Source organism: Amphiura filiformis, chromosome 8 (genome assembly GCF_039555335.1).
Source record: "Amphiura filiformis chromosome 8, Afil_fr2py, whole genome shotgun sequence".
Classification (NCBI taxonomy): domain Eukaryota; kingdom Metazoa; phylum Echinodermata; class Ophiuroidea; order Amphilepidida; family Amphiuridae; genus Amphiura; species Amphiura filiformis.
This window is the reverse complement of record NC_092635.1, coordinates 61,463,143-61,751,500: the sequence shown is the minus strand read 5'-3', so window position 1 is coordinate 61,751,500 and position 288,358 is coordinate 61,463,143. Positions and strand designations below refer to the sequence as shown.

At 36.9% G+C, this 288,358-nt stretch overlaps 7 protein-coding genes and 1 non-coding gene across 10 annotated transcripts; 5 read left to right on the top strand and 3 right to left on the bottom strand.

Moving 5' to 3' along the window:
• Window positions 1–5,057: 5,057 nt before the first annotated feature.
• LOC140159332 (junction-mediating and -regulatory protein-like) lies at window positions 5,058–41,569 on the top strand. Of its 2 annotated transcripts, none has more exons than XM_072182776.1 (9): window positions 5,058–5,119; window positions 20,553–21,511; window positions 21,955–22,127; window positions 23,448–23,613; window positions 29,090–29,271; window positions 31,333–31,419; window positions 36,649–36,744; window positions 38,001–38,550; window positions 40,873–41,569. In XM_072182776.1, exons 2-9 carry the CDS (start codon window positions 20,608–20,610, stop codon window positions 41,091–41,093), a joined length of 2,379 nt encoding a protein of 792 aa, XP_072038877.1. In that variant the 5' UTR covers window positions 5,058–5,119; window positions 20,553–20,607; the 3' UTR covers window positions 41,094–41,569. The 2 variants fall into 2 exon arrangements, with proteins under 2 accessions (XP_072038877.1, XP_072038876.1); XM_072182775.1 differs by having other exon boundaries at window positions 5,080–5,191.
• A 13,970-nt stretch (window positions 41,570–55,539) lies between these two features.
• Window positions 55,540–92,157, bottom strand: LOC140159330 (E3 ubiquitin-protein ligase RNF115-like). Its single transcript, XM_072182772.1, has 11 exons — window positions 92,036–92,157; window positions 75,811–75,887; window positions 74,966–75,038; window positions 74,408–74,534; window positions 73,089–73,251; window positions 69,907–69,987; window positions 68,488–68,563; window positions 64,730–64,823; window positions 61,722–61,837; window positions 61,018–61,153; window positions 55,540–59,649 (listed from the first exon to the last, which is right to left on the bottom strand). The coding sequence occupies exons 1-10, from the start codon at window positions 92,126–92,128 to the stop codon at window positions 61,022–61,024; spliced, it is 1,032 nt and encodes a 343-aa protein (XP_072038873.1). The 5' UTR covers window positions 92,129–92,157; the 3' UTR covers window positions 55,540–59,649; window positions 61,018–61,021.
• On the top strand, window positions 81,099–81,170 carry Trnav-gac (transfer RNA valine (anticodon GAC)). The gene has a single exon. It is a non-coding gene; the product is annotated as a tRNA-Val (tRNA).
• Window positions 92,158–94,616: 2,459 nt separating the features above from the next.
• LOC140159325 (uncharacterized) lies at window positions 94,617–109,053 on the top strand. The gene is made up of 3 exons (XM_072182766.1): window positions 94,617–94,760; window positions 105,436–105,571; window positions 107,161–109,053. The coding sequence occupies exons 2-3, from the start codon at window positions 105,468–105,470 to the stop codon at window positions 107,477–107,479; spliced, it is 423 nt and encodes a 140-aa protein (XP_072038867.1). The 5' UTR covers window positions 94,617–94,760; window positions 105,436–105,467; the 3' UTR covers window positions 107,480–109,053.
• Window positions 109,054–129,905: 20,852 nt separating this feature from the next.
• Window positions 129,906–144,159, bottom strand: LOC140159324 (uncharacterized). The gene is made up of 3 exons (XM_072182764.1): window positions 143,999–144,159; window positions 137,602–137,844; window positions 129,906–135,812 (listed from the first exon to the last, which is right to left on the bottom strand). The coding sequence occupies exons 2-3, from the start codon at window positions 137,823–137,825 to the stop codon at window positions 130,598–130,600; spliced, it is 5,439 nt and encodes a 1,812-aa protein (XP_072038865.1). The 5' UTR covers window positions 137,826–137,844; window positions 143,999–144,159; the 3' UTR covers window positions 129,906–130,597.
• Window positions 144,160–144,388: 229 nt separating this feature from the next.
• LOC140159323 (proline-rich protein PRCC-like) lies at window positions 144,389–166,998 on the top strand. The gene is made up of 8 exons (XM_072182763.1): window positions 144,389–144,512; window positions 148,714–149,031; window positions 150,652–150,791; window positions 153,702–153,755; window positions 155,862–156,668; window positions 157,447–157,596; window positions 163,232–163,297; window positions 163,823–166,998. The coding sequence occupies exons 2-8, from the start codon at window positions 148,737–148,739 to the stop codon at window positions 163,907–163,909; spliced, it is 1,599 nt and encodes a 532-aa protein (XP_072038864.1). The 5' UTR covers window positions 144,389–144,512; window positions 148,714–148,736; the 3' UTR covers window positions 163,910–166,998.
• A 6,324-nt stretch (window positions 166,999–173,322) lies between these two features.
• LOC140159321 (retinal dehydrogenase 2-like) lies at window positions 173,323–204,362 on the top strand. Of its 2 annotated transcripts, none has more exons than XM_072182760.1 (14): window positions 173,323–173,482; window positions 175,598–175,666; window positions 177,950–178,054; window positions 178,381–178,521; window positions 179,067–179,193; window positions 180,574–180,764; window positions 181,680–181,793; window positions 182,309–182,411; window positions 183,246–183,430; window positions 183,965–184,132; window positions 184,525–184,682; window positions 185,606–185,680; window positions 203,361–203,400; window positions 203,727–204,362. In XM_072182760.1, the coding sequence occupies exons 2-14, from the start codon at window positions 175,637–175,639 to the stop codon at window positions 203,769–203,771; spliced, it is 1,482 nt and encodes a 493-aa protein (XP_072038861.1). In that variant the 5' UTR covers window positions 173,323–173,482; window positions 175,598–175,636; the 3' UTR covers window positions 203,772–204,362. The 2 variants fall into 2 exon arrangements, with proteins under 2 accessions (XP_072038861.1, XP_072038862.1); XM_072182761.1 differs by having other exon boundaries at window positions 173,324–173,482; window positions 203,660–204,362.
• Window positions 204,363–204,869: 507 nt separating this feature from the next.
• LOC140159322 (polyamine-modulated factor 1-like) lies at window positions 204,870–238,459 on the bottom strand. The gene is made up of 5 exons (XM_072182762.1): window positions 238,225–238,459; window positions 224,024–224,129; window positions 222,015–222,118; window positions 208,055–208,253; window positions 204,870–206,451 (listed from the first exon to the last, which is right to left on the bottom strand). The coding sequence occupies exons 1-5, from the start codon at window positions 238,422–238,424 to the stop codon at window positions 206,371–206,373; spliced, it is 690 nt and encodes a 229-aa protein (XP_072038863.1). The 5' UTR covers window positions 238,425–238,459; the 3' UTR covers window positions 204,870–206,370.
• Between the last annotated feature and the right edge of the window lie 49,899 nt (window positions 238,460–288,358).

The window sequence follows — 288,358 nt, the reverse complement described above, 5'->3', positions numbered from 1 at the left end:
GACACATTTCTCTTGTTTGGCTTGACTTTGCAAAGAGCGTCTAATTTCGGTCTTGCTAGATTTACTTCGCAACTGTTTTGCTTAAAAGTATGCCCAGCTTAGAAATAAAACCACAATTTGCTTGGTTTTTCTGATATGTACGGGATAAAATGTTGTGCGTATATGGGTTGTTTTACAATCAGGGTACATTTGGGCTGAGCACCATATTGTGCCCTGTTTCAAATATTAGATTAACCTATGATTAAAAGTTGCCATGCCTAATTATTGGCCCCTATTAGTTCAACCTACAGCCACAAAGAAACTGTTTGAAATACTTAGCAAATGATGAAAATATACATTTCTGTATGATTTTGGGACAAAATAGCCGTCTCATTTGACCTTTGTGAACTTTGCAAATGATATATCACTGCCAGCAATAACATAAAAACATATTTTGACAGTTCAGAAGTAATGTTTGAAACATGATTGTTCAAAATTGAGAACCAAATAAGATTGCGACTGTTTCATTAATTGTACCATTTCTTCAAATTTATGTTGAAAATTCCGTCAAAAAATGTCCTCTCCGAATACAAGCTCGTAATCCATAGTTAAAATTGACCCAAGACTAAAATTATATTTTCTTGAAAAACACTTATAGATATCCTACAAACTCATAATAAACACATAGTCCACTTACACTTAGTTTCCATGTATCACATGTTTGAAAGTTGGACGTCAGGTTTCCGTCAAAATGTGTCCCGCTCTCCGAAAAATTAGGTATACAGAAACATGTGTATCAAATACATGTTTCTGGCATAACTTGAAACTCTGAACACTTGACGCCTAAAAATTTTACAGATTTCCTATTTGACCCATCTACAACACAAAAACAAATAAATTGAGGAAAAACTAGACACTTCATTTTTCACCCCCAGTGAGACAATCTGTGTACCCTGATTGTAAAACAACCCATTCTTTGTTTAAAATACAAAATTAATGGACTTATTGGCTTTATTCAATAATAAATTCTGGCTTAATAGCATTGATTATTATGTATGCATGTATAATATCACGTAGGCCCTGAACATGGTCTATTTTGTATTCAGTAAGCCTATTAAATATTTTGTGAAAAATAAATTAAATGTTTATAAATCACCTTAGTAACAACCTATAATTCTTATTATCTATTTCTATAACACGTTTAGTGGTCTAATCTAGGACTAGTATGTATAGGTCTAAAGCATTGTTATCTAAATGTTAATATTCATATATCTTTCAGTATTGATTTGTTTTTTTAAATCACTAAATAACACTTCTTCAGATTGTTTGTCCTTGTCTTCTTTACCGATGCAGTCAATCATAAGAAATTTATAAATACCCCTGTTTGGGAAACAATCCATAAGGATAAAATATGTAAAGCTATATTCTGAATAAAATAATTCTGCTCCAACAATTACCACCCCCCCTCATAAACCATTTCCTACCAAATGGTAACCTGATGCAGTCAATCGTAAGAAATAAAAGCTGTTTACAACAATCCATAAGGATAAAATATGTAAACCTTAGGCCTATAGGCCTGAAACCAATCCTCTTACATCCCATGCAAACGATTTTTACACATCTCACACTGCAATAAATAGCTTTACATTTCCAAATCTTTCTTTGCTTTATATGCTAATATTACATTATTGATTTAAAGAGAAAAAAAAGTATCCAAACAGTTGGGCGCCCATTCCTTTTTTAAAGGAATTTTTATTCTGTATCACTTCGCGACATGGTTCAATACTTCCAATGACCTCTAATGTTGTTTCACCCAACTCTCTTGGAATTCATAGTAGTAGGGATGCCCACTCTCAATACAGTTTCCACTAGAACGATTTTTCATTTACTGTGTGCGTGCACTCACACACGTATTGTCTATGGAGAAACTGATCGATACAAGAAATCCCAGGCATGTTAAATGGCGTACATACTTGTTTTGATCCAAATGTAGGCCTATATCAGGGTGTTTCAAGAAATTCCTGATTCCACCAGAAAACATTCACCAAACTTTTTCCTGTTTGGTCAGTAAATAGAGAGGACCTTCCTGCATGAAGAGATCAACTTTTTTAATGAAAAATTTAATGAGATGAGAACTACAACAGGTTGAAGTGACACCATTCCGTGCATCAGGTGTTCAAACGCAATTATCTCCGAATTTGGAGTGAATCAGACAAGCAAACTTACATACTCATAAAATTTAACTATTTATGAAGACAAAATGTGTAGGATGTTAAGAAATTTAAGAATGTTTAAGCCTACCGCGGCCCATCTCAAATCATGCACTTCCCCGTGCACTTCTCACTACCATGTCCATTTCATAGGGAGTATAAAAACCGGGGACCATCATGGCTTCCATGCACACAGTGTATTGCTCAATGTAATAAAGATAACCTTTGAGTTGGAGCAAATTTCTCAAAATTGGTAGTGATTAATGTTACCAAACTTATGCCATGATGAAATATAATAATTTTTGAAGATAAAATGTGCTGACCTTAAAAGATTGAACAATGTTTAAGACTACCGCTTTTCATTTGAAATAATGCACTTATTGTTCATCTCCTCTATGGAGATATTTTCCATGGCGGCCATCTATGATCATGCTTGAGTTTCAACAAACAAACCATGGGTTTTGAGGTCTTATAGTTTTTGTTGTATGTCAACAAAATCGATTACATTTTCAGGATGATCTTATTTTCATGTTGTTATAAGCAAATATAATGTTCCAGATAAGATAGTTAATAAATACATTAAGAAAAAGTACCTTAAAGTTGCACTTTCTGTTAGGGACCGTTCATAAATACTTTGGTGGGGGGCTGGGCACTTGGAAATTTTTGGAGTCAAACTTTTTGACCCCACCTCCAGAGAACCTAAAACTTTTTTGACCCCCCTCTTTAGACATACAAAACTTTTTTGATCCCCCCCCCCCTTTCCAAGAGGTTAAAAACAGTCTGGGGAGGGGGGGGCTACTCCATTTGTGCAAATTATAGGCCTACAAGTTTGTTCACACATTTATTTATAATAGCCTGTTTCCTAAAAACATGAAAATTGAAGGTGTTTTTCACATGCTGTGACTTGTATGAAGTTTAATTTCAATTTATGCATTCTAATTTTTATAACCAATAATTCTTATAACCAATAATTAAATAGATAAAAGTTACACAAGAAAGGGAAATTGACAATGGCGTAGCTAGCTAGGGCTTGTGGCGCACAGGGCTAAGGATAGGTGTCGATCCCGATTTTTGAAATAATTATATTGCGCACAGAGCATATAATTTATAATAAAGTTGAATATCGGTCTTAAATTGATCTTTCAAAGGACCTTGCCTTGTAATGCGCGCGAAGCGCGCGAAAATTTTGACTTTCATCGCTTAGAGGGGCGCAGAATCGATGCTAAATTGGCCAATTCAGCGCCCCCTAAGAGTGGCTCCCAGGGCACATGCCCCCACCTGCCCCGCCCCGTGTTTATGCCACTGAAAATTGAGAGCAACATCCGGGCACATACTCAAGATTTTTAATAGTTAAGACTTGTTTATCAGGGGGCGTAGCCAGCTCTCTTGGTCAGGGGGGCAAAATATAAATTTCGTGGCAAAGACATAAAAAAATGGTTGCATCATTTTGACCCAGTATTATCAGTGGGATACATACATTATGTTTGTATGTGTTTTTGTAGCGACTGTAGAATACATGTAAAGTCTTTGATATTCCAAAAAGGCTTTTATGGGATATCCGTATCGGTAATGAGCAAAAATGTATTTTACACTATTTTTGGCCATAATCGGGGTAAAAAGAGGCTTAATTGGTACATATGCGCAAAAATTTGTATGCACTTGTTCTTTTGGTATTTTCTTGTTTAAAACTTTTTTGACCCCCCTCCTTTAGTAACCAAAACTTTTTGATCCCCCCCTTTGTGCAACTCAAAACTTTTTGTGTCTCCCCACACTTTGCCCAGTCCCCCCCACCAAAGTATTTATGAACGGTCCCTTAGTATTCCTTTTTGGACTTTAACTTTTTAACATGTTCTAGCAGCCCTATATAAAACCGTGACACTCGAAAGGCCATATCTCTGGAATGAAACGTCCGATTAAGATTATTTAAACGCCAAAATGTTTCTTTCATCAATTCCCATCCAATAAGTTAGGTCTGAATCAATTTAAAAGTACTTCAATTTTTAGTGGACATGCCTAATAGTAGGCGCGGCATACACTCCTGACAAAAATGACAGAGAAAACTTAAGTTCAACCTCCCCCCCCCCCCCCGCATGAAAGAGAAAATCGGGAAGGCAAAAGAAAAGAAATGAGCGAGAGCCTGTTTTCCACCAAATGATTCACCCGATGATGGACCAAAATTGTGTAAACTCAGAATACAAATTTTGTACAAACATGTAGGGCCTATTTATCCGGGGGGTATTTATAGGCTAGGCCTGGACCCTGTATAGCCTAGGGCCGTATTTAGAGCGACTGCAGGATTCGACTAGCCAACAAAAAACATAGGTCTACAAATACAATGTAAAACACCCATTTTCCCGGTATCTGGTCACATTCATGATGCATTTGTTTTAGGCCTACTTCATCTGAATTATTGGGGTGAGCCTCCCCCAAAAAAATTGAGGGCTGAGCCCAGCCCCCCCGGTTCGTAACTTAGGCTTGCCCCCCCGAAATCAAGTTTACCACGGCCCCCTGTCGAACCCCCCCTCACCCACCCATGCCCACCCCACCCCACACCCTGGCATTGACGCCCATGGTTATCAACGTTCAGCTGTCATGAGTCTGGGGGGGGGGGTCAATGGGTCGACATAAAAATTTCAACCCGAGATATAAAAAATGACTCAATTTCACTCAAACATAAATATTCATGAGCCCCCCCCTTCCGAAGAAAATGACATTCCCTAATCAATCACCTGAGAATCAATCAACAGCCTCTTCCACAGTATTATAGCTACGCTATGTGTGTACTGCACTATGCAGAGAGTGTCATGGAGAATTGCGTGTAGAAACTGAGTATTGCAAAGTTGATAAACATTGGCAGTCATTATTATTTTTAGCGAGAAGCTTTATCGTGTTATTTGGCTTATATCTTATACAAAAATCATACGAATACGGTGAGTCTGGTGAATAACGTGAATTATGTGTCAGTGATGACCAGTAGGTTGATGAATCAACTTTCAAACGGGGTGAGTTTTACTGTTGTTTTGTATTGTGCATATGACGTAAGCTTAAAAAGTCATGAAGTGGTTGCCGAATTTGGATCTCAACTGCACTGCTGTTGAATCCATCATTTAATAATGATCATGTCAGGATGTACCACAAAATACCTGGACAAAATAACTCTCCGTATACACTTTACGTACAAAATTTTTGTAGGGGCCATGTTTCTGACCATTTAAGTTCAAAGTTGAGTTTCCGATCGTTAAATTGCATGAATATGAAAATACGATAATAAGCCCTTTCGCAATTCCAGATCATGGTGCATCATGGGTAATATTTGCCGATAAAATTGGAGATAAACACGATGAGGCTACTGTAAATTTACAATTGGGTGAACTTTGACGTTTGCATAAAAACGTTTCGTACTGGAATTTCGCAGACTGTTTGGTCTTCATTCCTTCAGTTTTACAATATTTGTATTTCACAGGAAATATTAACATATGTAGGAATGAATAAAATGTGTTTTTGAAGGAAGTGCAAAGTTCGCCACCAGCATTGCAAACGCACTGCAACCTCCTTGTGTTTATCTCTTTTTGAAGAACTGCGTGACGATGTCTGAGCATGCGCAGTTGCAATTTTCCGAAATTGCAAAAGGGCTTATTTTGATATTCATTATTCATTATCATATTGGTAGAAACCACTTAGCCCGAGGTACTCACACCTCCGTCACTACGATTTCTATTGAATGCAGGAAATGCCCAACACATCATGGCCCTATTTGGTTCCTTCCTCACCATTAGGCCCCATGACCTCTGTAGGCCTACTATTGCAAAAGTGGGGCACCCGTGGAGGTATACGCAGAACATGGTACCCGGTACATACTTACAATCCACATACAAACTAAGAAAGCATACTTTCAATGTACAGCTGGTTTTTTTCACAACAAATGACTTACTCACCAATGTCTTCTGTGGCCAAACTTGATTATTTAAAGTCCTACTGCATTCCACTTAAAATATCAATTTGGTTGAAATTTGTTGCCAAAAACTGTGTTTAAATGTGTTTATTCCAACACATAAATTCTTGTGATCAAAATTCCCACCATTAGAATGTGCTATCTCCAGCATGTAGCCCTTTACACATAGCATGTAACCTCATCTCTGCTTATAGAAGCTGTTACAGGCATGTGTATACAGCATGGTTACAGATAGGAGCACATTCAGGCTTGGTTAAAGTCTATCTTGTTATGATATGTTTGGTAAATTGGCCAATTAGGTCAAGACATGTCATCAATTTAACCTTGGCATGAGAAAGAGTTGCCACTCATGCTTAACATCCACCACATTATGGTGGATTAAAAGAATAGCTTAATCTATTATGTACAGCTGTGTGTGGTCAAAAGAGTACACTTCATGACTTCTAATATTATTTGCCCCAACACATGTGTCTGGCACTTAACACTTTGGGTGGAATATTTGGAAACAGGTATTTATTTTTTTTTAGTCCACAAAATGTAAACATGGAGACATGTACAATTACAGAATTTGACTTACTGGAAATGGGTTTTTGCTGAACAAAAGTAAGTAAACATTAGGGATCATATTTTTCAAAAATGGATTACAGGGTTTCAGTGTATTTTGAAAATGATGGGTTTGTGTGAATTTTTATAACTGGTGCAGTTATCATGTTTTGAAATATACACTCTTTGACAGCTCTCTCCGTGCCTGTTTGAATGCCTGGTCATACCATGTACCCATACACTAGGTATGGGTACATGAGACCAGGTATACCGTGGAGGCAGCCGCACTGAACTCATGTCGCAGTTTGAAAGATTCACCCTGCATTCACAAAAGTACTCACATGTTCACTACATATGAAGACTTCTTGTGCATCTCTTTTCTTCATCAAATCAGCAAAAAATACAATTTCCTGACCGTGTTTCTATGGGATTAAATTTTTGATATGGTGATGATCGATACGGTCACAAATTTGGTCATTTTTACACCTTCAAATGTACCTGTACCCAAATGGTAAGAAGTGATATTTTGTTTAAAAAAATTGGATACTGTGTACCCTGGACCAGACTGCCTCAGACCTTCGTACGGAGAAGGACAGTGGAAATTGTAGTGACTGAGGTGTGAGTACCTCGGGCTACATGCAGGTCTGAGATGTCTACCTCAGATCTATCCAGGGTACGTAAATGGCCCATTTCACGGTTAGGCGCCACTTTTGGTGAAAAAAACTTGAAATTTTCAAAATGGATTAAATTTCATTTAATTGGGGTTTTCTTTTCCACATAAGACCAGATTTTAAAAAAAATATCATTTCCCAGCTTAAATCTCTCTACTTCTTGAAGAAAATTATAATTTATTATCTCATGTTATGTAATTTTTAACAAATTTGATAAATATTGAGTAGTGAATATTTATACTTTTACTGTCCAATACATATATAATAGATATTTAAAATAAACAAGTATGTCATAGGCTCTCTTCTGACCAAATTTGGGCAAATTTTGTTGTGTAATGACAAATTTATGGCCACTTACATGTAATTTTTGTGGTAAAAAAGGGAAATTGACATGAAAAGGTTTACTCAACAATTTTAATAATCAATGAATGACTCTGATATTTCACAGCTTTGATGGTCATAATATGGGTAATGTTCACAAATAATATCAGCCAGTTTGAAAGCACAGGTCAAATTCAAGATTCTTATGTTTGTGCAATTTTGGATGTGACAGATGTCAATGTGAACGGAAACCACACATTGTAAAGCAGAGTATGTTTCAGAAAACAATGATTCAAAGCGTTTTCACACACTCAGTAAATTAAATGGGATATATTGAAACATATTAACCTGTGTTAGTGTTCATTTTAAAACATTGTTTACAATTTACAGAGGTGGATGTGACATTTTTAATTGTGAACAGAATATTTCATTATTATAAACAGTTTGCTTGTCAAAATATATGCTTTAAAGCACTTCTAACACATATATTTTGATAGATTCTATTGAATTGAGCAATGCTAAAATGTTTTTCCTGACCCTTTATATTTTTGCCAAGCAAAATGTTTATAATACTGAAATATTCCGTTCACAATTGAAAATGTCACATCCGCTTCTGTAAATTGTATACAAAACTGTCCCCTAAAAGACAACAACAAAGCCATGAAATAATCATATGTGACATGTACAAAATAATAAACCTATTTTAGAAAGTCAAATATCATGTTGTTTAAGTATTTTGGCCTAAAAACTACTAATTTTAGGATGTGACATGTGAACGGAAATTGAAGCTTTTTGAATCTCCTGTCACAATTACAGAAGGCATGCTGAATTAAAAACTTATTGTGCCTTTTGATCCCCACAAACCTGTAATGAAATAACTTCAAACTGGCATCCTAGTCCCATTCCTGTCTTAGTTATTTGAAGAAACTATTTTGGATGTGACAGGTACCATGGATGTGACACATGTGAACGGAAACTTTGAAATGACATCTGCAAGCTAAGTTGATGAAGGAGTTTTCATTAAATGGTGTCATTAGATAGCTCATAGCAGGAGATTTTTAAAAATCAAGGAGAACAAATTCTGCCACTTATTTGTTAATAAATTGTACTATTTGGAAAATTAATCGGATGTGACAAAATTGTGAACGGAATTTGTTGGCAAAAATTCAAAATATCGCTGTATCTACGTATTAAGAGCAACAAGTGTAATTTGTTCAACAAATAGTAACAAGACTCTGAACTTTACTAAAACACACTAGTTTGCCATTCATGTAAAGTATTAGTCGATCTATTCCACATTGAATAAGGTACATAGATGTGAACGGAAAATGTCACATCCGAATTCAGAAATTTAAATGGTTCTCATGCTAGTTTAACTGACAACTACTACTTTGTTCATGTATGGCTGTATAGTGCAACTTGTTCATTACATAAAAACAACAAAAGCAGCTGGTAGGGTCAACATAGTTAAAAGTGGCAGCATTGGAAAATAAATGTCTGTTTTTAGGTTGCTAGTAAAATGTGGTTTTTGACCACTTCTGACCCCTGTGCGCCCTGAAAGATAAAAGCAGAAAGGCCGATTAAGCTAGTGGAGGTAGGCTATACAGAGACAATGAAAAATCACCAACAGTCAATTCTGTAACCCCATTATTTTTACACACCAGGCCAGATACGTTGAAAATCAAAAAGTGGCGCCTAACCGTGAAATGGGCCAAATACCACTAAATTACACATTACATGTAAATACCAGTACGGTACCGCCACTTCCTACCGTTCCTCATGAGTCATGAGACTTTAAACAAAACATATTTTTTCCTCTAACAAACACTCATGATTTTCTTCTTCATCTGAAACATTTGCAACATTATATTGGCACAATTACTCGCCCCAAAAGGTCCCTGAACGAACTGTGAGTCGCTTTTTTCGATGCCATTTTTATCATCAATTTCGTTTCGTTCGGATGACAACAACACATGTGATCAGTCTCTACACAGCCGCTGTGGTTCCGCTCGCTCCATTCTAGTGTTTGAATTTTCATTCAAAATTTACAAACAAAATATGAATGTTTTGAAGAGATCATCAAATTACTTTATTATAATTTTTTTCTTCAATTGGTAGCTTACCCACACGCTTCATATTGCTCCCATGCTTTTTAGAAACCCACCCTTTATACAGCAAAATTTTAACCCCCACCCTTTTTACTGATATCCGGAATTCCAAACACCCACGCTGTAGAAAGCGTGCCGGACAAACAGTGGCAAACGCACCAGCGTATAGATTAAGCCAGGGATTTTCAGGGGGGCTAGCGAGTACCCTGCCCGGGTGCCCGAAATTCCAAAAAATCACACGGTTTTAGTAGTAATGCGTGTCCCAGGACCTAGAACCTAAATGCTAGGATCATTCATGGTTGACCTTAGAAAAAAAAAAAATTGCATGATTGTTTGTGTTTTTAATATGAAAATAGATCATTTGTATTCATGTCATACTCTATTAATGATATCAAAATGCATTCAAATTCAATGCATTTTGATATCATTTTAGAGTATGACAAATTATCAATTTTCATATTAAAAACACAAAACATCATGCAATTTTTTTTTTTCAGGTCAACCATGAATGATCCTAGGATTTAGGTCTAGGTCCAGGGATACTACAAAACCGAAAAAATAAATTTAACTTAAAAAGAAGAAATTTGCAATTTTAGGTACCCGGTTACCCGCCCGAAAAATGCGCCAGGTACCTGGGCACAAAATTACCCGAAAATCACACCCCTAGTGTAGATAGATTGAAGAGAACTTTCCCGTCTGATCTATAACACTAAATGCATACATATTGATGTATCGCTCTTTCTACAAAATCCGGTGCCAATAGCCTTTTTTCCATTCTTTGGTCCACAAACACTTCGTCGAGCATTTAGGGCATCAAATATTTTTTTTTCTGGTAGAACTCAACGAGATCTACACGGACATATATAGTTTTCCATACTTTAAATGCTTTCTTTAGCCTGATTAACCCTTGCAAAGGCTCAAAAATCGCTAAAAATGCGTTTCCACTGCTCAAGTGTTACATCTAACCCTGAATATTTTCTTTGCATTATAAATGCGATTTCTTTACATATTTGTTGTTTTTTAATTAGACATGACAGAAACAAACTCACAGATTTTAGAAATGGATTTGCCAAAAAAGGCGTACCACTGGGAATTCCACTTGCCCATGCCAGTACTGTCAAGCTAATTGTGTTGACATCTTGATAAATGTTATTGGTAACCCCAATTACCCTATCTGCTGCCCCAGTTCCCTAAATTGACAACTTGATAAATTATACTAATGCTAACCCCAGTGACCCTACAAACTGGATAGACGCTATTTTGAGAATGATCTACTCACCATAATACAGGTAAAATATTGGTAACAGATGTCTAGGCTCATTTCCTTTGCAAAGTTTAATAACCTGTATTTATTAGTATGCAGAGAAAATTGACCCACTTGTTTCTGGGGAATATTTTGCATGCATGAATACACAGGGCAAGCACAGTTGGCTTAATAGTTCACATAGACTAGTGCAGCCAAGAGGGGCCACTGAACTGTGCATGCCCAATTTGAGTTGAACTTGAAAACTAAAAATATTTGTCATACTACATATTTGTTATTCATTAATTTGCCATTTTACAAATCATTCATAAATTCGTCATTAAAAAATGAATATTTTATAAGTCATGAAAATATTTGTAATGATGAAACTTAATTTAAAATGCTATAAATTGTTTCCTTAACATCCAAAGCACATTTTCTACATTTTTTATCTTGAATGAAAAAATGTTTCATACAATGACTACTATTAATTTGTCAAATTTATAGACCCTTTTTTGACAAATTAATCTTTTCAATGTACGTGCACATGTTATGTCACTTTGAACAATTAAGTGTTCTCAGAAAAGTGTATGCAGATCAGAACTACCAAGCAGCAATTATATCACATTCACACAGGCTTTTTATGTGATATAGGTCTATTAATAATCAGTGAAGTTTAGGCCTACTACTTTCTTTGAGGATGGCATTAAATTAATTAATCCTTGCTGCAATAATGTCATTTTTTTTACATCTATATCTTCAATTTTATTCACACAATGCAAAATGCTTCCTGACCCTCTACCCCATGTCAAACTTGGTGTGGGTGTGGGGGTTATTTGAGCCTCAAAACCATGTCTATTTTCAAATTTATATGTGATTGAGAAAAATAAGCTGCAATGAAGTCTTAGGGGTGGTGAAATAATTATGTGTACCCCCAGGGTGATGAATTATAGGGGGGGGGGTAAAGATTTTTTGGCAGGCCAAAATGCCCTAATAAGGTGTAGGAAAACATTAGGAACACGTTCAAACATGCAACATTTCCTGCTCGCTGCGGTCGTATAATAAGATAAGACAAAGGTTTTAAATTTGGGTTCCCCAAAATCTTAGTGTGTAGGCCTAAAGGGGGGGGCAAAGAATTTTTGGCACATCAAAAGGGGGAAAGGGTTTTTGGCACGTCAAGGGGGGGGGGGCAAGATTTTTGGCATGCCCAAAGGGGTGGGGCAAGCAAGTTAAGGCAGACCACTTTGAGAATTCACCACCCTGGGGGTACACATACTTATTATTGCACGGCCCCGTAGTAATGCTGATTGGTAAGCTTTGGTACAAACAATTCTTTTATTAATTATGCTTAAAACTGCACAAGGAACCATGCAAATCCATCCAATATGATTCCATTATACTATAGGAGGAGTGCTAGGAACATCCCTATGAAACTACTTTCCTGTATTGTACAAATATATTGTAGGCTGCTGGGGCAAAAATTGATCTTCTTGAGAATATTTCAAAATTGTTACATACAGGGTGAGTCAAAAAAACTGCAATAGAGCAAAGAATCGATATTTATGTAAGAACCAAATCGAACTTTCCCAATATTGAAAGATTCTATAAATGCTACACTCAATAGCCACCTTCTGTGAAAATATGAAGTGAATCGCAACAACATTAAAAAAAAAATGAGTCCTTTTGCTGCGATACCCAATTTCGTTATTTGTCCACGAGGTACCATGTATTTTGAATGAGAGCAAACAGTGCGCGATAAAGGCACCATATCTGAAACTGACTTTAACTTAAATAAGGTTGATTTTTGCGTTATTTTAATTTCTTTTTTTTTCTGTTCAAACAAACTTTCTAACATTACTTTAAGTCCTTCATACCTCACTCGACTCCAGCTCCAGTTTTTTTAATCCCAATATGTGCAACTTACTGGATATTTTGTAATTCACTCCATTTCAATTTGCGCGCATTTCATTTTGACATTTGAAAAACCCGCCTACAAATTTGTATGTTTTTGATAGAGAATAAACATCTTTAAAGTAAAGGACTAATGAAAATAACAACAAATAATGTTTCTTCTCCTTAAACAGGACCAAGGGCAATAACACTTTGGGTGCTCCATTTTATTTTAATGCCAATGAGGTTAAGAAAATGGCAGTTGTTCCAAATCTACCTTACACAGAGTGGGCTGACATTCAAATTTTAGATGTCTCGTGGACAAACATTAAATTTGGGTAGCGCTATAAAATGTGTCATAAAAACAAAACGGTTAATGTTAATTCCTCAATTTTTCACACAAGGTCGCTGATGAATATACCATATATAAAATGTTTTCAAACCTAAAAAGTTCAACTCGGTTCTTAAGTAAAAATGGATTCTTTTCTCTGTTGCACTTTTTTTGACTCACCCTGTATAATGGTTTCCCTATTTTCTTTGTCATCAATCCACCTGAAAAAATATTCTATTAAATTAAGGTCTGAAATACACAGTAGGCCTACACATAAATTGTATTTTGGGGGGATAGGTGTTTACTATCTATGGTGTAATTTCTCCAAACAATAGTTCATACAGGATGTTGGTACTACATACCCTAGGGATACATATTTGGCAGATATACAGAATACCAATGGCACACTCTGTACTATTATTTAAAATCTATGGTACTATATAGGTATGTGCCTATTTCAAAATCAGATTTTTTAGGTCTATACTCCTGTTGGGAATAGGCTCCTACCCATTTTTTAAGTGTAAGAAGAATAGAGAATTTAACTTCTATACAGTTCAGGGAATCAGGTTATGCTTTTTAATTTGCCACATAGTGGATTGACAATAGACATATTTATAACTGTCAAAATACAAATAAATGGATTATACATCTTGTTCTTAACAACATAATTCAGTCAAATAATGCAGTTTCAAATAATATTATTTCGGTGACATCTTTTAAAATAATTGGTCTGTGCAAAGTTTACACACAATTTAACAAGTGAAAAGATAACCAAGGCAATGCATGTACAGGAACAGTTGAACCACAAACCCTAGAAAGAATTGCATTCTGTATAGTAAAGGGCAAAAAGGTTATTCAAAATTGGTCCAACGCCATACCCCTAATGGGCCGTAAATAGGTTTCACATCTTGCATAAAGGGCAAGGGTCTATCACAGATGATCGATCTTGGTATTAAGGTAATTGACATTTGACAGGTATCAATTCCCATGGTGAGCCCTGTTAGCTTCTGTTACCTTGGTAACCATTCAGGAATCTAAATTTTGTATTTCTAAAATCTGTGAGTATGTACTTGGCATGGATAATGCACCATCATATTGTTTATCAACATTATTTTTTAGTGATTAAAACATCTTTGTGTAATTCTAAAATAAATTGCACTTTCCACCAAAACGCTGTGAGCTACGTTACCGCTTTTTAACACACGTTATTGGAAAGAAGTAAAACAGAGGTATCAATGTAATTTGCGGTTTTTGAAAGGAAACACTCATAGGTTTTAAAAAATCACAGTAAAAATTGTGATGCTGTAGCATTTTTGGCATATACATGTAAATGTTGTAAACATTGAAATTTCGACCGACCATGTTAAGATTGGTGAGCTACGTTACCAGGATTCTATAGTATGCACTTGTACTAGATGTACTTCCTAATAATATGTGAAAGCTACCAGTGGTCGAACCCCATTTATATTAGAATTAACCGACATAACGTTCTAACGTTCGCAAATCACGTTAAAAACATTAAAAACCAGTGAACTACGTTACTGTGAGCTACGTTACACACTCATTTGCGCATCTTCAAAACTTCTATGAAATGGTGAAATCTGTTTTACATTTCACTCAAGTGATCTTTAGATTGCTTTTTATGACCTTGGATTGAGTAAAACCAGCTCATTTTGTTGAGTTTTAGTGTTAAAAAACATCATGACTTACTGAAAGAAAAATATGCAAGTGGTGTTGACAATTTTTTACATCTGAAAGTAGCGATACATTTACTCTTAATAAACAAAAAAGCAGGTCTTTTTGAACAACTTTTATTTTTTCAATTTTTATAGTGGATTGGCACCGGATTTTGTAGAATGAGCGGTATACCTCTGGCCCGTGACAGTCAATATCATCATGTTCATACATAAAATACGGTAATACAAAGAATAAGCAATAATGATGATTTGTTTGTAAAATTTCATGTTTCAAACAAATCCAATTGATTACATTGGGAAAAACTATGTTACTTTAAAACATATACAATGACGTTTTGTGCTACATGTACATCGTAGCACTTTCTCAAATCGACTGACCAATTCTCCCAGTCCTCCTTGTCTGCTGCCTGTTGGAGCTTGATGTTGGTGGCGCTGTTTTGGGGTTTAAAAGGAGCTGGTCATAGATGTGCAAAACAACTAGTTTACGGGTAATATGATTTGAGTTTGCAGTTTTGACTTTGACTGGTTATAATCTTGTGCAAAATATGATACGCGCTGGACGATTAGTACAATACAATTATGTACGGTATGCTTTTAAAATTTGTAAAAGGAAATACAGTCTGCAAAACATATTTCATAATGCTTCTGAAGAAGCCAAGTGCGAAGGAATATGATTAGACATTTCATTCTTGGTTTATTGCTTGTTCTTTGAAGTTTGCAGTTTAGGTATATTCCATTTGCGATGGTCTTGGGGGAATGATTGATTCTTTACAAATTACAAAGAACAGTTCTTGGTAGCTTGTGGTCTTGTAAATGCCTTTGTGTTGTTTCTATGGATGGGGCAGGTAACTGATGTGAGAAAGTTTTGCGCCGGTATTCGCTGATCGCATGGTCATCTCAAAACGAGGGTCTGCCCGCAAAGTGTGTGCTGTGTAAAACTTGCGTACGCCTGTCAAATGCATGATTTAATTACCATTTACGCTTTGCAAAAGCCTGAGTATGGGCTGGGTGCCAATGGATGAAATCAAGCAGGTTACAGGCCTTGTTTCAGGCCCATGAGTTGCCTGCTGTAGCCCATTGAGATTAAAAATCACAACACCTAGGCGAAAGTTATTGTCCTACACCACATGTATCTACATAGACTACATCGGCATAGTCCTTCTGTCAGGATGTCGTTGTGCGGCAAGGTGACAAAATGCTTGTGTGCATACATACAGTGCATACATGTTCATGTATGTACAAGGTGCAACAAATAAAAACTGGGATCCACTTAATTGCGGTCTGCAACAGCTTTCCTTAATGTCTCGATGGATGGAGAGGCAATTATAGTATGGCTGGGAAGAGCATTCCACCAGATGACGGTGCGAGGAAACTAAAGAACAAGAATTTATGAATCTGAAGGTGAGATGTTGATCTGGTACTTGTCAGGATGATATGATCTTCTGCTGCTACATGTAGGAGCCAATAGGAGAGGCATACTCAGTTGGGTTGATGGCGACCAGGTTGTTGTGGATCTTTATACATCTTATACAAATCTGGCTGCTTGGCGCTGGGTGCTCCCAATCTTAGTGATGTTCTTCTTGGTGTGTGGGTTCCAAATTGGGCTACAGTATACAGATGCGGATGGAAAAGAGTGAGATATGCTTGTTGGTGAAGCTTTAGGTTCCTGATGTCAGAGCAACCACAAAGATTTCTTCTGATGAGATCCAGCATCCTATTGGCTTTGGCAGAAATACTGTACATGTTGTTGGTTTCATTCCCAGATAGGGATATTTAGAGACCATACTAAGGGGACATCCTCCAAGTTTGTGTCTGTTGTATGGCAACGGAGGGATATTTGCATAATGTGACATTTATCTGTGTTGAACTTCATGTTCCAAATGTTTGACTATTGATGGAGAGTTTGTAATATCCTCTGAATCTAGTACATGCTTGTATCAACATAGCAACAGCAACACTCACACTCGTATGCAATGAACTGGCAACACTCGGGCAGATTGGAGCATGGCCGCCAAGATGAATAAAACTAAACAGAAAGTCTGATATTAATATTACATAATATGCGTCTCCGTGTCCATTCATTTCACTAATATTACAATGGCGACGAGTATGAAGGATCAAGGAACCTGCAGACTGATTTTCAGCGTTACCAGCAGGCGATAGACGCAAAAGCTTAAACCTTGAAAAATCAGTGGCGATTGAATGAACTCTGGAAAACGTGGTGAAAACGCATCAGCTAAACAGTCTCGTGATTCCCCGATCCGCAGTGCGAGAATTTGGACTACGACTGCAGCAATGCATCCGCAGCATGGAGGTGCAAATCTAAACAACGATCCAGCAGCATTCAGGGTGAGAGACGATAATAATCTGGAAACTACAAAGTAACTTTGATTTTGGCTAGAGACTCATACATTCAGCATTTCAGCTCACAAACTGAACACGGAAGTGCTGTTCAAACTCATACTGTTATACTAGGGCTAGGCCTCTGTCATACTAGGCCTTCATGATAAACACAATGCTGCTTATGAAAAGGTAACAATCTGAACACGAAGTGCTGTTCAAACGCATACTAGGCCACTATCATAGGCCTCATAAAAAGAGAACACAAAGTGCTGTTCATAAAATCATACATTACAAGCTAGGCTTCGGTCATAGGCCTCATAGACACGGGTGCTGTTTATGAAAGTTGGCAACGGAACACAAAGGCTGTTCATGAAGAAACTGACACATAAGCTGTCAATAATACTAGACTGACACACAGGCTGTCATTATCATCAATGTTCTAAAAAGAAGGAAAGTGACACATAAATGCTGTCCAAAACAAAGACACATAAGCTGTCTAAATCAATGACACATAAGCTGTCATACTAGACTCAGACTGACACATATGCTGTCAATATTTACAAGCAATGACACACAGGCTGTCATAATCAACGGTTTAAAAAAAGAAGAAGAAAAGTGACACATAAGCTGTCAAAAACAAGCGACACAAAAGCTGTCTAAAACAAAACAAGAGACACACACAAAGCTGTCTAAAACAAGTGACACATAAGCTGTCTAAAAGTGACACATAAGCTGTCTAAAAGTGACACATAAGCTGTCTAAAAGTGATACATAAGCTGTCTGAAAGTGACACATAAGCTGTCTAAAACATGGACAAAACATGGGACACAGGCTGTCTGGAACAACGACACAGGCTGTCTCAACGACACATAGGCTGTCTGGAACAACGACACATAGGCTGTCTGGAACAACGACACATAGGCTGTCTGGAACAACGACACATAGGCTGTCTGGAATAACGACACATAGGCTGTCGACATATGAACTAAAACAATGGCACACAGGATGTCGACATGAACTCAAACATACATTTAAATGATCAATGGAACACACCAAACCAAAAAAAAAAAAAAAAAAAAAAAAAAGGAAGTGACACATAGCATGTCGATAAAACAAAGCTTAACACAAACGCTCACAAAAGAAACTAAGACGAAAGGAACACAAAATGTTGTTCATTAAAAAAGAAGAAAAAAGAGACAAAAGGAACACAAGTGTTCAAAACAAAAGTGAACACAAATGTTCATAAAAGAAACTGAGACAAAATGAAGTTGTTGAACACATGAACACAAGTGTTGTTCACAAAAGAAACTGAGCAAAATGTACAAAGCAAAAAAAAAAAAACTGAGTCAAAAATGAACACAAAATGTTGTTCATAAAAGAAACTATGATAAACAAACTTGATAATGTTGCATGCATTTTAAAGCAACACTTTGTTACATGAATATGTATTTTGTTATTCATGTTCACATACACGCTCATCTTTTGAAAGTTATTTAGACTAGTTGCTGCTATACCAAGCATTTCACTTGTAAAAGTTAAGCATGTTGATCATGCTAGTTTAGCTATTGTTTTTAATCAAACTTTCACATCTGCTATTTACAAACAAAAGACTTATAACTTTGACTTCTACCAGCTACTTGTGAACTAATACAGTGGCTAATACAACATCTGTTATTGTTGTACAAACTTTGCAAAAAAAAAAAAAAAAAAAAGGGGAGAGATGTAATATCCTCTGAATCTAGTACATGCTTGTATCAACATAGCAACAGCAACACTCACACTCGTATGCAATGAACTGGCAACACTCGGGGCAGATTGGAGCATGGCCGCCAAGATGAATAAAACTAAACAGAAAGTCTGATATTAATATTACATAATATGCGTCTCCGTGTCCATTCATTTCACTAATATTACAGAGTTTATCCTCTTGAAAGCTAAGTGTCATCAGAGCTGGCTATTGTACGATAGTTGAGACAATCATCCGCAAACAGGTGTATTTTGGATGTTACAATGTATGGAAGATCATTGATAAAGGAGAGGAATAATAGCGGTCCCAGGACTGTTCCTTGTGATTCTCCTGATGTTACGGGAGCCCACTCTGATGCTGAATCGTTTACTACCACACACTGAGAGTCTGAGATCTGTTTGTGAGGAAGTTTTCCATCCAAAGCAATATAAGAGAGTCTCAAACGCCATAATGATGTAGTTTCTGAAGTAAATGTTTATGGGGCACTCGATTAAAAGGTTTGGAGAAATCCAAAACAACAGCATAACAAGCGGCAAGCTTCTGGAACTGGATCCTTCTGCTTTTGGTGGTACACGCTTTGTTGTATAATTGATCACTGTTTCTTTTTGCTCATGCGCAAAACTTCTCTTGTGATCCAAGGCTTCTTGAATTGCAAGTAGTTCTGGATGTATAGAGTCTGTCACCATACAGTTTTAAATACATTGTATTTATACCTAAGAAATATATCTGCAATATAAGGACAGAATTGAGCAAGTATTATCAATTGTTGAAAGTAGACTCTTGAACTGTGCCATTGGATATTGGACCATTTTGGCTTCATTTGTGAATGTTACTAAAACAAAAGTGAATCCTGTTTAGAAAACAGTGTGTCCTGGTCCCGACTAAATGCAGGTGAACGAGGACTTACTTTTTTCCAAAAATAATAAGATAAGTTCTTATTTTAACCCTTGATGGGTACCCAGCCAGAAAGTATTACAGGTAGAACACAGTTTTTACATTGTTCAAATGATAAAATTAAAATGCTGTCGATCAGTGCCTGTCACTCAGCAAGACTGGAGTTCAGAAAGTAGCAGCCATATAAAGTACTGGAACAGGAGCTTGTGTCTCCCTGCTTATTCCTCTTTGTTCAGTACCGTATAGATGTTGGCTTGTGAACAGGTTACCAGGTGGCTTTAACGTACTATGTACAATATAAATCTATTACTTTCACTTCATCTTCTTATGCGAATAATACATATTTAATCACTATGTATACATGACACCTGTCCATGTGTTGTGCATCTGATTGTTGGTTATTTTGGTGACAACAAATGATTTTGGAATCAGCTGCTAGACTGGCTGTTTTCTAGACTGCTTGGCATGTAATTCTAACTCTAGCAAGTAACCCTATACCACAATATACAGACATAGTTAACTGCATAATGTACATACTATGTACATAATATTATTCACTTACAAGTTATACATTTTTTTTTAAATATCCTTTTATTTGTATCTACTTTTCTATTCTGTTGCAGGTATTTGTGAAGATTTAACTTGTGCAATAATGTGTGAAATTGTTTTCAATTAACAATGACATCAATAGATCGACTCAACAGTTTTGAAGACTGGGTGGCCGTGAAAGACGAGGCGTTCACTAAGGAACCAATTAAAACCAGATTCAAATTTATTGTTGACTGGAATGAATATGAAAGAAAAGTTAACATAATTTGTCATGAAGGGAAAGCCAGAGTTGTCAAACGAACTTTGAACAACAAAGTTGGCATGGTCAGTAAGAGCAAACAGAAGGAGAACATTGACAACGGTGGTGAACCTAACAGCTGGTGTGGACTGCTGTCATTGGGAGAGATAGCGTATGCACATCAGCAGATGTGCTTGGTTGAGCCAGAGTTAGCAAGTGAAATTATGGAGCTACCAGATGAACCTCGGGGCATATGGAGCCTGATATACTCAACAGAAATACCTCCTGAGTTTTGCATCAAATTGGAATGCTATCTCTCTAGAGCAGCTGAAATTTGTGGCAAGAAGCTTCTGACAGAAACTTTGTTCAACAATGACAGAGGCATAGACAATTATCTGGAGAACTTCAGCGAATTACGGCAAAAGGCGTATGAAGCAGATGTTGAAAGTGTAAAGCAAAGACTTAATGATGCAGAAACACTCAGATTTGACGTATCCAATATGATGGATATGTTGAAACATTATGAGAAACAGGACGACATATTAAATGATCTTGCAGTAGCAAGAGCTGAGCTCTTCAACCTCCAGTTGCAACCATTCCTGGATATGAGGGAACTGGCGTTCAATAGGTTATTAGATTTACAGGAACGACTCATGGATGAGTATTTGACAGAGAGCAAACGAGATGAGTATGTGATGCAGTATAGTGAATGGCAAGAGGAGTATGTGCAAGCTATTGAGGCAATTCACAAAATCAGAATACAATATTTTGGACAGTGTCAAGAACGTACAAAATGTAAGTACTTTTGGAATTTTTCAAGAATTGCATTTTTGATGCCTATTATTGATTTCAGATCTTTTCCAGGAGTGCCCTATTTCAGGGGCGCCTTCAAGGAGAGCTGTTTAGTGCATTTACAATAGAATGTAAGGAGAGAATGGTCAACTAAGGAGAGCTAAAAATCACTCTCCTATATATCAGATTTAAGGAGAGCAGTAGAGAACGATTGCGCTCGCTCTCCTCAAAAGGCAGTCCCTGTTATTTTGGTTCCCATGAGTGACATTTCAATTTGATTTAGCTTTATAAGCATGGATGTTGGAACTATATGAAGAAGTGCATACAAATTGTGGTTTCTCTCTTTTAGAGATGACAGTCAATATTTTTGACAATCTAGATGTACATGGAACTATATAAAAATGAAGTCAGAGTAATGCATAAAAATCACTGTTCTCCTCTTTTAGATATTCTGGCGCACCTTGCAGACGACAGTCAACGTTTTGGACAGTCTACTTGGGAACTCTTTGGTGCTGATAGAATCCGTCAATTTGAGCAAACTCTGGCTAAAGAAAAGATCCAACTGAAACAAGCTAAACAAGACAAACTGAAACATCAGCAAGACAAAATACAACAAGAGGTATGACTACATGTAGTTAGCTGTTGCTCAGCTCCCTGCAGGTAGCAATTTCCATATTTTTGATGCTATTAATGTGACATTGTCAGCGTAACCTAGAAACTAAACTTGGATTGACAGTCACAAGCACTAGGATCCAAAACATTCTCATCTATTAGTGCACAGTTCTTTAACTCCAATACATTTGTACATTCATTGAATGACCTGTGAAACTTTGGATGTACAAAAACTCATACTCTGCAACTTGAGGTCAAATTTTGCATTATGATTGTTTAATTGAGGTTATTGGACTATGCCATGGGGATGAGGCTACTGTGGTTCATAGTGAAGTTTCATTAATAATTCAAACTATACAAGAATTGTTTGCATAGGTTTATGAGACAAACAAATTTCAGCAGCCCAGGGAAAAAAGGAGACTCAATATATTTTGAGGTTTAGAAGGGTTACACATAGATCTGCATGTGTACCTATCAAAGCTACTTACCTTGGCTCAGTTTCCCTATGGCAATTCCACAACTTGTTAAGTAACATGAGTGTTAGAGTTGTCAATCTAACATCATGGGGAAGCAAGTACTGACGCAGTGGCAGCTACAAATTGGGTTGCTACATAATTAATTCAAACAATATGCAAAGTTTTAAAATGTATCTCAGCATCCCAAGGGAAAAGTGAAGTTTTTATGTATGCATGAAGTTGCGAATTAGTAGACTTGCTCCCAGTACTCAGGCTTCCTATCTGTTATAGATGATGCCATTTGGGGGGCATTTTTCTGTCAGTTGATCATTTTACCATGTAAAAAAAAAGCGCAGTGATTTATAGTGAGCTACGCACAGGCACAACGCCTAGACGTTGATCCACAAGCCTCAGCACACTTTACAGTACAGTACAAATGTATGTATATGTACCCATATCCAGTGGTATAAGTCCTATAATCATTTACTAGTACATGTATCAATACATGCAAGTCTACAACAGATCATTATGAATTTAGCAGACAGCCAAATTCTTCTCTTGAGAAAATTCATATTGAGTGAATTATTTTTGAATTAGCAAACAAAGGACAATTAGCGAACAAAGGTTTAATTTTTTAACAGTGATCATCGTCGATCATACTGTGCTGCACCATTAGCTAACCCTGTATGCCGCCCTCTTTTGCTTACCTACAAGTTGATATACTGCCCTCTATTATCTAAAGCTTTGATCCCTTGTTCGCTATTTCAGAAATAATTTATAGGGAATGTGATCCTAAATTGTATCTGCTTTGGGTTTGGTTCTATACTGCATTGTTGTTTGGTTTAACATCTCATTCATTATAAATGTTACAGTTGGCAGTTCTTGAAGAAGGTCCAGGACTCTCAAGTGAAATCCAGAGGTTACAGAATGCAGCACACGATCTTCATTTAAAGCGATTAGATCTGGACTTGAGTATATTGCTGGAAGAGGAAACGCTTCTTAAAGTTCAGCTCAAAGAACTCAAAATAGAATTTGAGGGTAGGTAAAAACCTCCATATGTCGACTGCTCGGTGCAAGAAGTGGGCAAATGCAATAGCTGCCATGTGTAGCTGCCTTTTGTAGTACTATTTACCACTTCTGGTACTGAGCAGGTGATGTGTACATAGCTTGCCAGGAGCATGTGGAGAAATAAATTTTCTTTTATTTGAAGCTTTTGATGTGAAATTGTAGCACTTTCATTTTTTGACCCATTTATAACCTGTTCTAGATGAGGCCATTGATTTCAAAGGGTACCATGGTGGTATCACACAAATCATGAATCATGATGTCTCGAAAATATTTTTAAAAAAACACCAACATATATTGCGCAGACCATACTTTGGGTCAAGCCAAATATTGCTAGTTCAGAGCTATCATCATAAAAATATAAAAATGAAATCTTACAGATGGCATAAATCATAGGAAAGGAAATTAATATTGACTTAGGATGAATAAAAAGTAGAATGATATAGGAATACAGCCAAGATCTTATTCAGCAAGCTTTATATCAGGTGATGTGACATTTCTTAGTTTGAGTGGGTTTATTTGAACAATCAAGGTTTACAATCAAGGAAACCTGAGTTGAGATAATAAAAGAAAATGTGTTACACTTGAGTCAATGTTGACTTTTTTCTCATTTTCATATAAAATGCTTTGTTCTATTTAAACAAGCCATAGCAGTAAGGTTTAACATTTAAATTGATATTATCACACTACAGTAATAACATACTGCTTCTTTACTATGTAAATTAAATAATAATCATGAAATTCATATTCCCAGAAAAGGTTAAGTTGTTTATTTTCAATTACCAAATTAGCCCTAAATTTTTTTTTTTTTTTGGATTGGCATAACCCGACCTACTCTAAAATTAGGTCCGACCCTAGACTTTTTTTTTCTTTTTTTGCAAAAAAAGGAAATATAAAATTTTAATTAAAAAAAGTGACACTTCCTGTTTACGGGACCAACAGCTTGATGTGACTTTCGAGCCATGAGATGTCGCACATACTACCTATATCTGCACATGTTAAACAGTGTATGAGGGTGAGAAGGAATTCTGCAATTAGCATCTGTAAAGTAACTGATGATGATTACAGGATTTCTGCCGGGGATTTCTGACCTTATAGGAACATTTTGGGGAGAGGAAGAGAATTCTCACCTAAGGCAAGCCCAAGGTTTGAACCCTCGCCTATCGTATTCTCTCTGTCGACATTGTTATGTCTTAATCACTCAGCTGTCTCACCCTCTCATTACTCATTACTGCATGTCTTGATATCTGCTTCATCACATGCAGTACCCCATTCCCAGATGGTATAGTGGGTATAAGTAGTGGCTTGTAGAAGTGATAACTGCAGCTGTCATGTATTTCCTCCCATTTGATGCACACATTGACATTTTTTTCATTGCTCTGTTTTCTAAGACATGGGATTGGTATAGTGTTATTCCCAGGTGTTGATGTTGGTATATGTAGTGGTTTATTGAAGTGATTTAGATGACCGCAGCTGTCATGTATTTCCTCCCTGGCCTTTGTTGCTCTCATTGACATGTTTTTGCCACATATGCACATGCCAGTGTAATTGTATCACAGCTTCGACACAGTGGCGACATAACTCAAGATTTATATTAAATAAGTGAATGAATGAAAATAAATGAATATCATTGTGCTGATATGTGATCAGTACACCATGTTAAACTCAGAAGCGATTTGTAGAACACAACATGTAAAACAGTTTGACCTCATAGTTTTGGAAACTGGCCATATGGCTATGAAGTTGTGTACTAATGTATTGTTTTTACTTCAAAAGTAACAGCCAGGGGTGTGATTCAGATCCACCGGGTGCTTTGGTCAAGTTATAAAATATGACCGGTTGTTCCCCTGGTCCTAGTAAGAAATTTAAAAAAAATCAAGGTCATCACTTTCTGCAGGATGGGAATAGATTTTAAATAGAGATCATAAGTCGTAAAATTTGTCACACACATATGACCCGTTCTGACAAAACCAGGAACAAGTCGCATTTTTGACATTTCATGATTTGAATAAAACTGTAAGCATGGGACAATAAGCTTCAAAATCATACTAAAATTATATACACTGTACATAGCATCAATACTTTTCAAGATATGGACAACTTTGTAAATGATACCTTGATATTTTTGCCGAACTGCTAATCTGAGCAATGGGCTAATTAGTTTCCTGCTTTACACAGGATTGAATAGGGATTTTCATAGTTCAACTGTCAATTATTGATTAAATAAACATCTTTTTCATAAGTACTTTCAAGGATTTGAAAGTCCACTTAGTTCCAAGGTCAAATACCATGAAATATTTCCAAAATTTGATTTTTTTTAAGGGAACTAGTGCACCTGCGGCTGTGAGAGCCCAGATGCTGTGAGAGCACTGGCATGATAGCGATACTGTTTGACCCCAGATGACCTTTGAACTTAGATGACCTTGGTGCAATTTTTTTCATGCTCCCCTCAGTCATACGAAGGATTCCACCTATCAAGTTTAAGCCCAATAGGGCAAAGTTTAAATTTAGCCCCTACATGACCTTTGACCTCAGTTGACCTCAATTTTGTTTTGCGCATATATTCCCCTCGTATCAAGGATTGCACCCACCAAGTTTGAACCCGATAGACAAAGTTTGAACTCCATGACCTTTGACCTTTGACCTCGGATGACCTCCATATAATGTTTTTCATGCTCCCCTCATACGAAGGTTTCGACCCACCAAGTTTCAGCCCGATCGGACAAAGTTTGAGATTTGACCCCTCCGTAATGACCTTTGACCTTGGTTGACCTCGATTTTATTTCGGTCATATATTCCCCTCGTATCAAGGATTCCACCCACCAAGTTTGAGCCCGATCAGACAAAGTTTGAAATTTTGACCTTTGACCTTGACCTCCGATGACCTTTAAAAGCACATGGCGAACATGCTTTTCCCGATACCTATCTATATGCGAAATTTCAGCACGATGCATCGAAGCGCGGCGAAATGCATAGCCGGACAGACAGATAGACAGACAGACAGAGACCGCTTATTATTTTATTAGTACTAGTGCACCTGCAGCTGTGGGAGCCCTGATGCTGTGAGAGCAGTGGCATGATAGCGATACTGTTTGACCCCAGATGACCTTTGACCTTGGATGACCTCGGTGTAATTTTTTTCATGCTCCCCTCATACGAAGGATTCCACCTATCAAGTTTAAGCCCAATAGGGCAAAGTTTGAATTTAGCCCCTACATGACCTTTGACCTCGGTTGACCTCAATTTTGTTTCGCGTATAAATCCCCTCGTATCAAGGATTCCACCCACCAAGTTTGAGCCCGATCGGACAAAGTTTGAAATCCATGACCTTTGACCTCGGATGACCTCCATATAATGTTTTTCATGCTCCCCTCATACGAAGGATTCCACCCACCAAGTTTGAGCCCGATCGGACAAAGTTTGAAATGTGACCCCTCCGTAATGACCTTTGACCTCGGTTGACCTTGATTTTATTTCGCGCATGTATTCCCCTCGTATCAAGGATCCCACCCACCAAGTTTGGGCCCGATCGGACAAAGTTTGAAATTTTGACCTTTGACCTTGACCTCCGATGACCTTCGAAACTACCCGGTAAACAGCGCACGCCCGATACCCATCCATGTCTGAAATATCGGAACGATGCGGCGAAACGCATAGCCGGACAGACAGACACACAGACACACAGACAGAGCTTATGATTATTATAGTACTAGTGCACCTGCGGCTGTGAGAGCCCTGATGCTGTGAGAGCACTTATTGGGGTATGGGCGCTTATTGGGGTATGGGCGCTTATTGGGGTATGGGCGCTTATTGGGGTATGGGCACTTATTGGGGTGTGGGCACTTATTGGCGTATGGGCGCTTATAGAATTCATTGGCAGCAAGTTTGGGCCCGATCGGACAAAGTTTGAAATGTACAAATCATTTGCAGCAATGCATTCTGGGTAGACATTACAGTGCATTTCAAATTGGGCAGATAGCCAAAAGCTGAATGACACCCGCTTGGGCAGCTTGAAACTTGTTGTAGATTGTCTACTGGATTCTTTTTATCCACTTGCTGCTTTGTATCCACGTGGGGTATTTTCCCCATTTGACCTTTGACCTTGACCTCCGATGACCTTGAAAACCACATGGCCAACATGCATTTCCCGATACCTATCTATATGCGAAATTTCAGCGCGATGCGTCGAAGCACGGCGAAATGCATAGCCGGACAGACAGATAGACAGACAGACAGAGACCGCTTATTATTTTATTAGTAAAGACTAGTGCACCTGCGGCTGTGAGAGCCCAGATGCTGTGAGAGCACTGGTATGATAGCGATACTGTTTGACCCCAGATGACCTTTGAACTCGGATGACCTTGGTGCAATTTTTTTCATGCTCCCCTCAGTCATATGAAGAATTCCACCTATCAAGTTTAAGCCCAATAGGGCAAAGTTTAAATTTAGCCCCTACATGACCTTTGACCTCAGTTGACCTCAATTTTGTTTTGCACATATATTCCCCTCGTATCAAGGATTGCACCCACCAAGTTTTAGCACGATAGGACAAAGTTTGAAATTCATGACCTTTGACCGTTGACCTCGGATGACCTCCATATAATTTTTCATGCTCCCCTCATACGAAGGTTTCGACCCACCAAGTTTGAGCCCGATCGGACAAAGTTTGAAGTTTGACCCCTCCGTAATGACCTTTGACCTTGGTTGACCTCGATTTAATTTTGCATATTATATTCCCCTCCTATCAAGGATCCCACCCACCAAGTTTGGGCCCGATCGGACAAAGTTTGAAATTTTGACCTTTGACCTTGACCTCCGATGACCTTCAAAACCACATGGCCAACATGCTTTTTCCAATACCTATCTATATCCGAAATTTCAGCGCGATGCATCGAACCGCTGCGAAACGCATAGCCGGACAGACAGATAGAGAGAGACCGCTTATTATGTTGCAGCAATGCATTCTGGGTAGACATTACAGTGCATTTCAAATTGGGCAGATAGCCAAAGGCTGGATGGGCTGGATGAAACATGTCCAGAGCTGCCCAGTACACATATTTGTATCCACTTGCTGCTGCTTTTGCTATCCAGTTGGGGTATTTTCCCCCCTAGATGACCTTTGACCTCGAGGGGGCCCTTCGAAAACCACACGGTCAACATGCTTTTCCCGTTACCTATCCATATCCGAAATTTCGGCTCGATGCGTCGAAGCATGGTGGAACGCATAGCCGGACAGACAGACAGACAGATAGATAGATAGACAGATAGATAGATAGACAGATAGAGACCGCTTATTATTTTATTAGTATAGATAGATGTCATGCCTGGCGACTTGTTCCGGGTTTTGTTGGAGCTGGTCACATATAATAAAGATAAACAGGCCCTTTCTTGTGTTAATTAATTAGTCTTTCATTTCAATATTTTCTTTTCCATTTCTTTTTCTTTACAGAGGCCCAGGCACAACAAGAAAATGAGTTTTATGATGCTTTTGACAGTATCAATGCCATCCAGGACTATGATGATGAACTCCCAGAAGAGGATGTAAAGAGTGATGAGGATCCTAAGGTCAAAGAACTTCGAGACAAACTTAGCAAGATCAATAGAAAGAAAGCAAAGATACGAAGCAGGAAGGTATGACATCACTCCCATTCAAATTGTTGTTGTTTCTTGATGGGACAGGGGCATTGTTTGCAAATTATGGTCTAAAATCAGATTTCTTTAGCTGTCAATTTAGTATGTAGGCCTACTGCCTAAATATGATGATGCATGACCATGTGCTAGTTATGCGATAATCTGGGGAACCTGTCAGCAATTGTTAAAGGACTCTGATAAAAAATACATGTATGAAACATACAGCCATATTATACTGTATTTGACAAAAATGGATACTACCAGATTCCTATTCCAGCCACCTGGACAGGTACCCCTTCAACAAGGTATTTTTCCATATACAGAGGCCCTGGCACAGCAAGAAGATGAGTTTAATGATGCTTTTGATGGTATAAATGCTATCCAGGACTATGATGATGAACTTGCAGAGATACCAGGGGAGTACCAGTTTAGTGCCACGCTGGTGGGTCCTGCAGTAGCAGTATTGATATAGCTACTCTATAGGTACTACCAGTCAGGTACCTTGGGAATGGTGTACCTATGCAAGTGACTGCATTAAGTGTAATTTTAATATAAAATTGGATCAATTGAGCCCATATTTATTGGTCAAGCTATGAGTTTTAAAATATTGGACTCGACTACGTCTCATCCAATATTTTAAAACTCATAGCAAGACCAACAAATATTGGTCGTAAAGCATCCAATTTTATCAGTATGTGTTGGGATCCAATATTTTCACACACTTGGATTCATCAAAACATAATAATGTAGCACATTGGGCTGTTAAGAAAATAAGTCCCAACAAGTTTTCTGTGCAAAATAACTGTAGACACAATTATGCAACACAAAATCCCAGATGATTTCTTCTGTGATTTCATATTGATTTTGACCAATTTAATGATAATACAATTGTACTAGAATACGAAAACATAGATTTATTGTAAGAAATCCATAGGGGCCACCAATTAATTAGGGCAGAGTGCGAATTGAGTCAACTACAATATCAAAATCATTCTGTGACAAATTTTCTCTGTAGAATTTGCAGAATAGAAACAAAAAGTGGGTCTAGTGATGTTATGCCTGACTTTCAAATGATGTGACCTAAATTTCAGTTGTCAATTGAGTATCAGAAATGGTAATATTTGAAACTTGTCGATTGAGTGCTTTTGTCATATGTAGGACAAATACAGTGCACAAAATAATTAATGTACCAGTTCTGTTCACCCTCATAAATATGTGACTATCCACCACAACTGAGCCCGGATGTCACCACTATTGAGATATGCTCCATTAAACTTAACAATAAACAATAGGAAACAAAGGATTTATTGACTGTTTTATCGATTTTTCACTACTTAAATGTCAAGTACTATAGACATGATATACATTATTTTAAAGCTAATTTCAAGCAGAATATTTTGGTTGAATATCTCAAAAATGATGATTAGCGACTTCAGGGCTCAGTTGTGCTGGATGGTCACATATATACTAAAAAAGACCGATTATGTCATAATTGGAACCAGCAGCCAATAGCTGCATCTTTTAGCTCAAAAGACCACATTTGTTGAAATCGTTCAAGGAATAAAGATACAATGATCCAAAAACCCAAGAAAGCTGCAAATTCAAGTTGCAGTTTGTTTGCTCCATATAGCATGCCCTATTCATTTGAAATTATTTGAAATCATTTGAAGTATTCTTGAACAAGAGAACTAGCACCGTGCTTTCCATTGATTAGAACACAAAAGTGCAACTTTTGATTTCTTTTCTTCCTTTAGATCAGCGTTTCTTTAATTCTCAACCAATTTCAACAAATGAGGTCTTAAATCAGAGCTAACAAGTGCAGATATTGGCTGTTTTTTTTTTAAATTTTGACATATTTGTCTTTGTTTAGGATATACAGGGGTGAACATAACTGGTACAATTTGTATCTTAATTCTTTTGCGCACTGTATGGATCATATCATACTGGAAACATGTGATACCAATTAGTGGCATAGCTGTCTGTTGTCCTTATTCCCCTTGTCAAATTAAAAGCATGTTGAAGTCTAATTGATATTGCCTTTTTGTTTGTATGTTATTGTAGCAACATATCCTAGGTTTGCAGAGAAATAAAGAACAAAAGAAGAAAGCTGAAATTGACAAGCAGATGGCTCATCGGAAGATCCAACAAGTAAGACAACACAATTAGAGGATGATGTATTTTCTAACAGTTGTTTAAAGCAAAAAATATATAAATAGGCTATTGCGATGGACATATATTTAAAGAAAACTAAGCAAGAAGTTTATAGAAATCTAAACAAAAGTTTAGTTCAAGTTATTTTAATTCATCTTCATAGAGTGCATAGTTCATATACTTTATGTGCACAAGTCGCCATGTATGTCTCTTTAGGTATGATTTTTACATTTTTTTTGTAAATCGTGACATGCCATACATGTAACCACATTTTTGACCTAAAATCACATTTTTGATCAAAAAAATACATTTTTGACCAAAAATCACATTTTAACCAAAACTCACATTTTAAACAAAATCACATTTTTGAGCAGAAATCACATTTTAAAGCAAAATCAAATTTTTGACCAAAAATCTTGTTTTTTACTAAAAATCATGTTTTTGACAAAAAAAGATTCTGAAGACATAATAATGATAAAATTGGACGGATACTTTCGCATGATACCTGAATTTATCGATCTCGCTAGAGTTTTCAAATATAGGGTGCACAACTTATAAGTTCCCCCCTACATATTTTTTAAAATAAATCGAAAACTATTTGACGAAATGCAAATCTGTAAAATTATATGGGTAGCCTTATTTATTTTACACATGTGGACCAAATATTAGCGTCACACGTCATTGCGTTCAGTCACAATGGTTCATTATGTAAAAAAAGGAGACCGTTTTAAACAGTGTTAAAAGTTGCATCTGAGTCCATAGGACTCAATTCTCAAACAATACAGTAGGCCAGGGATATTCATGTGTTTGTAAAAGAAAACTTAATCTTTGGTATTCTTCTTCTTCTTCTTCTTGAAAAGCAAAGCAGACATTTTATTCTTTTCTTTTTAATGATAAATGTCTGAGATGGAAGGGATATGTACTGCAGTGAGAATAGACCACATCGCCAGTAGTTTATCACATGTGAAAAGTCACATTTTAATAATGCCGCGTTTGCCCGAATTTTTTCGCGGTAGAGCAATAGGTTTGCTGGATGAAAATGTACCGGTGAAAGAAATTGCTCGTCAGTATGGGAGTTAAGCCTAATGCAATTCGAAAATTGAGAACAAAATTTCAGTTGACAGGAGAGGTGAAAAATCAGCCGAAAGCACCTTATCAATGAAAACACAACACTGCAAGAGCTAACCCGAGCAATCCAACATGTATGGAACAACATGAACCAGCAACGGGTCCGGAATTTAATAAGGAGCATGCGGCGACGTTGCAATGCACTTGTCAACAGTGCAGGAGGACACATCCCCTACTAAACATCTAGACTTTAAGTTTTATTTCCATTACAAACACATGGACAGGCCTAACATACTGTATTGTTTGACAATTGACTCCTATGGACTCATGTGCAACTTTTAAAACTCCCTCTTTTTTTACATAATGAACCATTGTGGCCAAACGCAATGATGTGTGACACTACAAATTGGCCAAGATTTGTAAAACAAATAAAGTTACTCATAGCTTTTTACAATTTTACATTTCGTTAAATAATTTTCGATTTATTTCAAAAAGCATTAGGGGGAACTTATAAGTTGTGCACTGTATATCACTCAACCGATAAATTCAGGTATCACGCTCAATCCGTCCAATTTTATATCAATATTGGGTGGCCAATATGTTGATTTTTTAAAATGCTGACATCGACGATATCCCCTGTACACCGACTATTTATGTAGGTCAGTTATGTAGTTATGTAATTTTCTATTTATTTTTTGTGTTTTCTTATATGAATTATATTATGTAACAGGAAAGGAAAGCACTCTGTGTTTGGACTTGAATGACAATTCACTTAATTGTTTGTATTAAATTGTTTGTATATTGGTATTTCAAATAAGTATTATCATTTTTATTATACAACACTAAACCTGGAGACATACGTGGTATTTACCAATGGGAGACGTAGGGCTCAAATGCAATTTATTTCTATAACTTTTCCCACATTCATTTATTTGGAGTAACCTATAATTTTGTACTGTGGCTGTTATCAAATGAGGGGTTCATTGACTCCCTAAATACTGTATAAGTGGAAATTTTCGTGAGGGTTTTATTTTCGCGAATTTCTCGTTTAGAGCTCCAACCGTGAAAATAACAACTCGCGAATATATGCAATAATGTATTACAAGTATAGGGGAGGATTGGGCAATTGTGAAAATGTGTCTCTCACTACAAATCGCAGAAATAACTGTACACGAAAATTACCACTTATACAGTAATATATGAAATAGTTCATTTTTGAAATGAACTATTTCATATATTACTGTATAAGTGGTAATAATGATACCTTTTGTTTTTGAAAAGGTGAAAACATCTTTAATAATGACATTTCAGATGTCAAATAACACCTTGGAAAAAAGTCAAAATGTGCATCATTGATACATGAAATTATGATGTTGCAGACATAAACACAAGCCTCAGGGAATATTTCATAGCTCCAGATCAAAGTGCCAATATCCTGTGTCTCAATTTAGGCACTTAATTGTTGGTAACTCGGTCACATTTATTAATGGTTGTCAGTCTGATATGCCATCTTGCATTTGATGATCAAGTCTTGAAATTGATGAAACGGTAAATGGATGTAAACTACATGTATTATTTGTTTGCTAGTTGGGGTGTGGGGGTGTGTGTGTGGGAGGGTGGGGTGTTTAGTTTGTGAGCGTGTACAATCATAGTCAATCGAGGACTCACACACGCACTCCGCATTCCAACCATGGACCACTCTGCTCACCATGGACCGTCCTCGGTTTGTGGAGGTTTGCAAACGACCGCAAGTGTATGTATAACGTATTTGCGAAGTATGTCCTCTATCGTATTATGTTAGATACAACATCCGCAGTTACTAGGTTAAATTCCATAACCACAAAATATGGTGAAAAACATCCTCGGTATGTCGATTGAGTACGGATTCGGATGTCCACGTTTGCATAGTCCTAAACATTGTCCACGTTTGGCGCTGATTGCACATACATGTAGGGGGTGTGGTGGTTTTTGGTGGGGGGTGTTCACATTTGTAAAGACCTGCAAATGAGGACATACCACTGTAGCTTGATAAGTGAGGGAACTGAGGATGACCACAGTTCTCTTTCCTACCAGGGTACATACAGGGTGTATCAAAATGATTGGTACCGGGCTATGTGACATTTTCAAAAATATATCAAAAATATAAAATTGCTAATTAATATAGTTTTTGTACTATAAATAGAAAGGGGCATATGTTAACTTATTGATCTATTAATCTGAAGTTGATAGGTTGTTGCATCTGGGAGCTATTGTCATTTAAACGAAGATCGACGTAATCATGGTTTGACTTACAAAACACAAGATGAATAGGTTCACTGCTTGAACCATTTATTGCATATTCTTCAATATCTCGCCTCAGTATACATAACATAAAATTGCTTTACACATGCTTTTGGAAAGATAGTTCCTGAAGTCCCTGGCAGTCTGAGGCGAAGACCTATCTTGAAAGAACTTAACACCTGTGATGGGTCCATTCTGTAACTGCCCATCAAATTTTCAAGCATTGCAAGTTATAGCATGTTTGCATGTGATATACGCTTTGATCTTGGAAACTGTCTCCTTAATCTTCTGTGCATTTCTCCAAAGATTTGTGTCGACCAGTGATTCTTTACTATGAATGCTCATGCACACCGAAGTGTGTAATACTGTGGAGCCATTCCAATAACTGTTACCAGGTCTAAACTAACCAACACTGTCTACAGTCTATAGCCATTCTGCCACACCATCTACTTAGTAATCTCAATAATACAATTTAAATTACCGCCCTGGATGGTGTTGATACACAAACTTCTTTCACCCCATCTAAATTATTCAAGTCAATAATATTACTTTCAAGCAATGAATATTGATTATAACATTTAATTATAACATATAACATTTAGGATCGAGCACTCTATTTCATGAAAGAAGAAACACAACTTTATGTCTTTATGATTATAACATTTATATATATAATGAATGAAGAAAAAGGCAAGGAAAATATTAAACATTTCCATTATTTTCAACATATTATCCTCACAAGGTGTTTACAGTAAAATAGAGCTTTGAAAATGGTGTGCTACTGATCCAGCGTTATGACGAAAAGTGTAAAAACACCTACTTTCCTTTAGAATCATGTAACTTCTAAGTAGAATATGCTATCTTTATGATCTAAAATTCTTAGAGAAGATAAAACTTTTATAATTACAAATATTTAAACAATTAACCCCAAACTGGAACAACAAATAGTAAAAAAATTCGGCAAAAAATGAGAAGTCTTCGGTACCAATCATTTTGATACACCCTGTATAGCAAACAACATACTAATGAATAACTGTAGGCTAGCTCACATCACACACTATAGGTGGCGCTATTCGTCCATAGGGAAGTGGAATGTGCATGTACGGTCCAAAAATGGCTTTACTGTGGGGCTCAATGGAGAAAATCACTAAAAATTAATTTTGACAACCAAAACCTAAGTGATGTTGACTTATGTTGGTATACTGGCATGATACTGGATTCATAAACTATCACATAGTGCAATCCATGTTCCACCAAGTCGACGCTCGATTTAGCTCAAAAGCAATTTGTGTGTAAATCAAGACCATCCAAAACAGCTTTCTTACAGTAAAGAATAGGAGGTCATCTGGGGTCACATACAGTATTGTGCATTGTACATATGTGCCTGCTGTCACAATTTCACACACAAAATTTTGGGCAATTTGATGACACTATTTTTGTCTGTAACTTCAAAAGTATATGCACTAGAAATATGATTGACCCCTTATTGTTTAGGTAATTTAATTCTCTTTCAAATGAAATTTCAGCTAAAAATATTGAACTTCAAAATTTTATGAACATCCCTAGAATAAGTCTTGTTAGCCCGTTTAGGGCCATATCTTAGTTGGAGAGTAAAAAGTCCAGTAGGGTCATTTTGATAGCAACACAGTCAGCAGTTGCAAAAAATGCAAATGACTTAACTTGGTTGATGTGTCACATATCATAATCATCATCCATAGTCATGGATTTGTTGGCTTAGGAATATTAATAAGCTTATTTGCATATTGAATATTATTTGTATTACAAACCTTTGTTATTTACACACCTTTATGTGGGGGCCGCCTTAATTACAAACCGCGTAATTCTAGTTGTAAATTTGATACTGTGTTTCACTTACAGAAAAGAGATCAACATGCAGCTGAGATGGAGGAAAAGAAAGATTTCCTACAGTTTGAACGAAAGAAAACCATGGAACGACTGCAAAGATATAAACTGGTAAGTACGTACCGCATACATGTACAGCACATCGTAACTGTCTAAATGCAAATGGTCAGGGTATAACCCTAAAAGTTGTGATTATGAGTATGTTTCCCAATTTTTGCAATTAACTGAAATTCAAGTCATTATCAACTAATGACCGGTTTGTAAATAATTGTAGTCATCTTTCTGAATACATGAATCACAGTAAGTGTTTTAAACACAGTGATGCCATGCAGTTTTCAAGCAATTGCCTGAATTGCCTGATTTCAGGCTTTTTGTTACTCCAAATTTTCACACTTTTATTTATTTTCAGCCCGTTTTGAGGTTTATAGCCCAAATTCACGTGCATTTTCAGGCTTTTCCTGCTAAGTCACTACAGGCCACTGGCATCCCTGTTAACACCCTTGACTCAATTAAAATGATAAGGTTCATCCTTAGTTTTAACAAATCTATACAATTTTTTGATAGTATTTAAACATGATATGGTCTATGAAAGAAATCAAGAAAGTAAAGATCCGTTGATTTCTTTGAGTAGTGTATCTGATATATTAATATTAGTATTTAATTTCATAACTTATTTTGTATGAGTGTCTGCTTGGAAAGCAGTACTTGTCAGTGATGAAAGAGCAAACTAAACTTAACCAACCACTTCTGTTTACAAGCTATGTGTAGGTCCCATGGGAAAATCAGCCTTCTCTCATCTAATTCATACTACTATATCATTAATAAAACCATACTGCCAACAGTATGTTGCCAATTCACCATGGGGAATGTAGCAGTTTTTTATATGCAACAGTAGATGCAAACAGTTGTCCAGTTCCCACAAAATAGGGATTATGTCGCCAGACATGTGTTTGAGTTAATCGGCATACACAGATGACTTTCCTATAAAAAATACATTTTCAAATTTAGTTGCGGACTTAGTTTGCTCTCAAATGCATGAAAGAGTCTTTTGAATTCCAAATTATGTAATCAAATTGAGAGTCAAATTATAGTTTTCCGCAAGGTTCTTCAGCAGTCTGCCGATTTGGTGCTAGTGTTTACGGCATAAACACAGAAGTGGGGTTCTGATTGGCTTATTGAATCATGTCATCATCACTTCAGCACCTCTTTGGCCGATCAAGCTGCATAGCATCGTGTGACCTAGTTCTGTTTACGTGAAAATCAGAAAGAGCAGTCGGACACCACTGAAGGACCATGCCAAATACTAAATGTATTCCTGCATTAAATAAAAAACTAATTATTTTTCATACTTCCCTTTTTTTTTCCAGAAATATCCAAGTGCTAAACTCATTAAACCCCAGCAATACAAATCAGGCAGAGCAAATTCACTGTCTAGCAAGCCTGCCACTTCAAAAGTTTCTACCTCATCAGGTACTGCCCGACAAGGTCAGACAACATCAGGATCAAGGTCAACCACACCCAAGAGGTCACCTTCTAATAGTGGCAAAGTTACCAAGACAAAATCTCCTGGAGACAAGAAACAACAGAAGAAAAAGAAACCTTGTGAGACCTCACCAACAAGTGATAGTGCAGAATCACCTCCACCACCTCCGCCTCCCCCGGCAGCTGCCCCTCCCCCTCCTCCTCCACCACCACCACCTCCCGCATGTGCACCACCATTGCCGCCACCTTATCCACCACCTGGTATTTCTAGCATGACAGGATCAAGTTTTGCAGCCAAGGTTAAGGTACCGGAAGAGAAACCTGGAGGACCAGCTGCAGCTTTAGGAGGGCTTGATATGAATGCCATTCTGCAAGCAAAGAACAAGTTGCAGACAAGACCCAGAGCAGATAGTAAAGCCAAGAAATCTGATGGAGGTAAGCTTGTTTTGGATCTTTTCCTGCCAGAGGATATTCTAAAAAATTATAATTACCATCCCCCTTGTTCATGAAATTTGGGGAAAATCATTGTAGAATATAGCATCTCACCATCAATTTCCCCCTTTAATAATAATTAAGAATATATATGTGACCTGATTTAGTCCACTCAGACTATTGTCGTCAAATTCAAAACTGAGATATAGCCAGAAATAGGTTTGGGTTATAGTTGACCATGAACTTAGACATATAAAAATATTGTAACTTTGCAACCAAATCAGTTATAAACATGGGGATTGGACTGATAGAAACAGGATTTTTAACTTCATATAATAATAATTCACCTAATAATAACTCTAAGCCTGAGTGGACTAGATCCGGTAACACATATAGTACCACACCATCAATTTCCCCTCTTAAATTTTTTTATAAGAAGAAGAGGTAATAAATTATACATTTACTAGTAAATTCTGTAATCTGTATGATCAACCCATGATTTATGTGAGGAGAGTTATTCCAAAGATACTATCAGTAAAAAGTTCACTCCACAAAAGCTGTTGAAACCACTTATCTCTTTGCAAAATGGCCATAACACATGCTTTATCCACAGAGTATGAGAAATGTATATAGATGTACTTGTATAGATGAATTGTACTCATATAATGCAGATTTTTATTTGCTGTGGTGATATTTGAACAATACCGTAAAAACCCAATAGTTAGCATATGTGCTTACTATCGAGTGCTTTTAAAACATGCAAACATGAAGAGTCCCATTCACAAAAGTACAAAGGGTTTTGAGCAAATCATCGATATACATAGTTATATACGAACAAGTAAACCTGCAAATGTGTGTCTCTACCCCATTTTCTCAGTTGGTAAAGCGCCCGACTTATGTACAATTTCATGTTTTCAAAAGCGCTCGATAGTAAGCACATATGCTAACTATTGAGATTTTACGGTATATGATTACAAATTCAAGTTCACCAAAGGATTCAAGTAAATATTTAATTTGTAACCAGTACTGTTATTTACCAGAATACATTTAAGATCAGTATGCTCAGATGTATAAACAGGAGGTTTTCACACATGCATTAAGTTTTGGCCACTCTTAACTTAGACATGACTCAAACACATTTTGCTGTATTGCAAAAACAAGGTGATAGAGTCATGATTGATCTGAAGCATATTAATCATCTCTCAAAGTTGCTCAATGTATTATGCATGTGTTGATCACTTTGGATTCCATGTGTAAACATATTTTGTTAAAAGCAGACAGCTGAGATAACTTGTCATGGAAGTGAACTGCTTAGCCACTATACAGGGTGTCCCAGAATGATCTATACCAGGCCTTCTCAACTAGCTTATTTGAAGTGCCAACTGGAAAATTTTAGTGATAATGAAGTGCTAACATGTTAGGGAGGACTTTGCGAGGTAGCACATGCATGACTGAGTGCATAGCGGGCTGGGTACAGGGACCAGGGGTACAGAGAAGAAGCTGCCTTGGGGGTCCAGGGGGCAGTGCCCCAGAAGCTCCTGGATATTAGGTTTTTTTGAAAGGCTCAGATTGGGTATTTTTCACCCCTTGTTTGTTCAAGATGGATGTGAGAAAATTATTAAAATTATTGTGCGCTACTTTGACGGACTCCGAGCGTCACAAGTAGTGCGCGCCGGTTCAGAAGGCATGATCTTTACTGTGTTTGAAAAAATATTAAAAATATATAATCATATCTAATTTTAATATGTGCAATACAATGGCACACATGTCACCTACTTATTATGTTCTTTTCATTAAAATAGCTTGTTGATATTATTGAAAATGGACTAAAACTGGTTTTGTATGATTTACAATGCAAAGGCCTCATAACACATGGATACATGGATTACCATCGTCCAGCCATATTGTGCAATATATTGGAGAAATCATAATAATTATAGGAATTACATCAGATTTGACACAAATTGAAATTACTAAATATTTCTTGATATGGGATTACCCAAAAATGCCAGTTAGATTTATTTATTAAAGTTAATGTTTATTTTTATCCAATGCTAAATATTGCAACATTGTATTTTCTTTAATTTTGTTATAAAATGTCACAATAAATGGTGGGGTATTATGTTGGCATAGCAAATATGTAGATGGAGCTAATATGAGATATAATTAGATATAATTAGATTAATTGCTGAACTTTATGGGACTGATGTGTACAAAGGCCCAAGGTCCAATAATGTTTCACAATTAAACCAGTTTATCTGGTAGTACATATAGAACATTAAATGTTGTGATAAATAAGTTACAATTATGATTATTATCTTTCAGAAGCTATGATGGACACATTAAAGCTTATCCGAGACGGTGTAAGACTCCGCAAGACTCAAACAAAACCAGAAGATGAGAGCGATTCCCTTCCATCTTTGTCAAGATCAGAAAATTGGGAAGATACAGAACTGTATCGTGCAATTGAGAAAGTACGCCAGCAGGTCAAGGATGATACCGATGAGGAGGAGAGTGAAGATGAAGAGGATAACTCTTTTAGTTAATAAGTTAAACCATCTGTCCTAATCTTCCTTTAATGGTCGATACACTTACACTACAAAATTCCTATTGGCTGCCTGCAAAGGTACACAATCCCCAAGGTACCTAACAGGTACACACAGTACCTTCACAGGTACTCTGCTGGTGGATCCTGAACAGTAGGAGCAGAGAGTACCTGTGTAGGTATTCTGTGTATACCTGTCAGGTACCTTGATGACAGTGTACCTGTGCAGGTGGCTGCAATATTAATTTTGTAGTGTACTATCGAAGTGTGTCAAAAAAGGAATCCCATGCCAATATAAATATCTCAAAAAAAGTAACTAACCCCACTAAAATAATTACCATTATTCAAAAACGGGCGATTGTATTACAAATCTGTAAAATGCAATGGAAGCAGAATTTATTTCTGCACATTTTGACACCTCATTTGTTGCAATTGACTAAATATTGACGTCACAGCGTACATATAAATCAATGTAACCCAAGATATGCAAGTTGCAGTAAATTGTATTGATTTTGTATTCAGTATGATTGAAGGAAATCTGTGTAATGATATCTGAGTGTTTTTGTATTGTATGTAAGTGCAACTTTCAAATCTGGACCTCGCTACATACAATTGAATGGTGTTTTATTGTTCTCTGGGCTATCGTATCAAATGAGGTGTCAAAATGCGCAGAAATAAATTCTGCTTCCATCACATTTTACAGATTTGTAATACAATAGCCCGTTTTTGAATAATGGCCATTATTTAAGGGGGTTAGTTACTTTTTTGAGGTGTTTATGAAGCAGCAACCTCCAGTAGATATGTGTACATACCAAAGGTTTTTCTGATTATCAAAACCTGTGTTTAATCAGGCAGAGAGAGTCTTTGGGACTTGGTAGTCTTATTCCCACATATTGGTGAGCAGCGAGGTGACATAGACGTGATCTAGAGAATACATCCTTTTTTTTTATTCTTTCTATTTTTCTGAATATTTGGTGGATGAATTTCATTTCAATGCATTTTGCTTTTTACACCTTATCTTAATTTGACTTGGAAAATGTAAACACCTAAATGAAATTACAAGACAGTGAGCATTTTGTTGATTTGTAAAATATCAATTTAATGTATATTCTTTTCACATCTAAAGCATAATTATTTTCCTAATATATGTGACCTCCTCCCACAAAGTGAGCGTAAAGTTGCACATTTGGAGTTTTTAGACATTCCAACTGTTGAGGTTGGTGATCTTTGTTTGCAAGACACTTAAGCAGTGGTATATGTCCTTGTGAGTGGGGATGTACTCTACTCAATTCTGTCTCCATTCACAAAAGACATACGACTGCCAATATAGTGTCTTCAACAGTTGCAACATCTCAAATCTCCCAACTTATAACTTTACGCTCATTTCGTGGGAGCATGTCACAATAGTACACGATACATGCCACTTCAACCATACAAGTAATTCAATTGTGTCTTCTTATTTTACTCAGATAGGTCAGTAAACAGTCACTTCTGAAGACAATTAATTTATTGATATATATGTATATTTTGTTTTTGTTGATGATTTTTTTTTTCTTTGGTGCAATATTGTTCCCATTAAAGGGGCATTTCGTGATCCACAGCCTCATCCCCCTACTTTTCTATAAAAAACGGAAACCTCTGCCTACACAATGTTTATGTACAAAAAAATTCTTGCAGATTGAATTGTTTAGCAAAAATATCATCAAATTTTAACAGTTGTAATACACATAAATCATGCATAAACTCACAAACACAAAATCTGAATCAACTGAAATTTTGGGAATAAGCTTTTTTCGGTGATAAAAAATGTCATAAAAAAAGAATGCTAGGATCACAAAATACTCCTTTAAGTGGTAATTTAAATCAATAACTATTATCCATTCACATTATAGTTATTGTATACTACAGGTGTAAAAGATGTAGGCCTATGCATTATTGTGACATGATCAAGCACATAATTTTGAGGCATTTGCACTTTTGCCCATTTTCACTTGCAGGTAACAATCATACAAAGGAGGTTGGGCACACTGCACAGTGTCATCATCCCTATATCTTCGTGTCAAAAATTTATTGTGATAGTACGGCGAATCCTCTCATTTTTCAAAAGCTATGCATGGCGTTTTTGTGCCGAGCGACTCAGGCTAAGCATACCATTTACATGATATGAGATACCACAGAGTTTCTATTCTACACGTTTTTACGATTTGCGCATGCTCAGTACCCCATATGATGTTGCCATTACAAGAAAATTCGATTTGTTGTTATGTAAAACCCAGGTTTTGTTTTCAATACACTAACTGGAAATTCAATACACTCAGCGGCGATTGCTGTTGTCTTTATACGCATATAGTTTACTGCATTTTATACATTACAATTTTTAAATCGTACATTAAAATTGTGATATATTCAACTTTTTGAGAATTAAAATCATATAAAGCTCAGATCCATGTGCTGTATAGAATATTAAATCACAAGTCTATAATACAATGCACTATATTGAGATCTATCGAGATACTATGCAACTTTCTTTATCTGCATCAATAATAGATAGTGATTTATATACATCTCTACATTTTGAGTTTGTACTTCAGCACTGAGCGATCTGGCGATAGATTCCTAGCCAATCAGATAGAACTCCTTTTCTTGCAGATCAATCGCCCCGTTGCTCACCAACGGAGTATTAAGTTGCAGGGAAAAAATATTTATAATACAGGGTGTCGACACTGTGCACTGTCAGGTTCATCTCAAAATCAATGTCAGCAACAAACAACTCATTTATATAGCTTAATCACGTCACAATTTAGTGGTTTGTAAAAACTTCAAAGTACCCCATCTACAGGCCTTGCCGTTTTAGGCGAGCGATCGCTCTCGCTCGCCACTGCTCGCCCAAACTCAATTTCTAGCGAGCGATTTTCCAATCACCATAGACAATAAATATCGCTCGCTGCTAATCACCCAGATTGAATCTAAATTACATTCAAGTTTTAGCACTTCCAATGTATCGTAATAAATTAGTCTTGATTTCTGAAAGACAGGATGTCAGCAGTGCGTAAGTGTGTCATACTGATTGCTCTTTCAGACCTAGAGAGTGATTCGACCACTAGCGAGTGTTTCGATTACTCGCCTAGCATCAAGTTAGCTAGCGATTGACCACTCGCCTTTGATATCTAGACGGCAAGGCCTGATCTACCTATCTATGTGCTGTAAGTTGAAAGTGACAAGATAATGTTGAACAAAAAGCCAATTTTGTAAGAACAGGTTTTTAGAATTCTAATTTAAATGTATGCATTATTTTTGTATGCCAATGGGCTATTCCAATTAATATCCACACTACCCCTGTGGAAGATTTTGGAAATATCATTCACATGGGGAGCATGTTTTTCAAATGTAATTGGTCTGAGTTAATCATTTTGAAACCCACACTCCCCCCGTATTATTGCTTTACCTACATTGTCCACAACTGGAGTGAGTATTTCAAATGGAAGTTACCCAATTGTCTATTTTTGATTTAAAACTTATACTCCCTCTGTAGAAGATTTAAGCTAAATCTTCCACAGGGGTAGTGTGGATTTTAAATGGAATAGCCTAATGTAAGATGATTAATGTGTACTAACGAATAGCAGAATATACAAATTACTGTGTATGAGTATGACAGTTGAAATATACATAGTGCTGTAATCGATAAGCTTTCTGGGTATCGATATGTCGGGAGGCAAACATCCGACATGTCGATACTATTATCGATACTCACGCAGTTTGAAACATGGATTTGAGTTTACCAATTTTATTATCAGTAAGTTCCAGAAACAAGTTAACAACAAGTGTATTGAAGCCTAACAGCTAAAACTACATGGATCATGCATCAAACAAACGAAAGTGGTATTGCAAATCCGCAATTTGAGATAATCTAAGCATGTGTGCCATGTCGTTTGTGTATCGATACTGACATTGAGTGTTTCGACATGTCGGAAGTCTATGTATTTTCCGACTATCGATACTTACGACAATCGATTACAGCACTAAATATACAGGTAATCACAAAGTGAAAGATGGATTGTAATTGAACAAGAGAGGTCCAGATGGCTGAGTGGTTAAGGCATTGTGCTGCCGGCCGGGAGATATGATCGGTGAGGGTTCGAGCCTTGGGCTTGCCTTAGGTGAAAATTCTCTTCCCTCCCAAAAAGTTCCTATATGGTCAGAAATCCTTCAATTAAGTTTAGTTTCATCACAGAATTTAATTGAAGAATTTCTTCTCACCCCCATACACTGCTTAGCATGTGCAGATATAGGTGGTGTATGTGCGACGTCCGTGATTCGGAAGTCACATAAAGCCGTTGGTCCTTGTTCAGGAGGATTCATCCCTGTGCACGTTAAAGTGCCCGAGCTATTCGGAAAGAGAAGGGGACCAGGATCCGCGGTTCTGATATCTGCATTCATCGCCTCTAGGTTCCAGAGTCCTTCTCGCTTGGCCCTAATAAGGTGTTGAGATGTGTTCAACTAGAACTAGAATACATCTTTCACAGAGTGATTATATTTCCACCATTACACAAATTAAGACAGTTAATATTTGTTTTTATATCACTCAAACATAAAATGCTATAACTTTTCAAGAAAAGTGTATAATCAGTCTAAGACACAACACACACATATATTGTGAAGAGAAGCAGTCTTTTCCCTGTTTAAAGTGCACAACATGCATACTGTATATGGCTAAGCCGCAACAGCTCATAATGTATCGTGCGGTATAATGTGTTGTTCGGCTCTAATGCAAGCATCGATTTGAACCTACCCGCCTCATGGCATGTTGATTCGATATCGATGAGTTAGGGCAACTAAAGTATGACCTCAATCATCGACGTCGGCTAGAGGTGGGTAGGTTCAAACTTCAAACTGACGATTGCATATTAAGATGGTAAAATAATCTTAAGTTGAAATTTTGAGATAAATTCTCTTTTTGGGTGAGACATAATCATTTCTGGTTAGGCAGTGGAACCTAATGTGGTAATCAACTATTTAGCTATCTAGAACTATCGTATGAGTAATATCGTTTTGAATTTGGCAGACTGCCAAATCTGTATTTGTCTTTTGCTAAATTCATATTACGCATGAATTATTTTTGCATTAGCTAACAAGGGACAATGCTTTAGTTAAAGAGGGCAGCATATCAATTTTTTAACAGTGATCATCATCACCCTGCACTGCACTGCACCATTGATAGCCCTCTTTACCTATCATGCTGATCACTGCAGGTGGTATGCGCCATGCATTCTCTAAATTCAGTAAATTTCAGTGTAATTGAATGGGATTATTTTGAAATTTTAAAACGCTTAAATATCACAAACAAATAGGCTTATGTTAATAAATAATATAAATACAAGCTAAAACTGTTGGGGTTCGATAATGAATCCCACAAAACTAACCGAGTATATGGAAAATGCCATACCCACACGGCCGAGCGGTTTTGCCAGCTCTCTCCATGCCACTCGCCACCTGGATCACCGTTTAAAATTGATATACTGCGCTCTATTATCTAAAGCTTTAATCCCTTGTTTGCTAATTCACCTTTTCGGTAAATCCCATAAGCATTTGCGAGTACACCTGAGAATTCGTCATTTGACGTCATGCCGACTTGCAATGCGCAGTAACGATGTTCGATAAACGATGTGCAGATCGGCGTGACGTCAAATGACGAGGTCTCAGGTGTACTCGCAAAGGCTTATGGGATTTACCGAAAAGGTGAATTCAAAAATATTTCATATGTAACATGAATTTACCAAAAGACAAATATGGATTCACGTGTCTGCTGATTTCATAACGATATAAACTATTCATTTTTTATTATAGAGGATGATGAATATAAAATTGGGAATATTGATGGTGCAAAGCCGTTTTTATCACTACCTGTGTTCAGGGAATTGCCTAAGGCACTCCATGGGTGTAGATGTACATATTTACTAGTATGTAAAAAATGTGACATATATAATATAGGCAGTGCCAGTATATACCATTATTTTTTAAGGACATCCCCACCTGATATGATGATGTACACTTCTTACAATCCCAATTTGGTAGCAGTGATGAATTTTCTTATGTGTAAGCTACATGAATAGAAAGGATATCTTCTAATTTTAACCAAGTAAAACTAATTTTGAGGCAGCCTGTTGCAAGACAGTTACCTTTTGAGCATATACTTTAGTAGTAAGTAAAGCAGTTTGTCAAGGAATTCTACCAAAAAGATTGTGCTAAAATTGGTTGGGTCGATGAGCCGTGGATGAAGTGGAATGAAACAATCTGGCACTGAAGTTGGAAAAAAAAAATTTAAAAAGGAAAGAATACAATACAGCTTCAGTGGCTAATTACCGATCTTGAGTTTATGCCAAGTCATGGCACAGAAATATTCAATCATTTCAATTATGTAATACAAGTGGTGTGTATACATGTATCTGGTCAATTCACTTCCTAGTTTGCAGTAGGGTTAAATAATTTATTAGAAGTAGCTTTACAATAGGGTTCCAGCAGTCCTTGAAAGTCCTTGAATTTGAAAACACCTTTTCAAGGCTTTGAAAGTCCTGGAAATTTGCACAAGGTCCTTGAAAGTCCTTGCAAATTGGAATTTTAGCTAATTTTGACAAAGTTTGGGGAGTGCATGGAGAGGAGCTGTCACTTTCATTAATACGTGCCGCATGGAGAGCCGCATCATGAGTTTTGTGTTGTGGTAAGTCCTTGAAAATCATGCTTTTGGACCTTAAAAGTCCTTGAATTTTAAAGGCATCAAGGTGCGGGAACCCTGTTACAAGCTGCCTGGCCCAAAAGATATCTTCAATCAACCCCCGGCAGACTTTAATATCTTTGCAGTTTGTGTATGACAATACAATATCTTGTTTTCTTTGAATTTCCATATATCAGCTCTTGCATTGTACTGCATATTTCATTTCTATTCAATATTATCAATGGTGGAGTTTTATTTTAGGGTGCCTAGGGTACAGATATTTGTATCATATCGTTATGAATATGGCAGAGTGCCGAATACGCAAAATTGCTGTTCTGAGTAAACGGCGTTTAAAAATCTTGGTACCATTCCATTGGTCCTTCTAAAAATTTAGAACATTCGTGAGCACTCATTTGAAATGTATATTTTAGAAGTGAATGTCCACAAATTATTGGCAATACTTGTATGTTCTGAAATAATCAATATATCCCTCAAAACGCATTTTAACAGCTATTCGGCTTTATGCTGTATCGAAAATGTCTCTACCACTGCGCAGAGAGAGGCCGAATACGCATTCAACTATGTGTAAACCATAGCACGCATTCTTGATTTGGGGCTTTTGTGTAGAAATTACTGGTTGTCCTAAGGCTATGTAGACTTAACTTGCTATATAAGTTATAAATAGTCATCCCTGTAATATTTAGCAAAAACTCGAGGATTTTAAAGCAAAAATAACAATATTAGTCTATATTTTGCGTATGATTTTCCGGGATTTTCCAATTTCACGGGTGCGCATTCACATTATTAAACCACAGCAATATCATGTGGGGAATGTTTGTACTTATATTGGTATCACTGAATAGAACATACCTACAGCTATACGTTGGTATCAAATATATTAGTATAGAACATGTAATATAGAAAATTTGGGGTTTCCCGCTATACAATACTATAGATCAACATAATTTGTATAGCTAAGTATACGATTCGTCTCTCTGCCGAATTCATTTATCGCACTTAGACGCGATTTGTCCAAATCAAAATTTCAATAACTACGTCGGTGAGTAAGATTTACCATTAATATTTGGTGGAAATAAAAGATAACCTGAAACATAATCATAAACATACAAAAACTCAATTTGCTCAAAATTCTTGATTCGTCACTCTGCCGAATTCATAACGATATATATTGAACTATATTTGGTTTTCTTCGTATCTACTGATTTAATCAGAATGTATGATTATTGTTGTAATCATTGCTGTAACAGTAATTTATTGTAAATCAAATGGAATGAATAAACTATTTTGATATATCAAAATGAAAAGCTCAATTGTTTATCTTTCCCTGACCTACAAAAATGTAATCAAATACACATGTGTGTACATCCATATTAAAATGATGCACTTGTAAGCTGCTACATGTGTCTCATTTCACATATTAGTTAGGAATAAATAGAAGACTAATCTCAGGACTAAGGTCATATCAAATCATCCCCAAGTCACATGGTTATAAGCAATGTTCTCTGTATTCCTAAACCATTTGACTTGGGGATGATTTGAAGTGACCTCCACTTGAGATGAGTCTCTTTATTTATTCCTAGCTATAATGTAAAAAGAGACACATGTAAAAGCCGACAAGTGCATCGTTTTGATATGGCTGTACACATTAATGCTCTGACATAACTCACACAATTATACAATAGGTCAATACATTCTTGAGTTGGTGTTTACTGAAATTTAATCCAATTAATAGAGCAAGAAATTGTTGCTCACTTCAGAGCTTTGGCTATGTAACTCTATATAGGTTCTTGAGGTATTATTGGTTATGTCAGAATGCTATTTTGTCTAGAGCTTTGGTACTTGACATGTAGAGAAAATTATTTTTGCAAGCAATTTGATAATTTAAGAGACTACATTTCGTCAGTAGAGTGCAACACTATCATAAGTGCAGGAGAATGTAATAGCTGCCTTTTGTAAAACATCTATTATTTGCAGTAAAATCCCCTCGTCATGCTCATTGTAAAGTGTTGGTGTTTTGTATACTTCTCTGATGGCCACTAAGCTAACCCCAAGATATCATCTTAACATAAAGTGGTTTTTTTTAGTGTTATTGGTTAAAAGTTACATTTATTGAAATGTTGCAAATGGCAGCTATTGCATTGTACTGCACATACGATAGTATTGCACTCTGCCGACGATTTGGTTTCTAGTGAGCAGATCTGTGTAACCAAGTGAAACTGTATACAAACAAGGTTTTTTGAAACAACTGCCCTCGCTAGCGCATATGGGATGCAGTTACTTGTAGGGAACACTTTCAAAACTAAAAATAGAAAGCATGCATTGTAAACAAGTTTCCCCAGACCTCCCCAAAAAAAAGGTTTCTGAGGTGCACTTCTGGCACTTTTTCCCACCCATGCAGTACTACGGTTTTAGAAAAAAGGACAGATAAGGTATACATTTTCACATGAAAGTAAACAAATTTGGGTTAAAAATGGACAGAAAAAGAAGAAAAAAAACCTAACCCGCCTTACCAGGAATTTAACCCTGTATCTCTTCCACCCCACAGGAAGATAAAACCCAGACGACAGTGCAAACTGTATTATGTTCAGCATCTTCTAATCGATCACAATTGAATGCTGCAGGCAGATAAAGTTGTATCACTGACCTAAGATCACAACAGTTGGAGAAAGATTGAGGTTATTGATTTCATACCCATGAGTAGGGAATTGGCAAATGTGTAAGTCATTGGTTTCAACTTGCTTGTAAAACAATCTCTATTATGCATTTAGGCATAAAATGAATGCATAATATACCACCACTTCTGTGTAAATTTCTTCCATCTGCATTTTCAGGACTCCTTACCCAAAGGATAAACTTTTTGCCATCAATGCCATATTAAGCCCTTGGATATGTAGCCCGAAACAGTGTGGCCCTAGTTGTTCCTTCCTCACATAGGGCCATGAATTTTGAACCATTTACCAAGCCCTGTGCACCCTGAGCTCATGACCCATTTTAATTCATGTATTCCAACTGTTCAAGGTATTTTGAATAATCAATCAGGTGACGTATTTACCAACTCTCGGAAATGTGAACCACCACATCCCTAGAGTTAGTAAATAAATTATGTCACCTGATTAATTATTTATAGGTACCTTGAATGGTTGCAATACATGGATTACCAATTGATGGGGATGATCGATACAGTCACAAATCGGGTCATTTTAGACCTGCGCTCAAAATTTACACACATGCACCAAATATGTTTTGTTTAAGTCATCTTCATGTGAGGAACAGCAGGAAGTGATATTTTGTTAATAGACATCTCAGACCTGCGTGCCGAAGTTGGTGGAAATCGTAGTGATGGCGGTGGGAGTACCTTGGTCTATTGGATATGTTACTAACGAACTGGAACACCCTTCTGCCCAGTGACTAGGCTAATCTAAAATTGTTTTATGACAAGAACCTTGACATCTATTAAATAATGTTGAACTTACTAGGACCCGGTTGAGTGTTAACTCACTTCAGTTTTAACAGAAAATCTCTTTTGTGTGCACACGTTAATCACAGCATCAACTTGGTTTGTGACAGCTTTTCTATTGTTTTACATAGACTTGAAAGACACACAGTCAAAACTGAACCATGTTTGGTTGTTTATATCATATTTTATTACCTACAGATCAAAGCAAAGCAACAATATTACAACCATCACTGTTTTGTGTATAATATTAAATCTTGTGAACTGAAAACTTGAAACATATGAGACCTAAACTTACTTCAGTACACATGACTAGAAAAAGCATGTAATTATCAAAGAGGAGAGAATGATGATACTCAACAACATTCTCATGTTTACTTATGTTGCAAAGATCCAGAGTAGGTTTTCACTTTTATATATTAAGCATGCCACCTTGGTCTGGGGCGGACATTTTAAAAATGAATTTAGAAGAGCAGCAACGACATCACTTGCATTACATTCCAGATGTTAAATCTACATCATATGCAAAATTTGAGGAAATTCGCACGAGTCCGTTTTATTTTAGGGCCATTTGTCTATAGCTGGTCTTTACATGTAGCCCTATGGAGAGAGTGCCCGTTGAGGGCGCTTATAACCCCATTTTAGGAACAAAATGTGATTTTAAAAAAGCGGACTCGTCTTGAATTTTCTAAAATTGTCAGAGTATGTAGTTTGAACATGTAGAAATATAATCAAGTAGTTGCCCTACCTGCTCTTCTCCGAAAAAAAAAGTCCTATACCTCAATGATAATGAAACCTAGGTGTGCATGCAATACTTTCTGTATTGGAATTGCATGTTACCTCAAAGTAGAAATTGTAATTGAACGAACACAGAGGAGCGTGGCCGAGCGGTGAAGGCGTTGGACTGTGAATCCCAGGGTCCCGGGTTCGAAATCTGAGTAGGTCTGCTTGAGCTCGACTGGCTCTTTTGTGTCCTTAAGCAAGGCACTTCACTCTACTTGCTTAGTGCTTTGGAGGGAACTTTAAGCCGTTGATCCCGTGTACATGCATTTCTCACATTAATGCAGTGTTCACGTTAAAGAACGTCACAGGTTATTCGAAAAGAGCAGGGGATCATCCCGGTACTGTTAACTGTACTTCAAAAATACACTCATCTACTCTAGGTTCCAGAGTAAAAAAAGTACAGCTTGTCTGTACGCAGTGCGATAATACTCCATACATATGAGGGCTGTACTAATAAGGAAGAAGAACAGCTGCACACGATCCAACCGTGATCATACATCACATATTTTAAACTACAACGCGAACGCATGACCTTGGATACAATAATTGAAATACTAACCAATCACAAGTGCGTTGGCATGGTTGGATTCACTTTCGTGTTACGCATGCACAGTCGCACACGCTGGCATACATCACGCAGTGTACGTGAAAAATGCTATGCCAGGTTGTGTTCATTCAACTTAAATATCTACTGTAGTTACGCTACTCTTTTGTTTTCGTGCTAATGAGTATCAATTTTACCTTGCGTGTCACACCACAAGAAAAGTCAAGACTATTATGGATCAGTATCGTATGTGAAAGGTTAAGGTCCTTTAACAGTGATTCATCCTCAACAGGTGTCTGGCCTATTGGCAATTCATCCCTTGTTTCTTGTCACAAAATAAGTATCTTGAAACTCTTGTTGTGACGAAAAATAATCACATGCAAATTTTCGAAACATTACATTTTCATGTTGAGTGGAACAGATGAAGAGTTCATAATGCAAAATGCTATATACGTCATTTTCAAGCTTTTTTGTGTTAAGGCCCCAAACATCTGCCCTAGAATGCTAGCTTCAAATTGACACCCACTTTGAAAAATCCAATACATGTACATGCATTATTTTGGAACAAATATGATCAAAAATAGCCCATATCATATTCTTTATATTTGTCGAATCATATTGCCTATACAATTTTTGTATCAAGAAAAACGGATATATATCGCTTATTGCATCTGCCTCTTCATAACTTGATCTAACAAAGCCTGGCCAACTTGTATATGCCCGCTTTGAGGTTCATAAAACATACATGGATGAAGTTGTCATCAGTATTAAGTGTCCATCAGCTTGATTGCAGTCAATTTAACAATCTAAGATAACGTCCAATTTCGTTACTTGAATTCCTAAAGTGCATTAACAAGAGAAGTGAATGTATACACTGCCACATTATAATGTGTTTCATACCTCCCCCCCCCAAAAAAAAATATACAGTACATACATATTTCCAAATATTTAAAGACAAAATACTGTCTTTTCAAGTACCAACATAAGTTTTGAGAAACTGACACAAAACTTTGATATAAATCTTTTGTTATACATCAAGATCTTTCATATCGCTGTAGTATTGTTTACAATGTGCATTCAATTCAACCCATTGAATTCTTTCACACATCATAAAATGCAACTCAAAACTGTATCGGCTGAAATATACTATTCCTTTCGTTACATAAAACACTTTGTCTATTTATACTATAGAGCTTCATTTGCTATTTATATATCTCTAAACTTTGGCAGCATATATTCAGTTACATTATGTTATTCATAAAGTCTGCTTTTCCTTAAAGGCCTATTCAGTGATCCTAACATTAATGTAAAAAAAATATTAAATTGCCTTAAAGTGAAGGATAAGTCATTAAAATTGTACTTGAATTTGGATGATTTTTACGATCCTCCCGATGAGCAAATCACTGAATGGGGCTTTAACACACAATTTCCTACACCCTGGGTCCGCTATTCTGAATATTGTATGTTCGGAATAGCACACCTTCATACTCTGATCAGTTCGTAATCTGCAGGACTCGCAACATTGTGGAGTGATATAAAATAGCGCACAAACAGCTGGGCGCACCACCTTCGCAAACCGCTCTTTGCATATTGTTTCAGTGACATACTTTTTTGTGAATTTACGCAGGCGACTTGATCGACGCGCGCAGTAACAAAAAAGCCAAATAATTCTTGCCTATTACAAGCTGATCGTAGTATAGAATAGTAGGTTGACCCCTCACATCCAATACTTGCTAAAACTAAGTTTCTGAACAACCAGAACATGCTTCCATAGGGATATTTCAGTTGAATCCCATCCACCCCTATGGAAGACATGACCTTAATCTCCAACACCGGGGTATAGATTTCAAATATAGTCACCAATTCAGGTAACCCCATTTTAAATTCACACTCCCTGTGTGGAAGATTAAGGTCATGTCTTCCATAGGGAGTGTATGGATTTCAACTGGACTAGCCCATCTCATACACAATTGCAACAGTACCCTTACTCGCACTCAACTGGTAATTGGTTTCTCTCCATCTCTATCTAGGAAATGATTCGGAGTTCCCATTAAAAGTTTCTGTCAATGTTCATATGGACTCCTAGTTGAACGACTGATTTGAAAATGCACTTAACAGATTTGTGCTAGTTGACATGTTGATAATAACATGTATATTATTCATTAAATCAGTAGCTAAATATTCATGAGCAGGGACAGGCGATTTGCGCGGAAAAAAATAGCAAATTGCGCGGAACTTTTTTTTTCAGTGCAAATCATGTATACCTAAATTGCACGGAAAGAAAGTTCCGCGCAAATCGCCTGTCCCTGTTCATGAGGTATAAACCTGTACCCATTTGATACATGTATATCAAGTTCAACATTTAAGCATTGTCTGTAACATGACAAAGTTCACCTCCAGAGATAAGTACTTATAAATATTCATGAGCTCCATAGAGGGTATGTTGCAAACATTACACATCTAAAATATAAGCATACTGTATTAACTAGTGTTCCATTTTGTTATAAATATTCATGAGTTTGAATGCATTAATTTCATCTCTGGTTATCACATCAGCTGAAATGAAGTATGACTGTATATGAATTACTTTAAAACACTCATGAATATTCATATGGCAACAACGATAATATCAATAGTAAAAAAAATCAATGTTATACACCATAAATTACAATATTACACTCAAGTTTTTTTTAAATCTTTTTTACATCCCATAAATTTATTTGTACAAAATATTTCAACTTCTCAGTGCCAGAAGTGGACAAGTGCAATAGCTGCCCTGTGAACATTTGGCAATTTACACACAGTATATATTGTACTCATCTACACATGGCAGCTATTGCACTTACCCACTTCTGGCACTGAGCAGTCGATGTGAAGTATACACAGCAATAAAGGATTGGACATGGAGGTAGGAGATAGAAGTAGGATGCTTTACGTCAGTTTCAATCCAAAATGTTTATTGTACTATTGTGGCTATATCCTATATGGACAGAGAAAATTATAAGGCTATACTTTGATCAGCTCGTAATCGGTGGAAATGTTAGGCTTTTACCACTATGCTGAAAACGTGATAGTTGACCTGTCTGGTCTATATAAAATAGGCAAAGTATAGGACTTTAATGACTAATTTGTGATACTTCTGACGAGTTGTCAAAAGACATTTCTCGGAAGAAAATATATTGATATTAATCCGCGATGTTATAAGGCCCGCCGATTAAGAGCTGATCAAACTGTATGCAGCTTCAGCACAAACTATGTAATTCAGTGATGACGGACCCTCGCCTCTTACAGACAAAATGCAGTGTTTCTTCCCAATTTCACAAGCCTTTGCATATTTTGTAGATGGCTTTGATAAATTTTCTACAGGATTCCAAATCTATTGGCAAACTACCAAATAAAAAACAACATGACACCAGCACCTGCTTCTGACATACACCAAACCAGTGTCCAAAATAAGGAAAAATAGAGGTTCTCTTGCAGAAAACATAAGCATACATGTATATTCTACTAAACATCAAGTTTTTAAAGTTGTCCATAAATCTGAGATATTTATGGGTGCAAAAATAAATCCAATTTTATGTTTTTACTCCAGCAAACCCAGCTCTAAGAATCTGGAAACCTGTGCTAGTTTCTAAATTTGCCATTCCGATCATTTTCAACTTCACTAGCTGGCACAAATTGGTTAACGTTAACTCAGTGAAATGGTTAATGAAAACTATTCAGAAGAACTGAACATGCTGAAGTGGACATCATGGTATGCTGCACACTAAAGCACAGCAATAACATCCTTATTCACACTGCAGATATTTGCTCTGCACTGATTTTCGGTTATTATTGTAAAGGTGATTGGGAAAAGGTGATGAGAATTAGCCCTAAAAATACTGTTGGAGATTGTGATGATATAAATGAAATTGAAACATGACTTCAAGTTTTATTATATACTATAAATTGTGATTTTGCAGGTAAAATATGGTGGTTATCCCCCGGAAACGTGTTGACGTGATTTTTGGACAAGAGGACAAGTGCTTTATTTCAAACAATGCACCAAACAAGCAACATGTATATTCATCAGGTCATTTGAACTGCACCATCAGTTTACACACAGTATACAAAAACAACTAAATAAGCATTCCATGTCATGACACATTTTGTTCTGCCCACAAAATGGAAATTCCATATTCTTTCAAGTACAAATTTGACTGTGTTTAACCTGGTATAAAAGTCAAATTACAATAAACAAAAAATATGTCCAGAAGGCGATGGAATAAAAAAACCCTGTTCTACAGGCCCGACTGACCCTGAATTTGCATTTGGAGAATTTTTTTTTAATTTTGTGTTTAAATATTGTGTAAAATCGGCCGTTTTAGCTGAAAATGTTTAGAAAATATGTTAAGATTTTTTTCCGATTTGTCAGATTTTGGTGAAATTTTAGGATTATTTTGGCCTCGAGAAAAAAAACAAACCTGACCAACCGACCCTACTTGAAAGGTCCGTCCGCCAGTAGAATAGGGGTTTTTTGGTCGCCTGAATTGACCTTTGAACCTGAATTGACATGTGTGTGAAGGTTCATTACTTTACCAGTTTTCATTTTGTTTCTGAAAAAAAGCTATTTGCATATATGGTAAAATTATACCAAATAATATCTACACTACCACATTTTAAAAAGGAGAGACAGAAAAAACATCTCACTGTCAAAAAAGACAACAAAAAAATCACACAATATGGGATATGATATAAATTGCTACATGCAAATGAAATGAAAACTAAAAAACCATAAACCAAACAAAAATTAATTGCAAAATAGCATGTTTTAGAAGCTTGTGTGTGTCACATTTTTCTTTTGTGTGTTTATGAAATCTGTTTCTGAACCTACACATTTTGACGATGGACCACAAACAGAATTCATTAGCTCATTTGTTTCCTAATCTATGTTAAGTCTCTGGTTATTGACCTTAATATTTGGCAATCTTGATAAATAATGTACATTATACAGATAAGACTGTTTCCCTTATCAAAAACCTTTGTAGGTACAATTTCTTATAGCCCAGTACAATAAGTACACATGTTAGGGGTAAAAATAAACCAGACAATTTCACAAAGACTTACCATATGAATGCTACAAAAAGCTGCAGCGCAACAAAAATATACTACAGCTCAAAGTGGCTGCAAGCCCAGACTTCCCATGTGATGCATTATTGTGAAATAATGCCAGCACACATATACACACAAAAACACTGGCCGTCCAGGTCACCACACATAGCTTGATTATCGGGTCTTGCGCTCCGCACCCGAGGCGGTAGTTCAAAATTGGACAGAAAAGCTCAAAACCATTTTGGGGGTTATGGTTAAGGTATATCTTAGGGTTAATTAACAGACCATATTGGAAATTCCCATAAACATTTGCGATTGAAACCAAGCATATATATTATGCCGAGGCGCACAAAGTCACAACCAGGCGGCGGGTGGCATGATGGTCGGAGAGAGCCGGCAAAACCGCTTGGCCGTATGGCATTTTCCATATACTCGGTTAGTTTCGTGGGGTTCATGATCGAACCCCAACGGTTTTAGTTGTATTTATATTATTTATTAACATAGGCCTATTTGTTTGTGATATTTCAAGCGTTTTAATAATCAATCGTGTAATAATCCCATTCAATTACACGGTTGACGATGAAAATGAGTTTAGAGAATGCATGGCGACCATCACCTGGTCACAACATCGTTACTGCACAGTCAATGTGCGCAGGAATACGTTTGCAACAACTGGTCTGTTCCAGTTGAAATCCACACACTCCCTATGACCTTAATCTCCCACACAGGGGGTGTATATTTCAAATGGAATCACTTATTCAGATAATGTCATTTGAAATTCTCATTCCCTGTGTGAGAGATTTTTAAGGTCATGTCTTCCATAGGGGTATGGAATAGCCCATTGCAAAGGAATTTGAGAATTGCCACAAAAGGTATATTCCTTTTATACCATAATTTAGTTTGATTCATTCATCGGTCGCATCACATACTCTTGTATCTCAAAAGGCTGCCTTGTGTGATTTTTATTATCATTGTTGTTTTTCATATTGATTATATTTCAGCATGCTTCTTTCTGTTATGAATGGACATGGGATTGTAATATTGTGATAAAACCTCAAAATTGATATTTGAAGTTAATTTTACAGGGTATCTCATTACAATTAGGTGACAATAATCAATATTCACACAAGGCAGCCTTTTGAGATATGACAGTATGTGAATGGCCAATTTTGTTTGTCTTAGTTGTTACATATTAAATCTTTGTGAAATTGTCTTCTGGACTTCACAGCATGGGTGTCTATTCTTCCACAAATCCTAAATTATTCCCGATACTACAGCATACTGATGCCACCTACCCCTGCTACTGGTCAGTTTGCAAATAATGACACCTATTATGACATACAGTTTGTGAAAATTATTGGCAATATAAATGATATATATATGATAGAAACATGGTTGCCTGACTCTATTTAGGAATACAATCATGACCACCCCCTCTTCTGTGTTTTCAATGAATTTAAGTATTATAGCAACATGCACATAGTTTCTTTCTTCCCTACATGTACACATGCTGGCACAGTAGAACGGCACTTGTTTACATTTTGAAAGCGTACCCAGCGTAGACACATTCAATCGTCTCACGATCATAACCAAAGACCGGTAATACAATCTGCAGGAAAAGCCAGGGAATAACGGAAGTGAAGAATAGACGCCCCTTTAAATGTTAATTACCTTTGATGGGCTAAACATGTGGCAAAAGTTGTCCATTACGCCCATACTTCAAAAAAGTTCCAAAATGGGTCATAATAACATTACCCCTATTTCAGGATAAGTTTATACATACAAGCACGGTATTAATGGATTGATCTGGTCAACACAGATTAGAAACTGAATCATACCAAGCTGAGACACAACAAACCATGAAATCTTGCAGAGTGAATTCTCAGTGTAGAATATACTGTGTAACTATGGTGACTGCAAAACATCCTGTATCTCCCATATGAAATACTTGCAATCTGCAATGGAAGAATATGAGATGATGCAATGGTTATGGAGGATTGATGCAAATAGAATGTAACTGAATCTGAATATCCACTTGTATAACATAATCTAATTCACAAAGGCCACAAACTTATCTTGAGAATTGAAATGTAAATATAAGGAGCAAATGAACTATATGAAAATTAGTATTCAGTGATACCTAAACAACCAAGTATGCCTATAAAATGGTTCGCCTAGTGACGTAGGTGAGCATTTCGCTAGGCGCATGCAGTATCAAATCGTGTGCGTAAAGTTGATCGCGCAGAGCGTACACGCGCAAGGGCAGTTTGTCTCACACTTGCAGCTCAACCATGAAAAGGCATTGACGTCCCTACCGAACTTGAGGCGAACCAAAGAATAGTGGTTAAGGATTGGACTCATAATCGGAGGGTTGTGGGTTCAAACCCTGATGCACTCTCAGACAATGCCCTCAACCTCTAATTGTCTCTCTCCACCCGGGTGTATAAATGGGGATCTGCTTATGCAGGGAAGGTAAACAGACTCATTGTGCTGGAGAAGTAGCAGACCCCCTACAATAACATTATTCACAGACGATTCTAGCCTAAGATCAATTTGAAGGAGTGATGGGCACTCCAGCCTGTCAAATACAGGCATCAACCTTGACCTTTTTACCGGGTTTTAAGAACTACAAATTAAAGCTTACATAATGGGCAAGAATACAACAAAGATAACTGGATGCTCATGATTGCTCCTTTATAGGCCTGAGTGAATTGGATCATGTCACAAATATGTACAAGTTGTTGATTTCTGGCACACTACTTATGTATCCACATGAAGATTCCCTTGGTCTCTCCTTACCCCACTCATCACCAGGGCTTGAATTTCAGGGAGGCCACCAAGGCCACTCTCTGCCCTCTTTCAGTTTTGGCCTTGATGACCTGGATCTTTGTCAACTTCAAGGCATTCTTCATCACTTGTTGGCCTTGGTGCCCTTTTTTGTCTTTGCCAAGTGGCTTTGAAAATGTGTGGCCCCAAAAAATTTAAATTCAAGGCCTACCACTCAACATCACCAGAATGAGCCATATGTAGTGCTACATACTGCATAGTTCCTTTCACTTAAAATTCTTCTCTTCACCCCATCCACCCTACATGTATTTTCATTTTTCTTGTAACACACAGTCACAAGCATTGCACTTTTATACTAAAATATTTGGCAAAATTTCTTTTACAAATGAAGCGTACTACTTACCGTCCCGCACAAATTATTTTGCAAAAGGTCTTATGCACACGCTTTAAATTACAGCGCTGCAAGGACAAATGCTTTAAAAAGGACTTGGTAAAACATATTAAGACGTAAATGCAGCCCATAGTAGGATACTTACAATATCAATGGTAAGGTTGGGCATTATTATCTTCTTCGTTCATGTCATTATTAGGCAAATTACTAGTACCGATATCAGCGTCACGCACTGTGCTTTCACCATCTACACTTTTCCGACATACAGGACAGGTGTTATGCTGAAAAAACGAAAAGCAAGCAAAATAATATAAGTCTACGAAAATGAGGTATTAATTGATGATGACTTGATACATATATGATTTGTTTATACAGCTGGTTACAATTACAATCCGTGAGTGCAGTATTCATTTTCATTTTCATACTGTAATCACATACTGTGTCCAATAAATTGTGATTAATGGAAAAAACAATATTGGCATATAGCAAAATGGTCCGTGAGTTTTCACTGGGTTGGTTGTTTGAATTTTTTATTGGCAGGCATGAGACGGAGGTTCAATTAAAAAAGAGGAAAAGCACTTTTGTACAGGGATGAAGTACTTAAAAAGGAGGAATTCCATTAATCTGAGGAAAAATGTCATCCCTGTATTGGTGTCTCTTGGTTATGCCACCCATTTACATCATTATCAAAGATTCTTTATTTCCGCAGAAAACATACTCAGCATTCGAAATCCCAGTTTAAGCGAGTAAAGACAAATGCACATAGAGCCAATCGCCTATTGGCTCGCGTACATGGATCACAGAAGTAATAAAAAATCAACTTTAGTTGCACTAGACCATGCAACTTACCATTTCTAACCACGTAACAATGCAGTCTGGATGAAATAAATGTGAGCATGGCATTTGTTTAACTAAATCCCCACAAGCATACTCTTCTTTGCATACAGGACATTCAAGATTATCATCTGTAATAAGAGGAGATGGAGAGAGAACAAAACGATTTTAAAAGTTATGTAAAAATTGATTCAGCACCAGTGATTCTTTTGACAGAATACATCTTATAGACGAACCCAATGAGCCAAGTCATGGTCAGGATTTGGTCGGCCATTACTAGGTCCCCGCAGCACCAAACTGGTGTTGTGACTGCCCAATTGGGTGGATTAAAGCCGCTTAAAATTCGATGTTAGATTCTTTTGTGTTGTAAACTGTCATCATTCTTTTGTCTACCTGTAACACGGGTGATAGAATACAGTTTAAAATTCCCTCCAAGGCCGCAACATTTCACATTTTAGGTGAGATGGAGCCGACGGGGACCCAGCTATGGCTGCCATTGAGGTGTAGGAATGCGTGAAATTGGATTCGTCTATAAAAACTTGTGACGCATCCAAATTGCGGTGCAATAACAGTAACTATATCATTAAAAACATGCGGTTTTCATTCCGGTATCTCGCCGACATGCAAGCAATGCATCCAATCCAAAAACATACTCAATCTGAGGCTATTGACGGACGAGTCGATACTACGCTTTATTCTGTACAGTACGCATATTGTTATAGACTCTACAGCCCGTAGTATGACCCTCTATTAGAGGGCCATAATACCGGCTGTTGCATTGTAATGTACAAAAAGTAGCCTGGGTTCGGAACAATAAACTCAGATTGTGCACTGTCTATCCAAAAGTCAAGATACAAAAGTCTTAGTTGCTTCACTGATACTATTCTGTTTGCCTTAAAGGATTTCAAGTCCTACAAATTAGAATTATTTAGCATTTTGAGAGTTTTTGATGTCAATAAAAGTCAAATGTTAAGGAAACATTTTCTTATTGACAGTTGAGCTAAAATTACAATAAAACTCCTGCCCCAGTCTACATCTTATTCCCCTCATAAAAAACAAACACATTTCAACTCCCTTTGGTTTATTACACCAGATGCCATCAGACTTGCAAGTATCTGATCAATATATAACCACGCACTTATATACTGACTAGGCCGCTTGTTTGACATCTTATTTGTGGTTTGTTTTATACCCTTCATTAATATATTCTTGTTCACTAATTGGTTAAAACTGTATCATGTGAACAAAAATAGTTTTAACTATTTTGTGAAGGAGTTAAAAACCCTATTGGTGAGTGAATGAAATAGTACTATTATTTGCATATATAATAGTACCACTATTTCCCGGTGAAACAGTTCTTCAATAGTACCTCCATGCCGCGTCACAGTTCCTAGTGGTCGGTGCAGCTCGCCACAAACGCGGGATTTCAGTACCAGCCCAGGGTATTATAAACTCAGGATAGGGGTAATAATGTGTAGCGAGTCAAAAGTGTGTTGCGAGCCTACAAGTAGTGTAAAACTGCGGCAAAAACATGGCGATTTCATGGAATAATCTGAGTTGTATGATATTTTATCACTTTCGTATATTGACGGTGATAACAAAGAACGACTTCAAGTCTCACAGCGATATTGTAGAGGTTACAAACTTTTTAATGGTAAGCTTTAGTCCCTCAACCATGTGTGTGTGCTGTGTGCATGTGTCGGCATAGCCTTATCTAGGTCAATCCTTCGTGCATGCCTAAGCCTATGTCTATGATAAAGGCCCTGTGTTTTTAATATTTAAACCAATCAATCAACAAAGAATATATTAATGAAGGATATTAAACAAATATTTACTGCTCTAGTGATTTGGTGGAATCTCTTGGTTCCACTGTGAACTGGAGTCTGTGGGCCTACTATTTTCCCTTGACTGCGGTCTCAGAGAAAATAGAAGGCCACCGTCTCCAGTTCACCACAGGACCAATAGATTCCACCAGATCTCTCATGAGCAGTAAATATTTGTATAATATGGCTTATAAGAGGGTTAGGGTTAGGGTTAAGTCTTATGGTAGTAACGGAAGGTTGACTTGCAAATTTAATTTTTGATATCATATCGTCACCCTGCTATGATAATTGCCCAATTCATTTTTTGTAATTTTGAGAACAAAGAACAAAATGTGGTTCAAGCATGCATCAGTTAAGTAATCACCATAATTATTTTGGATTATTCCCTTTAATTTGTATCATTATAATGCAAAGACTGGTGAATAAATATGTTTAAATGCATGCTTCAACCATATTATGTACCTTGTTCTCAAAATTACAAAAAATGACTTAGGCAATTATCGCAGTAGGCTGACGATATACCATAAAAACTTAATAGTTAGCATTATGTGCTTACTATCGAGCGCTTTTGAAACATGCAAACATGAAGTACCCCATCCACAAAAGTGTAAAGGGTTTTGAGCAAATCATCGATACACATAATTATATACAAACAAGTAAACCTGCATATTTGTGTCTCAACCCCATTATCAGTTGGTAAAGCTTTGGTACAATTTCATGTTTTCAAAAGTGCTCGATAGTAAGCACATATGCTAACTATCGAGTTTTTACAATATGTCACAAAATATTTACTTAAATTATTCTAGTTCTTCACATTAGAAATTCAATCAACACAAGGAAGAGAGACTATACTTTGATCAGCTCGTAATCGGCGGGAATTGTTAGGTTTCTACCACTACGCCGAAAAGTAGGCCGCCTTTAAAAGTGATATAGTTGACTTGAATGGTCTATATTTTGAGTGTTAAAGAAAGTAGGCTAAGTATTATGATTTCAATGAATAACTTATGAAGCTTCTGGCAAGATACCATAAGACAATCCTCAAAATAAAACATATTGATATTAATCCCCGATGTTATAAGGCCTGCCGATTACGAGCTGATCAAAGTATAGGAGTACTATGTATATTTGAGCCATACATGTAACAGTACAATAATATGTCTAGTCTATATAACACTAACCAGAGTAACAAATTGTATTTACCTGTATGTGTATTGCTGATTACAACTTCTTTTAATTTATCTAGATCTTCCTTAGTAGCTGGTGGAGGTCCTTGACCTTCTACATTATTTAAGAGCTGTAAATAAAATAAATATTACCTTAATTATAAACAACTAGGCGGTTACCCGTATTTGGCGGTTCTCGGCTGTCGCGATTACCTGGCTGATGGTGACTGTACTCACCAAGTTTTATGCCCATAGGACAGTTTTTACTAATTTGACCTCAGATGACCCCTTGTGACCTCGAAATAACCTTCCAAAATTTGGCTCTAAATGTTGACTGTACCCACCATGTTTCATGCAAATATGACAGTTTTAGTAATTTGACCTTGGATGACCCCAAAATGACCGTCCAAAATTTGACTCTAAAAGTTGACTGTACCCACCAAGTTTCATACCCATACTACATTTTTTACTAATTTGACCTCAGATGACCCTGGGTAACCCCGGATGACCCCAAAATGACCTCCTAAAATGTGACTCTAAAAGTTGACTGTACCCACCAAGTTTCATGCCCATACGACAGTTTTTACTAATTTGACCTCAGATGACCCCTGGATGACCTTGGGTGATCTTGGCCCTTTAACTGAAACAAACTTGTTCTGTCTGAGGTCCAGATGCACCCACCCACCAAGTTTGAGGAACGTGCGACGCCTAGTCTCTGAGAAAATAGGCAGAAAACATTTTTTACTAATTTGACCTCAGATGACCCCTGGGTGACCTTGACTCACTAACCAATACAAACTTGTTCCATCTTAGGTCAAGATGCACCTACCCACCAAGTTGCATGCCCATATGACAGTTTTTACTAATTTGACCCCTAGATGACCTCTGGTGACCTTGACCCACTAACCAATGCAAACTTGTTCTGTCCCGGGTCAAGACGCACCCACCCGTCAAGTTTGAGGAACGTCGACCCCAGTCTCTGAGAAAAACAGTTTTGACTGATTTGACCCTGGATGACCTCGGGTGACCTTGACCCACTAACCAATACAAACTTGATCTGTGTGGGGTCAACATGCACCCACCCACCAAGTTTGAGGAACGTGCGACCCCTGGTCTCCGAGAAAATAGACGGACAGACACACAGACAGATAGACAGACAGACAGATAGATAGACAGATAGACGATGCGTATTATTATATAGATGTGTTTATAACAAAAAAAATACCAACATTTGTACAAGTTGTTGACCTAAAAATAATACTCACGCACTGGCCCTTCACACAATAGCCTAATTTTGCCTCCACTATAGCCAACATTAATTTTTGAAATTGTCCCAAAATTTGGAGGAAAAATTGTAAAAATTAAGGCAAATAGTGTTAAACTGCGGGTCCAAATTTCTTGAAAAGATGGTACAATGATGGATTCCCTTTCAAATTCTTAGCGGCACACCTCTACCCAAACCAAACTTGAGTATCCCCCGGGATTAAACCAAGGTCTCGGTCTCGGAACTTAGAGGTCTCGGTCTCGGAAGGGATGGTCTTGGTCTCGGAAGGTTTGGTCTCGGTCTCGGTCTCGATCTCGGACGGGCAGGTCTTGGTCTCGGACATAGAGGTCTTGACTACAACACTGGTTTGTTTTATACCCTTCATTAATATATTCTTGTTCACTAATTGGTTAAAACTGTATCATGTGAACAAAAATAGTTTTAACTATTTTGTGAAGGAGTTAAAAACCCTATTGGTGATAGTACCACTATTTCCCCGGTGAAACAGTTCTTCAATAGTACCTCCATGCCGCGTCACAGTTCCTAGTGGTCGGTGCAGCTCGCCACAAACGCGGCATTTCAGAACCAGCCCAGGGTATTATAAACTCAGGATAGGGGTAATAATGTGTAGCGAGTCAAAAGCATGTTGCGAGCCTACAAGTAGTGTAGAACTGCGGCAAAAACATGGCGATTTCATGGAATAATCTGAGTTGTATGATATTTTATCACTTTCGTATATTGACGGTGATAACAAAGAACCGACTTCAAGTCTCACAGCGATATTGTAGAAGTTACAAACTTTTTCATGGTAAGCTTTAGTCCCTCAACCATGTGTGTGTGCTGTGTGCATGTGTTCAAAACAAAGTAAGAAAAGTTGGCGTAGCCTTATCTAGGTCAATCCTTCGTGCATGCCTAAGCCTATGTCTATGATAAAGGCCCTGTGTTTTTAATATTTAAACCAATCAATCAACAAAGAATATATTCAGTTGTGTAAGTTCATACGTGCAGGTAGTAAACAAGAAGTAAAAAGATTAAAACTTTCAACTGCACTCACCAGGTTATTTTCCCAAATAATTTCAGAACCAACTGGTTCCTTCCTCAGTGGGTGATGGTGTGTGAGATGCTGCTGAAATCAGTGTTTCTAGAAGATCTTCTAATAGAGTTCAGCAGCATCTCACACACCATCACCCACTGAGGAAGGAACCAGTTGGTTCTGAAATTATTTGGGAAAATAACCTGGTGAGTGCAGTTGAAAGTTTTAATCTTTTTACTTCTTAAAGAATATATTAATGAAGGATATTAAACAAATATTTACTGCTCTTGTGATTTGGTGGAATCTCTTGGTTCCACTGTGAACTGGAGTCTGTGGGCCTACTATTTTCCCTTGACTGCGGTCTCAGAGAAAATAGAAGGCCACCGTCTCCAGTTCACCACAGGACCAATAGATTCCACCAGATCTCTCATGAGCAGTAAATATTTGTATAATATGGCTTATAAGAGGGTTAGGGTTAGGGTTAAGTCTTATGGTAGTAATGGAGGGTTGACTTGCAAATTTAATTTTTGATATCATATCGTCACCCTGCTATGATAATTGCCCAATTCATTTTTTGTAATTTTGAGAACAAAGAACAAAATGTGGTTCAAGCATGCATCAGTTAACGCGGCTGTGTACTCTAGCCATTGTTTCTTTCTCAAAATTGAGTTTTTATGATATGTTTGTACCTTGTTATGTTTTTTTATAAATACAAGGAATGAAAATCCAGATTTGTAAACTCCAACTGCAACATTTTAAGGATTTTATTTCACTATTCCACTCGTGTTTGAAATTGAAAAGGAAAATAAATCTTTGTTGTACCAGCAAGGTACACGCGCGCAACAACTCATCGCGTTGCGTATCGCGCAATTTGTTAACGCACAAATCGCTGACGCATACGCGACGCTTATCTGCATGCGCCACAAGCGCATCTTATGGAAACACCACGGAAGCACTGATTTCACAAAACCTGCGCCGCGTCGGTATATTACTGATGAAATCATCAAAAACTGTCAAATTATAGTCTCGACTGTGGGATACAACAATCAAGATTAATTTGAGTTTTTTTATGATATCCTCTGAAATAACACCAATATTGGACTCCCAATTTCAATATGTTAATGAGAAAAATAGGCTCTTTCATTGATATCAATTAATTTCATGATTATCATTAATAAAATACTGTACACTCCCAACATAACACTGCATATATATATATAAGTCACATTTACATGTTCTTTTTGTATGAATGCTTGAAAGGGACAACATTTTATGTTAGGGACCAGTATACGTAAGAAAAAAGAATTCCATTTTCCAAATATATCTGGTCACCTTCCTTTAATTTCAATGGTATGATGCTTTTAGCTAAATAATGTTTAGTTAATTTTTAATTATTAAGTTTATACATAGAAAAGCACAATTTGCATTTGCAATTTGCTCTTGGAAGTTTATCTTGAATGTATATCTTTTAATTTGATAGAAATACATTGATAATTACCTGTGTTATGATTGCATCCAGTCCCCCTTCTCCCCAAGCATAATCTCTTGGGTTGCCATGAAGATTAAACATTTGCCTGCAAAAATAATACAATGGTTATTATTTGTGGGTTTATTTTTGGGATTTCAGATAGCCTCCAATACCAAGGGCACCTGGGTACCCTATGTAATTTACGGGTGGGTACTCCGGTACAGTATTTGTGGCTGTTGAAACGCTTGAGCAGATATATCTGGGGTGCTGACCATCATTTAACATGCTAACAGATTTGTTCCAACACCTCATAGGTCAATTCATCACCTCACATCAACATGTTTTTGACCCACTGCCGCCCGTCCTGTTCCAAGTCGGGGGCAGTTGCAGTAGACTGAGTGAACTAACAACAGGATGTAGTATAATAGCCTGAGATTTATAATACTAACATCTTCAAGACTGTGCACGTCCTTAAAAATGTTGATGCAGATCAAACCAGGTAGCAGCCACACCCGACCATGGTTTTCAATCTGCATCATATTGTGAAGCTTTAGTTGTGTTGAGAGAGCAAGCATGAAATGGAATCTGTTGACCAACATTTATTTCATTGACAAACCCCCTGCATAGGGTGACTGAAATTCAACCCTTTCCTAAAGCAAGATGCCTATTATTTGTTATACAAGTGACAATCCTAGAATGCAACACTATGACAGTTTCTACATACTAGGTCTTTCTTAAACTGTTTTCATATTTTGGTTTGTACAGAAAGATCAGGTCTTTCTCAAATTATCTTTGTATTTTGGTTTAATCCAATGAGGTAGAACCAAAGAGAACCAACTCCGCCGTGTTTGTGTGTTACTCATGCATGGCATAAAGTGTACCGTCATATTATGTTGCCATGTGTCAGGTAGCCTTCAATTTGAAGCTCATGCTTGTTTTGCATTGTGCGAGAAGTGTGTTGTAACAATGCGCTCTTCAAGCAAACCTTTGTACCGCTGAAAAGCACAAATGCATGTTTGATTTCGGGCTTTTGCCGACAAATGACGGAAGTACACTATAAGGTCTCCACGGGCAGCAAACCAATATGGCGGATATAGAGTCATCACAGGTAACTTTGAGTTGGCACTCTTTGTGTATAATCTCTTTGGTTTTTACAGAAAGACCAGATCTTTATACAATTCTCTATACACTCCTCAAAGTAATCAAAAAATTTCATCCAGATTATCTTGACCATACTTGTACCTAATCGAAATATCTTTTTATTATGTGGCATGCCTTGTCCATGCTCTAATAAACACTGTAAAAAGTCTTGTCATGACTGTTTCATTCCGGCACTTAAAACATCTTCAATGATAATTTTGTTTTTGAAAAATATTGAATGAAATTTTTTGATCCTTTAATTACTTTGAGGAGTGTAGAATTTTGGTTTTTACAGAAAGACAAACTTACACTGGGAAAAACATTCCACCCCCTGATCCGGGTGCATTTAATGGTTGTGCATGTGTCATGCCTAGCAACTGTTGTAGTAGACTGCAGAGAAAGAAAAATAAAGGTAAACAAATTTTATAATAACCTCATCATTCAATTAATTAGGTACCACTTATGTTCACCCCTGTAGATCCCAAACAACTAGACAATATGTCAAAATGTGTCACTTGTTGAAACTGGTTAAAAATTTAAAACCTAAGGAAGGAACAAAATGCACTTTTATGTTCTAATCAATGGAAATCACGGTGCCAGTGTTAATGTGCTTATCAATGGAAAGCACAATGCTAATTCTCTTGTTCGAGATGCTTTGTGTACAAATCAATAAGGCATGCGACAGAGCAAACTGCAACTTTTGAATTTGCATCTTCCTTGGGTTTTTGGATTGTTGTGTCTTTGCTTCTTGAACGACTTCCACAAATTAAGTCTTAAATTTGAGCTAAAAGATGCAGCTATTGCCTGTTGGTTCCAATTACACTGCAAGATTCTCATCTGTGTGACGCCGATGTCACCAGAATGTCAGACCATCGGAAACTACACCTCGGTTTTCCATATCGCCGGTCCGAAATAGCCGGGTAGCCAGCCTCCTAGGTTTCTACAGAGTGACTTGCGGTAGCGGTGACTTCATGAGGAGAGTCACACCGGTGCGACTCACGCGAATGGGCCTGGGTGCTCAGTATCGCCGTTTTGGGTTGCCGGTTTTGCTTTTATTGCCATATTGTTTATATTCTCTTGATTTATTCAAATAATATTCTTAATTTCTTGCTTTTTTTAGGGGATTAGGGAGGGGAAATTGCAAACTGGACTTTAAAAATAAGGGAAATATTAGATGAATAAAATAAATGTGTTAGTAAAAGAAATAAACATGATCAGTAAACAAAGTATAATTCAATAAACTAATATGATGAATAAAATACATATTTGTTAATTGGTGGTTATTTGAATAACTAAATAAATAAAAAGTTAAAAAATAAATAAACAGGAAGAAATCAATAAACGAAGAATGGAAGAAACAAAGAACCACGTGGAAAGAAAACAACTTTTTCAAAAAAATTGCAAATAAAGAAGTTAAAAGTAGGAATATTATAAGAAGCATGTAGGCCTATTGATGAATTAAAATATTAAATGTGTAAAATAAATAAATAATTATAACAATAATAATTCATAACAAACATTAATATTTGTGTGATAAAAAATAAGACAATTTCAAACAAACATTGCAACAGGCCTATATTGATGTGACACCGATTTATAGGCATAGGCCTACTTTGATAACATAAAAAATATCAACATGAAAAACAAATCAAACTAATATAGGCCTTTAAAAACACCATTTTGAAAAACGGAAAAAGAAAATAGCACAAGCCAAAGTTTTGCATAAACTTACGGCAGTAAAAGTATTTGCAGTAGACCTTTCAGGAAAGTGACAAGAAGTAAAACAAAATGCATGCTAGGCCTATAAATCAATTTTAAATATAGGCCTAACAGAAAAATTCTTGCTTCAAAATAAGTAAAGTTTTGGCAAATCAAAATGTATAAATTGAAAATGCTAGGCTTATAATAGGCATACTTTGCGAACTTCGGCTGAAAATTAATATCTCTTTTAAAACTTTAAAAAACACAATTCGTCTTAAATATAAACAAGTTTCAATAGGCCTATAATTATAAAGTTATCATGCAAAATATGAAAAAATAGACATAATTTGATAGCAAAACATGTCATCTAACCACTGAAGCAATGATATAAGTTTTGTGGGAAAACAAGCAAACAAATAAACAAAATAAAAATGTTTGAAGTGAAACAAACAAACAAATAAACCAAGAACAAGAACTGCAAATAAAACACACAGTTGATGAGGTTATTAAGCAGGCACGAAAAAGAATTAAAATATTATAAAAGAGAACAATAAATAAATGAAACAAAATGAATCGGAAGTCTCACAGTTGAAATATAAATGATAAAGAATGCAAAAGCACGATAAAAACAAAACAAAAACAAAGACGGCAGTAGAACCACGTACAGACCCACTGTACAGCATGCATCAATCAATTAATTATAAAACCAACTCCTTCCATTCATGAGCGTATACAAGCAGTAAACAAGCATGATACGCGTATTTGTCATCAGCGCGCGTCCCCAGAGTGTTCGAACTCATAACAGGGTTCGGTCAACGACCTTTCGGCAGCGTAGTCACCTTGAAGTTCACCGACTGGGCACCGAGCAGGCGACACATGGGGCACTGGCTACGGAAGTCACTTTGATGTGACTACAAGATGTGGACCACTGTCGGAATCTAGTCGGTGGTGTACATCATGAGTCGCCGATGCGGCATCGAGCAGGTAACACATCGGAGGCTAGCAGTTGTAGTCACTACGTGATGACACTGCTGCATAGTACCCTACTGCCTTGTTTCCGATGTAGTCACTCTCCTGTAGTGACTCTGTCGGCCACCATAGGGTAGGTTATTCGGGAGTGACGGCGGTAGTGACTTCAGAGTTCCAGTGCGATGTAGTCACTCTGTCGCCAGGAATTTTGCAGTGTATGAGTTTCAGTTACATATCTGTGCATCGGTTATTTGGAAGGCATTGTGAAAAATCTCAACATTTTGCCTTTGGAACTAAGGAATATTCCGAGGTCCAAAGCAAAATGTTTAAGATTTTTCACAATACCCTCCAAATTAGCAGATATGTCATAATTTTGCACAATGCCCGACATATTACTGATGCAGAGTTATTAACCTCATTCATAACCGTCACTTTCATCTCTTCACTTAACAAAATTTAACATAAAATTTGACTCAAAAGTTTGTAAAAATTTTTGCATTTTGCAGGTTAATACAGGACGACCAATAATAGGAGCATGAATCACAATCTGTGCAAATACGGTAGAGAGTAATCCAAATACGGTAGAGAGTAATCCAAATACGACAGCCAGTGCGAGCTCAGTTTGTACGACGCACAACATGTGCTCACAGAGCTTACTAATACTTAGCTGAATAAAAATGATTGTTTCACATGCATCGCACTTATTCATGAGGTTATGAAATTTGAGTTTATCTCTGCCAGGGTTTTAGTCTAATGTATCATTGTAGCTTATCAAGAACATAGAAATTTAAAGTAACTGAACTAAGAAACTGATTACATACGCTATCATATCTGTGGCAGGATCGCCTCTGTCTGGCCTTGGATGCATTCTAGGGAAGTGATGTCTTGTTTGTCTTGTTGCTTGATGTAACCGTGGCCCAGAGGGCTCTCTTCTATTTGGATCTGTTGATGACGATGAAGACGTACTGCCAGATGTGTTGCCCTCTATACAGTGTCACAAAAATACAAGAGACAGAAAGAAAATATTACTGGTAGTTCAATTGTTTAGGCGGGAAGAAAGTGAATTAAAGTTTTAACTTCAACACTACACAATTTTTTCGCTCACCTGGAACGTTTTCACTAGTCTGACTTTGTTGATATCTTGTCTACAATCGGGATATCTCTCACTGATGACGTCATATGATTGACAGAATGATGTCATAGGATGTAAATAGGATCTATTTCTAGTCCTTGGTCATGATTTAGTCTCGTTTTTTCTCGGTTTTCTGAGTCCTTATCTGTATGGCTTCAAGAACTCTCCGGGAAAATTCTTTCTGCTCCCGTTCAAGTACCTTAACATTTTCCCAATCAATCTGGTGACCTAGATCTCACTACATGTTCTCTGACCGCTGATTTAGAGCTGTCAGTCACCAATGTTTATTTTAGTTTGACTGGTAGGCTCTAGTTTCAAAATGAACCTTCAGTGGTAGGCTCCAGCAGTGAGTGGTGGGCTCCACCGCCCACCATAGCTACAACCCTGTTTATTTGCAAAGATCTATCGTATTGCTCGATTTGGCGCAGTTTATGGCTTAGACATGAAGTCAGGTTCTGATTGGCTAATTGAATCACATCAATATCACATCAGCACCTCATTCATCGATCAATCTGTGTGGCATCGTGTGAAGCAGGCATGATTTTACGCGATCGGTTGGCCAGTGCGATAGGTCTTTGCAAAATAGTGTAGATTATTTTGGGATATACCGTATTTCGTCAAATAGTCGCCCCCCTCAAATAAACGCCCCCCCACCACTTTTTTTCAACCAAGATGTTTCAAAAATGCCGATATTTCCATGCTATCTTGTGTAGTAAGCTTACCAAGTTGCGCACATGGTCCATTAGCGTCAATAATTGGCGAAAATCTGGATCAAAACCCCGGAAGTGAGCCAGAAGTCAGTGTTTCTAGTTCATAGTTTGTCATTTTAGCATGTGTTTTTAGTTTACCTAATGATTTTAACGGGAATTATCGTTCTAAAATTGACCTTGAATAAACGCCCCTTGGGAAAATGTAACGCTCCCGGGGCGTTTATTTGACTAATCTGGTATTTCCACATCCTCCTTGTTCCACCACTCATTATACAAATTACATAATAATGAAGCATACCTGTTGAATCTGATCCTGAGCTAGATGACCTGCTATTGTTACTACTTTCTGCTAAATTGAATGGTCTCCTCATTAAGCCAGGATCATGTTGATGTGCTGCAGCTTGACCTAATATCTGACTAAATAACTGAAAAAATAAAAACATCACATGTAAACATTACACATTTACTCAATAATCTAAATAAATGAGCTTTGAAGCTAAATTAATTCTTTGACCCAACTGTGATACGAAGTGGATCATTTTAGGAGATAAAATGTGCCAATTCATGGAAACTACTAGACTCAGACTGTCCCACAGTCTTGATTCCATCTTTGGGTAATGGAGCCATGACAATGTTTACACAAGGACTGAGTTTTGGGTTTTTTTGCACAGTAAAATTGTGTGTGACCCTATATTTTTCAAATTTTAAAGATTAACCTGGACCCCGTAATTTGAGACTAAAACTTGATAACCATGTCAGAATTTGTGCCAACAGACCCTAAGCAAGCAATTCTTTGGGGCCACATAGTTTGCAAGTTTTTCAGATTATAGGTGATAGCTAGGTAATTGTGACTTACTGTTGTGAATGCAAGGGCTGGGTCAACGACCTCTGCACTGACCCCATCTGCAGACGAACTGCCATCAGAATCTCTGTAGTGGAAAAACAAAATGAAACAAGTGATTCACACTGTGTTATTTTTTTCTAAATATTAACGACAGCAACACAACATTTACATTCATTGTGTCCCACAACATACAAAAGTAGAGCCTAGTTGAGGTGAATTTTGTGTGAACCAAGAGCTACAAAGAAAGAGTTAAAACACACTGCTACATGGATTCTGGCATTATGAGATATTGACACTTTTTGCCAGGATAGTTTCAGCTTAAAAGTACAATGTACACATAGCTAACTACCAGTCAAGCTGAATGGGTCTATAACCGGTGGACAAATGGAGCTTGAGACCCTGTTTATTTTATCTGTTGGAGTTGGGACTCAGAAAACAAATAGTCCCATACTTTCCGCACCCACAAGTACTCATTAAAACAAATTAAATGCGTACCTACTCAAACACTTCCACTGTTTCAATGGAAAATGTTGTTCTACATTGTATATACCATGGACAGTGGATATCGCTAAAAAATAAGGGAATAAGCCTAAATAATTAGGGTGATTACGTACATGTAAGTGATGCATGCTTGAACCACATTTTGTTCCTTGTTCTCAAAATTACAAAAACTGACGTAGGCAATTAGTGTAGCACGGTGACGAAATACAAATTACAATGGATTTGAAGGAGTAAAAAACAATTTAAAAAATTTCTTTTACACACAAAAAATTCACATATTTTAGGACAATTTAAATATTTTGAGGGTGCAGAATTTATGGTTGTCCAACGTTTGTCTTTGTGAATGTCATACATACCTGTCTGCTTCTACTGCATCACTATCACTAGACACTTGCTCTATAAAGCCTCCTTCACATTGTGGACACGTATAATCCTGAAAACAGAAAGTGAAATGATATCACATTGTTAAAATTCTGAATCTTTATTCCTTGTGGGCGAGGCAGGCAATGTACCACAGTACCTAGAGCTGTAGTTATTTACCAGCAAAGCATACAAATTAGTCCAAAACAGAAATGTTTTGTAGACTCCTAACCGGAGCGATCTTACCTTTCCGATGTTGATTAAGATACTTCTTGCATCGATCCCGAGATGCGGAAAAAACCAATAGTCATTTTGTCCCACATAAATGAATAAAGCTGGTTTCATACTTTCTGCCGCTTGCCGCTGAGCGGCATGACGTTTCATCATGCCGCTTGTACTTTTCTGCAAGCGGAGCGGCACACCGCTAAGCGGCAGCGGCATGACTCTGAAAGCTACTCTTGCCGCTCAGCACCGCCTCCAAAATCGTATTTTGTTCTCATACGTCAGAGCGGCACCGCTCGAGTTGACTTGAATTCAACTCCCAGCGGTGCTGCCGCCGTGCAAAGCGGTGGAGTAATCGATATATCGGCTTGCCGCTGGTCATCGCTAAGCGTTTTTAGTGAGATTGCGCGGTGAAGTAAAATCATCTTCAGAGCGGCAAAGCGGCAAGCGGCAGGAAAGTATGAAACCAGCATAAATAACACACAAAAAACGTTCCCCAGGTGGACTCACCCATTTGGTGACGTCACACCAGATAATCATCCCTTATCCGACTTGGGATCCCCTACCGGACCAAACTTGTAGGGGTGGCCAGAGTCTGGAATAATCAACATCGGAAAGGTAAGATCGCTCCGGTTAGGAGTCTACAAAACATTTCTGTTTTGGACTAGACTCCGTACACCGGAATCTTACCGTTTCCGATGTTGATTAAGATACTTCTTGCATCTCGTACACTGGTATGTAATGTGTTGTTTGTACTGTTTACCCCGCATGACTGCTCATATCCATAAGTACCAGACTTGAGTCCTGTTTATCATCAGGGACAGTCTGTGTAGCTCAGTGGTAGAGCGCTCGCCCGACAAGCGAGAGGTCTGGGGTTCGAGTCCCCGGCACAGGCAGGTATGTCCGGAGTTTTTACTCTGGTATATCTGCCTATGCATGTAATGTTTCCACTTGTAAATTCACGTTTAATTGTGCTAGTGTGCGATGCGTAATTCTTCTTTCCCCTGTATATTGATTTATTAAGAATACGATTAAGCATCATTAATTTGATCTCGTGCGCTAGTTTGTACTGTTTGAATGTTTCCATGTTCCAGTGTATGATGCGTAGGCCTCTTCCCTTGTTTGCATGATTATATTAGGCGGCGGGTAAGCATCATTAATTGATCTCGTACACTGGTATGTAATGTGTTGTTTGTACTGTTTACCCCGCATGACTGCTCATATCCATAAGGTCGCATGTCACAAATAGGTCACCCAAAAATGGAGCAGCCGTAACATGAAAACGCTTTTGTCACACTTCAAGTTAGGTTTATTCTAAAAGTAAAATACCTATTGTACAATGTAGAAAGTTTGGTGTCATTTTGTAGATAATTATGTTCTTTTTCAAATACAAAAACTCCCAAGTTAATTGGACAATAACTTTGAGATTTATACCTCAATATGTAAAGATGTGTCAATGGAGCAGCCGGGTCGGGGGAGCCCCATAGGGTTATACACAAAATTGTGAAAATATGGCAAACTTCAAACCTTTGTATCTTAAAAAGTACAACTAGCATGGACCTCAAATTGCACATATATCATCCTGGATTGTAGATCTACTTCATAGTAGATCAACTGTAACAAAAGATGTAACTAATAAATTACCTAAGACATGGTCTCAGATTTGAAGCAGGTTTCACTGCCAAAGTGTGTAAAAATTCACCCCAGAGTGAAAATAGCTATGTTAAATTTCTAAGGTGTCTTTTCTAGGGTGAAATTGTTTGTAGAACATGATTTTTTTGTCAATACGCGTGCATCGTACATCGTTTTGCTACAAAATGTTGATTTGTGGCCGATTTTGCCCGAAAAACACACTTTTTGGGTGACAAAAATTCTCACATGCCAACTTTGTATACTCATAGAGTCTACAATATACATAGATATGGCCCTTTAAAATGTTAACATATCAGCTGAGGGTACTATTGATGGATTCAGGTATTTGTTTTGTGATTGACTTAATCATTTATGCGCCAGAATCATTCAAATATGACATGCCTCGTGACAATTGACATGCCAAAATAAGCCGTTTTGCAAAAAAAATTGGTTTGAAAAATCATAACTCTTGATAGGAAGGTGCTACAGTGATGGTTGACCTACCAGTCTATGCAGTATTGAATGGGCTTTCAGTTGATACCTAACTTTGTTCATTTTAACTAAGGGAAAGACTTGCAAAATGTAAAAATGTTTCCCCTACCCCTTAAAATTTTGATGTGTGTAAAAATTCCTGCCATTTATAAAAATCGGGATTACAAGAAAACTACAAGAGCTATAGGCTTGAAAAAAAATCAGTTATGCACAGTATATAAGTTTCTACTTGGGTATAACATTAATATCTTTCCATTCCTAGATCCTTCTCAATTTTCTTTTCTAATTTTTTTATCAATTTGTGACATCTGTAAATTACGTAAAATTTGGCATTTAGAAAAATCGCAAAAAAAAAAATATGAGGGCGACATGTTTAAAAAACTAATCAGTTATTCCCATGATACAGTACTACATGGAAATAGTCTCAAACTTGTGCTAAAATGCATATTTTTTTAGTTCTAATTTTTTATCAAATTGACTTCGCCACCCCATTTTTGAGCAAAATCAGGAACAATTAGTACCTGTAATATTAGCAATCATGTGACCTATATTCAATGTGTGTGCACCAATCAGATGTCAGACTTGCACTACAACATGATGTGAGCCTTGCAGAGCCTTTATAAGTGTGCCAATAGAGTTCAAATATGTTGTGATGATGTTGTCACTTATGGATCTCATATTTTTATTTCCGTCAAAAGCATATGCCTCTACTGTAATGCTCATATCAGGAAAACAATGACAGATTTTGCATTTCTGACTTCAAAAAACTAATCAGTTATTCCCATGATACAGTACTACAGGGATATAGTGTCAAACTTTTGCTAAAATGCATATTTGTTGAGTTCTAATTTTTTTATCAAATTGACTCGCCACCCCATTTTTGAGCAAAATCGGGAACAATTAGTACCTGTAATATTGCGCAATCATGTGACCTATATTCAATGTGTGTGCACCAATCAGATGTCAGACTTGCACTACAACCAGGGTCGGATCCAGGAATTTTTGATAAAGGGGGCGCCTTTTGGTCGACGACGAAAAATATGTCTTAAAGGGGGTTACCCCCTCGAAAACTCAACGGTTTTGGCCCATTGTTTGCTGTTCATGGCCGAATTTGTTCCTTTTTTTTAAATTTCTTACAATTTTTGTATTTTTAAAGGAGGATTTCGTGATCCTAGCATCCTCTTTTTATGACATTTTTCAGTACATATCCACGAAAAAAGCCTATTCCCAAAATTTCAGTTGATTCCGATTTTGCTTATGAGTTATGCATGATTATGTGTATTACACTGCTCCATAGACAATGCGTTGTAATTTCGTTCTGGTGCACCAGAACGAAATTCAAATTTCACGATATCTTTGCAAAACGAATTAATCTGCAAGAAATATTTTGTACATAACATTATGTAGCCAGAGGTTTCCAGTGATATAAAAATCTCAACTTTTTTGAGAAAAGTGGGGGATGAGGCTGTGGATCACGAAATGCCCCTTAAGTTACCGGCGCCTTTGCTAGTCAAAAAATAGAGGCGCTGCGCCGGCTGCACCCCCTGAATCCGCCCCTGACAACATTATGTGAGCCTTGCAGAGCCTTTATAAGTGTGCCAATAGAGTTCAAATATGTTGTGATCTTATGGATCTCATATTTTTATTTCCGTCAAAAGCATATGCCTCTACTGTAATGCTCATATCAGGAAAACAATGACAGATTGTGCATTTCTGACTTCAGAAATGAATTCTGCACAAAATTTCAGTCTAGAAAACATATTTAAAACAATATTTTTTGAAACTTTATATTTTGCCATTTTTGGCAGTCAAACCTGCTTCAAATCTGAAACCGTGTCCTAATTAAATGCTAATTAAGACAGTTTTCCCTATAGGTTACTGTGCAAAGTGTGTGTATTATGCTTCGACATATCTAAATGGACTATCTCTTGCCCAAGTCACCCTGCTTATTCAAAAGTACACCTATTTTTAAGGACATTTGATGAGGAATTCAATTATGCTATTAGTTTTAGTGCCAGAAATGGAGGAAAGAAGTTTTGATTGATAAATGTCATAAAAATTGTAAAATTATTTTACAATTTTTGACCACCCTGTATGTTTAACGCAAGGGATACCAAACTTTTTCTTCCTAATTTGTTTGAAGGACCCATGCAATGACTTTCTGAATCCATATTTATTTTGAGCTACATAGCTTTCAGAAAAGGAAAATTTGGAGTTTGCCATGACAAGAAAAATGTTAATTTTGTTGTTGTTCCACCCTGTATATTTTTTACCCACCCTGTATTATGATGTTATACTTTGTTGATTTGGCATCCTTGTAATATAAGCTTTCCAGAAATATATACTTATAATGGTCTAAAATGTATTCATTAAAAGTTGTGTTGAATTGAATCAAAATTGGTGATATTTTTCTCATTTTACATCATGTTACACAAAAGATGACCAATTCATGACATGCGACCATAAGTACCAGACTTGAGTCCTGTTAATCAGGGACAGTCTGTGTAGCTCAGTGGTAGAGCGCTCGCCCGACAAGCGAGAGGTCTGGGGTTCGAGTCCCCGGCACAGGCAGGTATGTCCGGAGTTTTTACTCTGGTATATCTGCCTATGCATGTAATGTTTCCACTTGTAAATTCACGTTTAATTGTGCTAGTGTGCGATGCGTAATTCTTCTTTCCCCTGTATATTGATTTATTAAGAATACGATTAAGCATCATTAATTTGATCTTGTGCGCTAGTTTGTACTGTTTGAATGTTTCCATGTTCCAGTGTATGATGCGTAGGCCTCTTCCCTTGTTTGCATGATTATATTAGGCCGGCGTGTAAGCTTCATTAATTGATCTCGTACACTGGTATGTAATGTGTTGTTTGTACTGTTTACCCCGCATGACTGCTCATATCCATAAGTACCAGACTTGAGTCCTGTTTATCAGGGACAGTCTGTGTAGCTCAGTGGTAGAGCGCTCGCCCGACAAGCGAGAGGTCTGGGGTTCGAGTCCCCGCACAGGCAGGTATGTCCGGAGTTTTTACTCTGGTATATCTGCCTATGCATGTAATGTTTCCACTTGTAAATTCACGCTTAATTGTGCTAGTGTGCGTCGTAATTCTTCTTTCCCTGTATATTGATTTATTAAGAATACGATTCAGCATCATTAATTTGATCTCGTGCGCTAGTTTGTACTGTTTGAATGTTTCCATGTTCCAGTGTATGATGCGTAGGCCTCTTCCCTTTTTTGCATGATTATATTATTTTACTGTGAAAATGACCATACAAACATACCTTTTATTTCTTCGAACAAGCTTTATTTTGTTCCAAAATCACTGTTTTTATCGCAATTTTTGACGTAAATGAGTTGAATGCAAAACCGGTGATGCAAACTCCAAAACTTTCTGGGTACGCTCGTTTTGAGAGTGATTTACGCTCGCGTATCAAACATTTTCAAGCGCGTTTGACAGTATTTTACTGCGTGATGCAATTTTTTTTCAAAAAACACCATGTATCTTTCTTTAAAAAATTCCCTCATCATTTCACAAATTTTTTGCCACTTTCCACTCATTTGATCATCTTTTTATATGACGAAAGTGATGCCTATTTTACGAAGGTATGTGTCTTGCTTTTCCGATAATTTTTCAATTGTATTTTGAGACAAAAACTTCCTTGCAGATTAGCCATTTTCACTTGTTTTCAAAAAGTTGTTTTAACTTTGTTTTTTACCCCATAATTTCCCTCATTTATCGAAGCCCTGCCCTCCTTCCAATACATTAAAACCTTGAGTACCGTACCGGTACCGATATTTTGAGTAGTGGATCCTGGCGCACTACAGTAAAAATATTGGACCTGCCTGTCGTCTATCATCGGTAGAGGATAGTAAAAACAAAAACTCATATCGTTTATTCTCATTCTTAGTCAGTTAAATATTATTTTAATAACTGTAAACTATTTTTTTAAAGCAAAAACTAAATTACCGTTATAAAAACTCCCCTTTTTATAAAATGAACGAAACTTGTTTACAACTTCACGTACGGTATTCTATAGCCTGATAGTGATAGACGGCACCCAAAATCATGCGATTGTCCAATCAGATTATGTGTCTACAAACTAGACCACTCCCACTGATTAAGTAAACCTTGATGTAAAAGTAATAATTTAGTCCCTATAACGGCGGTCTAAAAGAAAAGATCGCCGTTTTTAGGATCTAGGCTAACTTGGGTCATGTGGGTGTACAAAAAAATGTACTGAAAATAAATAAATATAGCATGTTATGCTGGTTGCATACTATCATGCCACTTGACCCTGAGCGGTGTGATGCACGCGCATTGCAGACACCCCAACAGAATCAAGGCTTTTATCATTCATCAATGCTGCTTACCGCAGCTCGCAGCGGCAGGAAAGTCATGAAAGTCTGACATTACTCGAAAACTCTAGCTTCAAATTTGCACACGATAGTCACTGTAAAAAAAAGTACCTCATATTGGACAAACCACCTCGTTTTTAATTCCCTGTAACAATGAGGAATTATCTTTTGTCTCTCCTTTGTATTGGTTACACAATCAACTTCAAAACGAGTAACAATTCAAGACCAGCTCTTGACATTCCACTTCAAAACGAGTACTAATATGAGAACTAATTCGAGATTATCTGGTCACTATTTGTATGGAGCATTGTCTAGTTTATTGATTTGTTAATGCTGGGTGGCAAAACACTTAAAAATGGGGTGTAATATGTACTCGTTTTATACCTTGTTTTGCTACTTGTATTGCCAGGATAACAAAGCTAATCCACCATTGTTCATGGGCACTTCAAAACGAGGTGGTTTGTCCAATACGAGTAGTTTCCTTTTTACAGTGAGTTATGCGTTCGATGCTAGAGTGCGTAATACTATCGTTTTCCGGTCGGACAGCGGTGCCATTTTTTCCACCGGAGGTTTTTTATTCTGTTAATGTTGAAATTTCGATGAAAGTTATTTCGATGAGTCAACTGTATATATTGAGCAAGATTTGCCTATTTTGGACAGTCTAAAATTTTGCTGAAGTGTAATTTTAGCAACATTTTTGATGCAAATATTTGCCTGTCGTGATTGGTCATACCGTCATGGTTGTCAATGGTTGTGATTACTTCTGAACTTACATTGCTTTACACGGTGTCATGCATCAGCGAATCCAACTAGATTTTGAAATGAATGCAATGGTCAGAATGTGAAGCTATCGGTGAGCAAATTCTTGGCTAGACTTCTCGAGCAAGTCTGACAGCGTCATCAGGGCCGGGCATAGGGAAAAGAGTTTTCTCGAGATGATCATCATCACATGTATACCCTGAATTCTGAAGAATTAGGCAATTTATTTTTATATCATCATGCATATCTGGTGCATCATGATGATCATTCAATTCATCAATTGCCAATTTTATCATGCGCAAGTCAATGAATGGTACTTGGTACTTGGTATTGGTAACCTCCAAAAATCTCCTTGAAGAAGTTTTGAACTGGAGGCTCGCGAGGGTGGATTAGTTTTTGTTTAGAGCTGGGTCTTGCAGGAGAGATGACTTGAACTTGAAGGGGTCTGGTTGCACAACAGTTGACTGCTGAAGCTTGTTCCATGTCTTAATGGTGCGTGGAAAAAATGAGTTCGCATGTACACGTCGGTAGTTCGAGTCAGGATTACAAACTGGTTTGAGTGGCCTCTTCTGCAACGGTCTGATTTTGGCTCTGTGAATTTTTGGTAGTCTATGACTTCCAGAAGATCATTTTGCATTTTATAAAATAATATTAATCTGTGTGCTTGTGGTCTTCAGGGGCTCCCATTGAAGAGTGTTGAGCAGCTGGGTAACACTGGTATCTCTGCCATAAGGCTAATGAAAGTTGATCCCCAGTTTCCCGTTACATAGTTTTTCATGACTGGGTAGGTGACTGTTTCATTATTCATTATTCATTATTTTCAAACTTTCATTATCGGTGCAAAGTTAATTACGGAATGCTATGTTTTGAGGCCCAAATAAAATAATAAAGTATAGTAGGCCTATTAAATGACCATGCCTCACTCAAATATTTTACCAACTTAGTCTTCAAAACAAATTTTAATTAAGCACATCTTCTTTGGAATCTTCAAATTAACCTATAGGTTGTGCAACATATGAAAGCACCAGAAGTCCATGATAGTCTTTGGAGAACCTGCAGGACTGTGACAACTTGCTTTCCCCAAACACTGCATCTCACTATCTCGAGATCAGACAGCGACAGTCCGGCAAATAAAACATTAAATGATTGACCAATGTCGGTTGTAATAATTGTCCACAGCAGTCGGACCTTGCCCTCCTCCTCCACCTTCACAGAAATGAACATATTTATCAAAAACACCAGTAGGGGAAAGTAAATTGTCACAGTCAAAATGAACAAATAAACAAAATTGAAAGCAGAAATAAACTAAATTTGACAATTCGAACGTTCACATGGAGGTTGCTGGTAAAAATCATCACAGGGTGCACGTGTTAATAATAAAACAACCATGCAAGAAATTGACAAATAAATCATTTTATTTATAAGTTTATTTTATTAAATACATATATTTGTAAGAAAAGCAGAATAAATTTGACTTCAAATTTTATTTAGTTTGATGTTGTCTATATAGAGCGCGCTACATAGTGCACGGTAGAAATGCTTTCATATTTGTTCATACGCTGGTTCCCTTGAACTTGGCTGCCTCTCTTTGTGTTCGGTCTATCCATTTAGTGGTAGGAGAAACTTAGATGCAGGGAATTGCTAGTCTCCAGTAAATGCGCCCTACGATATCGCCATTTTACCACGTGGTTTAACCCAGCGTTTGCAAAGACTATTCGGGCCGGTCAGGGTCGGCGTAAAAGTGCTTAAAATACGTGGCGGACGTGAAAGATGACATTAAAACTATCCTTTTTTTCTTAAAAACTTGAAAAATGAGAAATAATGAAATAATGGAAAATAATGAAATATTTGATCGGCATTTTTTTTCTGACCGAGTCGGATAACGGGAAACTGGGAGTCAACTTTCATTAGCCTAAGTGTTGGTATAAACAAAACTTGCGCGGGCGGCTTGTCTCTGCACTCTTTCCAAGTACATTGTAGTCCCTACATGTAGCGATGTTTTTCAAACTTGCTTTTCATGTTTACATAGAATGGAGCAGTGTTCGAAATAAGCACTTATCCTCTTGTCCTCTTGTCCAAAAATCACTGGGGACAACCATATTGAGCTAAGTAGGCCTACTTATCCCCTGGACAACCACTATTTGGATTCTTTGCACTCAAAAAAATGACATATATGGGCAATTCCAAGCAAAAGTGGACATGACTCAAAAAAAATGAAATTGCCAATATATATTTCTTTTAACTTTTATATTATTCCAAACAGATGTAAGGTTCAAGTTATAAACTTTTTTCGCATTTTTCTAACATTTTGGTGTTTTTTTAAAGTTTCTTTGGAGAGTGTATTTTAAGTGAAAAACTCCTGTTCAACTTAGATATTTTCCAAGTGGGTCTATTTTATTAAACATGGGCACTTTTCTTTTAAATTTGATACATTTTATATCTCTGAAATATGGTCTTCAAGAAACATCCAACACATTTTAAATAATCCCCACTAATTTTTTTTTTTTTTTTTTTTTTCATAGCACTAAATATGGCGTAGCACGAGTTACCGAAAGATGCATTTTTTTATATATTTTCAAAATGTTGGCAATGTAATTGATGCCACTTATTATTTTCCTTCTACTAGTAGTGCCTTGAGTAAAAATAAGAAATTAATATACAAAACACTATCCATCACATAATAATGACCCATTAAAAACTGTAGCACGAGTTACCAGTAGCACGAGTTACCGATGTAGCACGAGTTACCATAGCCCACTTCCCCCTGTACCAGCAAAGGTAATGCAAAATCTACCACTTGGCAGCAACAGAGGATCTCCCAACTACATGAATATGCATTTATATGTGACCATGGTATTGGTAACTATTTTTTTTCTTTCATTGCGTTTTCATAGCACTAAATATGGCGTAGCACGAGTTACCGAAAGATGCATTTTTTTATATATTTTCAAAATGTTTGCAATTTAATTGATGCCACTTATTATTTTCCTTCTACTAGTAGTGCCTTGAGTAAAAATAAGAAATTAATATACAAAACACTATCCATCACATAATAATGACCCATTTAAAACTGTAGCACGAGTTACCAGTAGCACGAGTTACCGATGTAGCACGAGTTACCATAGCCCACTTCCCCCTGTACCAGCAAAGGTAATGCAAAATCTACCACTTGGCAGCAATAGAGGATCTCCCAACTACATGAATATGCATTTATATGTGACCATGATATTGGTAAGGCCCTTCACAATTGACTCTTAGTTTCCTGTTTCATGGTTGAAAACAAGGGATGAGGCGACTTTTAATTATTAATTACTAATTATCTATTATTTTCTTTATTTTAAAACAAGCGGTCGCAACCTACATCAACCCGTTTTGACTAGGAACATGCATTTAATTATTTTACAACTATGATTGATTTTATACATTAGTAATGGTACAGTTATGTTCTTTGTTTATTCATCATTATAGTTGATATGATCAAAGTCAGAAAGTAGCAAATGGAAGTCATTAATAGTTATTTTAAAAGAGAAAATCCAAAATAAAAATAAAATAATTAAATATTTTGCAATTCTCTACTTTGGACGCGGGCGGGAAACAGGAAACTAAGAATTAATTGTAAAGGGCCTAACAGCTTTCTAGCAGCAGTGTAGCCAGTGTGGGGGGGAAGGGGTCAGCCTTCCCCATGACAAACTAGAATTATGCAGTTCGTAATTAAGGTGCCCATACACACACACACAAAAGTGTGTAAATAACAAAGGTTTGTAAATAAAAAATAATATGCAATATATGCAAATAAGCTCATTAATATTCATAAATATGCAAATAACATGACACAAAATTATACAGCACATCAGGCCACCATATCCAACCAAACCAAGTTTGAAGTTGATTGGTTATTGTGTTTATAATGCTGCAAAGTAACAAAATTTGTAAATAAGCTTATTAATATTCATAAATATGCAAATAACATAACACAAAACTACACAGCACATCAAGCCACCATTATTCTATCACCATACCAGTACCAAGTTTGTAGTTATTGTGTTGGAGCTGTACAGTGGATTAATGAATTTGCTTCCGCCCGGACAGCCAAACAAAGAAAGAAACAAAGAAACAACCAGGCAACCACACATGTGTGGGGGCCAAAAATTAAAGAGAAAAGTGACGTCCTGTCGCAGGAAAATTAAAGTAAAAATATGGAAGGCAAAGATAGAGATAAGATTCAAGGAGCCAGTTTCACCCGATCATGTGCCAAAATAGTGTAAATTTATTTAAATACCAAATTTTTGCACACACCAATAAAGTTCTTTTTGTTTAAGCTCAAAGACTTTACATTGTACAGTCTCTCTAAAAAAACATGCTATTTAGCATATATCCCACTATCAACAATACCTGCATGGTCAAAATGATGCAACCTAAATTTTTAGCCCTCCCCTAGGATCTAGCCTAGGAACCAACGCAATCAATTAATATGGGCCTCATGGAAGAACAGAGGATACCTTAAAACATCCACTGAATGAGTAACCCAGGCAAAAGAAGAAATAAAACAAACAAAATAGATACTGGAAATCCTGAGATTAACAGCCACAGTGACATTGTTGATACTGAGATTTGTATAGTTCTGAGATTTGTATTGGAAATTGGTTTGTTGTTGAGTGTAATGAGGCTCATTTTCCAGCTTAGTGAAGTGATTGAAATCGGGCAAACTAGAGTATTTGCACCAAGCAGGAAATGGTCTCAACCAAAAGATGACCAAACATTCTATAACTCAGAAAGCAATTTTTAAAAAACTTACAGAGTAGAACTAGCCCCGTTCCACAAACCGCGACGCCTCTCGAATAGCGAGCGGAGCGAGCACCGAGCGTAGCGAGGCTACTATCCTACAGTTGGAAAATCATCATACAGGTAGATTACAGCACAGAAACCAGTGCTATTACAGAGCAAATAACCATGAACATTACAAGTTTTGTGAGGGAATTTAGAGTCAAATAACATGGAAGTAAAAGTTTTATCAATTGTTGACTGTTCAATTTAACTGTTTAAATTTAAGCCCTAGAATAAAATATCCAAACAGGATCAAGCAAGGCGTATGTAAGGCTGGGATGTTTGTATGTAATGTGTGTGTTACATTGTATGCTGGTACATACACTGAATAGTGTTATTTGTACATAGATGGGTTATTTGGGGGGTTATTTGTACATAGATTGAGTTATTTGATCATTACACCAGTTGTTGAGGAATTGTTATAAAAAAAAATTGACATTTAGATGAACAATACCATTTTATATATGGCGGGACAAACTGTAGCACGAGTTACCGTAGTACGAGTTACCATGTTTTTGCCAGTCAATGTAAAACTATGAGGGGCACAACTTTTTAAGGTATACCAAAACAAACCTTATTATAGCAATTACTTATCATATAATCAATAAGGCTTTAGTGTTTTTTGTTTTAGCACACCATCAAAATAAAAATGAGTGATTTTTAAGCATGTCCTCTGCTCGTGCACGAGTTACCGATTTTACAGCTGTCCCATACATACAAAAGTTGATATCCTGAATTAGCAATACTATGAGGATCTAGCCTTGAATGTTGGGTATTAAAATACAAAAAATACAGATTCCAATCAAATCAATTTAAAAGCTGGAGCACAAAGTATGTAAAAGGACGCCATAAAGTGTAGCACGAGTTACCGTGGAATTGCCCATATATATTTTGGGGATAACCAAAATGTTTTGAGGACAAGCAGAATTCATGCTTTAGTTGTCCTCGGGACAACCTCCATATTTTCCTTATTTCGGACACTGGAATGGAGTCAGGGCTTGCTCAATATAAACAGAAAAAAATAAAACACTAACTGAACAGAGATTTTAGAATATGCACCATCTGTCAAAAAGGCAGGCACTTTCGCGTAACGTCTATAACGCTTGTTTCTAATATCTGTAGCCTAATTAACTAAGAAAGCCAAAACAAAATTGCTTCATTATATTGAACGTTAGAGTGTGTACTAGTAGCATACTAAGAAATAAAACGTTTTCCTAACAGCAAACATGTGTGCTATTCACTTGAAAGTTGCAAGATGCATGTATCTGTAACGTGTGTAACAGTGGAATTGGCCATTTCTTCTTTTGAATTTTTCGATAAAATTGTAGTTTACAGTTTTGATTAGTTTGATGAGTGTGGATTTAAAAACCACTCCACTAGTAGACGTTGTAATTGACAGTTTGACAGTTCCGCCGGAGGGTAGGCTAATGTGAATCCATAAGATGTGGCGATCAATTTCACGATTAAAATCTTTCCTTTGGGGCGATTTCCATTTCTTGCTATCATTTAAAAGCCTGAAAGCATCAATACTAAAGATAGTCGCTTGTGCAGATGGATTCCATTTCTTGTTTATTGTTCACTGTATGGAAAAGCCTGTTCTGTTGTATCTTGTATTGGTTGTATTTCCCACGCATACCACCTGTAGTCAAATCCAGTGCCGTACTATTACGCTGACTTTCGTGATTCGGCGAGGAGGATTTATTTCGACCTCCTGGTTTGTTTACAAACAGAGAGGTAGACAAAAACCGTTCCGCTTGTCCAAACACTCAAGTATCAGAAGGATGGTCCACAATAGCGTGATTCACGTAACATGAATAGGGATTAAAAAGATGTCACATAGAACCATGTGCTTCTATTGTCCAATTTGCCATCAAGATTTCATATGGAAACAGTTTAGACCCTGAACAAGATCATGTCAGAAATTAATATTTTGTTCTGGGTCTGAATATTCGGACTAAGTCAAATCATAGTGCAGTGAGGACACACCAAAGCAAAGTACAATACAACATCTCTTTGCAAAATGTTTGACGGAGGAAGAGCAATGATGGAAATTTCTTCTGAGGAAATTTAGGACGTGTACGCCAATACCTCTGCCAGCAGCATGGGTCTGCTTGTTCCATCGGAGATCTTTTTCAATGTGGATACCTACAAATTCTACATGACCTACATAACATAGGTATCACAGGGAAACCTCAGTTAACACATTTGTTAGTCAGTCAAAATGGCCTAAACCGGCAATACAAATTTACATTGAAATTAAAAAGAAGCTTTTTAAGAAGGAAACCTTCATAAATATGTTGTCTATACTTCACTTGACCCAAATATATGATTTTTTTTGGTGATGAGAGACTCGCACATGGAATTTCAGAGAGATTTTGATAGCAGTTCCATTAAAAAAAGGTGCTATCGTCATGAGACTAAGATCTAGAAACACCCCCGTAATGCTGTTTTTGGGAATTTTGCTAGCCGAATCTTTTTGATGAAAGTCAATCTTTGACAAGATGTAACTTTGCTACGGAAAGTGCTATGACAAAAAGGTTTTCAGTGTTGGCTTTCTTTACTCAAGGGCTTTAATTTGATATGATGCAGTTTGATGGCAAATTTGAATTCACCTGGCATACCTACATAACATGTACATGATTCATGGGAATTCCAATTGAATGAACGCAGCTTTCAATAGCATGACGAATTTGTGCGTACACTGCGCAATGTACGCCAGCATGTGCGACTGACAGTGTTCGTTTTAAGTGGTAATCCGGGCGTCCTCCTGAGGGCCAAAATTGCCGTCGGATTACCACATATATTTTTCACCATTACAGTGTCTGAAACGATGTCCTACGATTCCTCATCAAAATTAATTTAAAACGTAATTATATCTCAGTTTTCCCAATCAGTTTTCCATGATTTTAAAGCTAAAATCGCCAACTAATTGAAATAGTAATTGTTCGATAAAGTCAATTTAAAATCATTAAGCTTACGCACGGTCGTGTATGGAACATGATAACAACCATCCCGGAAGTCTTCGTATTTCGCTTTCACACCGCCGCATCCCCACATACCTAGTTTGGGCTCGATTATAATTAGTGTGCACTGTGCAGATTTCTTTTACTCCGTACTCGTACTGTGTCTTTGTGATTGTGTTATTATTTCGTTGACCTTTGGCCTGTTAGAAGGAATCTGTAAATGATACACTACACTGAACATCGCTTCCACGCAATTATGCTTGTTTGGAACTGTGCCTTGAGGTCGTGACAGTTTGACAGCAAAAACGTTGTTTCAACGTCGCCTCGCACGTGCGTTGAGAAAAAAATGGCGAAGCAAGTTTCAATTCGGAATTTCTTCGACTTTGGGGGATAATATACGGATGACCAAAAATTTTGGCGGATGACCAGATTTCATGGCATGGTCATCCGGCGGATGACCAGATTTTTTTCCTTAAAACGGACACTGGCGACTGAGCGTGAGTAACGCGAAAGCGAATCTAACCATGCCAACACACTCATGATTGGTTAGCATTGTATCCAAGGTCGTGCGCTCGCGTTGTAGTTTGAAATACGCGGTATACGATCGCGGTTGGATGGAGTACAGCAGTTGAAAGCTGCATTCATTCAATTGGAATTCTTACTATAGGTTACAATTTGGTGTGGTTTGTTTCCTCTAATTTGACTCCAGTGATGCTATAAGAAGTGGTGCCTGGGCTTCTCTTTCTGGAAACAAGCATTGTTTCACATTTAGTTGGGTTAAATTTCATTCCCCAATCTTCAGACCACTGAACCATGGTAAAAAATTAAGGTCTTCTTGGAGTGAAATCATGTATTAAATTTATTATGTTTGCACAATCTCAGCTCAAACTTGGTTTACAATCTACGCCCAGAATGATCTGCCACCACAAACTAAATGAGCATAAATCAAGACATGAAGTTTTCATAACACTTACTGGTAAAACAGGAGATATTTCAGATGTACATTGATGACAGAAAAAACGTTCCGTAACACTTGTGTTATTGGAATCTACTGCAGCTTCCGCCATCTTTACACACCGGCTGTGATAAATGACCCTTTTCGTTTTCGATCATGGAACGAGGTGAATTTATTCACGGCAGCTATTCTCGTTTTGCGATTTCTTCTACAAGGTTCTACCACACGAGGCATTTAGGGGGGGGGGGGCATTAAAAGTTTTGAACCTCCTAAGAGGGGGGGGGGGCGGACAAAAATCTTTCAATCTTACCCCTTTTTCATGCGAAAAAAAGGAATTTCAAACACCCATTTTCAATGACTAGAATTTTAATCCCGGGGGCACTCCAACTTTGGAGGTGACGCGTATGTAGGGCTGTTAAGACCCCCTTTTTCAGCATCGCTGTCACCCAAAGACCCCATATTTTTTTACGAACGCATGCTCGCTCCGCGCTCTGTCACCCGAAGACCCCCTATTTTTCCATGATCTGTCACCCAAAGACCCTTATAAGTTCAATTTGAACAGCAACTTTCATTTATCACTGATTTTGTTACTTATTTTGAAAAAATAAAGAAATTTGAAGCCATTTAGAACTAGAAATTCGATTTTCGAGGTTTTGTGGCGCTGTTTTGTTCTCACCCAAAGATTCCATTTAAAAAAAGGTCATGTTCTCACCCAATGACCCCATATTTTTTACATTTTGCTCTCACCGAATGCCAAAAATCATGCTCTCACCCAATGACCCCATATTTGTTAGGCCTACATGTTGCTCTCACCGAATGCCCCTTAGTGCGAAAGCGCCAGCCCTACACCTATATCCATTTCAAATTGAAGTGCCCCCCCGGGTTTTAATCACCCCTTTTTCAATGACCGGATTTTCTCAAGTCCTACCCCTTTTATCCAAATTTCGCGGACAGTGCAAATTAAATACCCCCTATGGTTTCACGGTCAAATTTCGCGGACAGTCCAATTTAAATGCCCCCTATTTTGCTAATTTCGTGGTCCTTGCTACTGGTAAAAAAATTATCCCTTTTCCGCGCTATTTGGTAACTCTCATGGTTGCCAATTTTGGGTTGAGTTGGGGGGCCGGCGTTTCTGTACCGTTTTCCTAAGCCTTAAAGCGTTTTATTATAAAGGCGCCCTGTGAATATGTGCCAAAGATCGCTTGCACCCCCCCCCCCCTCTCGGCTTGCCAAAAATTGCTACCCTCCTTCGGCTCATCAAAAATTTCTTGCCCCCTCCCCAATTTTACCCTCCCACAGGGGTCATAATTATTGCACAGCCCCTAAATATACTTTTCTATGGGGTTGAATATTAGGCCTATATTCGTCTCAGCCCCCCCCCCCAAAAAAAAAAAAAAAATCCTCTTAGGGTGTGTTCATAATCATAATCATGGTGGGGGGTTGGAAAATATGAGCGATCAAAAAAGTTTGTGGTCCTAAAAAGGGAGATAAACAAAATCTTATAGGGGGGATCTGAAAAAAATTTGGTACGGGGGCAGGGTTAGCGGTGACCTGCCGAGGCCAGGGGTCCAAATTGGCAAATAAAGGGGTCCAGGGATCTAATTCTACACAGACGCACAAAATTAAGGGGTCCAAATCACGGGGACCTGCCAAATCAAGGAGTCCTGGACCCCAAGACCCCTTAAAACCAGGGCCTGGTAGGGGGGCCTATTATAAAAGTCCCGGGTAAAGTCCGCGGTAAATGACTTCACTAGCTCACTAGGCCTACTTCAGTTCAAGACATTTTTATCCCCCATGTAAAAAAGAAATCTACGCCCCCGGTCTATGCCACTGTTTTGTTTTTTTTTTTTTTTTTTTTTTTCAATTTTCCCACTTTTTCCCCAAATTGGGCAATTGGCATTTAGGCTATGTTTCATTTGGCAAAACATTTTTTTTATCCATAAGGGAGTGATCGTTATTTATGGCAGGGGGGGGGAATGGGTAAATTTAGGGGGAACGCGAAATTTTTTGTGGTCTTGAGGGGGGAACCTGAAATTTTTAGTTGAACCAAGAGGGGGGGATTGTTAAATTTTAAATGGAGAACATTGGGAAAACAAGGGGGAACGCGAAAATTTTGAGCGGACGCGAGGGGGAACGCGAAATTTTTGTCGATATTTTTGCCAAAACACCCATTCCCCCCCCCTGCCGTAAATAACGATCGGTCCCTAAATAGCTGCCATGTAAACATTGTCCATGAACAGATTTCTTTTTTAAAGTGGACCCATTTAAATCACTTCCTGGTATCTCTATGGAGACATCGAGATATGCTATTTCAAACTGATCAAATTAATATTATATAAAGAGTAGGTGATATAAAACAATCCAAGAGGAAACAGTTAAAAAGTATTGTTTGCTGAAATTTATGCCACATTACAATATGTCACTTTCCAAATCTACACCACCTCTTGCACCACCTGCAATCATATCCATTTTAAATCACTAAAGCTGAGTTTGCACTCTATCGCTGAGTAACAAGCGATTAAAATCTGACCAATGAGGTAGTACAATTTTCCCAATGTAACAAAAAGTGCGTTACCTCATTGGCTAGAAATTATTCGCTTCCCGTTTAGCGATAGAGTATAAACCATTGGTGTTGCAGCCATCGGCCATCATCTCACACGAAATGCATGAATAGGAAAACGGGGATTTTACCGTTTATGTCAAGTCCTGAATTAGTGTATGACACACAACAAGCCCTTCATTTGGTAAGTAATCATCTGCATTGAAAGTGAAATTTGAAAGCTGTCAGATGCAACCACTCATGCACTGGCACGGCATGCATCATGATATAAAATTATATTTATAAGCTTACCGAATACCGTTTAGGCGTTTATCATGATTCATGTTTATACATGTACAACAAGGCGGTAAAGGAAGCACCTATACATGTAGTAGTCCGAATAATCAGACCCAGAACAAAATATTAATTTCTGACATGATCGTGTACTGGGTCTGAACCAGACTCGTATTTCCCATTTTGGATGTCAATGGGAAATACACACTTAACGATTTGCGCCGGTTAGAAACTTGAAAAAAAATCTTTAAAATTTTATCAATGTAAAAGTGGTACCAACCTTATTGTGCTTGCTAATTTAAGACTCGGTTGAAACAAAATTAAGGATCGAATGCATTTTAGTGTCCAAAAGGCAAAATTATCGTCAAAGTTCTGCGAAATCGGCACCCTTGCGGCCGAAGGGTTCAGAATTGAATCGAACGCGAAATATCCGATCTTTGCGATCAAAAACACAAAATTACAACTTTAAACATACTATTGGCAAAAGACATTATTACCAAACAATACAGAATAGAAAATTTGACATCATTTTCTCAAAATATTGAAAAAATTTGCTCACTAGACATCGAAAAAGCACGCAATCCAATTCCCGCTCAAACGCTGTGGGAAACTGAAAGTGCGATAATCGTGACTAGTCTGAACTGTTTCCATATGAAATCTTGATGGCAAATTGGACAATAGAAGCACATGTCATGGTTCTACGTGACAGCTTTTTAATCCCTATTCAGGTTACGTGAATCACGCTATTGTGGACCATCCTTCTGATACTTGAGTGTTTGGACAAGCGGAACGGTTTTTTGTCTACCTCTCTGTTTGTAAACAAACCAGGAGGTCAAAATCGTCCTCCTCGCCGAATACGAAAGTCAGCGTAATAGTACAGCACTGTACATGTAGTAGTACGTTTAAGGGACCTTTGGACTATATGTTTGCCTGACAAGAGGTAGAAGGTTGGATTTGAGGTGAATGTGCTTGGTTTAAAATGGTATTTAAAATATCAAATGGAAGTTTATACTAGCACTATGGGCATATGCACACGAATAACGATGTTAACCTTTCCTACATGCTTCACACCTAACTCTTTTATTTACACATACCACGCAAGAAGCATATTGGAAAGGCTAGCATCATGCGACGGCAAAGGCGGCGATAGATGCAAGTATGAATACAACATCATCCAATCGTACTATAATCCCTTATATTCTTTAAGTCCGAGAAGTATTAAAGTTTGTGAATGATGTTCTATATATAGGTATGCTAGGTGAATTCAAATTTGCCATCAAACTGCATCATTTTATATCAAATTAAAGCCCTTGAGTAAACAAAGCCAAAACTGAAAACCATTTTTTCATAGCACTTTCCGTAGCAAAGTTACATCTTGTCAAAGATTGACTTTCATCAAACAATGCATGTCAAAAAGATTCAGCTAGCAAAACTCCCCAAAAAAATTCCCCAAAACGGCATTTCGGGGGTGTTTCTAGATCTTTTGTCTCATTATGATAGCAGCTTTTTTTAATGGAACTGCTATCAAAATCCCTCTAAAATTCCATGAGTGAGTGACTTATCACCATAAAAAATCATATATTTGGGTCAAGTGAAGTATAGAAAACATATTTATTCGGCCAGTTGTTTTTAATAAATTTCTATGTAAAAATGCATTGACATTTTCGGCGAATTTGGCTGACTAGCAAATGTGTTTGCCTGGCATACCTACTATATACGTCAGTGGAAAATTATAGTATATTCTGCATCCGCAGCAGGCATATGGTACAATGCCATTAAATATTCGGACAAAAATACAGAATCAAAAGTCTTTTGACAGCAACGGTTGAGTACACATTCTCTAAACGCTGGATAAAGAGACAGATTTGCACTACAGACCTTTGGTTCAGGCCACGCAAACAGAATATTTTGTTACTCGCCGTCACCGACAATCATTACAAATGCAGTCGTGTATTAAACATGTTTAACAACTATTGGAAAAATCCCAAAAAGTGCTTACCAATACTTTTTAATTCCTAAACATAAACTACATTAATTTTAACTTCCCACAAAGTATTTTTTACACAATTGATATATTTCTCATTCCATTAGTGTATAGTCTCCGTAGTTGATACCAGAGCCTTCAACCTTCACACAGCTATTTCGTATATCGTCTATCATGGCAGCAAAAAATATTTGTGACATTATTTCCAGCTTGAAAACATTCTTTGAAAAAGAAAAGGTGGAGGGAAAACCCATTTTGTTACAAAATGTAATGCAGAGGATGGTAGCTGCAACAGGTATGCCTTGGTCAACATTGTATGAATTGCTTAAACCCAAACATTCTGACCGAAGGTACCCTGCAAATAAGGTACCCATTGATGATTTCGACAGGCAAGCGATTATTCGTAGTAAAGTGCACGAATTCTACCGGAGAAAGGAATTTCCAACGTTGGATAAACTTTTAACTGTTCTTCGTGAAGACATTAACTTCAGGGGTGGGAGAACGACCCTTTGGAAAGTGTTAAAGAAACTTGGATTTAAATTTAAACATATTAACAATGGCAGAAAATTTTTAATAGAAAGGCCTGAAATTGTAATGCTGCGTCATCATTATCTTCGAAAAATGAAAAAGATCAGACAAACAAAACAACCTTCACAAATCATATCTCGATGAAACGTGGATCAACACCAGTCATTCCATTAAAAAGTGTTGGATAGACAGAGGTGGAAAGGGTGGGTTTCAAACCCCACTTGGAAAAGGACAGCGGCTCGTTATTCTGCACGCTGGAAATGTTGACGGCTTTGTTACAGGAGCAAAACTCAGCTTTGTTGCTAAAAGTGAATCTGGAGATTATCATAACGAGATGAACTCAAAACATTTTACAGAATGGATGGAAACACAATTATTTCCAAACATACCGAAAGAATCCATAATCATAATGGATAATGCAAGTTACCACAGCGTGAAAGCTGAGAAACTTCCAACGTCCAATACCAAGAAGGCAGAAATGCAAGAATGGTTGAGGAGTCACAACATTCCCTTTCTCGTCAAGCACAAAAAACCGGAGCTCTATGAGATCATAAAGCAACATAAACCATGTACACAAAAATATGAAATTGACCTACTAACAAAGAAATATGGGCACGAAGTCTTACGGTTGCCTCCTTATCATTGCGACCTTAACCCTGAGGAACTAATATGGGCCAATATGAAGGGTTATGTAGCGAGACATAATACTACTTTCAAAATGCAGGACATTAAAAAGGTATTTGACAAAGCAATCAAACAAATAACGGCTCATGATTGGAGCAATGCAGTCCGTCACGTTCATGATATAGAACAATCGTATTGGGACAAAGAGAACATTTGTGACATTGAGATCATAATTATGATGTCAAGGTATTAAAAGAAACAGATTTACTATTTTATCAAAATCAAGAGCAATATCTAACAAGTCATACTCGCACATAACACTTGATTCCGGTCTGTATTATGATTACAGGCCTACGGTATAAAATTCTTGATATAGTTGCGCTAAACAAGATACTTTTTCTGCTTGGCTGATTCTCGCTGGATGAAGGTCATATTAATTTATGGCCTACAGACATGCCTCCTCTCCAGACCAATGGTACGTTCAAATCGATCGGTTGGACGTCCAACGGTCCCATAAATGTATTGTAGTCGCACTTGTTCTCGTTGGATTATAATCTCCTAATCGATCGATCCTGACGATGTTGCACCTCCTCATGTGCACTGACGATGTGCTATGACATTATGTATGAGTATCAAAAGTTAAAAATTAGAGGTCACCTGAAGGATATATTTCCCCGTGATGATTCCTAAAATTATTAACGGAAAAGTGAAAAATTATTGGGCCTATATTTATTTATTTATTTTATTTTATTTGATGATTCCTTAAATTATTAATGAAAATAATATAAGAAATAATAATGAGAACAATTATTGGGCCTATCTATTTATTTATTTATTTATAAATTTATTTATTTATTTATTTATTTATTTATTTATTTATTTATTTATTTATTTATTTGATGATTCTGTAAATTATTATGAAAATAATAATATTAATAATAAGAAATAATAATGAGAAAAATTATTGGGCCTATATTTATTTATTCAATTATCTAATTATTTATTTATTTAATTATTTATTTATTTGATAATAATAAGAAGAAACATAAGGCCCTATTTATTTATTATTATTATAATACATTATTATTATTATTATTATTATTATACATTATTATTATTATTATTATTATTATACATTATTATTATTATTATACATTATTACTTTATTACATCTTCTCTGATAAATACATGTTTACAGCCTTTATAGTCAGGTGTATTGATTAGCTGTCGAACAGGCAATCTATACATCGATATCACAAGTGATTGGGAAGTTATAATCCCTCTTGTCCCAGCGAGAACAAGTGCGACTACATGTAGGTGCTTCCTTTACCGCCTTGTCAACAAATTTCAAAACACAGAAAGCAGTAAACTTAATGGCGAGCGGTCCGAATTTTGAGCCATACAAGTTTACGTGGTGAACTATGACTACACTATACTGTTATTCAGATTTCCTTTTACAAATTTTAAAGCGTACTGACGTCATGGACATTGCAGGTTTATTGGGGGTAATTATGGGCAATTTATGCAATGTTTCCACTCACTATACTAGTCTGTCCACATAGAAGTACAAAGTAAATATACCCGTGATACCCATGATACAGGGTGTCCCAAAAACAATTTGGTGCTACGTGTATCTCATTAAATGAGGTACACGTACATGTAGCACCAAATTGAGGTACCTATGAATACGACCTTCATGCCCATTTTACACTGTAACTCAGAATACAATTGAGGACATTTACGGCTCATTCGTGCTGTACGGTCACATATTATCAATAAAAAGAAAGCAAGAAACGAGAAAAACATAAGTAATTGCAAGTATACATGTAGCAAAAGAAGTCCCATCCCACATCAATTTCGCCCAAATTAATGACACTTAACAAAATCCACAACCCATAAGCCCACCTGTAAAGCCCAGTCCCTAAAATAAAGTTGTTATTTTATAAAGTTATCATCGAGGAATGTTTTATATTCATGCATGGTATATGCACTTTTCAATCTTTGAAGTAGCCAAACCTCCTCAAAAAAAAAAAAAAAAAACGGATACATTTCTTGAAAAGGACATATCTTCAAAAGTTATGAGCCGATTGAAATAATTGTTTTGGTTTATTAAAGCTAACGATTTAAGGTTTCTTTACATACCAAAATATATTTGATCAACTTTTCAGAAATAGGAGAAAAAGAGGGTGCAATGTGGGGCCTCTTTTTTTTGGGACACCCTGTACCTTCATGCCTTAGCTCGTTCACGTAGCGGTTTCGTTGTCCCACTGGCCTACTTCAAAACGTACATTGTAGATTGCCTGGCGATCGGAGTGTTATCGTCAGAGCACCTCGGACTAATGATACCTGTCCTCGGAAACTGGAGGTACACAAAAAAAGAAAGAAGAAGCAATTAATTTTTAAAAAGGAGTATTTCGTGATCCTAGCATCCTCTTTTTGACATTTTTCAGTACATATCCACGAAAAAAGCCTATTCCCAAAATTTCAGTTGATTCCGATTTTGCGTTTGTGAGTTATGGTTATGCATGATTAGGCCACATAAAATTAAAAATTTGTTTCACGTCCACACCTTTTTGGGAAGTGAGGAGGGAGGGAGGGAGGGAGGTTTTTTTTTTTTTTTCCTAAATTTGACAAAATACAGCAGTTTTCACGTAAAATTGACATTGCTATCAGCTTTCAGCATCTGCCAGGGAAATGATGAGGCCCTTTTTATTTTACGATTATGAGGGGTTAGACCCCTTAGAGTTCCACAAAAACACTTGCAAGTGATTCATGCTGACTAATAAACTTGTTTATCAGCATTAGCATTATACTAAAGTATTAAAAACTTACAATTTAATATGAAAATTGAAAAATAAAAAAAATATGGACTGATCCAAGAAAGTGAGGAGGGAGGTGGACGCGAAACGAATTAATTTTTTTATTTGGCCTTATTATGTGTATTACACTGCTCCAGACTGAAATTGATAGACAATTCACTCGGTCGGACATCCGGGAACATTGTCCCCTTCGTTAGGGTGCATCTCTTGCCCCTCATGTTACACAAATTTCTTGTCCCTAGTCTCAAAATGTTCCATTGGTCAAAATATTACCCCATACCAAATTTAAAATGATTCCGAAGTCGTTTAGGGGGGCCTCCGTGACGTTGAAATTGTTGGTCAATTGCCATACCATATGCATAAGGCAGCTATTTTGTTTTGCATGATTAACATTAGAAATTACTGCTGCCTTATGTATTTTGCCCGTGTAGTTAGGACTAGGCCTATTATGATTCAAGATGTTAAAAAAGCTCATGTCCCAAAATTTAACAAAACGGAGCTATCTACAAGGACCAAGTTTATGTAAACATAAATGGCTGCCCTTTGCTGTCTTTACTGTGTAGGCCTAATTGTGAAATTACTTAAATATTCATAACTTTCCTGTTTCCATGCCAACTTTGAACCGTTAGGCTGATAGTTACTACTACAGACTATAGTGATCACACACTTGCATCTAGACCTTGTCCTTGCTGAATTTGATGAGACAACACACACAGGACTGAGGTTCTTCAAATCTTGATTTGGATATCTCTGACTGGTACTGGCATGATCATTTACCTTATTCGGCTTTATACATTGTCTTTGTTGTTGCCGTTTAAGCTTAGCTAGTGCTTCTCCTGTGTTGGTACTTAGTCAAATGTCACTGGAGAATGCAACTGCAAAGTGTACCATTTTGTTTGCTTTACTTTTACATTGCAACTTTCTTTTATGTAATATGATTTAACTGGCACTTTTTGAAATTATATGATTCACATACTAACCTTTGTATAGGCCTATGAATATTTCCATGAGGTACATGTAGTTCTTGGATTGGAACCTCAATTCAAGTTCAAGCAGATCTTTATTGGGAACAAAAGTTTTGCCATTCATCTGGCCTAGCATCTACAATGCTCTGGAATCTTAAACTTAACTTCTAAGTTTGCTCATTAATGCAATTCACAACTTCGCGAAATCATCTCTGCTGAGAGCTGCGGTCTGAAGATTTGAAGGACCTTTAATAGCCTTCCATTCTTTTTTACGTATAACATGATGCTGTCTCATCAAATTGAGCAAGGTCTATAAATGTACAACTTGCAAGTGTGCGATCACTCTTCTGTAGTAGTATCAGCCTAATAGGTCAAAGTTGGCACGAAAACAGTAAAGATATGTATATCGAAGCAAATTCACAATTACACAGTAAATACAGCAAAGGGCAGCCATTTATGTTTACATAAACTTGACCTCTGTAGATAGCTCCCTTATGTTTTATTTTTTTGAGTTAGACTATTTTAACATCTTGATTCATTAATAGTCCTGACTACATGAACAAAATACATAAGGCAGCAGTAATTTCTAATGTTAACCATGCAAAACAAAATAGCTGCTTTATGCATATGGTATGGCCATTGACCAACAATTTCAACGTCCACGGAGGCCCCCTAAACGACTTCGAATAATTTTAAATTTGGTATGGGGTAATATTTTGACCAATGGAACATTTTGAGACTAGGGACAAGAAATTTGGGTAACATGAGGGGCAAGAGATGCACCCTACCCTTCGTCCCCTTTGCACAAGCGCGCGCTAGCAACCAGCTCGAGAAAGGGGAACTGCACATGCGCTGCACATGCGCACACTGGTTTTACAAGGCTATTTCCCCTTTGTGACATCAGCTCGACCAAGAGAATGCGTTGTAATTTCTTTCTGGTATACCAGAACGAAATTCAAATTTCACGATATCTTTGCTAAACGAAATAATCTCCAAGAAATATTTTGTACATAAACATTATGTAGCCAGAAGTTTCCAGTGATAAAAAAATCTCAACTTTTTTTGAGAAAAGTAGGGGGATGAGGCTGTGGATCACGAAATGCCCTTTTAATTATATGCAGATTTTTTTTTAATTCAATTTTTTTTTTTGCCTTACCTGCATGCCATATCAAGTGCATGAACTAGTCCTGCAAGCAAGACTTCAGTCTTTATCATTAACATAATTAATGAACGTCCTTATGATAATCAAAGATATATAATGAGCAGTGTTTTATGATAATCAAAGATACAGTATATACTGACTCATATTACTGAATACAGTTATATTGGAACCAGGGAATAAATAAGATTGGAAAGTGTCACTCTATATTTAAAAAAGTAATAATTTAATAAAACTATGGAAGCCGCCATTAACATGCCATCGCGTAGGTCTGGAACACTACCGCGCTTTCTACCGGCTGCATCGCGTCCGTGCTCCGCCAGGGGTAGCATTAAGGCCCGAAAGTCGGGGGTTGTTTTCCCATGTTTTTCCAAATACATGGGGTGAAAATTAAATCTCGGGGGTGAAAAATATTTGCAGTGTAGTCAGGGGTAGGAGTAAGGTCCAAAAGTAGGGGGTCAGAGTTCACTCCCGAGCTTGCACATTCCCAATACTGTAAAAGTCAATATTTTCGCGATTTTGAAGATTTTGTCAATTGCGCGAGAATTAAATTTCGCGGTTTTGATATTGATACAATAGAAACCTAATGCAAAAGGTTATTTTCGCGAATTTTCGCGAAAATAAAAACCTCGCGAAAATTTCTACTTTTGGTCATATGTCATGAATTGGTCATCTTTTGTGTAACATGATGTAAAATGAGAAAAATATCACCTATTTTGTTTCAATTCAACACAACTATTAATGAATACATTTTAGACCATTATAAGTAGATATTTCTGGAAAGCTTATATTACAAGGATGCCAAATCAACAAAGCATAACATCATAATACAGGGTGGGTGAGAAATATACAGGGTGGAACAACAACAAAATTAGCATCTTTCTTGTCATGGTGAACCCCATATTTTTCCTTTTCTGAAAGCTATGTAGTTCAAAATAAATATGGATTCAGAAAGACATTGCATGGGTCCTTCAAACAAATTAGGAAGAAAGAGTTTAGTAACCCTTGCATTAAACATACAGGGTAGTCAAAAATTGTAAAATAATTTCACAATTTCTATGACATTTTTCAATCAAAACTTTTTTCCTCCATATCTGGCACTAAAACTAATAGCATAATTGAATTCCTCATCAAATTTCCTTAAAAATATGTGTTCTTTTGAATAAGTAGGGTGACTCGGGCAAGAGATAGTCCATTTAGAAATGTCGGAGCATAGTATGCACACTTTGTACAGTAACATATAGGGAAAACTGTCTTAATTAGCATTTAATTAGGCAATTAATTGGTTACATCTTTTATTACAGTTGATATACTATGAGGTAGATCTACAATCCAGGATGATATGTGCAATTTGAGGTCCATGCTAGTTGTACTTTTCAAAATACAAAGGTTTGAAGTTTGCCATATTTTCACAATTTTGTGTACATGTATAACCCTATGGGGCTCTCCTGAACCGACTCTCCCGAACCGGCTGCTCTATTGACACATCTTACATATTGAGGTATAAATCTCAAAGTACTTGTCCAATTGACTTGGGGTTTTTTGTATTTGACAAGGAACATAATTATCTACAAAATGACACCAAACTTTCTACAATAGGTAAATACTTTTAGAATAAACCTAACTTGAAGTGTGAAGAAATTAAAGCATTTTCATGTTACGGCTGCTCCATTTTTGGGTGACCTATTTGTGACATGCGACCTTTTACAGTATATAGAGGGTGAAAAATTAATATTTTTTAAATTTAGGTTTAAGTAATGAAAATTACACGTAAAATTGCGGCTTGCTGCATCCACGGTTAGACTTTATCAAGCCTGCTACAGTGCATTTTTTTCAAATGTTGGACAGCTGTTTTTAATACTTTTAATAATATTTTTAGCGCATCCTTGAACTTAATTTAATAATACATCAAATGGACCAACAATCCCAATATCCAGGCCAATATTTATACAAGAAAATTTTGCGGTTCTGTACAGCATACCGTAGCGTGCAAATTTGGCCAAATTTGGAGAATCGGCGAATCACTGTCAACCCCCTGCTGGAACTAACCTGCATGCCTGCATATGATATTTTATGGTGAAAAATAATATGAAAGCACATTAAACCGTGACGTCTTACACAGCATTTCTTGAAACTCCCAGTCGCGAGTCAGAGCCGGGAGTTTAGTGGAAATGGTGTCACGCGATGCTACGTACGCAGCTCGACCAGCGAATGAGGTGCCGATGGCAATGTGATGATGACGTGATTCAATTAGCCAATCAAAAGTTATTACCCTACTTTTGTGTACGCTATAAACTGCGCCGGCATCCACTAATCAAAATATTGGCCAGCCCATCCATAACATGATATTGGATAGGCAAAAGACAAAATCCTACATGTATCTTTTATTTTCTAATTGTTGTCCAGCTTGTATCATCTATAGACCTGTATTTGCCAACATTGACAGTCTTGGGAAAAAGTTCATTTATAATACTGGTTTTTTTTTAAAATAATTTTCATTTGTACAGATAGCAATCGGGCATAGCACAAGGTCCACATCATGGCATGCACCTGGACAGTGATGCACTTGACAAAGACATTGCTGAGATCAGCCACACGATTACATCAACCAGCAACTATGGCAAATATATTGCCAATAAACAGGTAAGATATCACTCAATGAGGAACAAGCTGGCAAAATATAGACTATGTTAAGGGCCTATTGCATTTTACCGATGCCACCAATAGAACGAGAAGATTTGCCCCTTCATTTTGCATACCACTTTGTCCATTTTTTTTTCTTCATTTCTTCACAAAATGCAAAAAAAAAGAAAAAAGGGCAATGGGAGTAGTCCCCCCTTAATATCATGGAGTTCCTGTTGGCAATCAGACAGTCAAATAAAACCTTTTTAAAGGGTGCCACTTTGAAATTTGGAAAATAATTAAAAGGGTGGGGGTTTAAACTTTGTTGGTAAAAAGGGTGGGAGTAAAATAAAAAGGATGGAGGTTGTTTCAACTTACAATAAAATATATTTTATTGAATGATAAAATCATCCTAGTTTCCGAGAATAATTGCCAAATTTGCAAACCATATCGCAAGATAAAATTCCATTTGATGCATGTTTCCAGCGCGAATCCACTAGGCCAACATATTATAAATAACCATAGTCGCAAGCACCGCACATGGTTCTCTCTTTGCTTCGCATACATGTACACCCGTAATGTTAACAAGTTACAGGGACTTAAACAGCAGCATGACGTTGGCTACAGCTTTTGGGGGGACTTCAGTGTATACAAATGGCAGATAAAGAATTAAGTGGTGGGGGTCCTGACTTTGTACATAAAAGGGTGCCACAAAAATTTTAAAAAAGGTGGGGGTCTGACCCCTCTGCCAACAGTGGCCGCATAAAAAACAGTTTGCGACTCATCATGCATCATGGCCTCATGGGGCAGTACAATAATGAGACCATCTTTTCACATGAAGCTATTGTGGTCAGTTAAACATGAAACGTGTCAGGGTTTGTAGTAGGTTTTTGCCGCAGTTGGAAAAACAGAGCGCTGCCGTGGTTAAAACCACTTGGCAAAAACAGTTTTTGCTGGCAAAAACTAAAAAAGTGATCTATAATCCAGTTTTTTCATCTCAAAACAAATTATTACGTTACAAAAATTATTTCCTGAGTGTAACAAGGCCAGATTTTGTAATTATAAGTAACATAAGAAATAAAGGGCGTGCATTTTCATTGCTCAAGTGCATTTAACCTTTTTCATTTTTAGGACTTGATGAGACAAAAATATGTTGAATGATTCATTAACAGTTTTGTGTTACTGTTTATGAGCTTTCTGTGTTACTTTTTAATATTTGGGTGACTTAATTGTGAGTTTTTGCCACTTTGCCGGCAAAAACCGAACCCTGAAACGTTTAAACGTACATTGTAGACACCCCTAATCATGAAAAGGGTATCCTTTAAAAAGGAATTCATTCAAATCTATTGTCTTTGTGGGTTTAAAAGAGAAGATGTGACAAATTACATAAGAGTTTCACAGACCAAGATTTGAAATCAACAGCGCCCCCACATGGGGCTGATGACGTCCAAGAGGCTAGTAAACTGGATGAAAGCTTCACCCTCTGTAAGCAATCAAATGTTATGAGAAATAATTAAGAATCGCATCAAATATAATACTAGTAGTTAGTGACATGATTTCTTATAAACATTAGTTCTCTACATGTTTTCCTATTTTTCTTTTTTTTTCAGACCTTCGATTATATCTCGTCTCTACTCAGCAGTAAACAGACCTGTAGATGTACTATCACCAATCAGTAAACCTCTACAGGTCACCTGTGCCAATCCAATCCAATACCAGCAGACAATAAAACCGCTGCTACCATACAACTATAACGGTGTATTCAACAACGCCCAGCCATGCCGTCTGAAGAAACGTGGAATGGAGTACCAGCCAAGCAATAGAAAGAGGAAAACCAAGCATGGATTACATGCCAGGTTAAAGACAAAAGGAGGACTTAAGTTGATGATGAGACGGATGCTGAAAGGACGATACCTACTAACCCATTGAGTTTTGATTCACTGCTAACTTTTGCCAATGCGAAGAATTTAAGGAACTACTCCCCATCCCAGAAAAATATGGCACTCAATTTTTTTTGGATTAACAAAGATTTATCAAGTTCTGCCAAATGAAACATAGATCCATCCTAATCATTCATAGTACTAACTGGAGATAGAAAGAAAGAAAATCACTATTTTGCTAATTTCTTGGGGAAAAAAGAGCCAAAAACATGCATTTTCAACATGTTTTCTGACAATCGAGTTACAAAAATCAAAGACTTCTAAGCATTCAAAATAGTGAGTATATGCTGAAATTTTGCTCTAATTTTCACTTTTTGTTATTGGTTATATAAGAATGAAACCTGTCTTTTCCAAAAAATAAGAATGCATAAATTTTGATAAATTTGGCCAAATAGTGATATTTAACTTTTATTGCCAGTTAGTGCTAAGTGAATAATTAGGATTGAGCTGTGTTTTATTTGGCAAAAGTTGATAATATTTTTTTGATCTCAGAAAATGAGTGCTGCATTTTTTCTGGAATGGAGTACAGTCCAACCTCTTATATCCGGTTATGATGGGACCAAGCATTGCCTGGATAAGTGTCAAATCAGATTTAAGTAAATTATGTGGAATTCTCCATTGAATGACCAAAGTGTCAAAATTGAAACAACAAAAGATTACTCCATATATGGGGTAACAACACTGAAAGATGGTATTTGAGCGACATTTTATTCAACATTTTTTTAGCGTGTGAGTATCTAATACCTAACCTGGGAAATCAAGTCGCGCTCAAAAATCGAAAATTGTGATACCCTGATACATAAACAAGCTGCTCGATACCTGAAGGACATTATTAATGTATTTACAAGCCTTGCCCTGACCCAGATTGGGTGAAAAGTTTGCCTGAGAATGGCCCCATGTGAGTTGAAAAACTTAGTCCCTGTGGTCCCTATAGCCACAACATCCAAGAGCCAGAGTTTCAATGTCAAACAAAGCTGTTGTTTTAAAACTTATTATTGTTTACATTAAATATTTTGCAGGTCTCAATAAATATCATTGCTACATACACACAACTGTTTTGAGACCATTTAGAAAAAAAGTGTAAATTTTGCACTCCACTATGACTTGATCCCAGGGGTCCATTTCACTAAACTTTTAACCCTTCGTAACTCAGGTAACCGTTTGTAAAGTTACGAATACCCAATACTAGACGTAACTTTACGAAGGGTCCCTGTAGCAAATCCCTATTACTTAACGAAGGGTACTGTTCGTAAGTATGTTTATTGAAATGGAACTACGATTCGTCGTAGGTTACAAATGATTTTGAGACTTACGATGCTTCGTAATGTTTAGTGAAATGGACCCCTGGTGATACTTGTACCCCAGGTTCCCACCCGCACATAAGTTAACAAAATGACGCCAAAATCACAGCCTTAGTGTAATCGCAGCAAAATGTGACTGTGGATGGGAACACACTAGATGTGGTGCCTCATATTGAATTCAGACAGCCACATGTAATTTTAGCATGCAATATATTATCATGTAAAGATGTGAACAATAAAATTTGTCTTCTTTGAAATTGAATCTATAAAGAATTGCCATTCTTGTTTTTTGTACAGTAGTCATCATAAAGATATTTAAAATATAATCCTGAGGTGAAAGGTGGATTGTTCCATTCCACAAGCTGGAATATGTCTTTCACTGAGTGATTATGGGGAGAGTAATGGAAGAGAACATGGACCTTTTTCCGACTTTCATATTTTTTATTAAGTTTTTTATTTTATTAAGTTCTATTTTCGATTTGGTGACCTTTTTTATGTCTCCAACGGAGGTATTATGTTTCCTGGTTGTCCGTCCGAGCTTGCGAGTGCAATTTCTCGGAACTGGTAAGGCGTATAGTGATACAATTTGGTGGAGGGGTGGCAATTGGCGGTCTCCATTTGTCGCAAAATATGGTAATTAAGTCCCTAATTTGCATAGATTATCTGGAGATCTGTACGAGTTACAGTGATGAAACTTGGTGGAGAGTAGCACAGCCAGAGGTTCTTGACCCGATTTGCTTTTCAGCGCAAAATTTGCATAATCGCAAGGTCATTGTGAGGTCATTTGGGGTCATCCAGGGTCATATCGCCATATATTGTTGCAGGTTCATGAAATTTGGTGGGAACGACTACTGTAGGAAGAAAAAAATGTCAAGTTCATTTTGGGGTCATCCGAGGTCAAATTGCCATAGATTGTCGCAGGTTCATGAAATTTTGTGGGGATGACCACTGAAACAAGGCAAAAAATGTCAAGGTCATTTTGGGGTCATCCAAGGTCAAATTGCCATAGATTGTCGCAGGTCTCAATAAATATCATTGCTACATACACACAACTGTTTTGAGACCATTTAGAAAAAAAGTGTAAATCTTGCACTCCACTTTGACTTGATCCCAGGGGTCCATTTCAATATTTTTAAACTCATAGCGAGACCAATAAATTTTGTATTGGGTGAAAAAAACATCCAATTATATCATTATTATGTTTTCAGAATCTTTTCTTGGTCAAAAACATGATTTTTGGTCAAAAATGTAATTTTTGTCAAAAATGTGATTTTTGGTCAAAAATGTGATTTTTGGTCAAAAATGTGATTTTGGTCAAAAATGTGATTTTTGGTCAAAAATCATAAGTCTCAAATAATTGTATTTTTCAAATTGACCTCAAATGACCTTTGAGTATACTCTTGAACACCACCCTGCATCAATTTATCGATTGGCTTTAAACAAAGGATTTGAACCGGTGTCCTTCACCGTAGTTATGGCGGAGTGCAGTCCATTCAATCGAATGTTGTCATCAACCTATTTGATCGTAGGGGTTATGTGTGCGAGACAAACTGTCACGGTAGATTGCAATCACGCTTTTGTTGAATGCATTTGAGTAGTCCGCCATATTTACGGGATACGTAAGTTCATTTTGGGGTCATCCGAGGTCATATTGCCATAGATTGTTGCAGGTTCATGAAATTTTGTGGGATGACCACTGAAACAAGCCAAAAATGTCAAGGTCATCTGGGGTCAAAATCGCTATATACCTTAGTGAGGCAATTGGGTCAAGTGAAATTGGACTGGTTAAAATGATGGGCGTCAAGGTGGAGGCATTGCGGCCGAGAACCGCAAAAAATTCTAGTTTATCCTATTTTTGATTTGGTGACTTTTTGATCCCTATTTTAGATTTAGTGGCCATTTTTTATCCATATTTTTGATTTAGTAAACTTTATGTGTCTATTTTATTATTTGCACCAAAACGTTTTCATGGAATATTAATTTGTCAACTATACATTACTCACTATCTACTGAAAATAGCACAATTGTGAAGAATATTGAATGTAATTTTTGATCCATTTTCTTGTTTTATTCACTTCTCATCCTATGTTTGTTATATTGACCTTTTTGATCCCTATTTTTTATTCAGTGACCTTTTTGATCCCTATTTTTTATTCAGTGACCTTTTTGATTCCTATTTTTTATTCAGTGACCTTTTTGATTCCTATTTTTTATTCAGTGACCTTTTTGATTCCTATTTTTTTAATCAGCGACCTTTTTGATATAGTGACCGTTTTGATCCCTATTCTTGTTTTATTTACTTTTTGATCTCTAATTTGGATTTGTTGGACTTTTTGGTCCCTATTTTTGATTAAAAGGCCTCAGATCTTCCCCCCCAAAATGACACAAAGGTAATCTTAACTCAGAGAGTCCTATAATATGTCCTTATTTATAACTGAGATTTGCACCAAAACGTTCATAGAAGTTTATTTTTGTCAATTTGGCGACTATATTACTCGCTATCTACTGAAGATAGCACAATTTGAGAAATAAAGTTTCATGATGACATTTGATACATTTTCTTGTGAACTGAATAAATTTTATTCAGTTCATGACTATGCTTGTTTTATTGACCTTTTTGATTAGTGAATTTTGATGGTTTTGTTTCTTGTATCTGTCCAAATACATGCATGGTCATGGTGTTCCAGTTACCCCAACAAATTGGGGTAAATGGAACAGTGGGTTGGGTAATTGGAACAAGGGGCATTACTTGCAAGGAACCTACATTCATAGCTATATTTACATTGAAAAGACATCAGAATATTTTATTTAGCATATATTTTGTGACTAAACAAAAGATTAACAAAAATAATTTTGTTTTCATGTTTTTTTTATAAACATGACAAAATACCACGTAAAAAAAACACTGTCTCTCGGTACATAACAGAAAAAAATGGTTTTCAGATTTTTAAAAAATCAATAGGAGGCCTAATCTACCATGAATTAGTTATTTGTAGTATATAATTTCATAATAATAAACAAATTAGTAAAAAAAAATATTAACATGTTATATATATTTGAAGTCAGTCAACCGTGTTCCATTTACCCCAAGCGGATCTGTTGTGGGGTAAATGGAACACCAAACTAATTAATTAGCTAATTAGCATATTAATTTGCATAATTTCATCATTAAAATCTGCTATTTTATTGTTTAAAACATTTATGTTAATTGTAGAAAAGAAACATATTGCCAATATTGTAAGACAACTCTCAGCACAACATTCAAATATTTAGGAATCAATACCCTTAAATTAGTAATGTTCGCTGAACCGTAGCACCACTTCAAAGTCAGTGACAACATTTGAGATTTTCTTCCACTCAAATACCGAGTAAACCCACGCTTGGGGTATGAAACGAAAGCAGAACGTATGGCGTTGGGGTAAATGGAACAGTCGGTATGATGTTGCCAAATTTTTTTCTTGATTGAGGGAATTGTATTCTCAGCGTTCCATTTACCCCACCGTTCCATTTACCCCAATTTACCCTAACTCCCATTTATATTCGCGCTGACTTCAAATCAATACAAATAGCTGCAACTTTTAATTTCGGGTATCTCTCTTTAAAAACACTGCTGTGTTGAAAGAAATTGGACACATGGGGGTATTAAAATGGGTGTAAATAAATCATACTTCTTTCTATGTTAAAATATTGTGAACACAATTATTAGTTCTGACGCTATAGGCGTATTTATAACAGCTGTGTTACTTTTTGTGCAGTCTTTATGTCCGTCTTTATTATTTGATAACAAATTTGCACCAAAACACGTGTTCATAGAAGTTTAGTTTTGTCAATTTGGCGACTATATTACTCACTATCTACTGAAGATAGCACAATTTGTGAAATAAGATTTTTTATGACATTTTTGATCAAATTTCTTGTTTTATTCACTCTGCCTGCATATAGTCCAGTCAATCTAAGCAAATTAGTGGTGTCACCCACCACTAATTGCAACAGAATTTTTTTCACTTTTATACATTTTAGAGATGTCCCCTGAACATCATACCAAAAATATACTAAAATATACTTGGTGGAAAGGTATTTTTTGGCGGGAAAAGGTCACACAGGGGTCAAATTTTAAAATTGCTTTAATCTTTTTAAAAACTACCAAAGCATTCCTCTAGTCTTAAGGATTCAGAAAAAGTATAGTTTGTCATATCTGTGATGTACCATTCTCAAGTTATAAGCAAAAAGGTCAAAGGTCAAATTTTGGGCTCCACGTGGGTCAACTTAAAAAAAAATGCTCCGATCTCCTTAAAATGGTCTCAATGTGTTCGTCCTTTAAAAACACTCCAAAAAAAGAATAGTTTGCCATATCTTGGATGTTTCGTTACCTAGGCAACAGGGTAAAAGAGGTCATTGACCATTGAACTCTATTGACCCCGACCTAGTTTTCGAGGTTACGCATGTAATTAAACAACCTAAACAGTGCAAATATTCTTTAAATGAATTATGTTTGCAAGCCGAACAATTTGAGACCATTTTTGTTAAAATCAGACAATTTTTAGTTTTTTGACCTCTGTTGAACCCAATATTTGACCTTTGACCTTTTCGGTTATAACTCATGAACCGTACATCACAGATATGGCAAACTATATTTTTTCTGAATTCTTATGACTAGAGGAATAATTTGATATAGTTTTTAAAATGATTGGAGCGATTTTGAAATTTGACCCCTGTATGACCTTTTCCCGCCAAAAACTACATTTCCACCAAATATATATTAGTATACTTTTTGTATGCTGTTCAGGGGACATTTCTAACATTCATAGCAGTGAAAAAAATTCTGTTGCAATTAGTGGTGAGTCAAAACCCACTTTGACTGGACTAATATGCTTGTTTTATCATTAACCTTTTTAATCCCTATTTTTGATTTAGTGACCTTTTTGATCCCTATTTTTTATTCAGTGACCTTTTTGATATAGGCCTAGTAACCTTTTTGATCATATCCCTAGTCTTGTTTTATTGATGTTTTTATCCCTATTTTGGATTTGTATGGCTTTTTGATCCCTATTTTTGATAAAGTCCTCAAATTGTCCCCAAAATGATACAGCATTACTCGTTGACTGCCGATAAACGTCCCAATAAATCGGACTTAGTCACCGGTCAGTTCTCATGATAGATTTCCATGGCTAACGATGGTTAACTATGAAAACATGTTAAAGGACATCAAGAAAATTTTCTAAGTTATTTATTTTGAGCTCTTTCGAGTATCGACGAGTAATTCTGTAGATTTAGGTTTTGTCTGTGACTGCTATGTGAGGCCGTCGTAGGTCGTACGGGGCTCAAACTCGGTGGGTGGGTGTAGCTCTGTCCTGGCAAGAAGAAGTTTATGTTCGTTAAGTCATCCGACCCCGGCCCCCTCCCAGGGGTCATTTGAGTTCAAATGACTAAAAACTGTCATATGGGCATGAAACTAGGTCGTACGAGGCTCAAACTCGGTTGGTGGGTGTAGTTCTGTCCTGGCAAGAAGAAGTTTATGTTCGTTAAGTCATCCGACCCCGGGACCCCCTCCCAGGGGTTATTTGAGGTCAAATGACTAAAAACTGTCATATATGGGCATGAAACTAGGTCGTACGAGGCTCAAACTCGGTGGGTGGGTGTAGTTCTGTCCTGGCAAGAAGAAGTTTATGTTCGTTAAGTCATCCGACCCGGGGCCCCTCCCAGGGGTCATTTGAGGTCAAATGACTAAAAACTGTCATATGGGCATGAAACTAGGTCGTACGGGGCTCAAACTCGGTGGGTGGGTATAGTTCTGTGCTGGCAAGAAGATGTTTATGTTCGTTAAGTCATCTGACCACGGGGTCCCCTCCCAGGGGTCATCTAAGGTCAAATTAGTAAAAACTCATATATGGGCATGAAACTTGGTAGGTACAGTCAACATTTAGAGTTATAAGTTTAGGTCATTTTGGGGTCATCCAATGTCACCCTGGGGTCATCTGAGGTCAAATTACTAAAAACTGTCATATGGGCATGAAACTTGTGGGTACAGTCAACATTTAGAGTTATAAGTTTAGGTCATTTTGGGGTCATCCAATGTCACCCTGGGGTCATCTGAGGTCAAATTACTAAAAACTGTCATATGGGCATGAAACTTGTGGGTACAGTCAACATTTAGAGACAAATTTTTGGAAGGTTATTTTGGGGGTCGCCAGGGGTCATCTGAGGTCAAATTAGTAAAATTGTCATATGGGCATGTCACCATCAGCCTGGTAATCGCGCCCAGCCGAGAACCGCCAAATATGGGTAACCGCCTAGTCTATTTTAAAACTGATGCATCAATGACTATGTTCATCATGTCATATAGAGGCCTTGCATGCGACGTATCATCAGGAATAATAGACAAAGGGATAGGCATCCTAGTCTGCTGCCCTCTTTCAAAATATGTATCCTAGGTCTCACAATAGGCGGATTAGCGGCCATTTTGTCTTCGACATCACGTGTCCTTATATTTTAGTACACAAATATATAAGTTAACAGGTTTACTATTTTAAAATTATATTTTGAGTATACAATATATTCTGTGAGTAAATAGATCAAATGACGATGATTGTTTAGGTATTATATGCTTGATAGAATTAAACTGTTTGACCAGCTAGTATTCTCCTCCGCCGTCAGTGTGATTCCAGTCACTCCACGTACCGTGTTGCGAAGGTGGAGGAGTCTAAAGCTGTATTGACGAACACGCATGCGTTAAAAATATGTAGCCTAGGTCGAACAATAGCGTGACGTAGTTTCCGGCATTGTTCCTATGCACTTTCACCCTCCTGGTATCATCCCGTAAATATGGCGGACTACTCAAATGCATTCAACAACAGCATGATTGCAATCTACCGTGACAGTTCGTCTCACACACATAATCCTGCACTACGATCAAATAGGTTGATGACAACATTTGATTGAATGGACTGCACTCCGCCATAACTACGGTGAAGGACACCGGTTGAAAACCTTTGTTTGGAGCCAATCAATAATTTCATGCAGGGCCTCTATTGTATCATTCTCACATAGATATAGAAATACTAAATTCGTTCACTATCTATATTTTTACTTCTAGTAGAGCTCCAATCTAAGGGTTAAAGTTATGTTTTAGGTTAGGTTAGGATTTTTTAAAGTACCCAGTACAGTGAACCTTATGGTACAAATGCGCGCGAAAATTTTAGCATAGGCCTATTGAAACTAAACTGGTGAAATATGGGACAAAAGTGGAATAAATTCGCGCAAAGCGCTAAAAATGGCATTTTGTGGCTATAAAATGGCCAAATATGAGGTTAATTTCGACACAAACCAATACACAGGCGTCAATATTGGGGGGTAATTATATTGACCATCCCCCTGGCAAAATATTGTGGCATTTATCCCCCCGATCTACGCCTATGTAATTTAGAGCCCTCTGACTCCATCGGTCTCCCTCTCCCTCTCTCTCCTTCCCCCCATCCTTCCTTTTTTTCTTCCTCCCGGAAACTCTAAGTAATAGGCACAAAGGACCAATATGCGATACGTAATCTATTTCCTCTTCTTTCTATATCTAACCTCCTTGGGCCTACATATTATTATTAGTACTGATATATCATACGCTGGCGAAATTACGTAATTAATCGGATTAATTAACATACTGAGCAATAGGTGAATTTTGACAAAAGGAGTTGTCCTTGTCAATTTGTAGACATGTACTTTTGATTATTTACATAGCTTCTTCTCCAATCACTGTGTAAACATCCATCCAAAAATCTGATTGCTATTATTATATGGATATTATTATATGGATGAATGGACATATCACAAAAGGATTGCTTATCTCAATAGGGCATGTACTTAAGCATTTTTTTTAACTGACCGGCGTTATTGGGCGTTTTATCGGAGGTCACCGAGTAATGCCGAAGATCAAAATCGATTTTATGTATTGTGTATGTATCATAGGACGCTCGTATTAATTGTCTCTATGCGCTTGAGAATTCAACAATATAAATAATGGTAGCTCTATTATAATACACATTAATGTTTTAAGCAGATAAAATTCCAAAATATAATATGTTTTCTGCCTTTGCTTGTCACGTGGTAGGCCTATGTTGAAGTTGCGATTATATTTTTAAATAAGTTTCAGATGAATAACAATAAGACAAGTGGCCGAGTGGTCTAAGGCGCTAGGCTCATAGAGTACTAAGCGTTGCGCCGTGAGTTCGAACCCCGCCTCTGCCAAACTTTAAAAAGAAGTAAATTAAAATTTGACTTTTTTAATTTCATATTTGGGAAATGTGACTGGGAGAATTTATGTATGGTGTGGAGTGGTGTGATGTGGTGTGATAGGGCATGTACTTTAACTGGCCGGCGCGGTCCGGTGACTAAGTCTTTATTGGGCGTTTTATCGGCAGTCAACGAGTAATGGGCAAGTTTAACTCAGATAGGCCTAGTCCTATAATATGTCCTTATTTATTATTTGATAACAAATTTGCACCAAAACGTTTATTTTTGTCACTTTGGTAACTACATTACTCACTATCTACTGAAGATAGCACAATTTGAGAAATAAAGTTTTGATGACATTTTTGATCCATTTTCTTGTTCTGTTCATCCCTATGCTTGTTTTTGTTTTACCTTTTCGATCCCTATGTTTGATTAAGTGACCTTTTTAATCCCAATTTTTGATTTAGTGACCTTTGTGATCCCTATAGTATTATTTATTTATTGACTTTTGATCCCTATTTTTGATTTAGTGACCTTTTTGATCCCTATGGTTTTTTAGTGACCTTTTTGTCCCTATTATTTTGATTCATTGACCTTTTTGATCCCTATTGACATAATTTTCTCTAAAAAGCCTCAACATTTCCTCAAAATGACAAGAAGAAAGTAATTTCAACTCAGATAGGCCTAATCCTGCAATTTGTCCTTTTTATTATTTGATTACAAATTGGCACCAAAATGTGTGTTCATGGAATATCATTTTTGTCAATTTGGCAACTACATTACTACATTTGGCAATACTGATTCACAAATTGTGCTATCTACTGAAGATAGCACAATTTGTGAAATTAGAGTTTTGATGATATTTTTGATACATTTTTTTGTTTTAGTCCCTTTTCATTCCTGTTTGTTTTATTGACCTTTTTAATCCCTATTTTTGATTTAGTTGCCTTTTTGATTTAGTGACCATTTTGATCCCTATTTTTGATTTAGAGACCTTTTAAATCTCTATAATGATATAGTGACCTTTTTATCCCTAACTTTGATTAAAAGGCTTCAATTTTCCCCCCCAAATGACACAAAGGTAATTTCAACTCAGATAGTCCTATAATATGTCCGTCTTTATTATTTGATAACAAATTTGCACCAAAACACAGGTTTTTATTGTTTAACAGAGAAGTTTATTTTGCACAAAATTATAGCAAAGACTGGACATTTTCGTATATAATATTTGGTTTTTACTGGAGAGAAAGAGACTGGGGGAAATGCCGCCTCACCCCACCATCCCTGGCCCCGCCACTGCAACAGCTATAATGTGTGCTATCATACCGCTGCATAATTATTTCAAAATATAACGCAAACACACAACCTTGCATACTAACCAATCACAAGCAACTTTGCATGGTTGGATTCCTTTCCGCGATATGCATACACAAGCAATCAAGCATTCATCACACAGTGCACGCTTGCGGACAATCGACACACTGTTGGCAGCTGTGTTCATTCAAATGAAATTTTTGCTATAAGTAACAAGTATTGGTTGGAAACTGGTCAAGAAAGTTGCAGTTTTAATTTATATCAACGATCAGTTCAACAAATTTGTTTCCTGTAGGTGAAATCCATGTACAGTAAAATTGATAGTGTGATCCCGCTTGGGAATCAAACCCAGGACACAGGTTTACGAGACCTGCGCCTTAACGACTGGGCCACGAGAGCTTCATGATTAGGCTGGTTGAAATTCAAACCCATACGCGGTTTTCTTAAACTTATCTACTCCCCGCAAATCTACTCCCCGCAAATATAAGTTAAGTGACCGCTTATGGGTTCGAATTTCAACCAGCCTAATCATGAAGCTCCCGTGGCCCAGTGGTTAAGGCGCAGGTCTCGTCAACCTGAGGTCCTGGGTTCCATTCCCAGGCAGAATCACATTTTCTACTTGCCTCCTTTATTATTTGCGATGGCGAACCTGTGAAAAATTATGTTTATTTATATTTATATAATTCCCGTCGATCATACCACTGTATATCCATGTAAAATTGATAGTGTTATTATATATTAAATTTAATTGGATTGGACTGGAATAAACAAAGTGTATGCAGACTACAGGAAACAAACTTGCCTTTTTAGCCCTGTAACCTCACAACTTCAGAAACAAAACACAATACATAGATATTTCATTAAATAACAAATTTCTTATATTCGTTTATTGCATAAATGCCATAATGCTTGCTTGTAAAATTAATTAAAACAAATTGATATAATTAACTTTCACTTTAAACTGAATCAAAATCAGAGTCATATAATAACTTATATACATATCAAACATGGACACATGACTAAAAGCTAGCTATTATGCTGCAAAATACATTGTATCATTTTTACCCTAATTTTTTAATCCTGAAATTATAAAAAGTAACAAATCATTTTGTCAAATCCAAGGGCTATTCTATTTAAAATAGAACCCACACTACCCATGTGGAAGATTTTAGAAATATCTTCCACAGGTGAGTATGAATTTCAAATGGAATTAGCACATTAATCAATTCTATTTGAAACTCACTATCCCTCTGTGGAAGATTTAGGCTGAATCTTTCTCAGGGGGTGTATGAAATTCAAATGGAGCTGCCTAATAAGTTAATTCCATTTGAAATTCATACTCCCCTATAGCCTGTAGAAGATATTTCCAAAATCTTCCACAGGGGTAGTGTCGATTTTAAATGGAATGGCCCAACCCTTGAGTGCATTTCTGTGGAATATTCATTTGCATATAAATCATAAAAAAGAATAAAAACCGACATGGCCCATTCCATGTCAACTCCAGGGATTTGAATAGCACCTCTTCAATTTTTTAAAGTGTGGTTTAGATTTCCATAGAGAAGGCAAACCTTACTAATGTGTTGAAGCTTCAAGAACTAAAGCTAATATCTCTCAGAAATGTTGTCCAAGAACATATCTTCAACATACCTGAAGTTGATGGTGGGGCAAATTGTCTGACATTGGTTTTCAGGGGGGTCAAAATGTAAAAAAAGTGGTTTTGCATGGGTAATATCTCAGCTAAATGTATTCTAATATGCTCAATATTAGATAAGAGTAATGTCCTACCAACGGGCTCTGCCTGGCCAAAAAATGGACAGTACCATTATTTTTACTTTTGGAGTTCTGACCCCCCAAAGTTGGTCCTGGTTGGACGAAGTTGCATTTTGAGGGCCCTAATACTAGTATCTTTTAAAGTAAAGGAGTTACAAGTTTTCTGATAGCAGATTTGAATTCTACACCAAAAAGTACCCCAGGATACATACTTTTCACAGTTTTAAAGGGTTCCTTTATACATTTATGGACCTCCAAACATCGCTTCGCTATGCATACATTTTTACGCTGACCCCTAAATTTCAAATTGATGCCACGGAAAACGAAATGGAGTATGAAGCTCAAATTTTCAGGATTTTACTTTCTCATCAATATCTACCACCACACAGAAAAAGAAAAAATTGAAGAGGTGCTATGTGCACATCCCTGAGTTGATATGGAATGGGCCACATATAACTTGTTATGCAATTATATTGTGTTGTACTAGTACAGTAGCCTTACATGTGTAATATTACACCAGGTATAACATGTGTCAATAAGTGAATCACAATTGGTTTTGAATGATAACAGACTGATATAATACACTAGCAATCTCTAAATATAGCTTTTATCCGGGGCTTTTATGTTTAAAAAGCAATTCAAAAGTAAATTAGATTCAATAGTTTAATCAAACTGTAAAACCATGTGATGTATGATATTACAATGTACACATTATAAATAAAGTTACTGTTTCAACAGTTCAGCCCTTGTAATATAGTTTATAGGGTGACAAACAAAAACAGCCTGTTCTACGGGCCCGACCGATCCAGAATTTTTTACAAACACACCCCTACCCCACTCTACACACCCCAAGATTTAAAAAATAAATAAATATTTTTTTGCTAAAATCATGTAAAATGATGGCCCTTTTGGGGCCAAAATTTATTAATTTTGGCAGAAAATGGAAGTATGTTTGCAAAAAATCTTCAGATTTGTCAGATTTTGGTGACATTTTCAAAATGTCAAAATGCTGAACAAATGACCGCTCCCTTATTTGCAAAGCAAAGTTGATTGCAAGGCAAGACTGCAAGGTGTAAATATCCTGGTTGTAATCATTTTTGGGTCCTTGAAATTTGGTTTTGACAAAATTAAATAATCATTAAAGGAAGCAATCATTAAATATGGCACTAATATCATAAGCAGCATGTCACACAAATCAGAACCAATTTTGTTCTATTACCTCAGAGATTCACATGATAAAACAAGGAAACATTTGTTAATTAAACTGCAAATGTTCACTTCATACATGAACATTGTTCAACTAATATAAATAATATCGTATACACATCCTATTTGCCATTTTAATATAGAGCAACAAATTTGAGCCATCTACTGTCTACACTACGTCTACCACTTCTCGTCACGGACTTAATTGCTTTTTGCGGACAGAAAACCGTATCGTCTTAATTGTCTTTACATTATTATTTTAATATTTATGGAACAATTATGGAATCAAGGAACTTTTTTTTTTTTTTTTTCATCACTTGCAGCATTTGTTCCATTTGAGCTATAACGGAGTATTTATGTCAATTTTGCCAGAATTTCTATTATGTACAAAAAGAAATAATATCAAATTGGAAATTAAAATCTAATTTCTCTGCGGATGTGAAACTGTCACCAGTTAAAATAGTAGTCCAGTTGAAAAAAATTTATTTTTCCATTTGATATACCTGGATGACTGAAAATATACACAAATAAAAAAAGAAATAATGTTCACATAGCCACTCATTTCAGATGAAGGTACCACTGTGCTCAACATTTGCCAAATTCATAACTTTCCCAATATTGTTGATTTTCATTTATTCATAATTTATAGTGAGATTTCAGATTATTTCTATATTTCATTAAGCTTGGTCATGTGTACTTTCTTTTGTACTGTGTTCACCACCATTATGTAGGCCTTCTGTCTCCTCTAGAAGAAACCATACAATATGTTCAGTATTTGACTTATGTACATTAAATTAGCATCCTGGGCGCTTAAGTCTGTCATTTTCGAGGGGATGGATTGAATGTCACGATTCATTGCATATTTACACACATAAACATTACATTAAAAATAGAGTGTATACATGCACATAATCATCATAATCCTAAGGTTTTCATAAGTGGCATAGCCAGGGTCATCATATTGAGGGGAACCAACCATGAATGGGGGGACTGCTCAGTGCCAGAAGTGGGCAAGTGCAATATGTAGGCCTAGATGAGTACCATATAATGTGTGTTAATTGCCAGATGTTCACAGGGCAGCTATTGCACTTACCCAACTCTGGCACTGAGCAGTCGTTACCAGGGGAGTCGCATTAAAAATAACTTAATTTAAAAAAACACAGAGTCAACCATCTTTATTTCATTTAAAACCGAGTGTTTTTACATGTATACATGTACAATGTATGGATACAAAAATATCAGGAGTTGAAAGTTTGAGTTAAAAAAAAGTAACAACCAACTTAATACTAGCCATGTAGGTATAATGTATGAGCTGTTCCATTTGAAATCTACACCCCCTTCAAGAAGATTTTTTCCAAGCACCATTTCTCAGATTTTAGCAGACAACTTTATCGGGGGGGGGGGGGGGGGTTGTTAAATGGAATAGCCGTATGAAATTAAACATTATTTTAATGATTTGCATACTGCAAAAAGGATCTTCAACTTTAGCACACAATAAGGATCTGAATGAGGTGCGAGTAATTCCATCAAGTTTGTTGCTCTGGACAGGGAGCACAAAAATTAATCAATTTAGAACATTACGGCAACCATAATGACCGCAACGATCAGCGATGGCAAATAATGCAGAAATAATGACTTATGAAAAGTGATGGAAGGTACCAATTCAAAAGTAGCAATTTTCGCTTTTGTGAACATTTGTGTGTGGGACACGTCCATATCAAAACGATGCACTTGTCGGCTGCTACATGTGTCTCATTTCGCATAATAGCTAGAAATAAATACTAGTCTCATCTCAAGTGGAGATCACTTCAAATCGTCCCCAAGTGAGATGGTTAAAGAATGTTCTCTGTATTCCTAAACCATGTGACTTGGGGATGATTTGAAGTGACCTCCACTTGAGATGAGTTTGGCATTTATTCCTAGCTATTATGTGAAATGTAGCCGCCAACAAGTGCATCCTTTTGATATGGATATGTACACATTTATAACAGGCACAATTGATTTGGAAACATCATGAACATTGGCGGCACGAGCGGGACATGTGCGCGAAAAATTACAATTTCAGGCTATTTTAGCCATGAATAAAGGATTGTTTTGCTATTTTATGGGCCAGTGTGCGCGAGTCAAAATTTTGCCATTTTACCCTATTTTGGCCCAAAACATGTTTTTCAAAACTGACAAATTAACGAAAGCTTCCTTTCGGTCATTTTGGTCACCTTGATTTTCGGAATTGAGCCTCACATTGGCTGTAAGGTTATAATTCATGAACTGTTACCTTATTTCTTGTGCTCACTGCAGTCACAGATTAGTTTAATACTGTATAACATTTCAAAACAAGAAAACAAATTTATATTTGCCCTAGAAAAGACGACATGGCAGCTCAAAACATACACAATATTTAGCCCCATGTTCTCAGTTTGGCCAGATCCATATTAGGACTGGATAGAACAATCAACTTCTGAAATAATGAAAATACTCATACATAATAAAGACATTACTATGTGACACGATCTGGTCCATGGAGGCTAAAGGCAGCAAATTTGAAATTGAGATAAAGGCAAAAATATGGAGTCAAAAACCAATAAAATACATAAGAAATAGACACCACAAATATTCAAAACTTTAGAACCAAGTATGCTAGACCTTTTAGTGTTTTCAGTATTACAATGTATGATAGCCTAATGTTTGTATAAGGTTACTCTATTTTCAAAAATGCCTCCTGTGGCCTCCATGGACCAGATCATATTACATGTACCAAACAAAAACAGCAAATGTAGGCATTAGAAGTAGGTAAAGTGACTACATATGCTGTTTTTGCCCCCCCCCCCTCTGCGTACCATCTAGTCTGTATTTTACTTCCCCACGTCAAGTTGGTGTACCTTGCTCTTTTTCTTTCCTGTTCATATTCAAGGTATCCTCTTGTATCATTTATTGATCTTTGATGAGTTTTGTGTCCTCGTCCGTTGGATTCACCATTACCCACTTTTGCAGACTACATGTATACATATACTGCGCCAATAAAGTATCCTTACACTTGGAAAAATAATCACAATTTCAAAACTGGACAATATTGGGTTAAATTTGTTTTTTTAATAGATGCATTATCTAATCCTGCACATTATGACACCACATGGAATGCAATGTGACCCCAGGAAGTAAAGTTCCAAGCAATTGAATAGACGAAGGTCCAGTTTTAAAAGTGACAAACTGGCCTATACAAGGCGCAAAAATATTCCAACAAGCAAAAGAAAGAGACAACACAGTTTCTTCAATGAAGCGGTCTTTAAAGCAGTTTTTATTTCAGTTTTTACTTCTCTGTACTTTTCATAACTTTCATGTTATTTGTCAGTTCTTTTGTTTCAGTTTTCTTTTGTTCCTTTTGTTTTAAATTAAAGCCAAACGCATAAATTAGCCATTCACCACTCTCAAACAACATGTCTAGTCTGTGGAGATTTGAATAGGCCAGTTTGTCACTTTCAAAACTGGACCTTCGTCTAATCAAATGCTTGTAACTTTGCTTCTTGAAGTCACATTGGATTCAATGTGGTGTCATAATATGCAGGATTAGCTAGTGCATCTATTAAAAAAACAAATTTACCCCAATATTGTTCAGTTTGGGAATTGTGATTATTTTTCCAACTGTAAGGATACTTTATTGGCGCAGTATAGTTATCCAACCTCTATTACAATGAACTTTTATACTATGTATATTTTAAGTTATTCCAGTTGAAACCCATACTCCCCATATGGAGTACATGACCTTAATCTCACACACACACAGTGTAAATTTAAATGGGGTTACTATTAGTGGATGACTCCATTTAAAATCGACACCCCTGTGTGAGAGATTAATGTCATATCTTCCATAGGGGTTCTATATATGGACTTCAACTGTAATAGCCCTATGGAGATATATATTCAATGTGAATGTAATCAGTGGTTTCAAATGTATCATTACTGCAGTGTACAATAACATCAACAAGACAATACAGCCACCTATGGAAGCATAGCGTCTTATTCCAAAATAACTGACATTTACAATGCAACATTACAAGGTTGAGATGTATCAGGCATAAGGGTTTGTTATTAATTATCAGGGGCATTGTCCAGGAGCAAACTGCCCCTCAGAAATATTATTTTCCACGTGAAATCATGACATGCAATTACTAAAATAAATATTAAATCAGCCCTGGTACAATTACGGTATATCCTCCGCACTGAGAATCATTATAAGAGTGTGCTGCTTCATATTAAGGTGGTATTGGAGGCATTTTCTAGAAATTAGGAAATGCTTTGAGCATGTTTTTAACAGATTAATTGAGTAGAGTAAAGTACTTTGATCAATATGCCTTTTGTATAGAGCACATCAGTAGAGTTGGGCGACTAAGTCGCCAATAGTCGTTAGTCGCGACTATTACTGATAGTCGCGACTACGACTATTGAAAACCAAAAGTCGACTAATGCAAGTATATTTTTGTGTTAAAAAATTACTTTAAAAGTGCCAGTTATTCGCACCAAAACCAACCAAATACTAACATATAAACTACGAAAAATGTGAAAAAATGTTAGTCATTGTCTTACCAATAGTAACACTATACCAACAAGTAATCATAATGTCCATAAATCATCATTAAATTGGTGTTATTGACTTGTTGTTGAACTACTTTCCCACAAGATAAAAGCCGTCAAAAAACTCAAATTACTTAGAACTGTCGAACATCTCATTATGATTATAATTTATGCAGCGATAACAGGTGTAGCAGTGTCATAGCGTGCATGTACAGACCCAGGTTGGGTGTTTGTACCAACTACTGAAGGTATGAGATTATTTCAACTTTGGAAAGAAACAGCAAGAACTTCCGAGAAGTGTTTTCCAAAAGGGACAATTTAGGAAAATATTATTAGATTAGAAGTACTTTTCACGTAATTTCAAAAAGCTATGCTTATTGTGGTAACAGAATATTTAGAAAGCAACAGGAAAATAAACAAATTAGCTGACAAACAGTCGTAATGTTGCAATGCCACCCTGTAGCGACAAATGCAGTAGTCTAGATGAGGTCAGGTGACGTAGGTCGGAGGTGAAAGTTAATCGTACATGCACGATGCAACACGCTCATGAGCATACCATGGAAAATATGCACTGCCGTACCGGCATGTTTACATATTTTCATGCACAGCAAAACATGGAAACGAACGAAGATCGCTATTGGAATATTGAAGGTTTGAGAAATTATATGAAGTTTCTTGTGCTGTTGCTGGAAAGTGGCAAGTGAATTTAATTGAACAGAAAAGTTAGGCCTATATTACAGCATTTTACAGTCAAATATTTGCATCGCAAACGTGCGATACAGTGTAGCAATTTGTATCGCAACAGTGCTGGTTTGTGTAGCAAACTGTGATGCGATGCCGCAATCACGGGTCCTGTAATCATGCATAAATACTAAATTGCCACCAATCTTTCACCCGATTTTTCAGTCCAATTTAACCACAGATAGTCGCGACTATAGTCGTAGTCGCGACTATTTGCTGCCGACTAGTCGACTAGGAAAAAAGTGATAGTCGCCCAACTCTACAAATCAGACCTGCGGTTTTTAATCTGCTCAATTAATCTGTTTAAAACATGCTTAGAGCACTTCCATAATGCCTCCAATACCACCTTAAGCTGTATATATTTGCCCTTAACAGGATCTACACATGTGTATAATATAGAGTAAGGTATGTAATGTAAATACCAAAAAGTTCCTTCTCTGTAAGACTAATCTCTAAAGTTAGACCGGGTCCATCTTGTTTTGTGCATACCAGACCTAAGAGTACAGACTTAAAATTGCCCTGTGTTTAATGCATGATAAATAAATCCTTTCTTTTGGTTTCAAATCGTGTACCTCCGGCTTTTATCTGCTAAAGCCCGAAATGGTACGATAATTAGCATCTATTAAGCACATGCAGAGCTTAGCGCACATTCCTGACACATAGCAAAATAATCTGGAGGTTCACTATTTTGCCTCCATGAGCGATACACAAACATGGCAGAGTGGGTACTCTTTGGTTCTACCTCATTGGGAGGTACACTATTTTGCCTCCATGAGCGATACACAAACATGGCAGAGTCGATACTCCATGGTTCTACCTACAGTCCAACATCTTTTATCCCGCCATGATGGGACCAAGCACTGTCCGGATAAGTGAGAAATCCGGATAAATGAATTACATGTAATTCTGCATTGACTGTCCCAAGTACTGAAATTGTGATAACAAAAGATTGTTTTATCATAGGGTAATAAACACTAAAAGATGGCTTTAGAGTGTTTTATGCAACATATAGATATGTCATTCTAAGCATTCTGAGCATAGAATAAAGGTGTAAAAATCCTCAAAAACATGTTTTCCTGTGAAGATTTCAGTCGGATAACAGAGAGATCCATATAAAAGAGGTCTGGATAAGAGAGGTTGGACTGTATATGTTTATGCATTTGATTGGGTAGGCTCATACATATCAGCACAATTGGATCGTATACGGCTAGAAATTGAAGACTGTGAATCTGCTGACAATGCCCGGTTTAACCACACAAGGATAGACATACAGTACTTATAGAATACAGTGTGTAAAACAGTTATAAGATACCAGTTTATTTTTACCTCTGTATAGAGTGTATGCAATAAACCAACCGGAACGGTATAACAATTGAGATGGCAGCCATGTTGGAGGACAGTTCTAAAATAGCTTAAGATGACAGAGGGACAGGTCTCTAGATCGATTCCACATCCATTCATACCTATCACCTGTTTTAATGTATTATCATGCGATTTGCCCCGTGGCACCTTATGGAGGACAGAATTTTATTTAAATGAGGATGACTCTCTCATGAGTGACGTCGTATTGCATACCCTCTATATCAAAGGCAGGTATGTCATAATAAGACTAGCAGGCAAAAGCAGCATCTTTTACCTTTGAATTTTTAAATGAGGTCTTAAAAAACCTCATTCACTGAAATTGTTCAAGAAATAAAGACATGATTCTTCAAAAGCCAAGGAAGATGCAAATTAAAAAAATGCAGTTTACTCCATTGCATGCCCTATTGATTTGTACACGAAACATTCTCGAACAAGAGAACTAGCACCGTGCTTCCCACTGATAAGCATATTTAAAGTAGCGCTGTGTTTTGATTAGAACGCAAAAGTGCAACATGTTTCTTTAATTCTCAACCAATTTCAACAAATCAGATCTTAAATCAGAGCCAAAGGGCTGGCTGCTTGTTTTAATTTGGACTATGTTGTCTTTATTTAGGATATACAGGGGTGAACATTACTTAACATTAATTCTTTTGCTCATTGTACAATACCTTCACCAAATATTAAATGGATACTAATATTCGCAATGTGACATGCAGTAGTGCAGGCAGTAAGTGCTAGTGTGCTACACAAAATGGGGTCGCCCTGTCAGTCCAAAACACTTGTCAGTCCGAACCACCGCTAGTCCGAATTTTTAGGGTTAGGGTTATGTTTTGGTTATGGTTAGGATAAGGATTAGGGTTAGGGTTAGGGCTAGCATTAGGTAAGCTTAAAATTCGGACTAGCGGTGGTTGGGACTGACTGGGTTTCGGACTGACTGGGTTTCGGACTGACTGGGTTTCGGACTGACTGGGTTTCGGACTGACGGGGTGTACCCCACAAAATTACCATTTACAGGTTGGTAAAGGGTTATTTGAACCCTTTATTGCTACTACTGCTTCAGGATCAATAATTTTGAAATTAAAAATGTTTGACCCTTGATTGTAAAACTTGTGCTATACCTGGTTACTCTATGCAAATTAGCCAAAGGCCATCCAATCAAGCATGGCAAATTAATTATGAATTTGGCAGACAGCCTAATCCTTATTCGGCTTTTGATAAATTCATGTTACACTGCTTAACCACAAAATATTTTTGAATTAGACACAGGGCTGTCAACTTTTTGGAATTGCTTGGCGTGAGACAGAGGCGTACCGGGATTTGCTGACTCAAATGTTCATCATTTTGTACCATGATTATTTGAGCCACGGCGCTCGTGAATGTGAAAAGCGGGGGGTGGGGGGGGGGGGTAGGAGCAACAAATTATTCATGACTATGCGTGAGATTTTACTAATTTTCCAGCTTTTTGTGTGAGATTATACTACCTTGGCGTGAGACCGTGAGAAAGTGACCCAATGCGTGAGACTCACGGCCAATGCGTGTGAGTTGACAGCCCTGTTAGACAACAAGAGATTAATGCTTTAGCTCAAGAGGGCAGCATATCATTTTTAAACAGTGATAATCGTCAACAATACTGCGGGGGGACTGTTAGCTAACCATAGACATACCACCTAGACCTATTACTGCCCATCCCTTACCACAGCGGGAGGTGAAGCCACGTATCCAAGGTGATTTTGGTCGGGTGGTCGGACGCGGAGAAATAAGCATTCATGTCTGGAGAGAAAACGCGCTTTGCTTGCATGATTGTTGCGCCATTATCGCTCACGTCAAAAACAATAATGTTCCGTAGACGCCAACATGTCTACTTGCTTGCGTCCGGTATGCGCCCTTGTCAAAGTCGCTTGCTAAGCAGTGTCGGCTTCACTACGCGAACCAAAGTCATAGGTCTAGGTACTTGTTTGTCTGGGTAGCTAACTCTGTATGTCGCCCTCTTTCATGCTGAACACTGTTGTGAGCTAAAGTGCTCAATCTCTGTTCTCCAATTCAAAATAATTCATGTGCAAAATGAATTTATCAAAAAGACAAATCTGGATTTGGCTGTCTGCCAAATTCATAACAATACATGTATTATATGCAATCCATGAGAATATGCTAATACATTAAGTATATAATGTCATAACAATGAGGAGCATTAGCAAATTTGTTGGAGAGTCACGCTGTATAATTGTCTAAAATAAACTAACATAATGCTCAAAGCCTATATGGCATTTTATTATACAGTGTCACACTCACACACCGGAATATCTTGCTAACATTTTTAAGCTCAATACAATGTCCTGAATATTTTCCACCCTGATGTTTGATCCGTAATTTCACAGAAATATTTGACCCCTTGTTTGAAAACCTAGCGCTTTACCTGATCCAAGTTTGGATCAAGGACTAATCTTACTTAACTGCTAGGAGACTGGTATTGATCTTGAGAAATCTCTCCCTCTAAATGGCAATTTTGTGGGCCAAAAGCTAAAAGAATATGCTATGACCCCAACGTGCAAGTTAGCGCTATACCCCTGACTCGGATATATAACAATTATTATGGGTTATTCACACATTACATTAATTTTAACAATTTACACAACAGGTAGGATATCTAGCACTGACTTATTTGGGTTATCCTCATTACCACTCACAGAGGGTGTAGGATGCAATTTCACACCACCACCATTATTATTACTTGCAGTTTGTGTGTTGAATCTTTCATTTGGACCAACATAGTTGCTGCTTGAGGTACAATTTGAGTTTCTGGAAGAATGGCTAGAAATACTGTCCTCCACAGAACTTGTATTTAGAACAGAACCAGAGTAATAGTTTTCTTGATGTTGTCCAATAGTTCTACTGGCGTTGTTTTTATCTAATCCTGGAGTAGCCACTGAGCTAGTTTGCTTTCCGTCGTCCTGGCTTTTTGAAACACAAATCCGTTTTGCTTTCTCTGTAAGTCTAGCTCGATTAGTTTCTAGGACAATAATGGCATTTGTGCTCTGATCAATGATATCAACTTCACCATCATCACTCTTTTCTTTTATCAAAAACTTCTTGCCAGGACAAATATCTAATCGCCTATCCTCAGCTCTACCAAGTCTTAATGACTGACCTGATGGTTGGTCAAACCTCACAGACTTGATCTGCGACAGAATATCCCGCAATATCACTACTGGGGTTCCTGTTAGCTGCTCCCCCAGATTGTCCATTCGATTTGCAACTCTCCGTTCTCCGCTCGATGTAAGACTCTGTGCAAAACTGGCAGCTGATCCACCACCTGTTTCATTAAATGAAGAACCCATGACACCTGCACTGCTCATATGTTCATAGGAATGAAGTATACTACTATCAGTTTCATCACCTAGAGTGATTAACGGTTCATCTCCAATAGTCGCCAAAGATTTGTTGGTAGGATCATCATCGAGGGTAAAAATCACCATGTCATCACTCTCTGTGGTCACTGGTTCCTCATTAGCTATGGAGGCTAGCACCGCATCATTTATATCAGTAAGCATGCTGCCACCTACTGGATCTAACCCATCTTGACTGGGCTGCAAGTTATGAATATCAGGAAGTGCATTTTCACTTGATGGTCCTTCACTAGAAGTCTGCACTGATGACACCTCTGATATGATTGTCTGGGAAAATACTGCTATTTCTTTGGTTGATGAAGACCTTGCCGTCATACTCCTCATCTCTTCCTGAATATTTCTTATGGCTTTGATATTGTCCTGTATATTGTTCATGGAACGATCAAAGTTTTTCCTGCTGTTGTCTAAATGTTCATACGCTTCCTGCACAAAATGGCCCATTGATCTTGTAGTACTTCCAACCTGTTGGAATGTATTTGAAGCATGTGACGCAGAAACTGGGAGGTTGACTGGAGGATTCTGACCATGTGCACCAGCATGATATATTTGTACATTATTTACATTGCCAAAATTGGGAGTATTTACTGGCGGATTTGTGGGAATCGATCTTGTCACAATTGGTTGCTGTACATCTTGCTGCATCTGGCCACTGCCCCTGTTCATTGTGTTGCTCTGAAAGCTACTAGGTCTGATGGCAGGCAAAGTTACCGCACTCGATGAGCTTCTAATACTATTGACAATCGGTGAAGCTGCACTTTGAGTTGATTGGTTGAACGCACTAGAGAATGATTGTTGTTGAATACTTCCACTCCCAGGTTGTACATGAACCCACTTATTTAGCCTGGTGTCAAATGTTACGTTATTCATTGCACTACTTTGACTTGCATTTTGTTGTTGTTGTTGTTGTTGAATACTGGTTGGGGGAATACTATTTGCAAACATTTTCAGTCTGTCTGCAGCTGGGCTGTTGACGTGAGGAGCAGTACCAGGGAAGGTTTGTGACACCACACCATTGGTTCTAGCTCCTGGGAATCGGTTTGGATTGCAATTATTCGTCGACCCGTTTCCATCAGTACCGAAATTAGAATATCCAGCTTGTGGATGACTATTTGCAGTAGAATGTTCTGTACTCCTACCAAAACCGGTAGTCCCAAAGCCTGAATAACCAGATCTGCTAGTTTGATAGTCATTCTGCATTGGAGTTCTACTTGGCAATTGATTATTTGAAGGTGTATATGACTGCTGGTGATGGCTGCTATTTCCACCCATACCAAATGGATTATTACCTGAGAAATTAGTTCTTTGTTCTGTTTGTGCATTACCTGCACCAACTCTATGGGAGAAAGAACTAGGCTGCACACAGTTTCTTGAGGATTGAAGTATATTTCTATCTTGATCGTTCCGAGGATTTGAGATCCTATTATTTGATACCCCTAATATCTCGAGTCTAGGAGGCTGCTGAGATCTTTGGTTATTGTTATTACTCCTTATCATTTGTGAAGGCAATCTTGAACTTTGAAAGTTACCCGTTGTATTTGGTGTTTTTCCCCATGTCTGTGCACTATTCTGACGTACCGTATTGGGTGTTACTCCCCAACTATGTCCTGATAACAACTGTCTCCTAATACTAGCAACTCTTGTATTCATGTCCTGGATGCTTTGAGGGTTCTCCAGTGTTCCACTTGTTGACGTGCCAGACATTGTGGTCATTCTTTGTCCACTTTGATAACCACTGGTTGAAGTACCAGACATCATGCTCATTCTTTGTCCACTTTGATGACCACTGGTTGAAGTACCAGACATCATGCTCATTCTTTGTCCACTTTGATGACCACTTGATGTACCAGCAGACATCATGGTCATTCTTTGTCCACTTTGATGACCACTTGATGTACCAGCAGACATCATGGTCATTCTGTGCCCACTTGTTGACATACCAGACATTGTGGTCATTCTATGACCACTTTGATGACCAACTGCTGATGTACCAGACATCATGCTGCGTCCACTTTGATGAGCACTTTGATGACCTGCCATCATGGTACTTCTTTGTCCACTTTGATAGCCAATGCTATTTACCGACCTATGTTGCTCCTGTGCACTCTGATAAAATGAATCACATGATACCTGCGGCCAATTTGACCAAGTCTTATTTTGACCTGTTTGTTGTTGATTGGGATCATTTCCAGTATTAGATCTGTTGAATAAAGATGGCCGTTGAATGGAGTTATTGTCTTGATTAGGAAAGCTGTGTACTTGGTTATTGGATACTGCAGTGGACATCCTATTTCTTGGACCAACTTGCTGCAGGGGATTGGCAGCATTTAGCCCCATCATATAGCCACTGTTTAGAACTTGACCAAAAGGATTGTTATTCATTGATGCACCAGATCTAGATAGAGCAGCAGCCATGTTATTGGTGGCTGAAACCGTAGTAGTGGTAGCACCAAATGTTTGCTGGAACGGATTGTTGATGCCATTTCCAAACAAAGGACCTGGCCCAAATCCCCTTAATGATGCCCCAGACCCAGGAAATGCTGTGGCAGGATTATAATTAGAAGTCATACCAGTGGCAATGTTAGTACTTGCAGGTTCTGGCTCTTCTTCGTCGCTACTCAGGGTAATTTCTGGCGGTGGAGTCTTTGGAGGAACTGGACATTCAACTATACTATCATCCGAGTCATAATCATCTGCAGCCTTTGATACATTCTCTGTTCCATCTGCAACAGCATCAGCAGTTTTTTCACCTGCTACCACATCTGATGTTCTACCATTTACGATGTCATCATTGACATCAGTCTTTAAATTATCTTCACCAGTATCTTCCTGCGTTTCAACCCTAGATTTATCTACAATTCCACATTCCTCATCGGTACCTTTGTTAGTATCTCCGATGACAACCTCACTAAAAGTTTTATCTGCTTCATTGTCAATGACTCCTTGTGCTCTTCTTTCAACATCACCTTCTTTGCCCGTATCATCTGACACCTCTTGACAGATGCTCTCCGCAACATCGGATTTATCACCTGTATGTTCAGTTTGACTGAGACCACTTCTAGGTTCCACTTCATTTGATTCATTATCTTTACTGATAGGCATACTGCATTCTATATTCTTCCCAGTACCAAGATCAGAGTCCTTGTCTTGACTTCTCTCTCCTCCATTTTGCAAAGTTGTTACAGCTCTTGGTGACTCAAGCTCTTTGCTTGTTTCATTAGATTCACAACCAGCTTGATGAGTATCATCAATGGTGTCATTCCCCTCTATAGATGAATCAAGATCTTGACTATCTTGTGAATTCTCGTTCCCTTCATCATCAACAATATTAACAGTTCGGTGGTGTTCTGCTGATCTTACACAGCTAACACCATCACTTGATGACTTGTGATCTTGACTACCATGCACATCCTCCTCCTCCTCCTCATTCCCACAGTGCTTTCCTGATCTTTGCACTGCAACATCATTTTTACCTGATGAACTACCATCGCCATCTTTTGGATTCTCTGTGGAAGAATCCAAAACTTCAGTCTCACTCCCACTGGAAACTACTGTACTCTGCCGTGTCTTTCTTCTTCTAACACTTGCTGCCAGACCAGGTTCACTTCTTGGTGCTTCACCATTGTTCTCATTAGTAGATGATTGATCATCCTCATCTGAGCTGCTTCTCTTATTTCCACCTTTGGTAATGTTTTCATTGGAAGAACTTTCCCCAGAGTTCTTTTCTTCTTGAACAGCAGGTGTGGCACATTCTCCTTCCTCATCTGTATCATCTTCATCTTCTACTACCGGGGTTCGTTTTGCTTTTGGTCTTTTCTTACTTCTCTCTTTTGTCTTTGCTTTACCTCTTTTAGATCGCACACTACTACATGATGGCCTTTCATCATCATCTTCATCATCACTGATGGTTGACCTTCTCTTTTTGTGTTTTGCTGGTCTGTGCTGCTCTTCAGAATCATCACTCTCCTCTTGATCTGGACATCTTTTCAGTTTTCTCCGCTTTCTAGTACTTTCTGATAATGGTTTTTTATTAGTTTTCCACCATGTTGATGAAGTCACTCTCTTTGGAATTTTTTTCAAGGATTTCTTCACACGTTTTTGCATAAACTCCTCTGTAGATGAAACTGATTCTTCATCGGTAGTGCTCTTGTCACTTGTACTTACAACATCAACCAATGGTTCTCCATCATCATCCTCACTATCAATAATGTCATCGCTTTGGACGGTATCATCAAGAACATCATCAGACTCAGAGAAGGCACTTCCCTCAGAGAACTCTTTATCCTCACTATTCTCCCACTCCGATGACCCGCTGCTCTCTTTCCTCTTCTTTTTCCTTTTACGTCTCCTCAGGGCTTCCTCTTCATCGTCTACAAAGTCTGACAAGGGGCTGTCATCAAACAGATCTATGCCATCGGGATTGTTATAACGATTTCTCCTGAAAAGTAAGAATACAAAAAGGTTAAGATGCATATAAATACTGAAAAATAACAAACATCTAGTAGGCCTGTTAGTAATATAGAGTACCGCATTCGTTCCATTAACTGCCACGGAGATGAACTCCAAACAGTCAAAGTCTCAGCATCACCTGATAATGAGGGCCGACCGTTAAATGAAATGCGACAGGCAAAAACTGCTACGCACATACAGCACTCTTATCACGTATACCAAAAGGCACGTAACACTGGCTTGATTGTTAGACACGGCACGATCAAATGATCGGCCCTCATGAATGTGAGAACTCACTTTGACAGTTGGAAAATAGTCTGGATTAGTCTATGATTTTGACTATATTGGATGAGGGGTTAATAATATCACATTTTGCTTGTTGTAAAGCCACTGGGTAGGCACTTATAGAGGCATGGGCGGTTAATGGAACAAATACGGTAATAACTACTATAGCTCATCTTCAAACACTAACTACTCCCTAGATGATAAGTTTTACCCAAAAATAGTGGGTGGGCTTATACCCAGGAACGGGCTAGGATACTGAGAAATCATCAAGTGGAAAGGTGATCTTTCTATGATCCAACTGCTATTAAAACAGAGCTTAGGAGAGATATTGAACATTTGGCTGTCATAGTATAAGATACATGTATATCAAAGTCTTTAAGGGGGTACTACATAAAATGTGCCTATTTTTGCAGTTTTCTCCAAAATTATAGCGCATTGGGGACAAGTAAGATATGTATATTATAGGGGCAAGGACTACAACTACTGCACTGGAAATTTTATTTCAGCACAGACAACAGTTGTGGAGTTACAGTCAAAAAATGAGGGAAAACCAATATTTGATCAATAAATCAATAACTACTTGCTTTGAGTTGCTGAAATTTCAGTACAGTAGTTGTAGTCCTTGCCCCTATAATATACATATCTAACTTGTCGCCAATGTGTTATAATTTTTTAGAAAAATGCAAAAATAGGCACAAAATTTGCCAGGGGTGTAGTACCCCCTTAAATTAATACTGAACTCAAATCACCTTTATTTCTATGGGCATGTTTAAAAGTTATTGAAGTTTTTTGTGGATAATGAAGTCAACATTGCTACTTGGCTTATACCCAGGTGCACACTTGAATACCATATTTTGGAAAATAGGGGCAGGCTTTAATATTTCTGTATGTGGATCTATGCACACATGTATGATTGTATGGTTATGGTATATGTTGATCATTTACATTGTACACTGTTGTTTTTGCATACTGGTATCATGAACATTCACTTCTACATGTACATAAATTTGTAGATTTAACTGACAAAAATCAATTGTAATAATTCCTACTTAGCAAAGAAAATTTCTTGAAACATATCCAGTACTCACATCACATTTTATGGAGCTACAGCATTTCGAGACCTCTTTTGATCACATATGAGTGATTCCAGATGCACTGCTGGTGTTTCTAGATGATGGAGTGTTTCTAGATGTGCTCTGGATAATGTGGTCATAGGCGTGACTTAGATTGAATGAAGCCCCCCTCATTGTTCGTAACTTTGTCCCCTCTGTGTCTTATCCAAATGGCTTCTCTGATCCATCTGGGGTACTTCTGGTCTTCACGATGAAGGATTTCAACTCCTTGGAATCACTCATACGTGATCAAGAGACCAGACTAGGCCTTGAAACGTCGTAGCTCCATAAAATGTAAGTTCTGGATATGTTTAAAGAACTTTTCTTTGCTAATCTAAATGAACTATCCTGATGAATCTCTTCAAGAAAGTCCCTACTTACCCTTTGACATAGTCAGAAATTAATTTGCGAGGTCTAAGATGACGGTAATTCTTTGAAGTAGTTCCTTCAGGTACAAGGTTGGCGAGTATCTCAGCCTTATCTGGCAGGACAAACTCTCTCAAACTCTTCTTTTTCAGCCTATCTGAACTTCTTCCGTCCTGCAATCTATTTGATCTCTTTGGATAGCGCCGTTTGGGAGTGTGTTTACTCTTAGCTCGAGGCATATTTGGTTTTCTGCATCTTCTGTTGTAAAATAGAAATACATTTGAACTGACAATTAGAATATGAAGAAATAGAGTGTATGCAATAAACCCAAGCGGAACAAGAGTTGCTAAGTAACCGCTACCCGAACCATAAACACATGCATAATCAGACAACAAGTGTTCAATTTCCCCATAGCTTCCCACGTTGTACACATGTCAGTCGAATTTGGCGGTGTTGGTTTGTTTGTCCTCCAAGTTATAGCATTGTTCACTTTGTGTTGAACATTCTACGTGGGCCTCACTGTAATAACTCAAAGATAACTGTGATCATCATTTCAAGAGGTCACTCTCCCGATTAAGCTAAACAACCTATGTGGAGGAATTTTATGCATGAGCAATCACATCAATGACGTAGTAATGAATACCCTCTATACTCGATAAATGGACTAATAGGGATAAAATTTGAGATAATTATTATGAGAAAAATTTAAAGCACAAAAATAAACTGCATTCCATAAAGTAATTTGTTATCTTGGACTGTGGGTGGGCTATTGACAGAGTCAAGACTAAACATGTTTGTCTTGCTCTGTTGCAGTACTGTATTGTTTTAAAATCCAGACGACATCCCCCATCATGGTTACATGTGCTATATTTCTGCCATACACGCTGTCACTTACGCTTTATATACACAGCTTAATGCAATATTTGGGCAAAAAAGTGTTCTCTTTAATAATGGTACTATTTTGTGATGGGTGTATCATTACACCTAAATAATGTGGCATTGCAGCAAAAGCATTTCGATAATGGGTTATGATTTCATTGTGTCGGACTTACATTTGGGTGAAAAGAATGTATGGTCGCATGTCATGAATTGGTCATCTTTTGTGTAACATAATGTAAAATGAGGAAAATATCACCAATTTTGATTCACTTCAATACAATACATTTTTGACCATTATAAGTATATATTTCTGGAAAGCTTATATTACAAGGATGCCAAATCAACAAAATATAACATCATACATGTAATACAGGGTGGGTAAGAAATATACAGGGTGGAACATCAACAAAATTAGCATTTTTCTTGTCACAGTGAACCCCATATTTTTCTTTTCTGAAAGCTATGTAGCTCAAAATAAATATGGATTCAGAAAGACATTTCATGGGCCCTTTAAACAAATTAGGAAGAAAGAGTTTGGTATCCCTTGTGTTAAACATATACATGTACAGGGTGGTCAAAAATTGTAACATAATTTTACAATTTTTAATGATATTTATCAATCAAAACTTGTTTCCTCCATTTCTGGCACTAAAACTAATAGCATTTTGAATTCCTCATCAAATTTCCTTAAAAATATGTGTACTTTTGAATAAGCAGGATGACCCAGGCCAAAGATGGGCCATTTAGAAATGTCAGAGCATTACGTGTATACTTTGTACAGTAACATATAGGAAAAACTGTCTTAATTAGCATTTAATTAGGAAATTAATTAGTTACATCTTTTGTTACAGTTGATCTACTATGAGGTAGATCTACAATCCAGGATGATATATGCAATTTGTGGTCCATGCTAGTTGTACTTTTTAAGATACAAAGGTTTGAAGTTTGCCATATTTTCACAATTTTGTATACAACCCTATGGGGCTCCCCGCCCCGGCTCCCCCATTGACACATCTTACATAATGAAGTATAAATCTCAAAGTACATGTAGTTGCCCAATTGACATCGCACATTTCAAACTACAACGCGATTGCCCAATCTTGGATCTACAATAATTAAAATACTAACCAATCACAAGTGAGTTGGCATGGTCGGATTTACTTGAAATTCCCAGTATAAGTATAAATTGCTTCTTTTGGCACTTAATACTGTTTGCATTTAGGGGAGATTGGGGTTAGTTGGAACGCGGGGTAAGTTGAAACATTGTATTTTTTTCTGACACAAAAAATTAATTTGGTAAAATACAGGCACCTAGTAATAGGTATTAGTAAGGGTCATTCACCAAATTAGCAACAGCACTGATGCCCCACCAGTGTTGGCTTGGGAAAGGAATATATGTTTTTTGACTTACTGACTAATTTTTATACCCCTCAGAAAAGATGTGTTATCTCCATCCATGTTGTTTGAAGATTCAGGGGATTATTTTTTGAGTATCATAAGCACTAGTAGTAAGTCCCAGAATAATGGTAAATAAAAGTTTTATTGTATTTCTTATTTTGTGTAATGAACTTTGAAATGTAAAAATAGGCATCGGGGTTAGTTGAAACTTTTGAGGTGGGGACTGGGGTTAGTTGACACGTGAAAATCGCACAGAAAATCTGGTTAAAAATTTGACTTTTAAAAAATTTGTAACATGTTTACCATTTCTTCAATATTGCTTTAATATGGTTAAAAAGCAATAATACAAGAAAGTGCACACAGAAAGTAAATTTTATAATATTTTAGGCTTCTCGTATTTTGGTCCATGGTGACACTCGTCGCCTTGTGTCCGAAGTATTGACCCGCACTCCCACATATTTATTTATTCATTTTTTCACACTGATTGTATGTTAAAGGGTGCCTTCAAGGGAAGTATAACCCTAACAACACAATAATAATTATTTTGACATTTTTACAAGCCGTGTTTCAACTAACCTCATTCTATGTTTCAACTTACCCCAGGGGTGGGGTTAGTTGAAACACTTTTTTTCAAATTTTCAAATTGGATTATATGAATAATCATAAGCAGGTCCAATAAAGTTTAAGGCTGTATTTGTAGCATGTATGTATGTTTATACTGATAAGTGATATGGTTAGTGTTTCTTGAAAGTAATTGGTTTGCGTTAGGCCACTAACAGTCAATTTTGAGTTTCCCGTCACATAATTTCTGAAAACAAGTGAGGTAACTTTTTCATTATTCATTATTTTTCTGCCTTTCATATATATGACCAACAGCCAACACGCATGTAAAATGTGTTGTTATTTGCCGATCACTCACTTGAAGATGGATGTTTAGCCCAAATGAGATTCAAAAGTAAAATGACTAAAAAGAGTCTGCAAGGTTGACAGCAAAATGTATGTTTTGATTTTGATTTTTCCACAAAAAATAAAGGGATATTCATAATATTTTTTGCAAATATAACCAGTTTTTATCTGTATTTTTTGGAAAATCACAATAATGAAATCAAGTGAGGGTCAGAAAATGAAGTGAGGGCGGGTGACGGGAAACTCAAAATCTACTTTCATTGGCCTTAAAAAGACGATTTTGTGAAAAATGTTTCAACTAACCCCAATCTCCCCTACACTAAGCATTCTTAACATATTGAAATGATAATTAACGTATAGGCCCAAAAATGGCTTTACTGTGGGGCTCAATGGAGAAAATCACTAAAAATTAATTTTGACAACCAAAACCTACATGTAAGTGATGTTGACTTATGTTGGTACTGGCATGATACTGGATTCATAAACTATCACATCTAGTGCAATCCATATTCCACCAAGTCGACGCTCGATTTAGCTAAAAAGCAATTTGTGTGTAAATCAAGACCATCCAAAACGGCTTTCTTACAGTAAAGAATAGGAGGTCATTTGGGGTCACATACAGTAGTGTACATTGTACATGTGCCTGCTGTCACAATTTCACACACAAAATTTTGGGCAATTTGAAGAATGAAGACACTATTTTTGTCTGTAACTTCAAAAGTATATGGTCGCATGTCACAAATAGGTCACCCCAAAATGGACGAGCCATAACATGAAAATGTTTTCTTCACACTTCAAGTTTGGTTTATTCTAAAAGTATAGTACCTATTGTGGAAAGTTTGGTGTCATTTTGTAGATAATTATGTTCTTTGTCAAATACAAAAAAAACCCAAGTCAATTGGACAACTACTTTGAGATTTATACTTCAATATGTAAGATGTGTCAATGGGGGAGCCGGGGCGGGGGAGCTGGGGCGGGGGAGCCCCATAGGGTTGTACACAAAATTGTGAAAATATGGCAAACTTCAAACCTTTGTATCTTAAAAATTACAACTAGCATGGACCACAAATTGCACATACATGTATGTCATCCTATATTGTAGATGTACCTCATAGTAGATCAACTGTAACAAAAGATGTAACTAATTAATTGCCTAATTAAATGCTAATTAAGACAGTTTTTCCTATATGTTACTGTACAAAGTGTACACGTAAGGCCCATGAAAGTTAATTCCGAGTTTATCGTCCCTTTTTTTTCCCAGGTTGGTGAGGTGACTTTTTCATTTTTCATTATTTCATCAGATTTCATTATTGACCTAAAATGCGTGTTGATTTAAAGCCACACTCATACATGTTATTTATAAACATGTTTTTATATGGGTAGGGACTAGAAAAGTTAGAAAAGGGCCTCGCTTTTGCTTCCAAGTTATGAATTTATATGTTTTACAAACAAAAATATATGTTTCCAATTGCTAAAACTGGTGAAAACACTGATACTTTGAAAATAATGAATTATTTTGGCATTTTTGAAAAGTTGACGCTGGTGTTTTTGGTTACCAAAAAGTGACGCGGGCGGGGGACGATAAACTCGGAATCGACTTTCACGCGCCTAATGCTCTGGCATAATTTCTAATTGGCCCATCTTTGGCCCGATTCATCCTACTTATTCAAAAGTACACATATTTTTTTAGGAAATTTGATGAGGAATTCAATTATGCTATTAGTTTTAGTGCCAGAAATGGAGGAAAAAAGTTTTGCTTGATAAATGTCATAAAAATTGTAAAATTATTTTACAATTTTTGACCACCCTGTATGTTTAACACAAGGGATATCAAACCCTTTCTTCCTAATTTGTTTGAAGGGCCCATGAAATGTCTTTCTGAATCCATATTTATTTTGAGCTACATTGCTTTCAGAAAAGAAAAATATGGGGTTCACTGTGACAAGAAATATGCTAATTTTGTTGATGTTCCACCCTGTATATTTCTTACCCACCCTGTATTATGATGTTATATTTAGTTGATTTGGCATCCTTGTAATATAACTTAAAGCTTTCCAGAAATATATACTTATAATGGTCTAAAATGTATTTATTAAAAGTTGTGTGGAAAAGAATCACAATTGGTAATATTTTCCTCATTTTACATTATGTTACACAAAAGATGACCAATTCATGACATGCGACCATATGCACTAGAAACATGATTGACCCCTTATTGTTTAGGTAATTTAACTCTCTTTCAAATGAAAGAACTTTCAGCTAAAAATATTGAACTTCAAAATTTTATGAATATCCCTAACTCTGATTGTCTGAAGACTTAGAAACGGTTGTTTGATTCTACTGACTATTTGCGATCAAAACACCAATGACAGAAATCATCAACAAAAATCGAATCAGGGACTTGTTTTCACTCGACCGTGAGTCAACCGGAAGTGACGTGGCACGGACCGACAGAATACTATAAAATGATGCAGTTTGATGGCAAATTTGAATTCACCTGGCATACCTATTAATTGCTCTTACTCATGTACTACAGTCACAGTGAGTCTGTATTTAGACTAGACTAAAGCTAAAATAATAATTTCTCGATCATGAGAGTATGAATGTACTGCGTGCACTGCGTAAATGTTGCAAGTTTAGTGGAACGACACGATTATATACATGTACTGTGATGTACATGTAGCGTGATCAAATGTGCACGTGCCACAGGAAATGCAGCGCTACCCAAAGTGTGTGAGAAACTATTATTTTAGCTATAGTTTCCAAGCATGCATTGAGAGTTCTCGAATAGACGTTCGTGCGTAGTCCGAATAATCAGACCCAGAACAAAATATTAATTTCTGACATGATCCTGTTCTGGGTCTGAACTGTTTCCATATGAAATCTTGATGGCAAATTGGACAATAGAAGCACATGGTTCTACGTGACAGCTTTTTAATCCCTATTCATGTTACGTAAATCACGCTATTGTGGACCATCCTTCTGATACTTGAGTGTTTGGACAAGCGGAACGGTCTTTTGTCTACCACTCTGTTTGTAAACAAACCAGGAGGTCGAAATCGTCCTCCTCGCCGAATACGAAAGTCAGCGTAATAGTACGGCACTAGTTCGTGCGGTAGGTCATGTTACAATACGTGCAATACGATGCATGAATGATTGCAGGCAATAACAAAACAACAAAACCCCGGCCATGACAAACGACCGTACGCCATGCAATTTGCTTTCTTACATTGAATATTGCTCTGTCGAAATCTAACCAACACTTGCAGATGATTCATTTTCACACACACATCCACTCGATGAAGGAATTTGGAGAGCTCATTTCCGTATTTGCAGCAGTTAATCTGATACCAACCCCAACTTCTCTATTTTTTTTTCACCCATCGGAAATTTCGGTCATAGATCAACCGGAAGTAGCGATCACATTGTACCGAGCACTTTAAGCTGACTATCACTGAAGCTCATCCTAACCTAATAGTTATATATGTTGAAATTCAATTAATACATACATAATTACCTAAGATCACTATCGCATCCATAAATTGTACAAATTCCTACTGCAGTTGAAGATTTTCTTCAATTTTACACAATCATCAAATGTACGGGAAAATCTGTTTGTCCTACAGACTGCCTGTAATGGGTCAAATATAATTGATTGAGGTCATAGGTTTTTTTTCCATCAGAAATTAGACTTTTAGACCTGATTAGACCATCGGAGCAGAACAGAACTTGCTGTAAAAGAGGTATTTCAAAGATGTGAAACACGTTTTGGTTAATCTAAGTTTAATTATGCATTCTCAGAATGCGTTGATTCCATTTTTCAAGAGTGTAAACTGACCAGAAATATAACAATTATTGTCATGCAAATAACCTTAGATTACTGATTAGTACTTAGGCTAGGTGAATTCAAATTTGCCACCAAACTGCACCATTTTACATATCAAATTAAAGCCCTTGAGTAAAGAAAGCCAAAACTGAAAACATTTTTGTCATATCACTTTCCGTAACAAAGTTACATCTTGTCAAAAGATTGACTTTCATCAAAAAGATTCAGATAGCAAAATTCCCCAAAATGGCATTTAGGGGTGTTTCTAGATCTTAGTCTCATGGCGATAGCAGCTTTTTTAATGGAACTGCTATCAAAATCCTCTAAAATTCCATGTGCGACTTGATTATCACCATAAAAATCATATATTTGGGTCAAGTGAAGTATAGAAAACATATTTATGTAGGTTTCCTTCACCGACCTATTCTTGAAAAAAATTCAAATTTTTATGTAAAAATCAGAGAAGATGTAATAAAGAGGAGGTTGATCAAGCTATCCTCAAACAAAATATGTGTGAGACCGCTCACTCAAAGTAAATGATGAATCACCCTATTTAGCTACTTTACAATAGAATACCACAATAGGGTTTGAACCCGGGATGGGTGTGATACAAGTTGCAGCTAACTGCTTTTAGGGATAGGTCAGTGTGTGCATGTCATCATGCCATACACACCATGCATGCAGACCATGTCATCTTGTCAGATTTCAGATAAAATATGACGGAAGTTCCATGGCAAATTATAATTTTTGCTACTTGTTGCCACTTTCAGACTCTATTATTTATGATAAAGAATGTTATCAATTATCATAATATCTTTATTAGGTTGGCAGGAAATGACAGGAAAATTCATAAAATAATAAAATAGAAATGATCAACAATCATCACCTCTCTAAAAAAATCCTAAAAATTTCTTCTTTAGAAATTTATATTTACAAAAACGGTGGATTTTGTGGGTAAATTTTACAGCACTCGATTTCTTTCTTGTATTACCCACATGTGGTATCCCATCCAAGCAGCAGGTCCTTCACACACCCGCTTCATACTTTTTAACAAATTCTCTATAGAAACATTGGAAATATTTTCAATTCTGAAGTGAAAATTTGTCAACCATGGGCGGTCACACACATAACATCATAGGATATTTCAAGTGGATGTCTAACTACTTGAGAATAAAGGACTATGAATAGATGCGACAGGATTACCTACGGGATTATCTCAAGGATATAATTCCGTTGACCCTCCTCTTTATTACATCTTCTCTGGTAAAAATGCATTGTGTTTGGGTCCCGGTCTCGGCGAATTTCGCTGACTAGCAAATGTGTTAACTAAGGTTTGCCTGGGTTACCTATAATAGTACTCATTACTAGTTAACACATTTGCTAGTCAGCGAAATTCGCCGAAGACCATTGTAGACCGGGGCCCAAACACAATGCATATATTTACATAGAAATTTGAATTTTTTTTTTCTAGAGAACAGGTCGGTGAAGGAAACCTACAGGCTACATAAATATGTTTTCTATACTTCACTTGACCCAGACAGGGTCTAATTCTGCATAAAACCGGGCAACGTTATTTCTATAGATCTGCTGCGCATTCAAATTGCATCAATTGTATTGCATCATAATTTCATTTGTGTCTCCATGTATGCTAATTATGTTTACACAACATGAACTCACGTGTTTTCAAGCAAATTCGCCGATAATAGGTGATCAAAAGCGATCGGAATGTTACAAAAGTACAGATCGCATTCAGCTTACTTCATATGAGATGATCTTGGGAAAAATACGGCATAATTTGTCTTGGTGCTTGCGGAATGCCATGCAGTAAAATATTAAAACGTTGCGGCAATTCATGATTGACAACTAGCAATCGGCGTGTCCTCTGTATCCTCCGCTGTCAATTTCTTATCCACTCACTAATCCTCACAAAAGCTTTGTGTTGATTACGTAATGTGTGGAGGCAAATTGCAATAAGTAAAATGAAATAATGAGTAGGGCGCGCTCCGAGGCGGGATTCTTCTTCATCTTACGTAACAGTATTGTTCTCCAAAAAAAACCGGAAGCTTGTCGTTTGGAGCTCTAGCTGAAATACAGCAAGATAATGTAAGATAGTAAATGTAAACCTGTATTTTAGCTAGAGTATCTCGAGCTAACTTGACCCAAATATCACGACACAACCAAACTTTCACCATCATTGGCACTGTACAAATAATTCAGAGAACACACCAGGTACCACCACCATGATGATCAATTGCACAGTTGGGAAACCACCAACCAACAGTACACACAGAGCTGCTCACATTACAACCCCATGCACTGAACTGACCTATCAGGTGCATGGATTTTCAAGAAAATTTGTTCTGGACTATGAAAAATACTCATGCATCAACATTTGACTGTCTCCACTTGTACTTCCTACACAAGTAGCTTGAATAAACCTTAAACTTCCGTAGAAAAACTTTGAAAACCTCAGAAAAACTTGTAATTTTTGACAAAAAGCCCTTGAAATTTGAGTAATGTTGGTTCGTATTTCAATGGGATGTAATTTGAGCTGGTGATGTCATTTGGTTATAATGAGCTGTGGTTGATTCATTTGCATAAGTTGAATTTGTACAGAAGTTTGCTTGTGAATATTAGACTGCGGAACTCAGTCAGTCCTACAATGATAGTCGGTAATTTATCTTTTGGTCGTTACATGACTATCATTTGAGGACTGAGTTCTTACCATACATCTTCCGAGGTGCAGTTTCAGACAATAGCTTGGGATTATTGGGGCAGAGGTTATCTTTTGAATTCTAATCCTAACCCCCTAACCCTAACACAATCAAACTTTCACCATTGGCACTGTACAAATAATTAAGAGAACACACCAGGTACCACCACCATGATGATCAATTGCACAGTTGGGAAACCACCAACCAACAGTGCACACAGAGCTGCTCACATTACAACCCCATGCACTGAACTGACCAATCAGGTGCATGGATTTTCAAGAAAATTTGTTCTGGACTATGAAAAATGCTCATGCATATTACTTTTGTCCATCAACATTTGACTGTCTCCACTTGTACTTCCTACACAAGTAGCTTGAATAAACCTTAAACTTCTGTAGAAAAACTTTGAAAACCTCACAAAAACTTGTAATTTTTTACAAAAAGCCCTTGAAATTTGAGTAGTGTTGGTTCCACTTACATCAGTTACATGTATTTCAATGGGATGTAATTTGAGCTGGTGATGTCATTGGGTTATAATGAGCTGTGGTTGATTCATTTGCATAAGTTGAATTTGTACAGAAGTTTGCTTGTGCCTAATCCTAACCCTAAACTAACCAGAATTTGCACAGATAGATATAATTTTTGCACAGGTAGATATTTGCTAAACATAGGAAAGCTTATTCTTTATACATGTACACTCAGCTTCTTCCGATGTGCTGCATCTAGTGCCCAGCTGTCAACCAAGCTCGACGTATGTGATATCACAGACCCCCGTACATGTATATGAAATTACTGACCGTGAATTACGCGTGCCCCGAACTGGTACCGTATCTTCCTTTCTAATTCTTGTTTGTTTGTTTTTTCAATTATTGGAAGTTAGTGAATTCCTTAGTTTCATTTCGTACATTATGGCTTTAACAACTCAGCCATCTCACCCTCTGTCAAGTTTTCAAGTCATGAAATACGGAGATAGTAGGCCTATCATTCATATGGCGAATTTCACTGGGGAGATTGTTCTATAATTTTCAAAATCATTCATTTCCACAAAACAAGGAGCCCTCTGAAACAAAAATTGGGATAGAAAGTTATTAATACACTATTCTAAAACCAAGATATCATTACCAAAATGACTTGATCAGGAAACACATGAAAATTTAAAATTGTAATGCTGAAATGTGCCAAACTAAGGATAATTGTGGCCTAAAAAGGTCAAATTTGGTCTTTTTTTTTCCTATTTCAGTGGTCATCAGTAGGCCACTATTAGTTATAGTGGCAACATTTCAGAGCATTCATCGGGCTGGTTAGAAATATCCATGTCCCAAGACAAAGTAGCCCATCTCGGACGTGCGGACTGTCTCTATTTTACATGCTGATAATACCTGTAATAAATTTTATTATCTCCAGATAAAAACGGTCAGGTCATCAGCATGTCACTAGTCAGCTATGGGGCCAGTAGCAGTGAAGAAAGTGAGGGAGAAGAAGAAACCGTACAACCAAAATCACAACCCACCCCTAAACCAAAACCTGGACATCAACCCACCCATCAGAAGAAGTCATTGTTTTCTTCATTACCACCACCAAAAGGTCTTTCCAGCAAATTACCACCTCCTGAGAGGGCCCCATCAAAGAGCAGTATTGGGAACACTCAACTTGCGGGAGATACAGGAACAAAGAAAACAACTGGACTGTTTTCATCACTGCCACCACCTAAGTCAACATCAGGTGAGATTAAGAATTGAATACCTGAGTGGAAGAAGGGCCCAACTCCAATTTTTTACACAAATGAGTTAGACCCAGCATTTTATTGCCAGCAGACTGTTCTTCCTTGTGTGTGAAAGATGAGCCAAAATCCACTCTCTAAATAGTCTTCCACGTACACTTAATCATGGTTTTCATGGAAGAAAGGCCCAACTCCATGGAGTTGGGCCCTTCTTCCACACATATTGGGTTAAAAAGGAATTTTGTTCATCCATGGAATCTGCTTTTTACTACAATAAACTTTCTTGCTAACATATTACATGCTTCTACTTGTGCAATTAATGGATAATTTCCAAATTTCTGTAGCTATTTATAACACATCTGCTTACGGAACTGGTACTTGCAGTATATTAGTGGAAGAAGGGCCCAACTCCAGCTCAGATAAGACCTGTACCGCTGCCATGGAAACACCATATATAATTTTGAATGTATGTAATATTGTATGTTCATGTATTAAAGGTCCCTGAAGATGAAAACATTCTGTCTATAAAACTTTTCCAAATATTAAGTTTTTCTTAATATCTCAAAAACAGTTTTGATGGAGTTGGGCCCTTCTTCCACTCAGGTATTCAATTATCATACCATCAAGTAGTTTCCTGTGTTTTCATTGGATAACCACCCCAATTTACTGACATGATATATCTCCAATCATACCTGCTAAGCGCGTATCAACACACCATATCATGTTGGTAAGGATATACACATGCGCGGCTCTGCATGACAACTCGCATAGCAACGGTTGTTTCATAACAATCATGCATGGTGAGTTGCAGCGGTCTCAGCAGAGTTGAGTTGTTGTTCCAACCAAGAATAACGCCTGTGAATATTTTTTTTTTTCGTTATGTGAGATTATTTGTACGGTATGATATAATTGTTATTAGGTTTGGTTTAGGGGCGATACGGATTACATCTAGTCTTGGAGTCCATATCACCCCCCCCCAAACCTCACCTAATAACTAATACTCCTGATTGCAGAAATTTGAAGAAAACCTGATTAAAAGATATGAACAAATTCACCATGATGCATACTTTTTTGGATCTGACTAGGAATGTAACAAAAACTTGGTGCCATGTTCACTATTGTTCAGTTTTGAAAAAAAGAGGCCTCAAAATAGGTCCTTGTGGATTTTTGTGTCTAGAAGGGTATATGCAATACAACATCATGACTCATGACAGACTCATCGTCAAAAATAGAATTATGTCCTCCAGGAGGTCTCCATAGGGAATTGCATGTGATAATACAATAAGCAGTGGGGTATGTAGGTAGTCCCAGTAACTGAGAACGTGACGACATTTACTTTTACATTGGGTATTATCTGATATGTCACGCTCATTTAACGTCCAAATGATTATGTCTGTGTTCGATTTTCCTAGTTACTAGGACTAGGTATGTAGGTCTGAATGATTGTGGAATCAATCTGAAGACCTGTCCCTCTATCATTTGAGAACTGTCTTCCAACATCTTCCAAAATGGCTGCCATTTCAATGGTTAAATGCCGTTCTGGTTGTCAATGTCTTTTCATGATTTTGCATTGGACAAGTGGAAATTCTTTTGACAAAGGAGACTTTGCTATTTATCAACAGGATCATCGGTGAGAAATGAAGATGCATCAAGAACAAGGAAGGAAAAATCAAAAGCTGTAGGACTTGGTGTTTCTGGTCTGACTCTACCACCTCCTAAGAAGAAGGCGCCTGTCAAGATAAACCTCCCATCTCTACCCGATGTATGTATTGTATAGTAATTGTTGTTATTAAACATGCGTAGAAATCTGATGCAAATCCATTTGTGTAAAGATCCTTGTACAACAGGGCGAATCCACATGGATTCCCGGTATGACTACTACTTATATCGCATATATGGCAAAATTGATTTCAATCATTAATATTTTGTACAAAATACTGATTTGAGGGGATGTTTTTTCAGCAAAAATAGCCATTATGTTGAGTGAAAAAGACATGAAACTACCGATTTGCCATCTTTGGGTTGGTTTTATTATTATTTTGAGCTGCTGGAGGTAGATACGCAAATTGCTGCAATCCTAAATTTGGAGGGGGCAAGGGGGGCATGTGCCCTGGGACGCCACCTTTAGGGGGTGCCGAATTGGCCAACTCAGCATCGATTCTGTGCCCCTCCAAGCGATGAATGTCACAATTTTAGGCACAAAATTAGTTAAAAGATCAATGAAGACCGATATTTAACTTCCATATAACCAAAATTAATAAGTGGTAGGCCCTATTTGTCCATATTTTCACGCGCTCTGCGCGCAATTGTTTCAAGAATGGGGGGCACCATTATGTATCCTTAGTCCTGGGCACCACAACCCCTAGCTACGCCACTGTTCCCACAAAAGTTGTAGTGTGGCTGATGAGGATCACACCCACATTACGATACAAGTGACAGTAGAATCAATCAATCAATCAATCAAATTTATTTCCATCAAAAATTAAAACATACAAATAACAAACATGATAAAACGATGGAGGAGACACAACTAGAAGCAAAAGCCTGTAAAATGTTGTGCCCCCTGAAACACTTAAAGAGCCTAAATATATAAACACAGATACACAAAATGAAAAAATACAATATACCAAGCCTGAAAGGAAAAAAGATAATACACTTGATTTCTCACCTCACACTCACACCAGGCACACTCCACCACAAAAATGTCATAGGCATGTAATAAAAGGTATGCACATAAAAATAAATTTATATGTGTAAAACATTTATTTATATAAAATTCAGTAGTATTAACCAAATGTTACCATATCAATGAATTTTAAAAAAAAAAAAAAAAAAACAGATTTCAAGTTTGACTTAAAATGGCCTAAGGTTGCTGACATTTTAACATTTTTTGGCAATGCATTCCATACTTTTGGTCCAACCGTTAAGATACTGTTGATTTTGTGGATAGGTATTTTATAATCATTCCTATTCCTTGTATTATAGTTATGATTTTCTTTGTGAGTCTGGAAGAAATTTTCAAAAGATCTAGGTAACATTTTGTTATTATACTTAAACATAAATATAGCAACTTCCTTATTGAACATATCAAAAATATTTAATACCTTAAACATTTTGAAAATTGGTTCAGTGTGACTAAGATAATCACTATTGGAGATTACTCTCATGGCACGTTTTTGGAGGCGGTACATTTTATTCATGTGTTCTTTATTTGCATTTCCCCACAGTAATAAACCGTAATTGAGATAAGGTAATATTAGAGTACAATATAATTTATACCTGGCGTCTCTTTGCAGGAATAATTTAACTTTGTTTAGTACACCAATATTTCTGGTACAAATTTTACCAATATTTTGAACATGTTTTTTGCAAGTCAAATGTTCATCTATAGTAATTCCTAGAAATTTTGCTTCACTAACTCTACTTAATTTACACCCATCCAAGATGATATCAAATTCTTTGTTATTTTTAGAAGGGATCAATGACGATTAAGCTTTAAAAATACTTACAGTATTTGAATGCCGCTTCAACCATATTTACTTTGCTCCCTTTCTTTGTTTAGCCCTAACTCCTCCACAGGGGGGTTGCTATCGGATGGGAAAGAAGAAGCAAAAAAAGAGAAGATGAACAAAGAAGTCACTTGGTACCTCCAGGATTTGAACCTGCAATTTTGTGCATAATATGACTTACGGTGATTGCGTCATGGGATGCATGGTTGCACAGTGGTTTTCCTCATTGGATTTTGTTAGATTTGTGCATATTAGGGTTAATATTGTTACCTGGTCAGTTGCTTTACTATTTACAATCTCAGAAAAAAATTGTTCAAGCACTTTAAAGGCCTATTAGGAAATAAATGGTATCCATTCTTCCCCACACAATGTTGGAATGCACAATATGCTCATCATCACCATATTATGTTCTCCCAACATTGATTGGTGGGGAAAGGGGAGAGGCTATGCAAAGGATGAACACTAAGGTAACACTAGATTATGAATGTTTTGAGTCATCCAGTAGTATAAATAGACAAAAATATGAATCAAATACTGGACTCACCAACGATTTTTTCAGTAACGTTGCGACCCGTTCACCGGGTCTTCATCAGACTGTAAGGTAACACTATTATGGTGCTTGTTTTCTAGTGTCTCATACAATATGTGCACTAGAGTGAGTGTTCAAAGACATTTTTCTGAGATTATAATTTACCGTATTGGTCCGAGTATAGTCCCACCCGTTTTTTAGGTGAACATTTTTCATAATTGGGGGGTGGAATTATACTCAATTTCAAAAAAAAAAAAAATTTGAATGCATTTTGATATAATTAATAGAGAAAAAAATAAAAAAAAAGTATCAATTTTCATATTAAAAATACAAAATATCTTGAAATTTTTTTTCTTTTTTTTTTTTAGGTCAACCATGAATGATCCTAGCATTCAGGTCTAGGTCCAGGGACACTCCAAAACCGAAAAAAAAAAAAAAAAAAAATTTTTTTTACAATTTCTGGAATTTTTTGAAAAATGGGGGTGGGACTATACTCGAACGTGGGACTATACTCGGACGAATACGGTAATTTAATTTTTGAGAACAGTTTTAATCAATTTCATTAACTCTATTAAACTTGATTTTGTGTTTTAATCAATTTCACTTAATCTATTAAACTTGATTTTGCTTATAGCCTGATTCTGATGAGGAGGAAGAGCCAGTTACAAAGAAACCCAAACAATCCAAGGTGAGAGAGATACTTACTATCATTATGGTTAACTGCATGGCAGTCACAATCAAAAGTCTCATTTTGTTCTTGTCATTTTGTACACAGCCGTTTTTAGCCAAACGTTTGACAAACATTTATGAAAATGTTTAACAAACATTTGGCTCCTTATATCCGTTTATAAACAGTTTGATCATAAATGTTTGACAAACGTTTGTGATCGGCAATTGTTTGACAAACGTTTTATTATTATGTATATTAAATGAATTCAATAAATGTTTGGCAAACAATTAAAATAATCCATTTTGAAACACAAAAAAACACATTTTTACCAAAAATCACATATTTTTTTACCAAACTCTCATTTTTGTCCAAAAATGTAATTTTTTTCCAAAAATCACATTTTTGTCCAAAAATGTGATTTTTGGAAAAAATATGTGATTTTAAAAAAAATGTGATTTTAATCTAAAATGTGCTTTTGTTTCAAATGTTTATTTGATGAAAATTGACAAACATCAATCTGATGATTTTATGGAAAAACATTAACAAGACGTATTTATTAATTGTTTGCCAAACATTTATTTAATGCATACATCGCTACTAAAACGTTTGTCAAACATTTATAATCAAACGGTTTATAAACGGATAAGGAGCCAAACATTTGTCAAACATTTTCAGAACGCGTTTGGCAAACGCTTGTGATCACTAAATGTTTGTCAAACGTTTGGCGAAAACGGCTATGTACTCAGATTTTCATCTAAATTTAAAAAAGAATGAAAACAACATTTATTTTTTGGTACAGCATCCAAAATGCAATAACCTGTTGCCTGATGTGTCATTCAAATACTTACCACAATTTGTCATAAAGTGAAACATCCTAAACATGTACATGTAAAGGAAATGCAGCAAAAAGACACTGTTACTGATATCCTTTCTTTGGTTACTAAGGAAACATGGTAAAAAACCCTGTTCTATGGGCAGATGACCTTCCCAATTAGGGTCGGTTAGTCAGGATGTTTTTTTCCTGGATTCTAAAAACCACAGAAAGCTTGAGAAATTGGAAAAGTATCTGGCATTTTTTTGCAAACATATTTTGAAAACTTCCTGAATTTTTTCCAAACAATTCAGTCAAATTCAGCCAAAAAGTGGCTGTTTTTAATTCCATGCAGATTAAACAAAAGAAAACCCCAAAGATGCAAAATCTAGGTTGGTCTGGCCCATGAACCACCTGAGCACTGATTGGTCAGTTACATGATATCTTCACTTAAATCACCAATCAGAATGGTAGAAGATCGTCCCTTCTAAAACAGCTTTCTTATGCCGATATATAATTTGCCTACTCAACTTGTACACATGCCTTTGTAGCCTAGTGCATTGTGTATTTTCTTCCTTGATGGTCTAGTTGATGTTTGCATGGCCGATTCATCACATTTATGTCGCATGTTCAAACTTTGTATACATGTGTATTATAAACTCACACTTGTGATTACTTAGCAATCTTGTACATATTGCCTCTTGTATTTGATTGCTTTACATTATGTATTTTTGTGTAGAATTTAGCTAATTGTAATGTATGTATCTTGCACTGAAGTACCAGTATTTATTTGTATTTTGATATGATATTTTTAATATTTAATGGGTGCACCCTGCCATGTCCATCCCTACATAAGCATGTTCTATTATGATAACGAACTAATACTTGTTACGCATCTTGTTTACTGCGAACTATTTTCTGCGAACTACATAAATGATTGTTTTTTTTTGGTATGGACCCTTCAACAGAGCATCTGTCATCGAAGGGGTGCGTCTGAAACAAGAGGCGGGAAGTCCAACCTACTACTACTACTACTAATGGTGCTTTGCAAATAATTCACCCCAATTTTTTTGCATGGTGAAATTATTCTAACAATGTTGCTGATTGGGCCAATTGATAATGAAAACTTCTTTTTGGCCAATCGGCAGGTAGTTCTCATGGGGTTAATGGAATGTATTAGACATTGACACAACATTGTTTGATTCAACATTAAGGATTGCAATCATAACTTCAATTTTGATTTCAAGAAATAGGATGTATGTTTGGAATATTTCATAATATATTGTTTGGTTTTACAACTTACTTTCTTTCAGGGTGTTGCCGGATTATTTGCTTCACTACCCAAACCCAGACACGCTTCTATGAAAGAAGCAAACCGCATTTTAATTCCTCATACATTGACAAAAAGGAAACCAGTAGAAAAGCCTGTTAAACCTGCTGCTAAACCAGCACCAAATAAACCAGCTAGTGTCACATCTTTAGTTACTGGTTACGATGATGATGATGACGAAGAGGAGGATGAAACAAACAATACCTCCAGTTTCTTTTCACTAGACAAGCAGGACACTGTCACACCATCTGTGCCTGATGAAATACCAAGTAATATATCCTCATCTACTGCCAAAGCTAAAGGAACAGTTACTATGCAAGATACAAGAACTAGCCACAAACCTTTAACTTCAAGCAGTCCAAAATTAAAATCGACAGAACTTCAAAAAACTTCAAAATCTGTTGATCCTGTTGAACCACCATCCCAGCCAGAACATTCTAGGACACTGGCTGCAACAGAATCAGGCATCAGTACTGAAGTAGATGACACTCCTGCAACCTTTCATTCACCTGCTCAAGATACACCGCTTAATTTCAAACCCGGAGCAACTACAGTGCCAGTGTATGGGAGCATGGGAAGTGGTGACTCGGATGCTCCGTTAAGTTTCCGCGCTGGAAGCCAACAGCAATATGGGTACTATCAGCAGGCAGGTGGCAGTGGGTATGCCTCAGGACAGTACAGTGAGGATTATTCCTATTCCTATGGGGCATATAATAGCGATGAACAAGTGACTCAAGCACAGCCAACGCAAGCTACACAACAGGAGGACAGTTACCTACAGGATAAAGAAGTAAGTCATTTAATTGATAATACATCATAATAGAGAGATTTCAATTTCCAAACGTACGTATCGAACACCCTTTCAATCTATTCAAAATCACTCTCCTGTAACAGGATTTTAAATTGATTTCACAGACATTTGATATGTACGTTTGGAAATCGCAAGCTCTCTAATATAGTATAGGGCTTCTCAAGCTTTGTTTCACATGACCCAAATTTTGTAACAAAAATATAGTGCAACCCACAGCATAATACCAAATTATATGCTGTTACTTACCGTACGCAGGGGGGGTACGGAGGGTGCGACCGCACCTCTCCAAATTTGCAAAAGTATGCAAAAAGTCCCAAAATTTAAGAATTTGCGAGCGTAGCGAGCCAAAAAATCAGGTTTTTGGTCAAAAAAGTTCCAAATTTGGGGGGAAAAGTCCACTTTTCACAAAATCGCACCCCGGGTGGGGGAAAAAAGTAAACTAAAGCAAAATCAGAACCCCCCCCCAAAAAAAATCCTTCGTGCGGGCCTGAGTGTACTGGGTAAAATTGCACAATTTCCATGTCATCCCGCTGACCATGCATGCTGACCAGCTGCCAATGCCTTTATCAGGACAAGATGCTCGCAAAGTGCACAAAATTTTGCAATTTTAATGTTAAAATGGGTCAAAATTTGGTGACATAACCAATACGATGCACAGAGATGCATTGTCTTTATTTTTTCCAGAAGTATGCTCTCAGCAAAATACTTTAATCATGACACTGTTTTCAGAACATAACAGGTGCAGCTTTGTCCTTAGTTTCAGAAAATGATGGGTAAACACAACCGCAGCAACAAGGAAGCCATTGACATCATTGATGTGAATGCCGATGAATATCTAGGACCTAATCCAGGAACTGAATGGATGCTGAAATCAATGACGGAAGAAAAAGAATTTCGTAGCAATCTGGTGAGTTCATCTGGGGATTAGAATTGAATATTCACGTCCACACAATTCAAATTTCACATGTACATGTATTCTGTGGGTGTTGTGTACATTTTGATAGCAAATAGTCAGTGGAATCAAACAAGTTTCTAAGTCTGCAGATTGGACATTACTTACTTGATTTTCACTACATCTGAACAGTTTTTTAAAGCAATTACACTTTTAAAATATTTTTTTAGAGGAAGGGGTCCAGGTCCCCCTAGATCCATCCCTTAGTGTTGATATAATTCAATATGTAGTGAAAATGTCTATGTGCATTATGCTCTGCAGATATACATGATACACTGATACAGGCTAGCCTCCCAATCTCAATTGAGTTCAGCATATGTGTGTAACATCCACATAAAACGTGGTAACAATCAACATTGCACAAACACCATTTTTTGTAATTTTAAGTACAAAAATGGTTCAAGCATACATTTAAACATTTATTCACTAATCTTTGCACAAGAACAAATTATAATGATTATGTAACAGTTGTTCTCAATTTTAAAATTACAAAAAATGGCTTAGGCATATACTGTATATGCTGTATATATATACTGTATAATTCCAGTGACTGTTGAATATGTTATTGAACAATTATGTAATCTTCCTACCAACAAAGCCACTGGTTTTGATGAGATCCCTGCAAGACTTTTAAAGGCAGGAGCGTATGTAATTGCACCTATTTTGACTCACATAATAAATTATTCTATCATGACGTGCACATTTCCAACAAATTGGAAAAAAGCAAAAGTCACACCTATCTACAAGAGTGGCCAGCATTCTGATCCAAACAATTACAGGCCTATCTCTATTTTACCAGTTGTATCGAAAATTATTGAAAGGGCTATTTTTGATCAACTTTATAGTTATTTAGACTCTAACAATTTGATCTCTCCTTACCAATCTGGTTTTCGCCTTCACATTCTACTTCAACTTCGCTTGCCTTAATAACTGAAGATTGGTTTGACAATATAAATGATGGTAATGTTATTGGTGTATCAATGATTGATTTAAAAAGGCATTTGATACTGTAAACCATGCCATTTTGATCAAAAAATTACAGTGTTATGGAATCAGCAAATACAGTATTGATTGGTTCAGTAGTTATCTTTCAAACAGAACCCAAGCTACATCTGTTAATGGTTCTCTTTCTGATTTTGAACTTATTAGTTACGGAGTGCCTCAAGGTTCAATACTTGGACCTCTCCTTTTTATTGTTTTCATTAATGATTTACCAAACTGTCTTAAATTTACTAAGATCAGCATGTATGCTGATGATACTATTATTTACTGTGCTGGCAAAAACCCAGCTGATATTGTTCATAACCTTAATAATGACCTTTCTTCAATGAAACAGTGGCTTGACAATAATAAGCTAAGTTTGAATGTAAATAAGACTAAATTTATTATGCTTGGAACACCACAAAGATTGGCTAAAATTAATGATGATGTTTTGAATGTTCATATTAATGGTGATATTATTGAAAGAGTTTTCTCTTGCACCCATTTGGGTATAATAATTGATAGTAATTTAAATTGGCATGATCATATTGATTATTTGTTGAAGAAGTCTGCCAGGAGTATTTCTATGATCAGGAGGGCTAAGTCATTAGTTCCCATGAGTGCTCTCAAGCTTATATACAACTCTATTGTTGCACCACATTTCAATTATTGTAATATAATATGGGGTAATTGTACCAAAACAGATTCAATTAAGTTGCAACGAATGCAGGCAAGAGCTGCTAGATATATTTGCAATGTTCCTTGGGACACATCAGGGTCTGAAGTTCTTAATCAACTCAGCTGGTTGACACTTGCTGAAATAAGAAACATCCATTTGGCAGAGTTCATGTTCAGGGTTACAAACAACATACTTCCTGATAATATTTGCATGTTATTTGAGAAAAGGAATATAATTATAATCTCAGGCGTAATCCAAATAATGTTGATGTTCCTTTTCCTTCAAATAACTTTAAGAAACGCAGTCTTTCATACAGGGGTGCTCATCTATGGAACGATCTCTCAGCTGAAGCACAGTTGTGTGATAGACCTGCTGCGTTCAGGAGATTGCTTTACTGTAATTATGAATTGAACTTTGCCTAAATGTTTGCTTTTGGTTATTACTTTGTCAATTGTACTTGCTTTGTATGCTTAATTTATATCACTTTGTCATATATAGTTTTTATACTTGTTTTGTATTTCCATTTACTTTTAATATCCTTGATTAATGATGTAATGTAACATGTAAATTTATATAGCAACACGGCCCCAGGGAAGACCAGCTCAAGGGCTGATCTGGGCTTTTCCGTGTATAAATAAAATTGAAATGAAATGAAATGTATCAGGGTGACACTGTGTTATCTGCATACTGCATCGGTCACATGACACATGACAATTGTTGAAGAAATGATATGCAGGTTTGTATTTGAGTGTGTGTGTTTATCGTCACCTCCGAACGACGATGTTTGTGTGATACTCCATATTCCATCCAGGGACCCACTTTGTATAAATATGTGCAATAGGCTGCAATTTTGCAAATAACATAAATAATAATTAGAGAGTGTCCTCTATGACTTGTAGTACCCGTACCCGTACTCGAGTCCCAATTCCCGGACCCGTACCCATGGCTCCGGACCCGTACCCGTACTCATGGACTGGGACCTGTACCTGTACTCATGGCCTGGGACCCGTACCCGTACTCATGGCCCGGGACCCGCACCCGTCCTCATGGCCCGGGACGCGTACCCGTGGCCCGTGGACACGGGTACCATGGGTACGGGTACCATACCATACAGTGCCTGCCTACATGCATGTAAGAAAGTGAGAGTAGATCTACTCTCACTTCTCACAAGTCTGTTAACTCCACTCATGCACTGAGTCATCTGATCATAGGCATAATCAAAACAATAGGTTACATGGATGGGGTTGGGTGGGGAGTAACACATGCATGGATCCAGATAGCAAGTGCCCTAAATTGTAGCCTGGTCCAGGGCTCTGAAAAGGGTAAATCTAGTCCTGGCTACACACTTAATGTACATGTATGCTATGCTACACACAGGGTAGATACCTACATTGTCATGATTGTGACAGCCTCCAGCCTATGCACACTGTATGCCACTCATACATGTACATACTACATGTAGCATTCACACTCTGACTGATACAGAAAAAATAGCAAACTGGAAGTAAAACATTTCAAGTTATCATGTTTTGATATCATTATTATAGCATTGTTTTATTCATCATTTTAATATTCCCCATCCAAATACACTCCCCTAGCACAAGTGCACACATAAAAACTACATTTTCCCACCACATGTACTTGGGCAGTATGTGCATTTGAGTCAAATGATACAGAGTTCCTTTGCCATACCATGTTTACAGAAATTTATGATTTCTTGGAGCTTATAGGCAAAATATTAATAATTTTCCAGATGTGCATAATTAATGATAATAATTATATTAAGGGGGTACTACACCCCTGTGGTAAATTTGTGACTATTTTTACATTTTTCTCAAAAAATAATAACACACTGGTAACAAAAGTTATGTATATTATTGGGGCAAGGAATTACTACACTGAAATTTCAGTGACTCAAGATAATCAGTTTCTGTATATATGATAGAAAATGAGGTACATCCTAGCGGTACCTTATTTCTTATCATAAATAACGAACCGCTTGTCTTGGGTCACTGAAATTCCAGTGTAGTAATTGGATTCCTTGCCCTATAATATATGTAACTTTTGTTACTAGTGTGTTATTAGTTTTTGAGAAAAATGCAAAAATAGACACAAATTTATTGAGGGGTGTAGTACCCCCTTAAGGGATCTAAAATTAGCGTTTATTGCTTTTCGACAGTATTTTTTGTGGGACATGAGAGCACCTCAGACCTATCGAATTGCATTCTGATATCAAATAATTTTCATTTTTTGAAAATCATAATATAATACAAATTTTATGACAAATTATAAAAATTGATATTTTTCAAATTTTTGATATATAACAGTCCTCGGTAAATTATATAAATCTAATGATATATTCTTAAAGTGTATGTAGCAGGAGGAAAAGCCGACGGTCAATTAAAAAAATTTACCTTTCATATTGAAGATATGGATTTTTTCCCAAAAAGACCTAATTTTTTTGGTGTTTTGGAAAAAAAATCCATATCTTCAATACGAAAAGGTCAAAATTTTCAATTGATCGTCGGCTTTTCATCCCACCTACATACACTTTAAGTATAAATCATCAGATTTATAAAGTTTACTTCAAGTACTGATAAATATCAAAAATATCAATTTTAATGATTTGCCATAAAATGTGTATTAAATTGCAATTTCAAAAAATCAAAATTATTTGATATCAGAATGACATTCTTCGTATTCAGAATGCAATTTGATATGTCTGATGTGCTCTAATGTCCCAAAATAAATACTGTCCAAACGTTCATACCCCAGCCCTTAAGCTAATGGATAATCTGGTGGATGTGTGCTGGGATGTGTGGAATGTGGATGTGCTTCACTAAATTTGATATTGACAATTAAGTCTACAAATTTTGGATCAAATTTGAAATCCAGTTGATGTTTTGAGGTGAATAATAACTTGAATGCTATAACACTGCTAAATGTATGTTGATATTAGTATTGTACAGTCTGTGTGTCAATACACAGACCATAGTTAACATGATTTTTGCATCCCAAAATATTTAAGCTAGATTCACTAAGACCATCACCAATCTCTTTTTGTAGTTGATTAATTCCACAAAACCAGTTCTACAATTTTCTGTAAATGGAAGTACTTCTTAGCAAATAGAAATGTCTCAGCAACTCATGGCCCACACAACAAATTAAAATGTTGTATATGCTTATAAATGACAAAATTAATTTCTCTAATTCTGTTGGTGCGAAATGTAGTTTAATTCATTTGTTGTGGTATAAATGACATCAAAGAGTGTATTTACAGCAAGGTATAATAGCCAATAAATTAATGTCAATAATCAATAACAATAGTTTTGTTTATACCCATGTACCCATATTGGACTCATACAATGTTTCTAGTCACAATATCTGTACCCGTACCCATGGCCCGCACCCGTGCCCATACCCATACTGGGACCCGTTACCCGTGCTCGAGTCCCAATTTCCGTACTCCACTACCCATGGCTCCGGACCCGCATACCGCACCCTATCTTGGGTTCGGACCCGTACTCATGGCTTCGGACTCACTACCCATGGCCTGGGACCCGCACCCGTACCCATGGTCTGGGACCCGCACCCATACCCATGGCTCGTGCACTGCCCGTACTCATGACGGGTCCCAATACTACAAGCAGGGATTTAAAAAATATAATCAGTCCCAGGTTGATAGGTCATAATGTCATAAACACAACTGTATAATTTGTGTAGGTCCCTGGTTAATCAGTGAAAGTCCGGAAGTAACATCCACATTCGCATAGTGCCACACAGCATCCCCATTCAGAGGCTATTTCATGTAGGGGTGTGCATACATCCATGTGAGGATGTGTTTACATTACATTGGAAGTGCAAAACCTCAGCTTTTTCTGATTGAACAATTAAGTCATCAAATTTTTGCTTTTGTATTCTATTTTTCAGAAAAAAGAACAGTTGCCATCTTCACAGCAGCGTCGGAAACATCAAATCACATATTTGGCCCACCAGGTATGCCCAAAGTATTTATTATTTTAGATGTACATTTCAAATCAAATGTTGATTCCTTTTGCTCCAGGAGTAACTTGATAGTTTTACCCTCCTCAAAAATTAATTTGATAGTGAATGCTGATTGATGTTATTCTGTTTCTTATTTCAAAGAGTGATCAGATAGGAGTTGCCCACTTGCTTTCTATTATTTTACTCTGTGACTGCATTTTTATGTGGAAGTACATTGGTATTTATTCAGGAAGAATTGTGAGGATTTCAGTTAGGAAGTATTACATTGTACATGCATCGAAATCAAATCAGCCAGTGCATATTTTTCTGATATGTGATAGATGCTGTTAAAATTTTCATTCTATTGCTTCCAAAGAGCAAAATTGATGTGATTGTTGATAGCTCCGGGTACTCCTTTCAAAGAGTTGACTCTTTTCATAGTGTAATTCAAAAAGTAAATACTTTTGAAAGAGTAAACTGGTTGTAGACTTCAAATAATTTTATTATCTGATGGTAATTTTTATTCCTTTAACACAGGCTAAGGAACGTGAGCTTCAACTAAAGAACCAGTGGGCTAATAACAGAATGACAAGAAAACAAACCCAGGCTAAGTATGGGTTCTAACTGCCAGGATGACCTACCACAACTGTCTTTCTGAGTGCTTCAGTACTTTCTAAGATAAGCACTTGAAAAGGTGTGGAGCATGCGATGGTGTATGATATATGTGACACGATCTGGTCCATGGGGGCCAAAGGCGGCAAATTTGAAATTGATATAAAGGCAAAAATATGGATCAAAAAAACATTAAAATACATAAGAAAATACACATCACAAAACTTAAGAGCCAAGTAAGCTAGACCTTTGGTGTTTTCAGGCTATGTGATAGCCTAAAGTTTGTATGAAGTAATAACCATAGTAACTCGATATCAGTTCTTAAAAAAATGCCACTTTTGGCCCCATGGAGCAGATCATGTCACATATGATGACCTGATAAATTCACCTTTTTGGTATACCCTGAAAGCCTTTGTAAATTAAACCATGTGCATTTAATCTTCACTGTACATGGATATCCTCATCAATGTGCATGATGAATCGTTAAATCACAAAAGGCTTTTGAGAAATCACAAAATGGGCAATCAGGGCTTCACTTTCATGTTTACACACACATTGTCAAGTTCAACAAAATCTCTTTGAAGAAAAGATTAACAATACAACCAGATTTTCCATGTCAGTTGTGGACAAATCAATGTTCAAATCCATAAGTGGAGAAAGGACCATGCTTCTATGTTGTTCCTTTGTTCCTAGAAGGGAACATGTTGAATCCCTAGATTTTTCACCATAAAATTAAGTTCTTGTGTAATTTTACATTATGATGTTTTCAGGATGTCATGCAATTTACATGTAGGATCTATAGCATACTCAAATGATTAGTAAAGACTGGGGTGTGAAAATATGTGTTAGTGTAAAGGACATTTATTGAATCATTACACTAAGAAGTTGAGTAGGGAGTAAGAAACAAATACTTTCAATATCAGCATTAATGTATAATTATGTTCCTGTATGCTGCAGCATTGGCACTCAACAAAACAAGTCTACTTCTTGATGCAATTAAAAGTCAAGGAAAAATTAGGTCTCAGATAAGGGTCATTAATTAGAACATACTCCCAATTTCTGAAATAACTGTGTTGGAAGACAACTCGGTAATTTTTGGTCAATTTAACTCATTCAACTTGAATCCAGATTTTTGATGTTTTACTGCAGGGTGTCCCTGAAAGAACTGTATCGTCGGAAACTTAAATTTGCGGATATTTTAGTCCCTGAACAAACCAGAATTATATCATTTGTGGGGCTTAAGGAATAAAACTGCTATCACATACTTTTTGAATTTTTACAATTGACCTTTCGTTTTTGATAAGCATTTTACAAAACTACCTCATTTTCAATCGTTTCCATAGAGTCCAATATCAATCAATGACAACAGATGTCTCATGTGCAGTGACTGGCACTCCTAATGCAGATCACTGATTGATATTTGAATCTGTGGAAAGGTTTGAAAGTGAGGTAGTTTCATAAGATTCTTATACTTCATAAACAGTGTGATCATTTGTCAAAATTATGTTTAGTAGCATAAAAGCATCATAATATTAATACCAAACTAATTAAGTTTTCGACGATACAGTTCTTTCAGGGACACCCTGTACACCAGAATGATCGCAATGTTTATGTTTTTACTTAAACTATATAAGCGTGATTGGAAAATCAATATAAAAATTGGTTGAAGTCCTGATTATGGTGATCATAGTTTTGATGTGCACTGGATGGGTTTCAAATGTATATAAATGTTCAACAAAGTAGGTAGTGGTGTCTCCAATGGACGAGGTACAAAACACACCAAGGATCAAAGGATGATACAAGAGGATACCTGGAATAAATAAAAACAGAAAGATTTGAGCCAGGTATACCAACTTGATGAACAAGGCAGACAAAATTAGGTAAAAAACTAATGTTGTATGTAAACCATGGAGGTGTACACTGACATTGCACTAGTAAAAATCACAGTTTATCTGCCCGAAGAAGGGTATCTGCCCGAAACGTCAGTTCTAATTTTGGATTTTTACTAGTGCAGTGTCAGTGTACACTTCCATGGTTTACATACTGCATTAGTTTTATCTAATTTTGTCTTTGTCTTAATTGTTCCCCACATCAAGTTGGTGTACCTGGCTCGAATCTTTCTATAGATGGTAACATTACAGGTAATGGTCAATCAGGTTTTATGTTGAAAACAGGTCTGGAACATTTTCACACACTGTATTTACAAGTTTTTTTGGTTTAATGAGGATGCCCATCAGGGTTAATATTTTGATGCACAAATCATTTATGTTTACACGTTCACACACTTTCCATGCCCCTTCAAATGCAAAGTGATCCCTGGGATCCATTTCACTAAAACTATATGAAGCTTTAAGTAAGTCTCAAAACCGTTTGTAATTTACGATGAGTCTTATGCTGGTTTCATACTAGCTTGCTGCTGAGCGGCGTGGCGCACGCGTATTGCAGACAAACGGACACAATCAAGGCTTGTCATTGGTTGAAACGCCCTGATGGAGGCTTTAAGTACAATTTCACCCAACTTACATACGAATGGCACGCTTCGTAAGTAATAGGGATTTACTACAGGTACCTCTCATAAAGATATGTCTTGTATTGGGTATTCATAACTGTATGAATGGTTACTTGAGTTACGAAGGGTTAAAAGTTCAATGACGATTTGCCTGGAAAATCACATATTAAAAAGAAAATTGTTATTAAAACATAATGTGATAGATTGTAAACTGGCTTCAAAAAGAAACTTATAATTGGAACCCAGCAAAACAAGTCTATTAAGCTGTGAATGTGGTCCAGAAAGGTGTTCCATGTTAGTGCATTTTGCTGTTGTGTCAGTTGGACAACTGTTTGGTTACTGACTATGTGTTTAGAGTAGAGTATTGAAGTAATCCTGTGTGCAATTTTTGTTCATTTTTATGGAGAGGATTTTAAGATATGACCTTGTGAAAAATTATAAGTTTCTTTTTGAGGCCAGTTTATTAAATGTACAGATCTCATTTTTTATATATATAATAAAATGTTTGAAATTTATTATTTCCATCCAAACATTGTTATATTTATTAATTAAGTAAAAATAGGCAATGAAATAAAATAATAGAGGTTAAGGATGCAACATGTTTCTTCCTTCTTTTCCCATATCAGCCAGCATGCTTGTATAGGCTTTCTAGCATGGCTTGAGCAATCAACATATTGCTTGAGTCCAGGTGCAAGTGCAACTGTGTCTCTACACACAGCAACATTTTTAACAAATAAACAGTGGCGTGGTATCGTAGGGGCACATTGACCCCAATCAATTTGAAAATTTATAAAATTCCATAGGCAAATTGTCAAAACAAAACAGAGTGTGCCCCCCCCCCACCATTGGTCAATGCCCCCAATAGAATGACTTTCACCTGGGGCTATTTAAATGTGCCTCCTAGCACCCTACTTGAAAGGTCCGTCCACGCCTGCACTATATAGATGTTTAGTTCATACACAGTGTGTTTGTGTGAGTGAAATTTGTATGCAGCTTTGATGAATTTTATGCAATTTGCCAACAACTTATGCACCTTTGCATCACTTAAAGCCATATTATAACATTTTCAAACAAAATAGATTAGCATTTCTTTGCCCTAAAATGTTAGCTTTTACTGTCAGATATATCCCCTTTTATTTTTTATCCGAACAACTACGGCAAAGCAAAGAGAATTGGAATTTACTACCAGCGCACATGTCACCAATACGCACCACTCCTTCGGTCATGACATGTTGTGGTACGACCCTTTGTTGTGTATATCACCGTCCCGCACGCCGTGTACGTACTGTGTGTTATATGAACATTGTGTATGCGTTCGACTAATAATTCAATCGTAATAATAAAGCGCCGGTTCCGACGTTTTATTCAAAATCTTGGATTTTGACAAAACTACAGCACCTTGAGTCTTGATTTTTGCAGGGTATATTGGTTTAATAAAGTACAATTTAATCGTGTAAAAAAGGAATTTTAAAAATTCAGTGAGGGGCCAGGCGTCTTCCTCAGCAAATGTTATAATATGGCTTTAAGTTGCGGAATTTACAGAAACCTTTTGAGAATTTTACAGTACTGTGCCATAATGTATAAAGGACATGTGTATTTAATTTATGCAACATTTATTACTGAGTTTGTATGGGATTTTCATTTCCATGATTAACATTTTTTTAACTTATTAATAACATTTAACTTCAAGTGATCATAATCAGTAAACCAGCTGTGTACTTTCATCGAGTTGTTAAAAAAACAAGAATTCTATTAAATGGATTAACATTTTAAATTTTATATGAAAACCTACCCTTCGAAGTAAACCCAATAATTTTTTTTTCTAATTAGTATACATTTTACAGAGATTACAATTTCATTAAATTGTAGGCACCTGCGTGCATTTGATGCAATTTCGCGGAATTCGTTTTTGCATTCTGATTAACATTGTTTAAACATATTTAAAAAAAAAGACCAATTAACTTAATGGCTTTAGTGAACCAGGTGCGCACTTTCATCGAGCTGTGGGTAATTTTAAAGTCAATAAAATGAATTTACGTTTACCCTTCTATCTAAATAAATCAAACTAATTTGTTAACTAAACATCAGTGAACCAGGCGTGCGTACGTGAACTTTCAAGTGGATTGACATTTTAAATGAAAACCTATCAAGAAGCAACAACAAGTTGTCCTTACGATGATATTATGCCAACATTTGGAAAGAATGTAAATGAATTATGTTTTAAATTGTCAAAGTTATGGTTTTAAAATATAAGTTGAGGTGTACCACAGGGGTAAATTCTTGGACCCCTATTATTTATATTATAAACAATAATAACTACATCAACAACAATAGTATACTCAATAACACAAGTCTCCTCAAACATAAATGACAGCCGGTGAAAAAAATTCACTGACCATCCAGGATTTGAAGCTGGGACATTGGATGCTCTACCAACTGGATGGATGAGGGGCCGTGCAATAATTATGAGCCCTGAGGGGAGGGTAAGAGGGGGGGGAGGCAATTTTGGCACGCATTCATGGGGCACCTTTTTAATAAAACGCTCTAAAAAGGCTTAGGAAAACAGTACGGAAACGCTTAAATATGCAAATTTTCCTGCTCGCTGCGCTCGCAACATACATCTAGACCATATAAGGTTTGCAATTTGGGATCCAACAAATTTGGCATGTTCAAGGGGGGGCAAAGAATTTTTAAGGCCAAGAGGGAGGGGCAATCGATTTTTGGCGGGCCGAGAGGGGGGCAAGCAATTTTGGGCGAGCCATTTGAAATTTTACCCCCGGGGGGTGCTCATAATTATTGCACAGCCCCCGAGTCAGACGGAGAAGAGCAGTGTGGTTGTTATTGTTTATTCTACAAAGGATGTTATGGTAATGATTGTGAACACTATTGTTTTTTACGGTTAGGGTTATGGTAATGTGTGTGAGCACTATATCCGGGAGTGGGCCTATTGTTTTTTCCAGTTAGGGTTAGGGTTACGTTTGTGAGCACTTTGTTTACGGTTAGGGTTATAGGGTAGGCCTAATGTTTGTGAGCACTATATTGCATGTGTTTTTACGGTCACTACGGTTAGGGTATGTGTTTGTGAGCACTTGTGTGTTTTTCATGGTTAGGGTTAGACTAGGCGTAGGGCCTATAGGTTAATGTTTGTGAGCACTATTGTTTTGGGGTTTTTTTACAGTAAGAGTATATGTTTGTAAGCACTACTTTTGTTACATATGGCTAGTATGTTAACTTTGTTGCCTAAAAAAAACCAATTTTTTTTCTTTATTTTTTATGATGTAGGCCTACCAAAACAAAGTTGCCAAAACATCACTTTTTTTGCAGGCGGCGAGTGGCATGATGGTCGAAGAGAGACATAGGCGGCGGAACCAGGGGGGCCAGTGGCCCCTCCACTTTTTTGACCAGGGGGCCTGCCCCTCCCCCACTTTTAACCCATAATGTGCTGTGTGTAACATGTCTGGGTGAACATATATAATCAAATCTCGATTCTAGACCCTTAAGGGGGTACTACACCCCTGCCAAAATGTATGCCTATTTTTGCATTTTTCTTTATAGCGCCTGCCCCTCCCCCACTTTTAACCCATAATGTGCTGTGTGTAACATGTCTGGGTGAACATATATAATCAAATCTCGATTCTAGACCCTTAAGGGGGTACTACACCCCTGCCAAAATTTATGCCTATTTTTGCATTTTTCTTTATAGCGCACTGGGGACAAGTAAGATATGTATATTATAGGGGCAAGGACTACAACTACTGCACTATAAATTTTATTTCAGCACAGACAACAGTTGTGGGGTTATAGTCAAAAATGAGGGAAAACCAATGATTTGATCAATAAATCAATACCGGTAACTACTTGCTTTGAGTTGCTGAATTTCCAGTACAGTAGTTGTAGTCCTTGCCCCTATAATATACATATCTTTAATACTTGTCACCAATTGAGAAAACTATGCAAAAATAGGCATACATTTTGGCCAGGGGTGTAGTACCCCCTTAACATGCTTAAAGAAAGTGTAAAAATGATGCACAAAATGGCTTCAATTGGACCTTCATTTTGCAAAATTTTCCAACTCCCCTGTATTAGGACATCCAAGTCCAACACTAAAAGCAATAATTTATATATACAATTATAGTGAAAACTTATCCACGAAAGGCTTCAATTTGGGCCTTCATTAACCCATTTTCGGATTTTTCAAACTATATAAAATTGTACACAATATCATATACCCCTTTTACCGGTACGCCGCACATCGTCATCATCCCTACATCTTCGTGTCAAAAATTGCCGTGATAGTACAGCGAATCCTCTCGTTTTTCAACAGCTACGCATGGCGATTTTGTTCGAGATATAGGCCGCGCAACTCAGGCTAAGCATACCATGACTGAGTATCATATGAGATACCACAGAGTTTCTATCCCGGGTTTCTATATTCTACACATTATTACGATTTGTGCATGCTCTACATGTACATGTAAGCTCATCATTACTGGTCGAACACGATAGGATTTCGGTTAATAATAAATAGACGGTTTTCTGATAGCGCTCTCATAGGTCTTTGAACCTGTCTGCAGCCCTCTAGCTTTTGATTCAACAAGTTACTTTTGAGGGGGGGGGGCGGTGTACAACCTTCAAGTAATTATTTTGTGTAAGCTAACCATAAGCCTATTCATAACCCTAATCCTAACCCTAACTCTAACCCTCATCCTAACCCTAAACTAAGCCTAACCAATCAATGACAGTGGCTGTTTCAAGTCTATAAGTCTCCATGCATGATCGCCTGTCGAATTCGACTACCTGCCTCGACCGGAGACTAAGTTCAAACCCCGGGCCTATTGGGTAGCCGTGTTAAGGCGCCTAAGACTGAAATCCTATCGTATTCGACCAGTAATGCGGCGGCGACAGGAATGGAAGAAGATGGCTATGCCGGTCAGCATGATCTTGTTTGCATTTTGGCAACCAGTGTTTATCTGTTATCGATGATGGATCGATTGATAATCGATAATCAATATTCAGTCAATATAATCAATATCAATCAAGATTAGGTCTACTATTCAAATAGCATTAAAAATGATGTGGAGGGGGGGTGATTTTCAAATCAGGCTTTTTCCTTACGTACTGTCTATTTGTATGGAGGTGTCAATCAACAATCGATAATCGATAATCAATAATCGATAATCAATAATCGATTATCAATAATCAATTATCAATATCAATCATGATTGGGCCCGCTATTCAAATAGCATTAAAAATGATGTGGAGGGGGGGGTGATTTTCAAATCAGGCTTTTTCCTTACGTACTGTCTATTTGTATGGAGGTGTCAATCAACAATCGATAATCGATAATCAATAATCGATAATCAATAATCGATTATCAATAATCAATTATCAATATCAATCATGATTGGGCCCGCTATTCAAATAGCATTAAAAATGATTGGGGTGATTTTCAAATCATACCTTTTCCTTACGTAGGCCTACTGGCTATTTGTATGGAGGTGTCAATCAAAAATTGATTATCGAAAAAAATTTTTATCGATTATCGATTATCAATAATCGATTATCAGTAATCGATTATCAATCAAGATAATCTCAATTTTCAGAATGCTAAAGAAATAATTTTGAAAAAATATTGAAAAAACTTGAACTTTTTAAAATTTCTAAAGTTCCCATTTTCACCTTCATGCGTATAAAATGAACATTTTGTGCAAAATTTTGTTCAAATATTTGTTCTGAACTCGAAAATTGCAGGGCTTGTATGGAGCACATTCCAGTGTTGAAAAAGGGTCAATGCCAGTTTCAATTATATCAATCTCCATGACAACACCCACGTGATCGCAGATTTTCAAGGGTGAAATACATTCGGTTTAGGAGAAACATCAAATTGAAGTTTGCATATAATACAGCATTGAATAGGGATTTCTTTCATAAAATTGCGATTATCTCCAAAACTGTGTCAACAACAAGCAATGAATTTTTGTTAAATTTATTTTTTGAAAGCGTAATATGTGGTTCTTAACTTAGGGTTAGGATTAGGGTTATGAATAGGCTTATGGTTAGCTTACACAAAATAATTACTTGAAGGTTGTACACCGCCCCCCCCTCAAAAGTAACTTGTTGAATCAAAAGCTAGAGGGCTGCAGACAGGTTCAAAGACCTATGAGAGCGCTATCAGAAAACCGTCTATTTATTATTAACCGAAATCCTATCGTGTTCGACCAGTAATGGTAGTACCCCATATGATGTTTCTATTACAAGAAAAATCGATTTGTTTTCAGGTAAAACCAGGGTTTTGTTTCCAGTACACTAACTCGAAAAGCAATACACTAATTAGCGGGGTCTTGCAGCTTGCTGTGGATATCTTTTACTGCATTTTATAAAGATTTTGAAATCCAAAGTAAAAATTGTGATATATTTAATTTTGAGAATTACAATTATACTTTATAGGTATAAATGAACACGTTTAGCCCATTCAGTTAAGTTCCAGGTGCAAGTCCTATATAACACAATGCATATGTAAACTTTCTTTATCTGTGTCACTAATAGAATATTGATTTCAACGGAGTATTGAATGGAAAAAATATGTAGGCCCCCTGTTAGGGAGTGTATAAATACTTTTTTTGTCCCCCTCCCTTTTTACCAGCCCCTACCAAAGTATTAATGAACACTACCTAACTAACAGGCCTATATCGCGAATTTCAGAAAATCTTAATTATTTGATATCCGAAGGACGTTCCTCGTATTAAAGCTCTCGTAGGCCCTATTTATTCGATATATGATGTGCTCTCGTGTCCCACAAAAATACTGTGCACATGTTGCTATCCGGTCCCTTCATTCGTGCAAAAAAGGTGGCGCTGTTCAGGTGCCGGTAGCCTAAAGTTCATCTGAACATAGAGGTCATGGTCACTGGGCATGGGCACCTTCAGTTGAACCATCATGTCATGTGCATGCACGATACATCTAGCCGCCGATGCAAAACTGGTCCATGCAATTATTGTTTGTTTAGCGTGTTTGATAGCAGCTTGACATCAGCTGAGTTGTTCACTTGACGGCACGGCGTGACTGACGATCAAAGAGTAAGTACACCTTTATTAAAGTATTCATGATATGATAGGCTACGTACATACATGTATGTGACTATAGGCATGATATATATATATATATATATACATATATATCTGGATATAGGCTGATAAGAGCGAGTTTTACGCTGTTTAAAGGCACATATAAAATTAACAGATGATACCAGTTGTAGTCCTACAAATTCATGGCATGATATTGGATGGCCTAGGGGAAAGTTAGCCCATAGGCCCCCCTATTTATAGCAAGACTATCCTTGACTTCAAGGTGAAGCAAACCTACTCATCTTACCCTCTGGCCATGAGCTGGCCTGGCCGGTGTCAGATCTTACCCAGGGAAAGATGACATTCCAATATGCCTTTAAACAACTTCTAGAGCGGTTACCGCATCATAGCTGAACCATGGGGCTTCGGCAGTAGGGCCTAAAATAGACGAATAGGCCTATATCCCGGGAATATACCTAACCATAGATTTTAAAATCTAGGCCTATGACCTAACCTAGGCCTATGATACGCTATTGATTGATACCACTGTCATTGGGGGGGGGGGGGTGATACCTTCTTGAGATTTCTAGATATGAAAAGGACCCAAACTAGGAATAGGCCTATTGACTTGAGTCGTATGGGGAGTGTCACCCCCGGTGGGGATATTATTTTTATTAATAGACCTTGGCCTATATAGGACCCACTATTCTTAAAATTCTCTTGCATTTGACACCGATTCAAATAATTTTGATAATTCTTTAGGCCTACTTCTTTCTCTTTCATTAGACACCACAGGGGGTCCATATAGCTTCTGGGGATTTCGAGTAATGAAAGGACCCTAAAATAGGAATATTGACCAGATTCTTATTGGGACTGTCACCCCCGCATGGTGAAATTATTTTTATTATAGGCCCTATTCTTTATATTTTTCTCTTTCATTAACACCACTGGTGGGGGTCCTACCTTCTTGGCATTTCGAGAAATGAAAGGACCCAAAATAGGAATATTGACCCGGTGGGGAAAATCATTTCAATACCTTTACTTCTTTCTCTTTCATTTGACACCACATTTTCGGATTGGCCTATAAAAGGGATCCAAAATATGCCGAATAATTGACCAATTCCGGGACCCAGTTCTTATGAGGAGTGTTACCCCCGGTGGGGAAATTGTTTCTTTACTTTGTGCATTTGACACCACTTGGGGGGGGTTCAGGGCGTCGCTAGACCATTATGATTCGGGAGGGGGGTGTACATCATGTTTTGCCGACGGAAATCAATCTTGCTGCCCCTTCCTCATCAGCCCAAAAAGGTTGACCCAATTTTTTCTCGGTGGTTTGAAAAAGTGAAGAGCAAAAAAAAAAAAGGATTATAGGCGCGGCTAGTCAAAATATTCAACGAATTTTTATTAATTATAACAACACAATTTCGTAACACATTAATATTTTATGACTCTTGCAATTTGCCGACAATCACACATAGCTTTGACTACATTTGCCGACAATCACATGGTTTTGACGACAACAGTCAATTTTTGCCGACAAAATTGTGTACCCCCCTATCTAGCGTCGCGACATTTCATGACATTTCGAGACGTAGGGCCTAGGCCCTATGTCCATCTGAGTCGACAGGCCCTATCACGAATATCAGTCTGTAAGATAGGCCTATAGGCCTACGCTATATAGGCTGACACTACTACAGTGTCATTTCATGATTCAGCAAAAATGGCAGCTAATGGCTACTTGAGCGTGATAACGGGGGTAAAGTCCATCCCGGGGATGTCCATTTTTAGCATTATCACTGATACTGAAGACATAGACTGCTACTCAGGTTCCGCGGTGTGGTTGCTCAATCAAAATTTGCACTGCAGCTAAGCACACACCCCCAAACCGGGCCCCAAACACACCCCTCACATATTTATATTACCCTATCATAAGGAAAAAAAAAAAAAAAAAAAAAAGATTGTATAGGCTTAAATATGTTTGGCCTCAATCGACAGACCGACTTTTTTCAAACCCAAGTGATGCCAAACATACACTTTATTTTTGGGCCTAATATAATCACTGATGTGGAAGCGCGCGTGACATTCACCATGTTCACAATGATGTTGACTTGAATTTTTCCTTTGCAGATCTTGTGACACCAGACAGCATATGAGCAAATAAAAACCATGTCGGCACCAGAAGTAAAGTACACGCAGGTAGGGGCTTTATATTATCATAAATAATATGGGGCAGTGGCGTAGCCTGGGGCCAGGTACCGCCCCCCGCTCATCAAGGTCGTCGGAATGACCCTCTTTTTTCTAGAATTGTTTCATCAAAATGCCACAAAATCATGCGAAATCTTTATCATGAGCTGCTAGCTATCCACAAAAAGATATAAAATAGTTAACTGACAACTAGATACCCCTTCCCGAAACCCCCCAATACAGTGTGGGCCAAAACAACTTTACCCAATTTTAGAGGGTGGTTGCTCGAATTATAGAAGAGCTATTCATGATAATGTTAGATATTCTTAAATGTATATCTTTCTAAGAGTATGTGATGAAGAAATGAAAGCAAAAGAAGCTAAATTAACAAAATGGTGCTAGTTTTACGTCCGAGGGTCAAAAATCACTTTGTCCACACGTAATTCAATGGGATTTGTCCGATTGCTAAGAGTAAGCCATACATATGCGTTAGGCATACATGTAATTAGTAAACACTTTTGGCTTGTCTTTGAAAAGTGATGATTGTTTTATATGCATGAAAGAAATACAATCGATTTTAATCCCCATTTACTTGTCATGTAGGCCTACTAAAAATTACACAATTACAAAGGTTTCATCTGGCGCAAGTTTTGAATTTTAAATAGGTCTTCGTGCATTTTGAGACTGCGTGGTTTATTTCTAAATAGGTTTGCAAGGTGTCAAGATAAGGCTTAAGGCAATTCACAACACAAGAGAGGATTTTTATGGCAGAAGTATACTTAAGAACAGAAAGCTTTTTGGAAGTGCAGCGTCAATTTCGGATTCGTTTCCCGAACGTAACAGTCCCGCCAAAACTTACCGTAACTCTACACATGAACAACTTTCACAACCTCGGAAGTGTGATGAATAGATGCAAAGCACGGAGCGGACGTCCAAGAACTGACCGTTCAGCTGCAAATATTGCAGCGGTTCAAAGGGAACTTGCAGCTAACCCCAGAGTCAGTTGTCGACGCAACAATTTGCCGGCCGAACATACCACGAACGAACGCAAAAAGTGCAAACTTTCTTGTAGCATTTGACAAAAAATTACAAAAAATGAGGTCTGAGGTTACAATTGTTTTTGCGCATATTTGACGAGAATTGTTTTTATATCTTTGCAGCATGAAAGCTACATATCATGACGAAATATCGTAGCTTGACATTTAAATTGTTTATGTTTGATTTATTTGGTTGTGTTATATAAAATTGCTGAACAAATTTGTGCGTATACTGAGTCTGTGGTTCTCATTCTCTATCGAACTCGGTATAGCAAGTGATGCTACGCGACAGCTAGTAGGCCTTCGCGTGGACAAAGTTAATTTTGACCCTTTGATTTAAAACTAGCGTCACGTTTATAATTTAATACATTTTTGGATAGTTTTTTCACCAAATACTCTTAAGAAGATGTTCTTTACGAATATGTGAAAACAATTTGAAGCAGAGTTTTCAATTTTGAGATATGAACCTTTTTAATTGGGTAAAGTTGTTTTTGGCCCACACTGTAGATTGCAAAATTTAGAAAATCCCATAGGAAAATAATTGCCGAAAAACGGTTTGTGCTCCTCCAATCAGACCCGATGCCCCCAATCATGCCCCCCCCCCTAATGTGACGACCGACCCTAGACCACCACTGTCGAGAACCGCTGTGTCAGGCTTGGGGGCGGGTCGCATTTATTAGCACGCACGGTCATGTGCCTTTCAATGGACCCCTTTTTCAGCAAATTTCATCAACTTACACCCGGGTTACACTCAATGACGCTTGAACAATTTTTGCCGCTATACCCGGCCGCTATACTGGTCGAGAAGCGGCCCGCTATACTGGTCGAGAAGCCCGCTATAGGCCTACTGGTCGAGAAGCCCGCTATACTGGTCGAGAAGCCCGCTATGCCCGCTATAGGGGCCTACGGGTCACCACGCCGAACGGCGAGTTTTCACGTCGAACGGCGAGTTTCACCACGCCGAACGGCGAGTTTTTCTGACGTCGATCTAAAATATTCACGTAGTATAATAAGCCTACACGTAGTATAATAATGTTTTTTTTCGTCGCCTAATACTACATACCGGTAGTTCATTACAATCGCGGTACTATTTATTAGGATTATCCATTCCAAAGTAGGCCTAATGGCACAATCGTGTACAGCTGCTGTTGCAATGCATTAATAAGAGTGTGATTATCAGATCTAGCGCATGTTCACTCACAGTAATTACCTAATTTACCTACCTTGAGTTTTCATGACGTGTTTGTAATTTCAACAGATCTTCATTAACAATGAATGGAAGAACTCTGTTAGCGGTAAAACATTTCCTACCATCAACCCATCTACAGGAGAGAAAACGTGTGCTGTACAAGAAGGAGATAAGGTAAGCATTCTTTATGGGCATTTCCACCTTTCCGTTCAAAAATGATGTTCTAAAGATTTCACGTCCCACTTGAAATCTTTCAGAAATTTATCTGGCGAGAATAAAGTGAAATCGAGTGATTTTAATGACTTACTGATTGTCGCCTAAATGCAGAAGATAAACATGATAAATGGATGCTTTGATTCTCGCCGAATTGGAATCTTATAATTAGAGTAGCTTCGAAATGATTATCTTATATGCTTTATTTGATAGTCAACTGTAATATTGAATATTGCGGAACTTGTATTTCGATAATTATAAGTTTCTATGATTTGGGTTTTGTACAGGCTGATATAGATTTGGCAGTGAAGGCAGCCCGTGAAGCCATGAAACTTGGTTCACCATGGCGTAAAATGGATGCGTCACAGAGGGGACGTCTCATGTATAGGTTAGCAGAGCTAGTCGATAGGGATGCAGAATATCTGGCAGTGAGTACATTAATTAAAATGTATAGATTTGAATTCAGACGCAGCTACAATCTGTCATATTGTTTGGTGTACGTATATTCCGCTTAGACTTCTCCGTAGTCCGCTTGCCATTGTGCATACTCTGGCTAACACATAAAACTTTGATTTGTATTAATTTGTGCACATATGATGCTTCTCTGATATACCCAAGTGGACTATTTCCTTTGAATTAGGCCTACTTTGAAATGCAGAATTGAATACCTGAATACAAAACCCACCCAAGTCCATACTTTGGCCAAATTGAGTTAAGCATGGAAAATTGTTGCTTATAGAAGTTATACATATAGGCCTATCATGCGTATAAAAATAATAATAACACAAATCCACCACGTGCGTTTATTGAGCATGTGAAATCCAACCCCTCCCCCCAAGTCCAGGACTTGGGTGGTTTTTGCACACATGTTATAGTGCCCTCACAAACAGGGCAAGATGGCTGACGTATCTTCATAGTCTCTTCATACCGTACTGATTTTGTGTTTAATGGTGAATATAATGCTTACTTTCAGAGATTGGAAACTGTGGATAATGGCATGGTTATTCGTACTTCACGCACTAGCATGAAGAGAGGAGCCGATCTTCTGCGCTACTTCGCTGGCTGGGCAGACAAAGTACATGGCAAGACCATACCAATAGGTATGGGGTGTTTTGTGTGTGGGATTGGGGGGCTGTGGGCGTTGCCAGGGTTATGTTGACTTATGATTTTGTAAGAGGATGTTTTCCTTGTGTATTGGGTAGGTTTTGCACGGGAGTGCGTGCTTAGGATTAGGATATAGTACTTGCATTAAGGTTAGGATATATAATATTATGATATAGTGTTAGTATTAGGATTATGATATAGTGTTAGCATTAGGATATAGTGTTAGCATTATGATCTAGTGTTATAGCATTAGGATATAGTATAATTAGCATCAGGATAATTATAGTGTTAGCATTAGGATATAATGTTAGGATTATGATATAGTGTTAGCCTTAGGATATAGTGTTAGTATCAGGATATAGTGTTAGCATTAAGTATTAGGTTATAGTGTTAATATTATGATTAGGATATAGTGTTAGCCTCAGGGTTAGGATATAGTGTTATCATTAGGCCTAAAAATTGTTTCATTGGCGTAACATAAAAAAAGAAGGGTAGGTAGGTCGGGATTTTTTTTTTACTTTTGAAGCTGTAAAATGCATTTGATAAAGGCCTTGGAACTTATTTCTTTTTTTTTTTTTAATTCAATTTTTTTTTTTTTTTGCAATAAAACAAAGGAAAAGTTTAGGGTCAGGTTACGCTATTCAAGCATTTTTTAGGCCTTATGGTTAGGATATAATGTTATGAATAGGGTTATGATATAGTGTTAGTATTAAGATTAGGATATAGTGTTAGCATTAGGATTAGGATAAACTGTTAGCATTAGGATATAGTGTTAGTATTAGTGTTATGATATAGTGTTAACAGTTGGGTTAGGATATAATGTTAGCATTAGGATTAAGATATAGTATTAACATTAGGATATTGTGTAAGTATTAGGATTAGGGTTGAGATAGTATTATCATTAGGGTGAGGATATAGTGTTAAGTTGTATTAGGATATAATGTTAGCATTAGGATTAGTGTTAAGATATAGTGTTAGCATTAGGGTTCGGATATAGTGTTAGCATTAGGATTAGGGTTAGGATATAGTGTTATCATTAGTGTTAAGATATAGTATTAGGATTAGGATATAGTATTAGGATTAGAGTTAGGATATAAGTGATACATGTAGCATTAGGGTTAGGATTAGGATATAGTATTAGGATTATGATATATTGTTGGAATGAAGGTTAGGATATAGTGTTGTGATATAGTGTTAGTGGGGTTGGATTACGATTATGATAGAGATATAGTAGGGCCTACTAGTCTTAGTCATGTTAGTGCTAAACTATTAATGCTTCAATGTTATGCCAAGACATTCTATTGCAATTATCTGTCAATCTTAGCTAATTACATAATTCAACAATATAATAACTTTACTTTGTATTCTTGAAACAGATGGTGATTACTTCTGTTACACGCGTCGTGAACCAATAGGTGTCGTTGGTGCAATAGTGCCTTGGAACTTCCCCATTCCTCTATTGTTTAAAAAGTTAGGACCAACTTTATGCTGTGGAAACGCTACTGTTATCAAACCGGCTGAACAGACTCCTTTAACAGCTATATATATTGGTGCTCTTTGCAAAGAGGTAAGAATTTTTTTTTTCTCTTGGCTGCGATGGTTTACTATGGTATGGATAGGGTGTGTGCTTCTTAGTTGTAGAATTTCCTCATGGGTGCTAAATGGTTTATGTCTTGGGTCAGTGGTCAGCGAATTCAAGTTTGATGAGCCTTGTGTGTAGATGCCTGTGTGTAGCACAATATATATAAATCACTGAGTTTTTTCTCTTTAATTTATTTAATTAATTTAAGAATTACAATTAAGTTGAAAAGTGTGATACGAGAGATCACTCTCCAAAGGGTGTGCAGGGTGTCAAATGTCAAACTTAATAAAATGAAGTATTATAAAATGTGAACTTCAATTTCATGTTGAAAAGTGATATTTTAATGACGATTTTTGTAAATTATAGAGAGCAAGTATATATTTTGAATCTTTTAAAGGTATGAAATATGACATATTTTTTGTGGTCCCATAACTCAAACAATGAATTCATACAATTTTATATTTAGAGAGCACTTTAATTTCACGGGAATGAAAAGAATCATGAAAGGACTATGGTGATAGTGAGCAGTCTGATTTTTGATTTAACATAAGTAAAACAGTAACGTTCACTTTTTTCTTATTGGTTATTTCTACTATATATTAAATGTTCCTACCCAATAAAATGTTTTTATATTTAACGATATTGTTAGTGTAAAATCAAATGCTCTTATTTAACAAAATTGTTAGTGTTAATGTTGGATTGCTTTAAAAAGCAGCCCAACATTTACATTAAAATTAAAATTGGGACTGCTCACTAAAACCATAGTCCTTTCACAAAGCCTATCCAATCCTGTGAAATTAGACTGTTAGTAATAATAGGACCACTCGAAACAAGCCATCAGTTAAAATGTAACTGGTCTATTCCTTATACATGTACATGTAGTGTACTTTTTTCCCATAGGCTGGCTTTCCACCTGGTGTAGTCAATATAGTGCCTGGTTATGGACCAACAGCAGGAGCAGCAATATCAGAACACATGGATGTTGATATAGTCACATTTACTGGATCAGTGGAGGTAAAATTGAGAGTGGTTCCCTAATAAACCTAACCCTAATCTCTGAATCCTAACCCTAATTCTTAACCTAACGCTTAGCCCTATTCCTTGCCCAGATCCTAAGCATAAAAATTTTAATTTTAATTTTAACCTTGAAATGTAACTCTAATCGCTGGAGTGCCTGCAATTATTCTACAATCTGGCCTAAAATTGATTATAGTACAGTAAAACCTCACAAATCTGATAGAAGAAAAACCCTGCCAAGATACAAAAGTCTTTTGTTATTTATTGTTTTTACAATATAAATTTGGATGTAAAGAACTAATTTCTCTGTCCCTGTCAACTTCGTTATAATGAGTTTCCACTGTATAAGACAATAATACCCAAAGAACATTTTTTTGTAAAAATCCATCTCATGCATCTGGATACTCATTATATCATATATTATTTATTACGCGGGAACCATAATAATGAAAAAGTGACAAAAAAGTAAGAGGAACTTTTATCTAAATCACAAAACTTTTTCCCCTTGAAAGGTTGCCAAAATCATCCAGCAAGCTGCTGGTAGGAGTAATCTCAAGCATGTTGCAATAGAGAGTGGTGGCAAAAGCCCTAACATCGTCTTTGCTGATGCAGACAGTAAGTTATATCACCTACAACATATTAATCACTGGCACAAAATAATCCAGACATAGCTGTGGTCTAAGACCACACACACAGCCATGGTGTGACCCCTTAATGACTTATGACCCCAAATTATCTGAACACGCCATAGACACTGGCTAATGTCAATTAATGAATGTGTGCACAATCTGCACATGGCATTGTCACACTGGTATGTTATTTGTGCTAGAAGAGGCATTTTGAAGGAATGAGACCAGAAGTGAACCCTTAATGACCTTTGACCCCAAATATGTGAACATTCAGTAGACACTGGCTAAAGTCTATGCATATGTATAATTGTGTCACTGTGCTATGTGGCAGAAGGCACTTTGAAGGTATTTTGTCTCGGACCAAAACTAACCCCTAAATGACCTTGACCCCCCAAAAAAAAAAAACCCATCCTTCTCAGACACCCCCCCCAAATCGCACAAGCTTGTGTGACTTGAAGGCCGATTCGTGCCAATTCAAAGTGTTAGCAAAAACTTTTGAGTGTACGTGCCCCTTTTCCCAAATTCCTGGATCTACCACTGTGAATAGCTTCGGTTGTGCAAGGGTCTTGGTTTTATAGATAGCAAAGGTTTTAGGTCTTTACAAGTATAGAGGGGTGTGGGGGTATTTAGTCATCATTATTCATCATATCTTGGAGATAATTGTAATATATCTCTATACAGGTGTAGGATTATCAAGAAATATTGCAAAACACTGGTTCAAAATATTTAAAAATTAAACATATGTCTTGCAATAAATTGAGTACCAGTATTCACCAACACAAAATAAAACCCCTGTGATTTTATGTTCATTGTATACTAGTGGCGTATGCTGTGGAAGTCAGTCACAATGCTATCAATACTCACTCTGGTCAAGTGTGCCTTGCTGGTTCCAGGACATTTGTCCAGGAAGATATATATGATGAATTTGTCAAGAGGAGCGTCGAAAGAGCAAAAAAGAGAGTAGTTGGAGACCCTTATGATGAGAAAACTGAGTCAGGACCTCAGGTAAGTGACTTAAATATGACCAAGCCATATGTAATTCATTCCATAAGAATAAAACAGGTATAGCAGCATTTAGTAGCATAGAACTTGAACGTTAGAAGTGGCCTTCTTTTCCTTGTTCTTTGTCTTCAAATCTGTTTCTCACTTCTCTTTCCATATAGGTCAACATGCGTTGGCTTTCTAGCCTGGCTTGAGCATTTTTTTGAGCCTGGTCCCATCAGGACCCAAGTTTGTCTCCACACGGAGCAACCGTGACTGTTGAAACAAACAATAAACACTCTATTGCATTTTACTCGAGTAATGACAGTGTTATGTAATTTTAATAGCCACGCATGCTAGGCATAGGCAGTGAAGATATTTCAGAGAGATTACTGAACCCTATGTATATTAAAATGTCCACCTAATTCTTTTAGTTTAATTTAGGTATTTTAATTTTTGCGCATTGGATTAGATTTAATTTTCTAGATAATGGCGCATTATAAATGCTTATTTATTATTTAATGAAACATGCATTTTGTGTGTTTTCATACATTTTAGATCGATCAGGAAGGTTACGATAAAGTAATGGAGATGATAGAGTCTGGTAAACAACAAGGCGCTAAACTGGAATGTGGTGGTAACAGAATGGCAGGAAAAAATGGGTATTTTGTAGAACCTGCTGTATTCTCTAATGTACAGGATGATATGAGGATCGCAAGAGAAGAGGTAAACTCTAGTCAGGAGTGCTCAAATATTAAATCATTTAATTACGCCTAGTTTGTTTATTCATTTCAATTTTGGGCAATTATCAGGAGTCCTAAATAGTCCCATTTAGGGGAGCTATAAAGAATTCCCAGAATCACACAGGATTAACTCCATATTCTGCTCGGTACTGATTGTGATAAAAATGAATAGGTACACATGGCCGACAGCTTGCATCCCCTCTGAAGGACGGAGTACTATTGTGGTTTATTTGCACAGTTCTATTATGTTCCTTGGTGGTCAGCTCTGGATTCATTTCAAGTTAAACGGTATCTGCCATTGTTTTGTTTTTTAAAAGTTCTTGAATAAGTTCGACAACTGTAAAATACACTCCCATTTTGTCAACTCTTTCCCAGATATTCGGCCCAGTACAACAAATCATCAAATTCAAGACTATTGAGGAAGTGATTGAACGTGCGAATAGGACAAGCTTTGGGCTTGCAGCATCTGTTTTAACCAAAGACATTGACAAAGCTATAACAATTGCCAACAGTGTACAAGCTGGCATTGTGTGGTGAGTAGTGTGTGGTTTTCATTGACAGTGATAAAGCAAAGTGGATCATATTCTTTGCGAGATTGCCTAATTTGCACACATTATTTTAATGTTTATAAACCATGCATACTGCTATTTTAGTATGATAAATAATGATAACAATTTGGATTTTAAATGCCCAACGCTGGATCTCAGATTAACATCTCGGGCATAAACCAACCCCAGCAACATGAACAAGTGAGAAGCAAAAAATTAACAATGCAATAAAAAGATGTTTAATGTCTTCAAAGTGGTTTTGATCGTGATGATGATGAAGATGATGATGAAAATGGTGATGAAAATGGTGATGATGATGATGAAAATGGTGATGATGATGATGATGAAAATGGTGATGATGATGAAAATGGTGATGTTGAAAATGGGGATGATGAAAATGGTAATGATGATGGTGATGATGAAAATGGTGATGATGATGATGAAAATGGTGATGATGATGAAAATGGTGGTGATGATGATGAAAATGCTGATGATGATGAAAATGGTGATGATGATGAAAATGGTGATGATGATGATGATGAAAATGGTGATGATGATGAAAATGGTGATGATGATGAAAATGGTGATGATGATGAAAATGGTGATGATGAAAATGGTGATGATGAGGAGGAGCAGCAGTAGCAACTGCAGTCAAGTTCACTTCAAACCCTGGTATTTTTTCCCTTGATGATGATGACGATGATACCCAGTGATGATGATGTTGAAAACTGACTGCAATTTGGAAAGAACCATTTACATGTAGTTACCATTATTTTGAATACCCTTGTTGCAAAACCGTATAGAAATGTGTTCCTTGCCAACTTCATTCCAAAACTGGCACATGTTTTGTTACCATTAATCAAATTAGAACACCTGTGTTATTTCTTGTTTATTTTTTTATCAATTAGGGTGAATATATATGGCGTGGTTCCAACTCAAGCCCCCTTTGGCGGCTTCAAGATGTCAGGATTAGGCAGAGAAGGGTAAGGATAATCCCGTAATAAATACCACCCCACAAATTACTCTTGTCAATGCATATGTAAGCACTAAATTACTTCGAAAGATACTGTAAGCGAATCCTTAAACAGCCAGGTAAAAATCTGGAAAATATCAAGTAAATACTTCACTGTAACCATGGTGGTGACAGAAAATACAAGTGTTTGGGTCAACTAATTGACTGGTATAAAGAACATTTGTGGTGGGTATGTGTCATTTAAACTACATAAACCAGACACACATTCCATTTGGGTTGCACAACAAAATGGATCTTTAAGTGTAACCGGCCACATGGTAGATACATGTATGTCAACAGTGAATCAAAGTTTAAATTTCAACGGTTGAAATGACGGTTGGATTTGAAATTTTGCAGCAATGCATCAATGTTGATAATCGTCCGCCTTTTTAAACCCGATATATAGAGACCATGTTACAACCGCATTGTAACAATGGGCTATTCCATTTGAAATCCACACACCCCCTGTGGAAGATTTTGGAATTCCAACCAAAATCATCAGTTTGAGTCGTCGACATTCCAACTGGAATTGAGGTCAGATTTCATCTGAAATAGTACGGCAAGGGTGTGGAAGATTTTGGAATTCAACCAAAATCAACAGTTTGAGTCATTCCAGATCTGGAATTGAAGTCGACATTTCAACTGGAATTGAGGTCAAAATGCGAATCTTCCACAGGGTATCCGACTGAAAATTAAATAAAGTTAAATTTCCCACTCAAAAACATCTGAAATAGTACCAAAATAAACAGGTTGAGTAGTCAATATTCCAACTGGAATTGAGGTCAAAGTACAAATCTTCCACAGGGTAATTCAAAAACATGTATATTTCAACCCAAAAACATGTAAATTTCCAACTGGAATTGAAGATTTACTCTGAAAAGGGTGTGGAAGATTTTGGAAATCCAACCAAAATCATAAATTTGAGTCTTCCAGATTTTCATTATATGAAAAGTGCATGTTTGGAATTCCAGCTTTTCATAGTACCTTAGTATTGGTATAAAATCAGTATACCTGATCTTATTATTTGCTAGTAATCATGGTTTTCAAACCATCAAATGCTGAATCTAATGAGATTGCATGCTCCCGGTCCCCGCACTCCGTGTATCCACGGGTAGTTGTGAAATTTGAAAACCCAGACCTGAAACTTTTCAGTTACTTTTGTTGCTCAAATTCATACATTAAGAAAAAAAATTCAGCCCAATTGGAGTTATTTTATCACCAATTTGACGCTGTCTTTCAGGTTTTTTTTTGTTTGAACATTTAGCTCTGAAAAGCTGGGGGGGGGGTCAATCCCATTGTAGCATGTACACCATCCACGATAATCAACTTTTAAAAAGCACCCTAAACAAGGATTTAACCCGTGCCTAAAACGTTACCATAAACAGGTAACACGCACCTGTTTTTTCACACCCTAAACAGGGATTTTATTCCTTGCGTCAAATTTCATTTCCGCATATTAGCAATTGCAATTTTGCTACCCTTTTTTCCAAAATTTCATGCTTTTACACCCTAAACATGATACGCGCGTAATTTTAATAATTTGTCATAAAATTTGTATTGTATCGTTAATTTCAAAAAATGAAAATTATTTGATATCAGAAAGACATTCTTCGTATTCAGAATGCAATTCGATATGTCTGATGTGCTCGCATGTCCCACAAAAAATACTGTAGAAACGCTCAAAACGCTCATTCCAGATCCCTTAAACAAAAGTTTATGGTACAAATTTGTGCGACGTGCCTAATATTTGCCATATTAAAGCTATATAAAATTGTGTGAAAATAGAATGAATAGGCTGGCATGAAGGCTCTTTTTAGGCTAAAAAGCTACATAGATGTCAACTTGATGCATGGGGAGGATTGTCAATACCCCTTATCAAAATTTTTAGGAATTATATAAAAACGAAGCTAAACTATTATAAATGATGAAAACAAAATCCATGTTTTGTCAAGAAGTGGTAAATTTCTGGACTTTTGTTTCACTATGTATTGAATGAAACTTCGAAGGAAATTCTAGACATAATTAAGTAAAGACAAGAAATTTGCCTTTCTTGACTAAACTGTTATACAAAACTTATTGTTGCTGCATAGTGAAAACAAGCTTCATTTTAATATGAGTAACAGTTTTAAAGAGTTAAACTTAGGCCTACACCTAATTATAATGTTCTAATGTTTTTTTGTTTTTTTATTGTAAATATTTAAGTCAACAGATACAATCACTACAGTTTATTGCCAGATTAAAAAAAAATATAGTGAAATTGAATAGAGACTATATTAAACAAAAACAATCCGGTTTATTTTTAATATGTGACGTGTCATGTCAAAAGGAGACACTTTTGGGCAGGTTATCAATTTTGAGGTTTTTACGTATCTTAAATATAGAGATATTTTGCTCCACAACACCGTTTTCCCCAATGAAATCGGACATTCCTAAGCGAAGATATTATGAGTTCGTAAGTTATGGTATTATAAAATTGGAAATTGAGATATCTGCATTTAAAAATATTATTGACAATGTTGAGAGTATGAATTATCTTGAAAAATGTCTCAAAAAATACAAGATGCCAGTTATATTCCGGTCTGAAACTATCAGATAATATTTTAAACATTATTAACATCACAAATTCGCAACAAACCCAAATTGTGAAAAAATCACCCCGGGCAGATTTTTGGCTATTTCTCCATTTACGATCCTGCCCAAAAGTGTCTCCTTTTGACATGACACGTCACATATATTTTTTTGCCATTTTAATGTGATTTAGTGAAAAGGGGGAGAAGGTGGGACTCGAATGCAGGGCCTTCCAAGTCAGTGGCATAGATTTGTATTTGACATGGTAGGGGGGCTGGGGTTGGAAAACAATTCTTTAAGTGTGAAACTAAACCTACCCACAGAATAAGTTTATGGTACAAATTCGCACTTTGAAGCACCTAATATTTGCCATATTGAAGCTAAATTGTGTGAAATATGGTTTATACAAAAATAGACTAAATAGACGCAAAGGCTATTTTTAGGCCAAAAAGCCGCATACAGATATCAACATGATGCATGGGGAGGATTGTATAGATCATACCCTCTTATCAAAATATTGGGGAATTATACATGTACGAAGCTAAAATATTATAAGGGAGTGTTCAGAAATACTTTGGTGGGGGGGGCTGGTAAAATGGGAGGGGCCAAAAAGTTTTGGACCTTAAAAGAGGGGGGCCCAAAAAGTTTTAGGTGGTAGGAAAAGGGGGGGGGGGCCCCAAAAAGTTTTCCGCTTGAAAACCCAACATTTTTGCGATCACTTTTAATGGGAAAATCGGTATGAATCCTTTAAATGAGGATAAGACTGTTGATTACAATGGTCAAGGTCTAATTGATTTTTGTGATGCAACGGATCTGTCAATTCTTAACCTACATGACAAATGTACTGGTGTGTATACATGGGTCAGAAACCAACAAAAGAGTGTACTTGATTATGTTTGTGTATCACAAAGTGTTGTTGATAGACTTGATAATATGCTAATTGATGAGGAAGGAATATATCACTTAGGTAGTGACCATAACATGATTGTAACAACATTTAAACATGTGAATAACACGTTCTCAAAAAATAATTCTGAGTTGAAAAGTAATCCCAAAGATGATATGTACTGGAATATCAAGCCTAGTCAAGATTGGGGACCGTTCAAAGAGGTCTTGAAAACAAGGTTCCATAATTGGGACCCTATTAATATGTCTGCCAATGAAGCTTGGTCTGAATGGAAACATGGTGTTATATCAGCAGCAAAAGACACAATTGGTTGTAAATACAAAGATAACAAATGTAAGGCATGGTTTGATGATGACATTTTGGAAGGAATAAACAGAAGAAAAATGCATGTAAGACACATCGACTTTATTCAAAGAAAAAGATAACCCTGACTTTGATGGGCAGGTTTGTGATTCACTGTGGGAGGACTATCAAAAGAAGCGAATTGAATGTAAATCATTGATTAAACGTAAGATTATGCAAATGAGAGTAGATAGGTGTTCTGACATAATGAAAAAAGGTGGCCCACAGACTAGGGACTTTTGGCAACAATTGAAAGGAGCTAAACCAATTAATAAAGTTACATCAATAAAGATTCCAGGAACTGACCAAACCACTTCAGATAAGGAAGTTATGAAAACTTCAATTATGATGTACTATAATACCTTAGGTAAAATGAACCATAACCTTTGTTATGCTAATGAAGAGGATGACTCAAACACTCCTAATTACCTTGAGACTTGTGAGTTGAATGGGAAGAATGTCAATGTTAAGATTGACAGGTTATCCTTCACTATTGAAGATGTTGTTGATTCAATTTCCCATTGTAAACTTAATAAAAGCCCTGGAATTGACAAGATTACTAATGAGCTTATCAAAAACGGCGGAGATGCTTTAATGTCTTCCTTATTTAGTCTTTTCAAAAGACTAACAAAAGTTGAGTGTATTCCAGATGAATGGAATGAAGGCATTATAATACCAATCTTTAAGAAAGGCGATGTTAAAGATCTTGACAATTACAGGGGGATAACCTTAACATCTTGTGTCTCAAAAGTATATAATAGGATTATCGCGCAAACTGTGTCAAAGTTTATTGAAGATAACAATATTCTAACTGAAGTGCAAGGCAGTTTCCGTAAAGACAGGCGCTGCGAAGACCATATATTCAACCTTAAAAGTATTATTGCAACGCGACAAGCTGAAGGCAAGCAAACATTTATGGCTTTTCTTGACTTTAAGAAAGCCTTTGACACAGTTTGGCGAGAAGGTCTGTTTAAAGTTATGAGGAGTATTGGTATTGAGGGTAATCTTTTAAATATCATTATAAACATGTACAAAAATGTAAAAAGTAAAGTAATATTCCAAGATGTAGAAACTGATTTCTTTACTGTAGATGAAGGTGTGAAACAAGGCTGTGTCCTTTCGCCAATTATCTTCTGCATTTACATTAATGAGCTTGCAAAAATGATCAAGGCCAAAAACTTAGGTGTAAGTATTTTCGGTACAAATATTGGCTGTTTGTTTTGGGCAGACGATGTAGTTCTGATTGGAAATAATGATAATGACCTTAACCTACTCCTTAACACAGCAAGCGAGTTTTCTAATAAATGCAAAATGTCGTTTAATTATACCAAATCGAATGTTCTCATCACCGGGCAGCGTGTTAATGTAGATAGAAAATGGAAACTTTGTAATAGTTTCATCACAGAGGTCAACGAGTACAAATATTTAGGTGTTACCATTTCAAGGAACATGTCAGATCACTCTCATATCGAGGAAGTTGTTAAAAGAGGTAATCGATTAATTGGTTATATCAAATCAATAATTGATGACCAAGATGACTTTAATAGGGTCTATTATGGTGATCTCCTATGGAAATCAATTGGACTGTCATCAATCAATTACGCATGTGCAATATGGTTTTGTAAAGGTATCACAGTGATAGACAAGCTCGAAAATATTCAATACCACATGGCTCGAGCTATTCTCAAAGCACCAAGAAACGTTGCTAAAGAGGCCCTATATGGTGACCTTGGATGGCAAACTATTGCCTCTATCCAAAATAATATTCGTGCCAAGTACTTTAAGAGGCTTCAGGATATGGATGAAAACAGGTTACCAAAACTATTGTTTAAAGCAATCTTCCAAGTCAAAGACAAATTGAAATGGGGCTGGCTTTGTGATATGGAAAGTTCTCTAGAGAAATGTAATATGAGTATGTTTTACAATTATGGGTTCACCGACCAATCAAACAATGCAGATTGGTCAAACACCTTTAAGAATGTAAATAAAGAGCTTGACTATGACAATTGGAGAATCAAAGCCTTGAATAAATCTTCTCTTGACGACTATGTTAGGTACAAAGAGCGACCATCACTAGAACCATACCTACTTGATAAACTGAATTTTTATGGGTCAAACTTAAAATTCAAAGCCCGCTCTAATTCTTTAGATTTGGAAGGAAGGAAAAAGTCATGGTCAGATAAAAACACGGGTCTTTGTAAGTTATGCAATTTAAACCAGGAGGAATCAGTTGATCACTTTCTATTCAATTGTACAAGTTTGGACTACATAAGGAACGACCACTTCAAAAGACTTGAAAGAGATCTATGTTCTAAAGGGTGGGAAGTAATTTGGCATATGTTCTCGGTTGGGGATGCAAATATTAGACACCATCTCCTCCTAGATAACATCTTCGAAGATAGCTATGATCTAGGGTCTATACTTGATAAATGTAGTAAAATGTTTCTCACTGATGCGTGGAAAGAAAGGAGTAATATATTGAAAGACTTATGATCTCATAATTATAACCCATATTAATGTATTGATTTATAAAGCTCATACAAACATGTATTATATAGTATAAGTATATCTGTATGACACTGTACGTGTCTTTTTTTTTGTAACAATTGATTAAGTTATTTCTTTCTTTCGCTTTTTCTTTCTTTCTTTCTTTCTTTCTTTCTTTCTTTCTTTCTTTCTTTCTTTCTTTCTTTCTTTCTTTCTTTCTTTCTTTCTTTCTTTCTTTCTTTCATCCGTTCTCTTTCTTTAACCCTCTTCCTCACTTTAGATTATTTATATGTACCCTTTGCTTGAGTATATTTTTACTTTGTTATATAATTGTTGATAATTATTAAGCTTTGTTTGTATATTTAATGTCTTGGATGCACCATCAGATAGATGAGTGCCGCTGATGTAAAAGTGAATTCCAAATAAAAACTTGAAAACTTGAAACATGGGCAAGTTTGGGTTTTATCATAGAATTTAAATTGGATTTCTTTGCACGTTTCAGTTTACTATTTCTCATTGCAAAATTATTTTGTACACATAGGCCCATGGATAGATTTACCATAGGGTAGAGTGGGCACAGAACCAGGTGCCATGGTCTTTGGGGCCCAAAACTGATACCTGATACCATTTTAGCTTTTTGCATAATAAATTAGTTCCAATTTTAACAATATTTGATCATTCAAGCTTCAATATGGCCAAATTTTTTGCGCGCTTCGCACGCATTTGTACTATCATAATTAGCCACGGATCCAAGTTATATGCTGATGTGCCTATGAACCTCCAAATAAATCCTCTTTTTCATTTATCCCTATAAAATCAGATAAATGGGACAAATCTAAATTAAGTATAAAATGAAAATATCCTTGGGCTTGTATTTCATGCGCAATTGTCCCACCGGGAATATTTCAAACATTTGCCTCCCTCAATGACATGTGTCCCAGATACCACACTAGGCCTACTGGAAACAACATTACATGTATTAAGTATAATGTTTGTTATACGATAATGGGGGGGGGGGGTCAAAAAGTTTTGTCTGTCAAAGTATTAATGAACACTCCCTAAATGATGAAAATGAATTTGTTTTCACCCTTGACACCAAATCTTTTTGTTGACCCGACGTGGAGCAATTTTTTAAAATATTTTTTTTAGTCTGAGGTGGAGGTGTGGAGCTAATTTATTTTCCCTCTCAGATAGCGAGATAATTTATTTTTCTTCAAAGAACTTTTCCGAGAAACCACAATATCATAATATTGAAAGTTACACATAATGCTAAAACAAAAAAGGGGGGGAAGGTAATTAACTGACCAACCTTTGGCACAGTTGGAAAATTGTTCATGATAAAATTATATAGCAATCCCCAAAATGTTTATATAATCTTGAACATTGGCTTCAAAATGCAACAACTTCAATTGCACTACTTATCCTAGAATTGCTTTTCAAATTTGGTCTTTATCAGATTGCTTTCACAAAAATGTGCTATTGGCATGGTTTTCTTAAAGGCATTTATTCATTCAAATTTCTCTGCCATCACAAATAACAACATACGAGGGATGGTCAATATATTCCTGCAACTATTATTTATCTCTGCTAAGCGTGACTTTGATGACTAGTTTGTAGTTTTGTACCTTTGTCTTTCAAAACAAATGTGTATTAGCCAAGTCGAATCATTGATTACGTAATGACATTAGTATAAACACAATAGCATATGGACACTGCCTGATATATCATAGTGGTGAAAAATAGTGTAGAAAATAATGAGTCAAATTGAGGTATTGTTACATAATTCTAAATATCTCGAGAATAAAAGTATGGAATCTGGTGCGGTTTGCAATTTGGTAGACCGATAACACAGGGTTGATGCTATACTCTATTTAGACCTATACTATTTTTATTAGAGATAGGGGATCATGTTGAATATCTCCAATTTTGAGTAGGCATTATCACGCATTGTTCTTTTCATAATAAGAAATAGCAAGATTAAAATGGTACCTGGTTCGATAAGGTAAAATGGGAGGGGAACAAACATTTCTTCCTTTTTTTTAAAAACCCTTTGTTTTCAAAATGTCATGTTTATGTAATCAAAGCAGCACACCATAGAGAGGCTCTGAATTGAAAAAGAAATTTGAATTTCAAAAGGTGTGTTTAATTTCAGCATTCTGAGACTTAGTATAGCAACTAACTCACAACATCCAGCAGCATTGTATTTAGTCATATTTATAGCGCTTTTTTGCCTAAATTTTCCTTTTTTCATACATTTTTGGTACTTTTAATTGTGCCTACCACCCACACATGCGCATATTTATTTATTTTATTGCAACAATTTCTATTGTCCTGACTATGATCTTTCATGCCAATAATCATAATTGTTTTCGTTTCATTTTGGAGGTATTTTTTATTCTTGTGTCTAACTTGTATGCTCGTCTGTCATGATTTTCACACCATTTTTGTTTGTCATTAAGGCCTATTTCTGATGAATTTCAAAGACTGCACCTTTCCTCGTCTGTGTGTTCAATTCTTCTTTCACAATTATCAAGTGAATATACTCAGATTACCTCATACCAAAACAGGGCTTGCAAACTGCTTTGGTACTTACTTATCCTTCTCTCATGTTCTGTAACTGCAATTCAAATGTCCCACCAACGTTGACAGTTGTCAGTGTACATTATAGCAATGACTTGATACAAATGAGATTACGTAATTCAAAAGTACAAACCTGTATTTATCATAAGAAATAGTCATCAAAGTCATGCTTGAGGGGAGATAAATAATAGTTGCGGGAATATATTGACAATAGAAAACAGCATACCCAAATAGCAAACTAATCTTAAGGGATCCCCGTAGAATACAGGAAGGAACATGATAAAGCGCAACATATCTTTTTATTTCAACAGAAGGGTTGTCAACATGTCCAGGGTTTTGTGGAAATGAGTCCCAATTTATATATTTTTATTTACAATCTTTTCTCAAACATGCCAATGAATGTGAGAAAGAGAGTGAATAATTGATACAAATTCTCCTTTCAGAAATATATGGCTGGCTACAAAACAAAATGTGACATATTTGTTACAACCTGCAAAACAATTTGAAAATCAAAGGCATTCATTTTATTTTAACAATCTTCATAATGCCTTTGTTTTTATGAAATACACCAGGCACAAAAAGAAACTCGTCAGTTATATTCATCCTTGCTGTTCAATAACTTGATAATTTTGGATTATTCTGAAATATACATTTTGTTAATTGGAATTTGCTTTCTCATTTGACACCCTGTTCGTGAAAAGCGAACGAGAATTAACCAAGATATGCGCCTCCAAACTCTCAAACCCCAAAATCAAAAGTTGCATTTTCAACGATTTTCAATGGGAACGCATCGTCGTATTGCACACAAGCACCACGGGCTAATCAATAAAGCACACAGTGTAACAGGCACAATTGAATCGTTAAAATTGCAACTTTTCATTTTGGGGTTTGAGAGTTTGAGGCATATCTTGGTCAATTCTTGCTCAATGTTCACGAACAGGGTGTCAAATGAGAAAGAAAAGTCCAATTAACAAAATGTATATTTCAGAATAATCCAAAATTATCAAGTTATTGAACAGCAAGGATGAATATAACTGACGAGTTTCTTTTTGTGCCTGGTGTATTTGATTAATTTAGTTAATTCCGCACTTGTCATTGATATTGTGAAAAGATATTCCAATTCCAAAAATATTGCAGCCACAGAAACTCAAAATATTTCCTTATGACGGTATGACTGTATGGCATTGATATTCATCAAATATCCACTTGGCGATAACTAATTAATTGAAAAGGCTATTGACATTCATTTTAAGTTTAAAAGAATATCACAGAAATACAACTTTTAAAATAAGTAAGTTTTTTTTTAAATATTTTTTTTTTGTCATTGAACATATTATTTTCGATGAAAAAGTCATTAAACATTGTGCAGAAATAAGTCAAGCAAGTGAATTGCCCATATTTTCTCAGTTGACAATATTTACAGGCTTATGACAAAAAACAAAATACAATACAAATTAGTGAAATTGATGTATGCATTAAAATGAACGACCAATTTGATTGATTGACAAATATTACAATAAAATAAAAAATAAAATGACATGGTATTGCACACATAAGCCTAACAAACTTCAGTGACAACTTATTAAAATCAAAATGTTTGAAATAAAAAAATCATTTTCTTGCATTCTCTCTCTCTCTAGGTGCCATATCCTAAGACGTTGGCGATCATGTCGTGCCACAATTCTCTGTTATAAGCCATCTCCAGAAGCTCTGTCGCTTTATGTTCAGCTCCCCTTTCTTTTAGCCAGTCTTTCAGATTTGATAACCACATCACTCTCTTCCTGCCTCTGCTCCTTGTTCCTTCTATTCTTCCTGTCAATACTAGGTTCTCGCAACCATCCTTTCTGAGGATATGACCAAGGAATTTGAGCTGCTTAACTCTGATTTCACGTAACAGCTTCCTGTTCACATTTGCTCTACTTAGGACATCGTCATTAGACACTTTATCAGTCCACGGGATCTTCATCATTCTTATAAGGAACCACATCTCGCAGCTCTCCAATCTTCTTTTAATGTCTGTTGTTATTGACCATGCTTCACTTCCATACATTAATACAGGGACGACATAGCAGTTGAGTACCCGAATTCTGGTCTCTATACTGAGGGCACTGTTTTTTAGGATCTTGTCTAATTTTGAGAACGCAGACTTAGCCAGTGCAATCCTTCTCTTAATCTCCTTAATACATCTGGCATCTTCTGTGATTAGACTGCCAAGGTAGTTGAAGAGGAAACTTGCTTAATTCTTTGATCTTTCACCTTCAATATGCATGTGGGCTTTCAGTCTTTGATACCACCATACATTCTGTCTTCTTGCAATTTAACGATAAACCTTTCCTCTCACTTTCCTGAACCACCACATCAAGAAGCCTTTGCAGATCCTCCTCAGACTCAGCTAATAGGACAGTGTCATCTGCATATCTTATGTTCGTGATGTTATGTCCACCTATACTGAGACCATTTTCCTTTTCTAGCTCCCTTAGAATCAGCTCACTGTAATAATTAAAGAGATCTGGTGACATCACACATCCCTGTCTGACTCCTCTCTTAATGCTTGTATATTCACTACAATCTCCATCCACCCTTATGCACGCTGTTTGGTTCCAATAAAGGTTCTGCAACAGTCGTAGATCCTTTCCATGCAGGTCTAGCCTGCCAAGATCTTCAAAAAGCTGATCATGTCTCACCTTGTCAAAGGCTTTTGAGTAGTCAATGAAACACATGAAAACATCCTTCTGCATCTCTACCGCTCTCTCTGTTATCATTCTCAAGACATAAATCGCATTCCTGGTACCAGCATCTTCTACAAAGCCGAACTGCTCTTTACCGATCTCAGGTTTTATTCTACTTCTTGCACGCAGTAACAGGATTCTTAGAATTATCTTTGTAACACGGCTCATAAGGCTAATTGTACGGTGTTGTTCACAATCCACAGCGCCAGGTTTCTTGGGAAGAGCAATAAAGATTGATTTGCTCAGGTCTTCCGGAAACATCCCATCATCATACATTCTGTTGATGACTCCTGTCAGTTTCTCAATTCCATAATCCTCTAATGCTTCAATCATTTCAACAACTATTCCATCTGGCCCAGCAGCCTTATATCTGCTCATCATTTTTATAGCTGATCGAACCTCTGACTGCAATATCTTTGGACCCTCAATAGAATCGGGAAAGCTTGGCAAACCATCCCTTACATCGTGAAATAACTCCCCAACATATTCAATCCATCTTTTCATTACATCATCTTTCCCTACCAGCATATTACCATTCTTTGCCTTGATGCACCCAGAGCTTGAACAGCCCGATTTCCTGCCTGAGATCTCATTTATCCTCTGGTACACATTCCGATTCTCTCCAAATTGACTCTCAATTTTGGCACATTCACTATTCAGCCAGGTCTCTTTGGCCTCCTTGCAACGTTTCTTTATTTGCCTGTCCAACTCTCTATATTCTTTCGAATCCCTGTCCATGATCTTTTGCCTGCATTACAAATTATTTTAAATTTATTTAAAATTTTATAAATATTTTTTAGCATTGAAAATATTACTTTTGATGAAAAAGTCAACAAACATTGGGCAGAAATAAGTCATGCAAGTGAATTGCCCATACTCCTTCAGTTGACAATATTTACAGGCTTGATATATTAAAACAAATATAATACAAATGATTGAAATTAATGAATGAATTAAAATGAATGACCAATTCGATTGATTGACACATGGTCGCATGTCATGAATTGGTCATCTTTTGTGTAACATGATGTAAAATGAGAAAAATGTCACCAATTTTGATTCAATTCAACACAACTTTTAATGAATACATTTTAGACCATTATAAGTATATATTTCTGGAAAGCTTATATTACAAGGATGCCAAATCAACAAAGCATAACATCATAATACAGGGTGGGTGAGAAATATACAGGGTGGAACAACAACAAAATTAGCATCTTTCTTGTCATGGTGAACCCCATATTTTTCCTTTTCTAAAAGCTATGTAGTTCAAAATAAATATGGATTCAGAAAGACATTGCATGGGTCCTTCAAACAAATTAGGAAGAAAGAGTTTAGTATCCCTTACATTAAACATACAGGGTGGTCAAAAGTTGTAAAATAATTTCACAATTTTTATGACATTTTTCAATCAAAACTTTTTTCCTCCATTTCGGGCACTAAAACTAATAGCATAATTGAATTCCTCATCAAATTTCCTTAAAAATATGTGTTCTTTTGAATAAGCAGGGTGACTCGGGCAAGAGATAATCCATTTAGAAATGTCGGAGCACAGTATGCACACTTTGTACAGTAACATATAGGGAAAACTGTCTTAATTAGCATTTAATTAGGCAATTAATTGGTTACATCTTTTGTTACAGTTGATGTAATATGAGGTAGATCTACAATCCAAGATGATATATGTGCAATTTGAGGTCCATGCGAGTTGTACTTTTCAAGATACAAAGGTTTGAAGTTTGCCATATTTTCACAATTTTGTGTATAACCCTATGGGGCTCTCCCGAACCGGCTCTCCCGAACCGGCTGCTCCATTGACACCTCTTACATATTGAGGTATAAATCTCAAAGTACTTGTCCAATTGACTTGGGGTTTTTTGTATTTGAAAAAGAACATAATTATCTACAAAATGACACCAAACTTTCTACAATAGGTATTATACTTTTAGAATAAACCTAACTTGAAGTGTGAAGAAAGCATTTTCATGTTACGGCTGCTCCATTTTTGGGTGACCTATTTGTGACATGCGACCACATCTACTATGCATAGGCAAATGTAGAATGCCAGAAGACAATAAAATGACAAGGTATTGCACACATAAGCCTAACAAACTTCAGTGACAATCTTATTAAAATCAAAATGTTTGCAATAAAAATTAATTTTCTGAAATTTTCTGAATTTGTCAAATAAGGAACTTTTTCACGATAAATTAAAATTTGTCATTTGTGCATGCATGACAAATTTTTCAACTAAGACAGTATGTATGGCCATATTTTGTTTGTTAAATGATGAATTAATTATACTTCATGTGTTGGTGTACAAATAAAGTAAACTAACAAATTTATATTAGTCAAAACAAGAAATTTAACAGAGAATGTAATTAAATATTAAAATGTAAATTTTAGACATTTTATAAATGCTTGATATGACTAAACATTGATAAAATTACCTATAGGGCAAAATTATTATTTATTGTTGTTGGGTTTTATTAAGTGGGAGCATGATAACAGAACAGAACAAGTTTTTGAAGAATCATTTTCTGAACGAGACATTTGTCTTACAAATAAGCAAATGAATTAAGAGTAAACTGACGAATCAAATGGAAAACATTACAAGAGCATATTTATAACTGTTAGTATACATTTTAAATGAGAATCAAAATAAACCTTGAATGAATAAATTAACAATGTGAACTGCACAAAGTTTATTCTTAATTAATATATCATTTTCTTCTTTTGAAATGAGTGGTCACATATGCAATATCAACGGTACATTTTGGCACTGCGGGTTTAATTATATTGCAATTATGGTTGATTTCGCACAAATGCAGGGATGTTATTTGTTTGTTCAGCACCCGGGTTCAGCATCATAGCTATTAAATGTGATCAAAATATCAAATAAAAATCAAATAATTAGGCCTAAATATTTTGCAATTCTCAATCATTTTGGATGCGGGCAGGAAACAGTAAACTCAAAATCAAGAAGGGCCGAGGTTTTTCCCTTCAAAACAGACCAGGGAAAAATATTAGTTCCTATGATATGACAAAGTGGAGGGTGATAGTCATAGCAGGATACTGTCATGCTCTAATAGACTATAAATTAAATGAAATATGCGGGGGCATGGTTGATGGTTCAAATAGCCTGTATAAACAGCTAGGGGGGTACTCAGTACAAAAGACCATTTGCCCATCTAATATATCAATGACTTTTCGGAAAAGGTAATTGGTATAAAAGTTTCATGTCCATCTGCTTTGATAACGATCAAAGCTCAAAAAAAATCCCCTCATTTCAATATCTCCAATATCTTGAAATATTTAAGAATGAGTTTTTTAATTCTCATCTTTCTGATATCAGAAAATGAGCATGTAGTGTGGAATTTTTAAGTGTTTATTTTTTCATATGGGCAAGTTCTTTGACATTTGAATCTGAGACATTGGCACGATACATAGAGGAATCAGCCTAGAAATCAATTCAAAATGATATTGTAGCCAAATTTAATTTGTCCATCAAAGTATGTTGTCCAACCTGCTTGGAATTTCACCTTTAGACACCAAAATGACACCTTAAAATTAAAATGCCCTGGGTATAAAAATGCAGGCAATTTTGTTTGAAAATTTTAACGATTTTGAACTCTAGAAAGCCGAGAATAGAAATAAGCAACCAGGGCAATTATATTAATTAAATTATATTGTTATCTGTATGAAAATATCAATACAAAAAGTGAAGTGGTAATCAGTTTTGAGGTTAGAAGACGCATTATACTTCAGTAAAAAAAGACGGCTCATTATACTCGAACTTCAGTAAAAAGGGTTAATTCACATGTCAATATAAAACTTGAATTTGTATAATATGTGAAAATCTGTAACCAGGTAGAAAAAAACATGAAGCAAGGCCTATCCTGAGAAAGCCCAGACTAAAGATCATAATCAAATTATGCTCCATACACTGTCCACTGTGGTCCACAGCTTCTGTGCACAAACTTGTAGTGGTTTTACAGAACTATTCCACTGGGCCAAGGACAGCCATCCTAAAAATAGGTTTTAGAATGTTAATGGTTTAATTTATGTGGCATTATATTTTTGCAATTATCTGTTCTTTAAACAAAAACTTCACAATGCAGACAAAATAGATTTCTTGTCACTTGAGGTCTATTAAAGTTGGCTATAAAGTCTATCTGGTATTTGAATGAATGAATGTATAGCAAAATAAAAATCTGAAGAAACTGTCAAGAATTCTATCTATAAAAAATCCTTTTTTACAACAACAAAAAATTCGTAAATTTGGACAACAAAATAAAATTCAGGCAAAAATTCTCATTAGGGGCTGTGCAATAATTATGAGCCAATGGGTTGGGGGGGGGAATTTCCCCATGATGGTCCAACTCAAAATGTGTCGGTTATTGTTGGAAATTTCAGCATGATAATATTTTAAGCAAACATGTTTTTTGCGTCTAACAGTTTTTATTATTTCTAAATTTCCACCATACTCAGAAAACAAGCAAATCTTCCACAGGGAATTTCTCCCGGGGGGGGGGGGTCACTCCCATTGTGGCCTGTACACCATCCGCGATAATGAAAACGCGTAAAAAGGGTAGTTTTTCGTGGGTAAGCACGATACGCGTGTAACGCGTTTAGGGTGTCAAAAACATGAAAGATTGGAAAAAAGGGTAGCAAAATTGCAATTGCTAATACGCGGAAATGAAATTTAGGGTATGAAATTTGATGCAAGGAATAAAATCCCAGTTTAGGGTGTAAAACCTGTTTAGGATATTGTTTTAGCCAAGGGTTAAATCCTTGTTTAGGGTGCTTTTCAAAAGTTGATTATTGTGAATTGGTGTACAGGCCACAATGGGAGTGACCCCACCCCCCCACCCGGAATTTCTACCCTGTTTTAGACCTTCTCTGCTGGAATTCTAACAAAATGTAAATGTTTCCAACTGGAATTGAGGTAGAAGTGCAAATCTTCCACAGGGTATCCGACTGAAAGTTAAATTTTCCACCGATAATGTTTCCAACTGGAATTGAAGTCGACATGAAAATCTTCCACAGGGTATCTGACTGGAATGAAGTTTTTAGCTAGAATTCCACACAAAACATGTAAATGTTTCCAACTGGAATTGAGGTCAAAATGCAAATCTTCCATAGGGTATCCAGCTGGAATTGCGTTAAATTTGTAAATCTTCTACATGATTCAGCTGGAATTACAATGAAACATGGGACTATTTCCAACCGGATTGTACATTTGGCCCAACTGGAATTTAGGTAGCATTGTAAATCTTCCACAGGGGGGGTGTGGATTTCAAATGGAATAGCCCAATGCTTTGACCTGATATCAACTTTACGTTGAAATGTAGTTGAAAATGGGTATGGCTTGAATATGGACACACTTTTAACCACATTTCAACCAGCCCTCGAATTAACCCACAGCACCCATGGCATTTTGCCGTGGGTGCCCACCCCCACCGCCGTAATGCCCTCAAAATATGTCCTTTACCCAAGGCAGTCACTTGCCTGGCCCTCTAATGAAGTTGCCGTCGGTGCCCCAGCCCTGCCCCTTCATTATAAAATCATATATCTATGTTTGTGTGTGTTTTCTTTGGTTGCCTTGGTGCCCTTCTCAAATTTTCAACAGTTGCCATGATGCCCTCGTGAAATATTACAAACTGCCGTGCTGCCTTGCCTTTTCAGTGAAAATCCAAGGCAATTTTCAACTTGCCCTAAAAAAGTTGCCGTGCCCCTTCAGATCCTTAATTCGAGGGCTGATTTCAACATCTAGGTTGAAATAAGGTCAATGATCGACGAGGTGATAGGTTTATGTGGAATCGGTATTGTTCATCCATACCTTGACGATTGTCAATGTTGAATCACTGGGAACGGAACTTAATATGTCCCTTAAAAATTCTGATATAATACACACATCATTGTGTTTTTCCTTTACTTTTTTTATTGCTACTGTACAATTACTATGTGAACCGAACATTATTTCAAATTCTGGGTATTTATTACATGTTAATAACAATCATGACATTGTTTTGCAGAGGAGAAGACGTTTTGAATGAATTCTGTGAGGTCAAGACGGTAAGATTTTACTTTTATGAATAATTTTGTAAATTCTTTGTTTTTAAGTAATTTTATTCTTAGTATTTGCATTCCAGGATTAGCAATGATTAACTGTTTCACTAATAATGATCAAAAAATAACATTGCAACCTAAATAATCCATTCTTGATTTTTATAATATTGATGTATTTACTTACAGTTTTTAACTATTCATATCATTTTCAAAATCATTTTGCAAATATTGGAACTTATTAAGTTTATTATTGAACTCTTTATAGGTTATTGTGAAGGTCCCAGAGAAGAATTCGTGAATGAATACAATGCACCATTCTCTGTTTACTGCAGGTGATTGTGAAAATTCCCGGGCATCAAGGGATATCAAAACTATAGATGAAGAGGATATAATAAACAACAGATGATGATGATAAACCAAAGATAACATTGCAACTGATATTTCTATTACACTTGTAGTGCACAGGTCAGGATGAATTACAGTGCTGAGAATTGTTTTTATTGGGAGAGCTAGGGGGTAAGGTGAGATTATTAGGGGTAGCCTATAATTATTAGGGTACCAACTTTCAACATTTTGGCCCAAAATTTGTTTTTATTGAGATGGATTACATAAATTTCTAAATAATTCCTTGCTAAATCCAAACGAATTAAGACATATTACCTCCAGGAAGCTGTAAAGTTCCATGTGTAAAAGAAACACCAAACCTCTCTTAAGTTCGAGTAACCAGATTGTTAAGGCCTACTATTTAAATTTGCAAGTAGCCTTTTAAGTGATTTTAAGGATATGATTTAAAAGACTAGTTTGGGGAATTCCAGGTTTAAATAGGCGTACATACCAAATGTATTTACACAATAATAATTAATATGTTACTTGTAAACAATTTATACATCTATGTGACTCAAATCCAGGCAAATACCAAGTGCTCAAAAGCCATCTCCATAAATGGTTGAATGGCTAGTTTTGTTTTTAAGTCCATTCACTGCATCAAATGAAATGCCTCCTTATTTTATTCTTTGTGATGTGATCAAGCAAAATCAGTCGGAAATCAGAAATATTAATTTTAAGATATAGCCAAACAAAGGAAATATTTCCTTTTGTTTCCCATTGTTTTGGAAACATTTTACTGTTCATATCTTTAATGAAGTGGTTGTCCAATGGATTTTCTTGCAAAATCTAGCATTGCAAATGCTTCTTACAATCCAAACTAAAAATTGAATATGACCGACTTCAGACTGATTTTGCTTGATCACACCATATGCATATAAATCAAAATATTTTTCGTAATTAAATCACATTGATTCGCTGCAATTTAGCGCTAATCCAAAAGAAATGTACTGGCATAGTATGCATGTAAAGTAAAGTGGCAACAGATGTCTACAAAGAAAACTAATGTAACTGGTCCATAAAACTGGTCCTAACACTGTAAAATGTATAAAATTATTCCTTGACGGTATTCATGATATATATATATATATGTTACAGAACATTTGACACAAAATCATGTTCATACTATCAATGTATCCATGAGTAAAATAAAAAATGTATGATTTTAACCACCCATCCATATTTTCCCACAGTTAAAAAATGATACCATCTCATTATGTTCTTTCGATCAAAAGTACATTTGTATACTTCTGCAAGTTTTTTCATGTATAGATTAAAACAGTATAATTATAAATATATATTTGAAGTAAAATAAATATACAATTCCATTATATTTACGACTTGTTTTGTCTGTCATGTGTGGCTGGCGTATTTATGAACATGGGTTTCAGACTTTCAGTCAAGAAGCGAAATATATAATATTTGAAAAAATGTAGAGCCAGCCTGGTTCATATGATTTTGGTGCGGTCCAAATGTTTACCCAGTGTGCAAATAGCTCCTGGGTGCTTATTTATTTTGAAGCTTGATATTAGATAATATGATAGGCAATTGTTTAAAATTATTCTGTATAAAAATTATTCTTTATAAACTAGAATTACGCGGTTCGTAAGTAAGGTGGCCCCCACACAAAGGTGCGTAAATAACAAAGGTTTCTAAATACAAATAATATGCAATATGCAAATAAGCTCATTAATATTCATAAATATATACATGTATGTAAATAACATGACACAAAGCTATACAGCACATTAGGCCACCATATACTATCAGAATACCAAGTTAGAAGTTGATCGGTTATAGCATTTAAGTTGCAGAGTGGATTTTTGAAAATGTAGGTGAAATATGCAAATCAGCTCATTAATATTCATTAATATGGAAATAACATGACACAAAACTATACAGTACATCAGATTACCATATCCTATCACCGTACCAAGTTTGATATAATATTGGATGGCTGAGCATGATACCATAACATATCGGATGAGTCATAAAAATATCGGACGAGCCAACGGCGAGTTCGATATTTGTATGACGAATCCGATATGTTATGGTATCATGCGAAATAAGCCATCCAATATTATCATTATTAGGTTTTCTTAACTCCTAATAACCCTGAAAACATAATAATGAAGTGGATCGGTTACTGTGTTGGAGCTGCAGAGTGGATTAATGAATTTGCTTCCGCCCGGACAGCCAGCCAACCACGCAGCCAAACAAAGAAACAAACAGGCAACCATCTGGATGATAACTTAAGCCACATGTGTGAGGGCCAAAAATATCAAGGCAGTGTGGCCGAGGTTTGACAGCAGCTGAAGAGTCTCTGCACCTGTAATCTTGTCACAAGCTTCAGTATCAATCGCTAGTAGTGTGGTCGAGGTTTGACAGCAGCTGACAAATCTAGGTACCTGGAATCTTGTTGCAATCTTCAGTCTCAATCGCTGGCATTGTGGCCGAGGTTTGATAGCAGCTGACAAATCTCTGTACCTGGAATCTTGTTGCAATCTTCAGTCTCAATCGCTGGCATTGTGGTCGAGGTTTGACAGCAGATGACGAATCTCTGTACCTGGAATCTTGTTGCAATCTTCAGTCTCAATCGCTGGCATTGTGGTCGAGGTTTGACAGCAGATGACGAATCTCTGTACCTGGAATCTTGTCGCAATCTTCAGCAGCCTGATAACAAAGAAACACGAAAACAACGAGAAAATTACTTGTAGGGATGACCAGCACATGAACCCACTCCTTTGGACACCTTTTATGTTTACCATGCAAGAATGAACACATACACAATCTCAATGGAGCTATGCACACATCTCCCTACACTGACCAATGGATTTGACTTGAGTGCACACACTGTGCATCAGCTGTAGTACCTCATATTAGCCTGTTTGTAATTTTGGCAAAAACATGTTTTGATGAAGTCCAAATATGCACCCCTAAATATCCATCAATAAATCTATAACTTGGCCAATCACCTAACAGGAGGTTCCCATCTACTGTAGCCAACTTTATGGTTTGAGATACCCATAGTTTTCCCTCCACAGCAAGCTAAAGTGAAATCTACAGGTTATTTGTATAAAAGAGTGATTTTAATGTAAATTTTCACCAAATTCCAAGATGGTGAGTAAAGTTTTTGTATACTATATTATATATCTAATTCCATGTGCAGTTTCATAAAATTTCATTACTATTTAGGAATGCATATTGGATGATGAAATTTAGACCCTCTTTAATCGGATTCAGAATTATGCAATACCGTAGGCCTATATGTGACTATCCACCACAACTAAGCCTGGATGTCGCCAGTGCCACTATTGAGATATGCTCCATTGAACTTAACAATAAACAACAGGAAACAAAGGATTTATTGACTGTTTTATTGATTTTTCACTACTTAAATTATGTCAAGTACTATAGACATGATATACATCATTTTAAAGCTAATTTCAAGCAGAATATTTTGGTTGAATATCTCAAAAATGATGATTGGCGACTTCAGGGCTCAGTTTTGCTGGATGGTCACATATGCACAATGTACTCTGCAATGACCATGGTAATATCCTAAAATTGCACATGAAATTGGTTCAATATTGTTATTATAATATACAAAACTTGACTCATCCAATATAACTTGGAATTTAGAGAAAATTTGCAGTAAAATCAAATTTTGATGCAGATATACCGAAGCTTTCACTTCAGCTGGCGGTCATTAACAGTCACATAATTCATATGCCTAACACTCCATGGGAAACTGAGCACATGGATGAGTCTCATGTGTAAAAAATTTATCACCAAATTTTGACAACTTGTTATTTCAGTAAAAAAACATGTAATTAAGTTGATCTGTAGTAACAAATTTTTATGCAAGGTTTCCGAATTTTGAACTTTTTTGGGACTGATAATTTTTGGGCCTTGGATGCAAAATTCGGAAACCTCGCACACAAAAAATCGTTTTTTGAAAATAATGAATTTGAAACTGGAAATTACTCAATTTTGTGCCATTTTTACTAGCTTGGTGTCCATAATCTGTCCAAACTGCCTATTCAAAACACACATATAAAATTGGCCATAACTTCAGAACCATTTGAGGTCATTTAAAGACCGAAATGCTCCATTTAATGAGCTCTGTAATGTAAGGTATGATTCTACAAAACAGGAGAAACTTCAAATTTTCATGGTCATCCCTATGGGGTATGGGTCACTGTCTGATAATCAGAAGTCCCAACAGGACTACGCATGTCATTGTGAACAAGATAAATGAAGTGATTGAACTCACCTGTTCAAACATGTTGAGTTTATCTGTTATCTCCTGTTGTGTCTTCAGAAGATGCTGTTTCCGCGTTAACAGTGCTTCATGGAGTTTGACGTTTTCATCTTCCACTTGCTTCAGTAGAAACTGCAGACGTTCTTTCTCTTTCAATTTAGCTTGCATAATGTGACTTGTGGTATCTCTCTCTGGATTGCCTGAAGGTCGCCTGCCATGAGAATAAATTATTCAATAGGAGAATGAAATGAAATGGAATGAAATATCTGAGGCACAGACAAGTATATCCTCATGGACAATGTACACCAGGCACAAAAAGAAACTTGTCAGTTAAAGTCATCCTAGTTGTTCAACAACCTGATAATTTTGGATTACTAGCGATCACCCGTCTTTCACGGTCAGAGTCTTTCGTGGTTTGTAACTTTTGTATATTTTGTGTACATGTAAATGTTGTATTTAATGTGATTAATGGTATGAGAGGAGATTATCATTTAGAAATATAATATTTAGTATCCTTTCCATATAAATCAATGGCTTGAAATTGCAATTAGATCATGAACTGTCTTCTTGCCACCATATGATATCCACCGTGAGAAGTCTTGCCCCTGTTTGATTCTCGCCGCCCTGATATTTTAGATTTTTATGAATTTACAGTACTTTTTAGCCCATTTTGGACAATTTTGTGGTACCTTTTAGCCCGTTTTTTTACCATTGTCGTCCAAGCTTGCCCCCTCCCCCACCTTGAAATATACCTTGCTGCCCCCTGCAAAAGTCCTGGCTACGTCACTGAGCAGATGAACACAATTTTAATATTCACTTCCCTCTTGGCCCCTCTCTCTCTCTCTCTCTCTCTCTCTCTCTCTCTCTCTCTCTCTCTCTCTCTCTCTGACAAAGTCCTGGCTACACCACTGTGCAGATGAAACAATTTTATTCACATTTCCTTACACTCTGTTTCATATAAAGTTATGATAAGGCTCTGGTTTTTTTAACATGTATCAAAAGTGTGAACTGAGAGGGTAAAAATGAAATTGACAGAAGACACTTAAAATATGTCATTTCTCAAAGCAGATGACTTGAATTTTATGAAAATACAAAACTTGGAGCTTAATTCTGTTTATTTGGTCTGTAAACTTTGTAGACCCTTTAGCCAAATGAGATTTTTTCATAAAAAAGCAACTTGTTGCCAAAGCTAGATATTGCGTACTGTAATGCCCATTAGTTACCAAATTAGTTGTCATAGGAAAATAATGAGTCCAAGTTACTATTGACCAAATATGGCCATTCTGCGATCACTTTTAGGTAACTTTTCAGGCATATGAAACTGAAAAATGGGCAAAATAGCAGGTTTGGTGGTCAAAAATATGCTCTAAATGTAATTAATTTCATCCACATATATTGCTAATCCATATATGAACAAGGTAATGATAACCAAGTACTGACATATCAAAGTAAGTTTGATAATGCCTTTATAGTAAAAATGTAACTCCAGATACTCGTGGGTTTCGGATGCTACATTATTTTGTTAACATGCATTATTTGCAGGTATCTGGCCCTATTTCTAAGCACATATTAGTTCAAAAATGTAAATGATAATCACTGTCAGATGATTAAACCTATCACTTGAAAATCTAATCATCATTAAATGATATTTTCATCTTACTGAAGAAATTTTTTAATTTAGATGTATATACATGTGCTGATATGGCATTTATTCATATACATTGTTACCCACATCCTTATTGTAAATGTGCACTGGACATCATAATAAACCAAATTAATTAGCTCCCTGAAGCATTAAGTTGATAATACAAAGGGCTACACCTTTCTTACAATCATAATCAGGCTTTCTTTTACGTCTTCCCAACTTAAGAGTGTTTCGGATGTTACATTACGTTAACATGCAATTGCAATCTAATTGAACTTATTGAGGGAAACATTTGGGACATTTCATTATTTTAGCATAATATCAATCACTTTGAATCAGAAAACCTGTTGAAATTATTCAAATGATTCAAAATATGTACAAATACGTGTATAATTAAAGGGAGTGATTCGGATGCTACATGATGTTAACATTTTTACAAAGTTTGATGGATGGAAGTTGAATTAACAAACATGAGATCATTGCTTATACATGTACAACAGGTATGTTGCCATGATGGACACTCAGAAATTTTTTAATGCAAGGCACAATCATTTATCATTTGCACACATATAAAATATGCAAAAACTGATCGTATTAAAACAGCTCATAAGTCTGTGTAAAACAAATAATTCCCATGAAACTTGTTCTGTTGTAAGAGTATTTTTCTTAGTGGTTAATTTGTTTCCATTGATAATTTATTGTTTTATCGGACATAATGAAGCTGTATGAAGCATAGTAAGTATTTCTCCTGCTTCGTTTCTGGTATATGTGCATAGTGATTCCAATATAGGCCTAACACATGTACATACATGTACTTATATATTTTATGTTAAAATTATCACTTTTTTATGAAAATGCAGCTTTTTTCAATTTTGAAATAAATGATTATGACAAAATTGCTACTTAATTATTTTCAATAAGTTTTAGATATCATCTAATGCTAAAATATTATAAAGTTTATTGAAATTACAACTTCATTTTGGACTTGTTAACAAAAAATGGGTAACATCCGAAACACATTTTATTGATTTTAAATCAAAGTATTTTGCTAGTGTAATGGAGAAATATTCAGTGTAAGTTGCTTTTCAAATTTAAAATAAATTTCTTGGGACATGTGTATATGTCAGTAATGAAATTAATTTGAAAGGAGTGAACCAAATTAATTATGTTGCTTTTTATCTTATGTGTTATGCATAGAGACAATAGATATTGTAGAGCTAACAACTTGTAATTTTTTCCACTAGCAAGGTTTACAAAGGTGAAATGGAGTCAGTAATATTAGGAAAATGAGGATGTACACCATATTTACTAGAAATTCACATTCATTTAAGTGTATATTCTAAAATCTTCTTACAATGCCCTGTTATTGGCCTCACTTTCCGTTAACATTTTGCCTTGTAACATCCGAAACAAACTTGACATGTTAACGGTTTGCACACTCAAAGAACAAACCTGGGTATGGTAAAAAATATTTCTACTATGGCCTTCCCATGATTTCCAATCCATTTGACCTTTTATTTCCCCTCTAATTAAATTTCTTCAACAAAATGTCACTCTTTCTGTCTCGGATGTTACATTTGATTCGGATGTTACCATTGTTAACGGAAATGTTGTATGGCCAACATTTTACATAAAGTCAAGAGGAAGTGAAATCATTTTACATTTAGATACTTGTTGTCATGTCTACTTCAACTTAATAATGAAAATTCAAAGCTAGTATTGTTCTTCACATAATTATAAGACAATATGTATTCTTTCGGATGTTACAAAACTGTTAACGGAAAATGAGACCCATTTAAGTAATGCTTCACCATAATTTGAAAACATTCAACCGATACAAAATTTGCACTTGCAATTATTTATATTGCCCTGAGGCAAACATTTAAAGTATTTGTGTATGTTTTACATGATAAAACAATCACTTAGACCATGTTAAAAATAGAGCAAGATTGTTAACGGAAAATGTAACATCCGAAACATAATTTTCAAGTGCTCAAAATTTTTTCATGTTAGAAATTATTTAGGTAAATCTTGGATTTCTTGGATCTTGTACTAACATGTGTTCATAAAATATTGAACAAAAGACTCAGAGCTGATCTGGTTTTATTTTGTAAACAAAACAAATTAGTCACTATTGTTAGGTTGACAAATTTCCGTTAACAATTGGACATTTGGTCTTGTCACAAGTAAAGAAAGAAAACTGGGACAAATTTTGTTAAGCTATGGGAGATTAGCCTAGGTCTACACTACATAAAAATATAAAAAGTTATCCGGAAATAGGTCATGTGTTTCTGCTAGGGAGTACCTTTAGAATACCCTACCACATCGACGGCGCCGCGAAGCTGCACCTTTTTTTGTAAAACTACACCGACGTCGGGGCGAATTACTTATAGATTTAAATTAAGTTAGAGGTATATGAGTCAGGTTTTTAATAAAGTATGTCGGCGTTTGACTTAATGAAGTTTGCATTCATCAAGGTAATAAGTGTTAGTACGATTAAATTATTGGGGTTACTTCTAGATAGTAGTAATGTCATTTGAATTTAATTTAAGCATAATGAAATAACTGTATTGCATTTTATAATGGCTTAGAAGTATTAGTTATGCGTAATAGATTTTAATGTACTCAAGTAATAATGATGACCGCATCAAAAGATGATGTTAATAAGCATGATATAATTATAATTAGTGTGACGTATAAGAGGCCGATTGTAATTGGTTATGAATGATTATATAATTCTAATTATTATGATGGATTAGAAGGCGATGGTAGTTAATTAATAATTATGACATAATAATAATGAGTGTGAGGGATAAGAGGGTTGTTGTAAGTAATTAACAATGATTGTTAATATTGATAAGAGGAATGTTAATTGTCAATGAGTGGTTTGATTAAGAATGAGTAGCATTTATTTTATGGAGTAAATAATGATGTGATGGTGAATGAAGGTATCGTTGTTGCTGTGCTACAGCGACGCCGCAAAGGTATCGCTGTTGCCGTGCTACAACGACGGCGCGAAGCTAGACCTTTTATGAGGGGCCTACACCGACGGCGGTAAGGTAGACCTATTTCCGTAAGGCTACACCGACGGTGCAAAGGTGCACCTTATGTAGGCCTAATTGTTAAAGTTGTCATATTAGCAAATGAGTGTGGCGGAGGAAGGTATCTTTGTTGCCGTGCTACAGCGCCCGCGCGCAGCACTACCTTCCCACCGGGCTCCACCGACGGCGAAGGTATCGCTGTTGCCGTGCTACAGCGACGGCGCGAAGCTATACCTTTTCAATGGGCTACACCGACGGCGCGAAGGTGTTGTTGTTGCCGTGCTACAGCGACGGCGCAAAGCTAGACTTTTCGAGGGGCTAAATCAAGGGCGCGAAGGTATACCTATTTCGTCATGTCACCAAATGAATGTAGGGGAGGTAGGTATTGCTGTTGCCGTGTACAGCGACGGCGCGAAGCTATACCTTTTTACTGGGCTACACCGACGGCGGGAAGGTATCGCTGTTGCCATGCTACAGCGACGGCGCCGGCTTATACCTTTTACTGGGCTACACCGACGGCGCGAAGGTGTCGTTGCTGCCATGCTACAGCGACGGCGCGAAGATATACCTTTTACTGGGCTACACCGGCGGCGGGAAGGTATCGCTGTTGCCGTGCTACAGCGACGGCGCGAAGCTATATCTTTTTACTGGGCTACACCGGCGGCGCGAAGGTGTCGTTGTTGCTATGCTACAGCGACGGCCGCGAAACTTAGACATTTTGAGGGGCTAAACCGACGGGCGCGAAAAGTATACCTATTTCCGTATGGTAACACCGACGGCACTGAGGTATACCTTATTTGGTCATGTCACCAAATTAATGTAGGGGAGGAAGGTGTCGCTGTTGCCGTGCTACAGCGACGGCGCGAATCTATACCTTTTTACTGGGCCACACCGACGGCGCGAAGCTAACGTTGTTGCTGTGCTACAGCGACGGCGCAAAGCTAGACTTTTTGCATGTTTTGTAGTGACTTGATCAAATAAATGTAATGAAGAGGAGGAAGGTATCGCTGTTGCTGTGCTACAGCGACGCCGCTAACCTATACCTTGCCATTGGGTGAAGGTACCGCTGTTGCCGTGCTACAGCGACGGCGCCGCGAATGATATGATGCACATGTAAAATGGGGAGTTGCTTGTTTGTTAACAAGAGGAAATATAAAGTTAAGTTGTCATTGGTAAGCGCATAATGCACATAACTTAGTTTGCACCTGGTTGTCACTGGTTGGGGCATTTTATGAACGGCGTATACACTGGTTTATGTGATTTCATAATTTCCCGATATTATAAATAAAAACAGGACCGTGACCACTGAAAAGTTAATTAAGAAGAAACAGAACTTTTGCACCTGGTTATCACTTGTTGGGGCCTTTTATGAACGACGTATACACTAGTTTATGTGATTTCATAATTTGCAGTTAGTTATAAATAAAAACAGGACCGTGACCACTGTAAAGTTATATAAGAAGAAAATGGTCATACAGTCCCGACTAATTATGTGAAAAAATAAGCATCATAAGACATTTCTTTTACAAGTTCAACAAAACAATGTGAATGAAACAGAACTGTTATCTTCCATCTTTATTCAGATTTGTATTGAACGTAAGAACGCGGTCAATGAAAAGTAAAGCTTGTGAGCCCGGCTTGTGAGTGGTAGGGGCGTTTTATGAACGACGTATAATCATGATAATTTTTATCATTTAGGCCTATACTTAGCAAGGTCTTTTAAAAGAAGAAATTTGGTACAAAAATGATGGAAATCGGTAGTAGGGTTGTTGAGAAATTGTCGTTCAAAGTTCACACGGCGATGTCGCTGTAGCCCTGCAACAACGATAACCTTCCTCATAGGCATCGCATTAATGGGTGAATATTTATAAAGTTTGTTTGTTTGTTTGTTAATTAATTAATTAATTATCAAACGGCGATGTCGCTGTAGCCCTGCAACAACGATAACCTTCCTCATCGGCATAACATTAATGACTGAATATTGATAAAAGTTAATTGTTTAAGAACGTTAATTAATTGATTAATTATCAAACGGCGAAGTCGTTGTAGCCTGCAACAACGGTAACCTTCCTCGTGTGCATCATAATTTACATATTATACGGTAATTAATGACCGAGTATTGTTAAAAGTTAATGTTTTTATTTAATGTTCTTAAGTTAATTAATAATTATTTATCTCTTCTTTAAATAAGATAATTAATGAATGGAAACCGATCATTATGCAGATTTATGATTCCTGGCTGATTATGGGGAGCAAAGCAATAATTATGAATATTAATTAAATTAAAAATTTACTAATGTTATAGTCCCTGGTATTATATAGATACTGTGTGACTGTATTCCAGACTGAAGTCTCAGTGAAATTGTTCAAAATTCACCCATTTGGGTTACCAAACCTGTGTTGGCAATTCTGATTTTAAAATTTGTCCTTCAAATAAACACTGTTGAACACAGAATACAGAATACATGCCAATGTTGACAAATTAGTTGAATAAACAATAGATGTTAATTGAGTTTCACAGAGTCATATAAGGCCCCTAACAGTCAATTTTGAGTTTCCCGTCACATAATTTCTGAAAACAAGTGAGGTAACTTTTTCATTATTCATTATTCATTATTTGTCTGCCTTTCATTATATGACCAACACGCATGTAAAATGTGTTGTTATTTGCCGCTCACTCACTTAAAGATGGATGTTTAGCCCAAATGAGATTCAAAAGTATATTATAATTACAAAGAGTCTGCAAGGTTGACAGCAAAATGTATGTTTTGATTTTGATTTTTCCACAAAAAATAAAGGGATATTCATAATTTTTTTGCAAATATAACCAGTTTTCATTGTATTTTTTGGAAAAGCACAATAATGAATTCAAGTGAGGGTCAGAAAATGAAGTGAGGGCGGGTGACGGGAAACTCAAAATCGACTTTCCTTGGCCTAATAGTTGAGACTACAGGCATACTTCTACTGTGTCCTGTAATATAGTTGAGACTACAGGCATATTATCCTCACACCGATGGCAGGACAGAAGGCCTAATTCAGGCTACATGTATGTCAACATTAGTGTATTGTGTTGGCGTGAAAAGTTTTAGCATGCAGTGCACTGCCAGTGCTTTTTAAACGAATTAAGGGTTGTTTTACAATCAGGGTACACCATTTGTCTCACTGGGGGTCAAAAAAAAAGTTTTTTGTTTTTCCTTAATTTACCCATTTTTGTGTTGCGGACAAGTCAAATAAAAGATCTGTGAAATTTTAGAGCGTCAAGTATCCAACTTTAAATTTTATGGCTGAATCAAGTTTATGATGTTAAAATATTGGGCATGGTCATATTTTATAATTCTGCAACAAAAATAAATTATACTACTCTTTTTGGTGGATTTGGATAACACGGTTTGGTACATGGACAATGTGAAATGAAAATACAACTAAGTTTTTATAAGTTTATAACATTTTTATTCATGTAAAATGAAATTGCAATCTATCTGTAGCTAAAAGTGGTGACATGAGTATATGAAGTTGTGTATGCTGAATGACACAGATCAGTTATAGAAATTCTTTTCTTATTTCCACGTAAACATAGGTATAGTGCTTTTACATGTCAATTTTCACAACACTAAGTCCACAGATAGCCTAGATATATGATGTCAAAATAATGAGTCGGAAAGGACAAGTTATTGTCGGAAAGGACATTTTTTGACATATAGATAATAAGATACATGAAGCTTCTGTGTTTGATTTTACACAGTGATTGATGAAACCAATAATACCTGAAGTTATTTAAAACATATTCCTTTATCATTATCATTTTTTTAATCTTTAAAAGCAAATCAGTTACCAGTAATAATGTTTATATGTCCAATACTGCAACAGTAAACTCAAAAGTTGCTTTAGAAGACTGTGTACATGTTTTCACATGATAGCAATGACATATCATGGGCATGGTTATGAGCTTAAGTGCTTTTAGAATACAACTTTAAAAAAAATGCTGTTTTTACCTTTTACTCTCCACCATAACAAGAATTCGGAGAAGACATTTTTTTTTGACGTATTGATAGAAGGTACAAAATGTACATTAAAGCTTCTGTGATTGATTTTTTCACAGTGATTGATGAAACCAATAATACCTGAAGTTACTTAAAACATATTCCATTATCATTATCATTTTTATAAGATCTTTAAAAGCAAATCAGTTACCAGTGATAATATAGTAAATGTCCAATAGGCCTACTGCAACAGTAAACGCAAGAGTTACTTTAGAAGACCGTGTTCATGTTTTCACATGATAGCTACATGTACATGACATATCATAGGCTTGGTTATGAGCTTAAGTGCTTTTAGAATTTTACTTTTCAAAAACAATGCTGTTTGTACCTTTTACTGTCCACCATAACAAGAATTGGAGAGGACATTTTTTTGACGTATTGATAGAAGGTACATTCAAGTTTCTGTGATTGATTTTTTCACAGTGATTGATGAAAGTAATAATACCTGAAGTTAAAAAACATATTCCTTTATCATTATCTTTTTTTTTAATCTTTTTTTTTTTTAAAGCAAATCAGTTACCAGTGATAATATAGTTTTATCCAACACTGCAATAGTAAACTCAAAAGTTGCTTTAGAAGACTGTGTACATGTTTTCACATGATAGTAATGACATATCATGGGCATGGTTATGAGCTTAATTTTAATTTAATTTTAATTTTAATTTTAATTTTAATTTAAAAGTGCTTTTAGAATACAACTTTCAAATATTTCATAATGCTGTTTTTATGGTGGTGAGCTTCTGTTGCTTTGTCAGAGATCTTATGAAGTCGTTGGTGATATGCTGAGTCCATTTGTGGCGGAGAATTTTCCTTTGGCATCTCATAGCAAATGCATCTAATCTGGACTCATCTCTCTCAGTGAGAGTCCAGCATTCAGAAGCATATAGAAGGGTAGCAAGAACGCAGGCGTTATAGAATTTCATCTTGGTGTATTTATAAGTTGATATACCAGTCCTTCCGCACCTTCTCAAGTTCTTTAAAAGCACCTGATGCGTTGCCAATCCTATGATTGGGCTCCGTGGCATTTTATCCATCAGCACTACAGTATGCTCCCAGATACGTGAAGTGATCTACAACCTTACATGTAATGAGGCCTTTATCTGCCATTGGAACAGATGGTGTTAAGCTCAAACGACCAAGTGAGTGACTTCATGTGATTTCTGTTTTCTTGAAGCTCATTTTAAGTCCCAACTTTCTGGCTGTTTCACGGATGGCTTTATTTGTTTTTGTCATCTTGGCATCAGAATCTTCTAGGAGGGCTATGTTGGCAGCATAGTCTAGATCACACATGTATCTTAACCTCCAGGTACCTCGAGCTTCGCCTAGGTAGAAGGGTTATACTTTTCTTATTTTCATCTACCGCTGATTTCATTACGAAGTTGATGGCAAGGCCAAAAAGCAGTGCCGACCAAATGTTGCCCTGTCTTACACTGGTGACTATACTGAAGAGCTTTGAAAGGGAGCCCTCTGATTTGATCGCACATGTTGTGTCATGATAAGAATTACTTATGATGTTGATGATCTTCCTTGGGATTCCATAGATGTGCAGGATTTCCCATAGAGATGGTCGGTGAACTGAGTCAAAGGCAGCCTTATAGTCGATGAAGTTAATTAAGCATGGCATGGCAGCTGTTGGTTCAGGCATTTCTCAATGATTTGGTTCAGGCCGAATATTTGATCCTGGCATGAGTCCCTTTTGGTTTTCCCTCATTCTTGCGTCAACATCGAAAACTTTGCCTGCAATGTCCAGCAGAGTGATATCACAGTATTACTACAGTAGGAAAGGTCTCCCTTCTTTGGCAGTGGAAGGATAATATTAGCCTTGTCCCCATTCTCTTGCCATATCAGTTTACAAATTCTCATGAACCATTCTTTGATGTTGTCGCCACCGTCCTTAAGTTCAGGGGATGTTATCAATACCAGTGCTTTGTTGCTTTTGAGCAGGCCAATTGCCTTGTCAAGTTCTCTAGTCAGTGGTTCCATTTTAATGTTCAGTTCCTCACATAAATTAAAGCTTGAGAAGTCAAGTAACTCAGTAGGCTCTTCAGCGTTGAGTACATGTAGGTCTTCAAAATATTCAGCCCATCTCTGCAGTCGAGCAGCCTCATCCTTAAGCATTTCTCCATTTGCATCTCATATCTGTGAGGCCTTTCTGCTAGTTTTACCAATGAGAACATTCTTCAGCTAGTAGACTTCTCTCGTGTTGTTTTTACTTGAGGCTACTTCTAAGTAGTCAGCGATCTTGCTCATCCATGTCTTTTTGTCATTTCTTAAAAGCAAGTTCTTGTCTGCCTGTTGAGTTAGCCACTATCCATTGCTGGTTTGGTTGCCTTTCTTTTGTCAATTTAAGCTCTTTTGTCTCCAGTCTGCCTTCTTCTTTCTGAATCTAAGGTATTCTACTGATGCTGCGTTGACAGTATCAACAAAGGCATTCCACTCTTCATACCATAAAAGGTCCTTCTCATTATTATGTGGTGGATAGTGTTTTGTGTTTCAATTCCTTATTTTTACTCAAGGCACTACTAACAGAAGTTAAATATTAAGTGGCATCAATTAAAATAAATTTCAAACATTTTATAAATATATAAAAAAATGCATCTCTCAGTAACTCGTGCTACACCATTTTTAGTGCAATGAAAACGCAACAAAAGGATAAAACGAACTGGAGGTTATTTAAAATGTGATTGATATTTCTTGAAGACCATATTTCATAGATATAAAATGTGTCAAATTTAAAAGAAAACTGCCCGTGTTTAACAAAATAGGCCCACTTGGAAAATATTGAAGATGAACAGGATCTTTCCACTTAAAAAATACACTCTCCAAAGAAACAAATTTTTTATTTACAAAATGTTAGGCAAATGTCATTAAAAAGTGTATAACTTGAACCTTACATGTGTTTGGAATAATAAGAAATATATAGAGATAATTTTATTTTTTTGAGTCATGTCCACTTTTACTTGGGATTGCCCATGTGAATGTGTCAAAAATTAGTGTCCTCTCCGACATAATAGGACAGTGTACTGATGGGAGGCAACTGATGGACTGGTTTATATAATCTTCCAGTAGTTGGACATGAGGAACAATTCGGGAGAGTACTGGCATGACTGGTGCTTCAGGAAAACAAACTGGGATGAAGTTAATGGATATTTCTAAGAGAAATAAGGACTCGTTTCAAATTTAATGTGCAAAATAAAAACTTGGGAAAGCATTAAAATGCCACTAACCCCTACATGATTATGTGAATATGATAGGATACAGTTTGTAACATGTACATATCAAAATAAAGTTAATATCATTAAACACCTCTGCATATTTTAACTTTAAGTGTAACTATTAGTAAGTCATTGTTTAAATTCGGAGAGGACAATTTGTTTGACATACATAATTCAGTATGGATATGGAGGTGAATGAAACTTGCATGATGCATATGATAGAACAATGTTAGTACTACTTATAACATACCTAGAAGTTTAAATCATACATCTTCTTTAGGAATAATGTGCAAATGTTTCATTTTTCGGAGAGGACACATTTTGACGGAATTCAAACCTTCAATATTGAAACCCGTGATACTTGGAAACTGAGCGGGTATGGAATGTGTGTATATAATAAGTTTGTAGGATATGTATGAGTGTATTTTAAGAACTTTCTTTTTATTCCATGGCTCAATTTTAACTATGCCTTAACACGCATAATTCGGAAAGGACATTTTGACGGAATATACCACCTGATTTCAATACAAAGTCACAATTCATAAAATTGTTGCAATTTTACAAGGTTTTAGAATTTGATCAAACATGTTTCAATAGTTACTTCTGAATTCTCAATAATGCTTCATTGTTCTTAATGTCATTGATTGAACTGCTTAAATATTATCAAAGTTCAAACGAGACAGCACTTTTACCCAAAAATGACACATATATACATATTTTTTTTTTTTATTGAGCTTTTCAAACAGTTTTTTCGCAGTTGTAGGTACAGCTAGTAGTGGCCAATAATTGGGCATGGCCGCTTTTCCATAGAATTATATCTAATTTTTCAATAAGGCCAAAATGTGGTGTCCAGCCGAAATGTACCCTGATTGTAAAACAACCCTTAACATAATTTGACACCCTTAGGGCTCATATTGAAATTCCCTTACACAGGAAGGTGTGCGCCATTCTGCAGCTTTCCTGTGCTAGCCTTCTTTGTTAAAATCCTGGGCAGGGTGTATCACTGATGCATATAATCCCTCCGTTTTATGAACGAGCTTTCCTGAGGCGCGCGCTTAGCGAGGGGAATCCTGCCTTCTTTCTGTGTGAAAACGTGGTAGGGTATTCAATATGAGCCCTTAACGTAAACAAAAACAACGCTTTTATTGGGGTGCGGACAACCTTCCTCTCACGCATAGCAAAAAGCCGTTTTCAAATAATGTAAAACGTGAAGTTTTAGCCTTACCAATTCGCCAAACTCAGTAATTTATTATAGATTCTGAAATATCATTTTGTTAATTAGACTTTGGTTTCTCATTTGACACCCTGTTCCTGAAAATCAAAAAAGAATTGACCAAGATATATGCCTCCAAACCCTCAAACGGTCAAACCCCAAAATCAGAAGTTGCAATTTCAATTTTCAATGGGAACGCATCGTTGTATTGCACACATGGGCCAAATCAATAAAGCACATCCTCTGGATGAAAGTCTGGATCTCCAAACAGGGCAATTTATCCCATTTAGAGCACATGCCATGCTCGTATTGTGGCCGCTCCTACCCCAGGGGACTAAAGAAAATTTAAATTTTGCCGCCCCTTGCAGCAACAGCCTGAAAAGGTTGACCCAATTTTTTTCCAGCCAGGATGTCTCTCGAAATTTCCAAATGATCGTCAGCTTTTACTCACAGCTACATACACTTTAAGTAAATATCATAAGATTTATAAATTTTACTTTCAGGACTGTTAAATATCAATTTTTAATAATTTGCCATAAAATTTGTATTATATTGTGAATTTCAAAAAATTATTTGATATCAGAAGGACATTCTTTGTATTCAGAATGCAGTGCCTGATATGCTCTTAGGCTCCACAAATAATACTGTGTAAAGGTGGGTGACCGACTCCGTAAATGTAAACAAAATTTGATGTCTTATTGGGTTGCGGACAACTTCGCATCACAAAAAACTTTTTCCTGAAATAATAGGGACACATTTGCCAAACTCCTATCTAGATACAAAATACATTTTCAACAAACACATACTACTGCACTTACCATGCTGGTGTATCTGATTTTGGTGGAGCATCTTTGATCTGTTGATCTAGTTCATTAAATAAAGGCACCAAGTTTTCTTCTGTTATCATCAACTCCAGCTCTTTCTGCAAGTCCAAATTACCCATAGAATTACAATATTAACTTTTCAGATGCATGTTTGGTTTTACAAAATGATTCAAGTTCAATGAGATGCATATTAATAATTTCTGCTGACTTAGGCTATATTAAAAAAAATCCTTTGTCTCAAAGCTCTTCAGCTTCTGAAAACCTAATGTGGAATGCAATTTTTTTTTTTTTTTGTAGAATTTTGAAATGCTTGTCAAGGTGACCGTTTTGATACTGTGACATCCATATACAATGTGCTGTACAACTGGAAAAAGAAATAAATCACAAATACAGCCCATGTCTTTAATTTCTCAGTTTTATTTTGCGTAAAACTCGCAATCTTGTAACATGTTATTTTTCAGGTTTTGTTTTTAAAAAAATAAGGGAAATAAAATTAAATGATGACTTTATATTAACCTAATGCGCACAAGTTTTCTAACACGTGCGGGAGCTTTGAGACAAAGGATTTTTTTCATATATATCCTTAGACCTATGGGTCCTAAAATAATCAATGTGCAACAAAACTTCATACATGTATCACTTTTTGTTTAAAGTTTGATTCTATGTTTAATCTTTATCATACCACTAAGGGAAACATCAATGAACACCGCTAACCAGATATATTTTCGTATCCAGTCATTGAGTGCGTATTTACGCTTTATAATATGGCATGTGTTTTGAGTTGGTAGATTTTTCGGTACTCAAAATTTCCAATTTTTTTCCTCTTTGAAAATTCACGCTTTTTGATACAAATATAATTATTTGTTTTAACTAAACCCATAAGTACAAGAAAAGTATACATTTCAGACAGGAAATTAAACAGGGAATCCAAAAATGATATTAGTTTCCCAGTAGGAAGATTGGTTAGGGAGGTAGTGGAAGTTGAACAGCAACATTTTCCATAAAAAATGTTTGATATTCATTCAGTGGGATATATTTTTTACATATTATACCCTATGCTGAAAAGAACATCATATTTGAGTTCCTTGGCTCAAGAGCTTTAAAAAAATGTATACTTTTATTGTGATACCTGCTACAGGTTTCACTGTGTGCGAACATATTTGAAACACGCATTTGGGACATACGAATAGGGATTTACACACAAACAGTGCAATTTAAGGCATTTTCTGTAATTGGAGTGATTTGCAATAGAAATTCACTAAATATAAAGACATAGTTACCCTTTTTAGCTTCTAAATTACTGTTCTTAAGTCTTTACAACATAAAACCAATTAAAAGAAGCAAATATATCAATATACCCCCCCATTTTTTAAAAATTTTTAGTTAAATTTACATATCAATCCTCCATATCAATCCTCGGCTCCACCCTGTCATTTTTTCACTAAAATCAAAATAACTTTAGAATGGTCAATGCTACATAAAATGTTATGGTATCAATACCAAGGCCTCATCAAAAGTTTTAAATTGATAGGTAATTTGTCTAGGTAGCTGACACCTAGCCTTGACTTAAAAATAATAATAATTAGCACAAAAAATCTCGCACAAAAGTACTGCTCCACCATATTGGTGTACCCAGTTTAAAACGCATGACCATATCTAGTCAGTGAGAGCGTATTTTGCAAGCATGATATGCGTATACGTCAAGGTACACATGTAAAGGCGTTTCGCGTAAACCTGGCACGTAAAATGCACGCAATACGTAATACACAGAACAGTCATCTAATTTTTGATGCAGCAATTAAAATGTTTAAAAACATAATTATTTCAATATTTAGAATGACTTACATGTAGTGGTATGATAAATTCGTTATTAGGTTCAGCGTCGGTAAAGGTACGGGAAATTATCATGCGCTCAGTGTCATACTGGGTTCAGCGTCGCACCCCCCTGCGTACGGGCCTGCCTCCGCTGAACCTAATAACTAATAGTATTATTATTACCTTACCTCAATCTCTGACTGTAGATTTTCTGCAAATTGTTTGACAATACTTTTTAAAGCTTGTGGTTTCTTTTGATGAGCAAATTTGTAGCTTTTGGCAAATCTGGTATATCTGTAAGAAAACATTTAAAATCATTTGAAAGTGAGACTGAGAAGGCCAATGAAGTTGATTCATATAGTTTCCCATCACATTTTTGTTTTCAGGATTTGAGAGGGTAGCCTTGGTTCAAGGCATGGGCACTGGGAATGGGATATATATCGTATACAAATTACTGCTCATGAGGGATCTGGTGGAATCGATTGGGCCCCGAGTTCACAGAGGGGACCAATAGATTCCATCAGATCCCGAATTTAGAGCAGTGTGATCTATATGCCCGTGCAACGGGGCATAGATATTGCTGTGTTTAGTCTTCTCCTTCTTATCTCTACCAATGCAACAGCCAGAGTATAGATATTGTATTTGTTGTGTTTAAACAGGCCCGACAACTGCCATTTGAAATACACACTCCCTGTGTCGAATAGTCAGGTCAAGCATAGTACGCCCATACATGTACATGTAGGTCAAGTCATCAATAGGGGTGTATCAATTTCAAATGGAAGAGCCCATGTATTGTATACCTTGCTGTTATCACATCAATTTGTTGGTGCAAATGCATGGAAAAGGGTTAATATTGCCTGATATGCATAAAGGCCAGTGTTCGTTTTAAGTGGTAATCCGGGCGTCCTGACGGCCAAAATTGCCGTCGGATTACCAGAAATTCACTGCCGGTTATCCGGCGGACGTCCACATATTTTTCACCATTACAGTGTCTGAAACGATGTCCTACGATTCCTCATCAAAATTAATTTAAAACGTAATTATATCTCAGTTTTCCCAATCAGTTTTCCATGATTTTAAAGCTAAAATCGCCAACTAATTGAAATAGTAATTGTTCGATAAAGTCAATTTAAAATCATTAAGCTTACGCACGGTCGTGTATGGAACATGATAACATCCATCCCGGAAGTCTTCGTATTTCGCTTTCACACCGCCGCATCCCCACATACCTAGTTTGGGCTCGATTATAATTAGTGTGCACTGTGCAGATTTCTTTTACTCCGTACTCGTACTGTGTCTTTGTGATTGTGTTATTATTTCGTTGACCTTTGGCCTGTTAGAAGGAATCTGTAAATGATACACTACACTGAACATCGCTTCCACGCAATTATGCTTGTTTGGAACTGTGCCTTTGAGGTCGTGACAGTTTGACAGCAAAAACGTTGTTTCAACGTCGCCTCGCACTGGTCACATGCAATTTCAAAATCATTGCTTAAATGCGTAACTTATGTGCCTGTTAAATATTGATTGTTTACATTACTTTTTGATACTTAAAATTTTGAGAAATCCCGACTTTGGGGGATAATATACGGATGACCAAAAATTTTGGCGGATGACCAGATTTCATGGCATGGACGTCATCCGGCGGATGACCAGATTTTTTCCCTTAAAACGGACACTGATAAAGGCGCAGGATTGGTCATTGCACAAGTAGCCTTCAATTGCAAGAAAGTGTGCAATTTGTATAAATAGCACAAATTGCACAAATAGCCAGTTGCTTAAGCAATTTTCTCAAATTGCATAAATAGCCACAGATAGTTGCAATTGATGCAATCTATGTCGGACAAATTGCATAAATAGCGACAGGTGTTGCAATTTGTGGAATTTATGTCAGTAAATTGCACGAATAGCCTACAGTTGCAGGAAAGTGTGCAATTTGTACAAATAGCACAAATAGCAACGTACATGTATGTAAGCAATTTTTACAAATTGCATAAATAGCCACAGGTGTTGCAATTTGTGCCATTTATGTCAGTCAATTGCACAAATTGCCTACCGTTGCAATAAAGTGTGAAATTTGTACAAATAGCCATGTAAGTGAGCAATTTTTACAAATTGTAGAAATAGCCACAGGTGTTGCAATTTATGCAATTTATAAAAGCAATGAGGACAATATCTGAGTTGCTTCCAGTAAGCGCTATTTGTGCAATTTGTGCAATTGGTGGAAAGAAAATTTAAGGAAGAATGATACGTGCGAGGATGCTTATAAGCAAAAAGAAAATCCGTCAACCACCCTAAGTACGGTTACACTCAACTTTTCCGGGCTCGCGCTGCCATTTCTTTCGAGAACCGCTTTCATATCATCATCATCATCATCATCATCATCATCATTATAGTCATTATAGTCAAAAGCTGCGTCGGCAGTGTGATGATATTATAATTTTCCAATTCATCATCCGAGTCATACTGAATCTGAGGCATCGCCGTAGCGTTGTCCCATTGCTTTCGAGAACCGCCTTATTACAAACCGAGAAAAATTAAGGAAGAATGATACGTACGACTCGGAGGATGTTTAGAAAGAAAAAACAAGTCCGAAAACCGCCCTAACACTAACACTAAACTTTTCGGGCTGCCTTAATCATCATCATCATCATCATCCTCATTATCATTATCATCATCATCTTCGTTAACATCATCATCATTATCATCATCATCATCATCATCATCATCATCATCATCATATTCATCATCATCATCATATTCATCATTATCGGAGTCATCATCATCCTAGGCATCATCATTATAGTCAAAAGCTGCGTCGGCAGTGTGATGATATTATATCCAATTCATCATCCGAGTCATACTGAATTTGAGGCATCGCCTTAGCGCTGTCCCATTGCTTTCGAGAACCGCCTTATTACAAACCGAGAAAATTTAAGGAAGAATGATACGATGCGAGGATGTTTAGAAAGAAAAAACAAGTCCGAAAACCGCCCTAACACTAACACTAAACTTTTCGGGGCTGCCTTAATCATCATCATCATCATCATCATCATGAATCTGAGGCATCGCCGTCTTGTCATCCTCATCATCATGGTCATCATGATCATCCAAGTCTTCATCATGCGAGGTATCGTCATCAACAAAATTTCACGTTTGATTTAGCTCTTATTCCTGGGTAATTAGACTCCCAAAATAGCGCTGTCCCATTGCTGTCGAGAACCGCCTTATTACAAACCGAGAAAATTTAAGGAAGAATGATACGTCGAGGATGTTTAGAAAGAAAAAACAAGTCCGAAAACCGCCCTAACTATCCCAGCAAACACAAAAACGTTTAAAAAACGTTTTAAATTAGTTATATTTTGGCTTTTGGTTTAGGTAAAAACGTTTTAATAACATTAAAATGTCAGGTTTTATCATCATCGTCGTCGTCAACATCATCATCATTATCATCATCATCATCATCATCATCATCATCATCATCATCATATTCATCATTATCGGAGTCATCATCATCTAGGCATCATATCGGAGTCATCATCATCATCATTATATTCAATTCATCATCCGAGTCATACTAAATTTGAGGCATCGGCATCTTGTCATCCTCATCAATCTTCATCATCCTAGGCATCATACGGCAAGTCCCGCTGGCGAGTTAAGAATTTTACAACAAGTCAACTCGCTTTTGAAACAGTGGACTTTTTTGCAAGGGGGGGGGGTAATTGCATAAATTGCACAAATTGCTGACGGCTAGAATGGACTTGGTGATCAATGTCATAATTTCTCATATAGTCGGCACCTTAAAGCCCTTTCCACCAATTGCACAAATTGCACAAATAGCGATCATTGGAAGCAACTAGGATATGCGAAAAATCATCTCGGTTCAAAATTGCATAAATTGCAAAAACTGGGGTCGGCTAGAAGGGAATTGGCGATCAATGTCATAATTGCTTATATAGTCGGCACCTTAAAGCCCTTTCCACCAATTGCACAAATTGCACAAATAGCGATCATTGGAAGCAACTAGGATATGAGAAAAATAATCTAAGTTCAAAATTGCATAAATTGCACAAATTGCTGATTGCGGCTAGAAGGGAATTGGCGATCAATGTCATAATTGCTTATATAGTCGGCACCTTAAAGCCCTTTCCACCAATTGCACAAATTGCACAAATAGCGATCATTGGAAGCAACTAGGATATGAGAAAATAATCTAAGTTCAAAATTGCATAAATTGCACAAATTGCTGACGGCTAGAAGGGAATTGGCGATCAATGTCATAATTGCTTATATAGTCGGCACCTTAAAGCCCTTTCCACCAATTGCACAAATTGCACAAATAGCGATCATTGGAAGCAACTAGGATATGAGAAAAATAATCTAAGTTCAAAATTGCATAAATTGCACAAATTGCTGACGGCTAGAAGGGAATTGGCGATCAATGTCACAATTGCTTATGGCTCTGGTTTTTTTAACATGTATCAAAAGTGTGAACTGAGAGGGTAAAAATGAAATTGACAGAAGACACTTAAAATATGTTGTTTCTCAAAGCAGATGACTTGAATTTTATGAAAATACAAAACTTGGAGCTTAATTCTGTTCATTTGGTCTGTAAACTTTGTAGACCCTTTGGCCAAATGAGATTTTTTCATAAAAAAGCAACTTGTTGCCAAAGCTAGATATTGCTTATTGTAATGCCCATTAGTTACCAAATTAGTTGTCATAGGAAAATAATGAGTCCAAGTTACTATTGACCAAATATCGCCATTCTGCGATCACTTTTAGGTAACTTTTCAGGCATATGAAACTGAAAAAATGGGCAAAATAGCAGGTTTGGTGGTCAAAAATATGCTCTAAATGTAATTAATTTCATCCACATATATTGCTAATCCATATGTGAACAAGGTAATGAAAACCAAGTACTGACATATCAAAATAAGTTTGATAATGCCTTTATAGTAAAAATGTAACTCTAGATACTTGTGGGTTTCGGATGTTACATTATTTTGTTAACATGCATTGTTTGCAGGTATCTGGCCCTATTTCTAAGCACATATTAGTTCAAAAATGTAAATGATAATCACTGTCAGATGATTAAACCTATCACTTGAAAATCTAATCATCATTAAATGATATTTTCATCTTACTGAAGAAATTTTTTAATTTAGATGTATATACATGTACTGATATGGCATTTATTCATATACATTGTTACCCACATCCTTATTGTAAATGTGCACTGGAAATCATAATAAACCAAATTAATTAGCTCCCTGAAGCATTAAGTTGATAACACAAAGGGCTACACCTTTCTTAGAATCATAATCAGGCTTTCTTTTACGTCTTCCCAACTTAAAAGTGTTTCGGATGTTACATTACGTTAACATGCAATTGCAATCTAATTGAACTTATTGAAGGAAACATTTGGGACATTTCATTATTTTAGCATAATATCAATCACTTTGAATCAGAAAACCTGTTGAAATTATTCAAATGATTCAAAATACGTACAAATATGGGTATAAGTAAAGGCAGTGATTTGGATGTTACATGATGTTAACATTTTTACAAAGTTTGATGGTTGGAAGTTGAATTAACAAACATGAGATCATTGCATATACAACAGGTATGTTGCCATGATGGACACTCAGAATTTTTTTAATGCAAGGCACAATCATTTATCATTTGCACATATAAAATATGCAAAAACTGCTCGTATTAAAACAGCTCATAAGTCTGTGTTAACAAATAATTCCCATGAAACTTGTTCTGTTGTAAGAGTATTTTTCTTAGTGGTTAATTTGTTTCCATTGATAATTTATTGTTTTATCGGACATAATGAAGCTGTATGAAGCATAGTAAGTATTTCTCCTGCTTTGTTTCTGGTATATGTGCATAGTGATTCCAATATAGGCCTAACACATGTACATACTTATATATATTTTATGTTAAAATGATAATTTTTTTTATGAAAATGCAGCTTTTTTCAATTTTGAAATAAATGATTATGACAAAATTGCTACTTAATTATTTTCAATAAGTTTTAGATGTCATCTTATGCTAAAATATTATAAAGTTTATTGAAATTACAACTTCATTTTGGACTTGTTAACAAAAAATGGGTAACATCCGAAACACATTTTAAATCAAAGTATATTTTGCTAGTGTAATGGAGAAATATTCAGTGTAAGTTGCTTTTCAAATTTAAAATAAATTTCTTAGGACATGTGCATATGTCAGTAATGAAATTAATTTGAAAAGAGTGAACCAAATTAATTATGTTGCTTTTTATCTTATGTGTTATGCATAGAGACAATAGATATTGTAGAGCTAACAACTTGTAATTTTTTTCCACTAGCAAGGTTAACAAAGGTGAAATGGAGTCAGCAATATTAGGAAAATGAGGATGTACACCATATTTACTAGAAATTCACATTCATTTAAGTGTATATTCTAAAATCTTCTTACAATGCCCTGTTATTGGCCTCATTTTCCGTTAACATTTTGCCTTGTAACATCCGAAACAAACTTGACATGTTAACGGTTTGCACACTCAAAGAACAAACCTGGGTATGATAAAAATGTTTCTACTATGGCCTTCCCATGATTTCCAATCCATTTGACCTTTTATTTCCCCTCTAATTAAATTTCTTCAACAAAATGTCACTCTTTCTGTCTCGGATGTTACATTTGATTCGGATGTTACCATTGTTAACGGAAATGTTGTGTGGCCAACATTTTACATAAAGTCGAGAGGAAGTGAAATCATTTTTCATTTAGATACTTGTTGTCATGTCTACTTCAACTTAATAATGAAAATTCAAAGCTAGTATCGTTCTTCACATAATTATAAGACAATATGTATTCTTTCGGATGTTACAAAACTGTTAACGGAAAATGAGACCCATTTAAGTAATGCTTCACCATAATTTGAAAACATTCAACCGATGCAAAATTTGCACTTGCAATTATTTATATTGCCCTGAGGCAAACATTTAAAGTATTTGTGTATGTTTTACATGATAAAACAATCACTTAGACCATGTTAAAAATAGAGCAAGATTGTTAACGGAAAATGTAACGTCCGAAACATAATTTTCAAGTGCTCAACATTTTTTCATGTTAGAAATTATTTAGGTAAATCTTGGATTTCTTGGATCTTGTACTAACATGTGTTCATAAAATATTGAACAGAATACTCAGAGCTGATCTGGTTTTATTTTGTAAACAAAACAAATTAGTCACTTTTGTTAGGTTGACAAATTTCCGTTAACAATTGGACATTTGGTCTTGTCACAAGTAAAGAAAGAAAACTGGGACAAATTTTGTTAAGCTATGGAAGATTAGCCTAGGTCTACACTACATAAAAATATAAAAAGTTATCCTGAAATATGTCATGTGTTTCTGCTGGGGTCTCCCAAAGTGTCATTTAGCCTTTTGATACATGTTAAAAAAACCAGAGCCTTATATAGTCGGCACCTTAAAGCCCTTTCCACCAATTGCACAAATTGCACAAATAGCGATCATTGGAAGCAACTAGGATATGAGAAAAATAATCTAAGTTCAAAATTGCTTATGGCCAGTACGTTAAAGCCCTTTGAACCCTTGTCTTTTGCATTTACTTCTAGCTATTTGTGCTATTTGTACAATTTATATATGTGGCGAAATGTAAAATTTCCCTATACCTTAAGTATAGGAAATTTACTAAAACAACCAATCCTGCGCCTTTCTCCTGATATGGTGTATTGGTGTTAGCCATCTACGTGTATATGTACAATATCTAATTCTCAATCATTTAAAGCCAACTTGGGTATAACACACAGGTATTTGCGTCAAGTATACTATGCAAAGACAGCTTACGGCACAAACACAGCTTTTGAGAATTAACCAACCGCACGGTCGTTGCTGGGCAAGGTCAAGGTTAGCGCGATCGCGATCGTGTTATTCTATGAAAAGTATGCTGATGCAGAAGGTACATCCTCTTTTTTTTCTTTTTTTTTTTTTTCCAAAGTTTTCGGCGATCTTGGAGAACCGCTGGACCTATTATGAAACTTCAGGATCATTCACAGTTAATTTAAAAAAAAGAAAAAAAAATCAGAAAAAAATTACAGTTTGTTATCCTGTATTATGCAAACCATTAACTAATGTTTAAATTTCTTCATCTATCACATATTATAGATGCATTGGTTTTCCATGCATTTATAATATGTGATAGGTGAAGAGGTAAACACAAGTTAATGGTTTGCATAAGGCCATGCGTTTTAAACTGGGTACACCGATAGGGTGGAGCAGTACTTTTGTGCGAGATTTTTTGTGCTAATTCTTAGTATTTTTAAGTCAAGGGTGTCACCTACCTAGACAAATTACCTATCAATTTAAAGCTTTTGATGAGACCTTTGTATTGATACCATAACAATTTATGTAGCATAAACCATTCTTAAGTTATTTTGATTTTAATGAAAACATGACAGGGTGGAGCATGGAGGATTGATATGTAAATTTAACTAAAAATTTCAAAAAAATGGGGGTATATTGATATATTTGCTTCTTTTAATTGGTTTTATGTTGTAAAGACTTAAGAACAATCATTTAGAAACTAAAAAAGGTTACTCTGTCTTTAAATTTAGTGAATTTCTAGTGCAAATCCCTTGATTACAGATAATGCCTTAAATTGCACTGTTTGTGTGTAAATCCCTATTCGGAATGCCTCAAATGTGTGTTTCAAATATGTTCGCACACAGTGAAACCATGGAATAAGTATATAGAGCACGTAGTGCGATGGAATTGAAACTCCGTTCGTCGACGTGAGGCCAGGCGATCGTCACGCTTGCAACATGTGGACGTAGATGGCAGCAGCATTTTTCTTTAATTAGCATATTCGTGACGTCATGTTAAAGTAAGTCTCCACAGCACTACGCATATTTTTTTACGTAGCTTTTAGTACTATCGTGGTGGCAGCAGCATTTTTCTTTACTTTTCCAAAATGGCCCCGCCCGGGAGACGCCATTGGACGCCATGTTAGTACAGGGTAATACACAGGGAAAGCCGACGCTGTCGCCACCTTTTTGTATTGCGCTAGCATATGAGTTGCAACGGCCTGGTGAAACCTGTAGCAGGTATCACAATAAAGGTATACATTTTTTTAAAGCTCTTGAGCCAAGGAACTCAAATATGATGTTCTTTTCAGCATAGGGTGTAATATGTAAAAAATATATATCACTGAAGATCAAACATTTTTTATGGAAAATGTTGCTATTCAAAGTCCACAACCTCCCTAACCAATCTTCCTATTGGGAAACTAATATCATTTTTGGATTCCCTGTTTATTTTCCTGTCAGGAAATGTATACTTTTCTTGTACTTATGGGGTTAGTTAACAAACAATTATATTTTTATCAAAAAGCGTGCATTTTCATAGAGAAAAAAATTGGAAATTTTGGGTACCGAAAAATCTACCAACTCAAAACACATGGCCATAAGGCATACAAACTGTAATTTTTTCGTAATTTTTTTCCATTTTTTTTTCAAATTATCTGTGAATAATCCTAACCCTTCAGAATAGGTCCAGTGGTTCTTCAAAACTGCAAAATACTTCTAAAAAAATGTTAAAAAATAAATAAAAAATTGTTGAGTTTTGACAGTAATACTAAACAGCATCTAAACTCTAAACCCTGGACGTTAGGATTTCGCGCTTCGCGCTCATGATGTCCGCTATGCGCACATAGGCCTATTTCAGTTATTTCACAGAAAATTTTCAGCACTTGTCATTAAGTTCCCAGACAGCAGAAAATTTTCTGGAGGCCTGGGGCACTTAGTCAAATCCTAGCTAAGACTGTGCATGCAGTTCCAATAATTGAAACTCCCGGCTCTGACCAGGAGTTCCAAGAAGTGCTATAACCCCACGGTTTAATGTGCATTCATATCTGTACTTAGCCGTCGGAACAGAGAAATCTTGCTCATTTGTAATCATTTTTCATCACAAAATATGATATGAAAACACAGTAGTCCTGCCAGTAAGACTTTGACAGTCTTTATCATAATGACAACTACGCCTACTACGGACCTGAATACATAATAGCGTCCTAATGATAAATGAAGATACTGAGTAGGGGAGATTGGGGTTAGTTGAAACATTTTTCACAAAATCGTCTTTTTAACGCAAACCGATTACTTTCAAGAAACACTAACCATATCAGTATAAACCTATACATACATGCTACAAATACAGCCTTAAACTTTATTGGACCTGCTTATGATTATTCATATTAGGGGGGTCACACATTTGCTCATTATGTGTCTGCATACGACCCATAAATGAACAATGGCATGTTTTGAGCATAAAAAATATCAAATTGTTTTCTTCATACAGACCTAAACATTTTGAAATATTTATTTAGTATATGTGTAGTTACAAAAAAAATATTTTTTAGGTCTAATGACCTTTTGAATTTTACACGGCGGCTCTGTGAAAGCACCCGATTATTTATCAGCAAAGACCAGTGTCTGGATCCGCAGAAGAAATTAAGAAATTGCCTTTAGAAAGTGAGTTTTTCGACCCGGTGCCAACGATGTAGTGAATTTTAAAGTTACTTTTTCTGAACCATGAGAAATGTATCTTTATTTTGGCACAACTTGTTTTTTTCTACGATAAATTTGAAAATTTGATGTTTTTTGCCCGAAACGTGTGTATTTTCCCATAGGAAACGCCATCCAAGGGTGAAATTTTGATATGATGACTGTAGATGATGAGTTACCCTACTGTGTGCCACATGTGCAATCAAATTGAGACTCCTTTTTCCTGAATCTCCACAAAAATATCTTTCTTTTGACGTAAACAAGAAATTTCTAGGATGTTGGGTTCAAAAATGGCAATATATTGAAACATTTGTTTTTTGGCCATTTTCCTGTGTATTTTCCCATATAGAAATTGTTGACCTTACTTGTGAAGTTTTCATATTTTTCCATTTCTGGAGTGTAGTTATCAACATATTATGACCAACTTGTTGTTTTTATCTACTGCAGTGGTCCAACTTGAAGTCCTAGAGTTGTTTTACCTTGAATATGGATGTACAAAGTTGATATTTTTTATTCCGAGGGTGTCCGTAACTTGCTGTTTCATTCTGTAGCACTTTTACATTGAGCGGCAATTTCCTTGATTTTCTAGATTTTTCCCACTTTGGAGGCAATTTCTCACAATATTTTGATGCACATGAAGCTTTTGTTGTTGTTTTTGTGTTTCAACCCAAGGGTTAGAGTTGGCTTAGTGTAAATGCAGCCATTCACAATTCATATTTTTAATCTGAGATTGTCGTAAACCTGCAATTTTATTCTGCAAGGGGTTAAAATGAGCGTGCTGACGATCCTTGATTTTGGTGTTTTAGTCCATATTTGGAGTAATCTTTTTCAAAAACTGAAGCAAGTGATGTACCTCTTGACATATCTATGTTGAAAGACTCAGTTATACAGCAACTTAAAGTGAAAATCAGACATAGGAAGCATATAATTTTGATTTTTTAGTCTTCAAACATGCCATATTGTCGAAAACATGCGTTTTTATCCAAATCATGCTGAAAAACAGCAATTTTTCGAAATTTTAAATTAGGCGTAACTCAAAACGCTTTATCCAATTTGAACCATTTAAATTGCTATCTTCATCTTTTTGCAAGATGCTTCTGAAAAACTTAATGCCAAACATTTATATTGTAGATAAAATAATGATGTGACCCCCTATTCATATAATCCAATTTGAAAATTTGAAAAAAAGTGTTTCAACTAACCCCACCCCTGGGGTAAGTTGAAACATAGGGTGGGGTTAGTTGAAACACGGCTTATAAAAATTTCAAAATAATTATTATTGTGTTGTTAGGGTTATACTTCCCTTGAAGGTACCCTTTAACATACAATCAGTGTGAAAAAATGAATAAATAAATATGTGGGAGTGCGGGCCAATACTTTGGACACAAGGTGACGAGTGTCACCATGGACCAAAATATGAGAAGCCTAAAATATTATAAAATGTACTTTCTGTGTGCACTTTTTGCTTGTATTATTGCTTTTTAACCATATTAAAGCAATATTGAAGAAATGGAAAACATGTTACAAATTTTTTTAAAGTCTAATTTTTAACCATATTTTTCTATGCGATTTTCACGTGTCAACTAACCCACCTCAAAAGTTTCAACTAACCCCGATGCCTATTTTTACATTTCAAAGTTCATTACGGGTTGTTTTACAATCAGGGTACACAGATTGTCTCACTGGGGGTGAAAAATGAAGTGTCTAGTTTTTCCTCAATTTATTTGTTTTTGTGTTGTAGATGGGTCAAATAGGAAATCTGTAAAATTTTTAGGCGTCAAGTGTTCAGAGTTTCAAGTTATAACAGAAACATGTTTTTGATGTACATGTTTCTGTATACCCAATTTTTCGGAGAGGACACATTTTGACGGAAACCTAACGTCCAACTTTCAAACATGTGATGCAAACTAAGTGTAAGTGGACTAAGTGTTTATTATGAGTTTGTAGGATATATGTGTTTGTCAAGAAAATATAATTTTAGTCTTGGGTCAATGTTAACTATGGATTACGAGCTTGTATTCGGAGAGGACATTTTTTGACGGAATTTTCAACATAAATTTGAATAAATGGTACAATTAATGAAACAGACGCAATCTTACGTGGTTCTCAATTTTGAACAATCATGTTTCAAACATTACTTCTGAACTGTCAAAATATGTTTTTATGTTATTGCTGGCAGTGATATATCATTTGCAAAGTTCACAAATTTCAAATGAGACGGCTATTTTGTCCCAAAATCATACAGAAATGTATATTTTCATCATTTGCTAAGCATTTCAAACAGTTTTTTGTGGCTATAGGTGGAACTAATAGGGGCCAATAATTAGGCATGTCAACTTTTAATCATAAATTAATCTAATATTTGAAACAGGGCACAATATGGTGCTCAGCCCAAATGTACCCCGATTGTAAAACAACCCTTACACAAAATAAGAAATACAATAAAACTTTTATTTAACATTATTCTGGGACTTACTACTAGTGCTTATGATACTCAAAAATAATCCCTGAATCTTCAAACAACATGGAGATAACCCATCTTTTCTGAGAGGTATAAAAATTAGTCAGTAAGTCAAAAAACAGATATTCCTTTCCCAAGCCAACACTGGTGGGGCATCAGTGCTGTTGCTAATTTGGTGGATGACCCTTACTAATACCTATTACTAGGTGCCAGTATTTTTCCAAATTAATTTTTGTGTCAGAAAAAAATACAATGTTTCAACTTACCCTGCGTTCCAACTAACCCCAATCTCCCCTACATGTATTTCAGTTACTGGAACTACATTTAGAAAACACACTGTGAGTATGGATAGGTCAAACAGGTTGTTTAAAATTAAATTGTCAATATAAATATTTTGCGACATTTATTTAATGAAAACATTTAATACCGGAGACACCCCTATGGCACTTCCTACAACTTGAGTTGAGAACAAGTCCTGAACGTTCGAAATTTGTAGTTTTTTACTACAACTGGATATCATTATATCATATTGTGGAATTTCCCACTACAAACATATGACAAATGTTATTTTGTCCCTGCAGGCCCATATTTCCCCTTTTTCTCAGAGGAAAAAAACATTATAAATTCAAATTTTGAATAAATATTTTTTCCTCTGAAAAGGGATATCAAGTATTTTATCATCATACATTTTGTTTGTTGTTGACTTGTTGTTAAGTTGTCTGAAATATTCCGAAAACTGAAAACAAAAATCAGGTCATGAATTCAGACAGAAATACTATCTATTTACATGTACCGGTATACCAATTGTAGATTGGAGTATGCACTCTCACATCCGGCATCCCTGGTATGATACAGCTCCAATTAATCACTATCCATGCTTTCAGTCTGAGCAACGTCAGTGATCGTTGGACTATTTTGAAAATTGAACTGGCTTTTTGAAGTTTGTAACAAGTTGTACATTACTTAGTGCCGTACTATTACGCTGACTTTCGTATTCGGCGAGGAGGACAATTTCGACCTCCTCGTTTGTTTACAAACAGAGAGGTAGACAAAAGGGCCTGTCAAAACTTTTCCGCTTGTCCAAATACTCAAGTATCAAAAAGCATGAGCAGTCCACAATATAGAGTGATTCACGCAACATGAATAGGGGATTAAAAAACTGTGAAGTAGGAGCATTGCTTCTTTTGTCCACTTTGCCATCAAGATTTCGAATGAAAACAGTTCAGACCGCAGAACACGATCATGTCAGAAATTAATATTTTGTTCTGGGTCTGATTATTCGGACTAGTCTGATTACTAGTCATGCTAGTTGTACACTACATTATTGTACATGAATGATCATTAAGCTTACCTTGCAGCCCCAATACATTTCTTGATAGTTTTATGTAGAGCCTGCCTCAGATGTACCATATGTGGGCCTTCGTCGACATGACTATCTTCTGTTGTCTCTAAAATTTCACTTGATACTGTTGTATTCGTAGAAGAAACATCTTTATTTTCTAATGAAGCAGTTGGTTCAGTTTGTTTTGGTTCTGTCACGTTCGTCGCCATTTTGAAATTGAGTTTCCCGGCGAGGTCAAGGGCGCACTACACCAAATCACCTGCCAAAACATAATAATCATCTTTGCACTAAACATTTCAGCTCAACCACCTGTCAAACCGGGGGTCTCCCTGATTGAAGGACCGACCGTATACGGTGATGTGCTACGGTTTTGGGGTATCCAAAATCGCTTCCCCCCCTCTCGGCCTGCCAAAAATCGCTTGCCCCCCTCTCGACACGCCAATTGCCCGCCTCCTTTACACATGCCAAATTTTTGGGATACCAATTTGCAAATTAGGGTCTAGATATATGATGCGAGCGCAGCGAGCAAGAAAATTGTCATATTAAAACGTTCCATACTGTTTGCTAAGCTTTTTTAGAGCGTTTTGTTTAAAAGGCGCGGGAATGTGTGCCAAAAATCGCTTCCCCCCCCTCGGCTGGCCAAAATTGCTTGCCCCCCCATTTTACCCTCCCCAAGGCTCATAATTATTGCACAGCCCCTAAAAGTTTCGCCTTTGCTTAGGGGTCAAGAATTAAAGTTGCTCCGATTTAATGAACTTTTGTAGCAAATTATTCTGCCAAAAGGAATTCAGAAACATCATAAATTTTGACACAATTTTTGACATACCGTACCCTATGTGGTCATTTTGGGGTCATTTATGCTTGGGCACCACCAGACTAGTGAGCAATCACAAAAATGTTCTTAAAACGATACAATTTATAAACGTCTCTTATAAAGTTATAAACAGCTTAATCAAAACGTTTTGTTAATATTTATATGTCGGGTTATAAAGGTCATGAAAAAAAAAACATTACAAGGCAACATTAAAAAAAAATTTAATGTAAAATATTTTTGGCAAACATTTTTGCAACATATTTTGTCAAATTTACTTAAAAGGTCCATTCAAGTTGTTACGCTGATGAAAGCCCCCGGTGAAAGCCGTGCATTAAGGGACCGTTCACAAACACTTGTAAGGGGGGGGCCTGATGCAAAAAAATTTTATCGCGAACATTTTTCGGGGCCCCCCTTTACAGACCTCGAAAATTTCAGGGCCCCCCTTTTTCGACATGAAAATTATCGGTCAACCCCGTAGAAAAGCATATAAACTCCATTTTCCTTTTTGCATCAGGCCCCCCCCCCCCTTACAAGTGTTTGTGAACGGTCCCTAAACCAATAATAAGTGATTTGCATAAAGAATACCGTAGATCCGACGGTTCCTACAGACGGTTCCTAAATGTTAGTTTGCACTGGTCACCGTGGCACATCCCAGTACACCTTGAACTAGGGTCGTCTCCGACCACCGGGGATGTGAGAGTAGAGGTCCTCTCCGTATAGCCGGCCTAAGCCTATTCGGTGATTTGCTCATTCCCGGGGTAAAAATAATCAAAAATCAGATTTTGGCACCTATGCTAGATGTGCCTGCTAGCGGTTAAGCCGAAAGCCGTGCAAATAAGACATTTTACATGAAATTGTGATTAAAAAAGGTTTCAACTATAGGCCTAGTGCATATGCTGTTTTCTGCCAAATTTTTCATACTGACAATTTTAACGACTTATGAATGCTGCTTCACTTTTAGGCAATTTATAAGCAAGTTTAATTTTTTTTTTTACACTTCCGCCCGGACTTTCACTGGGATCACTGAATTGGCCTTTAACTTAGTTTTGGTGTTGAAATAGCGGCATCATTTTGCAACTTTTTAAAATAAAAAACTGAATCTGTAAAGATAGCCAAAATTGAAGCTTAACTATAAAATTATTGTCCTTAAGGAAAGCTAAGAAAGTGAAATATCATTTTCACGCGTGTTCATTACTCGTTGATGGTCGATAAACGTCCCAATAAATCGGACTTAGTCACCGGTCAGTTCTACAGCATAGATATCCATGGCTAACGATGGTTAACTATGGAAACATGTTAAAGGACATCAAGAAAATTTTCTAAGTTATTTATTTTGAGCTCTTTCGAGACGAGTAATGGATATATTCTGTAGATTTAGGTTCAAACTCGGTGGGTGGGTGTAGTTCTGTCCTTGCAAGAAGAAGTTTATGTTCGTTAAGTCATCCGACCCCGGGCCCCTCCAAGGGGTCAATTGAGGTCAAATGACTAAAAACTCTCATATGGGCATGAAACTAGGTCCTACGGGACTCAAACTCGGTGGGTGGATGTAGTTCTGTCCTGGCAAGAAGATGTTCATGTTCGTTAAGTCATCCGACCCCGGGGCCCCCTCCCAGGGGTCATTTGAGGTAAAATGACTAAAAACTGTCATATGGGCATGAAACTAGGTCGTACGGGGCTCAAACTCGGTGGGTGGGTGTAGTTCTGTCCTGTCAAGAAGATGTTTATGTTCGTAAGTCATCCGACCCCAGGGCCCCCTCCAAGGGGTCATTTGAGGTCAAATGACTAAAAACTGCCATATGGGCATGAAACTAGGTCCTACGGGACTCAAACCCGGTGGTGGGTGGGTGTAGTTCTGTCCTGGCAAGAAGTTGTTCATGTTCGTTAAGTCATCTGACACCGGGGTCCGCTCCCAGGGGTCATCTGAGGTCAAATTACTAAAAAGTGTCGTATGGGCATGAAACTTGGTAGGTATCCAGTCAACATTTAAAACAACATTTTTGAAGGTAATTTTGGGGTCATCCAAGGTCACCACGGGTCATCTGAGGTCAAATTAGTAAAAACTCATATATGGGCATGAAACTTGGTGGGTACAGTTATCATTTAGAGCCAAATTTTGGAAGGTCATTTTGGGGTCGCCAAGGGTCATCTGAGGTCAAATTAGTAAAAACTGTCATATGGGCATGTCACTATCATCCTGGTAATCGCGCCCAGGCGAGAACCGCCAAATATCATGATTATGGTAACCGCCTAGTCTATTTTAAAACTGATGCATCAATGACTATGTTCATCATGTCATTATTGTATCATTCTCACATACAATAGGAAATGAATTTGGAGAATAGAGGCCTTGCATGTGACATATCATCCCGTAAATATGGCGGACTACTCAAATGCATTCAACAAAAGCATGATTGCAATCAAATAGGTTGATGACAACATTTGATTGAATGGACTGCACTCCGCCATAACTACGGTGAAGGACACCGGCTCAAATCCTTTGTTTGGAGCCAATCGATAATTTCATGCAGGGCCTCTATACTTTCTGTTAATAAAATACTATTCTGACCTCACACTCCAGTAATTTCAGATCATTGAGCTCAGTAAGGCTAGCTTCAGACTCCGTATTGTACGTACAATATTGTATGTACAATACTTTTCGTGACGTCAAAAAGTATTACACGTGCAATAAATATACGTGCCACGACGAGTTGAATCAGATTAAATAACGCGCTATAACCCTGACGGTTCATTGTTTGCTAAATCCAAGCGAGGTCACCAGAAAATCTATGCAAGAGAAATTTCTACTGCTGCTGATGAAAAATCCTAGAGTGCGTTTGGAGGTTCTTTCTGCACTTTACCAGTAGCCTAATAAATTCATAAAACAATAAAAATCAAATAAAGATTTAGGGCAAATGTTTTTACTCACTGCTCATCTGATCCACTTTCCCAGGAAACTAAATACCGATACTCCTTAGTTTTTCCCTGACTTTCCAGACATAATTATGAGTAAACATCAAATTTAATGTTTACAAAACAATCAAATATATATACATTCTTTTGCATTTTGTACATAAATATTGATATCAATAACGTAGGCCTACAAACATTAAAAAAGGGGGCCTATGAGTATGTCTATTTTTAATCATATACTAATTCCGCCATGCCCAAACATATCTTATTATGAAATCGTGTAATGGAACCCAAATTCCAATCAAAAATAAAAACAAATTTGTTATCAAATACACTAGGCCTATACATTGTATTAATAGGAATTTAATAGATGGTTCATTTTAATAAATAAATAGATTAACACGGGTAATGGACAGGAAATATTTGGCAATACCGGATTTACCAGAGAGCCAGTGGATAAAGAAATTAATTAAAATTAAAACAAATTAAATGAGAAAATGAAAGCAAGGACATTTATCGAAGTATTGTTTTAGAATTCGAAGGAGTCCTAAATGTTATCCTGGCCCCAGGACACTTATTAATGTAAATTCGACCCATAGTTATTTTATCTACTTTTGCCAGCATTCAACCTGTTCAATGTGATTTATGCCTATTTTTAATAAAATTCCGAAATCTGACGTATCAAAGTTGTATCGTGCACAAATTATGATTCGAGACTATTTCATTTGACACGGTTGTATGGATTTCAGTAGATCGGTCCTATAATAGATATCGATTAGAGAATTACAGCAAGAGGCTTTGAGGATGCCGTAATCCTCTTGACCATCAACCAATCAGAGAGACATATTTCAGAAATATATTCGTAGGTTTGAAACTCTTTCAACTCTGAAATATATATTTCAAGTAATCTCGTTTCACACTTTGGCTTGCAATAAAGCCACGAAGGGGCGGTAATGTTAATATACGATTTCAGTCAAATATTGGTGCAAATATACGATTTCGGTCAACTATTTGGCTATCCTTTGCCCAAAATTATGAAATGTTTATTAGTAACAACAACTCTTAGGAGGGTTTTCGAGTAATTTTAGCGAAATAATGAGGTTAAATAAAAGAAAACCCACTTACAATTTTGGACGCTTAACTGTGGTGTTCTAGGGAATTAAAATACCACAATTAACATGTTTAATTCAAAATCGTTGTCCTACAAGCACATGTTCAGATTGTGTGAACATTACAAATACAAACAATAAGATTGAAAAATAAATAAAAAAATATTTTAAAATGATTTTAAAAGATCGTCTATTTTGTAGCTTTATGACACTGAATAGGCCAAATATCTGCCTCTGACGAAATTTTTTTTTTTCCATTCTGATTTGTTTTTGTAACAAGTACCGTATGTCATTTCAAAAAGAAAGAAAAAAGGCGGATATTACTTTTTAAAAACTCAACGCATTACTATTAATACGCCTATAATTAATGAATGAAAAAGTATAGAAGGCGTTGCATCCGGTTCTGATGAGGGGGAGGGGCACAAGCCGTTTTCGGCAGTTTTCCTATGGGATTTTATAATATTTCAGATCAATGGGGGGGGGGGGCTTCCGTGCCCCTAACGCTACGATTACTGCATTAACACGTTTATGGATGTATTGTGATGATCATAAGTAGGCCTATCATAACATGCCTCAACGATATCAATATGTAAAAAGGTGTTGCAAATTCATAACACAGCGTGTTATAATGTAACGAATGCTATGCGAAAACTTTAAAAATTAACAAAAATAGGCCTATCAGTATCAATAAAATCAGAACCAGAATAAATACAAAGGCCTACAAATAATACTTTTAAACTTTCTAAATCAATATATGACTAAATATCAGTATAAATGAATCTCTAAATCAATTAATCAATCAGTTATCAATAAATAAATAAATAAATAAATAAATAAATAAATAAATAAATAAATAAATAAATAAATAAATAAATAAATAAATAAATAAATAAATAAATAAATAAATAAATAGGCCTAAATAGATAAATCTATAAATAAATAAATAAGATCTGAATGTGCCATTTATATTATTATTACAATTTTAATATTATTAATATTAGTATTAATACGACGTATTATTAACTTTAAAAGGTGCCCATTGATTATATAATAATTCAAGTACAGTTGAATCATGGTAGGTATTATGATACCTACCATGGTTGAATACAAGAAGACATTAAAAGATGTTCATCATTCCGTGCACTCACTAAATTTAGAACTCTTAGAAATTTGGCAACTCCGTATCAATTAAGCAACCTATGATTGTAGCAAAATATATATTTTCCCGGTACATACTATTTATTGCACGTGTAATACTTTTTGACGTCACGAAAAGTATTGTACATACAATATTGTACGTACAATATGGAGTCTGAAGCGCGCTTAACACATCAAAGAATGTCTTCCAATTCATGAAAACAAATAGATAATCTGCATATCGGATTAAAAGCTTGAGGCATTTCAATTGCAAGGCCCATTACTTATACACCAACAACAACATAGGCCTACAAGTGTATTCGCTACTTGCACGGTTCCGCCATTATGCACTATGTGCGGAGAGAGCCTCGAACTGGCAGCATACATGAATGGGAATTGAACTAGTCATAACGTTCTGTGTAAGGTTACATAATTCTTCCTTTCATGTATGCTGCCAGTTCGAGGCGCTCCCCGCACATAGTGCATAATGGCGGAACCGTGCAAGTAGCGAATATAATGTAGCATGTGCACACATTATCATGTTGTGGATGGTGAATCAAGCTGCAGTGCCTACCCATTCCCAAATAAATGCAGTGACCAACCGGTGTTCACTCATGATTGACGTACTGATCATTATGTATGATTTAAACTCATAGGTTTTGGCAATTTGGGAGGGGGTGGGTTCAAAATGACCCCATAGGGGTTACCTTTGTAAGACCAATCGTCGAGTACGCTGCAACCTCCTGGGATCCCCACACCCAGCGTAACATCCGCAAAGTTGAACAGGTTCAGCGTACCTCTGCACGTTTCGTCACCAGTGACTACAGTCGTGAGAGCAGTGTGACTGCCATGCTGAAACACCTAGAATGGCCATCACTACAAGAGAGACGCCAACAAAGCCGCCTTGTAATGATGTATAAGATCCACCAAGACTTAGTCGACATTGATTGGACCAACTACCTTACCCAATCCACATCTCGGACAAGAGGACACAAGTCTCGCTTCGTGTACCCTCAGACCAGCTCATCAGTCTATGCCAGTTCCTTCTTCCCACGTACCATCAAGGATTGGAACATCTTGAAGAAGGATCCAGCTGAGTACTCATCCCTCGACGCCTTCAAGATTGCGCTGAGGGATCGTCTCCTGATGTAGCTCCGCACCACCCAGTTTTTAACCTGCACTGTATATTTCGCACCTGTCTACAATTTTATGTTCAAGTTGTTCCTACCCATGCACACAAGCAGTGCGTTTTTCCTCATAATTGAGGCTGCACTTTAAAGGAAGGAAGGAAGGAAGGGAGGATTATACGGGGGTAAAAATTTCAAATTGCTCAAATACCCCTTTCAAATATATCAAATTATTTAAATAAATAAATAAATAAATAAATAAATAAATAAATGAAACAAATGGAACAAATTGTAGCGTAGCATTAAAATCATAATAACCATTGCTGGCAGGCGGATTCGAACCAACGACATTGACATTACCAGTCTGATGCTCTAACACTGAGCTATGCCATCATCTAGTAATGAGGGTCGAGTTTTTAGCGTATACAGTGTTTGTCTGTGTAATGCCGCCTTGTGAAATAAATAAATATAAAGTCTCAATTTTTAATTTAAATTTATTTTATAATTTTCTAACCTATATTTTCTTTAGAGCAGGGACAAATATTTCCCCTTTTATCCAATTTGGCCGCTAAATAAGAATCTACTTCTTTTATTACTGATTTAATTCCGCGATTTGTTCCATTCAGCAATATCAAAGATTAATGTCAAGCATCTCACGACAGATATTTAGATGGCTTAGTGGTTATGCACAGTGCTTTTTAACCGGGAGGTACCGAGATCGATTCCCACCTCTGCCTGCAATGTTTTTTTTCAAGACTAGGAAATAATAACCTGACATTCGCCGCTGACATTCGTACTGCAGAAGCGGAGTTGTAACTTGTTAAACTTTGCTCCTTCCGTAAAAGGGTACATTATTTTAGCATTACATTATTTTTTTTTCCACATTGCTGGTATTAGATATCAAATGGTCATAATTGGCGGTCACTTCAAATCATCGCCAACTGAACGAGGTTCAGGAATTAATAGAGGTTATCCGTGTTCTATAAGCTGCATATCCTACCAGCGACTCCTATACCTTGTTTAGGACTTTCAAAAGAAGTACCTGCACGTGCAACCATGACTATTTCAAAATAGCCCGCCAAAGTCATGCAGGTAACTCCGAGGTCGTGCATTGAATTAGTTTGAATGAGGAATACTACGGGAACCAGCGCCTTTTGTTAGAAGTCACGCATGAGTAAAGTGGATAACCTCTATTGTTGGTTAACCCACCACTTGAACAGGATTTAACCAAAGCAAACAAAGACTTAAGCTTTTTTACGAATGCTATACATAAGTACATAAGCTTATTATCCTCTTCAACAATAGGATTAAAGATTGGTGCTTGACTGGAATTACGTGCTAGTGTCATTGGTTATTGTTAAAAGGCAATAAGGTGTGTAATTGCAATATTTCCTCTGAATAGGAAAGAATCTCTACATCGAACCATGGATGCTGGTGGTTCGAATTAAGCCCGATCCTGACTCCACTTCGCAGCGGTATGCGATGCTGCGATGCTTTTCAAACATCTCAGCATCCCGCGATGAAATTAAAATGTACAGGTGGAGTCAGCATCGGGCTTTAAGAATAAAAACCCAATTCGAAATGATGCGCTTGAGAATTCAACAATATAAATAATGGTAGCTCTATTATAATACACATTAATGATAAAATTCCAAAATATAATACGTTTTCTGTCTTTGCTTGTCACGTGGTAGGCCTATGTTGAAGTTGCGATTATATTTTTAAATAAGTTTCAAATGAATAACAACACGACAAGCGGCCGAGTGGTCTAAGGCGCTAGGCTCATAGAGTACTAAGCGTTGCGCCGTGAGTTCGAACCCCGCCTCTTCCAAACTTTAAAAGAAGTAAATTAAAATTTGACTTTTTTTTTGGGAAATGTGACTGGGATAATTTATGTATGGTGTGGAGTGGTGTGATAGGGCATGTACTTTAACTGGCCGGCGCGGTCCGGTGACTAAGTCTTTATTGGGCGTTTTATCGGCAGTCAACGAGTAATGTGAAAACGCAGCTTAAAAATGTTGATTTTTACATTCTTCAGCGGAGAAGATAATTATTTGGTGGTCTGCGCCCTGAATCATCAATGATGTTCAGACCTTGCCAACAGTTGGCGGTATGATCCCTGGACCCTGGCTGTAAGTGGCTGGTAGAACCCGGCAGCAATCTACTATAGGAGTAGGCCTGTGCAGATCTTGATTTCTTCATTCTGAAAATTGTAAAAATATATTTATTGCACTTTTTATCGCCTAATGGAGCTATGGGCTCCCTTGACATAACTGGAATTTTAGACAAAAACTAAAAGTCCCAAATAAAAATCCCACGAGCACATACCCTTAATTCTTGTTGGGATTTTTAGAGAAGGCCGGGAGCTCTCTATTTGTACATGAAATTTACTCCATGACAAGGCAAAGGAGCCAGTGGCGCCGATTAGGCGAACGTTTACGGTTGGTGTGCTAACATAGCATGTAGGTCTGTGGCGTAACTAGGGTTGATAGCGCCCGGGGCAAGAAACAATTGGCGCCCTACCCGGAGCTACCCGCCCCTCGTAGGCTACCTGAGAATAGCTTAGACGCGGGGGTTAATTAAACCATCGTTTGGTGTGGGAATGGCATCTTTTTTAAGTGCTGCCGGAAGTTGGCCCCCTAGTGGTAGCGCCCGGGCACGTTGCCCTCCCCTTGCCCCCGTCCCCCCACTAGTTACGCCACTGATGCAGGTGGTTAAGCCGAAAGCCGTATATTAAGCAGTCTGTGTTATACTACACGGTTGAGTGCAGCATCGTAAGAGCTGTGTGAGATCTAGTGGAAAATAGACATCTGTGATTGGTTTTTGCCAAAAATTCAAGTGTTCCCTTCATCCGATCAGAATTTTTTTTATATCAAACGAAAGCTAACACTTCCCCCTAAAAAACTTTTTTACATTAGGTTAACAGATAACGCAATTCAATGTTATAGCAAGGCGAATGTGGTAGCAGCGATCAGAATCTTGGTCAAAAATCAAGTTACCTCCAACACGGAATAAAGCAATTCCTATCGCGGTAACTTCCGGGGTAACTTGATGGCTGACCAAGATTCAGCTTTCTGCAATGTGGTAGGCCTAAATCTGTTGAAAACTACCTATCCAAGTATTTGACCAAAATGTAGGTTTTGAAAGTCAAAACCCCAAGTGTTCCTTTATTTTTTAAATTTTATGTCATTAAATGAAAGAGCACACTTAGGCTATATTGACATTACTAGCTACATTAGAATGAGAAATGGTCAATTCTCTTTAAATTGCATGATCTAGTGCAAAAAGTTACTGATTTCGCCTAGTTGTTTTGTCATTCGGTCAGGCCCGCGGCCTAACCAGATTGATTTATTTATTTGGGGGCTGATTTTGAAATTTGGACTTTTTGTACCGGGGGCCGGGGGGATTTTGAAAAAGTGGACCTTTTTATAAAAAAATAGTGGACCCATGGTTACGGGCTGCATTCGGTTGTAAATTCAATGAACTTTGACTTTGCTAAAGATCGCTTACAAATTGATATGAATATTTTGTGCAAACATTTTTTGCCAATATAAGTCCATATTTTTACAATTTTAACGTTTTGTAGTACCTAAATTTCGCGTGCCGCGAAAAACTTATTTTAAGGTCAAAAGCAGTGAGTTTTTCGTGCGTAGCTGGTAACTTGAAATCGGGGAGGGCTTCAAAAAATTTTGTACGGGGATTTGCTGCGCGTAGACGTTCGGATGCCGATTTTCTCTATACATGCACCTACTTTTTGCTGTTTTTGCTACCCATCAGTATACAAATTAAATTTTTTTCAACAAAAATCACCCAAATTTGCCGTAATTGGGTGCTTTTAAGGGCACTTTTGCCAAAATGCGCCCGTGCAATACTGAATAATGCGTCTCTACTGAAAACCCACCCATCGATATACCAAAATCGCTGAAAAGGTACCCCAAAACCGTGGCACATCCCTATATAGGCCCTATACGTACCTTCAACCAGGAAGACCCCCCCCCCCCCTTCGGCCCCGGCTTGAAATTTTCAAAAGAGATCCATGTCTTAGGATTATTTTAGCTTATTTTCTTCAAAACATAGACTCATGCATGTGTAAGGATTTCTCACAAAAAAAACCCACGTAGGCTATGGTTCCCATCATTGTGCCCGTGTGAATAAAGTGTTTTAGCTCACAGAATAACTTTTCACGAACAAATGCGCACAAAAATAATACCAGTTCAAATTCGTGCGAAGTGCTATATTTGCTCAGATGGCGAGACAAACTTAAAAATAGCCCCCCCGATCTAATGGCGCGTCCCTGAATGACTGAACTATTTTAAACTGATGTGATTTGGTATCAGTTCACAGTATCTTGTGAATGGTGAGCTTTGGCAAAAATTGCATTGATTATTTCATAGCGAATGTGTAGAAGAATTCAAATATCACAGATATACTTTTGTAGGTCCTGTGGTTCTTGAGTTATGTTGTAAAGAGGGCTGAAACAACAACAACAACACTTTTGTAAAACGTATACATAACTCATTCACAACAATAAATCAAGCAAGTTTTCAAAGTATATATGATTTGTATATAGAATGAACTTTTGCAAAACATCAAAGTGCTTTTTTTTTTCAATTATATTGATTTAGATGATGAAAATCGAAAGCTTACTATTATTGTGCTCCTATCCCCTAACGGAGCATGATATCAACAAATTCGAATTGTATGAAAATGCAAATCTTAGATTTGACCCCAGATGACCTGACCCCTGTATGATGTTCCATAACGTTCCCGGGTCGTGAGGTTTGTTGACACCAGATGACCTTTGACCTGACCCCTGCAAAGTGTTCCAAAATGTTCCCCTGGTCAATAAGTTTGTTGTCACCGAGTTTGAGCGCCGTCCCTCTTACATATGTCCAGGAACGGCATTTCTAAAATTTGACCTCGGTATGACCTTTGACCCGACCGCTGCAAAATGTTCCCTCGGACGTGTGGTATAGCCGATGCATATGTGCAAATGACATCATTGTACTATAATATGTGGCAGAAGAAGCATTTTGAAGGTATTTGGTTAAATACCGGAAATTCCCCCTTAATGACCTTTGACCTCAATTCTGTTTAGACCCTTTGGGCATTGGATATAGCCGATACATATGTGCAAGTTACGTAATTGTACATTTGTAGGAGAAGCATTTTAAAGTTTTGTTGCCAGAAGAAGCAGAATCGGATAGCATTATTTTTACAGTAGGCTACCTAGCAGGTAAGAATCGGATAGAAAAACAGGACCTAGCGTGGGGGTTGTAAACCCCTCAGCTGGGTAAGAATCGGATAGAAAAACAGTACCTAACTCTCGATGTATAATGGTAGGCCTACGGTACATTTTTAAACATGAAAAAAATAATTTCCAGCCTCCCCCCAACAAAGTATTTCTGAACACTCCCTTATATGACTTATAAAAAACGGAAGAACAAACCCGAACGATTATAATACCTAGCTGGGGGTGTAAACCCCCCAGCTAGGTAATTATATAAACCCCAGCTAGGTAATATAAAAAATAATAATAAACCCCCCAGCTAGGTAAAAAAGGGAGGGGGCAAACACCATTGTATTTCACCTCTATGAAATGGTTTAGTATGGAGACGTACGTTAACACAACTTTGTTATAATATTACAATGTTAAGAAAAATTCCCAGAAAGATTATCCATTATGACACAGTTGTAAAACATACGTCATGTAGGTTTTACACCGTGTACAAACAACACCCGGAGGGGGTTCTCCCTGGTTCAAGGTATACGGGGATGTGCCACGGTTTTGGGGTACCTTTTCAGCAATTTTAGTATATCGATGGGTGGGTTTTCGGGGTTTTCAGTGGAGACCAATGCGCCCAATTGGGCGCATTTGGGAAAAATTCCCATTAAAGCACCCAATTAGGGCAAATTTGGGTGCCTTTTGGGTGTTTTTTTGTGGAAAATTGGTACAGCACAAACAGCAAAAAGTAGGTATAGAGAAAGTCGGCATCCGAAAATCTGCGTGGCACATCCCCGTAAAAAGTTTTTCGAAGAACCCCCCCGGGAAACAACATCAAAGATTTTAAACAAATAAAATTCACCTAAACATGTTAAATAGTGGAAACAAAGTATAGAATCTTGCAAAATCAAAGAAAACTTCCCTGCTCTATTTTCCCGGTCTATTTTAAAGCATTTTAACAAAAATAAACGGGGGGGCGTCTCTCTAAAAATTGTCGTACACGATTTGCCATGATGCTAAGTGTATGCGCAATATTAAAAGAACAACGGCATCCCGTAGTGTAAAGTAGCTGATTTAGTAAAAACACACTAATATACGTCAAATAAACGTTGCAGTAGAAACCGACGTACATGTTTAGCCATAGCACCAACTCCACAAAATGATACCTCATGTCGGCGCCTAAAGTAAAGGACACGTCTATGCGTCAGGTACTAACTGACGTACATGATTCGCCGTTTTTGGGGCGCCCGCCTTAAGCGAAAAGCCTTAAGCCTTTGTGAAAAGCTTCTAATTTCACTCTTGCTAGATTTACTTCGCAATTGTTTTGCTAAAATTATGCCCATATGCCCAACTCAGAAATAAAACCACAATTTGTTTGGATTTTATTTTATTATTGTTTTCTGATATGCACGGGATAAAATGTTGAGCGTATATTCTTTGTTTAAAATACAAAATTAATGGACTTATAAAAACACCTAATAAATCCAGACCTTTGACCTTTGTATGCCTTCAACCAGTTTACCGTGTGTCTTAGAACCCGATAGACGGTGACATTTGACCATACACTAGGATCCACAACATGCTCATCTATCATGGGAACAGTTCTTAAACCCTAATACATTTGTACATTCATCCTTGGAAGATTTGGGTACACAAACTCTGCTCTGCAACTTGAGGTCAAATGTTGCACTATGATTATGTAATTGAGGTTATTGGACTATGCCATTGGGATGAGACTCTTGTGGTCCATAGTACCCAGTAATGTTTGCTTAATTAAATGTTATCTTAATTAGAGCTCTAGTAGGCCAAAGGTTATTATTTGCATGGTATAATTGACTTGGAACGTTTGTTTGCTGGGGAGATGTCAGAGTCAGGATGTAGGTATCATTATGCCTCAAATCACGAATTATTGTAAGATTAGTGCAGAGTAGGTTAGATATGAAAATGGAAAGTTACAACATATGACTATACACCTGATTCGTGAACTGTGTCTTTTGAAAGACTCTTCCTGTTTATCCTTCATCTCTATTTGATTTTCAGTGTATTAGCAAGTAGATGATGTATATGTATCACAGACGTTATACATTTATAAAAACTTAACATTTTCTATTGGTCAACATAGGCGTAGATCCCGGGTGGGGGATTACCCCCCCCCCCCCACATTTTGCCAGGGGAGCTTTCTTATTTGTGTCTTCTATACTATTCATCATATACCCCTCGCATAACGAAATTCAACAATATTCAATATCCAAAGCAATATCCTCACTATAATAGGTCCCAAAAACAGAATTTTTCCCCACCCCACATAATCGCAAATTGACACGAAAGCTTCATTCCCATTTATTTCATCCAAAACGGTCCTGTCATACATCTTCCCCAATCAAACACATTTCTCTTGCATTTGATCATTTCCTACTCTTCCCTAGAAAAATCATTATAATACCAAATCTACACACCATGGAATTCACCATATCACGTCCAAGCACTATTCATCATATACCCCTGCATAACGAAATTCAACAATATTCAATATCCAAAGCAATATCCTCACTACAATAGTTCCCAAAAACAGAAATCCCCCACCCCACATAATCGCAAATTGACACGAAAGCTTCATATCCATTTATTTCATCCAAAACGGTCCTGTCATACACCTTCCCCAATCAAACACATTTCTCTTGCATTTGATCATCTTCTACTCTTCCCTAGAAAAATCATTATAATACCAAATCTACACACCATGGAATTCACCATCACGTCCAAGCTCACATTGGGCGCCCCATTCCTTTTTTAAAGGAATTTTTATTTCAAAGAGTGCATGATAAATGAATATGCATAGCAAATAGAGTACCAAAGCTCACAAAACCTCACACAAAGTCGACGCTTGAGTATAAAAAGCACACTTACACACGTCAAGAAAACGTTTTACTAGAAACCGACGTACATGACTCCCGGGGGTCACTCCCATTGTGGCCTGTACACCATCCGCGATAATCAACTTTTGAAAAGCACCCTAAACAAGGATTTAACCCTTGGCTAAAACGACACCCTAAACAAGGATTTCATTCCTAACATCAAATTTCATACCCTAAATTTCATTTCCGCGTATTTAGAAATTGCAATTTTGCTACCCTTTTTCCAATTTTTCATGTTTTTGACACCCTAAACGCGATACGCGCGTATCCTGCCTTCCCACGAAAAACTACCCTTTTACGCGTTTTCATTATCGCGGATGGTGTACAGGCCACAATGGGAGTGACCCCCCGGACATGACTTGCTTGTTTCAAAAAGTAAATGAACGAGTTTATGGGCATGGCAACATTACTCGTTGACTGCCGATAAAACGCCCAATAAAGACTAAGTCACCGGACCGCGCCGGCCAGTTAAAGTACATACCCTATCACACCACTCCACACCATACATAAATTCTCCCAGTCACATTTCCCAAATATGAAATTAAAAAAAGTCAAATTTTAATTTAGTTCTTTTAAAGTTTGGCAGAGGCGGGGTTCGAACTCACGGCGCAACGCTTAGTACTCTATGAGCCTAGCGCCTTAGACCACTCGACCACTTGTCTTGTTGTTATTCATCTGAAACTTATTTTAAAATATAATCGCAACTTCAACATAGGCCTACCACGTGACAAGCAAAGGCAGAAAACGTATTATATTTTGGAATTTTATCTGCTTAAAACATTAATGTGTATTATAATAGAGCTACCGTTATTTATATTGTTGAATTCTCAAGCGCATCATTTCGAATTGGGTTATACAAATATAGGAAATCCTATTGTTGAAGAGGATAATAAGCTTATACTTATGTATAGTATTATTAAAAAGCTTAAGTCTTTGTTTGGCTAAATCCTGTTCAAGTGTGGCTAAATCCTGTACGAATGTCAGCGGCGAATGTCAGGTTATTATTTCCCAGTCTTGAAAAAAAATTGCAGGCAGAGGTGGGAATCGATCTCGGTACCTCCCGGTTAAAAAGCACTGTGCAAAACCACTAAGCCAACTAAATATCTGCTGTGAGATGCTTGACATTAATCTTTGGAATTGCTTAATGGAACAAATCGCGGAATTAAATCAGTAATAAAAGAAGTAGATTCTTATTTACCGGCCAAATTGTATAAAAGGGGAAATATTTGTCCCTGCTCTAAAGAAAATATAGGTTAGAAAATTATCAAATAAATTTAAATTAAAAATTGAGATTTTATATTTATTTATTTCACGAGGCGGCATTTTCACAGACAAACACTGTATACGCTAAAAACTCGACCCTCATTACTAGATGATGGCATAGCTCAGTGTTAGAGCATCAGACTGGTAATGTCAATATCGTTGGTTCGAATCCGCCCGTCAGCAATGGTTATTATGATTTTAATGCTACGCTACAATTTGTTCAATATTTATTTATTTATTTATTTAAATAATTTGATATATTTGAAAGGGGTATTTGAGCAATTTGAAATTTTTACCCCCGTATAATCCTATGGGGTCATTTTTAACCCACCCCCTCCCAAATTGCCAAACTTAACGCACAGCACCTATGAGTTTAAATCATACATATATGTAGGGACTGCAGCTTGATTCACCATCCACAACATGATAATGTGTGCACATGCTACATTATATACACTTGTAGGCCTATGTTGTTGTTGGTGTATAAGTAATGGGCCTTGCAATTGAAATGCCTCAAGCTTTTAATCCGATATTCAGATTATCTATTTGTTTTCATGAATTGGAAGACATTCTTTGATGTATTACTGAGCTCAATGATCTGAAATTACTGGAGTGTGAGATCAGCATAGTATTTTATTAACAGAAAGTATAGAGGCCCTGCATGAAATTATCGATTGGCTCCAAACAAAGGATTTGAGCTGGTGTCCTTTACCGTAGTTATGGCGGAGTGCAGTCCATTCAATCAAATGTTGTCATCAACCTATTTGATTGCAATCATGCTTTTGTTGAATGCATTTGAGTAGTCCGCCATATTTACGGGATGATATGTCACATGCAAGGCCTCTATTCTCCAAATTCATTTCCTAATGTATGTGAGAATGATACAATAATGACATGATGAACATAGTCATTGATGCATCAGTTTTAAAATAGACTAGGCGGTTACCATATTTGGCGGTTCTCGGCTGGGCGCGATTACCAGGCTGATGGTGACATGCCCATACGACAGTTTTTACTAATTTGACCTCACATGACCCCTGGCGACCCCCAAATGACCTTCCAAAAATGTGGCTCTAAATGTTGACTGTACCCACCAAGTTTCATGCCCATACGACAGTTTTTAGTAATTTGACCTCAGATGACCCCTGGGAGGGGACCCCGGTGTCAGATGACTTTAAAACGAACATAAACATCTTCTTGCCAGGACAGAACTACACCCACCCACCGCGTTTGAGCCCCGTACGACCTAGTTTTATACCCATATGACAGTTTTTAGTCATTTTACCTCAAATGACCCCTGGGAGGGGGCCCCGGGGTCGGATGACTTAACGAACATAAACTTCTTCTTGCCAGGACAGAACTACACCCACCCACCGAGTTTGAGCCTCGTACGACCTAGTTTCATGCCCATATGACAGTTTTTAGTCATTTGACCTCAAATGACCCCTGGGAGGGGGGGGCCCCGGGGTCGGATGACTTAACGAACATGAACATCTTCTTGCCAGGACAGAACTACACCCACCCACCGAGTTTGAGCCCGCCCCGTAGGACCTAGTTTCATGCCCATATGACAGTTTTTAGTCATTTGACCTCAAATGACCCCTTGGAGGGGGTCCTGGGTCGGATGACTTAACGAACATAAACTTCTTCTTGCCAGGACAGAACTACACCCACCCACCGAGTTTGAGCCCCGTACGACCTACGACGGCCTCACATTAGCAGTCACAGACAAAACCTAAATCTACAGAATATATCCATTACTCGTCGATACTCGAAAGAGCTCAAAATAAATAACTTAGAAAATTTTCTTGATGTCCTTTAACATGTTTCCATAGTTAACCATCGTTAGCCATGGATATCTATGCTGTAGAACTGACCGGTGACTAAGTCCGATTTATTGGGACGTCTATCGACCACTCGACGAGTAATGGGAACAAATAAAAATCACTTAAGGTTACACAAAGAGACGTATAAAAAACGTATAAAAGACGTATAAAGTTGTTCTCTAAAACAGAGTTTTCTCAGTAATCAAATATCGCAGCGAGTGAAATGTTGGTGCATTGGATGTAACTTAACATTTTTGTGTGTGTTATATACAAATTATTAGAATAAATTTGAAAATCCTTTGTTTAAAGCATTTTTACCCACCATGTTCACAAGATCAAAAACACGTTCCATGAGGTTTTTTTCAAATGTGCGCTCCGTATAAATCCACACCGAGCGATTGTTTTCTTCTTTTTCGTATTGTATTACAAATCGATCAAAGAAATAATGTTGCCATGGGGAAGAACCAAATACAGTACCGATTAAATTTTAAAAGCCCGTTTTGGGGGAAAATTTTGGAGAATTTGCTTGAGAAAAAGCTGGTTTGTGAAATTATCGATATCTTGATTACGAGACGTTAATTTAGACATCTGAATACCTACATTATTTCTCAACATTCTGCCAATTGCTATTCCATTTGATTTTCACTCCAAATTGAAGCTAGTTTTGCAAAAAACGAGGTTTTCCTCCATCAGTTCGTTCAAAATTTCAGCGCCGACATGCGTGTTTATTCTAAGAGCCATAATGCGGACGCGATTGTAATCATGTAATTAATGCATCCAATAATAGTTATATCATCCGCTTTGAGAGCAAACAAATCTGTAAGCTGATCTGTGGCCAAGTGGATAGAGCGTTGGACTGGGAATCTAATATGAACTTTTTTTGTGGGTTCGAGTCTCCGTGTGGCTGTTTTTTCTTTTCTTTTTCTCTTTTCTCATTTTTTTTTCCTTTCTTTCCTCTTTTCTTTCTCCTTTTCTTTTTTCATTTCTTTTTTTTTTCATTTCTTTCTTTCTTTCTTTCTTTCTTTTTCGTTCATTTTCTTTCTCTCTCTTTCTTTCTCTTTTTTTTTTTTTTTTTATTCTTTCTTGCTCCTTTCTTTTTAGTTTTATTTGATTGATTCGCTGAGTGCAGTGAATCGTGATTGATTGTTTTTCACTTTATATAATTCAGAAATTTGTAGGCCTGCTAAGTCTGTCTTGTTGATTTTCATCCCAAATTCGATTTACAAATAATTGCTTTTTGATATTGTTGTTGTTGCCTACCCTTACATTGTAATCAGGGGAATAGAAGAAGTTGATTTCATCAAAGATATCAAGGCTATAAATTCAAAATCAACACATTTTCCAGGGCGTAGCTTGACGAAGTGCCCCCAATCAATTTTAAAATTTATAAAATCCTTGTGAAAATTACCGAAAACGGCTTGTGCCACCCCCCCCCGGCATCCGAGCTCCGGGCACGAGCTAAGCCAAGTTTCATAGCCTTTTCATGTCTTGACCGTGGATCGATATTCTATTGTAAGTAGGCCTACGTCCCGGTATGCTTGTTCATTTTCTGCATGGCTGTTTCTGTTATGAACTTACGCCCCTCTGAAATCAAGCGCATGAAAAACTCTCGGCTAACCTTAAACATGTTAAGTAGTGGAAACAAATTACAGAGTCTCGCAAAATCAAAGAAAAGGTTACTGCTCTATTTTAAAGCATCTACTAGGCATATACTAAAATAATGAGCGAAGTGTATGTGTGTGGGAGGGGGGGGGGGTTGTCAGTGTGTCTCTCTGTCTCTCTATCTGTGTAGTATATAGGCCTATTAATTTCTAAGAAATATTTGAAGAGTACAATCAACTTAAAATACAATCAAAACACCACATCATATCAAGTGCTCAATTGCTTCAGTTACGCTGAAAGATGGGGTTTCAATATTAAGATTCTCTATTATCCAATAGTCTTGTTTTGACCAACCTAAAAAAATCTCACAAATCCCAGAAATTGAGGCGGGAAGAGACGAGAACCAAAACATTAAATTTATATGGCCCAAATAAATGCAAACCCGGAGCTGTAACCCACTACGAAGATGACAGATGGGTTATTGTTTTAAAACTAAATCCGTTTTGATTAAAAGATCGAAAAATATTCAGATGTTGACGTCTATACTGCGTCTAAATAATGCATACAGTTTTATTTGTACTTAATACAGTCCTTCAAATAGAAAATCTTTATTTGAATCGCGGACCGTTATATTTACATACCAGCTTACTGTGAAGGGGTTTCCCTAACTACCCCAAACACTTTACATAAATAACCATGTACAGTGCATGGCACATGATGGTAAGAGCTTTTTCATTCTGACCATGCTGACGTACTCAGCCACCACCATCGCAAAGCGAACATAGTAATTATTACAAAATATTGATTACCTATTGTTTGAGCGACGCGTCTCAAGTAAATACCACCATCTTTATTACAAAATCGATCCAAATCTAAATCAGTGTCATTTCACAACTTACGGATTCAAACGTGAAATGTTTTCTGAACAGATTTTGCACTGCTACTCGGATAAAACACACTGAAATATCACCATGATTTGATTATATCATCCGTGAACAGTTACGATCTTATTTTTTGAGGGTGCGGGGAGTTGTCTAAAATCGCAATAATGAAAAATACCTGTTTGACGTTATGCCTTATAACGGCTTGTCTTCTGATGATAGCGACAGTTGGACATGGCCAAGATGAATCCAATGTACCAGCAGATGGTGTTTACGAAGAATATTTATACGAGGATGTTTCCAATGGAGAGACAGATGATGTTCCTGAGGTATCATTCTTGGATGAATCCAATGCACCAGTAGATGGTGCTTCTGAAGACTATTTATCTGAGGATTTCTCCAATGGCGTGGCAGATGATGTTCCTGAGGAATCATTCCCGGATATCACTTGGAACACTACCTTCGACTCTGAATTATCCTGGGACATCAGTTGGAACGGTGCCTTTGACTTTGAAACCAACACATCAGACATTTTATCACCCTTCTCTGAACCTGGTGTAATCTTGCCCGGATTGGATACCATGTCTCTGCTGAGGATCGTTGGAGATGCCACCCGAACTAACACAACGAAAGAAGCATTGGGAGAATTATGTACCAATTTGGGACCTCTTTTGAATTACCTTCTTGGAGATCAAATCGATGTGCAGTCCATTTGTCAACCAATCTTGAAGGCAGTAAATGATGATTCTCATCTGGATGGTGTGTCCGATGTTTGCGTGGCCATCTGGGAGGGAGATATGACACATCGTGAGCAGCTTGAAGGAGATGGGGAGGAAGCAGATGAGGATATGATGGAAGATGATGAGGATGCAATGGAAGATTTTAGAGAGGAAATCGGTGGTGATTTAGGAGATATTGCTGAACGGGCTAGCCGCCAGAGGTAACAATTTTTATAATATTATTGTAGACATATTGTTCAGCAACTTTATTGGGCATCAACATAATGTTTCAGGTTTTTGAAATGAATTGGTTAAATCCCAGCAAACACAAAACGTTTTAAAACGTTTTAAACGGGTTATATATTCTGGGTTTTGTTAAAACGTTTTAATAACATTAAATATCGGATTACTTAAACATGTTAAAGGACGTGAAAATGTTTTTAAAACGTTTCGTATGAAAACACACTATAACAACATGATGTTGTCAAAATATTATAATATTCCATAGTCTTTACAGGGGTTAAGGGGGTACTACACCCCTGTGGTAAATGTGTGATTATTTTTTGCATTTTTCTCAAACAATAATTTATATATCATCAATCTTTATTCAGCAAAACAGACAAACAAAGAAAGTAATGAAAAACAAGAAAAACAAAGACTGGACTTACGCCCAGGACAAGTTGGTAGACAAAAGTCATCAACTATGCAGGGCTATGCATGCAACGACGCGAGCAACGAAAAACTATAAACTGGACGAGTGCCAAAGAAGATTAAAGCTGGAGGTGGGGTTGATCAGCAGTGCCCCAGGAAGGATCATGGCGGGCATTCCAAACACACTGGTAACAAAAGTTATGTATATTATTGGGGCAAGGAATCCAATTACTACACTGAAATTTCAGTGACTCAAGACAAGCGGTTCAGTATATACAAGGTGTCCCATAAAAAGGTTACATGTAGAAAATGAACCGCATTTAGTGATTGTACAGCAAAACAATATCATTTTTTCACATACTATTTATTTATCCTTCTTGTAACTGTTTGCTAAGTTTTAATTCCATATCTTAAAAGCAACTTAACTTGTGAGCGCAAGATGACAGGGGTGTCAAGAGTGGCTAACCATCAAAATATCGCAAAACGAAAGTTGAACACAAGCACACATTTGTTTTCAGATTTTTTCTTTATTATTTTGTTATGTTTCTCTTATTTTTTATTGTTGAACTTATTGCACAAAAGAAACATATTGAAAAATTAAATACTGTACATTGAAAATAAATCAGTTTTAGGGATTCTGGATTCTTGGTGATTACAAATAAAGGAAGATGGTCATTAGAGAGAACACGTTTTTGGCGAAAGCAGTTCTGCACGCTGTATCTCCTGTCATCAACATAGTGAAATGAATAACAACCTTTTGCATTTAGGCCTTTTTTGGATTTTGTTGACTTGAAATCGCTGCTGTTTGTTTTCATAATTCTGACTGAACTCTTGAAATAAAACTGAAAAAGTTTTATTATATTTTTATCAGAATAAAATACTACATCTGTCATGCTATGGCTGGGTCTACTCAAGTGTCCCGCCAAATGCACGTTGGCTGTGACGGTGGTACAATGAACCTCGTGTTGCATTAATGTCACGTACATTTGTAAAGAGCTTGCTCAGGAATGCGTGGAATGCGGGCTAAGTACGTAGGTTGTGAACTTGACATTCACAGGGGTACTAGTAGAGGGTACATAGATTATGTAATGAAAATTAGGATATTTATATTTGTTAACATTAACTTAGAATGTTTTCAAAAATCTACATGTAACCTTTTTTTGGGACACCCGGTATGATAGGAAATGAGGTACATCCTATATCCTAGCGGTACCTTATTTCTTATCATAAATAACGAACTGCTTGTCTTGGGTCACTTATTCCAGTGTAGTAATTGGATTCCTTGCCCCTATAATATACATAACTTTTGTTACCACTGTGTTATTAGTTTTTGAGAAAAATGCAAAAATAGACCACACATTTATCGAGGGGTGTATAGTACCCCCTTAAGGGGGAATGTGAAGGGGTTACTGCCAACTTATTCCAAAAGTTGTGTTACCCTTGACATTCTACTAACTCCCTCCATAATTTAACTCCAGAGAAATAATAAAAGTGGCATTTTCAATTTGATATACCATTATACCCCCTTAATCCCATTGTACCGGCATTAAAACGTCCAATCCTATATTAAAGCATTAGAAGTGTACTATACCCAGCAAACACAAAACAGGGCAGAAAAGGTTGTCAGGAAGCATTTAAATGTCGGGTTATATAAAGGGTATTTAAAGGGTATATGGGTATAAAACGCTTTTATAACATTCAAAAACATTTCTTAAAAACTTAAAAAATAATGTATATTTGTCACCACTTTTGAATAACATTATGTTATGTTATGTTTTCAAGAAATGTTATTGAATGTTATGAAAGCGTTTTATACAATTTATAAAGGGTATTATATAGAGGGTATATAATTATAGAGGGTATATAAAGGGTATAAACGTTTTCATAACATTCAAAAACATTTCTTGAAAACTTAGTGCAAAATATTCTAATATAAATGTATATTTGTCAACACTTTTAAAGAACATTATGTTATTTTATGTTTCAAAGAAATGTTTTTGAATGTTGTGATTTCATTTCAGTCAAGTTAGCTCAATCGTTAAGGCGTTCGACGATGGTGCGAGAGGTTGCGGGTTCGAACCCTGGCGGTGCCTAGTATGCTCTCGTGGAAAATTGAGTTAGCTTGAAGTTCCCCTGGACAAGGAACTTACTGCTAATTGTCTCGTTGTAACCCGTACGAAACTCGGGGAGCTGATCCTGGTTGCGATGGTTATTTGTGGAATGTCTAGGGTGTGCGCTCTTGTAGCAGCAAAGTCCCTGATTTGTTGTTAAATGGTTTATGGAATGATGTGGGGCCGTAGTGGTCACCGACAACCTGTAAAGTGGGCTGCGGCTTGTGGATCAACGACTAGGCGTTGTGCCTGTGCGTAGCGCACTATAAATCATTGCGCTTTTTTATACTCTTTATATTCCCTTTATATAACCCGACATGACAACGTTTTCTACCCTTTCCGAATAATGTCGAAAACGTTTACTCAAACCATAGACCCTGTTCCAGGGTCTATACGCTGGCGAAGTTACGTAATAATCGGATTATCTACCATAGCAATAGGTGAAAACAACTGAGCAACAAATTGAGTCAGATGGAACTCACTATTGATTACTCAATAACTATGAGTACAATTTAATCATCATTGAGTTCAATTCACTTTGTTTCTCTGTTCCCTTTGAGTATGTGATTAAACAGATCTAGAAATCTTTATTTCTGCTGTGATAACGATTAGGCCAAATAAAAAAATAAACATGTTTCACGTCCCCTCCCGCTTCCTTTTTTGAGGTTTCTTCAATCATAATGTATTTTCATTTTTTGAAATTCGGTTATAACTTTTCAAAAAAATAGGAAGTAGAGATGCTTTTTATAGCCTTGCTAATATACAACACTTTTGGAAGGTTTTGTGACAGTTAGAGGGGGGTGGGGCCTACCTCTCAGAACAAGAAATAAAAAGAGGCCTCCTCTTTTTTCCAGGCATTATTATACGCTAAAACAGCTCTAAGTATGGGTAAGGTAAAGGTAAAAAAAGGTAAAAAAATAGGAAATAAAAAGTCCCCTCTTCCTCCTTTTTTTCAAAAACCCGGACGTGAAACCTGTTTTTTATTTTACTTGGTCTTATAACTCACTGCAGGAAATCTTTATTTTAGTATCAACAAATTTGGAATCGAAATTGAGATCTTATTGACATTAGAAGTATGAACTTAATTGTCAACAATATCCGACTTCGAGTTCTGAAGCTTCCAGGGTCCTTTTTGAGTTTTTGTCCGTAAGTCAGAACCGAGCCGAGTCAGGATTTAGTTCTGTTTACTATCCCCAAGCATTAAAACAGGAGTCTTTCTAAAAAATAATTTTAAACCGTGATTAAAATATAATAGTTATTCTACATGTACTATTGTTACATTTATACAAAAAGTAGTGGTACAAAGAGAGGGGTCATCGTTTGAATGAGAAATTTATATTAAAAAAATTTCTGAATTTCAAAGAATAACCAAATTAAAATTTGACCGAAAAAGTTTGTCGTAAATAAGGTAGGCCTATATTATAGAATGTCTGATTTTATCTTTGAGGCCAGTAGTAGTTAGCTAGCTGTTGTGATTTGGTCGAATCTGGTATTCTGTGAACAGTAATCCATGCACCAAAAATAAATGAAAAGTCAAAGTTTGACAACGTAAAGAAAGCAGCAAAGGCCACACCTCTGCTCACTTTTTGAAACTTGGTCCCATTTGTAATAGGTAATTATTTTCTTTAGTGGCCTATCATAATCGAGGGTATATTTGAAAGGGAAACTGAAAATCTTACCTAGGGCTGTATAGCAGTCTTCAAAAATTCTGAATTATATTTTTGTCACTAAAATGTTACAAAATACACCCAAGCAATGTAAATGCATCAACCCGCGAAATAAAATAAAGACGTCCGAGAGCACTGTGCATAGCACGCGGAGTGCGGACCCGTGCAACTATACAAAATTAATGCATTCTCATTTTTCTAATGTTTGCTCATATTGGTTCTCACTATCTATGAGTGTATGAATGACATTTATAAAACCGACATTTAATGTTATACCAAAACCAGAACCCAAAATATAACCCGTTTAAAGCGTTTTAAAAACGTTTTGTGTACCTTGTTGTCTGCTACGGTATCTTCTTTAGACAGATGAATAATGTGCTGTCTGCTGGAATTATTTGAAATGGTGTACATTCTTCAGCAAGCTCTAATATTGAAAGCGGTCTGCTGATTTTGGATCACCTCATCCCGTTACCATTGGTTACTCACGGCCCGGGGAGGGCACTCAACACAAATTTTTTTTGGAGAAAATAAGACGTTTAAAATTGATATTCCGAAAAACAACAACTTAAGCGATGAGTTCCTTCGAACGAGACAGATTTGACCTAGAAAAAAGTTGACGTCATGAAATGATATGTGCCTGCTTTGAGAGAAGGGACTGTAAACATTCTCAATGCACAAAACGTATACTGAATTTAGTATTACAAATTTAATGGTTTTTAAACATATGGATAAAATCAGCCGCTTCTTTTTTAATATATTAGTAAATTGTGATATTACAATTCATATGTATATCAATATCATGAGAAATATTTGGACTAAAAATAGAAAATATTTTGAGCTTAGAATTTCAGCGTGATCAATCTGAGACTATAAACCGTGTTAAGTCCACAAACTCATGTATTTGATTTCCCTGTGTGATATTGCAATGCTATAGGTATTATAGTTTCAGTTGGATGCCCTTGAATGAAATATTACAAAGCAAACGCATAGTAACAATACTGTGTGAGGCTTTGTTTCCCAAATGAGAACAATAGTCTGCATATTGTTATGCAGCATTGTTATGGTAAATAATAGTACAACTCATTGTTGCTAATGTCAAACTTGTCAAAGTGATTGTGATTGTATCACACAAGTAAATGAGAGCATGATAGTGTCCGCTTCATTTACTTACGTCATCAGCCCGCTACCTTGAAAATTAATTTCGCTTCAAACGGGGGAAGAACACGTACGAGCCCGAACTTTACCCACACAATTTCTCTTTTTTTAGGAGAAATACGCATAAAAAATTGCAACGAGTGTCAACTTGTAATGTAATAATTATTCTCTTCGAATGGAGATAAACTTGTTTTTCCAATAGATCTGCCCGTTAAGTAAAGTGATCCTTTCGGAACTGCCTTGCCCTAACAGTAGAACAGTGGGCGTAAACACATGAAACAACGTCCTGTGAACGTGACCGCAGTGACGAGTGCCCTTATAACACGTAATATTGTCGATGTCTTATATTTTTAATACAGAAAGAAACGAGCAGCTTTCGGCGGTTTTGCACCCACTACTCAACCCAGTGAGTGGCATCCAGTCACGGAGTTAACTTCATGGGTAACATCTTGGCCTGATAACGAAGACGATAAATGGGTTTGGAACAGCAAGGACTACGAGGACTATTGGTTCGATTGGTGGACAGGCAATGAGAATGACTATCACAATGGTGGGGATATCCCAGACTTCCTCCAACATCTATTTGGAATCTTTCCTAGCCATAACAAACGTCCTCGAAACAAGTGTGAAAAAATGGGTACTTTCTTACATGAATATGGAAATAGACCCGTCAAGGATCTTATCATAAAAAGAATAGATACCATGTTGGCATACGCTGTAGAATTGGCTCCGCTGTTGTGTCAAACCAGCGATCCAAATTACTATTATTATAACGATGAACGTGGAGGACATCGTGCCAAACGAGGTCTTTTTGATCGGTGGCGCGGCGACGATGATGATGAAGAACCTGTTCCGACATCTATCCCCGACAGTATGGTAGAGCCAGTAAGAGATGAAGGCACAGATGGCAGGGGTAATTGGAATTGGAACTGGCCGGGGAATAGAGATGATTCAGATGAGCCGATTCCTACTAAAATGACGTTAGAAGACAGAACCGATGGTGGCAGGGATAGATGGGACTGGATGTGGAACAGAAATGATGATGAGGAAGATGATGATTATGATGGTAATGATGATGAAGATGTTGATAGCATCTTTTGGCATCATGGCAGAATCGGACCTTTCCCAGGACATATGGCGGCAAAATTATTGGCACATCTAAACGGACAAGCTGATATTAGTCAAATGTGTCATTACTTTGATTCCATTCAAACCTCTTCATCAGGCGGAATGCACGACAAGATTGTAGAAATGAGAAATCGGCTCCTGTTTTCTCTGCATAATTACGATTCCTGTGTAGATATTGCTGGCTCAATGCTGGGTGACGAATGGCATTCAATCACAGGGTACCAAGACCAATATCATCTTTGCTCTAACATAACAGTCGCTTTTAATTCATCCAAGAAACGCACACCTGGCGATATAGAACTCACTGGAATGGGACTTGCTGACGCTGTAAACATCACTGCATTTGTCTTCAACAAAACCGTCTCGGATGCAGTAAGCGCTACCTGCATGGTTTATGACCATCATGGTCTACTGACATCCGAAAAGATGGATCTTTGTCACGCATTTGCAGAACCTATGTCAGATTACTTTATTGAAAAATGTCATGAAGTATACGGTTTCAAGGGAAAAGCATCAACTTGGCTGGATTGGTTTCATAATGATGTAGTCAAACCATTACTGCGAGAAATATCCGTTTTTAATATGCCATCATTTTTGTCCGACATCTTTGGTGACGAACCCTTAGCAGAAGGGATCTGCAAGGCTACCGCATCAGCAATTTACGATGATACCTTTACCACCGAGCAATGGGTAGACCATGTCCTGGATGAAACATTACGTGAACTGGCACATTTGTCACCATGGCTTTGTTATGGGAAATATGGTTATGATTGGGACGAGGACGCAACCAAACCACCATTCGGTGAACGGGAAGATGGAACGAAACCACCAAAGAGTGAATGGGACGAGATGAGCATGGCGACAGAACTACCCTTCACACACAAATGGGTTTCAGAATGGTGGCCTTCTGAGGCGAAATCACTACCAATTGATTCGATCGATTCTGTACGAAAACTAGGGGCGATGATCGCTTACTTAGGTCACTATGAATCCACTGATGCCATGTGCCAAGACATCACATATATCATCAGCAGCGGAGATGAGAATAACCACGATTTGGATATTCGTGTTAACACAGTTAAAACGAATTTCCTATCAGCTACTGTTGATGTCGATATGTGCACAGACCTACTAGATGTAGTAGAAAAAGAATCGGATTTAAACTATTTGTACGATCTGATGGGAATATCTTCTAAAAGAATTATCTGTCAAGAATTAGTCGATAAATTCAATGAAAATGATTCAGAGATGGAGCCTTCAATTTCCAAGGGTAACCAAGGCAATGAGATGGAAGTAGATCCAGTCGTCAAAATGGCTGGTCGCCTTTATCGTACGGAACATCTTAAAGACATGTTGCAAACTGCTTGTTACATGATCAACGGGGTCCATTCTCCGATGTGCCGTATGGTGTTGCATCTGCCTCCTGAGGTATTTACTGCAAGCTGTGAGCACTTCATTTCCCCAATCTTGGATCAACTTCAGAGACATCCAGACTGGTTTCCGGATTGGTTTGATCATTCTTATATGGAATATATTCCAACTTGGTTCCGTCATCTTGGTGAGGACTTTTCCATCGTCTATTTACCGGAATTTCTTAACGACCTCTACCAATGGGATCTTGAAGATGACATTAAGACGATGTGTACACATTTTGAAGATGTTGTGCATAGACGTTTCTATCACAGCGAGTACAATTTTCCCAAAATGCTTTGGCTCGCCGTGTATGATACATTCCGTTTTGTTGCTGACGTAGCCCCTAAGGAGTGTTCAAAACGACAAAGGATGTCAGGAGATAAGAAACCCGAATCATGGATGATGCCAACAGAAGTACCAGAATCCTGGATGGTTCCAACGGAAGTACCAGAGTCCTGGATGGTTCCAACGGAAGTACCAGAGTCCTGGATGGTTCCAACAGAAGTACCAGAATCCTGGATGGTTCCAACTGAGACACCAGATGAAATGTCAGAGGAAATCGAAATCGACAGTTTCATCATTCTTGAAGATATGTTTCAGTATCTCTCCGGGTTTCACCCATGTAACCAAACACTTGAGGATGCTTCGGATGTTGACCCTTCGGAGAATCTACACGGATATATTGAAATCGCCACAGAAAATTTTATTCGTGCATTGCATGATCCTTCTTACTGTACTGGATTTTTGTCACAAATTAGTGATGAAATCGGAATCATTTTTGGTTTTTGAGGGAACCTATATGATGTGTCAGCTGATAACGGATTCATTTCACAATCCTGTCGATAGTCAATCAATCGATATCGACGTATTCAGACGAGAAGTAGATATGTTTCACAAAACATCCGAGTGGACCTTTGGAACCGAAAGTACACCTGTAACCGACATGCCTTCACAGTTTGAAAAGGATAAAGAATCACAGTTTGAAGATGATACAGAGCTGCAGTTTATATCATCATTTGTGACAGAATCGGTGAAATTAGTAGGGTTGCTGTACAATACAAAGAATCTGTACGGAGTGATTGAAAAAAGCTGCGATATCTTCAGTAGACATGGTGACGTGGAAGATTTCCTTGGATATCGATCCGAAGATATGTGTCATGTAATTGAAAGCAGTTATTCATCTATGTCCTATTACAATACCGATCTTGAAATGCTTTGTGAGGAAGTCCATGATGATTCTTGGAAGTTGCCACCCTTGCCAGATTGGTGGGGTCGACCTGATGATTCTAATGATAACGACCGTTGGCGGTGGCCACCATTGCCTGACTGGTGGGGTCGACCTGATGACTCATCTGAAGAAGAAAAAGATCGATGGGATGGTATTAACTTTGACAATTTGTCACTTATGAACGTGATGGAATTTATCCAAAATATAGTTGGATTGGATCTGTCCACGCCTCATGGCGTGTGTGACGCCACAATCTCTTTAGTGTATGATGATCACCTGACTCCAGCTGAATGGGTTGATCAAACTCTTGATAAAATACTTCGTGAACTGGCGCATTTATCATCATGGCTTTGCAGTAAAGAACATGATTGGACAGAAGGTACCAAAGCACCGTTTAGTGAATGGGAAATGGTAACCGAGTTGCCCTTTACACAAAAATGGATTTCGGAATGGTGGCCCTCTGAAGACGACTCATCAGAGGTTGATCCTCTAAAAATAATAGGAGCCGTAATAGAATATATAGGGCAGTTTGAGAATACCGAATCTATGTGTGAATATATAACACACGCTGGTGATGACAACCGCTATATGGATGAAATGGTCAACGGATTGAAAATGAAGCTCTATGCGTTAACATATGATGTCGAAGTTTGTACAGATCTTTTAAATCTTGTTGAAGAAAAAGTTGATTTGGAATTCTTATATGGCTTTGCAGGAGTTGCATCTAACAAACTTGTCTGTGATATGTTAGTGTCGACGGCTCAGGAAGAAACATCGTCAAATTTCGATATGAACAAAAGCCAGCACAGAGAAACAGGTCATCACCTAAAACAAAGCATCAGAATTGCCAAAACATTTTATCACTCTGGTGGTTTTCAAAACGTTGTGGAAGCGGGGTGCAGGATGGTAACAAAAGACAGCACTTTTGACGTATGTGGTACTATTTCCTATCTACCAAGACGAATGTTAGTCGCAGGTTGTGTGCAATTTGTAACACCTATATACGATGGTAATTTACCAGAATGGCTGTTAGACTGGATAGGAAATCCAGACATTGATGATGAGGATCATGGTTACCCAGACTGGTTCCCGGAATGGTTTTTCTGGGCTGGCGAGGAGCACATCCCGAGATGGCTCTATCATTTTGACGATGACTTTTCGATCATACATTCCCCAGAAATTATACTCGATCTTCTTTCTTACCAGTATAACCCGGAAACGGACGCCAGTTCAATGTGTTATACATTCACAGATGTCGTATATTTTTATAGCTATGATTTGTTTAGTATACTGACAGACGCCATGGACGATACATACCGGTTTTTGGCTCATCTATCACCAACTGTTTGCCCAAATCTAAAGTATGACCGAACAGAAAGGAACTCATGGTGGTACTGGTATTCGTGGTACCACGATGTAAGATCAGAATACTCCAGTGATGCACCTAACGAGATGGGTTATCATGCCTTTATCATTTTGAATGATATATTTGAATACATGACAGGTGCTAATCTATGTGATCATATTTTTGTCGAGGGTGGCTCAGACATGGACAATTTCGACTACTACATGTATGATATGGAATACGGGGTGTATGAAGCACTACACGATGTAACCTACTGCAGTGGACTTTTGACTCACATCAGTTCCGATTTTGGAAACCGATTTGGCTTTGACAATAACTATGACATGTGTGTACTTATTACGAATTCGTTTAACAACGGTATTGGAACGATTGACATCGATGTATTCCGACCTGAGATCTTTACGTCATACACTGAAGAAGAATCTAAACAAGAACGTACTTCAGCTTTAGTTATAGAACTGATTAAATTGACTGGAAAACTATCACAGTGTTATGATGTTCATTGTATGATTGCAGACACCTGCAATATATTCAGTTCAAGGGGTGATGTTGAAGCATACCTGGGATATCGCTCCGAAGAGATGTGCAGTGTCATTTACTCCGAGGATTACAATAAACTCTCAGAGCTGTGTGAGGAGGTTTACGGCAATAACCATGGCGAGGATGATGGACCTTGGTCAGACCGATGGAGTCCATCTAATTGGAGCTTCGAAAGAGTGCTGTCTTGGTTACTTTACGGCCGGGATGGACAAGGAAACAAATTACTCAACTATATCGAGATGTCTTTAGAGGATATGTTTGGAGTACATATTCCAATTCATGATAAGCTGATGTTTGTTAAGGATATGTACGAAGATATTTCACGGGCAATAGAATGGGGATACATGATTCATTATCACATACAGCGACTTACCGTACATGATGTTATATATTTTATGCAAGACATGCTTGAAGTTGATGATATTACTCCGGACGGTGTGTGTGAATCAGTAGCAGATGTAATGTATGCAGAAACAGTCCCGGTAGAAGAATGGATGGCCGTGGCTCTCGATGAAACACTGCGTGAACTAGCACGTGTCTCACCATGGCTTTGCTATGGGCGATATGGCCATGACTGGGAAGAAGGAACTAAGCCACCATTCAGTGAATGGGAACCGGTGACAGAGCAGCCTTTTACAGATTGGTGGCGTTCTGAATGGGAATCTCGAGCAGATGGCGACTCACCAATTCTAGATTTGATTGACCCTCTGGAAGTACTTGGTTCTGTTATGACATATCTGGGACAATACGAAAACACAGATGCTCTATGTTCCGATGTTACCCAAATCTTAGCCTCTAGAGATGAACTAGCTTTAGATGAACTCATTGAAAGATTGAAAATGCAGATCATTGCGGCTACACATGATGTGGATATATGTACAGATGTTTTGAATGTCATTGATGGAGACATGAATATACCATTCTTGCATCGTTTTATCAGTGTGCCATCCAACAGGAGAGTGTGTGAGGCTGCAATGCATACATTCAATCAGGGTTCAACATCAGGATTGTCAATGTCTCTCCATCGTGTGGGACGTCTTCTGTCCAAATTCCCGAGGGATATTTTCGTTTCAAGATGTGTATTAACAATAACTCCAGTTTTTGGTGAGCAGCCACACCTGCCAGAATACCCCGATTGGCTTCCAGAGTGGTTCTATTGGGCTGGTGTGGAATTCATCCCGAGCTGGTATAGTCATCTTGACAAAGATTTCTCCATTGTGCATCTACCAGAGCTTCTTAATGACCTGTATCACCTGGGTTATGATCCTGAAGAAGATGCTTCTTCTATGTGTTATGAATTTAATTGGGGTTATTATGGAGTTAACCGCGGTATCCAATTTCCGGAAGTACTTCGGGAATTAACTAGTGATACAGTTCGATTGTTCTTCCTATTAGCACCGTCAGTTTGCCCAGTTATTGCTGAGAATACACCATGGCAATCTCGAAATGCTGCAGTACTTAATGACGTCGATCTTAGCAGTGCAGACATTCAAGCATTTAGTGTTATGGGGAAAGCTGTGGAATATGTCGTCGGGTATGACATATGTGGACAATATATTATTGGCGCTGCAGAGAGCGACATAATTCTTGATGCAACATATGATAGTTATTATGGATACCTTGAGTTCTACGTCGAAGAATTTGTATGGAATTTAGATAACGCATTATATGACACTGCCTATTGCACAGGACTTTTGGCACACATAAGTAATGACACCGGAAGCTATTTAGGGTTTGGCGGAAACTACGCAATGTGCCAATTTATAACGGATTCATTTGATTATTCCTATGATTATTATGATTATTATTCCCATGATGATCTTGATTCAATTGATATCGAAATCTTCCGACGTGAGCTGTTTACATCGGACACTGGAGGAGAATGGACTCAAGAGCGAATATCAGTGTTTTTCAAAGAACTTATCAAAGTAATAGCTAAGATAGGCTTACATTCTAATTATTATGGTGGTCTCTATAACCCGATTTTGGAAACATGCAACATCTTCAGTCAGACAGGGGACGTTGAGGCATACTTGGGATATCGCTCGGAAGAGATGTGTGATATCATATACGCTGGAACAAGTTACAACGATGATCTTGAACGAATGTGTGAGGATGTTTACAGTAGCAAAGATGGTACATCACCACAATGGGGTCCATCAGAATGGAGTGTCTATGGAATTTCCTCCTGGATACTTGGTAGACAGATGGAACAAGGCAACACCTTGATTGGTTACATTAGTATGTTCCTAGGAGACCAATTTGGAATTCAAATTCCTTTGTATGACATAATGGCGTCTATAATGGATACGCTTGACCAGATCTCTCAATTCCAAGACACGTGGCATAACATTAAATACATGATAGACATGTTCCCAGTTGACAACCTCCAAGTAGATGGCGATGTCATGTGTCATGCTGCTGCGTCAGTTATATATGACGACACCGACGAACAATTGATGGATATAGTTCTCGATGAAACACTGCGTGAACTAGCACGTGTCTCACCATGGCTTTGCTATGGGCGATTTGGCCATGACTGGGAAGAAGGAACTAAGCCACCATTCAGTGAATGGGAACCGGTGACAGAGCAACCTTTTACAGATTGGTGGCGATCTGAATGGGAATCTCGAGCAGATGGCGACTCACCAATTCTGGATTTGATTGACCCTCTGGAAATACTTGGTTCTGTTATGACATATCTGGGACAATACGAAAACACAGATGCTCTATGTTCCGATGTTACCCAAATCTTAGCCTCTAGAGATGAACTAGCTTTAGATGAACTCATTGAAAGATCGAAAATGCAGATCATTACGGCTACACATGATGTGGATATATGTACAGATGTTTTGAATGTCATTAATGGCGACATGGATACATCATTCCTGACTAGTTTTATCAGTGTGCCATCCAGCAGGGGATTGTGTGAGGCTGCAATGCATACCTTCAATCAGGGTGCAACATCAGGATTGTCAATGTCTCTCCGTCGTGTGGGACGTCTTCTGTCCAAATTCCCGAGGGATATTTTCGTTTCAGGATGCGTATCTCTAACCACTCAAATTTTTGACGATCATTCAAACATTCCAGATTATCCAGATTGGCTTCCAGAGTGGTTCTATTGGGCTGGCGTGGAATTCATCCCGAGCTGGTATAGTCTTCTTGACAAAGATTTCTCCATTGTGCATCTACCAGAGCTTATAAATGATCTCTATAACTATGGTTATGAAGATGACGGCGCTTCTATGTGTTATGTATTTACTTGGGGATATTATGGAATTAACGGTGGTATTACATTTTCAGAATTACTTCAGAGAGCAACACGTGATACAGTCCGATTCTTTTACCTATTAGCACCATCAGTTTGCCCAACTATATCTGAGAATACGTTGTGGCATTCACAAAGTGATACAACACTTACCAATGACGCCCAGGGAAGATCAGATATTGAAGCATTTATTGTTATGGGAAAAATTTTGGAATACGTCGTCGGTTATGACATATGTGGACAATATGTTATTAGCGCTGCAGAACTTGACATAGCAGATGTTTTTGGTGGAGGATATCTTGATTTTTACGTCGAAGAGACTGTTTGGAACTTGGAATATGCATTGCAAGACACATTTTATTGCACAGGACTTTTGACACACATAAGTGATGACACCGGAAGCTATTTAGGGTTTGACGGAAACTACGCAATGTGTCAATTTATAACGGATTCATTTGATTATTCCTATGATTACTACTACTCGCTTGATTTTACAGACGATATTGAATCAATTGATATCGAAGTCTTCCGACGTGCGCTAGAAGGTGAATCATATGAACAGAACATGTCAGCCGTTTTCAAAGAACTAACCAAAGTGATTGCAATGCTGTACACTGACTACAGCGGTCTACATAACTCGGTCATGAATACATGTGACATATTCAGTAAGACAGGTGACGTTGAGGCGTACTTAGGGTATCGTTCGCAAGAGATGTGCGACATCATTTACTCTGGAAGCAATAGTGATCTTGAAAGATTGTGTCTGGATATTTATGATAAATCAATGTGGGACTCATTTGAATGGAATACAGATTTATTCATGAATATATTGCATAGTAGTGGCATTCCAACTCAAGACATGTTGATGTACCTGGTGGATCGATTTGGACTTCAAATGTCAACCCCTGAAGGTGTGTGTGGTACAGTTACTTCCAGAATATACGCAGACGTTGCAATGGTAGAAGACTTATTCGATCAAATTCGTGCCACATTGCTTCGGGAAATCGAGAGTTTGTCTATATTACTTTGTGATGGCGGAGACTTTCATGGGTGGGATAAGGGCACGGAACCACCTGATGGCGAGTGGGATATGGCGACAGAGTCTCCATTCACAGATTGGTTCCCCGAGGAAGATCTATCACTTTGGACTCTCTTGAATCCAATGAGAATACTTCGAATTGCACGTGTTCAGTTTGGAAGCACGATCTGCAATGATATGATGGAAATGTTTGCATCAGATAATGTAAATGGTCAAACTATGGGTGATATGTTCGACAGAGTAAATGCCGAGCTTCTGACCGAGGACGTACTTGCTGGAACCTGCATGGGGATTTTAGATGCAGCAAGAGAACAAATGGATTTGCAACAATATTTCGAAATGCTGGGAATGGTTGATAACGATCAGTTATGTGAAATATTTACCGGTACCATGAGCGGATCTCAGGATATTGATACAGTCGTTCAGAATGCCCTTATTTCCGAAGGACAAAAGTTTATTGATATGTTGGGAGAACCTCTACACCATGCTGTCAACGGCGTTTTCCATGAGGTAACTCGCTTTACGCCATTACTTTGTGCTGGTGATGATGGTGACTTAGTGACAGAGATGCCGTTTACAGAGTGGTTTTCTGAGAGGTGGCCGGAAGAAGATGGTCCAATGATGCTGAATAAATTAGCTGATCTTCTGCGATCTTTTATCAATCGTTTTGGCAAGTTAGATGATGAATTTGTGACAGAGGCTCCGTTTACAGAACAATGGAAACCAGATAATGGCCCAATAATGTGGAATGATGTGATCGATCTCCTTCTTCGGCCTATTATTAATCGCTATGCAGATTTAGATGATGAACTTGTAACAGAACTTCCGTTTACAGAACAATGGCAATCCGAAAATGGCCCAATGATGTGGAATGAAGTGATCGATCTCCTTCTGCGCTATTTTATGAATAGTTATGACAAATTAGATAACGAATTTGTGACAGAGCTTCCGTTCACAGAGCAGTGGCAAGCAGAAAATGGCCCAATGATGTTCATTGACGTGCTCGATCGTATTCTTCGCTCTTTTATGAATAGTTTTGACAAGTTAGATAACGAATTTGTGACAGAGCTTCCGTTCACAAAGCAGTGGCAATCAGAAAACGGGCCAATGATGTGGCAAAATGGGCATCATAAATTAATGCATGTGCTGCGCATGTTGATGACAAATTTGGGCAACAGCCTCATAAATCGTGAGTTTGAACCAGTGACCGACTATCCTTTCACACAATGGTGGTCTGAGCAATGGCCTTATTTTGAAGATGAACCGACAATGTGGGAGTCTTTCGACACGACGATGCTTCGCACGATAGCTGTTCTGATTGGTAAATACGAAGACAGATCTTTACTGTGTGAAGACCTGGATGACATCTTGACCACAAATATTGTAAATCGTACAATGATAGATGGATTGATTGAAAAGTTGAAGTTCAGATTTGAAAGAATGATTAAAGAAATGTATGATTTTAATATTGGCTTCAATTTAGCATCAATGGCGCATGCTGTCAAGTGGAATATAGAAGAGGTCACCATGGAAACATATACTACTCTGCAACAAATATATACCATAGTTAAGCCGTTTTATGCAGCTGAAGATCTACAGCATTTTATTGGCACTGCATGTAATACATTTGACGACAAAACACATGATATGATGGCACACGGTTTTGACTGGGAACTGGTTACAGAGCTTCCCTACACAGAATGGTTTTCTGAAAAGTGGCCGAATCAATACGGTATGGATGACTACGGTGTTTGTAACATAATAGCAACGCTGTCACCAGAATACATTGAGGGAATCTGCTTGGAAACCTTGTCACCAATATTTGATAACTTCTTAACATTTGTCGACGACGAAGATAGCTGGTATTTACCGAGCTGGTGGCCTGACCAGTGGGAGAATGAAAAAGAAATACCCCCATGGTTGAACGGTGATACATTTGATCGAGAAAACATGCACGAATTACTCATGTTGGTCGAAAACGCTTTAGGACAGTTTCGTACAAACCCATATGATATATGTGAGGCTTCTGCTCCTTTTGCGTTCAATGAAGATTTAACTGGTGCAGTATTAGTAGACCAGGTCTTGATGAAAGCACTTTATAACCTTGCAGATATGTCACCATTGCTTTGTTATGGACGATTCCTATATGAAGAAATGCCATTAACAACAACAAACCCATTGGATGATTTCATGGGTTCTGAACCTAACTTATTCGAAGAGGTTCGTCCGTCAAACTTCCCTGAAGAGGATCGTCCGTCTATGATCGAACCAGCAGATATTATAGGTGCGTTTATTACAGCCTTAGGAAGATATGAAAATACACAAGCAATGTGTAGGAATGTTACCAAACTGGTGGTTTACCGTAACGAGTATGAAGTAGCTTTAGATGAAGAACTTCACAAGATTAAGACCAATTTGCTGCTGAGTGTTAATGACTTTGAGGTTTGCACGGATCTTCTCTATAGAACTGAGGAGGAAATGCATCAATTTCCAGTTCATATGATATTTGGATTCTCAAGTAACGAAGAATTGTGTCAAACTCTTGTTCAAAGCTTCAATTCTGAATCAATGGAGCCAATTAATCTATCATTCTTGATAAAAGACGACATATCTGATGATGCTGATGATGTTAACTCTTTGGAAGACGGCAGAGAATCCGTTGCTGATTTTGACGATGAAGTTAACCCCCTGGAAGAAGACAGGGAACCCTTTACTGGTGATGCTGACGATGTTAACCCTTTGGAAGACGGCAGAGAATCCGTTGCTGATATTGACGATGATGTTAACCCCCTGGGAGGAGACAGGGAACCCTTTACTGGTGATGCTGATGATGTTAACCCCTTGGAAGACGGCGGAGAATCCGTTGCTGATGCTGATGTTAACCCCTGGAAGAAGACAGAGAACCCTTTGCTGCTCGTGCTGCTGATTTTAACCCACTGGAAGCAAGCAGAGAACCCTTTGTTGATGCCGATGATTATGTTAATCCCCTGGAAGAAAACAGAGAACCCAGTGCTGATCGTATTGATGATGTTAACCCTCTGGAAGGAGACAAAGATATAGTGGCTGATTATGTTGACGGTGTCAACCACCTGGAAGAAATCTTTAAATTAACCGGGCGTATATACCATACTGGAAATTTTAAAGATGTTTTAAGTTCAACATGTGAAAGTTTACACCTAGGAAATGATGATGGTTTAAGAGCCGAAGATATCCCTCTTTGTGGTGGATTGTCAGAGCTTTCTCCTGATAACTTTGTCGAGTATTGCTTGCAATCGATTACTGCATTATTCGACAAGGACACTGAAGAGCATCCAGTGACAGAGCTTTCGGTTACAGTGCCTACATCTGAAGAGCCGAAAGAAGACGACGAAAGTGACCGAGATGAAGGCGAAGAAGGTGACCGAGACGAATCCTGTCTCTTTTGTACCGGTCTTGACGCCTTTGATCCCGTCATTCATGATATCTTGCATATGATGGATGTGAGATTCGGACTCAACAACATCTACAATGGGTATGACGTTTGTTATGCTTCAGTCGAATTCATCACTATTGATCATGACGAAAGACTGGATTTCTTGCAAGAAGCTTCGCAATTAACAGTGCGCTACACACTGGAACACCTGTTTGTGCCATCCTTATGTAGCTTCAACGACAGTTACACAACGCCTGCATATGTAAACACCACATTGAATCTTACGGCTGGATTATTGACACATAATGGTCAAAATGTCCAGCCTGATCAACTTTGTCAACTTATAAGCTCAATGGTTGAAGAAGATGATAACGAACTCTTGCATAATATGTCTACTACAATAATATCGAATGGATTCGCCGTGATGGAGAACACAGACGCATGTATTGAATTTGCAGACGTGGTACTGCAATCTTTACCTGAGGACTTCAACATTACACTTGTTACTGGTTTTGAATCACATCAACTACTCTGTGAGCATCTTGTGACGTCATTCACTAATGATATATCGTCACTTGATGTAGCATCCGGGTTAGGATTTTTAGATAACCTGGAAGAGTTCGCACCTAATATCACTGTAAAGACCATGATTTCTTTAGTTGGTGCTATGTATGTATCAAATAATACAATACTCGAGACACTTGGACTCATGTGTCAAAATCATGAAAATATGTCAGATGAAATACCTGATAATGCTACCTACAATATGCACAATGTTACCAAGATGTGCACAGCCATTCAAGAGCAAGATCTTTACTACATTGCTTCAACCTGTCGCAACGTGTCAGTTCCAATCCTTGAGCATGGTGATGACCACCCTGTATCTTTACGAGACCTTGACGTAGGCAGACAATTCTTGGACGCTTTGTTACCACTTGTGGACTTCCCAGTCTGGGAGGAAGCCGACAACGTTTGTCCTGCAACAGAAGCTTTAATAAACTCAGTTTTTAGTGTGAGTTCCCTCGTCGATGAAGTTCTCCATCACTGGGTGGTCGTCGGAATTGAAATGGCAGCCGAAATTTGCTTAGATTGGGATGCTGTTTACGAATACAACAAACCTGTCGACTACAACGAAGATCCCATAGTGGCATATAAATACAACAGTAGACTCAACAACACCTGGTTGGCAGTAGCTACGTTCTTTGGATACTCCAGTACTGCAGAACTGTGTGGAGATGCCGTCACTGCTCTGAACACTCGAAGACAAGGTACACTTGACAACCTGAGAAATGACTTGATTGAAACTATATACAGTATGGCTACTGATGTGGATGCTTGCAGTAGAGGAATTACAAGCATTGTTGATCTGTTAAGGGCGCAAGATACAGACTTGGGTGGCAACAATCCGATATACACGTTTACAGGATACTGGTCTGGGCAAGCGTTCTGTGCAGATTTCCTTGATGTTATCAATGGAGTGGATCTCAATGAAAGAGAAGGTTAGTATACCTATAGATCATTTTTTCATTCACCGAAGTCTTTGCAAATTTAACCGAGAATACGTCATCCTCGGTGCGCACATCGTTACTGCGCAGAGATATGTCGTCAACGATGCGCACATCGTTACTGCGCAGAAAATCGTCGACTCGCACATCGTTACCACAATTCAACACAAATCGAGGGGGCACAGTCGGCACACCACCAATACGCTTCCCATAGAAATACGTGCAAAAAGACTCTCGGAAATCCCTTCTAATTATTTCCCTGCAATAGATAGAGCAATGAGACTGCGCACGGTTATGGGGTGATCCTTAAGTTTGAATATATTTTCAAGGCTTTTGCACATGGATCGGCAATGTCATTTTTTGTTGTTGCAAATTTGACATTTTTACCCCATCCCGTGATTTCTAAGCTGTTGAAAACTCAATCTTGGGAATTTTACGTCGATGCATGATATGCGCGATTATAGCCCGCAGGACAGAATTAAAATAATTTTTTCTGCTTATAATTTCATAAAACTATCCCAGGTTTAATATAGCATCAAAGAAAGGTATCTCAGACCCATATTGGCTGACAAATAAAACAAATAAGCTCAATTTCTACGTTTTCAGGGGAACTATTTATTACGGGTTGCACTTTTTGACCGCGGAATCTTATGGTGGTGTGGCCCCTCGACGATGAAATAATTTGCAAAGATTTCTGGGAATTATTGAAACGGTGAATATTGTCTTTCGTCTTTTTGCATACTAATTGCCATTATGTCTCTAGACTATTAGATATAGTTCCAGTTAACAACAGTTTATGATACCTTTGACGTAGAGTTACGACGTCTCAAAGCGCTTACCCGTTTCAAAAATGAATGAGCAATGCGTCTGTTTTTCCCTAAGATGTCATTTGCGGGTGTTCAAAAATACACAGCATAAAATTGTGGTACATTTACACAATTGAAGTACAAATATCAATTGTTTTATACTTTTGTTGCAAAAGTTTCAATGACGTTCAGATGATTTTTATAGGTTAAGAATCTGGTAAGTAAATGGAGGTTATTTGAATGCATATCTTTTGAATTATGAACTGTGTCTGATGATAACTACATAAGACGCGACTGCACGGTACAAATATATAAATTAGTAAAAACAATGGAATATTAGTATAAAAGCAAATCTCCAAATCACTGAAATTTATCTCTAGGCATTTGTTTTACAGACAAAGGTTATGAAACACATTACAAAACATGTTTTATAACACAGATTGTTGATATTGTGTAATGTGGGTAGAACTTAGAAGAAAGGACACATTGCAAAACATGTTTTATAACACTCATTGTTGATATTGTGTAATGTGGGTGAAGCTCGGAATAAAAGACTTCATATTGTTTTCGTCCATCATACATAACTTCAACTTGTGTGTAATTTCAGTGGCCTAGTACTTTTGTTTGCTATGGGTGCCTTTATGAATTCAATAGAGAGGTTGAATAAATAGTAGACTCGAATGAATTCTATTTATAGAATGTTTATACAGTTCCATGTTCATAGTGATCGGTAAACATTGACTAAACACTCAAAGAAATACATATCACCCATTGTTAGCTGCAGACTACAAGCTTGCTGAAACAAAAGGACACATCGATTTTCCCATCCCTCCGAGATAATTGAGTTTGATCATGTTAATATGTGAGAATGTTTTGTCTAACATCAGTCTGTTATGTACAGTAATTGCAATACAAAAAGATTGACAATATAGAAATTATCGCTATCGAGTCAATGTGCTTGTTAAGTAGGAGAACACTAATTCGAAAACTGGAAAACAACGCAAATAACTGTTATAACCCATCATACTCAAGAGAGGACTAAATTACTCTAACATGTCTAATGACGTCTCTTTATTATTTTGTAAGGTAACCTTACACATAATTAGCCAATAGTGCTGCATATTATTAGTTGTCAGTGTTGTAGTCGAGTCCTCGTCATCCGAGTCCGAGTCCTTGGTGTCCGAGTCCAAGTCCGAGTCCGAGTCCCTGCCAATTTCTGATGTCCGAGTCCGAGTCCGAGTCCGAGTCCTCAATGTTCGAGTCCGAGTCCGAGTCCGAGTCCTTATGTATCAAATTCAAGCCCCGGGTTTTTCACCACTACTATATAAAAGTAGGCCTATACTTAACCAGAATTGTTTGGGGGCTGTGCAATAATTATGCGGAGCCCGGGGAGGGGTGAAATTGTAAAAAATGCTTATCCCCTCTCGACTTGCCAAACCCGCTCCCTCCTCCCCGGCCTGCCAAAAATATGTGCACTCCCCCTTTGCACATGCCATTTTTTGGGATCCCAATTTACAAACGAAATGGTTTAGATATATGTTGCAAGTGCAGCGAGCAGGGAAATTTGCATATATGGTCAATTCCAGCGAAAGCGGGACAAAATTCTCTCTATGTTAACTTTCCACTTTAAAATGTCATTAATGAAGGAAATCACGTTATTGATGGAGCATATCATGTCACGTCCAATGTGCTCTCTTTGTGCATATAGGCCTTTACTAGCAAGTCATACCAGGGGACAAGTTATGATAGCTTAAATGAATTGGCGTTACCCACGAATTCAAAGATAAAGCACCATATATGTCATTGAATGTCCTTCAATCAAAATGAAATTATTACCGTTAGAAAGACGTTTGCATGACCTCTCATCATATGTAAAACGATTGAATTCCACCAAAGTTTGTGGACTCTAGAGGCCATTAAGTCAATTTGGCTAATAATTTTGTTACCCGCGTATCAACAAATAAAATGATCGTTCTGAAAATGTTAAGTGAATATGCCATAAATGACTATATCATGAAACGAAGTTTCGTTCTATAATTCTGAGGTCCAAGTGATTATTTTATGCAAATACGTTTTACCCATAAAATTCCATAAAATCAAATTTGACGTTACCCACGTATCAACTGTTACCCACGAGTCCAGCAAATATAATTGCCATAACTTAAATTAACATTTAATGACTTTGGACACTGAATTTAGTTTGACAAGCGCTTAAAATTGTAAATCGTAAAAATACGTTCACCGCTTTAAAAAAGAATCTACGACGGTTTAAACTTTTGTTACCCACGAATCCCGGATAGATGCTAACCTTGAAAAATAAGGAGATTGTTTTTTTAAAGTTTAAATCAGCACATATTCAAGCCATGGGTATGCTATAATTTTGACAGTACTTACAGTTTATACACCTAAGAAATGCAAACCCCAAACGGTACTATAGTACTTATAGCTTTACCCACGAATTCGGCGTTACCCACGAATCCAAGGATTTACTCGTAAATTATATGTTTCTTATGCATCTTAACATTTTGAAAACATGCGAAATAGGTTCCAAAACAGTCCTGTTTAATAGCGTCCTCTTGAAGGTATACTGAAGCTGCATCATGAAGTTTTGATTGATTATCCTAAATTACCATTTTTTGGGTAAATGCAATTGGTTAGAGAAACGGGAATCATTGAAACACAATGGAGGAATAACCACATGGTGGTTTCCAACCTTCTGTAATATTTTCTATTTTGCCGCTTACCAATACATACTTTCAAATATGTGTTACCCACGAACATTTTGGTTACCCACGAACATTTTGGTTACCCACGAATCCCTACTTAAATTATAGTTAACAATGTATTGATAGTGTTTTAGTTCATAGGAACTGTCAAACACGAGTTAATAGAATATTGCTGCATGACAATATGGAATGATTTTACTAAAATAATAATATAAAACTGTTTGCTCCGTCTATTTGAATTTGGCAACTTCATTATTCTCAAAATTTTTATACCCAAAATGCCATAATGGTCCATTCTAAATTCTAATGTAGTCTGTATTTTGATTAAAATTCATTTTAGTGCCGTTGCAGCCTGAATTATTGACATACGGAAAAGTATTTTGTATTTTTATTTTAAAAAATTAATAGGAATTGCTATTTTCCAGACGCTGTTACCCACGAATCCATCCGAGATCCTCATCCTACGACGAGATACAAAAACTAACTTTATATTTATATGAAGCATTTATTCTGATCTTTCGAAATAATACAGTAATGTTAAATGACAGCCACTTTGGAAAGAGTTCGAAGAATTGACACAATCTTAACTGTACACCTGGTTCTTTCTTAAAATTTGTAATAACCAAAATATTTCTTTGTAGATATATGTAATAAAATTCTATTTTACGTTCAAAGTCTTCACCGATTTCTAGTGTATATGAGCCACGCATAAAATATTGAAAGATATTAAAGAAAGTGAAATTTTATGGCGTACAACAGGTGAAAAATGCTTGAATTCGTGGGTAACATGCATATGCGCATTTAACACTTTATTTGGTCTAGCAAGAAAAGTTATTTTTCAATCCGATGGCACTTCCACCTGATGATTCACTAGACATGATCGTCTCATTTGATAAGTCTAGAATTGAAAAGGAACACATTTTCAAAATGGCCCCCAGAGAGAATTTTGGCCCGCTTTGGCTGGAATTGACCATATATGTAATCATTTCCTACTGTTTTCTATAAGCCTTTTAGAGCGTTTTATTTGAAAGTTGTCCCATATGTGCCAAAAATTGCTTGTTCCCCCCTCTCGGTTTGCCAAAAATTGCTTCCATCCTCCCTTTCGATCGGCCAAGATATTCTTACCCCCAGATTTACCTTCCCCCCAATGCTCATAATTTTGCTCAGCCCCTTTAGGTAGCATACCTTGAGTATAATCACAGACTCACCCGAACTTATTAGGTTTATGTTTTAAAGAGGCAAAAGATGCAATATGACAATCAAAATATGACGTAATATGACCCCAAACTTCAGGTGCCAAACGAAGGGGTGTTGGATCTGGCTGTAGGCCTATGCAGTATATTATTCCGGGGGTGGGGGTCACTCACAAGTAAAGGTGGTTAGGGTATGTGTGGCGCGTGGTCAAGGGTCCCCTTTTCAGGTTCTCCGGCAGTTATTTAAGACCCACATTTGCATCATGCCCGGGGGAGGCACTCCCTATCTGAAATGGCAGGGATGTGCCTCGGCCATGTTAAAAGTAGGGGGCATTCAGGTCAAATGTACAATTACAAAAATATGGGGTCATTCAGTACACAACCTGAATAAAAATGGGGTCATTCGGTATGAAACTTGTAAAAAAGGATGGTCATTGGGGTAACAAAAAGTAAAATGGGAGTCATTGAGTACAGGATTGCCAAAAGAGTATCATTAAGTAAACATAAATAAGTGCCAAACTGCGTAAAAACAACTTGGCCACCTTGGAAATGTGAAAAATCTCATTATTTCCGGAGGAGAACACAAATACCACCTAAATTTGGGAATTAAAAAGGGGGTCATTGGGTATAGCAGGAAATAGAAAAAGGGGGTCATTGAGTACATGAATTTTTTTTAAAGGGAGTCATTGGGTAATGGGTAGGACCATAACACAAAAAAGGGTTTGAAAAAGGGGGTCTATCCCGAGGCACATGATGCATATCTGTCATGGAAGTGCCCCCCCCCGGGCATCATGCTCCAGTTCATTGAGCCTAACACTCTGAAAATTGTAGCTCTTTAGCTCAAATTTGGAAACATTTTGAATTTGGTAGCTCCAAAGCCTGTAATTTTGCCCAACTTTAGTTCACAGACCTCCCCAAAAATGTTGAAATTTCAGTTCATCAAGCCTCTATTTTGCCCCCAAATCAGTTCTTAGTTCCCAAAGTACGGCACCGCACACCAACTTGAATGCCCCAGTGTACTATTATTCAAGCACATTCTAGACTTGCGTCTAACAAAGCAGTCATGTCAAAACAAACGAATATGATTAAAATCCATTTAACCAAAAAGATATAGCTGAAAGCAATCTTGCTTTCTGGTTGTACTTTTATTTACAAACTGAATTTATTTGCATGCAAAATTACTTAAATTAATCACGTTATGTGATCACTGATCAAGCATAAGAGGAAGTTTACAATGAACGAAAATAAAAGACCTAAAAGACACTATTTTGCCGGACTCGAGGAGGACTCGGAGCCGAGTCCCCGAGTCCTTGGGGTCCGAGTCCGAGTCCGAGTCCAAGTCCTTAGCTCCCGAGTCCAAGTCCGAGTCCGAGTCCTTGAAAAAAGGACTCGAGTCCGGACTCGAGTCCGAGTCCGAGTCCCGAGTCCTCCAACACTGTTAGTTGTTACGAATACTAAATTTGCATAATGGTGAATCTGTACCAAACAATGTGTAATACGATACTGACCCAAACGAAAAAAGTCCCAAGTTTTGAGATAATTATTTTCTCAAATTGTAAAGACATGTCTGAAGAATCACTGAACCAATACTAGGCTTGTTTGTACTCATTTTAATGCATTTTCATGCTAATACCAAATTTGGTCATGAAAACTTACAATTCTCACATTTTTGAATTTTGATTTTTTTTTTTAACTTGTCGTCTACAGTCAACACCCTCGAAGAGAAAAGTTAATTATGGTATTTAAAAGGGTGCTGATTTGCGCCGCAAGACATTACCTTTGATTGAAAGTTTAAATGACGGGATCTTCACTTTGCTTTCTCTGTTTTCAGAAACTGTTTGTCTGGGCATATTGGATTGTGCTGGGGTGTGCAACGGAGATACGTCATTTTCTTGCAACGGAATATGTGGCGGCAGTGCAACCAGAGATTGCGCCGGACTGTGCAACGGTGAAGCCGTTGTCAATGGGTGTGGCTATTGTGTACTCGGCACTACGGGAAGATCGACTGACTTCGGCCAAGATCAGTGTGGTACTTGTAAATCTGCTGAAGGCTACAGACAGACGTGGGATTGTCATGGCACATGCAATGGAACTGCTTATTATGATGGCTGTGGAGATTGTATTGGTAAGAATGATTAATTTGGTATACACGTAGTATTGTGAATGCCAGATTGACACTTTTGGTAAAATATTGTACCAAAATCAAATCACAAAAAGAAAATGTATTTTCATCAATAACTTAAACAATACATCAATGTCAATGGTGATGGTGACGATGAATTTTGTTTTAGCCTGGTCCCATCAGGACACAATCGTGTCTTCACACGGAGCGACCGTTTAAACAAACAAACAATGAAACAAACAAACGCACGAACAAACAAACAAACAAACAAAACAAACTACAATAAGAAATTGATTATCAAATTCAAATTAATTTGTGCCATCTTAGGTGGTGAAACCGGCACAAACAAACAAACTACAATAAGAAATTTATTATCAAATTTAATTTACTTTGGCCTATCTTAGGTGGTGAAACCGGCAAGTCTGATGCCTTCAACAGTGAGCGTATAGATTGCCGAGGTATCTGTGACGGTGGCTGGGTCGAGGATGCGTGTGGATATTGTGAACCATGGTATTACAGCTTGAACCTGGATCCAGAGACAGAGAGCAGATATATGGACTGTAATGGTACTTGTTACCTACCAGGTAAGAATTAAATCCAATTTGTTTGTTACACTGATATTTGCTTTCAGATGATCTTAAAATTGTATAACATTTCTGTTATTTATCACAAAATGTTTAATTCAACAAAAATACAGAAGGATTAAAGGGCAGGTCTATTGCAAAAGCAACATCATATCATTGGCAAGCCAATATTATAAGGACAATGAAAATGACTCCTTTTTTGAGAAAATAAGACGTTTAAAATTGATATTCCACAAAAGTATAGTGTCCGCTTCATTTACCTACGTCATCAGCCAAACGGGGGGAGAACACGTACGCTTCAAATGGGCTGAACTTTACCCACACAATTTCTCCTTTTTCCGGAGAAATACGCATAAAAATATTGCAACAAGTGTCAACTTGTAATGTAATAATTATTCTCTTCGAATAGAGATAAACTTGTTTTTGCAATAGACCTGACCTTTAAAACCATTCGCGCAAAGAAAAAGGTCGCACATGCAAAATCTAGTTACTGTTAACTTGATTTCAAATTAGTTTGATCATGTTTTATTGTTCCCTCGTTTTTAGGATCATCATCATTTGCATATGTTAATTTTTGCGGTGTCTGCGTTGGTGGCGCTACGGGACTTTCAGATGACAGTGGAGTCAATGCATGTGGTCAATGCGAAAGTGATCCGGACGCCGACGAACAAATATGCGCAGGCTGTGACAATGTGCCAAACA

What these genes read in the sequence shown, in the direction of transcription:
- LOC140159332 (XM_072182776.1), top strand. Translation starts at nt 20,608, where the DNA reads ATGACATCAATAGATCGACTCAACAGTTTTGAAGACTGGGTGGCCGTG. An exon ending in GTGTCAAGAACGTACAAAAT is followed by an intron (nt 21,512 to 21,954) that starts GTAAGTACTTTT and finishes CTCCTCTTTTAG; the next exon opens with ATATTCTGGCGCACCTTGCA. An exon ending in AGCCAAGAAATCTGATGGAG is followed by an intron (nt 38,551 to 40,872) that starts GTAAGCTTGTTT and finishes ATTATCTTTCAG; the next exon opens with AAGCTATGATGGACACATTA.
- LOC140159330 (XM_072182772.1), bottom strand. Translation starts at nt 92,128, where the DNA reads ATGGCGGAAGCTGCAGTAGATTCCAATAACACAAGTGTTACGGAACGT. An exon ending in CCTGCCACAGATATGATAGC is followed by an intron (nt 69,988 to 73,088) that starts GTATGTAATCAG and finishes CTTTCTCTGCAG; the next exon opens with TCTACTACAACAGTTGCTAG. An exon ending in AATCAGCAATACACATACAG is followed by an intron (nt 61,838 to 64,729) that starts GTAAATACAATT and finishes CTCTTATTACAG; the next exon opens with ATGATAATCTTGAATGTCCT.
- LOC140159325 (XM_072182766.1), top strand. Translation starts at nt 105,468, where the DNA reads ATGGCATGCACCTGGACAGTGATGCACTTGACAAAGACATTGCTGAGA. An exon ending in AATATATTGCCAATAAACAG is followed by an intron (nt 105,572 to 107,160) that starts GTAAGATATCAC and finishes TTTTTTTTTCAG; the next exon opens with ACCTTCGATTATATCTCGTC.
- LOC140159324 (XM_072182764.1), bottom strand. Translation starts at nt 137,825, where the DNA reads ATGCCTCGAGCTAAGAGTAAACACACTCCCAAACGGCGCTATCCAAAG. An exon ending in ATTTCTGACTATGTCAAAGG is followed by an intron (nt 135,813 to 137,601) that starts GTAAGTAGGGAC and finishes CTTACTTTTCAG; the next exon opens with GAGAAATCGTTATAACAATC.
- LOC140159323 (XM_072182763.1), top strand. Translation starts at nt 148,737, where the DNA reads ATGTCACTAGTCAGCTATGGGGCCAGTAGCAGTGAAGAAAGTGAGGGA. An exon ending in ACCTCCCATCTCTACCCGAT is followed by an intron (nt 150,792 to 153,701) that starts GTATGTATTGTA and finishes TTTTGCTTATAG; the next exon opens with CCTGATTCTGATGAGGAGGA. An exon ending in TCACATATTTGGCCCACCAG is followed by an intron (nt 163,298 to 163,822) that starts GTATGCCCAAAG and finishes CCTTTAACACAG; the next exon opens with GCTAAGGAACGTGAGCTTCA.
- LOC140159321 (XM_072182760.1), top strand. Translation starts at nt 175,637, where the DNA reads ATGTCGGCACCAGAAGTAAAGTACACGCAG. An exon ending in TTGGTGCTCTTTGCAAAGAG is followed by an intron (nt 180,765 to 181,679) that starts GTAAGAATTTTT and finishes TTTTTCCCATAG; the next exon opens with GCTGGCTTTCCACCTGGTGT. An exon ending in TCAGGATTAGGCAGAGAAGG is followed by an intron (nt 185,681 to 203,360) that starts GTAAGGATAATC and finishes ATTGTTTTGCAG; the next exon opens with AGGAGAAGACGTTTTGAATG.
- LOC140159322 (XM_072182762.1), bottom strand. Translation starts at nt 238,424, where the DNA reads ATGGCGACGAACGTGACAGAACCAAAACAAACTGAACCAACTGCTTCA. An exon ending in AAATCAGATACACCAGCATG is followed by an intron (nt 208,254 to 222,014) that starts GTAAGTGCAGTA and finishes TTCTCATGGCAG; the next exon opens with GCGACCTTCAGGCAATCCAG. An exon ending in AACTCAACATGTTTGAACAG is followed by an intron (nt 206,452 to 208,054) that starts GTGAGTTCAATC and finishes CTTTGTTATCAG; the next exon opens with GCTGCTGAAGATTGCGACAA.